General features: G+C 43.7%; 6 protein-coding genes and 1 long non-coding RNA gene across 7 annotated transcripts in view; 4 read left to right on the forward strand and 3 right to left on the reverse strand.

Moving 5' to 3' along the window:
- Positions 1-8,509: 8,509 nt before the first annotated feature.
- Positions 8,510-214,897, forward strand: PDZK1 (PDZ domain containing 1). The gene is made up of 10 exons (XM_075434214.1): positions 8,510-8,806; positions 69,685-69,800; positions 208,193-208,404; positions 208,717-208,969; positions 209,919-210,055; positions 211,350-211,539; positions 211,809-212,005; positions 212,515-212,709; positions 213,511-213,810; positions 214,809-214,897. The coding sequence occupies exons 2-10, from the start codon at positions 69,722-69,724 to the stop codon at positions 214,881-214,883; spliced, it is 1,638 nt and encodes a 545-aa protein (XP_075290329.1). The 5' UTR covers positions 8,510-8,806; positions 69,685-69,721; the 3' UTR covers positions 214,884-214,897.
- On the forward strand, positions 69,712-139,799 carry HTR1F (5-hydroxytryptamine receptor 1F). Its single transcript, XM_075434252.1, has 3 exons — positions 69,712-69,800; positions 127,822-127,955; positions 135,996-139,799. The coding sequence occupies exon 3, from the start codon at positions 136,034-136,036 to the stop codon at positions 137,132-137,134; it is 1,101 nt and encodes a 366-aa protein (XP_075290367.1). The 5' UTR covers positions 69,712-69,800; positions 127,822-127,955; positions 135,996-136,033; the 3' UTR covers positions 137,135-139,799.
- On the reverse strand, positions 166,574-180,525 carry LOC104337361 (cell surface glycoprotein CD200 receptor 1-B-like). Its single transcript, XM_009943279.2, has 8 exons — positions 180,479-180,525; positions 180,131-180,367; positions 177,313-177,400; positions 176,192-176,500; positions 174,558-174,803; positions 172,123-172,218; positions 170,653-170,699; positions 166,574-167,528 (listed from the first exon to the last, which is right to left on the reverse strand). Exons 3-8 carry the CDS (start codon positions 177,377-177,379, stop codon positions 167,412-167,414), a joined length of 882 nt encoding a protein of 293 aa, XP_009941581.1. The 5' UTR covers positions 177,380-177,400; positions 180,131-180,367; positions 180,479-180,525; the 3' UTR covers positions 166,574-167,411.
- Positions 212,333-236,332, reverse strand: LOC104337341 (Golgi pH regulator). Its single transcript, XM_075434229.1, has 14 exons — positions 236,221-236,332; positions 231,209-231,268; positions 230,228-230,331; positions 228,629-228,735; positions 227,639-227,740; positions 224,354-224,474; positions 224,020-224,100; positions 220,803-220,912; positions 219,250-219,338; positions 218,787-218,879; positions 218,379-218,474; positions 217,735-217,824; positions 217,014-217,079; positions 212,333-216,853 (listed from the first exon to the last, which is right to left on the reverse strand). Exons 1-14 carry the CDS (start codon positions 236,260-236,262, stop codon positions 216,647-216,649), a joined length of 1,368 nt encoding a protein of 455 aa, XP_075290344.1. The 5' UTR covers positions 236,263-236,332; the 3' UTR covers positions 212,333-216,646.
- Positions 236,333-236,603: 271 nt separating this feature from the next.
- On the forward strand, positions 236,604-242,513 carry LOC142362963 (uncharacterized). The gene is made up of 3 exons (XR_012765400.1): positions 236,604-236,911; positions 237,004-237,239; positions 237,632-242,513. It is a non-coding gene; the product is annotated as an uncharacterized LOC142362963 (long non-coding RNA).
- A 2,338-nt stretch (positions 242,514-244,851) lies between these two features.
- Positions 244,852-246,057, reverse strand: GJA8 (gap junction protein alpha 8). Its single transcript, XM_009943281.2, has one exon. It carries the CDS (start codon positions 246,055-246,057, stop codon positions 244,852-244,854), a length of 1,206 nt encoding a protein of 401 aa, XP_009941583.2.
- Positions 246,058-284,390: 38,333 nt separating this feature from the next.
- GJA5 (gap junction protein alpha 5) overlaps positions 284,391-288,358 on the forward strand; it is a 19,191-nt gene continuing 15,223 nt past the window's right edge. The window contains exon 1 of the mRNA XM_075434300.1: positions 284,391-284,664. The gene's annotated coding sequence lies outside the window, so the exon portion shown is untranslated. The remainder of the gene's footprint in view (positions 284,665-288,358) is intronic.

The following is a 288,358-nucleotide window of genomic DNA, read 5'->3' on the forward strand; positions in this document are numbered from 1 at the left end:
AAAGGCAACGCCTGCAGAAATTAGGAGAAAGCACAATAAAGTGGAACACAGCAGAGACTATTCCATACCCTTTTCTTCAATTAAAATTGCTTCAGGTTGTGCTGAAGTGGAACGAAATATATTTTCCCTCCACTGAATTCCAGCTTGCCCTCTTCAGAGCTGAATTCTGTTACTGGCACTTTGGCGTGTATTGAAGTAGACATTATGCTTTTTTTGCCATTTTCAGAAGTCATCCCCATGCTACCGAGTTTTTTATCAGCATTGGCATATTTCTACAAGCACTGCTGACACCAATAGTTCTCATGATCAGTATTTATGCAAAGCATTTCTCTTTGGGGAAAAAGACATAATTTTTTTTTCATTACCGAGCTGAGATCTGAAGTTGTTGTTTACATTACCTTTTTAGACACTACAGCAAACCTTTCAGCTTGAGGTGCCAGCTATATTATAATGGTGTGCTGAGTAAGGGCACTATTACCTGTAGCTGCAAGTGTACTGCACACCATTTTGCCCTGTAATTAACATTTCTTCCTTTTGCTAATCAAGCTCATACATTTCCAGTTGCATACTGCTCAGATACCAGCCTCTGTGCATTTGTGTGCATGTGCGCAGGCGTGATCACAGCAGCTGACAGAACAGCAGCACCCAGCCAAGTGGAAAATACAATTTCCAGAATATAAAAACATGCATTCCCAGAGACAACAATCTGCCTAAAGAAGTAATCTGTTAAATGTAGTTACCCAGTAATTTAACAGTGAAAATGATCAAGATTTCTCTAGTGGCTCTCATCTCAAGATTCCCTCAGACCCCTACACTGTTTGTTATAATTAGGACTAGATTTTATACTTACTAAGGGCTGACATAGCCAACTAATTTCTTAGGCAGTTATCACTTTGGATGAATAATTGTATTACATAGTCTCTAAACTTTAGAAAAATACAAAATATGGAGGACTTCCTCACTTTTGAAGGAAGGAGGAAAGCATGGAGATTTTTGCCAGCTTCTGTAGTTCTTTTCACTACCTGAATATATGCATTGATGTATGTTGGCTCGAAGAAAGCCACTAAAGCCCCAGTGGACAACCGGAATGAAAGTTACTAAATCTAAGAAAGAGATTTTAAACTTCTTCGTGACATAATCTAGTTGTAAATCAGGATATAAGCATCCGTGTCCTCCCTCTCAGCTGCGTATCATATTCAGTTTTCACATTTTGGTAACTCTGTAATGAATTTTTCTGGTAACAGGAAGTTTCATGGTTTTCTTCTGAGTGACTTCCCATTGCATTCTTCCTTTCCCATCCACCATGAGGCAAAATTCATGCTTTTTAAAGTCCCGTACTCTTTCTTGTTCTTCAGTTATTCACTGCTGTACATCTCCTTTCCCACCCCTTGTCCATAGAAGTTGTGGCATTTCCTTTTTCCAAGAGGGAACCTTGGCCTCTGTATTTTTCTTTGGAGAAGAATAACCCAACATAACCTATCCCATATACCATGCTAAATCTGCTGTGGGGCATACCTGAGCTTAATCCAATGGCCTCTGTCACGGCAGAAGGTTTGAATATGTGGAGTGTAAGTGTTCTTTACAGAGGATAAACATAATCACATTTTTCCCATCTAGATATACAGCAATGAGATATATGCATTTCATTAAGCAAAAATGATCAGCTGTTTTCCTAAGCAGCAATCTTCATTCTCCCTTAATAGTCAGACTTTAAGAGAACTGAGAGCGTTTTAATTAAAGGATGCAAAAAAATGGTCTGATTTTGAGAGATGCTGAGCACCTGATACTGCAAACTGCAGATGGTCTGTCACTGCCCCTGCTGAACTGCTTCTCTGACCCTCATTAAGGGCACACCACAGCACATGACTGTGATGGCTGTGCAAGGCAGAGTCAACGAGGCTACATCCCTCACTCTCTAGATGCCGCAATGTAAATAATAACCTCATAACCCTTGCCATCTAACTGAAGTTAGCCTGGCATTCACATATCATATTTTATGCCAAATGTGAAGTTATTTATAGTGAAGCAGAAAATGCAAGAACTGTGAGGCATCAGGCCCTAGGTCATCCCGGGACCCAGCAACAGCTCCTAAAGATGGCTCGGATGGCAAACACTGGCAGCTGAACTTCAGGTTCAGCAAGCTTCTGCTCACTTCACCTGTCTGTGAAGTCACCCATTGAGCCCTCTCACACTGCTCTGAGGGGGTTTTGTCCTTGAGCTGAGCCTGTTGCAAATCTCTGTGTCGCACTGATTCAGTGTCCCTTCACATCTTGCAAGCTAGTCAGGATATGTACAATAGATACACTTAAAAAGAGAGCAAAAGAGTAAAGGGATTTAAAAAAGGGAGAAGGTGGTCAACTAGAGCTCTTCTAAGAGCAGAGCAGTAAAAATTGAAAAGGCGTGTGTGTCCCCTGCGATGATGAGATGTTGCCCCTTCTCCAAGACAGTGTGGCCCTAGAGACTAAGCGGAAACTTTTATACTTGCCTTTCATACACTTGGTGGGAGGAAATCTTTTCTGGCAACACTATCTGCCACATTAATTTCTTTCATCAGTTTAATCTGTTTTGTCTTGTGCTTGATGTCTTTGGCTATGTAGGAGTAAACACAGTCAGAGCCTCTTCTCCACTCCCCAGAAAGCAAATGCAGTGTGTCCAGGAGTGGCTCTGACCAAGGGCGTAGTGGGGCCCATCCCCATCACGACTATGAAAACTTCACTAAAACCTTTCTTGGTCCCTCTGTCTTATGACTGACATGCGCTCCTGAGATAACATGACAAAGGTATGTTAACAAGGAGCTGTCAGGTAACAGCAGAAGCAGCAAATACCAAGCCACAGCATGTAGCAGCTTGCTATCACACGTAACTGGTCCAGAGTGGGGTTTTCTTGGGGTGCGTGGGGAGGTGGTCAGCAGTGTGAAACTGTTTCACAGAGCTCCCATACTTTCAGGCACCTGCATCTTAACCCTCATTGGGGATTTTACCAGCAGTCCCCAAGGTCACAGCGGATGGGAATGTGGCAACTCAGGCTGAGCATGACAAGGTGCATGCAGCAGAAAGCTACAAAAGTCCTTCACAAATGAATGCCTGGTTTCTTTGTGTTGTTTTTTTCTGCTACATAACCACACACTCTTGCCTTCTTAGCATTCTCTTGGCAATGAATAACCCATATTGTTCTTACCTGATACAATACTCTTCTCCTGATCCCAGCATATTATATGCAGACACACACTAGTCCCTGCTACAAAACATTCTTCTGAGATCCTTACAACTATAATACACTAAAGAAGCCACTGACAGAGTCTGTGTACAGCTAACTCTAAATCCATCCCACCCCAGTTTGCTGTAACTACAGTGCCAAAGAGAAGCAGCCCTTGGCCTGTGCTCTCTTGCAAGCCATGCCTGGCCATCATCTCAGAGCGCTAGTTAGCACAGGCTACCATCACACCCACGCATGTGAGGATAGAAATTAAACAGCACAGGCAGTGATATGTTCGTGCTCAAGTCCTTGCTCTGGCCCTGCTTTGCTCACTGGAAAGATGTGGCTCTGTAAGTCTGCGCAGGCATACCCCGAGCTGAGGAAGGAGACAGGAATAGTAGCTACGCATTAACCTCCTAAGCCATCTGCAGCACTAAAGCGGGAGCTTTACCACACTCTTCACCAGCATGCTATTATGCTCTTCCAGAACAAAAGCCTTTCTTTTCTCGAACCCATGCCTGGAAAGGAAGAAATATATGAGGAAAAAAATCAGCATCCCCACGTGATTAACCTCCAGGCCTGTGGATACGATCCAGGCAGAGAGGAAAGGCGGCTGTCAGCAAACCCCAGCTGCCAGATTTACATTAGTGAATGGGAAAGGATGAAGCAGAAGGGAAGAGGTAAAGCTTCTTAATATCCCTGGAAAGAAACATCCCAGAAAGAAACAGAGCCTGCAAACAAAGGAATGCCACACAGGAAATACAAATTATTCACCTGATTTATTGCACAAGGGAGATTTAAATGTGATGAAAAAGCCCCCAGACTTTCAGATGTATCAAGTCTGTAGCGTCCAGAAGGGAGGGGAACTTACAAACAGCAGTGGCTTACAAACCAGCTCCAGCCCTTCTTTCACTCTGTACTGGTGTGAGGCAGAGTTTGCAGACAGAGAAAGAGGAAAGCAAACTGGACTTCATGGCTGGATACTGTAATTTCAAACAGTGTGGTAAACTAGATTCCCTGCCCCACTCTGCTCCCATACCACCTTTACAGGCCAGTTCATTATCATTTACCACACCAGCCCTAGGGAGGGAGAGCTGAGATGCCAGAGAAGCCATTAGCTGGCATGTGCAGGAAAATTATTTCATAAGTCACATCACTTCCTGAGGCTCTGGAACGTGCTGCAGGGCAGTGCTGTTTTTTCTATTTCCTTCCACCCCCCTAAAGGTTACAAATGCAAAGAGCTGAGAGAAGCTGCCTTTTGAAGTGGAGGGTGACTGTGACTCATGTCAACCTTCCATAGCCTTGCTGATGTCTTCAGCTCCAGAGTTTCTGATTTAGTTTGTGGAGAGTTCATAGTAAAATGGTCAGAAAACCCTCCTGGGGTTCTCCAGGCCACACACATACCTGGAGAATCATCTTGGAAGAAATTTCTGAAATGCTGGTGACTAACTCTGTCAGCTCAGGGAAGAAGCTGTGACTAGCATCATCACTGGTGATGAAAATTGTTCGGAAACAAAAGATAGATAGGGAATGTAATAATGAATTCAAGGAACCCAGTCGTTCTACTGCTCATCTAAGAAAATGTTTGTGTCTGCATCAAGTCCCTCAGAAAGGGACTGAAATGCATGTCACACACCTCAACAGTGTTCGGCATCCACAGCCTAGCCACCACACCAATTATTTATTTGCTTTTTATTTATCATTCCAGCAATCCATTATTATCGTTTGTGCTGTCATAGTGTCTTGGAGCCTGAGTCCAGGATCAAGACTTTAATCCGGTAGGTGCTGTGGAAACTCAGGGCAAAAAGACTGTCTCAAAAAAATTGAGATCTAAGTACACAAGAAGTGTGGGCCTTCTTCCTCTGGTAAAAGTAGTGGCCCTGTACGCAGCTATTACCTGTTCAGTGACCCGTTTTTTTTTTTTCAAATGCAGAGGATTAAAGAGCTTTATCTAAACTAACGCAAATATCACTGAAGATAGATAGAACTTTCCCACTGTTGCTTGATTTTCAGTTTGACATACACTTTTTCTAAACGGAAGATTAAAACAATCACGAAATACTTTTTCATAAGCCCAAAAGCTAGGTGTGCTGTAGAACAGCTTGCTGGAGGGATGGAGTGGATACCAAAAGTATAAATGTGTTCAAAAAGTGTCTCTAGACACTGTTATAAAAAAGATCACTCAAGGTGATTACATACAAAGGCATAGCTAGCGTTTTGAACTTGTACTGCCTAAGCTTCAGCAAGACAGGAGGGTGTACCAGGACAAGGATCTCTCTGTACTTGCCTGGGTCTTACACTCTTTTCCTATGTACCGACTGCCAGCTCTCCTCAGAGAGAAGATAATGGACTTAGAAGGACTTTCTGCCTGACCCGGTACGACTGTTCCTATGTAAAAGAACACAACAAAATATTTACTCTGAAAAATAAGCTTTAAATTGCTGCCTATTCTAATCAAAACAGAAAAACCCTTCTTGCTACCATCTAAGCTATTGCTATGAGGCACACTACTTGATCAAGATGCCACCACACTGAGTAGGGGGCAGCTTTGATCGTGAAGTACAATCTGAGGATGAGCCACAGTTTGAAACCAAAAGAACACTCAAAGTAGCAATGAGCAAACCCAAAGCAAACACCACAGGAAGCAAGAGGTCCTGAGGAGATATTTGCAGCAGGAGCTGGAGAGATCGCTTGCTCACACTGTGACATCCAATGCCCTTGCACTGTGTTTTGGGAATTACCAGAGAATTTCTGCCACCGTCAATGTCACATGAGCAGTTTTCCCTAGGAGAAAAAAGTTTTTAAAAGGTTTATGGGCAGTGCAGAATAGCCATATACTAAATTGTCAGTTCTAGGGAGGCGCTTTCGTATTTCCCTTAGACTGAGTGTAGTGGTATCAATCTGCAGAGCGAACACAGGTTAATCAGAAACAGTCAACTCTTACTCATTAGGACCAGTGAACAGAGCAGGACTGTTTTGCTTAACCTCTGCTATTTCTAAGGACACTTGTGGTATAATTAAAAATTCATTAATTCAAACAATAGCAGGAGACACACATGACTGGTAGCTGAGGGAGGAGAAGACTGTACTCACTAGAGCCAAAACCTGCCAAAGAAAAACCTATGTTCAGCTCATATACAACTGGAACTTAAAAAGCCTGCAGAAGACAAGACCTAAGCGGCCACCTCAGAACCTGGTAGACAACAAAATAATCCCGGGAGACTGCCTCTAATCAGACTGATGAAGACAGTGTGGCTGTGTGATGCAGGTAGTTGTTAGAGCTGCTATCTATAAAGGTTTTCCTTCACCACTTTGAATAACCAGCATTATAAATAAACTTCTAGTCCTTTCAGCTTTTTAAAGTTTTTGTGGAACAAAAGTTTACAATGGTATGTAGGGGCTGGTTTCGCTGAAACACTTTTTTGGTTTGCTTGAAAAGCAAAGACTTGTGTAAACAGAGGTCTAAAGATTGTGAGCTAAAGGAAAGAGTACTAACTAGCACCCAGGATTACTTAGTATCAAGGTAAAATACGTGCCAGGAAAGTGAATTGCAAACAGCATGTAAAGGGGAGCTCAAAGCACTGCTTGCGAAGAGGTGGTGTGTGTGGTGCTCAGCCTCCTTGGACAATGAGCTAGAAGCCCAACAGGGTCGTGTTGCGTGCCGAGGCCCAGTGCTGAGAGCCGAGCAGAGGGAGAGAGAGGGCACCGAACTGGTGTGCAGTTGTCGGTGGGTGCTGGAGAGCCGGGGGCTCGGCCCAGGGACAGCAGATCAGGTACCTCCCAGGCATGTCTAAGCACATCCCTAAGGTATCTCTCACTTCAGAATCTCCTGCTCCAAGTACATGACTCTGTCGGTGGCCCTTTTGCCTTTGCAGAAGAGCCAAGCATGTACTCGTCCACCTCTGCACCACATCATACACAGCCTAGCACCGCTTCCTCGCAGCCCGGCCATAACATTTCAGAGGAGGCCAACAGTCTCATCCACAATCATGCACTTGTGAGCATCTGAAACCCCACAGCAGTCAGGTGCTTGAAACAGACCTTCCCCTTCTTCCCCCCATGAGGCAGAGACTGGAAAGTCTCTGGCTGTGCTGTCATTCAGCGAGACCTGGACAGGCTGGAGAGTTGGGCACAGAGGAACCTGATGAAGTTCAACAAGGGCAAGTGCAGGGTCCTGCACCTAGGGAGGAGCAACCCCATGCACCAGTACAGGCTTGGGGCGGACCTGCTGGAGAGCAGCTCTGTGGAGAGGGACCTGGGAGTGCTGGTGGACGACAAGTTGATCATGAGCCAGCAGTGTGCCCTGGTTGCCAAGAAGGCCAATGGGATCCTTGGGTGCATCAAGAGGAGTGTGGCCAGCAGGACGAGGGAGGTTCTCTTTCCCCTCTGCTCTGCCCTAGTGAGGCCCCATCTGGAGTACTGTGTCCAGTTCTGGGCTCCCCAGTTCAAGAAAGATGAGGAGCTATTGGAGAGAGTCCAGCAAAGGGCTGCGAAGATGATGAGGGGACTGGAGCATCTGTCCTGTGAGGAAAGGCTGAGGGAGCTGGGTTTGTTCAGCCTGAGGAAGAGAAGGCTGCGAGGGGACCTTATAAATGCTTATAAATATCTCAAGGGTGGGTGTCAGGAGGATGAGGCCAGACCCTACTCAGTGGTGCCCAGCGACAGGACAAGGGGCAATGGGCACAAACTGAAGCACAGGAAGTTCCATCTGAACATGAGGAAGAACTTCTTCCCTCTGAAGGTGACGGAGCACTGGAACAGGCTGCCCAGGGAGGTTGTGGAGTCTCCTTCTCTGGAGATATTCAAGACCCGCCTGGACAAGGTCCTGTGCAGCCTGCTGTAGGTGACCCTGCTTCGGCAGGGGGGTTGGACTAGATGACCCACAGAGGTCCCTTCCAACCCCTACCATTCTGTGATTCTGTGGTTCTGTGAAGAGACGACGACCATGCAGCAGCCTTTCCACCCGATTTAGGATACACCAAGCACCCATCCCCCGAGGATTAGCCCTGCTCCTCCCAGCCCGTGGAGCCGGGAAGGTGACACCAGCGCAGGGCAGCCCCCGCGGGGGGGGAAGGGGGGGAACACCCCTCCCCAAGGCACATCGCCCCGGAGCCGGCGGGGGGGGGGGGGGGGGCGGGAATGGTCACCCGGCCGCTGGGCACACCCCCGCGCACGGCCGAGCATCGCCGCGTATCGCCGCGTATCGCCGACCATCGCATCGCCGAGCACCGCCGCGCCGCATCCCGGCGCCCCTCCCCCGCCCCGCCCCGCCCCGGCGGCTCCCGCGGCGCGCGCAAGTTGCGGGGCGGCGGAGGGGCGCGGAGCCGGCGAGCCCGCCGCCCTCCGGGCAGAGCAGCGGTCGGGGCGGCACCGGGATTCTCTCTCCCTCCCTCCCTCTTTCCCCTCCCGTCCCCGGGTTCTCTCCTTTCCCGTTGGCGGCGGGGGGAGCGGCGGCCGCGGAGGGCAGCGCTCCGCTCCCCTCGCCCCGGGGCCGGCGCCTGACGCGGTGCGGACGCGGACACGTCCTCGTGAAAACAGCTCCCGGCGTTTCCAAAAAAAAACCAAAAGCAAGCCAAGCCCAAACAGACCACGCACTTGGATAATTAAAACGGTAAATCGAGGTAACTTTTCGTTGTCTTGCTTGCTGTGTGCTTATGTGTGTGAGTGTTTAGGGCTTAGCTGGCTTTATTGTGTCGTCCTTGGGTTTTTGTTAATTAGCTCCTCTCGTGCCGCCGGAGAACTTGAAATATTGGGGTTTCGAACAGAGCAGGACTCTCCCTGCTTTACCCGAAAGTTGGACTGAGGAATGAAAACCTTCCTCGTCCGTACCAGCCTTGCAAATGTATTTACTTGTTTTATTAACCTGAACGTAGATGAAATTTTGCGTGGCAGCATCCCCCCGAGTTTGCTTTTCCTGAGTTGAATTCTTGCCGAGGCTGTCTACGACGGCGTAGCTCTGTGTGTGTGCGCGGCACAGAGGCAGTCCTGTCCGCTGATTGATTTCGCGTGCTGGCGTTCGCGTCTGAAAATCGAAGTAGACTTTGAATCGCTTTAGTTTATGGTGTTTACAAGTGAACTGTCTTCTCTTCTCGTCCTGATTCCACTTGTGGATCCTGCCGACACGAGGCCACCCAAACCAAATCAAGTGGTGTTTCTAAGCCCTGTAATTGTTTAATTTCCATTTTAAGTGACAGAAATGTGCTGCAGTTTGTACAGTTTGCACAATGTGTATAGCTCTTTAATCCTGTAGGCTTCAGTTTGAGAGGTTATTAATTTTGTACAGTCACTGTATTAGCTGGATGCTTTATGAGACTGGGCAACTCCAGGCTTCCTGCACATTACGAAAACCAACTTTGGGAGATTATTTGTCTTTGCTTTGTTAGATATTATAATTTGATAGACATTTATGCTCTCTACTAGTAGCTGTTCTTCTTGGAGTATTAACCCAGCAGGCATTTAGCTGAGGAAAATAAAACTGAGATGTCAGTTTGAAAAAAAAATATATATATACATATCCATGTATACCTGGAGAAAAGGCTCCCTTACTCTCATAAAATAAGGGAAAAATCAGAGTATCATTTGCATAGCTGCTAAAAATGACTGACATGAACTTTGCAGCAAAATATGAGTGAAAATGCCAAGTATAACTCGGGAAAAACTTAGCTTAGTGTAGACTCTGTAGTTCTTCACTGATTTTGTTTCTTTCCCTTCTAAGAAGTCATTCATGTATTGGTTTACCTACCTGTACGTAAATGTGCGTGTGCACCTGCACAAGCACCCGTACCAGCCTGAGAGTGTCCAAGCACGGGGCTTGTGATTCCACGTTTTGAGCGGCAGAGGACTACAAACAATGGTGAGGAAAGGTAAAAGGAGAGGAGATTCACAACACGTAATCTTGGGCAGACACCTTTAGGGACCTCAGTAGTCAAGCAAGAGAGAGATAGGACCCCACGTGCCCCTTGAAGCGTGCAGCATACGCTTCTGCTCCTAACTGCTGACCGCTGTGATCGCGCCTGTGTTGGAATTCCGCTTCCAAAAACTTCATGCTCATCCGTCGTTTATCTTGTTATTGCTGAAAATGGGATAGAATATGCATTAGTTGTTTATTGTCCACTGAATACTGAGATCTGTTGACCCAAGAGGCAAATAATTTGGTTAGGGGCTAAAAATAATCTTTGTTCATGAACATACAGACCGCTGCGTGCTGACACTGCACACTAACTTTTTGCAGGGTTGCATTAAATGGGAATATGGGAGTAGGGGGTATCGTTTCTCCTGCCCGTAGGACACGAGTGGTTAAGTGACCGGCCAGCAGTGCTGCTCGCAGCATTAGTGACTCCTGGGAGTATTGCTGTTTGAACACTGCAAAAGGTACAGCAGTGACCTTTGCACCCAGTTGTTTTAAGGTACTGTAAGCACACTACTCGTGGTACCTCTGCCTCTTCACACTTACCATTCACAGGCATGACAGTGCCTTCTTTCTTTGGTGTCATTTCTGCCAAGTCCAGATTTCTGCCAAGCCCATCATAAATACCCAAAAGTTTCTTCATTGTGATTGTGGAGGCTGAAGCTCTTGGAGTGTCAAAGGAGGAAAAAAAGGTAATCAACTCTAAGCCACTGTGAAACGTTAATACAATAATTAAAATAGATTTTTAGGTAACTCAGAAATTCTGCTTTCTTCAGAAGAGATTAATCAAGCCTCTGTTTGTTTGTTGTTGTTTATTTTTTCCCGAAAGTTTTGGACTCTACAACTCTTGCTGCCTGCAAATAAGCAAGTTTCCTTGCATATTTCCTTGCAGAATTCCTCCTCCTTCCTTTCTTCCTTCCCCCCTGCGAGCTCCAAATTGCCTGGTTTTTCATCCAGGCAGCAAATGAAAGGGCTGACAGAATGCACTCACGCAGGAGGCACTTGCCGCTTGCACAGTCTGACTTTTCTGTACCAAGATTCCTCTTGAGCTGGGGTTACAGACAGAAAGGGCTCACGCTGCACACGACATCTCAGGTGCTCGTGCAATTTTCTGCCAGTTCCCCATGTGAGGATGACATACCACTGTTTTAAGTGTTCAAGAAGGCATAAATGATTAAAATTCAGATATTTTTAATAAGTTGCTGATGCATGGCTGTTAGAAGTTACAACTGAAGTTGTTGGATCTGAAAGTGCAACACCTTTTTGCCTCAATTTCCTTTTAAGTTATTAATTGGAAAAAGCCTTATATACTGCCAGACTCAGTGGCTTGCTCCTAGTATTAATCCTTCACCCAGAAACAGGGGAAATAAATGCATAACTTCAAAATGAAAGATAAATTGACTTTAAGACAGCTTTAATACTTGAAATCATTTTTTATACCTTTGTCTTTTAAATGACTGATTTCCACCCGTGGGTGTCCGTTTAACCTGTGAGATAACTTTAGAAACTGCTGGGCGCAATTTGTACTATGGGATCTGAAGTGACTAACGTTAGCTACACAATATAATGCATTTGCATTATTTGATGGGTTGTATCTCTTGGCTTTGGATGTGCTTTTTTTTTTTTTTTATGTTGCATTCTTGCCTGCAGGGTTTCTCTGTAATTTATGATCACAAACAAAGGTTACAGACTCTCTAATTCAAGCCTCAAGTGTTACGGCATTTTTATCCAAATGCTCATTTACTTTGTCATAGCATTTAGCAAGAAGGATCAGTCAATGTGATCTATTATTCTGCAGCTATTCTGTGAAGAAGTGATTCTATCCAAAATGTGTCCCCTAGTTATAGTTGTTTGCAAACTAATTTTACATATGAGACATAAGGTTGCCCTCTGCTACCACACCGTGTTTCCACATGTAATAAAGTTGGAGAAGTTTCAATGCAAGAACAAAACAAAGTACTTTTTCAGTTGACATTTGATGTCCGTGGTGAGAAAGTTGCACAAGGCAGTTGTTCCTGGCAAAGGAGCAAGTCCTTCGGTGTATAGGCTTCACATTTTAATTAAAGCCAGGGCACATTTCAGAAAATGGTGGGAATGTGTCTTATATATATTGAATTTCAAGTGTTACTTTCGTGATGGTTCATCTTACAAATTAGTGATGGAGTAAGAGAAGGGAATTGGTGGTCATTTCCTTCGCACTCTCGTCATGTCCTCAGTCCTCCTGCTGTTCCTGCAGGAAGAAAAGCACATGGGAGTACAGTAAACTATGCGTATAGTTACTATACAGTAAACCTAGACATCCTAGGAGTTGACTAAACAGTTTTGAGTTCGCTTTGCCTACAGTAGGAGTGTACCAAAGCATAGTTTGGGAGGCTTACTCAGAAATGGAAAAGCTAGGTTTGACTCTTACCGCTGTGCATCTCTGTGTATGCACTTGCAGGTTTTCTGCAGGAGAGAGGCAGAGAGCCCAAGACTAAAGGCTGGGGAGCTAGTTTTAAACAGCAAACATGGCTTGCTCCGCCACGAAGCATCAACAGCTCAGCACCACAAAAAGCCCAATCTAAGGACTCCCATGTCACTGGCTTCATCAAAAAACGCGAGGATTTCTATAAAGCACTAGTTGTGATATTGTCTTTTGGAAAAGTACAGCAGCAAACAAGCAAGTAGCCTGGTCGAACGTGTTTAAGCATTGTTTGTTCTTGTCAAAGTGCAAGCTGAATTTTGAAAGTTTTGAATGGCAAGCAGCCCCAAATTGAAGACAGGGGTTATCAAAGTGGAAAATATAGCCACCTAAATTCAATTTTTAAATTATTTTTCTCTAGAAAAATCTTGGGCCTAATTCACTGCATTTTGTAAGAAACCATTGCTCCACTATGTTAAATGACAATGCTTCTTTTTCAGGCTTTGACTGAACTGTTTTTTTGTTGACAGTGGAAAATAGAAAGGTTTCATAGCAAAAAGAACCTAAAAAGAATCAGCAAGTCAGCTGGCCCACGTGCAAACGCAGCAGTTATGCCTTCAGGTGCTAAACAGTTGAGAAGTCATTCTCTGCCACAGGAGTACGGGGTTGTATAGACAGCTTGTTAGCAGGACTGTCGCTGTGAGGTGCAAAGAGAGGTGAAGGCGATCTGGCTGTCTGCTTGTGTACACACATACGTGTGTGTGCTTGTATGCGTATGTACACAAACACACATGCCCATTTCATGGAGGTCAAATATAAAACCCATATGAATGAATTAAAAGTTGCAATGAATTATGAAAAAAGTTTGGGAATGTGACTTGCTGGATGAAGAAAGAGGAAAGGAGATCAGAAACGAAAATGAAGAGTCATGAAAAGTTCTGATCCATTATGTAAATTCTGGACAGAGTAGGTGAGAGGGACTGGAACTGGCTTATCTAACCCAGAAAAGCTACTGCTTGTTCAGTAATGAGAGGTGTTTAGAATTTGATGGCTGTTTTATGATAATGCAAAACCAGGAATTCCTCCAAAGGGTACTTTGTACCTATTGAAGTGTGGTTGCATTTGGCAGTTGCTCGTGACTTTATGAGAACTTCTGAACTCTGTTGCTATAAGTCACAACCAAAAATACGACAATTTTAGAAACTTTTGACCTTCAAAATACAATTTATGAGCATTTAATTACTATACCTGTAACTGTATAGTCATGTCTGCAACAACAATTATGGGCAAACAGACAACAGTCAGATGGCTCTTCCCCCTTTTTTCACAGTAGTGGGAATGAAAGTTTATTTTAATCAAGTTTCATTCCTTTTCCCCATAGTAACACTTCCTTCCTAGAGCTGTCTGTAGTTTGTTCCTACAACAGCTGAATGAGGAGAGCAGAACAGTTGGCTTGGGTCTTTTCATGGACAGGAATGCCAACTGTTCTCTGCTTATTGCTTCCCACCTCTGACAGAGGACACGGTGCTCAGTGAATCACTCTTAAGGTCAGCAGCATGGCATGACGTCGGCATCACATTGCGTCTTCCCCCCTCCCTCTTTCTGCCAGTCTTGCCATCTTCCTTACCTCACAGCAGCTACGTTTCAGGCAGACCACGCTCTCCTCATCCTCAGCTGTCAGAGTTCCCTGGTCTTTTTTGAATTCCCGCATTGCTACTGATTGCACTCACTTGAAAGCACCAGCGCTGCCCTGACTGAAAAACCTTCTGTGTGGGCAGCAGTAATCATCGTGGCTGTTGTTTTCCTCCCCCGAGTCCAGTGCATGACACTTACCATAGGGCTGCTGCAATATATGAAAACCAAGCATTTTCCAGTTGTAAGTGCAGATGATTTCTTTCTATCAGAACCACATTTATTAGTCTCTAGATGTATAGATTTAGGCCATAATTTGATATTTTGTTGATCTTTCCTCTGGGAGAAAAGGAACATATTTCCGTCTTTTTACCTAACATAAACGTTGTTGATTTGATAGCATTAAATCTGTCTGGTTTATTTGTATGAAGCATAAGATTATCTATGAAGCTCAGTATGGAACAAAGGTAGCTTGGACAAATCACTGTAGTAGGTGGTGATGGAGCCCACGGAGCACAAGTTTGCTAACTCACTGCAGTGACGGTGGTTCACTGAGTCACTGATGAGAAGGGGGTGCTCTGAAACCGAAAGAGAGACAACCGAAACAGAGAGGTCTATTATCAGGAGATGATCTTTGGGAGAGATGTTAGGCCTTGGTTTATTGGTATCTCAACCAGGCAAATGTGGACCACATCTGTATTGTTTACAGATGCAGCCCAGTCAGTTATCATAGTATTTTCCTCCAATTGGTGTTGTAATAAATCCTGGTAACTACAGGACAAGCTTCTAACATTGCCACAGACACAAATCAGTGAGTGTGGCTTGGGTGAAGATACTAGGAGAGGTGTGTAAAACTGTCTGGAAAACTTTACTCAGAAAATAGGTCCTAATAACTCATTGTAAAAACTACCGTCAAATTGTTGCGCCACTTGTGATTGTCCAGGAGACTCTCCTGGGTATTATGTAATGTTTAAATTAGTAGTTTAATAATAATTGGTATCTATTCATTAACAGTTTAGCTGAGGGAATAACTTGTACACTTGTTAAGTGTGCAGGTGAAAAAAGGTCGAGGAGGAATGTAAACAGTTAGAATTTAAAGTTTTTTTAAAAAATGTAACTGAGTAGAACAACTGTCAAGAATACCCTTGAGCAGGAACAACCAAGATTGCAAATTTAACAGCGGAAATGACCTACCGGGCAGAGACGTACATCCCAATATATCTCAGCAGTATCACAGCGTTGATTCATGTTCAGATGATGTAACCGGCAGATCTTTGTTGAAAAACTGCTACGCGGCCATCCCCACCCTGACCCTGGGCATGGGGGGAATGGCGAGAGCAGCGCTGCTCTGCGAGGGGGGGACGTGCTGGGAGCCGAGGTGACCCCAGCTCGGGCGCTGCCTCACCGAGGGGCACAGTCAAGTGCAGACAGCCAGAGCCAAGTGCTGCTAACGGGACCCATGGACAGCCTCAGCACCATGAGGGGATGAACCAGGGCCAGGGGCCATCTGAGGGAGCAGCCAGGAGCAAAATATGACATTGATGTTATTTAATGACATAGAAAAAATCCAAATGTATAGGATGAAACAAGAAAGTAATATCATTATCCCCTCAAGAAAACAGAGAAGTCAAACTTTAGGAGTCTAATAGCATTTTGGTCTCTCTAAAAGATGCATTTAAGGCTGTTGATTTCTTTCCTAGGGAAATGACTTCCATTCTGTCCTCTCTAATGCTTGTATCTACATAAACAATCTTCTATATTGGGCTTGCCCAACATAATGGCATCATTACCATCAATTCTGCACAAAGAATTTTTACATTAGGGTTATAAATTAAGCTCATTCTCACTCTGCCTTTTACTGAAGGCTTTTAATTTTTTTCTTCCAGCCAACCCTCACTCTTCACAAGGACTGTACTGCAGGTCTTATTATGAAATTACCTGAAGACTGACAGTTGCCAGTGGTGAAAAGGGCCCCTGCTGTTTTGGATAAGATGAAATGTGTGTTTCTTTTCATCCAGAGCAAAAGCCTTGCGTAGTTGTGGGTTGGGGGTGTGTGCAGTGGTTGGGTGGTTGGTTTTTAATTAATATTTGAGGACGTTTCAAATAAACAACTATATTCTACTAATAATGAGGATCTGTGGGTAAGTCTACACTGTCACTTTCCTGATTTGCTGTTAAGTCCCTATCTCCTGGTCATCCAAACTGCATCAGTTGTTAGTTTGTTTGGACGCTGTTATAGAGCAAACCAACCAGTTTCTTCTAAGACAAAAGCCAGGTGTGGATTTGGAGGTGATTGGCTGAGGAGAACACTTCAAATAAGTACAGCAGCTGAGATCATACCCAGACTGGGACATTTCTGTCCTACACAGTATTTTTCCAGTTCATTCCCAGAAGACCTTCTGCTCTTAATGGCTCACAAGCCTCATGCTGTGTCTGAGGACATGCAACATCTCTCTCCCTTGGTATTATGCTATCAAACTGCCATTCCACTGGGTCAGCTCTCACACCAATTCAGGTATTTTGAACATAAAACCTCTGAAAAACAGTAATAATGCCGTTCAGCCACAGGGGCCTGTGTTTAGATGCCATGCAGTGTGGGCACAGGGGTTTGCACCACTCTAAATGAAGTTACCGTGAATATCGTGGGCACCAGCCACCCTGTGCCACTTGGGCTAGGGAGCAGGGGTCTCAGCAATACAGACATCATTTCTGTTTGTTTGAGACATGCTTGGTTCAGGCTGAAGTATTTTGTTTGCTTTTCAGTTTTTTGACAATGGTCTAGTGACCCTAAGTTTTCTGTTGGGGAAAGTAGGCAAGGCTCTCTTCAGTCTAGGGCAAGCCAGGTACCACCAGACAGATGACAAAATGAAGCAGCAAGACAAGCAGCCCAGGATTCCTCTGTTAGCTATTTTTGGCACTAAAGTCAGCAGTGCTTTGAACTATCTGTAAAGACAAATTTGACCTAGAAAATACCTATATTTGGGTACAGCTACTAAGGAAAGACAAGTAAGGAGGGCTTAAGTGTGGAGCCTACTCATGACTGTCGGTACTGGCAGCAAGTACGTGTAAATGGTGGGCTATCTGGAGCCCCAGGTAACAGCAAAGAATGGGAGTTTTCCCAGTGCTGAGAGTTTTCTAGAAAATTACTTGGTCTTTGGTGAAGCAGTTGCACAGTCTTTGGTGAACAACAGTCTAAGCTGTGTATACATGATATCGTGACACAATTTGATATTCACACTGGAATTCTCAATCCACTGTAGCCATCTAAAAGCCACATGTGTCATCTGCGCTTAGTTATGTGATCTTTAATCAGCAGCAACAGCTCTGGGTGTATATCTCGTTTTGAAGATGACCTATTAAGCTGTCATCCGTAGCAACTTGACCTATAACAGATAACACCATCAGAAGAAACAAGTGCTAGGATGGAAAATGGCTTTACTTGCTTTTGTTAACATTCATCTGACACTCCAGAAGGCTGCAGCTGGGCCAACACAACCATGCTCGGAGTGCAAGTTCACTGTGATGGTACGCCTTAATTACCCCTTCCTACTGCATTTGTGTGCCTTTTCTCAATTCTCAGGTAACAAGTCAAGTCTGCTGCTCGTTAGCCCCATCCTTGATCTTGCACTGAAACTGTCTGTTGGCTCTCCTGGTAGTATGTTAGGCTAGTGGTACTCACCTCTTGTTATATATAGCTACACGTAAGAAATAACCAGGCCACATTTAGTCATTTCAAACTATCAAATCTCTCTAATGGAAGAAAGAAAAGAGGTGCATAGCTGGGCTGAAACTTCACCTGTTTTTTAATATTAAGAAGCTAAATTCTAAAAATTCACACCAGAAAAGTGTGAAAAATATGAATGAGGAAAACCAGACTCTAGATTTACAGTGAGATTCTTTGGAGTTTTAGACATTATCCTTCATAAGCAGCTGCTGTCTCAATGGTGCACATCACTGGTTACATGAAAGATTTCTGTCTAAAGCATGACATTTAATTTCAGAAAAGCAGTCATTAATTTCTATCTTCAAAGGTCTCTAAAGCATTTCAATTGTTAATGACAACTAGCAAAAATTCTAAATGTAGCAATAACTTTGTATTTAAAAAGAAAAGAGGATAAACACATCTTGCACACTTTCAGGGCTATATAATACAACATTCTGCCATGAACAGTACTTCTGACTTTTTAAACAGTTTCCTCCTTGGGTACTGGTGGGAAAGGAGGAGGAGGCATAAGGAAAAGGCTATGTTGTGAAACCAAAGAGGATGGGAGGAAAGAAGAGTGGGAGGAGCTGTCACTCACAAGAGCAGCCCTCAAACTCCAGTGACCAGTAGGAGAATTTTATTTAGGTGCAAAACCTGAAATGCATGTTGACACTTAAAAACTGGAAAATAAAAACGTTAACTGAGGATCAGTAAACCAAACAGTAGAACTACATAGCTTTGTAAGCACATTCTGACTTCAGCAACAAAAAGCTTCTTGTCTTGTGTTCTCAACAGCTAACACTGAAGAACTGTAACTGATGGAGCCTGGGAAATAATATTTGTGGTGAACCTCACATCCACCAAAATGATGTAATTTAAAGCAGTAAAATTATCTGTGAATACACCCAAATAGTTTTTCCAGAACAAACTTTGACAAAAAATTATTGAGCACAGAGACCTTCATTTTTTTAACCGTTTTGAATACAGCAGTAAAGGAAGGGAGTTGCAACAGGACAGCAGTATTTCTGTTTCCCCAATAGTTCAGTAATTAGAAAGCCCAATCTAATACAACTTCCTCCTCTTCAGGCGTTTCCTATCTTTCAGCAATTTTAACCTTAAGACGGACCATGCTCTCTCGCTCTCCTGCTCCCCCTGCACATTAAAGGCTATTCTCAGACAGGCTTGGAGCCACACAACAGCAGCAAGAATGGCTCTCCAAGCAGCTTGTTAGGGCAGTCCAGAAGGTATAGACGATCTGGTTTAAAGCACCTTCTTTCTCCAATTAAGAGGAGGCCCTGAAATGGGCTTTGGTTAATAGCTGTGATGGGAGAGTAGGAAGAAAGCAGCCAGCACTTTGTGTTGCTAGGTGTGCAGGTGCCCACACCTTGAACTGCTTTACCCTTCCCAGCATAGGCAGAACTGACCTCTGCCGGAACAAAAGTGAATGAAAAGAAAAATCAAGGAATTCAATTTACTGCCAAACGAAGAGAGGAATATATTTGTGTCAAACTCCTCTTCCTTTCAATACCTGTTTGCAGAAAATCCCATTAAATCATTCTTTCTCAAGACCTATTTGTGAAGGCTACCTGGTGCAACATATGACAGCCAGGGGAAAAACAGTACACTAGAAGCACGGTGTCTGTGTTGCATCCATGTAAATCGCTTGCAAAAATGGGCTGTATCTGCTGTATTTGGACACATCCTGAGGCGAGGATGAAGAAAGAGGAGGATGAGTCCTGATAATAGAATGCTTTGTGTTGGAAGTTACCTTTAGAGGTCATCTAGCCCAATTCCCCTGCAGTGAGCAGGGACATCTTCAACTAGACCAGCTTGCTCAGAGCCCTGTCCAACCTGGCCTTGAATGTTTCCAGGGACGGGGCCTCCACTACTTCTCTGGGCAACCTGTTCCAGTGTTTCACCACCCTCATGGTGAAAAAGTTTCTTCCTTATATCTGGTCTGAATCTATCCTCTGTTAGTTTAAAGCCATTACTCCTTGTCCTATTGCAACAAGCCCTGCTGAAAATATTTTCCCCTGCTTTGCTATAGGCCCCCTTCAGGTACTGAAAGGCTGCTATAAGGTCTCCCTGCAGCCTTCTCTTCTCCAGGCTGAACAAGCCCAACTCTCTCAGCTGTTCCTCAGAGAAGACGTGTTCCAGCCCTTGGATCATCTTTGTGGCCCTCCTCTGGACCCGCTCCAACAGCTCCATGTCCTTCTTGTGCTGGGGGCTCCAGAGCTGGACACTGAACTCCAGGTGGGGTCTTACCAGAGCAAAGTAGAGGGGCAGAATCACCTCCTTCCATCTGCTGACCACACTTCTCTTGATGCAGCCCAGGATACGGTTGGCCTTCTGGGCTGCAAGCGCACATTGCTGGGTCATGTCCAGTTTTTCATCCACCAGTACCCCCAAGCCCTTCTCGGCAGGGCTGTTCTCAAGCCCTTCATCCCCCAGCCTGTATTGATAGCGGGGGTTGCCCTGACCCAGATGTAGGACCTTGCACTTGGCTGTGTTCAACCTCATGAAGTTCACACAGGCCCACTTCTCGAGCTTGTCCAGGTCCCTCTGGATGGCTTCCTCTCCTTCAGGTGTGTCAGCTGCACCACTCAGCTTGGTGCTGCAAACTTGCTGAGTGTGCAGTCAATCTCACTGTCTAAGTCATTGATGAAAATGTTAAACAGCACCGGTCCCAGTACGGACCCCTGAGGGACACCAGTTGTCACCGGCGTCTGTCTGGATATCGAGCCATTGAGCACTGGCTGCGACCTTCCAACCAATTCCTTAGCCACCGAACAGTCCACACATCAAAACAATACTTCTCCAATTTAGAGAGAAGGATGTTGTGAAGGACTATGGTGAAGACTTTGCAGAAGTCCAGATCAATCACATCCATAGGTCTTCCCTTGTGCACTGATCTAGTCAAGCCACCATGGAAAGCCACTAGGTGATTCTTTTTGGCAAATGCTTTCTGCTGCAGGCCCACAGAGATGCTTGTCCTCCTTAAAGGACTCATGCAGTCTCCCCTACTATAATATCCCCTGGTTTTTACTGAGTGTGCCTCCACAGTCTGTAAGGTGGAAACATGGCTGTTCCATTCATTTTATAGATTCAGACAGAGAGGCAGACCCCTGCCATGAACAAGGCCAGGGTAGATATGCTAGGTCAGGGAGTTTGCCTCTCATCTTCCCAAGCAACACAGCAATGATGCTGACTGACTTCTCAGATGCGTGGTGAGGCTAAACTGGTGATCATCTGCACAGTTACCAGGACCATTGCAACTTCAATATCAGCTTGTAACAGTCAAAGACAACTTCATCTAGTTGTTCAGAAATTGCTCATCTCTGTCTCCATTAGAAAATTCACAAAAGAAAACGTTCTACAAAATATTAGAAAAACAGATTTGGCCAGGATTTGTCTGGTAGAAAAGTAGGATTAAAATGGATTTTAAATGCAGAAGGATGAGAAAGCAAATGATATTTTTCTGACCTGGATGCATCTGTCTACTGAAATCCAACTTCCCGTGTGTATCAGAGGTATATAACCATGAAAAAAAAGAGAGTGGAAAGCACATATATATCTTTACTTCTTTCACAAACCTGTGAGTCAGCTTGGTGGAAGTGGAACAGGAACCTAGGTAGACTCTATGCTGTTGCACTGAAGTTAAAGGCAGACTGACAGAGAGATGTGTTGAAAGTACACGTGAGACAAAGCACCATTTACACAAGAAGGAGCACTGTAAACATCAGGACCTGATATAATTCATTAGAATTTACTTAACTTAGAAATGTAATTCTGACTTTTTACTGCCTGTTCTTTTCATAAAAGAAATACTTATTTCATTGGTGTGACCAACTCTTTTAAAGTTTCCTGAACTGGTACTGAAAGAACTACTTTTGCAATGTCATAATTTTATGATGCCTTTTCTGCAGATCTAAGGTGTAGCACACCTGTGACTAACTGATTTTTACTTTCTCATTTTTTATTGAGACAATATTGTGTAGACTTCTTTGGCAGTAACCTGACATAAAGCTTTGTCTGTTGAGCCCAAACACATTTACCTTCCAGAAATGCATTCATTTAATCTAGAGAAGCACAGATCATTTGAAGAACAATAAAATTACATGGTCAGCCTGAAAATTAAACCATTTATATAAAAGAGGTTTGCTCTTGTATAGCTGTAGGTATGAGTCACTGACCTAAGAACTCAAAGCATTGCAGGGATATGAAGAATATAAAGATTTTAATAAATTGGTGAAGTAATAAAAGAAGACAGGAAATAAAAGACTTGTTCATCTTGACTGAAACAGAAAGCTTCTTTCTGTGGTAATGAGAGCAGATCATACCACTCATGTTCCCCGTTACAAATCTTCTGGACCAATGTCTGTCAAGAAAATGCTATCGCTGGATGTATTGCCCTTCAAAGAGGGAATCAATGAGAACAAGCATCAAGGAGTATTGCTCTTGCTTTCAGTAAGAAAGACTTTGGCACCCTGTCTCCTTTCTTCACACTCTCCTCTTCCTGCCTACAACAGCTGCCAGCTCTGAAATAGCCGAGCTGCAATAAAGAAACGCCCTGGAGGGGTGGAGAGACCCTGTGGGCAAAGCTTTCTCCTTCTCAGACCACAGCTAACTCCCAGCTGGGAAGAGAAAGTAGTTTTGACTGAGGGTGGAGAGCGGGAAAGAAGTGGAAAAAAATACCTTTCTTCCTTTCATTGCATCTTTACCTCCTCTAAAACCTATCCCAAAAGTGAGAATTGGGTTTTTTTCCATCTCTGTAGTGGAGGGAACTACAAGAACCTGTACTCACCTCTCTTCTTTGGTGCCTTTGAGAGTGAGCAGTGTCACACATAGCTTTCGGGCAAGAGCCACATCTACAGGGGAGCAGCTCATACATTGCAATAAACTGGCTTAGAGTCAATTCAATTTAGATCAAAGTGATGATAATGTGCTAAAGGGAAAGAACTAAAGAGGCAATTCAGAAGATGTTTCTGCCTTCTGAAAGGTTATCCAGCTAGCTACTCTTTTGCTCTTTGTTTGTTTGCAGTCTAGATTGCCAGTTACATCTAAGTACTCAGTGCCCAGACACGACTTTTTTGTGTGCAAGTGCTTGTCTGTTTTTGTACACTGTTTTATATATGGGATTTGAGCAACCAATGAGAGGCAGAAGTGTCCCTATCAGAACTAGGAAAATACATGAACAAATAAATTGAGAAGATAAAAATATTCCTAGTGCAGTCTCTGTTTTTCAGATTCTCTGCTGTGATAACAAGGAGGCACTGGGCTATGTGTGTGACTACAACAGCAAAACCTGATTTGATCAGGCTGTCCTACTGTTAACTTGCCAGCTCTCAGGTGCACTCACAAGCCTCCACCACCACTTTATGCTCTGCGCTGACTACAGCAGTGCTTGTGAGGGAGTTTTGAAGGCAGTAGGCTTGTCTTGGAGAACAAGGTTTGGACCACGCTGTCTGAGAAACCGTCTCTCCTCCTTGCACCATGCTGAAGGAAACCATGCTAACGAAGGTACAAAAGCTTGCTGCTACCTTCTGCAAGAGGAGAGCAAGAGCTGCACGTGGGCTGTGAGGGATCTGCATCTGCTGGTTCTGGTGTTTCCTCCCCTGCCTGGCTCCTCTAAATGTCGTGCAGTCTCCTTGCCCTGAGGAACAGACTCCATGCCAGTTTCTGGGAGTGGGCTGCAGGGTGCTTAGTCCTTAGCAAGAAGGCAGGAGCTGGGCTGGGCTCTGAGATAGTGCCTACTTGTCTGAAGCGCGGAAATAGAAAAGCAGTTTCTGAGCTGGGGGAAACATTAATGGGTTGCAAAACTTCAGCAAGTCTGAACTGGGCATTCTGGTAAGAGTAGCATTCAAAATGTAGATATACATATTCAATATGATCTTAAAGAGGCTACTAAATCAAAATGCAACAGAATAGACACAGATGATAAGAAAGAGATGAAATAATTACAGGCAAGAGACTGAAACAGAATTTCTGGTATATCATCTACCAGTTTTTCCCTCATACCACCCTAGCGTTCTCTCTAGACCTTTCTGAACCACACAACATACTGTCAGTTCAGCCTTAACAGAATGCTAGCTGGGGATAAGGTACCGTGTTTAAAAACTCACAGAGACTGTAACAGAATAAATCAAATTAGCTAAGTAGTTAGTTTTCAGAGTTTGAAATTACTTCTCTTTTATGCAGTCAGAGCCACAATCTAGGCTGTTAGCGACTACTTTGGAGTATGTTGGGACATAGTTTATGAATGCTGAAAGGGAGGGTAGCAAGCCATTTTTGTAATCAAGTTTGTAACGCACAGTCTTGCACTGGGATATAGATTAAAGTCACTTCAAAAGTGATGGTGTAATGGACAGTTTGGGGACATCTGATATGCTGAAATGCAATCAGAAACGGCGCAAACAGGAATCACGGAGCTGGTTTGAGGAGCGAGGAAGGGCAGAGAGCTTTCCACCCCATGGGGAGCGTGAGGCTGCCCCTTCCCGCAGCACGGCTCTCAGAGTCGCAGCCAGCCTGCGGCTCAGAGGGTTTGGCTTTCACTTCATCCTCTGCCAAAGTGTGTGAATCTGGTCTTGCTATTCAGTCTCCCTGTGCCTCACTTCCCTGACTTGTAAATTCAAGGTGAGGAGCATTCTCCATTTAACAAAGTGCTAGGAAGAAAAATACACTGAAGAGCAAGCGGTACTTGAACTCTGCAAGGATGGGCCATGCGTGTGTTGCTCATATTGGCAGATCTTACTGTGATGCGCTTCCCTGCAGCTTTGAGTTCATGTTTACTCAGGCCGTTGTCTTGTTACGGGAACATGCAAATTACCTGCAAATAAGTTTTAAACAGGGCATGCAGTTATGGAGGCCTCCACACAAGAGATATGCCTCTGATTTTATCTGTAGCCAGCTATAAGTTTAAAGGACGAGAACTAGCAAATGGTGGTTCAGTCTTACAGCTCTTCCCTCCCAGCAAGGTGACAAAAGGCTTTCGCAGCTGGTTCTGCAGACCTTTACAAGACCTTGCCATCTTCCCTGCATCCAGCAAAGTCAACTGATCATTGATTTTCAGTATGGCTTTTCATCACTGAAATGCTGACACTTCAATTATCAGGAGGCCCTGCACAGGTTGGAATTAAAAAATTAATACTATTTATATCATAGAGCTTAGTATAGCGATTTCCAAGAAGCCATCTGAGCACTGAAACTTTTGAAACTTACTTTCCTGTAGTTGTTGTTCTTACAGAAGTTCTCAGTCCTTCTGTTCCCTCATACAGATTCTCTAACGTCTAATAAGTTGAACACATGCTCTGGCCTTCCTGTAACAGGGGTTTGCCTCATGTCTATTTGGCAGCGTGTTTCCATCAAACATAGAGGGACTCTTGATCTCTCTGCAAGTTTAGTTAAAACTGGGCAATGAGTTCAAAAGGGACTGATGGGGACTGACAGACAGCACGATCTTGTGTCATTTCCCAAGGAAACTGTATTAAAAGACTAGCAGCTGGCAAACCAGTAGGCTAATTTGACCTTTCCTTTTCTGCCAGTAAAAAAAAAGACAAACCTGAAAAAATATTTTTTTTAACAATGTTAATAAGCAGAGTTTCAGACAGAAGAGAAGCTGACTCCCCTTTTTTTTTTTTTCGTTAATAGGGTCTAGAACGACAACTTTATGTCCTTCTATAACTAGAAGAAATTACTTTTTTATTTATTACTGGTGATTTTGCTTTGTCACGGATTTCCACTGCATGGTGTCTCCTTTGAAATAATTGCAAAACCGTTATCTCTTTAAGGTTGTTTTGAGCAACACGATGGAAGCCTCCCATAGCCTGTTTTCCTACTGGAATTTTTATCCTTCTTGATTATCGGCTCTGTTCCCATGACAATTCCTGTACTCACACATCCCAGAATTAGCTCCTTACATGTTCCAGCCTGATGGTACATCAAGCCCACTCAGTGCTCTGGAAACTACATATACGCAATAGGCTCTGAATGTGTGGGGAAAGGGAGGTCTCTAATTTGGGTATTAAGGCTGTGTGATTGAAAGATGGGAGAAGGGATGGACAGAAGGGAGCGGAGGAAATAAAAGATGCTTAGGTTTATTTCTTTTTTTTAATTATTAATTTTTAAATTGAAATGCCTCATGCCTGTCAGATAACATCTATATAATTTGTATATACTTTTAGTGAAACTGAACACTTGCTTGGAAATGACTTATCAATTTAACTTCAGAGTCAGCTGATAAGGCAAGCAATTCTATATTTTGCGTTAACTTCCCTGCAGCCTTCCTTCACCGCACTCTCAGTGTACCTGGAAGCTCACTGTTTCCGTGAGGTGCCCAGGTGTCGTTTCCACTTTAAATGCTGCTACATAGCTAGGTGCGTTCCGGCTGCAGAACTACATACATTTCTCAAGATTGCAGCAGTCACCTTAGTCAAAACCTGAGCAAATCCTAGTAGAGATCTACTCAAAAGAAACACCTCATTGTTCAGTTCTAGCTGCCAGAATCGTGCCAGACCTGATGGGATACATCCAGCCACGAGCTGAGAGGGGAGCATCTGGATACTCCACTACTGCAAGCTAAGTCCAAGGCCGTTGTCAAAAAAAGCTCCCAGCAGGCGCTGGTTTGACTCCAAATGGCACTGCTGGTTTGCCCGGAAGGCCACCATTGCAGCCCCACATTTTGTGGCCAGCACTAAGATTTCTCAGCCAAGGCAAGATGAATTCCAGCCAGGGCTCCTGATAGGTTTTCACGGACAGCCAAAACTGCCAGCAGAATGTGTTCAATTTTAATACAGCTACCTAGAGAGCTGCTAGCTAACTTTTTTCTGCCGGTTGTTGAAGTTCACAGATGAAAGCTGTTCTGAGGCTTTCTGGACATTTTTGCCCCCAGCCCATTCTCAAGAAGCTGTCCAGACTGGAGAAGTAAAGCTCTTCAACATGTCTCCATCTGAGAACAGCACACTATCTGACCATCTGTCACAACAGCATTTTCTAATATTTTCTTCTCCCTCTTGGTGCTTCTTATGCCTTTTCAAAGTTTGCCCTCTGGCATTCTCTAAATGGTACAGCAGTGTTAAGCAGTGACAAACACACCTTGGGACACTGACATTTATGGAATATGGAAAAGTCTCCTTCCTCCTAGCTAACCACATTATCTCACTCAGCATGACAGTACCACAAGGGTTAAAAAAACAAGCTTATTATAGTGCGAGCATGGTTACCAAGATAGAAGGTAACAGGAGAAAATGCATTTGAGATTGTAGTTTGCTTTATAGTTTGAATGATGCTCTGAGCTTTCAGCTCCCTTTACCTTATATAAGATATATTACCCAAAGTAAGATATTTAAAGATGCAGAGAGGTTTTAAGATACTCATTTTGCTTAAACCAAAGTCTCAGCAATATTAATAATTTGATTTCAGAAAAGCTATTGCAAAAGTGTGTTTTTTCCTATGCCATTTGTGAAGAACTTCAGAAGATATAAAACAAATTTGAAATAAAGATAATACATTCAAAGGCAAGAGGGTGTCTCTGAGGAGTCACCTATAAAAGTAATATCGACCTCTCACAGAACCTCTGCGAGAATCCTTCCATAGAAACATCACTGCCTATTGTGCCAGCTGCCATTGCCATTTCAACAAGACTCTCTTTGTTCCTTGGCGGCAAACCTCTTGATCACATCTGTCCCCCTCCATAAGGATAGCCAGTAGAGTTTCACGAGCAGGTTACTACTTTTTTCTCTGCCTCTCAGCAATTTCCCAACAGCCTTTCCACCAATTCAAAACCATACAGGCACCCTCTAAGTCCCTGTGCCAATGCTGGTCTCCAGGCTGAGCCCAGGAGGAGACCATAGGAGGGAAATTCCAGGAGAAAAACATCGCATTGGTGTTGCTATGGAGATGAGAATTAGCACAATAACTATTGTGTTCTATTTCAAAGCTTCCCAGTCTCCAGTTTTAACTCCTTCCCCCGCTCCACCACCACTTCAGTTCTGTCCCAGCAGAGTCCCAGCACACCTGACAGATTTCTGGGTCAGGAACTGGAAAGAGAATGGCAGAACATATAAAAACCTAAAAGTCTGGCCAGGAAACAGAAAAGGGGCAGAAAAAAGTGGGGGAAGGTCTTGTAGAAAGAGAAGACAAAAAAAAAAAAAAAAAGAGGGTTGTAAGAGGCAGTGACATGGAAAAACGTCTTTTGGAAATGGCGCAGAAACAGAAATGGAAAATATTTTGGTACCATATGGTTACCTTCTACCCTGCCTTAATGAAGCTCTGTCCCTCAAGAAGAGCAACACACAGGCTGTAAACCACTCGGCAGTGAATACTAAGACTGTCACCTTCCCTGCTGTATGCAACAGCCTCTCCTTGTTCTTCAGCACTGAGAGGAAAAGCAAAGCTTCTAGGAAGCTTTCTTTTCTTTTTACAACATCGCGCTTTCTTCTGAGAGGAAGAGCGAAAGTTGGAATGAATTCGACAATTTTAAACACAGTTTTCTACATCCACATTGTTACATTCAGTTAGATGGTTGTGCCGTTTCTGATGGGGTTTATGTTCCAGTGCCCTAAATCTTGCACTGCTTATATATGAGTTGTTGTTGACAGGAGTTCAATACTCTTCCACAAAACTGACCGTGCTGTAAACATAATGCCCTGCCCTTCTGCAAAAGCATTAAAAAGGAGTTATAAAGATGCAATTGAGCTTGTAGATGAAAATTAGGAGGACAAGGCATTTCTGATTCACTAGGCTTCACAATTAACAGCAGGTGCTAGAGGCAGCATCATCGGGTGTTTAAGTGTCTCTGAATGTATCTTTCACCTGTTGTCCCATGCTGCTGCAGCCACTGTGCAAAACCCAGCAAACAAGGTTTGCTCTGCTGCCCCTGGCCCTGCAGCAAGCACCACCTTTGTTCTTTCAGTCTTCCAAAAACATATTCTTCTGCAGCCACCAAAAGTACAGCTGAACTTTTATTTTGCCCAGCTAGTGAAAGACACCGTAAACCAGTGGGTAAGCAGTGGATAAAACATGCCTCCCCCGGAGAGCAGCAGGACGCCTGGCCATCCCGGTGCCAGGGAGCGCGACTCCAGCCGCAGGGAAAGTGGGCTGCAAAATGGCCTAAAATGCAGCTGGGGGCACTCACACTTATGCTGTTGTTAGATAAGCTCATCCCACACCACGTCCTTTCCTAAAAATGAATGCTAACTTTCTGAGCCCAGAAGCTGAGCTGTTGGAAGTCCATTTGGTGCAGGCAGACCTCACCAAAATCACCCCTTAGTCCTCCTTTGTCCCAAATGACATGGTGACTGGCTGTTCATGCCACCCGGCTGCGCGATGGCACACGCAGACGGCTGCATCCCCACAGCGATGACTCCAGGGATCTCGCCGCACCGCCTTTCCTCCCTGCTGGCTGACAACAACTTGACAATGGGTACAGTTTGCAGAAGACACGTGAACAATACAGCTGACTCTTGAGTCTTTGCTGGTCTCCAGTCCCAGCATTCCCAGAGCTTCTTACACAATGTCTAACCAACCTTCAAGAGGAAAGAAAAAACCAAACCCATAGCAAATTGCGTCTAGCCCTGTGATGGGAGACAGCACCATGAGACTCACCTTTGGTCTGGTGCTGTGGTGTCAAAGACTCAGTGCTGACCAGATTTAAAAGGGGAGTGAGAAATGAGCAATTTTGGCTGTTGGTTACTGTGCAACAATTTTCAAATAAAACCCTACTTTCTCATAATTTGCCCTTGTAGGCAAGCCTTCAAAAGCAGGGAAATGAAAGTGTTCCCTTCAAGAAGAGGGAGAGTCTTCACTCATTTATTGATTGATAAAGCATATTTTGCAGGATCTCGGGAAAGTCCAAGAGTGGAACAAGGTTCAGTGGGACTCTCAGTCCAACTATATTTCCACCCTCATCATCTCATTTCCACCCCCCTTCCCTCCTCCAGCCTTGCAAAGGAAAATACCATCAGACTGAAAGTCCTGTATCTGTTACTTCTGAAGATTCATTCCCTTGTCTTTGTGGTGAAGACCTGTGCGTTTTTTTACAGCATAGTTAAGGAAACACTTTTCTGAGAAAACCTAAAACCCGACATGAAACACAGACAAAAAACCTGCTGTTTCAAGCTCAGAAAGTTAAGGAACAGGTCATTCTAAATTAATATTTCTCCAGTCAGCATAACATCTGTAATATCTTCTCATATGCTAATTATTAAAAGGTTATCTTAGTAGCAAATAATCAGTTTAAACTTGAAACTCAGATGCACTACAGAATGGCTGAAGTGTGAAAACATGGGAATCATGGAAAAGGGTGGGTATGATACTAATTACCCTATTCCATGAAAATCTTGTTTCTTTGTATGAAATGTAATAAATAAAATTATGACAAATAACTATGATCTTCTAATTGAGATAATATCAGGAATGGAGAAGAAGCAGGGTACAGTTTTTGCTCACATGTCAAAAGCCCGATATATGAAAATGTCATTGTGAAGTTCCAAAATCACAGTCAGGAGACTTGCTCGGCAGCTGCTTAGTTAGGAAAGAGATTTACCTGCTCAATCCTCTGGCAGTGCAGAAACTTTGAGTGCAATTCGATATCATCTGTGTTTCTATCGCATTCCCCTGTTATGCTCTTGAAAGGCGGACTGGTGAAATCCTTTATTTTGCGAACCTTAAAGAAAGACAAGAGATTACCAAGAGAACTTTTTTTTTAGCTGTTGTGCCCTAATGTTACTGGATTTCTGAGAAGTTTTGTTTCTAGGATGATTTACTTATCTTTATCCCTGGGTTTTTATGTACCACATGTAGAATACAATTTTTTAATAACAGAGTACATACTCATGTTTCTGTTCAGGGATCACTTCATAGATAAAACACTTGTATGAATGCCTGATTTATTTCAATTCTCAATCAAACTGAAAGTCAATACAACACAAATACCCAAACTACAAAGGTGGCTTTGGAAAATGCATCCAGATGACGACACTGAGAGATGTTTGGTTTTGCAAGGATAATTCATTTCATTTTCCCTCAAACATCACGAATGGTACTAATAGCTCCATCAAACTTTGTTCGGTTATGTTATTAGTTAGTTTCATGGCACAAATAAAATTTAGCCTGACATCTGAAGAACCTGGGCATCATCCACGTTAACAAAGCCATATTAACAAGATTTCTTTCCTGCTGTTTTTTAAGCCTGAACAAGACATGGTTAGTGTCAAGGTATGGGGAACTTTCACAACTTTGGCGAGGGCCAGTGTGTATTAGTCACTGTGTCATGAAACAGCTCAAGCTGATCAGAGTGATGGTCTGTTACACACAAAGCCATGCCTGGGTCTTTGACTGTGAACAATACCTGAAAGACAAACAGCAGAGCTTCTCAAGGCACTCCATCCCACCTAGACCAACTTTATCCTACAGGATGCACACTACTTCCTTAGCATCTGGTACAAATGCCATGTGATGGTTATTGAAAATGTCTAAGGTGATGTAAAAAACAGAAATCAAGGCTGAACAATATTAGTCAAAATCTTGAACAGGCAGAGTCATGCCTCACCATCCAGTGGAGAGCTGCTAGACGGTGACAATTGCTTTCTGTCTTCTAAGGAGCGCCGGGCACTTAGCAAAAGGAGTTAAGCGTTTTGTACATAATGGCATGTAGGGCATAAAGTACTGGCGGGGTTTCTTCGCTGTCATGTAAAAATCACAAATGTTGTAGCAAGTGCCTGTGCTTTGATTGCAGCATTTTTGAAGCCCATTTTCACTTTCCCTCGTGCTTGCCTTTTAAGCTTTGATCACAATGCCGTACAGCTAAAGGCACCTGAGAAACAGATTGCTAGGCAACAGATGCTGCAAAGGACAGCTTCCCCTCCCCTAGCACAGGGATGGCAAGAGACCTTACAGTGCCCAAAGTTGCCTGTTGCAAAATATTCAAGGCAAAACCAACCTAGTGTTATGAAGGCAGTCAGGTGAAGCAAGAAATTATTTTTAAAGTAGGAGTTAAAAATAAACAGCAATAGGAAAAAGAGGCAGTTCAAGCAAATTAAAGAGAAACATGATGGGAGGCAACAAAAGGCAACATTAAATGAGGAGTTATTAGATGTGTGGGAGCAGGTAGAGAACATTAGGAAAGAAATAAGGAAAACACAGGTACAAGGCAGATCTGAAAACTTGTACGATAGCATAGATATATATATAAGCTTAACTTACTGCTGTTCCTATAAAAGTCTATTTATTGCTAAAATTCTGTTTAGTGTTCATTCTACACCACCATATCAAAAGTTATGTATATCGTGAGGAAAATGATACTACTGTTGTGTTTTTCTTCTGAATTACCAGAGAGTACTTCACATCATTTCTACTCAGTCCATAAATGTCATCCATGGAGTAAATAGAAAAGTTTCATTTGATCATCGTTTAGGAGAGAATGCAGAAGCTACATAAAGCTACATAAATCTTTATAGAGCACAAATTGGTATTTCACCCAGAATATAGCTTGGAAGCCAACATATAAATGCAAAATTTTAGATACTAAGCAATGCTAAATAAGCAACGGGAAGGTTGCATCTGCCTAATGAGCACTTCCTTCAGGATAACAAAAAAAAGGTGCTACAGTAACCTGATCTGGAAATTGCGAAGTGTAGTGCAATACCATATTTAGGAAATGTACTTTCCTCATTTAAATCTGTATTTGCTATTTTAAATGTGTAAATAGGCTGGCCCAGTAGGATAAAGAGTGGCAGATGCTGGGCATGCAGAACCAACAAGAAAATACTGAGCAGCAAACCAAACTGAGTGTTAGATATGAAGAAATTTCGACACACAGTGAAAAACAGACTTTGCAAAGGAATTAAAACAAACGGGGGAAAAAATCAAGTTGCTATGCAGGAAGAATGGGACAGGGATTAAAGATAATCTAGGTACAGCCCAAAAACTAAGTAAATACTCTGCCTCATTTTAATCAGCAGAGATGATGTTGAGCATGGAACAAAAGCAGAATGGCTAAAGGGAATCAGGTTAGGGAAATTGCTAAGGAGCTTATTTGGTCTTTTGAGACCAAATACTCATCACAGCAGAATTCTGAAAGAACAGGATGTAAAATAGCAGGTAGACTAACTAGTATTTTTCAGCAATTCTGCCAGGTCAATCCATTCTTAAAAGCCTATACAATTGCAAAGAGGTTGCTGAAAGACTGAGGTTGCCAAAGTAACGGCCGAGATGAGGATAGGGGTTCTGTCTACATACATATCATTGAAGTAAAAAGCAGGAAGGGGAAAACAATATTTTAGCTAAAGGATAAAATCAACATGAGAACAAACACACCATGAAGTTAGAAAAATGTTTCTAACCTTCAATGTAATGATTTTTTGGGAACAATCTATGAACGAGAGTAACTGGCACAGAACTAGTTAGAAATGGACACGGATCAGTTTGGAAAACGAATTTAGTGATAAATTTGCCTGAGGCTGGTAGAAGAGAGACCACTCGTAGTCCTTTTTTCTGTAAGTTTCTTTATAATCAAGCCTCTGTGATTCCTCCAAGGTTTCGTAGACATTTGACTAGATAATATTCCAGCATTCTGTAACAATCCTTTGCCTTGTTACAGCTGGCAGTCAGCTCAACTATCACCCATCTCGTGTACCTCTCACTCCAACAACAGACACGGTACATGTATTCCCTCACACAGCAAAGTTTTCTGTTGGATGTGCTGACACGGCATAAGCTTTTCTAGTTCTGCCAGTAGTTCCTCGAGCTGAGAGAGGAAACGGGAAAGTCGAGCCCTGCCTGCTGTAACAGTGATTGAAATCCCCATATGGCTCACCCACCGCTCACGTAATTGACAGCACCCGTGCTGCCCAGAGGAGAGACACATTTAAGGAAAGCAACCAAGTACTTCCCCTCAATTCATTACTTTGAAACTTTAACAGAGTTTATGCAAAGTTTGTCGAAGCTAAAAGAAACTATTCATAGTGTTGAAATATGAGAACAGAAAGGAAGGCACAAATGTTTTCAGATAATTACCTTTATGCTTTTCAAGTTTGGAGCACGCAGGATATTCCCTCCACAGGTTTAACTGAACTTACGTATATGTTTTATTTGTGAGCTCTTCAGACAGCTTTTAGCCACTGACGCATCACCTTGGTAAATCGCTTTTTACATGTGCTTCAACATACCCATTTAAAATATCTGACTCGTTTCACAAATGTACTCTAAGGTTTCTTATTAAAAAGCCTTGCAATACTCTAAGAGAAAAGGGGATCTGCAAATAAAGAATAACGTTAACTTTTCTATTTCTGGAAAACAGGAGTGCAGTGCCAATTAGCCTGCAGCAGTCTGAAGGGAAAATTCCCCATCCCCAACCAGAAAAGGTCACTGAAGTTGTGTGTACATGTTGACACAACCTTTTAATTCATATATCCATTTAAAATAATTATTTTTGCATGCCAAGCCATATCTTCTTCTCCTAAGTTCATTTCCACTGTGTAATGGATGGCTTGAAATCTAATTTAATTCATTTTTGTGATGCAATTTTCTTCCATGTCTATTTTCTCCTATGTCTATTTTCAGTGCTGTTCTGGTTTTGGCTGCAGCCGGCAACAAAAGCGCCACGCGGCCGCCCCTCCCCCTGCCGGGGTGCGGAGGAGAATGGAAAGAAACAGGCAGAAACTGGTGGGTCGGGATAAGGGCAGTTTAACGGAACAGCAAACAAAGGGAACAGTAACAACAACGATACAGAAAAAGGGGAATATACAAAACAAACCAGCAGAACAGAACCGCCCTCTCAGACCGCACCGCTGCTGTGCCCTCCCAAGCCGTGAGAGAGTTCCTGCCGCGACGCCCCCCCCCCGAAACCCAGCATGACAGCACATAGTATGGAATACCCTGCTCTGTTTGGCCAGGTTGGGGTTGGGTCAGCCCACCCAGCTGTGCCCCTTCCTGGATTCTGGTGAAAATTAACCCTGTCCTGGCAGAACCCAGGACATTATCCACCCCTTATTCCATTCCATCTACGTCGTGCCCAGGTCCCCCATTGTCCAGTTGATCACCACCACTTCACCTGTCTCCAGATATCATTCACTTAGTCCATGGATCATCACTCTAAAGTGTCCATTGAGTTCATTTAATCCATGACTTCGGGCTCCATCTGTCGTAATGGTCTTCCGTGGCAGGAGAGGTGATGTGTGGTGATGGGCGGTCACTTGCTGCATCCGGAGCTCATGGCTGATGTATCTGGTGCGGCCCGTGCCCACAGTCTGCGGGTTGGAGATGTCGATCTCGATGAAGTTACAGGGTGCCAGTTGTTGAAAACCAGGTCCAGTCCCATCATCGCTGTGCTCTGCTAGGTTTTCATCAAAAAGTCCATCCTTCTTTAATCTGGACGATTCTTACTACGATACTACTGGTACAACACATAACAATTATAACAGTGATAACAGACAGTGACAGGGTTATTTAACAATTAACTTTATACAATTTATTTATGGACTATTCTCACCCAAAATAAAATCCCCATGAGGTACACATCGGACTTCCCCATCCTTCTGCGTTACCCACCAGGTACACCAAGGTCCTTGAGCAAAAGCAATCCCCCAGACGGGCTTGCCTTTGCCCGAGGCAGGACTAACCCAAACCGTCTTCCCTAACATGTTCCGCATGTGCACTACAGGGACTTTATCCCCTTCTACGGGGCGCTGAGGTTTTGACTGGGCAGGACCAGCCAGGTTGTTGGATCCCCTGGTGTTAACCAACCAGGTGGCCTTTGATAAATGGGTATCCCAATTTTTGAAAGTCCCATTCCCCATTGCTCTCAAAGTAGTGTTTAGCAGCCCATTGTACCGCTCGATCTTTCCAGAGGCTGGTGCATGGTAGGGGATGTGATACACCCACTCGATACCATGTTCTTTGGCCCAGGTGTCTATGAGGCTGTTGCGAAAGTGAGTCCAGTTGTCCGACTCAATTCTTTCGGGAGTGCCATGTCGCCACAGGACTTGTTTTTCCAGGCCCAGGATGGTATTCTGGGCAGTGGCCTGAGGCACAGGGTAGGTTTCCAGCCATCCGGTGGTGGCCTCCACCATTGTGAGCACATAGCGCTTGCCTTGGCGGGTTTGTGGCAGTGTGATGTAGTCAATCTGCCAAGCCTCCCCATATTTATATTTTAGCCATGGTCCTCCAGACCACTGAGGTTTTACCCTCTTGGCTTGCTTGATTGCAGCGCGTGCTTCACATTCATGGATAACCTGTGCGATGGTGTCCATGGTCAAGTCCACCCCTCGGTCACGAGCCCATCTGTATGTCACGTCTCTTCCTTGGTGGCCCGAGGTGTCATGGGCCCACCGAGCTATAAAGAGTTCACACTTATGTTGCCAGTCCAGATCCACCTGAGCCACTTCAATCTTGGCAGCCTGATCTACCTGGTGGTTGTTTTGATGTTCTTCAGTGGCCCGACTCTTAGGGACGTGGGCGTCCACGTGACGGACTTTTGCAACCAACTGCTCCAGACGGGCAGCAATATCTTGCCACAATGGGGCAGCCCAGATAGATTTGCCTCTGCACTGCCAGTTGTTCTTCTTCCATTGCTGCAGCCACCCCCACAAGGCATTGGCCACCATCCAAGAGTCGGTGTAAAGATAGAGCACTGGCCACTTCTCTCGACTGGCAATGTCTAAAGCCAGCTGGATGGCTTTCACGTCTGCAATCTGGCTTGACTCACCTTCTCCCTCGGCAGTTTCCGCACCTTGTCGTGCAGGGCTCCATACAGCAGCCTTCCACCTCCGCTGCTTCCCCACAATGCGACAGGACCCATCCGTGAACAGGGCATACTGTTTCTTATCTTCTGGCAGCTGGTTATACAGTGGGGCCTCTTCAGCACGTGTCACCTCTTCCTCTGGCGATGCTCCAAAATCTTTGCCTTCTGGCCAGTTCATGATTACCTCCAGAATTCCTGGGCGACTGGGGTTTCCCATTCGGGTGCGCTGTGTGATCAGTGCGACCCACTTACTCCACGTAGCATCGGTGGCATGATGCGTAGAGGGGACCCTCTCTTTGAACATCCAGCCCAGGACCGGCAATCGTGGAGCTAGGAGGAGCTGTGCTTCAGTGCCGACCACTTCTGAAGCAGCTCGAACGCCTTCGTATGCTGCCAGAATCTCTTTTTCAGTGGGAGTATAGGGGGCCTTGGATCCTTTGTATCCCCGGCTCCAAAACCCCAGGGGTCGACCTCGAGTCTCCCCTGGTGCTTTCTGCCAGAGACTCCAGGTTGGGCCATTCTTCCTGGCTGCGGTGTAGAGCACGTTTTTAACATCTTGCCCTGACCGGACTGAACCAAGGGCTACAGCATGAACTATCTCCCATTTAATTTGTTCAAATGCCTGTTGTTGCTCAGGGCCCCATTCAAAATCATTCTTCTTCCGGGTCACGTAGTACAGAGGACTTACAATCTGGCTGTAATTTGGGATGTGCATCCTCCAAAAGCCCACAACACCTAAGAAGGCCTGTGCTTCCTTTTTGCTGGTTGGTGGAGACATAGCTGCTATTTTGTTGATGACATCCATTGGGATTTGACGGCGCCCATCCTGCCATTTTATTCCCAAAAACTGGATCTCTTGCGCAGGTCCCTTGACTTTACTTTGCTTAATGGAGAAACCGGCTTTCAGAAGGATCTGAACTATTTTCTCCCCTTTCTCAAAAACTTCCTCTGCTGTGTCACCCCATACAATGATGTCATCAATGTACTGCAGATGTTCTGGAGCTTCACCCTTTTCCAGTGCAGTCTGGATAAGTCCATGGCAAATGGTGGGACTGTGTTTCCACCCCTGGGGCAGTCGATTCCAGGTGTACTGGATGCCCCTCCAGGTGAAAGCAAAGTGTGGCCTGCACTCTGCTGCCAAAGGGATGGAGAAGAATGCATTAGCGATGTCAGTTGTCACATACCACTTGGCTGCCTTTGACTCCAGCTGATATTGAAGTTCTAGCATGTCTGGCACAGAAGCACTCAGTGGTGGTGTGACTTCATTCAGGCCACGGTAGTCTATTGTCTGTCTCCACTCTCCAGTAGATTTTCTCACTGGCCATATGGGACTGTTAAAGGGTGAGTGAGTTTTGCTGATCACTCCTTGACTCTCCAGCTGTCGGATCAGCTGATGAATGAGGAGAAGGGAGTCTCGGTTGGTACGATATTGTCGCCGGTGCACCGTTGTGGTTGCGATGGGTACCTGTTGTTCTTCCACCCTCAGCAACCCCACAATGGAAGGATCCTCCGAGAGACCAGGCAAAATGGACAGCTGTTTAATTTCTTCCGTCTCCACAGCAGCTGTGCCAAAAGCCCACCGATACCCCTTTGGGTCCTTGAAATAGCCTCTCTTAAGATAGTCTATACCAAGGATGCACGGAGCCTCGGGGCCAGTTACAATGGGGTGCTTCTGCCAGTCCTGCCCAGTGAGGCTCACTTCAGCCGCCAATACACTCAGCTCTTGGGACCCCCCTGTCACTCCCGAAATGCAAATGGACTCTGACCCTTTGAACTCTGATGGCATTAAAGTACACTGTGCACCAGTGTCCACTAGAGCTTTATACTCTTGTGGATCTGATGTGCCAGGCCACCGAATCCACACCGTCCAATAAACCCGGTTGTCCCTTTCCTCCACCTGGCTGGAGGCAGGGCCCCTCTAATCCTGGTCAGAGAATTTGCTGCTCACCTTCTGTAAAAATGACTTGGAGGTCCCCTCCAGAGGATCGGAATCAAGATCAAACTGTCTACCTGGTCTGGAGAGCTGGCTGCTGGAAACTGGAGCGGCATTTTTCCTAACAGAATTCCCTTTGGTGATTGTTTTACCTCGCAACTCACGTACTTGTGCCTCTAGACTTGAGGTGGGTTTTCCATCCCACTTCCTCATGTCCTCTCCGTGGTCACGCAGGTAGAACCACAGGGTGCCCCGTGGTGTGTAGCCTCTGTATTCCCTCTCCTGAGCAGAGAAACGCTTGCCCCTAATAGCTGAGACACTGGCCCATACAGGTGGGAAGTAGGACATGTTCTCTTTGATTTGCCACACCTCCCGGGCCAGTTTCTCCACAGCTGAGACAAGGGAGGAAGAGAGACTTTCCTCATATTGCTGGAGTCTGACAGCCACCTCATCCACTGTTGGTGCCTCTTTACCTTTCCAGTTTACTACTGCCAATGAGTTGGCATATGGGGATGGTGTGCTCCGCACAAACTTCCTCCACATAGATGCTGTGCACTGGACTTCATCTGGGTCTGTGGGTAACTGCTCATCGTCTGGTTCATAGTAAACCAGCTCCCGGACAGCTAATTCCCTCAAGTACTGAATACCCCTTTCCATATTGGTCCACTTGCCAGGGTAGCATACAAAATCATGACTGAAGGGGTACCTCTCCCTCACCCCTGACAGAAGTCTCCTCCAGAGGCTGAGGACTTGTTCCTTTTTCCCAATGGCCTTGTCAATGCCCCCATCCCTGGCCAGGGATCCCAGCTGCTTGGCTTCCTTGCCCTCTAATTGCAAGCTGCTGGCCCCGTTATCCCAGCACCGCAGCAGTCAGGTGACAATGTGCTTGCCTGGGTGGCGGCTGAAGTCTTTCCACATGTCTCGCAGCTCTCCCAGGGACAGGGACCTGGTGATGATCTCTGTCTCTGTCTCCCGCGATGACCCTGGCTCATCGTCATCCCTCCCGGAGCGATCTGCTCTCTTTGCGTCTTTCTTCAGTTTTACAGGGGCGACTGCTACCGGCACAGGTTGGTCATTGGGCTCAGCCGTGATGCCTGCAGCTGGAGCTGGAGCAGCTGCCGTGCCCGCCGGGGAAACCGGGACAACGCCAGTGGCTGCAGCAGCCGTGGTCGGGGGGGGGCTGTGACTGCCTGCTGGGCTGGAGGGGCTGCAGGGCCGGCTGGGGGGGCAGCGCCAGCCGCAGTGCCTGCCGCTTCGTTCCCCCCCCTTTCCCCTTTAGAGCACTGAATCACGTTGAACAGGGCTCGGTAGGCGTGGGCCAGACCCCAGCACATTGCGGTGATCTGTGTCTCTCTCGAGTTCCCAGGGTGGCAGCACACTTTTTGCAGATATTTTACTAGATTGTCCGGATTCTGTATTTGTTCAGGGGTGAGTTTAAAACACACCGGTGGTGCCCACTGCCCTAGGTACTTTCCCATGCTGTCCCACACACCCAGCCACTCACAGCTATCCAGCCCCCGGGCAGGTCTCTGCACGATGTTCTTAACGACTTGTTTAGCCCTAAACAAAAGCTGAAACCCATTCAGGAGGCAAAACAATAGAAACCCGCTGGCCTGAGCATCCCACAGGTACTCGAAATTCTCAAAAGCCATTAGGACTAGCCTGAAGGAGAGAGGGGGGGCGAAAGAGTGGGGGAAGGTATCCCCTCTGGTTTTCCCCACAGATTGGGTTTGATTACTAACAAATTCTAAGACATAGGATCCGAGGTACGGAAATGACCGCAGTGCCGCATGCAAATACAAGCCTAATTTCATGCACAGTGATGTTATCATGTCATAAGTCGATATCGTACAGTACAGCAAAATTATCATCCTGATCTTTTTCCCAGCAATGATGAACAGCACGGCATTGAATACATACTGCAAATAAGGATTCAAATACCACAGCCATCTGATCAAAGTCAGCAACATTTTTTACCGGCGACTATTTAACTAACAGAATAAATGCGTATAACAAAATTTAACAAAATGTAAGAAAGCTGTTTTAACACACGCTGCTCAGCCCTGCTGTTATCCCCGCCCAATGCTTGGGCGCCAAATTAAATATTCTGGTTTTGGCTGCAGCCGGCAACAAAAGCGCCACACGGCCGCCCCTCCCCCTGCCAGGGTGCGGAGAAGAATGGAAAGAAACAGGCAGAAACTGGTGAGTCAGGATAAGGGCAGTTTAACGGAACAGCAAACAAAAGGGAACAGTAACAACAACGATACAGAAAAAGGGGAATATACAAAACAAACCAGCAGAACAGAACCGCTCTCTCAGACCTCACTGCCGCTGTGCCCTCCCGAGCCGCGAGAGTTCCCGCCGCGCCGCCCCCCCCCCCCCCCCCGGAACCCAGCATGATGGCACATGGTATGGAATACCCTGCTCTGTTTGGCCAGGTTGGGGTTGGGTCAGCCCACCCGGCTGTGCCCCTTCCTGGATTCTGGTGAAAATTAACCCTGTCCTGGCCGAACCCAGGACAAGTGCATAGTACATCTTCACTGCTTCTGAATGTATCTTACTAAGTAGCAATTGCAAATATATATATCATAAATTTCAATTCTGTAATTTCTCCTTTTAGTCAACTCTAACTTCCATCATTCTTGAAAGCACAAAAAAAAAATCTGTAGAACCAATATGCATTGCAGTTGTACTTCATATCCCAGTCACTCAACAGACACATTTCATAGCTAACCTGTACTTTTTTATTCCTAAAACCAATTCCTTTTTCTATTGAATCTTCTTAATGTATATTGCCTTTATAACAATTGATATATAGTTATGCAATTCAATTTGATGACAGACTTTTTGTCAAAGCTAGAAATGAAATTTGCTGGCGTCTTTTTTGTCATCTTCAAAACATCAGTTTGAGGTATTTGAAGTGTTTGAAAAACCTCTACAAACCAGAGTCAAAGAGAGAAACAAGAGAACTGGGGACTGTGTGAAGCCCCAGAGAATCCGTTCCCATTCTCCCTCAGCTGAAGTGTGGAAGGGGTCTGGAGGGATTCCGGAACATTGTTAGCTTTAGATCCCACATCGATGAGGGTTTGGGGAATGGGTTTTGGGCAAGTCTTTTGTTTGTTTGTTTTTGCAGTCTCCATTTGATGTTCTTCCTGCCTATGCAAGACAATTTTTTTCAAAAGAAAAAAGATTCAACTTGAAGAAGAAAATTCTTACATTTATCTGCTTTTAAATAAAATAAAAAAAAAAAAACAACAGTCTATCTTAATCTGGCTACTTCACAGACACTAAACTTCATGGACACTTCTATTAAAGCTGTGTTTTCTGTACTGCTGTTTCACAGAAGGGACAGGCTGTTTATCAACAGGTTTTTTTATGTTGCCTTTGAGGTTCTGGACCCAGATATCCCATCCTAAACAGATTTAGCTTGATCACAATGACACCTTCAGAAGAGGGTGGTAGTGCTTTCTACTTCCGTATAAATGATAGTTCTGCCTGCAAAGTGGTCATAAAAGCAGCAGGCAGGAACTTTATAAGTTGTCTGTCAGTTATTACCATGTAGAGTACACATTATTTGCAAGTTAAATTTGTTTTGTTTTCCCCAGTCTGCCAGTTCTACAAACTCAAGCTGACAATTAAGCAAAGTTTTCATGCATAATTACCTTTAACGAAGAATCCTCTGGCCAAATTGATTCACTGACACTTGAGCATTTTGTTTTCTGTCAGCATTTTTTGCACAGCCAGTGCAGACCAGAACGTAACAAACAGTGCTAACACGAAGAAAATGTTGAACCTGTTTCACTGTCAGCACATCTCTTTTTGGCTTGCACGCCAAAGAAAATAGTTAAAACATCAGCTTTAAAGGCAAGCTAGTAGCTGTGACTTTGAATACACATAAATAACATACAGAGTAGGCAGTAATTTTACATCAGAGTGGGAGATGTTAGATACAGTCTCAGTGCAGTTTTTGAAGTACCTGGGACTGAGTGCTGCTTTCACATTTATTCCACTCCACCCTTTGCTATGCAATTGTAGCACCGTCACTTTACCCAACCCCATGAAAAAAATTTCTGGGACAAATAAGTTTTCAGGGCTTGGGAACAGGTAATTAGACAATTAGTTTAGTTTTGTTATTTAAGAAACAGTGCATATTTTAGTGCCTCTTTAGTGCCCCGTGTTTTCATCTGCTTTTGGCCTTAGAAAGCTGGAAATCTTTATATGCCTTGTGCGTAGGTAATAGCATGGCCTGAGCACAGGTAGGGCGTTCTCTATCTGATACAATAAGCAGTTATTTTAAATTGAGAGCAACAAACTGGTAACTGCTACTTACCGAATGAAAAATGTATTTTATAAAACACACTTTATCATATGATATTTGTTTTATATCCAGACCAGTGGGCCAAGCAAAAGTTCGTTTTCATTTCGAACACAGGCTGGGACTCCCTACCCGTCTTATGCTGACATTCAAGTACTCATCTACAAGAGTGAACTGACCCCCTTCTTTTCCCTTGTTCATACAGGGTAACATACACTGGTACCTGCAATTGATATTTACTTTTATTGTACTGCTATCTGATTTTTATAGTAATTATTTGAAACATATTACACATCACTGGTCTAGTAGTGAAGAAACAGCCATAAATTCTGCTTTGATGAAAGACCACTATGCGACACGTAATATCTGAGAGATGTCTATGTTGTACACACTTACATCCAGAAGTCAGCCAAACCTTTATGCCTAAGTGATTACTTTCAGTAATTACTTCCCTACTTGTCCAGATATATGAATTTTTCAGCATAACGCCTTTTTGCAGAGGAGGATCAAAGTAAAGACGGTGATAAATGTCTCTAACTCCATCCGTAGCAATATCTTCAGACATAAAGATGAAGAGCTTTAAATATGTTTGCACAAAGATTCTTTCAGCATTATACCCATCTGTAAGAAATTGTGTACGTACTAGTGTCAACATTGCAGAACTTTATAAATTTATTCTAAGATGAAATTGTCTGTTAATAGCAAATAATCCTAACATTTGCTAACACAGTCAACAGAAGACTGTTTAAAACAGACAGACTGTTATTTACAGCTGTGCCAGATAAGGCAGTTTGAAAAATGTTTAACAGCTCTTTAGTTAACATTTAAAATATATTCTTCAACATCCTTGAATATTTTTAAATTGTGGCGTTTATTTTTTTCTCAGTAAAATTAATCTGCAAATATTTTTATGTTCCTGCTGTCAAATACAATTACATGTGCTTGTAAATAAAAGACAGATTGCCTACAGAAAAGTATCACTGGAGCTCCCACAGCAGAAACATTAAATATTAATAAATGAATACATCAATTTTAGTACAAAGTGACTGAACTCTGTGGGATACTTGTGTGTGAGTTATTGTGATACACCATTTGAACATGACGTTTATACTGCACTATACATTGGGGGAGGGATTAGTGCCATCTGTGTGTCTAGCTCTCAGATAAAAGGTCAATAACAAAACCTTTAGGGAAGGTCCACTGAGGTGACAGTGTTTTAATTCAGTGTTATCTTCACATTTATTTAGACCCTCCACATCCACTGAACATCTCTGCTGTTTTCTTCCACTCTTTTGCAATATCCTCTAAGAAATATAGAATCATTTTAACAACAGATTGTAGCAGAACAATTGAACTGATGGGGCAGAAACACCATAGCATGCAGAGCTGGACACAGTTTTATGGTTTAAATTGAAAGGAAGCAATATTTTTTCTAGAAAATCAGAAGCAATCAGTAAAATAGAACTGCAATGTTCTCATCAGACCTTCAGCAAACCACCAGATAACTAGTTCATACTTCAGAAGCAAGCTATACTGTTTTACAAGCCTTGTTAACAGTGTGTGTGTACAGGTCATGTGGCTGGTGAATATGCATGGGTCCATATGGGGCTTTTTTCCCCCTCCAAAACAGGCACGTAGACTAAAGCAGCTGAGCTGCATAATTAACTCCCATTGCCCCTTGGAGAAGATTCAGCTCAGGTCTTCAGTGAGATCCTTGGGGATGTCAAGACTTCAGTCTTTTTGGGTTATCTGCTAAGACTTCTAGCAGTTCTATCAATTATTTTGTGAGGTACAACCTCCAATCCACTGAAATCTGAGAAAACTGGTTTTACATACACTGAAACAGTCATTGTAAGCCTGGGCTGCATCTGAAGTGGCAGCCTTAAGAGGAAGCTTTAGTGCCCCGATTCCCAGTTCCCTACAGCCTAGGTACAAGGAAAAAGAAAAAAAGTGGAGAAAAGAGGATGTACAGGGAATTAGCTTGTCTTCTACTAGCAAGCAGTAAAAAGAGGAGGTAGTAGAGAGGATGAATACTTCAATATTCCCCCCCCTTTACCTCATCACCCCTTGCACACACTTACTTTCCACTTAGAGACAGAGCTCAGAGAGAAAGGAGGCAGAGAGAGGAAGAAGGCAGCAGACAGCACCTCTTTTATTTGGGGAATTAGAGGGAGAATGCCAATAGCACCCACAGGACACAAGCCAATGGCTCTCTTTGTGGACCACACAAGCCAATGGGTGCAAGCTGACCCACCTTCACGCTCTTCAGGGACTAACCCTCCAGGTCACCTCAGCTGTATGACAAAATAAAAGTGGGGCCTGGGGACGACGTGTGGCCCTGAGGCCAGGAGGCACAGGGCTTAAGGATGACTCCCTTCCCTATGGCATACCATGACAGGATTTTTCTGCACAGTTCTGCAGTTCAGAATGCCAAAATCACACCAGCATGGGGTTTAGGGTGCCATGCTGAGGGGCGGCACAAGGACACAGGGGATGCTGGGATGATGCAAGGACTGCCCCAAGCACGGAGCAAGTCCTGTCCCTTATCTTTAACCACACAAAACCACGAAGGAACATTCCTGTCCCCTGTGGTACGGCTTTCTCTGCTCCTCTTGGTCTCACATATTCGAAGAGGAAGATAAAGTAAATTTTGATTTTAGATGCACATAATACATTAATACAGTGCATCAACATGCATAAATAAAAGTCCTTATGTTTTCATTTTGATGCACACCAGTAGCTTAGGTTTCTCTCATGACATTGCCTAACGCATGAATTTTAGCACAGTGATAGAATAGAATCTTTGAATTTCCATTAGTATTTTAAACACTACATCTTCCCTACACAAATTCTTATTGCAAGTGTAGGCATTTTGGATGTATGTCTAAGAAAACCAAGTGAAAACTTGGTCTAACGTTTTATTTGTACAAAGTAGTCTGGACATATTCACTATTTTATTAGCTGTTAAATCCTCTAGCCTGTGCACTATTTCTACTGTTATGAGCTGGAAACACAAATTCCAAGATTCTTGTAAGGAGAAAGCAATATTCCAAATACTTTTTCGCTTTTGGTCTATCACAGGTGGAGCGTGGCATTGTTGCAGTCACTTCTTGTATACACTTATGGCTCCTGTGATTGTGATTGAGCTTATACTTGCCCTAATCTTCAATACAGACAAGGAGGAACATAAGCAGGGCTAACATTTCAAATTTGCAACCAAAAGGGGTTTAGTTTGGGTTTTTTTGTTTTAATATTGTACTAATAAAAGTAGTCTCTACCACTCAGGAAGAATGTGAAGTCAGAAAATGCAGTATGCCAGATGGAAGAATTTAAGATGAGCATTTCTTTTGCTTTATTTTCCAACTGCAGTAGCTCTAATGGCAATGGTAGAAGTATCAACACATTGGATTAATATCCAGATGACTTCTACTCTTCTGGTCCTTTTTTCACTCTTCAGTAGATGAACGGGAAGAGGAATAATAGGGAACAGAAAGAAAAAAGCACTCAGAGACCTTAAAGCTGAGTTAAAGTTCTCTTGTTCTCATTTGAAAATCAAATTTGCAAGATGATAAACCCATAGTTGTTAACTCATGGTAGTTTCAGTTTTGGCACAGTCTTTTGAGTACTGTGCACAGCTCAGGAACGGTCTATATCCTGTTTTTAAAGTGCTCATTGAGACGCAGACTTACGAAATACTGTATATTCTGTACTCATTTAACATACACCGTCAAAAAAAGATGTGTTATTAGGGAACACATGTTTTCAGGACTATGGGACCTACAGCAAGTCACAGCAACTGAAGAATTCTGGAACAGATAAAGGGCCCTTAAAAGACTTCATTTCTAGGGGATCCTGATTGTCATGAAGAGCTGCTGCTGAGCACAGGTCTGTGCTCTCTGGTCACAGCTGTGATGATATACCCAACCCCACAGTACAATCTCAGGTATTTGACTCCTGCAGGAGGTTTCAAGCTAAGGACATGCAACTAATATGAGCAACCTAGCATCTCCACTGCCTGATGGCTTCTGGATGATATACTTAAGTGCATTATACAGGAGTTCCCCTATGTCCATATTAGTAGAATAAAACCTAGCTCAGTAGGTGAGATTTGCCAAGTGGTATTGCTGATCGACTTTAAAGCACACTGGATATATCATAGCCTATTTTCAGCCCAGTCAGTCATACAAAAGATCGTAATTCATCAAACATATCCTTTCCATAAATCTGTTTCTTTTACGAAGTTTTATCAGTTGGTGCCATTGCTTGAGACAAGATTTTCATATGCAACTTAGAAACCTACATCTGAGCAGGTCATCCTATATTCTTTTTGTAGCCAGCAAAGAGAAAAAGATAGAATGCAAGTTCTCTTATCTGTTACAGACATTTTATTTTCAGATGCAATGCACTGCACCCTAGAAGGACTACCGAATGTAAATGGAATGCAAAAAAAAATAACCACCCTGGTTTACGGATGTGAGCATTACATGCATCCAAAGATCAATGAAGCCACTGAATGGACTAGAACACAAGTCTTATGAGGAGTGGCTGAGGGAAGTGGGGCTGTTCAGTCTGGAGAAACAGAGGCTGAGAGACCTTATCGCTCTCTACAACTCCCTGAAAGGAGGTTGTAGTGAGGCAGGTGTCAGTCTCTTCTCCCAAGTAACTAGCGACAGGACAAGAGGAAACCGCCTCAGGTTGCACCAGTGGAGGTTTAGATTGGATATCAGGAAAAATTTCTTCACCAAAAAGGTTGTCAAGCAGTGGAACAGGCTGCCCTGGGAAGTGGTTGTCTCACCATCCCTGGGGGTATTTAAAAGACACGTAGATGTGGCGCTTAGGGACACGGTTTAGTGGTGGGCTTGGCCGTGTTATTGGTTGGTCTTGATGATCTTAAGGGTCTTTTCCAACCTAAATAATTCTATGTGTCTACATTTAAGCAAATTAATCTCTTCCCTGGAATTTTCAGACTACACTGCTGAATTTAAGAACATTAGAAGTAGAAACTGCATCTCTTCTTTTAAACAGGTGGATTAAAATTGTTTAAAAACCATGCTCCTCTCAGTATCACGTCACTTGAAATGTTAAGTTTCCCAAGTAAAGGCACTCTCTTACAGTAAAAATATCCTCAGTCACAGATTGAGCTGGCCCTGAACACTGAAAGCAGGATAGAGATCTTTATAGTTGATTCACAGAAGATTTATTAATCTCAAACACATTAAAACAAATAAAAAAACAAAAAAAAACTCATTTCAGGGAAGCATAACACGACAGATGAACACCATGCTGAGCATAAAGGATGTCTGGCTGTCTGTGGATCTGAAAAACTTTTAATTTTATAACGTATTCTCTTCCAGATGTAAACATTGCTCACCCATGCTGCTGTGATTTTTTAGCTTCTAGTCTGCAGGATTAATTAGCTGTTCATCAGCCAAGATGCATATATGACATACTGCAAGGAAGATTATATTGCTGATATGATGGTTTTTAAATAAGAGGTTTCTGGCATTTGGTATTTGCTGAATCCCATTTCTTGATTGCTTAGCTTTCGTGCTAATGAGCGACTAGTCTTTACTTATATTACCCCTTCAAAAAATCCTACAAGAAATTTTTGACACACAAAAAAATTCTTACACAGCATTTATTTCAGTATAAGCATTTCGTTTCAGCACTTCAGATATGAATTTTGTATGAAGCAATTTATTCTCTAGCTTTCTGTGAATTTGAATTTTTAATGCTTTGGTAAAATTATGAAATTTTCAGATGAACTTTTCCTCACAAGGTTCTGTTTGCCTGGTATGCTTAGCTGCCCACCTCCTCCTATTATCAATGCATCTACACATACATGTCCCAGTGGCAGCAATGATGTCGTTTAGTTGGTGCTATTTTTAATCATCAAAACATTTTGCAAACATTGTCTTTAGAAATTGCATGGATAAGATTTCAGAGTGTCATTAGTGCCTTTCACTACAAAAACACTGAGAAAAGTAGATGGCATAAAGCCTCTGAAGGAGCAAAAGGTTATGATTAGAACTCACTTCTTGGTATAGTCAGACTTTGTTTAAACCTATTCTTTCCTTGCCAAGCTCTGCTCTGGCACCTTCAATCAGATGTAATAACAATCCTTTTCTAAAGTAATTTTTAAGTTATGTAGATTTTGGTGTAGAATTGGGCTGCTTCGCTTTTGTGCCTCTCATCAAGGAGAGAACACCATTTGCCCTTCCCTCCATCCTACCCCGCCTCTTCTGTTCCACCACCTTTTGAGTATCCCTCACAGTTCGATATTCCTTGAGAAAGTAGAGATTTGTGCTTGGTCTCTGCCAGCTTACAAGATGTAGACTTGTTGGAGGCATGGATTGTAATTTTTTGTTATTTTTCACTATTAGGAAATATAATAGTGACTTTTGTCGGGTTAGAAATAGTCTACTTGAAATTATTCCCAAAGAGTGTTTAAAGTTTTTGCAGTTAAATGCATTTTGTTTGGTTGTGTCATTTGAACCTTTAAGTGCTTCTTCCTCATAACTAAAAGTTTACCTGATAAATAAATATTCTAGTTATAGACAGGATATTGGAGTAAAGTCTGGGATATTTTACTACAAAGCTATAGTAAAATTTCAAGATCATCTGCTAGTGTGGTAAATTGGAGTGGTCCTTTTTAACAAGTGTCTTGGTTTTGAAAGTACTCAAACATCAGTAATCAAATGATGTCTATACGATAAGAATCCATTCACCTTATTTTACAGTATTTCTACTATGTTCAAATTTGTATTTGTTTTGGCTTTTACACATTTTAAATACATAAAAGTTTCATAAGTCTGAGTATTTGTGCCCAAATTCAAACTATCTTGGTTCTGTCTATTTTGTTTTATTTTTAACTTTAATGCAAAATAGTGGATATGGCAACTGAAACCATGTCAGGGCTTGCCAGGCTGTTGTAACCAAGACCACCAACCTGCATGAACCACATTCTTAGCATTTCATATTCTGGGTCACATTCTAGGCTTTGTATGTGGCTTCTGAGAGTTCGGGGGTTTTATCTGATCAATGAAAGAGACTTATACTTTTTTTCCCCTCAGATACAACCTTGCCAAATGCTGCCCAATATGACCAGAGCTCTTGGGTATATATGCCAATAAGCAATAACATGTTCTCATGACAAAAATGAGAGGGCATTTTACAGTATAGGAGGTGGAGTTGTACAATTAGGGAGCAATAACAAGAATTTTGACTACTTCTGTGGAGATTATGTACTGGAGATGGCTAAAAGGAGGAAAATCAGGATCAAACTGGTCAATCGGCATCCGGCTCTGAGCTGTTAGGGTGACACAGGTGTGGAAAAAGCTAATGACAACTTCAGATGCTTCAAGCAAGATAGTTTTGGAAGAGAAAGAAAAGACTGTCCTTTTGAAAGGCTTCACTGAGACATGATTTGGACCGCTTTTCTGGTCATTTACATTGTCAGAAAATTAATGTAAGCTAGAAGGGGTACAGAGAAAGAACAGAAAGATTATTAAAGGGATGGATTATTCAGCAGAAAAATAAGAGTTTGGACAGTTTTGTCTTATCAAACAAAGTTGAGAGGGGGCAAATAGGAAGGTAAGAAGAAGAGATTTGTTTCAAAGATAACATCAGTAAAATTCAAGTAAATACAAACTGGCAGTGAATTAGCTGAAACTGGAAGCTGGGAAAGGAAAAAAAGTGCTTTCGTGCTTAGCAGCATGAAACGCTGGATCAACCTTCCAGACAAAGCAGATGGGACAAGTAACTTGCACTGTTTTAAAACAGTTCAGTCACTTTATGCAGGGATTTATACACCTAAGAATTGCTGCAGACAGAAAACTAATTCTATACTACAGGTTCTTGGATTGCTGGTGGAGTGGTACAGCCAAAAAATTTACTTGCATGACACCTATACCATATTAAACCTCTACATCAGAATTTCTTTTGGTTACCCGCCAACAGCAAGAAAGTTCATTTTGCCAATGACACATCATTTGTTTTCCAAGTTTTCTTCTCCTTCCTCTGAATCCTGTGAGATGAAGTCCTGAGTGCCTTTCAGCATTCAGCTTTATTGCCCTGAGGTTGGCCCCATCGATTGGCTGCAGCTAGAGACAGGCTGCAAGTAGCCTGTGCCAGCTTGCCTACCAACATTCAACTCACAGGGCTAGGGCAGCAACTCCTCTCCACTTTCCTCAGGCTAAGTCAAACCACCTCAGCCCACGCTGAGAAAAGCAAAAAGATGAGCCAACAAAAAAAAAAAGAAAAAAAAGCAGTCCCTTACCTCTAGCATGAGTAACAATTTCAAAACCTCTGGACATTTCTCACATCATATTACCTAGTACTGCAAGTACTTAGGGCATTTACAATACTCTTATTTGTCCATGGCTTCTGTTCTTCTACTACATATAGCCTGTATTTGTAATAGCATTGTCAAGCAATTTGTTCCTGGGCTGCTTGCAAATATGCAAAGTAGATGTTTTGCAGACCTCCTAAATCAGACACCTGCGGTCAAATAGCCTGTGCATGCAGGAGGCTGGAATAAGCCTTCCAAACCATTAATAGCACTCCAGAGAAATTTAATTCTGTAAAATAAATAATTGTAGTTGTGGAAGACATGTTTGTGTAAGTGCTCTGAACAGCAGTTTGAGTTCTTCTGAAGTTGATAGTATTTACCTTAGGCAGGAGCATTTTTCAAGCTCTGTTTGAAATAATTGGCAAGCACGCGCTGTAAAGCTTACTCTGAGAATTAGATTGCTAAAACACAGTAAAATGCCCAAGTCAATTTCCTACTACTCTTCCAGCCCAGAGTCTAATTTTAACACCCCGCTCCTTGACCAGCAGCTCTGGCTGACAAGTCCAGAGACTATCCTCTTTCTACTTATGAGAATGTATTCAAATATCTACTGTACAGAGAGAGCCCAGAGTGTTTCTTCCACCAGAAGGCTGCTTGCTGGTCTTAGCCTCTCCTCTGCTTCATTTCAGAAACTTCCTTTTCCCCAGATGGCCTCCAACATCCACCTGGCCCACCCAGTTCCCAGATCTTTCCTCCCAGCCCTTTCCATCAACTTTCTCTGCACCTGTCCACCATAAACAGGGACCAAATTGATTCAGCTGGGGTACACCATCATGCTCCTTACCTGAGTCAACCACACAGGGCAGGACGGAAGGCATTCAGCATACTGTTTTATGCTGCTATTAATCATTAGAATTGTTTTTACTGAACAAAACATGCTGCAAAATCAGTAGGCAGTAATGCTAACTGTTACCGTTTGTCTCATCTGCAGTGACAAGGCAGTATGACCTAACTGCAGCTTTCCTGTAGTTCAGTTATTGTAGATATCACAGCTGTGATTTTCAAGAACGGCCTTGGCAGTTTGGACATGCTGCTGACAAAAATATGCGAATTGTGAGTTCAGTGTCATAGCCAGCTTTAAAGATCAATTCATTCCTCTGGTTTTGTTTCCTAAGATCTCTGCTTTTAGTTTTACGTAATCACAATGCCTGCTGAAAGAGAAAGGCAATCTGGGGAACGTGTGCAGGACAATTCCATCTCAAAATGCGAATGGACCAAAAATGAAACCACCCTGCAGTGTAAATGCAGGAGTGAATTCTATGTAAGAGCAGAATTAGTATGCTGATTGAAAGCAAACTGAAAAAAAAAAAAAAGGAAAAGCTATGTCCCTTATTTAATAATGGGGTTTATTATGGTTTTCAAAAGTGTGATCTCCTCTAGCCATACTTTACTTCTGAAATGGTTTAAAACGTGGTGGAAGTTACAGGTGTGGTAGTTACAATATAACTTATTAAGGAAACCAATATACAGATGGATACACACATTTGTATAAAACTCAGGATTTAATCATTTATATTATGATAACAATGATATTTAATCATTTACATAGGTCTGTAGTACATTATGATTTCTCATAAATACCAATCTCTGTAACATCAGAGGTTAGTTTTCCTCATAGAATAGTATTTTTAGAGGCATTCATATACCAATTAGTATTAATTAAGATCATAAAAGATGAAGTGTCATACGGCAAGCAATTCTCTAGGGTAAGAAATAGTGTAACATCAGGTCTATAAAGCATCTGTCTGCTTAATGGGTTGAATCACTGTCACATCTGAGCGCCTTAAAACCCACCCTGCCAGGCAGGAAGCTATCAGGATCCACACACGGTCTCTTGTATCCCTCAGATACAACACTCAACTTGTTTTTCATACTTCCTTGGAGTTCAAAACACTGCTTTTAAACAAACTGCTGCAAGGATTTGGACCATGGTACCCAGTAGATCTGCTGTTTCTGTATGTTGCTGGCCACTTTGGAGTTCAGATCGCTAAATGTGTTCAAGCTAGAGACTAAGGGAAGCTAGGTCTACCTAGTGATGGGCCCTTCAGCTCTGAATTGTGCTCTCCCCTTTCAACAGCCACATCCTGGAGATCGGTATGGTCCCTGCAACCTAGAAATGTGTTCTGGAGCACAGCCATCAGAAAAAGAAAAAAAAAAGAGGAATCTGGAAAATGAGAATGAAATATCTACAGATCATGATCGATGGCAACAGCAGGGAAGGAGATTAAGCAGAATCTTTGTCAGGGGGATTCAAGCCACCAGCAGCCCTGGAGCTAACATCCAGCAGGTAAAAAAGAGCTGACAACGAACATCACAGCCCTGAGCCCAGCCAGCCAAACCCTCGAAGTGACAGTTTGCAGAGCATGCTGACGGACTCAGTGTCCTGACAGCAGGTCTAACCCTTCTCTGGATAGAAACGCAGGTCACGGAGGGGAAAGCAAGGTACAGGAGACAGTCAGTTCTCATATATACTATATATTGCAATGAGGTGAGAGATGAATCAGTTTATTTGGAGGAGAGATTATTAAAGAGGTTTGAACAGCATGTGCAGAAAAAAATCTAATTATTCAAAAATAAAAAAAAGAGGGGGAAGTAAAAAGATTCAAGTGTCAAAACCACTGATTTGTTGGAAGAAGAACATCAGCCAGCAGGTTGGACTGCAGACTGGGTGAAAAGCAATGAGGAAGAGGAGAAGGAGGAGTAATACGAACAAAAAGAAGCTGCAGCTAATGAGATAAGTTTCTGTCAAAACAAGTCTAAAGAGTTAGAGATGCATGTGCAAAAGTCTTTTCCATGTCTAAATAGGTGTAGGAGGAGAGCGGGGAGGTTCATGCAGGCAAAATCTGACATCAAATACTGATTCTGTCTATTGTCCAAAGTTGCTGACACCCCATCCTAAGAAAGCATTCTTTTACAGACATAGCCTTATAATAATTTCTTCTCTTCAAACCCTGAACCCTTCAAAGAAATTCAGGAAGGAACTTTTTAAAATCATGATAGAAGTAAACACTTGTGTCATTAAAAGGTGACTGTTAAAACATATGTCACTTGAATTTCTTTTCACTTGCTAAATGCAAGGAACAGCATGAAACAGAATATAAAATGCTATAGAGAAAGAGCTCTTTGCTGAAGGGTCATTTAAACCAGGAACAACTTCGAAGCTGTAAAGCCACTTCAGTATTATGTAGTCCCAGTCATTCAGCAGGGTGTCAGCAGCAAGAGACCTGGTCTATTAACAGATATTCCTCCAGACTCCCAATACCTGAAACATTGAAAAACACTTATTTATGCTTTTATATTTTACAATGATCACAAAGAAAAGCCTTCCTTGGTTTCTAGGTCTTAGGCAACAAATTTCATCCAGTTTTGCAAGGAGATCCCTGCTGCAGATACTCCAGTGAACCTGCAGAGCAGAGTAATAAATGCTGGGCCCTGTTCACAGCCATGGAATTCTACTGACTCCTGAAGAGAAAGCGACACACACAATGAAGATTAAAAGTATTTAGAGGCAAAGGCCCAGACCCCTAGAGACAAACGAACAGCAGAAGAAATGCTCTGAGGCATGAAACAGCCAAAAGTACAACTATAGAAACTACGTAAAGCCGAAGTCTGACAGAGTTTCAGTTTTGGCATTGATGAAGAGGTTAAACAGTCAAAAGAAATCTTGTTCAACACCTGTTCCTTGTGTTTCCTGCTGCTGCATCTGAATGTTATTTAAATTCTGTTCTTTCCTTAATTAGTTTTCAAGTTGCAATATCACATCACCCTCACAGTCAGTATCTTGCTTCTCCTTTTATTCAACTCAGAAGCAACTCTGTTTTTCTTGAGAGCTGGCTCCTCTTGGTGCTCCAATCCTTCACTTATATACAAATACATGCATAGATATAAATATAGATATATTCGTATACATATACCTATAATTGCCCTTTACACATTGTGATCTGTAGTAGCTGGATACTTCTTTAACACACTGTTCCTGTTGTTGTGAACGATGGGCACCAGTATCCAGAGATTTGAAGACACACAATATGAAAGTATTTACTTAAAATACTCTGAACAAAAGCCTCTCAAAAAAAAAAAAAAGTCAGCTGTGTCTTGTCTTTTGCTAAAAAGCACAGGAGAAAAGCAGGCTTCGCTGATCTCAAGATGCTAAAGATGGCCAGGTCACTTAAGCAGGCATCAGATCATTCACTGTAAATGTAAAGGAAAGCTGTAGCTTGTACTGTGCTCGGTTTTTGAGAGGGCATGCTTTAAGTCAGGGTGTACCCTGAAGACAGGAAGGAGGACAGAGATGAAAAGAGAAGCCGTAGGAAATTGTATCAGGCTTTTGCCTCTTGGATGGGGCTCTGAGCAACCTGATCCAGTTGAAGATGTCCCTGCTCACTGCAGGGTGGTTGGACTAGATGACCTTTGAAGGTCCCTTCCAACCCAAACCATTCCAAGATCCTATGATTTTAACTGTAATCCTTACCTAAACTACAGTCTAAACCAGAGTGCAGTGACATCTTCCTCCTGCAAAAGACCCATACACTAGCGGGTTTTGTCAGCAGAAGTCCTAAAGGTCCTGCAGCATCCAGCAATAAATCTTAGTCTTCAGTTCACCATCAGCTATAGGCATTCCATAAGTCGGCACTACAAGTTATACACTCAGCTTCCAAGCCTGCCAGTGCTGGACCTCCAGAAATCGCAACTGGCTGCCAGAGCAGTGCAGAGTCACAATGTGCAGGGAGTCACTGTCACTGTCCTCCTTCCTATGTCCCATGCAACAACCAAAGCAGCAAATGTGACTCTCCCCACCCCATCTTCCTCCCTGCCCCACCACCATCCTTCCCTCCGCCTCCTCCTCCCATGTCTCGGCCAGACCTGACCCTCACCCTTAGAATCATAGAATGGTAAGAGTTGGAAGGGACCTTGAAGATCATCTAGTTCCAACTCCCCTGCCATGAGCAGGGACATCTTCCACTAGACCAAGTTGCTCCAAGTTCCATCCAACCTGGCCTTGAAGACTTCCAGGGAGGGGGCATCCACAGCTTCTCTGGGCAACCTGTTCCAGTGTTTCACCACCCTCATAGTGAAGAATTTCTTCCTAATATCTAATCTAAATCTGCCCTCTTTTAGTTTAGAGCTGTTCCCCCTTGTCCTATCACTACACACTCTTGTGAAAAGTCCCTCTCCATCCTTCTTCAGGTACTGGAAGGCTGCCATAAGGTCATGCCTTCTCTTCTCCAGGCTGAACAGCCCCAACTCTCTTAGCCTGTTCTCACAGCAGAGGTGCTCCAGCCCTCGGATCATCTTCGTGGCCCTCCTCTGGACACACTCCAACACATACATGTCCTTGCTATGTTGAAGGCTCCAGAGCTGGACGCAAGACCCTGGGTGGGGTCTCACGAGAGCGGAGTAAAGGGGCAGAATCACCTCCTTCAACCTGCTGGCCACACTTCTCTTGATGCAGCCCAGGATATGGTTGGCTTTCTGGGCTGCAAGCACACACTACCAGCTCATGTCGAGTCTCTCATCCACCAATACCCCCAAGTCCTTCTCCTCAGGGCTGCTCTCGAGCCACTCTCTGCCCAGCCTGTACTTGTGTTTGGAGCAAAGATTTCAACTTTGTCTCCGTCAACGACAAACTTTAAGTATATTCTGTCTTGGGTGTTAGTTTCCAGTACTAACCAAGGCACTAACCACTGCAGAGACCTTTCCCACAGTATAAACCCTCCCTGGCACTAGCCTTCATCTAGCCATGTGGGTCCTGTGGTATTTAGGAGTGAATCTACTTCCTCAGGCTCTTTAGGCACAAATTGTAAACCCAATACTAGCATTAACCACATCCTCAGCAACACACATTGCAGTCCATGGCTAGTTATAAGCCATTTGTCTCATCTTCACCATTCCTCATCCAAACTCTTCTTGTCCTGCAGAATCCTCCATAACCTGAAGGCTATGGTTAAGCTGAGGGCTAGCAGGATATCCCTTTCCAGCACTCTTCCATCGCTGCATCGCTGTGCCCTCTTTGCTGTGCCTCTTGCCCTGGCAACATAGCTTGAGAAGAACAAGCGTAGTGGGGTTGGGGACAATCTTGGCTCACCTTACTCCTTCCTAGGCAAATGAGGCCTGCCACAGGCACATTTTGGCTGGTCTGCTTCGTGTTACTCACAAGCAGATCAGATGCTATCGGAGATGGAGATGACAGCACTTGCTAGGAGCAGTCCCAAAGCAGTCCCAGTCTTCACAGGAACTACCCTGGAGCCAGTGTCAGACCTCCTTTGCAATGCATGACACAAGATACAGCGACAGCAACTATCAGGTCGCACATTTCTGAAAACACACAGCCAGGTGTCCAAGCCTTGACAAGCGTCACGTTGGCTAAAAGAGGCTTCAAACAGCAGGGCCTGTCTTAAAACCCTAGGATCATTCCTGTTTAAATTCCCTTGCTTAGGGGATTTGCTACTGTAAGACTGCTAACCTGAAAGGTGACACACAAAGTGTGAAAAAAAGAGTTCTCCATTAGCATTTTCCTTCTGACTAGCCAGGTTTGCAGGCCTTCCTTAACTTGGCTGCCAGGATAATGCAAGATTTGGTTAGACCTTTCTACTTCTGGCTTAAGTAGTACTATGCTCCAACATTGGAAACTATTTTAAGAGGTGGGGGAAAGGTGTTGGAGAAAAGGAAGCATTACTTGTGATTGACAAGTTGTGTCTTCAGAAGCCAAGGGGGAGGGTATGAGCCTAAGATTTTAGAGAGGAAAATAATGAGATTAAACACTTCTTTGCCTTTTCATTATACATCCCATTTTCTTAAAGATGTTTTTTCTCTGTAGGAATCTCAATATGAAACTCTGAGATGTTCTGCATATTGCCCTCTTACCTCACAGCTTTTAACTGAAATTTTGCAGCATCAAGTCTTCTATTCAAATTCTTGAACTGTCTATGATCAATAGCAGAAAATTTATACTGGAGTGAGTGCAACAGAATTCTCATCAAAAAGATAAAAGAAAATATTCTCATACTCCCCCAGAAATGCTCTGTGGGCACTTACATATTTTCAGTATAGAATTGATTTTAGCTAATCTTCTGCACAAACACTGTCTAGTTAAAATCAATTGCATTTTTTCCATTTTAAAATGTTCAGATTTTGAAGACTGATTTTCCTGCTACCTGTGTATTCCTGCTATTTGTAATGTAAAGGGATGCTAACAACCATGAAAAAAATTGTTTTCCATGTGCTGGAAAGGAGTGAAAAATCCCGTTTCAGTTATGGTTAATCATGGCAGCTTTGCTACCTCCGTCCCCTCCACTGCAAATGCATGCCTCGTTCCATCCTGCTGTCCTTCTTTGACCTCTCCTTGCTTATCTAATGTTTTATTCATTAGTAAGATATGGCAGGAAATGTCATGTCATTAGTGTTGTATTTATCTACTTTGAAGAACATCTACCATTTTGTGACAGATTGTGTGGATTCTTCTATTAAAAAAAATCAACAGATTTCCTCACTTCTTTAAAAAAAGACTTTAACCCATTGTTACCACTTATAGCATGTAGCTTCTTCAGGGCAGATATTTAAATATTAATAAGTTTTAGGTCCTAAAACTTTCTAACAAGGTGAAAGCACTTCTGTAGGTCTTGTAGTGTAATCAGTATCTCCCTCTCTCTCCTCCCTTTCCTTATTATTAGATGCTCAGTTTCTCAGATGTGTTACACATGGTAAATTGGTGAGATATATCTTGAAATTCCCAGCTTTTCTGTAATACACATCTGCTCCAGAGAACTGGCAAGCTGAAAAAGTTCAGCTGCAAATGTGTTAGCCTGAACCTAAGAAATACAGATTGGAGGCAGTGACTCATTACTTCACAATAGAGCAGCTTTTTGCAGTCAACTTTTTCCTACATTAAACAGCTCTGGGAGAAAAAGTTGGGGGCTGGGGGCTGTTTTGATTTTTTTACTTAAGTGTAGACTTCCATTCAATATTAGTCTCTGGTTTTGTATAAAATGAAGTAAAACTAGCTTTCTTCACAGTGGGGAAAATCTTCAGAAAAGACATTTAATAAACTCACTGGTCTACCATCCATTTTGCCTTGGAATTTGCCAAGATAGGCTCACGTGTGCACAGATACCCCCACCTACTCTAAGAAAAAGAAAAGAAAATTTCTCTAGAGAGACTGCTCTGACAAATGTGTGTGCGCGCGCATTTATTTAAGCAGGGAGAAACTGGATGAGGTGCAAGTGACCATCCTTAACATTAAAAAGTTATCTGGTTTCTGATCCATAGTGAAAGAGAGCACTGGAAAATTTCAAATCTTTCCACAGAGAGTGGACAAGAGATAGTGGAGCTATCTCACCTGCCACAGGTGAGGCCCACAGCAACTGAAGCAAATGACAAATAATGGAGTTTTTACTCACAGCAAAAGGCTAGCCATTCAGAACTTGCAGCCTGTAGCTGGAGGCTGGGAAGGATGAATGTTTTTGAGAGTAAATAATAGCAGCAGTGGTCTGTGACTTATACTGGAATATAGTAATTAACATTCCAGATCAGATTTGTATCTCATCTTTAATCAAAAACAGGCAGAACGATAAGCTGACCACCGTGGGTTGGAAAAGGACAAGGAAGAGGAGGGCATTTTATCTATTTCACACTAGAAACTGAACTGCTTAGTTTTTGAGCTCTAGCATGTCATTTTTTAAACTAAACCATACTGGGAAGCATTGGCACTTTTAATGGATAAAAGATGTGGCTTAGTACACAGTTAGATGAAAGACCTTGGAAAGATTGTCCTTGAAAATATTTTAATTCAGGCAAAATCCAGACATCTTTAGCTAAAACTGTAGTCTCTCTATTTGACAAATCTTCCATCCTCAATGTAAAAGAAAGAAGGCTATTTCTCCCTTCACTGTCTTTTAGAGAGAAATGCAATTACTTTTGCGCAGCTTTCAGGTACAAAGCAAAAATAAGCAATGCAGAGTATTTTCAAAATTCCCTGACTTCAATAGCATTAAAAATTAATTTTTTCATAAGAGTCCTACTTTTTCCTTATTTGATTACAGTTGTCTCTACAATATTCCCAAATACATCAACAAGAAAATGCCCCTTGTGCAGAAAGGTAAAAAGTGATTTATCACTGCATATAAAAACAATGTACTTGAGAGGTAAGCTCAGCCAGGCTGCTGGCTAATTTTTCTAAACTGCTGCAGCTTTGGGGTATGGCTTCAGATTGGAGTCCTGAAACGAAATGTAATTTAGCAGAATGGAGAGCAATTCTTTGACTGCACATCACCATTAAATAAATCTGTTTCAAAAGGTGCTTCTGTAAGTGGCATCCTTTGGAGCTGTATTCATCAGGGCCCCACAAACACCAGTCAATTTTGAAAAATATTGAGTAGAAGTTGAGATTCTTAGATTGCCTAAATCATATCTTATCTTTTTTTTACAACAGTACTTGCCCTTATAAACATCCATTTTCTGTTAAGCTGTATGAGTTGCGGAGGTGATTCTTTCAGGTACGTTCTTGCAATTTTGGGGAAACTCTGGTGAGAAATTGCTTTGGCTGAGGGGGAGCTTTCACTCTGGTTGCATCCTGCTCATGTACTCCTCCCTGCGCCTCCCTGGCAGCAGCTCCCGACGTTTGCTCCAATGCCAACCCAGCATTGCTGAAAAACAGATCAAACAATGATGGAAATATTCCATGCCCAGGCTGGGTGAAGCCATTTGTCTTCAAAAAATACTTACAAAGAAAGCAATCCAAACTAGTGAAAGATAATAGAAATGCTTCCAGAAACCATTCGTGCTAGGTTTACAGGCTGTTTATTTGCCTTCTCTGGAAGAAAAATATAATCAGTACCTTTAGCAGGCCCCAGCTATTTCCATCACCATTTCTGTGCCGCACACAGGAATTTCTCCCCAAAAGCTATCTGGAGAGCAGCACCTGCATTGGGAAGAAAGGAGTTAAATAATCTCAGCAGGCTTCTGTAAACTGCTGTGGCGTCCAGTACCCCAAACTCTGATAGTAAAGATGAACCAACAGAAAAGTTGTCTGTCTCCCAATCAGTTGCCAAGTCACTGACAAAGTCTACAGCAAGATTTCCTTTCTTTTTCCAAGAACTTTGTCTATATTAAGCCCTGTATCAGCAACAGCTATACATTAAAACAGAGTCACTGTTTCAGGAAAGTTTGAGCTATATAATCACTTTCTTAAGAGAGGACTAAAATGCTGCCTGCTTTAAAGATATGCCCTTTTGAGATGTAAGACATTGCTCTGTGAGACAACATATTTAGTCTACCTGTTATACCAGTCAAGAAACAGCATATAAATTTAAAAATCCTAGGCCCTGTCTTCTGTGTGTTAATCCCTTTTCCTCACTAGAAGTTCTCTTATGGAGTGATTAAATGACAAATCACCTAAGTAATTTTAGTAACACAGCTTTCATAGACAGATATTGGTGTACATCAGAAGTTCAGATGACCAAGAACCAGCATATTACATCAACAAGTCTATTTAACACAACTGAGACTCTTATTTTCCTTCAATTCTGAGAAGACCGAGACATTTAATTCTTTCCTTAAGTAAATCACAGATTGTTTTTCAAATTACTTTTAAAAAACTGGTTTCATCTCCCAAAATGAAAGCCCAAAATTAGACATGGGAGGGGCATGTGGAACTTTGGTTACAACTTTGTTAATAGGCTAGACAAGGAGGTAGCTTTACTGTCTATTTGCTTTTCTTCACAGAATTAAAAAACATCCTTTCTTCTTGAAAATGAAGTTCAAGCTCTTTTTAAGTCTTAATCAAGAAATTGTCCTTTTCAGTTTCCTGATATGTCAGGGTTTGACAGACAAGTCCTGAAAATTGTGACAAAGCTTTGTGGTTTTCATTAGATGTCTGAAGATAATTAAATTCCTTCTGGCTCAGTTTCACCATTTTTTGAAACTGCTGAGTCACTTTTTCACCTTGTTGCAAAGCCTGAAGAAAGTAGGCTTTGAAAGAAAAGAAACTTTTTTAAAAGCAGGTGAGGGGGCTCTTATGTTAACTTCGTTTCTCTACTTACGCAATTTACTGAGGAACGATCCATACGGAGAAGCACAAAGCAACTCTGACTACTTGGCCTCGCTTATTGTGTCTTACCTCCTTAGACTTCAACCCATCAAAGAATGCTAGGGCTAGTATAAAATGTCCTTCCAAGTAGTTCATGGCCTCACATGGGAGCTTTTATGTTCTTTATGATATATCATTTATCTTCACAAGAGAAAGTTCTCTCAGTCATGGTTAATCAATGCCCAGGACCCTAAATTGTTATAAACGTGTATCCATTACTTTGATTTGTGTTTCATAATTGATTCATCCTGAAGCAAAAGGGGGGGGGGGGGGGGAAATGCATGCTGACGTAATTTTGTTCTATTGCTACTTCAGTTATGTAATTCCTTAAGCTTATTAGTCAAATTTCTACCCGTTGTTCACATTAAGTAACAGTAATATTTGCAGATGTTAGGGCTTGTGTGCATTACCATCAGTATTCCACACTCACAGGAAGCACTTGTATGGTGCACGTGAGGATACAATGACAGTACGCAGAAGTTTACGGTCTAACAGAAACAACAAACATTTTTTGGAGAAGGAAGGTACAATCCTACATCTGTAATCTGGCATTTTTTGGAGTTTAGAAGTGATTCCTGGTTGCAACTGCTCCTTCTCTTGTGCTTTCACGGAGCATCTAACTTTGTGTAGTCCTCATGGTAGAAATGGATCTCTAGGAACAATGTACAGTAAAGAATAAGTCTTTCAGCAGAAAAGTTAGTTTTTCATCATGTTCAACACAATTTTCCCTCACCATCAGATGCGGACAGATGTGGAAGGCAGGCTAACTTCCTGGAGCAGCAGAGGTAGACGCAGAGCATCCAAACAGCCTGAATCAAGACAGGTCAAGCAATCTCATCTTTCTGCTTCTCTTGTCCATCCTTGCATTAAATCCTCATCTGCAATTAGTGATGACATGTTCTAATCCTCTTCATACAAGCTATCAGAGGATTGTAACTTCATATGGGAAATACCAGGGGAAGAAAAATTCAGAACAAAAATTCTTCTTTCTTACAAAAGCATTCAATAACAAAGAAGGAAGAACTAAAAATAAAAAGCAGACAGACTGCACAGGAAGGTTTGTTTAGAACTAAATAACTTCAGAAAAACAAGGCTTTCAGTTTATTGCTGTTCCTTTGTGGGACTGAGATCTTGTTTGAGGGTGGAATTTATGCCTGCAGAATTAATTTAATACTGAAGTAGTCATACTTGTGAGTAGATATTATCCTCTTTATATAATAAAAGAAATAATGATAATAATCAGATTTGTTTCTAGAATCGAACAGTAACTTTAAAATTGTCAACAAAAATTACTCACAAAGAAGACAGTCCTACATATTTACCCTTTGCTTACTGTTTATTTTCGTTTTTGTTGCCACCATCTTCACCATTAGATGACAAAGGTTTCTTTTAATTTCATGGCAACGAACATTCGAAAGGAATCATTTATTTATGCACAGATGATATTATGTAATGCTGCATCCTCAGTTCCAAGCTCAGAAATATTTATTGCACTCAGATAAATTACCTTTTTTATTATTATTATGCCTATACAAAGTAAACAAATTTTGAACATATTTCTTTTTCTTTCATTTGCAGCAGGAAGCTTTTGACATCTGAGCATAGGCTTTTCCTTCCTATTTTATGCATTTGCCCTCTGGTCATTGTCAACCCCTGCAGTCAGAATAACAAATTCCTCTTTATGGTACTGTCAGTGTGCTGCCACTATTGTGGACTTTTTCTTCTCCTGGAAGGCTGTTTCGTAAGTTATTTTTGAAAAGCTGTACTACATATGTGTTCAGGATTTATAGGACTGTACTGATCCATCATTTTCTGGCACATGCGATGCAGCCACTGTAAATTTAAAGAAAAACAGAATTCTTATCCAACTATGGACATCAAGCCATTCTGGAAAGTATTAACTTCGAACTCCTTGCCCCTTTTATATAGGAAACACAAATTCAGCTCAAGATCACAGATAGACTTCTGTTTGCCTTTGCAGTAAGCTGTCATTTTCTTTGTGCCACCTCCAGTTCCTGCTGGCTTTTGAGCAGGAATTTGTGTGTGATTCTGAACCTAGGTCTTCTGCATGATAGCAAATGATGCTGCCAGCTGAGCTTTTAAAACAGCTGTCAGATTCATGTAAAGCTGTTTCTTTCCCATAATTATCTTAGCACAAGATACCATTTAAAAAGTTTTATTTAGAATCCTCCACAGTAAGAAAGTCACTTTTAGTCTTGTCATGGAATTATTGCAGATGCTATTTTTAACCCCCCAAAAATCTTGCCTTCTTATTCCACACGTTTCACAAGACTTTTTCCGTTGCTTTTCACAAGACCAAAGCACTCATAATATCAATGTCTTTGCTAGGAAAGGAGGGCTGGAATTGATCGTTCTGCTTTTTGGTTACTGGCAGACTTCAACCTGACATAATAAATATTCAGATTTGAATCATAGAATCATAGAATCATAGAAAGTTTTGGGTCAGAAGGGACTCCTAGAGGTCATCTAGTCCAACCTCCCCGCAGCGAGCAGGGACACCGCTAACTAGATCAGGTTGCTCAGAGCCCTGTGCAACCTGGTCTTGAATGTTTCCAGGGATGGGGCCTCCACTACCTCTCTGGGCAACCCGTTCCAGTGTTTCACAACCCTCATTGTAAAGAATTTCTTCCTTATATCTAGCCTAAACCTACCCTGTTTTAGTTTAAAACCATTACCCCTTGTCCTGTCACTGTTGTCTCTGCTAAAAAGATTGTCCCCATTTTTCCTATAGGCTCCCTTTAAGTACTGAAAGGCTGCAATCAGGTCTCCCTGCAGCCTTCTCTTCTCCAGGCTGAACAAGCCCAACTCTCTCAGCCTGTCCTCATAGGAGAGGTGCTCCAGCCCTCGGATCATTTTTGTAGCCCTCCTTTGGACCCGCTCCAACAGTTCCATGTCCTTCTTGTGCTGAGGGCTCCAGAGCTGAACGCAGGACTCCAGGTGAGGTCTCACCAGAGCAGAGTAGAGGGGCAGAATCACCACTCTCGACCTGCTGGCCACGCTTCTCTTGATGCAGCCCAGGACACGGTTGGCCCTCTGGGCTGCCAGCGCACATTGCCGGCTCATGTTCAGCCTTTCATCTATGAGTACCCCGAAGTCCCTCTCAGCAGGGCTGCTCTTGATCCTTTCATCCTCCAGCCTGTATTGATACCGGGGATTACCCCGACCCAGGTGTAGGACCTTGCACTTGGCCTTGTTGAACCTCATGAGGTTCACACAGGCCCACCTCTCCAGCTTGTCCAGGTCCCTCTGGATGGCATCCCGTCCTTCTGGTGTCTCAACTTGGTGTCATCTGCAAACTTGCTGAGGGTACACTTGATGTCGCTGTCCACGTCATTGATACATATATTAAACAGCACTGGTCCCAGTACAGATCCCTGAGGGACTCCACTCGTCACTGGTCTCCATCCGGACATTGAGCCGTTGACCACTACCTTTTGGCTGTGACCATCCAACCAATTCCTTTTTCACCAAACGGTCCAGGTTCTCCTGAAGCAGGAGAACTCTGAGGCTTGAGAGGGATTTTGAGCACAAGTGAAATTATTTTATATTGGGTAAAAATAGGTTTGTCTATATTTAGAAATATTAAGTCCTCATATGTACAAGACAGCCCTGCTCATCTGTTAAAAGCTTGGCTTCTGGTCATTAAACAGAACGTTGAGTTCACAGGATTGGGGTAATTTCCTAATTTTTCCTTTTACCTGAGGATGTTCTGCCATAACAAAAATTACCCTGGTTGTAAATTACTTATCAATGGTTCCAAAAGTCCTTATTTCTGCAGTTCTGTAATGTCTTCCTCTCCGTTCTCAGTTTGTAGGAATCACTGTTCTAAAAACTGTCTCAGTTACTGGTCGAACATTAACTATTTTTTTTGGATGTTCTTAGAAAGCTAAAAGAAAGTGTAATTCCATATGAACTTTACCTGTTGGCTATGTAGGATTCTCCATGAAGATGTCTGTTCAGTTCCTGTGCTGAACCTCTATGTCCAGGCTACTTAGATTTTAACTAAGCTGAAAATGATGGGAGATAAAACAGCTATATCCATACTGCTATATCATCAACAAGGACTCCCACATCCATCCTGCCTTCCCATCCAGGCAAGGTCTTCACAAGAACTTGTAGGCAGCTTGCAGATCTGCCCGCACAGGAATGCCTGGCAGCACTCCAAGATAGAGAACAAGGTGCAAACAGTGATCTAAGCACCCAGATGGCCTCCAGATCCCCTTCAGAGGACACTCTCTCCCCATCCGGACAAGAGTGAGGTCATTGGATGGCGTGCCAACAGTGACATTCTTTACTACATAAGCACACACACTTCAGGAATATCCCTTTTTGCATTAGGGGACCAGGAGAGAAAAAGGGAGTGCAATCAGGAAGGGTGTGAGTGCAATGAGACAGGTGCTTGAAAACACAGTTGAGATGAGGATGAAAATGGGAAGATGCAGAAGCTGGAAGGAAAGGAGGATGAGAAAAGGATAGACTGTAGGGGAGAGGCATGTACAAAAAGGACCTCAAGTTTGTCAAGAAACAGAGCCTTCTTATCTGTCGAGAAAAGCCAAACAAAATCTCTGAGGTGTGTCAGTGCTACGCAGACATTCTGATACCTGTAATTTCTTACCTTGGAATGAAACATAGCATACAAGATCTCAAACAGGAACTAAAGCCAGCTTCCCCTCCCTCCACCCCTTAAGACAGAAATCCTTTTGAGTATTTTAAGATCACCCTAAAATCCCAGCTCTCATGCACTCTAGCATTCTCATACAGAACATAGTTTTGCCACACCCGATGGACTGTGTTGAGAGAAGAGGATGCAGACAACGGTTACACTAACAACTTCCAAGCAAAACCAGGCAAGAGGGCTACTCTGCCTCTGCCTTGATCAGTTGTTGCTGATCACCCACTGGATGCTTAACAAGACACAGCTAAGTACATCATTACTCATGTCCTGAGTGCTGCATATTCCCGTAGTAGGTCATGCTGGCCACTCTACCTTCTGTCCTTCCTGGCCTTGCCTAGAGAAAGAGAAATCTGCATTGCAAAGGAGAACAGGGAAAGAGAGAGCATGGGCACTCATTTTACTATTTAAAGTCTACTATTACTGCCAATAAGTTACATTTTGAAGGTTAATGCTCTGTACTGAGCAGGAGACTAATTTTTGAAAAATGTAAGTCTTACTTCTGCCAGTGGCATGGGTACAGAAGTACTAAGAGATTTTACTTTTCTATGTTTTTTCAACATGTACGGGATTGATGTTATAACTCATGATTTACTGGGTGCCTCCCTGGCAGGGAGGATATTGCCTTCCCTTTAGCAATAACAAAAGCTGGACTTCCCAAAGTTGCACTAACAACCTCAAGAAACCCCGTCACTGACTGTCCTGGCCTAGGGCATAGGTCATAATGTTGAGTAGACAAGTAGTATTTGTACAATAAATAGGTCTGTAACCATCCTCAAAACCTGCCCCAGAGTACTCTGAGATGTAAGAATGCATCTGGTACAAAGTCACAGTCAAACGTTAGTAGAATTCTATTCAGGATTAATTACAATGTTATTTGATAATGTGTGAAAAATTATTAGGTTTTATTCTTTTTTTCCAGGAAATCAATGATAGTTCCTTTTTTCTTTTGTCACTTTGTCTTCTTTTTGCTCATTTTTCTTACTGACTGCTCTTCTGCTTTGAAGCAAGAACTGCATCTGATATCTGATTTTCTACATTTTAAGCACATTAGCCATTTAAAGATTTTATATTTAAAATTAAATCAGCCTATTTTTGGTAGAATGCTATATTTCTGCTTCTCACAGTGCAGACTTTTCACAGTGCATACTCTTTTGCAGTATATTTTTTTTTTAGGCAGTTGCTTACTGTGAGACACTAGCGCTAAACGGGGGAAAAAAAACCCAATATTTTGATAACACAAGAAACGATGCATTGCAGTTCAAACCTCACATATTCTGGCATGTTTATGTCCTTAGCTTAATAACATGAGGCCTAATGCTGCAAAATGCCAGTTGCTCTTGGCTCCCACTGCAGTCAGTAGGAGCTGACTATTAGCACCTCACAGATGCACTCGGGTACCAGTAGCATGAAATACACCAAAACTATTGGCTTCGTTAAACAGCACAGGCTTCCTCCTCCTTCTCCTTTTACTGACCATTTACCTTCAGAAAAGTCCAGGTCAGGTTTTTTGATTTCTTGAGTTCCTCAAGTGGATCCAGTCCCTGGAGTGTCAAACCCTGCAAAGTTTTTGCTGGTCATTAGCCCACTGTAAAGAATTTCAGATGTTACCAGCTATGCTTTTATGTAAACTCCGTGGGGTTTTCCTGACACTGGCCTCTAAGCTTTTAAAGAATCATTCCCAGCTAGCTGAAGAGATCCTGCCAATTACAGTTTAGGCCTTCTGAAAAATTTCTTCCTTCCAAGGTAGAAGTGGAAGAAGACACACAGAAAGAAGACAATAGAGGAGAACAAGGAGGGACAGGAGGAGGAAGATGAGCAGGAGAAGGAGGACTCAGAGAAGGAATGAAAGTAAGAGAAGGAGTAAGAACAGGAGGAGAAAAAAGAGGAAGAGGAGGAACATGAGGACGAAGAACAGGAGGAGGAACAGGAGGAGAAAGAGAAAGGAGGAACAGGAGGACAAGAAGAACAGGAAGAGGGGGAGTCAGAGGAAAATGAGGAGGAGAAAGAAGAAGGGAAGCAGAAAGAAGAAGGGGAGCAGAAAGAAGAAGGAATCAGAAGAGGAATAGGAGGTGGAGAAGGAGGAAGAAAAAGACAAGAATGAAGTGGAGGAGGAGGAGGAACAGAAGAACAGGAGGAACAGTAGTTGGAGGGAAAGGAGGAGCAGGAAGAGAAAGAGGAGGAGAAAAAAAAAAGAGAAAGGAGAATGGAGACGAAAAAGAGGAGAAAGAAGAGAAAGAAAAAGAACTGGAGGAGGGAAAAAAACAGGAGTAGTAAAAAGGAGAACAGAAAGAACAAGAGGAGGGACAGGAAGAACAGGGCAACAAGTAATAACATGACAAAGAAAAGGAGGAAGGGGGCACAATGGGAAGAACAGGAGGAAGAGAAGGAAAAACAGGCAGAGGACAGGAAGGAAGAAGAGGAGGAAGATTAGGGGAGGAAAATCAAAAGGAGGAAGAATAGGAAGAACAGGATGAGGAGAGGAGTATCTAGCACGGAGAAAAGTAGGATGGGAAGGAGGAGGAGGGTCCCATCACTAGAAACATTCAAGGTCAGGCTGGATGAGGCTCTGAGCAACCTGATCTAGTTGAAGATGTTCCTGCTCACTGCAGAGGGGCTGGACTAGATGACCTTTAAAGGTCCCTTCCAACTCAAAGCATTCTAGGATTCTATGAAATAGAGGTCTTTCATTGTCACTTACAGAATCTATATTGATGATTTCTTGCTTTCTTGCAGGTTTTTGGCAGTATCCGGTGTTGCTAAGGTCGATTTAATGCCTGCTTCCAGTCCAATCTCCAGGCTTCCTGGCACAGAGGCAGCTTTTCCAAGGCTATTCCAAACACAGGAAGATGGTGAGTTGCTTTCTACTATCATACGTAGAGACTCTACACGTGCGTTTGTGAGGGATATACCTAATTTAAAGGTGATCAAATTAATTTCGTTGGGTCTTCCATACGGGTTCTGCAAAGCACATTGAACAGAGAGTTTTGCTAAGCTCTGCGAGATTGACCTTTCCCTAAAGTAGTGCGGGAGGAGAGAAAAGTCTGCCCTGTGGAAAGTCTAAAGTAAGAGAGCAGGCAAACGTAGCGGGGTGAGTTGACCTACAGGGCTATTGCAGGCTTAACCGGGCAACCTGAGTACACAACAGTGCAATGGAAAGCTGCAGACCAGCCAGGGAAAAGATGTCAAAGGGGGCAGTCAGTTTGAGAGAAGGAGGACAGTGGCCAATGGAGGGACAACTCAATAAATGAAGAATGTCCAGCACAGTCTGAGAAGTTCAGGCACTGCAGCAGAAGCTTAGTCTGCAGTCCTAGATCTGACTGACCTTCTCTGCAGCCTTGGACACTTAAACACTCAACATCCACTTCAACTGAGGGGAAAAAAACAATGGTGGCAATATAATGCTTCATTTCACAGATATATTTTAAGGACTTAACCTTTGTGAGACATTTTGAAGATGAAAAGCACAGCGGCACTCATTACTTTGCTTAACCAAATTTCTCGGTGCCAAGCTGAACCCAAAATCTTTTGATGTTAGCTCAGCACAATCTTTTGATGTTAGCTCATCACAAAGATATTTCTGAGAAGATTTTTCTCACTTTTGTGTTGGCCTGTGGCCATTTCATGCCACTGTGTTCTTGTTCTTGTTTCTGGTTTTGCCATGTGCAGTTTTGCAAAGAAGGGACTTTTCCCATAGCACATAATTGTAGATTTTTAGCAATAACAAAGATGAAATCCCCAAATCCTTGTTTTCCATAGTGATTCAAATACAACAGCTTAATGATAACATTTCATAAAGCACTTACAGCTGGTTTGAATATAAAAATATTTAAAAGCAGAAGGGTAAAACTTCCTGCAACAGTACCAGGAGACAAAATTGTCATTTAATATTGAGACATCTGGATAATAAAGTAACAAGAAACAAATTAAAATCTTCAGCAGTCAATTGCCTGAACAAATGCACATGAAGTATAATTGTCCATAAGTGGACCTGCAAATTGCAGATGCTGAGACAGAGTAGAGCAATGTGCCATCATTTGACATTCAAAGACATTCTTCCTGTGGTATTTAATCTCATTACTTTTTTGCTAAAGGAAGAAAGAGACCCTCAAGGCTTGATGTTTTCACATATTCAGCACTCCTTACTCTTGTCTATATCTACTCAAGTTCAGAGTCCTACTATCTCAGGATTGTGTCTTCAATCTGACTGTCTGAAAAATCTGGCAAGGTGGGCTTTAAAAGTCTTATTCACAGCCAGAGAGGCAAAGACAAGGTTGCTGTGCTTCTAATACCAGAACAATTAAAAAGTGTCGCTGGGTAACTGTAAAATTGACTGAAATAGTCATCTAATCGATTCATGGTAATCTTAATGAAACATACAGATTTACTGAAAAATAGGTCAGAATACAGGCTAGTTTCAGCCTTTACAAGCCTTTCCTGCTGCCATGAAGAATGCACACAGAAAGACAAAGTTCCCAAACTTGTACAACTTTATACTTCTAAGTTGGATTTTACCTTGGCCAGAAATTCCTCCAACTGCCAAATCAGAGGATGAATGAACGAGCTACTGGAGGTATATGCTGAATGTGGGCTTTTCTGATCTGTGACCTCACCCCATTGCTGCCTAATTTACCTTTAAAAAAGAGGACTAAAGAATGCACCGAAAATAGAAGAAATTTGTTGCACATCTGTAAGGAGACTCACTTAGCAAGGCAGAAGAAGTGTCAAGTCTTCAGGAAAACAGCAAGGTAGACAGATGCATTTTGACTCTAACAGAGACTTAGCCTGTAAGTTGTGTGCTAGACAGCATGAAATGCGTGCTCTGGTCTGTACCAGGTTCAGCTATGAAAGTCAGCAGCATCTGAACCAGCCACAGGTAAGGGGTTGGTGCCTCTCAGCACAGCTGTGCCCATAATACAGAAAAGGAGGAGTTTTATACTGTGTTTGGGAAGTTCAGCAGATTCAGGTGTGGGGAATGTTTGGTTTGAAAGCTTCCCTTTCTTTTTCTGTTGCCATTTTTAAAATCTACTTTCTTTCTTAGTATTTATTTTTGTGTATCTAGTACAAGAGAAATTTTGGTTGTTCATTAATTCTACTGTAATACCTGAGGTGGCATTATAAAGAGAAATTACCTGGTGGGAGAAAATGGAAGGGAAGTATAAACAGGGCTTATTTTCTTTTTTTGATGGAAATGGGTTTGCTGGCTGTATGCTAGTTTCCAAAAGACAATGACAGACTTGCAGCTGAAAGAAAACAGGTCTTGACAGCATACTTTAGTTCATCGAACGTTTTGTAACAGTTTGTGTCACATAAAGCACTTTCATACCTTCTGTGCTCCAGCAGCAAAAGGTTGCTCTGTCTCAGGCAGAACCTTTTGTCTTTGCATGGTCACAGGAGTCAATGGAGCTGGATATCAGACTCAGAAAACTTGTCTCTGGACGTAAGCAGAGTGTCAGCTTCTCCCGTAAACCCTCTCTGTATTCCTGTCAAGAGCAGCAGCACAGCTCAGCAGACATGCAGGGATGCAGACAAGTATCAGATGGGTACTACTGCTATGTTAGTGCCACTTTTTGTTTAATACTGCCTTGACTTGCTGAAGAAAAGAACCAACATAAGCAACGGAGGAAAAGGGAATGCAATTGAAAGGCAAGCATATGTCTCATTACCACTTGCTATGCGTGTTCCTTATATTCCGGGGAAGGCAAAAATATTTTAATGAAGAAAACAGCACCTTTTCAAATATTTCTTTCAAAAAAAGACTTTATACGGACAACTTCTTTCTGAGATAAATATAGGTAACACATACACTATCCGCAAATTAAATAGGGACCAGGAGGGAAATTAGAAAGCAGAGTATCTTGATTGCATTAAATTGCCTTCTTCAAGTGGAGGTGCTTGCCACTATTAAAGAACAGCATGTTACTTAGTATTGGAAGAAGGTAAATCATTAATACTAATACTTACATAAGAAAACTAAAGGATTATTCCTTATTGCATTATCAGTTTTCATGCCAGTAAAATCCTGTATGCATATGGCAATATAAAAGTAACTGAGTTGCCATAATTTTCTTTGATTTCTGAGAATTTAAAAAAAGCAGAAAGATCTCTGAAAAGAATTAAACAGCCCCTCCCATGCAATAAGCCCTAAATGCAGTCTCTGCTTTCAGTATTGTCAACTTTGAGGCTCAATACTTTTCTCATTAACATCAGTGTTTCATGGATTTTTCTTACTTTAACAAATTTCTGTGCTGAGGCACATATCTATGTCTTGGCTATCTTGCCTCATTATTCTAATGGAAGCAGTCTTTTAATTTAAAAGATTATTATTAAAAGTAATGCACGAAAGTCTTATCTTAAAGATATATTGTTTTGGCAATAGATGCAAATCAAAATGCAACTGTCTAAATACTCAATTATAAATTTTAATGGAAGACTTTGAGTAAAGCTTAGGCACGAAGGAGAACAGTACTTCTCAGCATTTATCATTTAAATTACCAGCATATTTATAGACTATTCATACATTTCTTATACCTCAATAAGGCTGAGACTGAAGCTAGTTCAATGGACAGCAGTTAGCTTGTGAAGTCTCTGTCCTTGGAATACATGGCCACAGCAATATTCCAAAAGGACAAGTTATTCTTGCATCTTTTCCCCAATATATTAAGCACTGCTGTCTTCCAACATCAGGTAGACCTATATTATGCCACGTCCTCTTTTGTAGTCCATGTAAATATTCACCATCTCTTTGTCTTTGAATGTACTCTGAACTTACTTTCTTTGTGATCGTATGGGGTACTCAATATTACTTGAGCTAAGGGTGGTCCATAAGAATGCAGGCTAAATAATGCCTTCACTGGGACACACATCAGACATTAAGCTGTCCAAATTATATTTGGTTTTACTTTTAGTTTTGGATCTTGCAGGGGTTTTTTTCCTCAGCTCAATACAACACAACTGACTGTAGTTTACTGAAAATCCTGAAGTTTATCGAATAGTGGTTAGAGTGTTCTGCAGGCTCATGCTGACCAACAAACTCACGTGATACAAGTTCATCTGTACCTCAGCTGAGGATATGCCATGGAGTATATCCCCTGCAGTGCTCCATGTAACTCAATCCTTAGCGCTTTCTTCAGAGCTGGTGTGTTCTTTACTGCTCAATCTCCTGTCAGCCATCTCAATCCAGAGACCTTTGCAATGCCGCAGAGGTTGCAGAGATCTCTGTAAGGCTGGGATTCAGGATAATGCATCCTGAATGCTTATGAAGTCAGAAAATCATTTGGGCTCACAGAATCTTCTGAAACATACGAGAAGACTCTCGATACCTTAGTCCTTCCCAAAGGGCAACAATGTAGATTTGAAGTGCCAGCCTATTAAGCTCACATGATGCTGCCCATGTAAAGAGAGCAAGCATGCTCTGAAACCTCAAGGTCATGAAGCACTTTGCCTCCCTGTACGAGCACCTCCAGCAAGACAGAGACATAAGCTTATCAACTCGCCATGCAACCAATTCATATTTAATATGTAGAGATTTTTTAACTGATTTTGTATTTGACCGCTGTTACTTAGCTGCTGGCCATCTTTTTGTTTTATAGCAGTCTGTCAGTTGAAAGCTAGCTACACAGATGTTCATACAAAAAGTCACCATATAAATATTAGCATTTCCCTATTTGTAGATACCTCAGCTAAAACAATTTCTGGAGTTTGTAGACAGCAACAATGCTGGTAGGTACATGTTTTTCCTTAGCACTGAACTCGAGTTCATTCCAACTTTTTAGGCATTTGGTTTCTTCTCTGATCTCTGCACCTGCACTCTTTTGACATACGTATGCACTGATCTAGTCTTTTGACAGCTTAACAAGGAGTCATCATGATAGACAAAATTCAGGATTTAGAAATGGAAAACTGAAATGCAGATAGGCCTTGCTTGCAGAAGGGTTTCATTTTGCCATAGTATTTACCCCCATTAATCTAAAATAATAGCATGAACAGGGCTTTTTGTCCAAATATTTAGGACTTTCCCTGACATTCAGTCAAATCTTAGCAGCCTTAGCTACATTCAGAAGGACTGATAATTTAAAAATTGTTTTACTTTCATAGAATACAGTTCATTCAAAGAGTTTTGTAAAAAATACTACCTGTTGAATTTGACTTTGGGGTTATTTTAATTATACTTCTAACTTGAAGATAAAGTCACTGAGATGCTACACTTCAGTTAGAAATTCCAGACAATTGGCACAGACACTGAGGCAGAAGAGGACCTATCAGAAGATTGTGCTTAATGACATTTCTACAAGACATCTGAAAAGCTGACCTTCGCCAAGTTCTTCTTTTATCATGTATTGCAAGAAATATGTTACCTCTTTAGGTTATAGCTGCAGTAGACTCTATCAGCTGAAATCATGCAAGTTGTAATTCTGTTGAGTCACTGTACTTTAGGGAGGACAGTTTTAGCTACAAACGAATAGGGTCATTTACATTCAGGCTAAGGGAAGGACAGTTACTGCTATTTCAGTAAAATACATACATTTATGATAATTGGGGCAAAAAGTGTTCAGATTTTTATAATATGTTTCTAAAAATGATGGTAACTACAATATGCTTGGTAAGTTTGTGTCCATCTTTGAACACGGTATTGTCATCACCTAAGCATATTTAACTGAATCAAACTAAGCTCTGTTATTGCAGATAGGGTTGGTACAGAAAAGGTCAGCAGATTCCCTTTTGAAAGGCTCAGCAGATAAACACTCAAATTTGGGATTTTATTTGGGACCTAAGATACAGTAGTACAGATCTATTCTGTTGCACTGGAATGTTGCAGAGAAAAGACATTTCTTTCCCTTAACAAAATGCCTCTAGTGTTGGATTCTTAGGATACTAAGCATCAGTATAATGTTGTATTAGAATCTATTCCTATTATGTCAATAACACTTACAAATTTCCCAGCAGAAAAAATTGCTATACATCCTTTATTGTTCTCAGTCAAAGCTTAAACATATAGTACCTGCAAATTTAGGGTGGATTCGTCTGACCAGAGACAGATATCTGTACTTGAACCAATCACCCCTGGCTTCCTTTTGCAGTAATGGAGAGGAACAGCCACTGGTAAAGTACGAATCATCTGGTCTAAACAGGCCAGCACAATCTCACCCCAGTATTTACTTCACTCCTTTGCCCACAAAGAGGGCCTAAGGTGCCAAAGGGTACCTGTCTAGCACAGATAAAAGCATCATGTTGCTTTTATCTTAAGTAGACACCTGAAGTGAGACGAATCTCACCAACAGTAGCTGGAAAATTTAGAAAGCTGGAGAGTTTCTTTTTCCTTTATATAAATCGGTCCACGAAACTTGCTCACTTAGTAGGAGTGGGTAACTCCAGGAAGAACGGCAGTTTACAAGAAACATAGTGAGGAAAAAGAAAAGAAAAAAAAACAGAAAAAAAGAAGTTTAAATTCATAGAGTAAATCAGCATAAGCAAACACCTTTTGCAATCTCCCCAGTGCAGGGGAACAGGTAGCGTGATCTGTTTAAGTAAAATTGGTAAACTTTACTTCGGTAAGTAGCAATTTCCACAGGTTCTTCCGGGTGATAGCTGCTGTGTGCTTTAGGAGTCCTTGCTGTAGAATTTTTTAAAAAGTCTCTGTTGTCATAAGCCCTGTCTTTCATGACAGCTAAGGACTATAACTCATAAAAATCAAAGCTTGTAAGTAAGTGTTGTCCTGAAAGAGTGTGTTGGTTTTTAATTGAATTTATCATTAGAAATTTTTCCCCCGGGATCTTTCAGGTCCTTGGAAAGAAAGATCGATGTCTCTATAGAGGAAAAACGCAAGGCAGCAGACTGAAAATATTAGTTATTCTAAATACAGGATTTCTTGATATGGCTGTAACCCTGAGCAGTTCGCAAAGATTAATCTGCTAACAAAGAGTCATTTGACAAAGCAGGATACGTCAGAGTCACACTGCTGACATGCTAGAGATGAGGGAGCACCTAAGAGACTGCTGATGGTCTGGAAATGGGATAAAAATACACTGCCTTGTATTTTTGCTATGAGTAAATAGGAACTCAGCACTGATATTCATTGCAGAATTTAGTTGTCAAAAATCTATGAAGTCTGTACTAAGCCTGTACACGTTGTGATTTTCTTTTCAGTAACTCAAATTTAATTGAGCTTTCACAAAGATGTCAGGGCCATGTGTTCACCAGCCAGGTTACCCCATGTCAAATGTCAATGTCATAAAAGTCTGCTAGAATTTCTCAGTCAAGAAAGATATTCACAGATGTTTTACGTTGGCGAAACAATTAATTTTTCCATGTCTGCCTCTGGAAAAATGGCTCCTGGAAAATTTTCTAACATAAATTTCCTGGAAATGTTTCTTCTTTCTTTTCCTACTCTTAAAAAAAAATAACCCAAGGCAGACTGAAAATGTCAAATAGCTGGTTAAGGTTAGCTTAGAGAGTAGAGAACAGTGGAGAAAACACCTCTGAAAACAGGACTTTGGAATGGAAATTTTCAGACAGTCTTAATCAGATCTCTGCCTACCCCTGCAACAAGCTAGAAATGTAGATTTAATTCTATGCTCGTTAAGATCACAAAGGGACTTGCTATTTACTTGACCAGGCAAACAGAAGTCATGAGTATAGTATTTCCTTCACTTTGGAACAGGATTTATTTTAAAATTACAAATATGTATACTGCTAAGCTGAACAAACACACAGATTATCCCTTTAACTGTATGTAAAACACTAACAGCAGGACAGAAAAAGAAAACAAAATCAGAAATTACTTGCTTAAAATATAATTAATAATAGGACAAATTGCATCATTAAGCAGTTTACATTTTGTTATTGTATCTTAAAAAAAGGTAACCCTTAAAATACAAAAATGCTACGTTTGACAAGGAGGAGACATTAAACCCGTATTTGAACTTCAAGTCATCCTGGTTATTGTCTCCATAATATGAATTCTAGAGTTTAGTAAGTAGCAGTTATTGCACTGATCCATTACATAAAATAAGGAAGCAGCTGAGAAACCTGGTGTAGATTCAGGCAGGTATTCAAAATAACAGAAACCAACTATTTGGCAACAATGCTGATGGCCAGATGCTGCGATGCTGCTCGGTAAAATGGATTTTGATGTGACCCACAGGAAGTAAGGGTAAGAACCGACAGTTTTGCTGCTGCTGGTCACAAGTGCAGAAATGTTGCTATTTCTGGACTTTTTTTCTTGTCTTTCTCCCTTGCTGCTTTCAAGACACACAAACATAGGCACCACCAACCTTCAACACTTGCAATTTATGTTTCAAAAGGATAAAACAGTTGCATGACATGGAGGCTACAGACATATGTTGTACATAGGATCAGACCCTTAGCATGCCCCTGTAATTCTGTGACTGTAACCAGTAGCTTAATTAATTACTGCACTGCATAAGCTGTGACTGTATCTGAGGTACGACAGCATGAATATGAAGGTCTATCCACTACATTGTATGGAATTATCCTGGAGTGGTTATTTGTTCATAGTCGTGTTATTGCAGTGGTGCCTAGAAAAACCATCTTGTACTGAACGAATACACAGTAAGTGGTCCTTTTGCTAAAGAGCTTTCAGTATAAGTAGGCAAAATGAAACCTTGGGAAAAAGTGGTTTTGAAAATAATTGTGGTTCCGCTTAGCCAGACAAATTGCAACAGTTTAACTAAAGTCCTTCAGAAAGTGAAGTTATGCCAGGCAACTGAAGTCCACGCATGCAGGGATTTAATAGTTTACGTCTGCCTTCCATCAAATGCACCTTCATGTGTAAACTTGCATCCCTAAAAATATTTCCACAAGCAACTGTTTTATCCTATACGTAACATACACATGTTCCTGCACCCAGTTGTCCTTGGGTAGTACATCATGACTTGAAGCTGGTTAAGTGCAGCTTCAAACCCTCTGAAAACCACGTGACTAAGAACAACCTCCTGTCAGTCTGAAAAGCAGACGGGCCAGCACAGTCCTCTTTGCTGACAGCAAGCTGTGGTTTCAGCCTGCATTTGCGTTAAACTGCAGCACCAGAAATCTTCAGCGATTGCAGGTATGATAAACATGATTAAAATTGCATATGCAAAGCCCCATCCCTGTTTGAGTGGTTTCTCTTTTTTGCCTCACTTCAGACCCCTGACTCCCAGAGTGGGACTTCTGTTCCCAGAGCGATACCCGGCTTTTGACCATCCCAGCTTTCCCCTGCCCTTCCACCCTCGTAGTTCCCAAGGACTTTTCCAATTGCAAAGACAGACTGACCAGAGACACAAGATACACAGGAAAGGTAACGTTCTTGTAAGTTGTCCCTGGAGAAAATCAAGCAGTCGTCCTTACCTATGATCTGTCCTGCCTAGATTTTGAAAGGCAATCACCAGGAGATATGAATAGCATTTTTTCCATCAAGAATGGCAGCTTTGTACCTTCATCAAGTTCTGTCACTATGAGAAAGCAGAGAGGGAGGAAAAAAAAAAGACACACAGAAAATTTTGCATGGATTTGAAGGAACCCTGTGCTCTCTACATTTTATTTGCAGCCTCCAGAAGAGGTGGCCAAGGCCAAAGGAGTTTGTGTTTGGGGTTTGGCACCTTGCTGCTGCTGTCGCCAGTTCTGGGTGGCTGGATTACAGATGCTTGTGTTGTAAAGACGACAGCCTAGCAGAAGCGCAGAGTATAACCATGCTTATTTCAAATAAATTAGCCTTCTGATCTGCAAAATATTGGAAAAACATTTCCTGGTATCTCAGATATTTCAGTGGTAGAAAGACCTAGTGGCAAAGTTTAGCAGTTAATCCTACAGAAGGGAAAGTCGTAATTTTGTGGAAAGCAGGGAAGTATCCATGTTCCTGAGCTTATCTTAGGATCTAACCATGAAAACCCAAGGCATATAGAAGAAAATCTAAGGAAATCTAGCTAACTAGAGGCTTTTTGTACTTTGAGGTGCTGGGCTAACTTGCTGACTCTGGTATCTCTCCTTCAGTTATGCACACACAAAATGACTCATGTTAAGTGAGTGGTATGAGCTCTGGTACAGCACAGCTCTCACTCTCAACTGAAGAAAGGCAAAGCTTAAAGCAGAAGCAAGTGAAACAAATGATGATGCCAATAGATGGAAATGACTGCAGCCTCCGGCTAACCACAGCACAGAAGCCACCACTAAATGGGAAGTTGCTGCTTTAGTCACAGATGTGTGATAACAACTTGCAGGTGATACTTTTGAGTTCTCAACTGCAGCTACACTTTTCATTTTCATAATTAAGACAATGCTGCTGGATTCAGTCTTTCACCATCCCAAGTTGCATCATTTGTTTGTTGCAGAACAAATCAATGAGAAAAAGAAAACTTTTCAGCCTGGTTCTCCAGGGCTAGAAGTATTCTTTCAGTCAATTAACCATCTGGCAAAAGCTTTCCATCTTGAATAGAAGAATCCCACAACAATAAACAGAACATTGTCCCTGTTAAGTCCTTTATATTTCACTACTATAAACCAACAGAAATAAGATCTTCCATGTCACTATGCTACATGTTTCTTTTAGTAAGGCGCAAAAAACGTGCTGGTACTGGGTCAGACCTTTGCAACAGACTCTAAACACGGTCACATCACGACAGTCCTACTCAAAATGGCTTAGAAGTTCCTGAGATGGAGGTTACATGTAAAGTCATCATGTTCAATAACAGTGTTGGATCTTTATCCATGCCTTTGCCACCATCCATTTTCAACCTGTTTTTATTGTTGACTGTTTCAGCATCCTGTGGCAATGAATGCTGCAGTTTCAATAACTCCATAGACAGTGTCTCATGAATTCCGTAATAGGACATGTCCTTTGTTATTAAAAATGTGCTTGCAGGTACTTCCACTGCTTCCAGAGGAATTACTCTGTAATTTATCTTGTGTAGCTAAAGGATAAATTTGTTACTTTGGGCCTCAGAAACTGAATATGTATTATATTGAATGCCAAAAATACAGGAAAGGATTTTGCTTGCACATCTCATCTCTAAACAGTTCTAAATTAAATTAGTTACCTTCAAATAATCACTTCAGTAATGAAAATTAAAATTCTCAAACTTCATCCAAGTGTAGGATTCTCCTCCCCTGTGATAAACATCTGGGACCAGCCAATATGGTTACAGCCCTGAAAATTATATATAAAATAAATATTTAAAATTTTAAACAAGTCTGTCACAATTATATCAATTTCACTTAACATAACTTGAATTTTGAAAACTCTTACTTGGACTACCTTCACACAGGCATTTTAATACTGAGAAAGAAAACCTCTATTTAGTTATACTTTAAAAATAACAATAAAGAGCTTTCTTAAAAAAGCTTTTAGAAATTTTAGGACCAGATCAAAAGACTGGCACTTACATGAATTAATTATTTGTTTCAAAACAGTTTATTCAGAAGTAATGGAACAGAAACAAATTAAAATGTCCCTTTAGACTTCTCTCAGGGAAGATATTCTTTTATAGGTCTTTGACTCCAGCCTTTCGAGAGCTAAAATTAGCTTTGCATTACTGAAACAGATAATGCACGATCCATACTGTATTCAGAGATAATAAAGTAAATACTGAACAGTTTTAACACGAGGTTTACAGCAGAAACATTTCTTAATTTATATTCGTTTATGTCCAAGAATGATGTCAAGCCATCCTTCAGGCTTCACTATATCCAAATTTTATTTAAAATTGACTTTTATGTCAGCTTTAGTAGATTTGGTTTTTTAAATCTATATTAATAATACTTACGTGCATATGCACATTTATACAAATATCACTTTAACTCACTACAATTTAAAAATAAAAATTCTCTTTATCTCCTGCTACCTGCCAGACAGTTTGCTTGTACAGGAAAAAAACAATCTCGTGTTAGATTAAACCTGTTATGTATTTTCAGGAAATGTAATAATTTTCATATAATAACAAAAAAGTGTACAGGAAAGTGATGATTTTCGTAGTGCCATAAAATATGTCCTTTTCCCAGGATTTTCAATACTGCAATATGCAGGTTGATATAATCATAGAATCATAGGTTAGAAAAGACCTCCAAGATCATCAAGTCCAACCATCCGCCCAACAACACCATGCCTACTAAAACCATGTACCGAAGTGCCACATCTACACGTTTTTTAAACACCTCCAGGGATGGGGACTCAACCACCTCCCCGTGCAGTCTGTTCCAATATCTCACCACTCTTTCAGTAAAGAAATTTTTCCTAATATCCAATCTAAACCTCCCCTGATGCAGCTTAAGCCCATTGCTTCTCATCCTATCTCTAGTTACTCAGGAGAAGAGACCAACACCTGCCTCACTACACCCTCCTTTCAGGTAGTTACAGAGAGCAAGAAGGTCCCCCCTAAGCCTCCTCTTCTCCAGACTAAACAGCCCCAGCTCCCTCAGCTGCTCCTCATAAGACTTGTTCTCTAGACACCTCACCAGCCTCATTGCCCTTCTCTGGACACACTCCAGCACCTCAATGTCCTTCTTGTAGTGAGGCGCCCAAAACTGAACACAGTACTCCAGGTGCGGCCTCACCAGTGCCGAGTACAGGGGCACAATCACCTCCTTGCTCCTGCTGGCCACACTATTCCTGATGCAAGCCAGGATGCCCTTGGCCTTCTTGGTCACCTGGGCACACTGCTGGCTCATGTTCAGCCGGCTGTCAACCACCACCCCAAGGTCCTTTTCTGCTGGGAAGCTTTCCAGCCACTCTTCCCCAAGCCTGTAGTGTTGCATGGGGTTGTGACCCAAGTGCAGGACCCGGCATTTGGCCTTGTTGAACCTCATACAGTTGGCCTCGGCCCATCGATCCAGTCTGTCCAGATCCCTCTGCAGAGCCTTCCTACCCTTGAGTAGATCGACACTCCCACATCTTGATAAAGATGTTAAACAAGACTGGACCCAAAACTGAGCCCTGGGGGACACCACTTGTGACCGGCCGCCAGCTGGATTTAACTCCATCCATCACCACTCTCTGGGCTCGGCCATTCAGCCACTTCTTTATCCAGTGAAGCGTACACCCATCCAAACCACGGGCAGCTAATTTCTCCAGAAGGACACTGTGGGAAGAGTGTTAAAGGCCTTACTAAATTCTAGGTAGACAACATCCACAGCCTTTCCCTCTTCCACTAGGTGGGTCACCTGGTCATAGCAGGAGATCAGGCTGGTCAAGCAGGGCCTGTCATTCATGAACCCATGCTGGCTGGGTCTGATCCCCTGGTTGCCCTTTTCATGCCCAGTGAGTGCACTCAGGATGAATCACTCCATAATCTTGCCCAGCACCGAGGTCAGGCTGACAGGCCTGTAGGTCCCAGGATCCTCCTTCCAGCCCTTCTTGTAGATGAGTGTTACACTGGCTATCCTCCAGTCATCTGGGACCTCCCCTGCTAGCCAGGGCTGCTGACAGATAATGGAGAGTGGCTTGGCCAGCTCCTCTGCCAGTTCCCTCAGCACTCTTGGGTGGATCCCATCCAGCCCCATAGACTTGTAAGTGTCCAGGTGGCATAGCAGGTCATTAACTGCTTTCTCCTTGATTATGGGAGATTTGTTCTGCTCTCCTTCCCTATCTTGCAGCACTGAGGGCTGACTGCCCTGGGAATAACCAGTCTGACTGTTAAATACTGAGGAAAAGAAGGCATGAAGTACCTCAGCCTTTTCCTCATCCTTGTTGGCAATATTCCCCCTCGCATCCAATAAGGGATGGACACTCTCCTTGGCCCTCTTTTTGTTGTTGATGTATTTGTAAAAACATTCTTTGTTGTCCCTTACAACAGTGTCTAGCCTGAGTTCTAGCTGGGCTTTTGCCTTTCTAATATCCTTTCTGCATGACCTAACGAGACCCCTGTACTCCTCTTGAGTCACCTGCCCCTTCTTCCATGGCAGACCTTCCTGTTTTTTCCTAAGTCCCAGCAAGAGCTCCGTGTTCAGCCGGGCCGGTTGTCTTCCCTGCCAGTTTGTCTTGCGGCACATGGGGACAGCCTGCTCCTGTGCCTTTAAGACTGGCTCCTTGAAGAATGTCCAGCCTGCCTGGACCCCTTTGCCCTTCAGCACTCTCTTCCAAGGTACCCTCTCAACCAGTGTCCTGAACAGGCCAAAGTCTGCCCTCTGAAAGTCCATGGTGGTGGTTTTGCTAGATCCCCTCTTAACTTCACCTCGAACCGAGAACTCTGTCATCTCATGGTCACTAAGCCCAAGACAGCATCCGACCACCACATCTCCCACCAGTCCTTCTCTGTTAGTAAATAGCAGGTCTAGCCCCTGGTAGGCTCACTTACCAGCTCTGTCAGGAAGTTCTCTTCCACACACTCCAGGAACCTCCTGGTTCCTCTCTGCTGTGTTGTATTTCCAGTAAGTTGAAGTCCCCCACGAGAACAGGGGCTAGCGATTGTGAGACTTCTGCCAGCCTCTTGTAGAAAACTTCATCTGCCTCTTCATCCTGGTTGGGTGGTCTATAACAGACCCCCAGCAGGATGTCTGCCTGTTTGGCCTTCCCCCTCATCTTTACCCATACGTATTCAACCTTGTCATCACAATCGTCAATATAATCAAAACACAACTCCATAATGTGGCTGACGGCAATGAGAACAATGTAAAACTATTATGTGCATTATACTTAAGGTGGATACTTTGGGGTTTGGTGGCTTGTTGTTTAAGCAATCCTGCCCCTGTTCACTGCTGGGAAGACAACTCTGTCAGCGCATAAATTTTTAAATCCCTGCCATGTCACACAGCCCACTTGCCCAACACCCTATACCATCCCGTTTATTCCAAAGGCTCAGATGTTATTTCTTAACTAAATCTTGACAGTTAAATTGTAGTTTGTGGAGACAATCTATGGTAGTTTGTGAGCCAGCATTTTTGCATATTGAAACAGCACTTGACCAGATGCGTTTTTTACAGTTCAGTCAGGTATGACTCGAAAGCATTATCAAGGATAAGTGGTAGCTATTTGAATAATAAGTACACTATGCCTGCCTCTGGGATGAAACACAAAGCTTCTCAGGGAGTCCACAGTTCTATAAAGCACAGTCCTAATGTTTGGTATTTTGTTCTGCTGCCAGAATCCACGGTTTACTTAGACACCAGGTTATTTTTCTGATCCTCTCTCCCCGGTAGCAATGGTGTCTTACCAGCCCTTCTAGCCAGAGGTGTTATTATTCCCAGTTCTCTTTAATTCCCCTCTCTGACCTATATTCACTCATCTGCTTGTTAGCTTTTCACTTATAAATAGACTTTAAATGTTACTGTGTGACTTTAAACATGTTAATAGATAACACCACCCACTCCTACTAAAGAGATATACTATTTTTCATCATCTTACAAGTTTAGAGCCATAATTAAGATAAATTTGAAATACACTTTAAACATCTCAGTCCAAATGCATCACATTTCAGAAGTGCTCTTATTAATGTCTTCATAATAATTATTTTCTTACTTCTTACAGACACAGAAGTGATTTTTACTACCGAAAAACAGTTAGTGTTGCTTTTGAAAGGACTGTGTCACAAAGTCATTCTCCCCCTTATTTTGGAATCGTGTTTTTCATTTGGGGCAGTGACAGTTTTTACCTTGCTTGCTCTGTGGGGTTACTCCTTTACAAAATGCTCAGCAGCATGTGAAAATCCAAAAGAAATAGGAAGAGTAGTACCTCAGTTAAAAATTGCCAGCAGAAGATGATGTGCAAATTAACATAGAGGCCACTTATAGGAAAGCTGGAATTCCCATTCCAGTTTAAGATATTCCTACAGAGGTATACATCATTTTCCACACAAAATGAGTAGACACCTAGAATTTAATCTTCATGTAGAAAAAAAAAAAAATTGCATTTGTAGAATAGGCACCTGAATTTACATTGAAATTGTCTCTATGCAGCACACCAGCAAAAGAAACCTGGCCACCCAACCAGCTGGTGTAGACAGTCTTGTATGCATGCTGCTCAGACCTTGCATCCTCTGGAGCAAACAAATAATTTGGCAATAACTAACTAAATTTGTGGAAAGAAATCCATGGAAAATTGCTGCATGGCCAGGGACTTCCTGAGAGGTCAGAAGAAAATGTTGAAGACCGGGAAGCTTCCTGAGGGAAGTGTTACCTGCACTTAACTCATGCACTTTTCAGTGGGTGTGTATTTGGGACACTTCTCTGCCCCTTAGTTCTTATTATGCCTTTATTTGGCAGAGCTGAGAACAGACATGAAGGTAGCCATAGTGACAATTTTTTACTGGACAATAGCTGGAATGCGATGATGCTCTAGGAAGGCACAGTTCATCATAGCAACTCATTTCATTCATAGTTTCATGGTCAGCACAAGAGCTGAAGTCTACAAGCTCTCCAGGTTTGAGCCACAGGCCAATCTCCTGTGTGCTTCCAACGGAGGCCCTGAATACTTGACCGCAGATATCACTGTGAAAAGTGCCAGATTTGGAACCTGCAGGGGCAGTTTCTTTGCCAGTTTTTTATAGTGAGCAGTGCTGGAGCCATGACCCAGGGCCAAAGCAATCTTTGATTTGAGCCTGTAGTGCCCTCTCTGATGGTCTCCCCAGGCTAAAAGCGCTTGTGGCACCAAGAAATAGTTGTTATATATTATTGTTATCACATGTTTTTTCAGGTAAAAGTTAAGAACATGAAAATCCATGTCCCAGCCTACCAGAGCAATGTCATAACATATACCATGACACTTGTATTACGTGAGTGTGCTATGGCATGAGGGTGTAAGAAGAATTCGAACATACAAAGGCTGCTCTTGGAGGGGGACAGACATGGTGCTGCTGCCTTATGTCATTACTACTGGTTTGCAGCACGCTCAGGCATAAAACCCTCCAGGCTTTTGTATTTGGGTTTGCCCTGTTAGAAATTGGCTTGTTCTGTAAGGGAGCCGATTTCAGTGCATGCACAGTATTAATAACAAAAGGATAAGAGCCCCAGAATAAAACAGGAGGCAAAAAGACAACGTATTCACAGTGCAAGGGCAGCGTACCCTGAGGACGAAAAGGGAAAGGAGGAGGAGAGATTGAGTGAAACCATGACAGCATAGGCTTCATGAGGCATAACAGTTCACAATCTCCCAAAGCTTCTTCTAGGTCTCGTACAAGCAGGAGGGTGACGGAGGCTGCTTTTATACATCGCGCATTGGGATTACAATTTGGGAAAGGCACTAGAGATGCAACACAATGTTTAGAGGAAGTCCTCTCCCCTGCAATCTGATACCTAATGGTGACAAACTCAAACAGCAGTCCATCAGGTCTGTGGGTAAGACAGAATTAAATAGGACAATTGTGCATCATCTCAGATAAATTTCAATATAATTTTAAAATAGTACCCTGCTAGTTATATAAAAATAATAGATGTTCTTTCTGAATTAAATTTTTCTGGGATCCTAAATAAGACAAGAGTAATGTCATAAAATGAGATATTCATATTTATATATGTGAATGATAAGAAAAGGAGCTTTTACATTTTACGCACTTTGGAGTTGCAGTTTAAACCATAAGTTTCCTTAAATAAGTGTAATTGTAAGAAGTAGTATCCAAGGAGTTTAGACAAATTATCAAGCTGATATTTCTAGATGCAAAGTCATTAAAAATATCTTAAGAATGATCTCCACATTAAAAGTGACACACTGAAGGATGACTTAATTTATTCTCTGACAATGAGTAAAGCAGGTTTCTGTTGACTAGAAATGTAAAATAAACAACTGTAAACATCCAAAGTGCAGATTCCAAAGGAAATACATTGAAACTGAAAATATTTCTTGTGAATCACAGTCTTCCCAATCTTAGCACAGTAGCTTTTTGCATAATTGGTTTTTGCTGCTCTACCTGAAAAAATAATCACATTGTAAAAATCCATCAGTTAAACAAGCAACATTTTTAGGCTTCTTTGGGAAGGTAAGTAGTCTCTTGGTTTTATGCACACATGTACATGAAGAGCATGCAAAAAAGACCCTGAAAGCCCTGCATGCCCAAAACCACTCTATAAACACTACGTCAACAAATCAGTATATTGTTCGCTTACAAACAATCAGAAGTTAGAAAATGACAAGCTTAAAATGGTCATACAACTTGCATTCAGCTGCTTTGCACACTAACTTTTTTGTACAGTCTTTCACTGAGCCATGCTTTGTTATTTTTCCCACGGGACCTTGTTACACTTATTGGTCAAAGAGCCCATGCCCAATGAACAGGCAGATCCTATTATTTTCTCCAATTAACACCTTTTCCCCCACTGAGCGTTAGAATTGCTCACTTCCTCATGGTCTTTTTCAGTGGTGTTCATCACTGTAGACCTATTCCAAAGCCCAGTAAAGGCCTCTGCCCTCAACATCTGTGGGCTTGAAGCATTGTTCTAGTTTCAAAGATGAAAAGATGACACCCACCACTATCTACTAATTGCAGGATCCCAGCTTAAGAAGAGCGTCACCTTAGTTGCCAAAGGTTTTAGCAATGCACAGTGCTTTGGTTTTGCTCAGAGAATACACCTCCCGGATATCAGCTTTTCAAAGCAGTTTATCGCTTGTGCAGATCAGACATGGGCTCTCACAAGTCAAGCACTGAAGACTACACAGAGTGATAAGAGCTTTACTTAACTGACTTCAGAGAGCTCGTAAGTGATATTAGGAAAGAAAGAAGGCTAAAACTCATTTTTAGGACCAGAGGCAAATGTCTAATCCTGAAATCTTTATTCTCCTTTCTCTTTCATTAGACATACTTTGATTCTGTAACAAAGCAGGCAGAAGCCTGACATACAACTACTCTCTTTTCTATAAAATTCTGACTTATACCCTGAGCATCATCTTAAGGTTGCACAAGCAAGCTTATACCTGCTGTTTTCCCTCAATACAGTTACTCTGCAGAATCTTCTTCCTTTTAAAAACAACACAAAGGAGAGCCCTGGGTACATCCATCATGTATCATTACCTTGACACACAGGCTTAACACCCTGGGATCATTACCACCAGCTTCTTTCACCGATGGAACAGAGCAGAAGAAAGCATTTTAAGTTGCTAATGTCTCTGGGCTGACCACTAGCAGAAGATGGGTACACATTTTGTCAGTGGGTGGCACAGCTGCTGGCTGATAGGCAAAAAACAGAGATGGTGGGCACAGAGATTGTTTCCCAGCTTTGGAGAGTGAGCACTAACAACCAGCCGCTTCCAACCTGTCTCCTCTCCACCAATTTCTCTCTTCACACTAGTCTGCTTAGAACAATTTCCCAGGAGGACAGGCCCTTTGTAATGGGATGACCATGAGTCTTCCCCCTCACTGTCATTTCCCATCTCCCTTCCTGCAAAGTTTTGAAGCCTTTCGCAGTCAAACTGCTGTAAAGATTTTAATAGTAGCAAAATCATACATCTTTCCTTAACCTCCTTCTCTGAAACAACCCAGCCGTTTTAGTTCATCCCACTACAATTCATCCTGAGGCACAAGAACAGCATGACTTTTTTCTTTTGCAAAGCTACAAAAAGTCAAAAATCACATCTTACACTGGAAAATATGTGGATAGTTTCAGGCATCATCACCTGAATGAATTTCATGATGATTACATTCATCACTAAGGTATGAAGTAGCAATTCTATTTCTCTTTTCATTCTTCACTAGCAAACCCAGAGATTCAATAATGTCATACAACATATTGCATTATGACAGCAGAGTGCTGTTATGTCCTATACAAGCATTTGTCATTTTAGATGTGGGATGATTTTTCAATATATTCAACAACGCTTTAAAATATTTGCCTAAATTAGATCTTTTTACCTTCTGTTACACAAATCCAGATTCTTTTCATCCATACAAGGACATTCAAGTTAAACGAAGCTGTTATCAACACTAACAGAAATATTCTGTAGGAAATGGAAAGCCCCATGAAAACCAACAGGATGCAGAATACTCTATTCTATTGAGTGAATAGTAATAGAGATGCCAGTTTGACCAGATGTTTTTAATTCACTAAGGAATAGCCAGACTACTGTCATAAATATTGTAGTGCTCCTTGTTCTATTCAGAAATGTGCACACTCAGAACCAAAATACTTAGCCTGTCTGCAATGAAAGTTCATCCATTCCTCTCAAACACAACTGTTAACTAGTGCTATGGGTAACAGAATTGAAGGGATACTCAAAAAAAGTTTATAGTTCAACATTAAAGATAATCTTATATTTGGAAGGCAGTTGTCTATAATCCAGATAATGCTATTATTTTCATGTCTTGCTCCCAGCACTTTTAATGAATAATGCTCAGCATATGAACACATTTTGGAGACACACTAATCTAGAATATCGTGCAGGTATCACTTTTCCCTGTGCAAAACAGCTGACAACTGCAGTACTTCTGCATCTTTCCAGGTTAGTTCTTATAAGTGATTTCATAGTTTAGACATGTTACCAGCCTGTGCTAAGATTCAGGGAAAGAACAGCAGTGACTACAAAAGTAATTCTGGAACATAAAGTAGTGAAAGGTGTATTTTGTAGTTTCTAGCACTGCATTTGACACCTTATGTTCATTAGCTAATCACAATTTATTAGCACCATCTACTAAACAAAGTTTTGTTACTATGTTTCCTTAATATTTTTGTGTAGCTTCTTTTTGTTTCCTTCCTTAACGTATTGCCATTAAACCTTGGTGTGGAACCAGCTTAATTGTTTGCACTCAACTTATTTGAAACTTGCCATGACTTGTAGAACTGTGAAAAATTACTACTTAGAGACATAAGGCAATGAACTTTACTTTTAAAACTATATAGTCCCTGTTTTCCTTAGCATATTCCTACTTTTATTTTTTTTTAACCTCCTCCAAAGGTCTACGCTGTTAATATCTCTTGAGCTTCAAGTCCTCTGCTGGAACGACAGTCCAAGCACAGACAATCGCTTTTCTCTAAATGCATTCTGAGTTGTGGCTCAACTCTGACAACTAGGTCCTAAATCAAGAGTGTTTGTGGCAAACTGGAGAAATCGCCCATTTAAAAAGAGGTAGCCATTACCCTTAGTGAACTTCAAAGCACTGCATTGACATAGGAATAATCACCTGCATAAACCAGAGCTGCAAGGAACTCTACAGAGGAGGATTTGAGGGATCACAAGCCGGACATGAGTCAGCAATGCCATGCTATTAAAGAAAAAAAAAAAAAGAAAAAGATTATATTGTAATACATAAAACAAGGATATAAAAAAGCATCAAAAAAAACCCAACCTTATCCTTTTGCTTAGCTCAGCATGAACAAAGCATCACCTAGACCACCCTGTCCATTTCTGAGCACTTTAAGAGGTTCAGGGATGTACTGAAAAGAATCCAGAAAAGAACAAGGAAAAAATTCAAAGAGCTAGAAAATGTGGCCTAAGAAGAAATATCAAAAAATTGAACTCTTTAGTCTAAGGAAGCACATTTGAAAGCCTAAAGGCTGGTGCAGTGAGGGAGGGTATAAAATGTTGTCCATGCCCACCCAGATCGCAGCACAAAGGCATGCATGGCAACAAGGAAGGTTTAGCTCAAAATTTTGTGATGGTATTGGAAAATTTTGCCTAGGAATTGTTTTATTTCTATTGCTGGAGTGTCTTAAACAAGAGAAATATAATTATTTGTCATAAGTGACAGTAACATTGGCGTGGTGGGACAGGCAAGATTGCTGCTCAAAACTGGTTTTCAAGCAGATTATATTACTGCCTTGCATACACTATTTTCAGAAAACGAGTTTTGCCTTCACAGAAGCTTAAAATTGGGACAGACATAACTGTTTGGCTAGTCTAAACAAGGGGCTTTAAAGAGTAGTAACTCTCTGAATTTTATTTTTATCACCAGCACAGAGACTCTGACTCTGGATAGTTTTCTTGCAACGTCTTTTATTTAGAATCACCATTTTTTAATAGGGGTTAGAAAAATAAAAACAAACAGCAAAACCCAAACTTGCAGTCCTCAGAAGTCTATCATTGCTCATTTCTGGCAAACTCCACAAATACTCAGACTTTTATGTAAATTTTTATTTAAAAAAATACTTATCAAGTATACTTACACACTTATTTTGATTTTACCTACTTCACGTCTTCGTTTTGATCCCCTCTCTAACACTCTTTGCATTCAGTAAATTGTCTGGAGGACAAAACATCTTCTGCAGTTTAACAAAGCATGATAAGGTACCTACCTATCAGAAGAACGCTAATGCAGGAAGCAGGGGACATTTCAGACCAAGAGATTGTTACTGGATTTCAGAGAACATAATTGCACACTTGGGAGATAGTAACTTCTTAATTACAGTCCTCTGGGGAGTGGGAGGAATCAAAGCACTTGCATGTCTGGAAGGGACTTGACACAAGTAGCCAAAGTGGCCTAATCCCATCAGAGGAGAAAACACTTGATCTGTACTCCAGAAAGCGCCCAGCCTTTTTCAGGAACTCTGTAATTAAGAACTTAAAAATTGCTCCCCTCAGTGCACTTCTCTGCTTGTGCTCTTCTATCAGCTTCATCACTTAAATCACCAGCATGGTTAACCAGCACTGATTTCTACTTCCTACCTCGTGCACACTCTGGTTTCATTGGCAGAGGATGGGATTAAGGCACAGGGCTGGAGGGCACAGGTGACAAATCTGAGAGTTCAGCTGTCATTTTCACATGACCCATGTCACGCACACTCCAAGTTTTGGGTGTCTACCACGAGACACATCAGCTGAATGCACAAGAGAATACTGAATGCATGAAATAATCCTAGAAATAATTTCTTTTTTGAAAGTTAGGGCCTGAACTTATGCTTGAGAACAGTGTTGAAGCATATGCTAATTTTATTTATTTCAAACTCTCATCCAAGTTTAAAAAGACCTAAAAAACATTGCTGGATCAGGACATGTGACTGACTAAAAAAAGGGAATATCCACACCACTTCTAAAGTGTGTCATTTAAAAAGGAATGCAATTATTCATTCTTCAACCATCAGCCAACCTGCACCTTATGGCCATTAGAAACAAGCACTTTCTGTAGGCATGCTTTTTCATAACTGTCCATGTATGCATTCCTTGCACTCTCCCTCCTTATTGTCTAGCCCTACTGCCAAATAAAATCAGGATCTTGGAGTTGAAAGAGAAAACACTGATACAACCAAAGGTGGTTTCCTTTAGAAACAGTGTGAAGCAGGTACTTATTTTAGGCGAAGAGCGGAGTGCTGCCCAGCCCTTCAACCACCACCAATCCAGAGACCACTTTGTGAACTGTTCTAGGTCATCTTTCATACACACCCCGCGTTTCACAGTGGGAAACAACGCAAGAAGCTTTCAGGGTTATTATGTCTAAGTTCATTTTCTGTAAATATAGCAAACCACCATATCCATGACAGCCAGTTTCCACTGCCACCACCAGAGATGTCCTCTGACTTGGGTAAACTCACCTAAGGCTGCAATAGGGTGGAAGATGGTGACATTGCAAGCCTAGGCATCTCTTTGCAAAATGGGTCATTTTTTACTGCTTACCACAAGGAAAGTAAGGAAACAAGTATAATGCGCTGGAGAATGAATGAAGCAATCTTTTTTAAAAATTATAACCTGTAATTGTAGAAAAGTAACATTTTCAGACAGCCTTACCAGACTTCACTTGAACTTTGGCACTGGAGAGAGATACTGTACAAGGCTGGTGCCTCATTAACACAGCCGCAGCATTGCCATCTGTGAAGGAAGAAATGGGGGAGGAGGACTGTGCTAATTTAGCTCCAAGTCCCACTGAAGGGAATGTCACACTCACTCCCCCTCAGCAGTGGGCTTTTCATATGGCTGCATCCAGGATGGTTAGTGGCTGAAAAGAGAAATCGCTACTGCTGAGAGAGCGCGAGCCAGTCACTCAACAGCCTAGTGGCTTTTTGCTGCTGCCCTTCTCAGCAGTACTACACCTCTTCCCCTGTTAAAATATTTTCCCTTTAACCTAGTCCAAGTCTGGGCTGAGACAGGACTTATTCGCTTTGTACCAGGAAGCACAGAATGAGGTATATTGATTTCATGTGGTAAGTTTTGGTTGAAGAGCTGTATCAAAGATTTTTGTGGTTTCTCAAAAACAGGTTTTGCTTAATAGAACAAAGGGAATCAAATACGTGTTTTGTTGTGAATCCTGCAGGCAACACTAGCCAGAATATATCGTATATATGTATCACCACTTAGCACATACTGCTTTCTCTATTGTAAGCCCCAGCCTATGAATATTTCTTTTCCATTTTCCCATCATGTAAAACAAAATGGCTCTTTTCATCTTGGGGTCTGTAGAAGTCATTCATATAAACATTTAAGAGATCCACCCACAACAATTAGGGAGGCAAAAAACCAAAACCACCACATTACCAGCACAGGACATCAATAATCCCATGGGGACCTGCATTTCTACCAAAAAGATTCTTAGTAGTCTACAAATTGGCTGGGAGGAGAAGAAAAGTTGAAAACCACTGCAGAAGCTAAATACGCCCAAGTAATATCTGCATGGTCAGTAGCAGAAGACACATCACTTGAGAGAGGTTACAAAAATAAAGGAAAGAATATGCACAGAAACATATCCACTGGAATTTTATTGTCTAAAATAATAAAGTGGAAGGTCTGATAAACATCTGAGAAAAACTGAGACTGTCTGTAGTTATTATGATATTAACAGGAAGGTTAACAAGAAAAACACAGCATAGGTTAACTGGTCAGAAGTTACTCTATTTACAGATAATGGAACCTTAACAGGGGAAAAAAGCCACAAAGACAAGCCAACATTTTATGTTGAATGATTATTAATGTACCAACAGTCTGAACATTAAGTTAAGGTTCCATAATGAGGCTAACGGTCTGTGGAGCTGGTTCAGTCATAAGACTGCTCTCTGCTTAATGGGCGCCATAACCATTAAAGATGAAACAACATTTGGAAGGCAGAAATAGACACAAAGTAGAAGAACATCACAGCAAACAAAAAAAGCTCTTGTTCCATTCAGACTTGGGCACTGCACAGCAGAGTAAAAAGACAATTGTAGTCTCTCTATATCTCCCACTGTTCCAACTTCTAAAAGCTAAATCCGATATATACTGTCTCTTTGAAGGGAAGATCCCCAAAATCCAACCTTAGCCTAGGGACTAAGTCTTCTGTGGTTCCCTCTACAGTTAATGGACAGTGAAATGTTTGCCAAGAGAATAAATCAGAGCAGAAACTTGCCTGCAAATTTTCTGGATTACCTGCTAGGATACTAGATTAGAAGCGTCCGACATAACAAAAGGCAGAGCTCCAATGCAAAGGGGCTTGGTCATAAATCTGAGAACTGAACAAACATCATGAAGTTAAACACAGCAAAATGCAAAGCTGTGCCCTCAGGGAAGAACAGCCCCAGGCATCTGCAAAGGCTAGAAACCAAATGAGCTGACAGCAGCACTGCCGAAAAGGTCCTGAGATTACAGTGGATGCCAGATTAATATAAACCAACGCTGTATTCGTCACAAATAAGGTAAAGGACCACATTAAGAGAAGCGTGTCCAGTGGATTGGGAGGTTATGATATCCCTCTAGTCAGCACTGATGAGGCTGCACTTGCAGTACTTCATCCACTTTTGGGATGAGTTCAAGATAGATGTGAAGAACCTGAAGAGAGTCCAGTTGCTGAGACAGTCAGGGCCCAGGGCTTGTGGCTTGTGAGGCTAAGGAGGAGGGGTCATTTAGTCTTTGAAGAAGGCATGATCTGGTACGACAACTTCAAGGGAAGTTAAAGACAACAGTCAAACAGTTTTTGAGAGTGGCAGGCAATATAACAAAGAACAGCATTCACAAATAGTGTCCTGAGAGGTTCAGGCTAGAGAGTAGGAAAAATTTTCTCCTGGGAGGACAGTGCAGTGCTGTTGTAAGAGGGCTTCTTGTGTCTCAGTTACTGGGGATTTTCAAAACTCCTCTAGATAAAGCCACGTCTGACCTGGTCTCTAATATTAGCAAGCCTCCAGCTACAAAGAGGAGGCTGGAAGAGGTGACTTCCAGCTGTCCCATTCAACCAAGACCTCTGTGATTCTGTGACCACCCACAGAAGCCTCACTATTAACAGGTTTAGAGAGACAAGTATCCTCAAACAGAATAAAGCTGTGTGAATCAACCTCTCCTTCTGAACCTGCAGGAGAATACAAAGCTGCAAATCTCTTTGGCCTTTCTATGGGTTATATAAGTTAGAAAGAAAAGCTCACTTCTCCCTTTGCTGTTTCCCCTAGCCCATTAATATTACAAACAATGTTTCAAAGTAAACATCTGTAAGATCAGCCTCACACCTTGCAACAGGAAAAAGAAAGCCTTTGAAAATAGTGCGGCACAGAATACAGATACTCATCAGCTACATTGTCCTGGTTTCGGCTTGGACAGAGTTCATTTTCCTCCCAGTAGCTGCTGTGTTTTGGATTTAGTACGAGAAGAATATTGATAACAACAACTAAAAACATCAGTGTTAAGAAATCAAGGACTTCCTTTACTCCCATACTCAGTTAATGAGCAGGTGTGCAGGAGCTAGCAGAGAGCATAGCCAGACAGATAGCCCGAGGTGGCCAGTCGAAATATTCCATACCATAGACATCATGCTCAGGTTATAAATGGAGGTTGGCTGGGGGACATGAATCCTTTCTTTTTCCTTCTCTTTTCCATGAGTTCAAATCCTCTCTTGTCCGGGAGCTCCATTTTGTGGGGTTTTTGTTCCCCTGTGAGTTTGGCGAGTTATATGAAATTCATGAGTTTGGTGAAATCTGCAAAATTCATGAGGTCCGAGAGACCCGCAGGTTCCGCAATAGCCACTCGGGGACTGGCTGCGAATCAGTCATTGCGTGGTGAGAAAACTGTATTGTGTATAGTTTGTTTTGCATATTAGTAGTAGTAGTACTTCCTTTATTGTCTTATTAAACTGTCTTTATGTCAACCCACGCGTTTCCCCTTTTGACCATTCTCCTCCCCATCCCTCTGAGGGGGAAGGGGAGGGGTGAGCAAGCGGCTGTCTGGTGCTTAGTTGCTGGCTGCCGGGTTAAACCACAACATAGATTAACAATTTCTAGACAATAAGCAAGTTAATGGCGCAAGTAAAATAAAGCAGTAAATTTCAAGTTGGTTATTGCAGGCTGGGGAACAAACTAAGCGTGGGGGATGGTTAACAGAATAGATCTAGACATCATATGATTGGTAACCATAGGTTTCAAACAAGTCTTTGGCAGTATTTTTTTTTTAAATCTTTTCAATTGTGTAGTACCTTATTTAAATAAGATAGGATTTTAACTGGTGCTGCATGTCCGCTATGGGATGGGAAAACTGCATACTTAGTAATAAAGCTATCTGAATATGTGCCCAGAATTCAAAAAAATGTTTTTTGTTAGAGATTTCTTTTAACACATATTCAAAGGCTTATTTAGCACAGTCTTCTCCCACATTTGCGCTTTTTCCATTTCTGCATTTCTTGAATAACATCAGAAGTAGGAATGTTAGAAAATAGTAAGAGAAGGTATTTGAAGGTATTTAACTAAGCCCGAAGCAGGAATTACAATAACTTGACATCTCAGGGAGAGCTTGTTATTTTGGCAAGTTTTGCAAGTTCAAGAGGTTTACACAGTATTCATTGGGTAAACATCCAAAATTGCCAAGGCTTATCTGAACAGAACTGCTTTGTGATTAACACAACCCTAACCATCCATGTTGTATCTAGGGATTAACTGAAGCATGGTGCAAGCCACAGATGAAATAATACCTATCCCTCTCCTTGCTTCTGCATCTCTCTTGGGAGCACTGTGGTATGAAGATTTTATCAGAAAGACTGCAATAGCTTCAGAGGCAAAGAAAGGAATGAGTTATAAAGGCCATTCCATACAAACACTGCTAAAGCTCGGGTTTAGCATCTTCGAAAGAATCAACCTTCACTTCTGAAATTGAAAGCCCCTGTCTCCCACGAAAGTACGTTCTCCTGGGGGGGTGGGGGGGGGGCGATTTCAGTAGTAGTGTTGCTGTTTATAAACCCTGCAGGGTAGGCAGCAATTCTGAATAATCTCTCAGGAGACCAGAGTAACTCCTGGCCTCTATTTCTGATCTGTACAGTCATACAGGGCGAATGAAGTGACATTAGTTACTTGCTTGATGTTTCAGTATGGGCAGCACGATCAGGCTAAAATTAGTCTGTCCTGACCAAATTAGAAATTGTTAGCCATATATACTTGAATTTATGCCAGCAGACTCAGTAAGTTAGGGCAGAAACTGAGCAGTGACTTATGAGATTGCCATCATCACCCAAGAGCTTGGTTTATAAATAATAGCTGATTGGCAGCAACTCAAGGGGTAAGAGACAGAAAGATTAATCCCCAGTAAAAGGACTTAGCAGCGCTGTTTATTGTGGAAGATAGTACAAATCATAAGTGACCAGGTGCCTCTGCACCTTGCTATAGAGGAGTACGTGGTTGTGCACGCTTTGGAGAGGAAAGGGCTCTGAGGTGAGAAAGACAACTCGCACATTTTTACCGGGGCGGGGGGGAGGGAAGCGAGGGGGCTGCGCAGCCGGACGCATGGCACTGCGCGGGAAGCAGAAGCATGCAAACCCAGAAGGGCTTACTGCTGAGCCTACGTCAAAAATTTCTCACACTACAAATGCAGACAAGCATTATAAACAGTGAAAGAATATCCACAAAATATATTCACTGGAGTTCCGGCTTACACATGTTAACATATAAAACAACATGTATCTTTCTAAATAATTTCATGTGGCTCATCTACAGCCATAGTAAAATCCTGATCTTTAAGATTTATGGAGAGACTACTGTAGGGAAAAAGAATCAAAAATGCTGCTAAGAGAAGTATCTAGTAACTATGAAGTGAGAACATCAGAAAGGAAAGAAAGAAATCAGATTTCTCCATCTGTTTTTACCCACTACACAGAAAATTCATCCTTAGTTAATGCACTGAAGGATCAGTAAAAAGACCTTGACTATTCTTCCAAGTCCTAAGGCTGTCAGAGACAAAAATACTAATTTTGCTATCAGTAAATAAAACAATACCTTAAATCATTCAATCCAATCCATTAAGAACAGAAGCCTGTAGCTAAAGATGTCACCATGTCAACCAGTGGTGACAGTTAGGAGAATTCTCTTTTCCTCCCTCTGAGAGTCTTGCCTGCATATGTCAGGTGGCAGGCATTATTGCATTATATGCAGATATTTTGTCCGACTCAGGAAATGTGTGCCAATACAGGTAATGGAATTCTAGCGATGACCAATCCACTTCAGCACAGAGGAGAAGTCTCCCACAACAGGGTGCCTTCAGCTATAGATTTTTGCACCCTGTAAGGAACAATGATGCCTTATAACCAGAATTGAGGCCTAGATCCTACCCTTAATCTATAAGCATGGCTACTGGCATTATTTCTGAAAGGCTTAACCAGCCTTTATGAAATTACACAGCTGTATTTCCACTCATCATTGATGAACTACCAAGGGCATTGCAAAGACCTTGGTCTTAACAGAAGATCTATAATCTAGCTACTGCTTTACTGGCAGCACTGTATCCCCAAGCAGGACATAGGTGTTGTGTGATGGTAATTTTGCAGAAATCTAGACCTTTGTATAAGAGCAGAAGTCTAGCAACAGGTTAGCAAAGCACACACAGCATGAGGCCAAGGCAGGACAGATAAACCATGCAGCTATCAGGCCAGCTGTCTCCCAAGAACCCAAACAACAATCTTAAAATTACGAAAAGTTCAGTTTCATTCTTGCCATAACCTAAAGTAGAACTCAGCCTTCACCTCACCCTGCTCACAATAAAACCCAGGTCAGCTCTCTTTCCCTGCTTGTGCCTTCTCCACCTGCAAAATGAGGACTAGTCATAGATAATCTGGGCTCCAAGTCTCGCAGCAGATAGATGAAGCTGTACCTGGTGTTAGAAACATTTTGCAAGCTGGAAGTCTCCTATCTGCAAGTCTCTCATGATCTCTTTTCTGATCTCTGTCTGGTGTGACACGAAAGGAGAAGGGACACAATTTTATAGGTTATGTAACTGCTTATCACCTTAGTTTTGTTACCTTTCAGGCTTTGTCACAACCTTGTGTTTACTCTCTACAATTTTACAGGAATTTCCATACAAAGTCAAAAGTTCCTGTTGTAAAAGAATATTTCAGGGCTGAAGCAATACTCTGGAGCTAGACACTGCACCACATACTTCCTCTTTAGACACCTGCAGTCACCACTGACTCAACATACGGAGATGGTTAACTCAGGGGCTCAGAGTAATTACAAAATCTGCAGTGGTCACATGGCTAATTATTCAGGGAGCTGTACTTGAAAGCAAAAAGGTACATGAGGGTTGCACCTCTACCTGTCCTTTCCCTTTTCAAATGCATTGAAATGTAGCCCCTTTGGGGCTTGTTCTTAGCAAGGCAGATAGTAAATCCATGTAGCAAGTTGTTACCCTGTACCTTTATTAATGATAAAGTACAAGTAACCACTCATTATCACGAGTATCATGAAATTCACAAATATCATGAAAAATATTTTATCTATGGATTAACAGATTAACAAATAGATTAGTTTCAGGCAACACCCTGGTTTGTTACCTTCTGATATTTAGAAGCAAAGAATCTCTAGCTCACTCCTATCAGAGTCTCCCACTCGGTATTCTCTGAAGTTCGGGGCAGTCCTTGTAGGGACTTTTAGCCAGGGCAGAAGTATGCTTTTAAGTGAGTAAGTAATCCAGAAAAGAGACAGAGGTTTCCTCAGTGAAACCACAAAGGGAAGAAACTGGAAAGTTGTTTTGTGAAAGTAGTTTGTTTCATTTGTATCAAACATGATATTAAACACTCCAAGCAGCACTGAAAACAGTAATTAACTTTCATCTTCATGTAATATCAGTGACATTTTTCACCACAGAACGCAGGATGTTGGAAAAGCTGTTGCTCAGGGTACTGGACTTGTTTACAACCAGACAATCACAAGTGAGGGAAAGAGAGAAATACCAAAAGATAGCCACATTCCCCAAAAAATTCAGGTTAACCACACTTGGAGGCACTTCCCACATACATGGCCGTGTTCAACTGATAACGAAGCTGAAAGGCAAAGTGTTGCACCTCCTGCCAATTCATAGCAATAACTTTTCTTGCAAACAGAAGAGATCTCTGCCAAAAGGCAGCATGTGAAAAAAAAACCACACACACACAAAAAAAAAATCCCACCACATCTGGCAAATTAGAAACAGTTTTGACTATGTTGCCTCTTCATATGTGCATTGGGGCTGCTTTTTTATTTTGGTACTATTTCTGTGTTCCCTTGTCAGCAGTGAGGTTTAAATTGAAAGGCAGGAAAGCTTGAGACCAAATTCCTGCATGTCTCACATCCACTCCCCTTGCCACTCTGGGCAAGGGAAAAAGGGGTGGAGCAGCTGAAGGAAGAACGTGCACAAGTGAGAAGATCTGTTAAGTCTGCATTCTAACAGAAACCACTATAAACAGGCACTTGAGGAAACCATAGCATCCTGTACGTAAGAAGCGAGCGCAATAGCTGCGGTTGGCTCTCTGCCCCAGGCCCAGCATTGGCAGGAGCAGGGAACGCAGCCTGCTTGGCTTGGCGGCTTACAGGGCCAGCGCCGGCTTTCCGGGGTGGAGTTGGGTGCTTTTGCAGGATTTGGGGGGAAAGTGTTTGAGTACTTCAAGATCTTGGTGATCTTAACAGTAGCTGCTTTTAACAGTAGCTACTTTTTAAAAACGTTAGGTGTAAAGGAGTGTATAGGAAAAGTCACTCTCAGAGTATTTTAAGGATATTCCACAAATCAAGCAGATGTCGCTAGTATATCAAAATCTTTTATAGTCTGAATGTTAGGAAGATCCTGGTCCTCACTTCAATCATTTATTCCTGCCTCTAACACATCCCATCTATATGCCAATGTTACATGTCCATATTTTATGTATAAAATGTGTTCAATTAGAATGAACTACAATCATGTCATGAAATTTTGTATGGCATAGCCGTGCAACGTGTATTTGGTTTTTTCCCCACAGAGAAGAAAATAAGCTTATATATAAATAGACCGCATGTATCCCTTCTTTTGCCTTTACAACCTTGACTACATTAGACCACAAACAGATATACAGCATTTGAATAATACGTATATCACAATACTTGAAAGAGTGATAATCAACAACAACTCTAAAGACAATACTTCCAGGAAAGATTTCCAACCTTTACAAGGCTTCCTAGGATTTACAGACACAGGTTCAGATACAAAACATAGCTAATAATGTTCTCCTAGAGCTCTTCTCTGAGATAAATTACTCCTTTGAGTCCCTGTGGGACAGCATCCAAACCCTTCACAGGACATACAAGCTTCTCAAAATCTCCAGACTGCTGGAAGCAGCAGTAGTTGGCAATGTTCACAGCTTTATACAACTTCACACCTCTTTTTCACTGGGAGCTTTCAGGCTAAATTATTAAAAACCTGGCAAAATTCCCAAGATAGTCTTTTCTTAACATCCCCAGGGAATTATGAGTTGCTTCCCAGCTAATTTCTTTCCTGGCTCTCCTCTCACTGTAAAATACTTCTTTCCCTCCTTTGAGGTCCCACTGTTCACCCACAAAAGGCACAAACAGCTCCTGTGGGGGACAGCCTGGTGAGGCACCCATGGAAGCTGCTACCGCTGACCTCAGCGCCATGCATATCCAGGGGCTGGGCGATTCCTGCCCACCCAGCCTATGAACACTCACGCAGTTCAGCAAGGTTAAAGGCACAAAACGTTCCCAAACCATGAATTGTGTATCTTCTACCTTTTGCTCACTCAATTTCTGCCACTTCAATACCCCACTGCAAGCACGCTGGCTGTTATCGTTTGATTAAGGGTTTCACAGGTTTCGTTGCAGGAGGCTCTCGTCTGAGCTGACTGCAAAACAGCACGTCGGCATCTGGTAGCGATGCCTTTTGCTGTGTCTACCTGTCCTTAAGTGTTCGTGCCAGGGCAGGAGACATATCTAAGATTGCACTGGTCATTTTAACCATCTGAAAAACTACAGAGTCAGATAAAGTGATCCAGGGAAAAGGCTGTTTGATTCTTATAAGGAAGTAATTCACTAGGGAAGAGAATAATTTGTTTGATTCTTAGAGGAAGCACTGGTCTTACTAAGGCCAGTGGGCAGTGAAGAGAAGGAGGTTGAAATAAAGCATCATGATATAGCTCTGCCAAATAATCCCTGCAGCCCAGCTGTCCAGAGTACTGCACTCCAAGCATAATTTGGTGAAGCCAACCCACCCTGTTTGCAAGACCTAGGCCAGCAAATATCCTCGTTCTCTGCAGATGCAGTCGGTGGGAGGAGGAAAACTGACACTGGACCTCAAAACTGAGGCACAAGTGCAGTTTCTAGGACAGAGCACATGGCACCTGTCGGGCTGTGACAAGCCCCAGGAGGGTGGAGGCATCAGAGTGGTGAAGGGTTTGAATTCCCCACAAGTGCCAAGAAACAGTGCTTCTTCCTACTCCATATTATTTTCTAGAAGTGTTTTTATTGTCCCATCTCAAGAGTTCAGAACAATTTTTTTTCATTAGACAGATTGTCAATACATGAGGTTCTGAAGCCAAGCTCTGAGCGCAGAATTGGGTTTTGTCCACCTCCTTACTCTAAATCAGGATAACCTGACCTTCAGCTACAGCAAAACAGAAAGCAGACAGGAGACTGGGAGAGGGAAGGGAAGGTGTTTGGGTTTTGGTTGGTGTTTTGGTTTTTATTGTGGGGGTGGTTTTTTTTGGGGGGGAGGTGTGTAAATAAATAAATGAAAATAACAAGCCTCATCACTCATCAGATAGTCCGAAGCTGGAACTCATCTTTGTTTGCCTTTAGTTTTGACTCAAGCAACTTAATTCAGCATGGTGATGCTCTTGCTGTAACCAGGCTGGTAACAGAGCCTTTCAAACCTGTCACCAAGGCATCACAGTGATACTCCATCTGCTTCTCAGCTGAGGTTTTTAAGAGACACCACCCACTCCAAGGAGGGTATTAGTCTTTGTAAATTGAGAGCTAGACACATTCACTTCAGGGACTGTGCGTTGCACTCTGCACAGTCAGTGGTATTCCTGGGAGAGAAATTTCTTACTGGAGGTGTAGGTGGACAGAGAACAAAATAATATTTAATGGGCTGGGAATAAGAAAACTTGGAAAATTTTGCAAGAGTTATTTAGGAGATTTTCAATACCAGTGACTTAGAGGCAGAGATATTAAGGCAACCGACTTATTTCTTAAAAAAAAAAAAAAGAAAGAAAAAGAAAAAGAAAAAGAATCTGCCAGACTTTCCACCAGACTTGGAACAAACAGATTGGGCAGTTTTATACTGCTCTTTATCCTCCATTACCAAAAGTTTCAAAAGCCAAAAGACTTTCTCTTCTTCAAGAGGAGACAGCTACGTGCTTTACAGGACTGAACAGATTACCTTGCCAATTCTTGTAGGGCATCATGGTAGTTTGAGTGTATCAGACTGTCCCCAGCAGACATTAAACACAAATATTTCCAGGAGGCATAAATCTAGAACCTCACTGGGGAGGGGAGAAATCACCGCGAGAGGAAAAGGTTCAAGCACATAATAGGGGAAATCCTTCCAAGCAGGTTCAAGTTTCAGTATTTAGGAGAGTATGGGAAGGGAGGGATCCCTGTGGAGCTGCATCTCGTAGCACAGGCTGTGGACTGCGGAAGGACGGAAGATACTTGCAGCACCTCTCCTTTTTAGCAAAATCCTTGTTCTTTGTAATGGTTCCTAAGGGGAATGACACAAATAGGGCACGGGACGGTGTCACACTGGGACAGTGCACTTTCCAGAAAGGTTGCCTTGTTCCTTTCTCAGCACCTCAGGTGTGCACATACAAAGCCAGCGAAAACCCTACCTTCTAACTAGGAGCGAGGACAGCTAGCACTGCCAACCAAAGGCAAAGACCAAACAGGAAAACAGACAAGATGAAAAGACTGTTCCCCCATTTCAAGTCATTAAGTGTGTCAGCACGGCCACTAGAAAGCACTCCTTTTTATTTCATGTTTGTCACTCTTGCTGGTGTAACCATCTCTGCTGGAAAACACACTGAATAGGCAGGTTAGGGAGTACCGCTGAGAGCGGAGGGGAAGATGACAAGCAAAGCGCGGGCTGGGATGAAGATGATCTAGAGGTTTCTTCTGTGCTCTTTCCCATCCATTTCCCATGGGAGGTAGGATAAGGCATTTAGCCTTCCTACAATTTCCCTTCTTTTTTTAAAGAACAAGATATAATATTAGACTCTCTGACACTGAGAATTAGTTTGTAGAAAGTTTTAAGATAATGTAACAGAAAACTATAGAAATAAAATTCTGTAGTCATAGTTTACTAATACGCATTTATTTTGTCCATGGATGGACAGTAATGCTGCCAGATCCACACACGAAGTGGAAGCAGTTTTATCCATTTCAACAAAATGGAACAGAATATGTGTTCTTAAAGAGAAGGTAGATGTCTGCCACACACAATAGGGGTAAAGTTGGTCCTGTCTCTGGTTGTGAAATCACAGAAGTAGAGAGAAGGTACAAGATCACTGACAATAGATTGCCATTCGTCAAAGCACACTGTTTACAAACTGAAATGAGTATTTACAAGATGCTAGCAGCATCACGTAAATTACCTTGGAGTGCTAGCAGCCCTCAAATTTAAGAGCCTCACAGTAGGCCATTTCAGGATAGACAATCCGGTTATTTGAAGCAATTGACTTCTGTCAAGTTTAATGATATTTGACATATCAGAGGTTGAAGAACAGGATCATTATTGATGTTGAGAAAATAGGTTTGCAATTTCTTATACAATGATGAATAAAATCACTGCTCCTAGGAATAAAGCTCTCTATAAGTCAAATACTGAACTACATTATGCACAGACAGCACTTATCTGTTTACACTAACTGTAAGAAACAGAGTACTAAACCTCAGTGTGGCTTTAGGCTTCTGGAAATCAATAATGTCAAATTAAGTGAACGAGATGCCAGTTGGCAAGTTCTCCAAGACACAAAGGGCTGAGCGACAGCATCCCTCCAGAAGGCATGACCACAGCCCTCAATCATAGATCTTTACTTGAATCCCACACAATGGCTGATGGCAACTTGTTTGGGACCCACATGTACCCAGTGCAGCATTTGTTGCCGATGGAGTGATGCTCACTTTTGCTTGGTCAGTTCCAGCACAGGGGAATCATTAACTCCTCTCCTTGCCCCCACAGGACTTCAGCAGACTTTCCTTGCACCCTTACTGCACAGTAAGAATTACAAGCAGAGCAGAGCAGGACTGAATTGAAACCTTGCCAGGCAGGACACCTGGGAGGCACTGAGTCTGAGAAAAAGGTTGCGATGTTCAGCTGCTGGATCCAGAGAGGACCTGGAGCAAGTCAAGTGCCAGATCGCTGTGCCGTGAGGGTGGCTTGGGTGCTGCCTTGCTGTAAAGCTCATTCTTCCCCATCAGAGTAGCAGTAGATATTTTGGTAGTTTGTAGTGGCTGGCAGACTCCATTGAAAGGAAAAGGGAACACTAAATCTCTGACCTCAAAACTCTCACACAGACTTAGCCTTCCCCTTAATTAATGCACTAGCCTGCAGCTGCCCTACCCTCACTTTTTAAGGCATGGTGGGCCAGAGAGGTCCTTTTAGACTAGAAGGGGAGCACAGAAGAAGCAAACTAAACCTCCTCTGACTGCAGCTCTTGAGTAAGCACTCCATCTGTAGGTTACACAGCACAGGCACCTGGCCAGATAAATTTTATAATTAATTACTACTGTCATGTCTTTAAGCAGCTCCAAATTTAACTATCGGAAAAGGAAAGCAGCAAAAGTCTCTTCACTTTTTTTTTTTTAAATCAGTCTCAGTTCTTGAAGAATATAGGGCTGTTTAAGGATGCTCTTCCAGTCTGGAAAGCTCTGTGAGAAAATCAGCCGGCTCTATTTTCATTTGCAGTAGGCTCTAGTCTTCTGTAAAGAGATTTGCTCCCATAAAATAGATTCAATTTTCCTATCTTTTTTAATCTCTGAATAAAAGAAACAAATTCTTTAAAGTGTAATGCTTGACGCCAAAATTCTGTAGATAGTATGAGCTACTAAATGTAGCCATGAACTGAATCTTTCATCTGCGAAATACTTTCAAAGCCACCATTTTCTTAAATATTATTTCAATAGGCTGTTCGGTACAGGTCGTTCTTCCTTCCCTGTGGTAGCTCAACTTTCACTGCTCTGACAAATAGCTTCTGCCTGAAGGAGTCTGCTTTCAGCCAGGCTTGCAGAACAAGGTGCTAACCAGAAAAGCAGACTAGAAGCTTGTACTGTTCTACACACTTGGTGCTCTCCATCCAGCTGCTATTACCTCTTGCCATACCAGAGCACACAACTGGAATAAATAACTATTAGCCACAAAAAGAACTGAGAATTATCTTTCTTGCTAACTGATCTCTCACAGCACATTTACTAGCTGTGTTTATGAAGGTTTGAATATCCCAGGGTATTTGCAGCTGAAAACTGTTTCTTACAGAGGTCTTTATTCTTTACAGAGCACATTGTTTCAAACAGCCAAAATTGCCTCCTGAACCAAATTATCAGCCTGTAAAGTTACACAAATTAACACAAATCAAGATTATTTGCAAGTTCAGTTCTATTAAAACTGTCTTAAAAGATGCAAGTTCATTTTTTTTTCTGAAAAACATATGCTGTCCTTTGTTGACAACTAAAACAAACCGCAGTTACATTCACTTTCTAGACCATATGTAACAGCTGATGCCCAACTTCATCATATTCCCCTTCTGGTAAAAGCAGATCTTCCACAATCTGATCTTCTATAAGAAAACACAAAGACATATTTCCCCTTACATTACTCTGAGATATTTAAATTTATGGAAAGCTATTTGTGACAGCCATCAATGGCTTCCTGGAACTGGTGCACATTGTATCAAGCAGAGAATAGCATTTCTATGGCAACTGTCTCGTCATTTCAAAAAACGGATGAACAAGAAGCACTCATCACCTTCTATGTTTTTCACTTCCTCAGTAGTATCTTGTCTTTCCATTCACCCAGCTCTTTACAGCCAAGATGGGAAGATAACAATTTTGAGGTAAGCTCCATAGAAGGTGGTGGCTGCTTGGCCATTTGGTCATTAAAGCTCTGAACTGATGCTGCCAAGAGATCTGCGTCATTATTCAAGCTTCTCCTACTGACCCACAGCAAGGCACAGCCAGCTATAACTAAGTATTCCCATTTTCCTAGGGCATCAGGCTGCTGAGGGTGTCCAGTTTATCTCTGCCAGAAACCTTTCAAATGAACACAGCTACCACCACCTGGGCTGGCTGCTACCACCAGCCACACCAAGGGAGGAAGCCTGTGGCTCACCCCAGCACAGCTGCCGCCATCACCCCTGCCCTGACAGAAGCAGCCCAGCGGTGCTCTGGCTTTCCAGTCCAGCCCAGTTCCTCCACCTCCACCTCCCCATCACCCTTGAGGCAGCATTAATCACACTTTTTCCCCACGCTTCAGAGGAGATCTGAGCTGGCTCTGCGATGCCATAAGCAGCTTGCCTGTTTCTGTATCATACCTTTACCCCAAGGGGCTACAGAAAGGCACCATTCACGTCTGCTCTGCTCTTCTAAACACTTCTCTTCAGCATGCCTTGTATAATGTTAAAGAAATCACTGTATGAGAACTGGAGCCTGACAACCATGTAGGACTGAGGCACTTATGTTTGAGGAAAAACCACACCACAGTAGCATCGCCAGGGAGACTAGCCTTCATGCTGCAGGCTTCCATATTTGCAACTGTGCTTGCCGAGACGGCCATGACCTGAATGCAGAGCCAAGCTGCTCAAACATTAGAATTTCTGTGGAAGAAATGCAATGGTTATTTTTAGCAAGGAAAGCAATCTCTGCAGTCAGGAGAGACCTAGAAATCTCCTCCTCCCCACACCTGCCTTTTCTTCCCAAAAATGGCCACTTTAATATACACAGATAGAGAAAAATATTTGAAGCATGACACAGAAACAGTTCATTCCGCTTTGAAAAGCACTATAAACAGCTATGTCTCCTCAGTCTGCACCTCAAACTGGATAGCATGGAAAACACAGGCAAATAGCACAATTCAACCATTTTGACTTCAAAAGGTCTTTTTTGAAAAATGTTCAAACTTTTACAGTTTCCAAGACTGAAACTTGCCAGTCACAACCCCCACATTTCTTTACGCTTCATTCAAAACACAAAATACATAATTTCTTCTGTTAAGGAACTTTTGCAAATCATTCACAGAATGAGCAAGTTCTGCCTTATTTCACTTTTCTTCTGTTTAAGCTCTGAATAGTGTCAGTGTGCTCAGACTTCGAAATACTGCACTCACCTGCTCTAAACATAAGCATGCATTGGGATGGAGTTTGCTTTCCCACATTTTCTTCCCTGCCCAAACCACCCTACGATATCATCAAGAGGAGTCTAGAACAAAATTGCACTTAGGAGAAACTGCTAGCATTTCCTAGGTAAAGTTTCTTCCTAGTCCTAAGCAGGTTGACTGTTTTTTTTCTTTTGAGACACAGAATTAGAACTTATATATTGCAAGTAGGCTCATGTGTATCTTGTCCTGCTACTACAACTCTGTGCAGTCAGGTTGTGAACTCTCAATTTTCAGCAGATGTAATCTAGAAACAGACAATATGCCCGTAGTCAATTTACTGTGTACTACATGAACTCTATCTGCTTTACATACTATATTTACACTTGGCTTACTTGGCTTGTTACTGAAAAATGTCTTTTAAAAATAGTTATTTTAAACATTTCCATTAGACACCTAATGGTTCGCCTAAATCAGCAGTCCAGCAAAATTAAAAAAAATTCATCAAGCCAGTAAAACATGCTTGCTTAGCAAATTTCTCTCCTGATTTGTCCTTAAGGATCACTTATATATACACACACAAAGTCTTTCTAATAATCTCCCTTCTTTCCCCATCATTTACCACTAGCTGTATGCAAGCTTATATTCATTATATCAATAACTTGTCCATACTTTAATACTTTCCACAAAAATTAATGCAATAAGTCACATAATTCCTGCTCTACAAACAGCTAGATATATATTACAAAAATGTGTAAAACATACATTTACTGTTGTGCTGTTACTGTTTCATGCTGTAGCATTATGTTAATCAGCAGCTTTCATGTACAAATGAGTTTTATAGGATTCAAAATAGATAGAATAGGATAAATGGAAAATTAATATTATATTAACAAACCAATGTCATTACTGCAGAACTGACATGATTATTGCAGAAAACCTTGCTCATCTACCCTGCACTGTAGTATCCCAGATGAGATTCCAGAGGCCTGGACTCTCCTTCAAGGGAAAGAACTGGAAGGTCTGGAGAGGACCTCCATCATCCTATAACTCTAATTCAGCAAAACACTCATAGAAAATGACTATGGCAAGGTTGCCACCACCGCCGCTGCCCCCCATGTGGTTTGATATCACCCACTAGTTGTTGGCTCCTGAGAACAGCCAATTCAGTGTTTGTAAAGGAACTGAGCAGTTTGAGGACTCAAGCAGGGGATAGTGTTCAGGTACAGCGGGGTGGGCAGAGATACTGTAAAATACAAAACTTTCCATGTTTCTGGGTACATAAGTCTTAGAAATCCCTGCTGGTCATCATTTATAAGCACAAAATAACTATGGAGTAACTCCCAAAGTTCTCCCTCCCCATATACAATGCTGTCATTGCAATGCAGGAGCTTGAAGATGTATGCAGCAGCAATTTGGGGACTCTCTCATCGATTAGAAGCATTTGTTTTATTACTTGAAAATGAAGCTAAGACTTTTGCTTACCAGCATTATGAAAACTGCTACAATGCAGGAAATATTTATGTGTCTTCTACTAAAACAATGCTTCCTGTTAGCCTAGTAGTGGTAACCTTTAAATCCCAATCTCTAGGTCAAAGGAATGAGCATAAAAATTGCAGTAAATTGTCAGATAGTGCTTGAAGATTGTGCAACTGAATGCACAAAAAAGCACTAATCTAATGATGAGAGGGTGAAAATTTGATAAGCCTTTCCAAAGCAGATGTTTCTTCAGCAATCCCCCCTTACGCTAGTAAAATGGTTAATATAATCTTGAATCTGACAAGAAACTTTAAACCAGTCAATTGGACATTTCCTGCAGAGAAAATTATAAAATATTTCTTGCTGAACTGAGGAATAAAATTATATAAAACACTGCTTAATTTAATATGTTTTACACAGATTTAAGAAAATCAGTCTAACTGATCTGAAACTACCAGGAAGCCAGTACAGCACCCTACATTACCAAAAGTAATTTTCTACAATTGTTTAATTAAAATGCTAAGAACAAATGCTACTTCAAATAAATACAGATTAAGCAGTAAAATCCCATGATGCCTGTTGCAAGTGCCAGCATATTAGATCAGCTAGCTTGTAAAGAGAGTGAAAAACACGGTCTACCATCTTCCCACAGCAGAAGCTGTACCAGCATCACTCAGAAATGCCATTTTAAAATAATGGCCCAAAGGAGCTTCTCCAAGTTATTCATGTATCACTTCGGAGGAAGGTTGTGAGAGTCATTTGAAATAACTCCCAATAGCGTCAGCGTGAGAAAAGCGAGGCAGCTGAAATCCACATGGTGAGGACTGCCCCAAGCCTGCCTTGTCAGACCCTCCTCTGCTGTGAAATACTGTCCTGCGGAAATGTGGGCAGAGCGGGTACTGGCAGCTGCCAACAGCGCAGAAGGAGCAGGTGCCTCCTCACTGCAACCCACCTGGCCAGAAAACACGAGCTGGAAACATGAAGCCATGGTGACTGAGGCGATCAGGGAGCAGCTGCTGGGAGAAGAGATCCACACCACTCCCCTCTACCCCGACAGTTTTTGCTTTGGCAAGGGCACATGGCGTGCAATGAACTCTCAGAAGTCCTGCCAGCAACATGGGAGGTGGCAAAAGGTGACTTTTGTGCAGGCTGCCCAGCCCTGGCAGCAGGGGTCCCATCTTTGGCTCCAGGTGTCCGTTTCAGGCTACAGCGTTTCCTCACTTATCCCTGCAGCTCCTCCTGCTACCACCTTGTGCCCCCCCAGCGCTACAAGGAAAGACACCTATTCCTTTCGTCTTTTTTATTTTTAGTATACACACACATATATATATTCTTCAATTTTGTATATGTACATTCAGTGTTTGCACATAGCAATGTACTTCCAAATTACAAGGAGCAAATGCTCCACCGTTAAAAGTCCCCTGCCTTCAAATGCCGAGGTCTCCCTAGTGATCCCCAGTACTCACACATCTGCTGCAATTTCCTTTGAGAGAAACTTATTTCATCCTAGAGGAAATTTATATGAATGATGAGACTTTTCATTTAGGGCACTTTCTAATTAAAGCTTTAAAGCTTTTGCCCTCTAAGACTCATTGTTCTTTGCAGAAGATGAGAAGGCAGTCACAATTCATTGTCTTTACAGAGACACATATTGGTTAAAAAAAAAAATATTTAGCATCTTGCAATTTCATGTCCTTGAAATTAGAAATGCTTGTATAGTTTAATATAGGGAAATAGCCAGCCTTTGCCGTGTTAGACACAGACCCTCAATACATCCCAATGTCCACAGCATGTTTTAAAAACACATAAATTCTGAGATTTTAATTGTATTGTTGTAGACTCACTAAAAGTTCTTTAGTTCCATATATTGGACCATTACCTCACATCTGAGATTTCCATATTCTCATTTGTGAGAAAATGATTATTACAAGTAGGATAAAATCCAAGTGGCACCATATACTACTGTCCAATTAGAAGACAGAAGGAAAAGGAGAGTTTTAATGTCAAAAGCATTACAGGAAAGCACCTACCTTATGAGCAAGGAGTTACACAGACAGGCTGAAATGAGATGAAGCCTCAGCTCCCTATTGCTTCTCCACCGAGTTCCCTTTTACAAGGGTATAAAGATAGCTGGTGAACACCTGTGGGATAAATTCCCCAAGAGAAGTGATCTTGACATTAATATTGCCACAAATATCCTGAAAAATGCTTCTTGCATGCCTTTGCTCTGTTGGTTATCTTCATTGATGAACCACTGCAGCCCTGAAATTCCCATAGCTTTCAAACACTTGTACAACTTTCCTGGACCACTGTGTAACACCACTATAGATATGATAAATGTTCTGTTTGAAAATCTATCTGCCAACTTTCTGTTATTGGTATCTTGGGCAGGATTCATTTCCTCTGGCTCTAGAGGTCCACATTGCAGTTTTCAATATCTGAATTAGTCTTCCTAGGCTCCCTTTATAATCAGTGGGGAGAAATAAGCACCTTCAGGCATAATTCATCTGACTCAACCGAAACATCTACTTCAGGATGAGAATAACTGTGCCCTAGAGATGTCTGCTTCTCTGTGTACGGTGACAATTCAGGATTAGATGGCTGCATTTAGTCAAATAAATTCCACCATTTGTGTTTGAAAGCATTCGTTTCCCCCCATGATCCCAACATGGAGCATGAGACGTGGGTACTGAAATCTTATACAGTCATAAGGGGAACCTGTACATTATAGCACGCTAGAGATTTTGGCCTCTAAAGAGCTGTTCTTGTTTTGAGAGTACAGACTAACATTTCCCAACAGAAGGAAATAATCAGTTTGCTCTAATTAATGTGGCTGAACATGTGTACTAAAATGGGCTTCCTCCATTTTCCACCCGTATGTTCAATAATTTGACAGAATACTTCATGCTCTTAGGTGCCTGTTTCAATCCAAAAAACTCTCTGAATAGCACTTGTAGCTAATTGATTTGTTTCAATCTACTTCCAGCTTGCTCTCTAATACTCCAGTGTGGTACTTTTTTAATTCTGAACACAGCAGAAGGCCCTCCTGTGAGAACTGCTTTTCTGAGCTTCCCCATGGGGCTTTCAGGCCACAGTTCATGGATGAAGAGGCAATGAGAGGACATACACCACCTCCAGCCATGCCAGAGGTGCACAATGCAGCTGTCATTCCCACCCACTTGCTGAGTGATTAGCTTTAATCCTTTTGACCAGCGCAGACAAGGAGACAGGGTGCCAGCTGAAGCTTGCTTGCCCTTTTGGGATTTATAACATGGGAGGCTGCGAGGGCCATCTCTCTCAAGGTTTTAAACGGGAGTTTCCCAGAGGGAACACAGAGTGGTTGCTTTGCAAACTAGCTGACTTTACCAGACCCCAAGTCTATTATTTTTAGTGTCATTAGTACAAAGACAGACTCAGCTAAGTTTTATTTCCTCCATACACTCAAGGAAGGTACCACTGTGTTAGAACAAATATTAACTGTGGACTTTTCTCCACTATCAGGAGCTGAAGCCTAGGGATAGCTTTGTCCAACAGAACAACCAAAAAAAAAAAGCTTTCAGTTACTTTTAATCCTTCATCCAGTTTCTACCAAGAAAGAGAGACTTACTCAGTATAGAACATGGAGGTAAAGCTCAATCTAAGAGAGGAAGCTGCCAATGTTAAATGCGCTTTAAGACAGCCTACCAGATACACAGATTACTCCAATTTTCTTTCCTGAACTTTATGTGTATAGTTTGCTTGCTGAGGTGCCAAGTGCACTGAGGATTATGCCAGATCTCTTTGTGGCCCATATGCAAGCATGTGACATGGATAACCTGCCCCAGAACAACACTGGTGATGCCTCATCTGGTGCTGGGTCATCTAGCATACTTGGCAGAAAAGCTCTTTTCTGGTCTCACTGCTTTCAAACAATACCTTTTGCCAACAGCACTGAAATCAAGTATGTGTCATTGTTTAGCTTTATCCATCCGAAATGTCAAAAGGACAGATTTTCTAGTTAAGCACCAAGTTAACTTGACAAGGAGGAGAACATGGACCTTTGAAGCACATTTATTTTCAGCCACCCTCTTGCTTCTGAAAAATTAATTTTCTTACTATAGAAAATAAGACCTGGAGAGAAATCTTACAAAAGTTATTCTTCATGGATACATGCTCGAGTTACATCTTTTTATGTAACAGACCTTCAACATGTACCTTTGCTTTGGGTACAAGAAAACCCAAGGACCTCCTTCTGTCTTATTATCTTTAAATACATCAAGGAGTACTTGGTCAAAGACTTTTTTCACTGGCTTTACTTACAACTGCTGACCAGCTAAAATGTCTTTAAGTTATCTATACTCTGTTCTCTTGTTGCACTAACAACAAAGAAAATTATTGCAGCCTTATACAAGGCATGATGAGCACTTCAATTTGCCATGTCTGAATCCATGGCCCTTCCTCAGAAGAGACACTTCTTGACAGGGTGATTGTAGTGGATTAATTAACGGGTTCAGCATTTGATTTCAATTCACCCTGTGTATCCATCAAAGCTGCTAAGCACTGGTGCTTTAGGAGAGCCGGCATTTTCTAGCTGCCTGAACAGATGGCTGGGAAGCAAAGTGTTTGCACCCTAACCCTACCTTGCACCTTCAAAACCTCATCTACAGATCCAGAACTGAGTGAAATCATAATTGCTTTAAGATTAAAAAAAACATTATAAATGCAAAGTACCATTAAGAACAGCAAGTCATTCTTAATGGTAAGTCCCTTGTCTCAAAGGGCTTTTCAGCATGCTAGGTACCCACTGTTATATTTCCACCCACTTCTCCAGGCTTAATAAATAGCCCAATGTTTTCAGTATTACCCCTTACACTCATAAGGCCTGCATTGTACTGTCTCCATCAAAAGAAGCCCTCAAGAAGTTCAAGCAAGAGCTAACAAGGTCATCTGTAACCTTTCAGTGCACTTAAGCTGGATTTCTACCTTATAGATCAGTAGCATTGGAGCTGAAAAGCAAATCTCTTACCTGGGAGATGCATCAGGAACACTTTGCTGCTGGGTTCTCTGTTGCAGAGCTAATGGACAGTGCTCACTGCTCAGACTACTTGCAGACTCCACAGAGATGGGCAGAAGAAACATAACCAACTCACTGCTGACAATTGGTATGCATGGGCAAAGACAGTCAAATGGGAGCATTTGGTCAAATTGCACAGAAAGATATCCTAAAAGCTGTACGAAACAGAGGACTGAGCTCAGCTTGTCCTCGTGACGCTTTTGCCACTAAAGCAAAAGGAAAGTACTTAGTCTACCTCTCCCAGAACACTGTCATCCTTTTTTTTTTTTTTTTTACTTTGCAGTGAAAGCAAAAGCCAAAAACTTCTCTTTAACTTTACTAGTTTCTGTGTTTCTAGTACACAAGGAAGGAAATAGAGGGGCAGGAAATATTCAGCTTCTCTCCTTGATTATAGACACTCTGTTGCTAATATTATCAAACATCTAAAGGTTAATAAAGAAACCCCGACCAGTTAAAATGTCATGTACTGTTGGCAATCCAGATGCCCAAACACATAAAAATCTGGATAATTAAAGCAATATGTAAGTGAATTTTCCATTGCCACTCATTATTATTACCACTATCATAATTCTATGTACTGAAAGAAGGGCTACATCTCCTTTATAGAGAAGGCTTATTTTATTAACTCCATGTGTACAGGTAGGAAAATTGCAGTAGTGCCTAGAGGAACAGGGGCATCATTAAGCCTAGGTACTGAATATACAATTGAACAGATACATACAGTCCCTGACACAGTGTCTTCAACGTAGCAGATGAGGGAAATGCTATTAAATGATACTTAATTCTTTAAAATCACTACAATTTTAGATAGGAAATAAGTTCTACTCAACTAAGGTAGATACTCAATTGCTTTAAATATTTAATCAAGATGAAATATCCTTTAAAGATATGGAGGAAGTCAACTAGATGTTGAAAGGCTTTCTCCAGAAATTGGTACATGAGTTTCTTTATCCTGTTTCACGGAGAATCTTTATGAGCTTTTCTCTGGCCATAAACAGAGCTTTAGGAAAAGCAAACAGTTGATTCTATGCCTTCTGGCTAAAGTTAATAAATATAGGCAGTCTTTGTTGACTTTTAGAAAAACTCTCATATATGACTACAGAAAAAGCACTAGAAGCTTCCTTTTAGCTGGTAAAACATATTTTTAAACCACAAAAACTAGGTCCAGAAGGAGGCATTTGAATTCCTCACTCCCTACCAACTGAATTGTTAAGTCTCTAGCATACATATAGAAATAAAAATATCCTGATTGAAGAGGGCATGGGATTTGAACGTGCCTTTAATGTTCTGATCAAATGGTCTTAAAGGGCAGTAGACTCTTCAATGAAAGGCTTGAAACTGCAAGAATTGCACAGACTGACATTTTTACTATAGTCAGAAGAAAGTTCCTGTGCTCATCAGTCTTTTTTTCATAGATAAATGATCCAAATATTGCTTCTCCCAGGGGTCCCAAGCAACTTTTGTGACATTCTTAAAGGCAGTTACTTTTCAGTCTGCCTGCTCTGAGACCACACGTATAAATACTCAATAGCACAGCTTATGAAAATTTTTCAAAGCAATTGCCTTTCCCATGACACACCTTTCGCTGGTTTTACATAACTGCTTTTAAAGTGCAAGTGCAGTAATCATTATCTATGTCACACTGAGAATATTGAAAAGACCTATTCCCATACATAAGTCATTGCAATTTACAATACCATTTTTATTACCAACCTGCAATGCAGCCAACACATGCAGCTGAAGAAATAACTGTTGTTATTATTATTCTTATAAGATGAAAGTGGCTCATACAGTTGCAGTCAGAAACCATACACCTTGGCTTCAGTTTCAGACTGGAAAAATAACTTTGTTGTGTCATGGAATCAAGCAAATTAAGAGCCCCTTGCTACCGATTTCCTAAATAGATGTCTCAATAATTATACTGCAGACTTTTGTTAGCACAATACCATCAATGACACAGCCGAGCTTCCTTCTAAGACATACTACTTACCCACACAAAAACACAAGAAAGTACACTCACAACAGCTGAATAAAAGGTCACAAGTACCTCTATTCTTAGATGTTAGCAAAATAAGAGCCACCAAGACACCAACTTCATGTACTTTGAAGACTGGTTAATATCCTCATCCTGGATATTCTGTAACTACCATCATGGCAGCAAAAGATTTTTAATTATATTAGGCTGAAAAAGAAAATTGCATCATTAAGAAACAATCAAAGAGTTCTTTCCTTAAACCATATTAAGGCTAACAGACCTTAAGTCTTGGTCTGGCAAGTGTTCAGCCAGACAGGGAAAAACATGCATGATACTGTCAGCGGCACAGGGCAACAAGCCCCAGCTGCAGTGCATCTATTTTTCTGGCTGGAAGGAAATTTGGGGGGAAAACAGACTTAGAAATAATCATCTTGTGTTCAAAATGCCTGATACGTCTGATGAACAGAACTCCTTTTCACTGCATTTCGTTATCCCACCAGGAAGGGATGAAAGAATGAGAAAGAAGAATCTGCTGCTTCCCTGAAGAGCAGACCTCTAAGGCTCCAGCTATTCATGGCAGGTTTGCTTCAGAGACCCAAACTTATGATAATCACTTGTCTTTACAAGGTTACCTCGAGCAATGTGCAAGCATTTGACCGTGCTAACATTTGTAAATACTGAGCACCATTATTTCAGACTTGCTCTGCAGCACAGCTTTCTGGGGATCATTAGTGGCACTCCACACCACAGCATCTGAGCAACCTTTGATGAAATTAAATGGCTCTGATTAAACAAGCCCATAGTCAGACCAAAGGAAGACCAATTGCAAGCTGCAAGAGATTATTTGAACTAAATACTTTCTAGCCTAAGTGCATTTTATTCCTTACTTCAATCCTTCAATTCCATGACTATCTGCACAGCTGACAGTTTTCAATATATTTATGAAGCACAAGTAGTGGAATGTCCATTTTACATATAGAGGCACTTAAGACATTCATTCATCCAAGATATCCTAGTACCTCTGCAGTGACGAAGGGACAGAAGAAGACCTACCACGCTGCTTGGCATCGCCAGGTGTGAGGGATCCTGGGCGTGCAGGGTGATTGCCAGGGTGGCAAGGAGATGCCCTGGTGCAGAAGAGAGAGAAATCTGTTCAGGGAGGCATGAAGGTGCCAGCACACTTGCTTGATCCATATTGCCCTGCTCCAGCATCCAGCAGGGACCTTCCCAAAATAGTTTTGGCACAGACATCAGCTTCTTCTAACTGAATAACGATCTCTAGCTTTTAAACGGACTCATCTATTTCGTGAGCCTGAAAAGGCACACTTTGCCATAGCTCTCTAAACTGGGCAAAGGCAAAGCAGCAAAAATGGCAGCCGAGTTCACTGAGTTGGGCAGAGGAAGGTGTTTTGTCATGCATTACGCACAAACACCAGCTCCATCGTTCTTGGTAGATGTTGCTGCAAAAGCAACATCTGCACAAAGAACATAATTCCTTCTTGCCAACCAACTTCAGCACTGCTCACTACAGGAAAAGCAATTATCTCTTAATCATCATAGAAGTCAAAAGCCAACATAAAAGCAGCAGATATATATAAAAACACAACAGACCATGTCAGGTACCCATTTATCTAAATTAAAATCTTTATCCATTTCAACATAATAAGGAGCATAAACCTACTGATCCCATTAAATACAGCTGAAACACATCTTGCAGCAATGCTTTTCATCATAACAAAAGGTTAATCTAATGACCCTGTACCATATTTGATGGATATTAGAAGTCAGATTTTATTTCGGGGGCTGGTTTTGGGATTTGTTTTGTTTTGGTCAGTGTTGGTTGTGGTTTCTTTGCTTCATTCTTCAGAGTACTGCACGCACTTTCCACGTTATATCTCATCCCCAACTGAGATATATTAGAAACCTTCATGGCATTTAAAGGTCTGCAGAAATTTTTTTCCACTGCTAGCTGAAAATAACAGGGAAGCAAGGACTTCAGTATATTTGAGCATTTTTCCCCTCCCACAGCTCTATCTCAAATCACGTGTTTTCTGAAAGGTCCTATGTTGTTTGTTATAGGGGGGGGTTTAATTAAAATTTGGATTTATATTAGTTAATGAATAAATGGTTATGTCTATGAGGGTCTCCCCATGCAGTGCTGCATACCTTCTAGTGAATTGAGAGTACTGATAGTCAATATTGTGGTCAAATCAGGTCATATTGGAGTAATCAAAAGGAAAAAAAAAATAAGTGTAATATTAGTAAAATGTTATTTCCAACACAACAGATTCAAAGATTTCAGGACAAAGTTAGCTGCATGGCCTAAATTAACTCCTAATGCCTCCTTCTAATGAAAAAAAATTTCATTATCAGAAACAGAGAACAAAGCAACTGGAATAAATTATTTGCAGAAGGAAAACACTGTGACTGCTTTCCTGGGTCTAAAACAATCCATCTAAATTATCAGAAAGGATAATAAATGTTGCAGTAAAGGTCAAGCAACAGCAAACCCGGTAGCTGCAGCTAATGGTGTTGGAACTTTTCAACCCAAAACTCAGAGTTAAACACCTACAAAACTTACTTCCAAGTAAAGGCAATATATATGATATCTTCAGATGCTGGCAACCATACTCATTTTATCGGTTCCAACATCATTCCCTAATACAGCAAGTCACTAACCAGACCCTGAGAGCTCAGTTATCCCCCTGCTAAGCAGGAGCTGTACCTTGGAAGTAGAGAGGAACGTGCACCCCTCGCACACCAGCACACGGGCACAGACAGGGATGGCAGCAGCCGGCGCTGGAGCTTGCTGCTCTCTGACAGCAGATGCAACAAGGCTCCCTCCATCACAGGGGCTGAAAGTCTTACATATCCTCCCACAACCTTCAGGGACTAATGCCACTGCCAGAGGTCAGATTCCTCTCCATCTCTCCCAGCACCTGGGTGCAGCATGGCCTGGCCAGGCTGGGGGCCACCAGGGCAGCGTGGTGCCCTTCCTCCCCACCCAGCCCGCAGGCCCCAGCAATGTGACACAAGCCAAGGACAGAGACAGGGTCAGCCACAGCCGGACCACCCACAGGCACCACCCTGGTCAGGGCAGAGATGCAGAGTTTTCCCGTGGGAGGGAGCAGGGGCACTCGTGGAGGTCACAGACCTCCCTAACGCAGGGACACACACATGCAGCGTGCCTACAGCCACAGCATCCGCTACCACCACCCACTGCCGATCCTCCTGTCATAGCTCTGGGGCGCCAGGCAGGTAAGAGGTTATGCATGTGCCCTTTTAGATTGACCAAGTATGTTTTTATGCTGACTGCTTACTCTAGTCATGTAAATAAGTGAGCATAAAGCCACAGCAGCTCCCAGCCACATCAGACAGGCAGAGGCCCCACCAGCTCCCATACCAGAGATACCACTCTCTGCTCACAAATTCCTTCTCCTGGTTTGGTTTTGAGGTTTCTTTTTATTTGCTTTTTTTGTTTTTCGTATTTTGTTTGTTGGGTGTTTTTTGTTGTTGTTGGTTTGGGTTTTAAGTTCATGCTCCAAAGAAACCATGGCACAATCTGCAGGACTTTAATCTTCCAGCACTGGAGAGGGAGCTCATGTACCACGGGGCTGAAGTTTTCGGCTAGTCCTTACGTTCTGCAGTGGATTTAGCTCTGAGTTGCTGCACTACATATGTATCACAGACATATCACAAAGGTACTGCAATAGAGCTGGTCAGGCCATATGAAATCAGTGTCATCAGCTAATGGTTTGACTCAGGCTTGCTAGTTTTACTTGAAGCCATGGATACTCAGGTCAACTGATAGAGAGAGCACTCTCTTTCTGTATCTATACATAACTATCTGTAGCTAGGTGTGTATCTTTTTAAGAAAGCCTGTAAATTTTGGGACTATGAGGGACAATTTTTTATATATATGACCAAGCTACATCCTGAATCAAGAAACAAAGAGGTAAAAGAATCCCAGAATGTAATATCATCATTTAGTGGCTAAAAAAGGGAAAAATTTAAATTGGAAAAATAAACAAGGGACTATACAGATGTGGAGGCTTGCCTGAATCTGTTAGTTAGTCCTTTCCAGAAGGGTTAACATTAAAATATTCTTCAGGTTCAAACAGAAAAGATTCATTTTGAACACTAAGGAAACATAGTTTTTAATAATGACTTCTTAAAATAGAAAAGAGAAGTGATGGGCAAAAATATGATGCAATATATGCATGTGTACCTATATTAGGGCATACAACATAAGACCCGATACTGTGTTTCTCATTACTTGTCAACAGTATATTGTTAAAATGTTAAAAGCCCTTTTCCATAAATTTCAGCAGCTTCAAAGGGTAAAACTGAAAAGGCATTTTAGCAGAGAGCTTCAAAGTTATAATTTGGTCTTTTCCAGTCTCCTGGTAGAAAAGAATAGTTTGTCGTGCTATAGTCCATGGTTAAAGCCTCTAACTTCCCAATGTGAGAGTTGGGGAATTCAGCGTTTCTAACAGCATGCAGCACAATGCTGCTCCCATACATAACAAACAAGCCAGATCATACAGAAGCAATGGCTCCTTTTTGATTTTTCCAGGCCTCTTCCAGTCTCTGAAGATCAGTACATTAACCATTTGCCTCTGTCCTTTACTCCTGCTTTTTACCATGTTATTATGTGAAAGCACATCTTACAATCTTTATCTCTCTCAGAAACTACAGGGGCCATAAGCAGCCTACAATTGCTGAGAATCCACTGGAGGTTTTTGAACTCTCCTAAAGCAGTTCAGAGTACTGATGTGCCTTCTGCAGATCTGGGCAATTAGATATAGTCAGGTTTATGCTTGATTTCACCACTAAATTAATATTACACATTGTCATGTGCAAGTACTGTCAAATACCTTTTTTTAAACAGTACTGGTAAAATGTTTTGAAATATATTGCAAGTATACACGAAGATTACACAGAAATGCTCTTATCATATAAAGAGACAAATTTTATTTTCTCAGCATACAACTTCAGGAGAAAACAGCTGCTAGATTTATTGCTTCATTATGTTAGTATGATAATCTGAGAGAGAGTTTTGCTCAACCCTCCTTTGAAACTGCATACTTTTTTTCCTCACTCAGGAAGTGAAGTGCTGTCTACAAGCAACCCTAGGATAAAGTAGTATCTAAACTTCTCTACAGCACTGATGGCTTTCATAATCATAAAGTTATGTTCTAAAAGATCTTAGAAAGTAAACATCAGTAGATTCTTGGGGGAGGTCAACAACAGTAAAAATTGTTTTAAATTTTGTTTGGAAATATTTTCTTAGGGTTATAATTTAAGATTCTTTAGCTGCTTTATCAATGAGAAGTTTTGGAAATCAATTGAAGCTGGATAATCTTGTTAGACAATTGCTGTCTGCACTGAATTCCTGTGACAACAATAAGGTTGTTTTTCACAATTAATTCTGATTCATCCACTTAAATTTTAAGAAGCCATTCACTGTCATCTGTTCTGTATGTCAAGTGTCACAACTACATCAGAATTATGCAAAGGAAAAAAACTGTGTGTGACAGTCTGCTATTTTCCTATCAGAAATGAAAATTAGTTCACAAAGTGTTAGAGAGCTTCAGACCCTACTTAGCAATCACCGCGTCTGCAGCAGGAGACCTGACAGGTCCAGGAAGCTTCCTAGAGAAGACAAAACCTTGTTTCTGTGTTTGGACACATTTTTAGCACTGTCCTGCCACTAGGAGCTTTCCCGAAAGTGTTGTACCCCTAAACATACACGCAAAGCCAAAAGTTTCCAGGAATTATCCAGCAAGCTGTGATGCCAGCTGACCAGAGACAGTCTTTCTCTGCCAAACTGCGGTGCCCAGATCCCCGAGATCCCTGGCACAGGCCATTTCCAGAGCGGCTGCAGGCCTGGGCCCCGGGCCCGGTGGCAGCCACTCCAGCTCGCCTCCCTGCCGTCCCCACCGCAGCAGCCCCGCGTGGGCCACGCAGGCCTGCCAGCTCGCTCGGAGGCAGGTCAGCCATCCCGAACGCTGACCTCTGCACTGCTGTTTGGCGTCCTGGTTCTTCAGAGGAATTACTGTGTTTGCATACATCCGACGTGATTCAGCAGCAGCGTGGGATACAGACGTGTGCAAGTGCTATGCAGGGGGTACTGCAGCACCCCTCCTCCCCGGGCACTCCACCTCCTCAAGCTCTCCCCCAGACTTCCCCACCTGATGCACTCTCACCTACCTCCAGAGCTCTCCTCAGCACTCACTTCGTTTTATGCAGGTTGTCCTGGGACTTGTTTTTCCAAATACTGGTACTTTTAAAGGGGATCATGTTGTAATGCGATAATAATTGGAAGTAGAGACAAAGGCATGCTCAGGAGCGGCAGAGTATTTTGAAACTGGGAAAAGGAAGAAAGCTAAAGCCCAGTCTGCACCAGGGAAGTTTTGCCAGCATAGCTGCATCCCAGATCTCAGGCGTTGATGGTTTACACAAGCCTAGAACAAACGCTTCTTGCCACTAGCACTTCTGTCAATTCACTGAGTCAACTAAACTCTTCTGGCTAAAACATTCAGTTGTGTCAATGCTAGGATTTAAATCCTTTAAATAAAACAAACACACCACAAACCCAGACACAACTGGAAAACCATATGAAAGCAGCAAATGAGGACTTCCTATGTGTCTGGTACCCCCTCCCTTTGAAACACACACTCCTCAAACAAAAGTTTCCTGTGGTGCTCATGGAGAGTCTGACCAGTTACCTGCCCATGTTAATGCTCTGCCTCCACACCGGAGAAAACACGTACAAGAATGTTTTGTGTCACTGGCACTGCTATGTTTTGTGTTAGCAGTACTGTGGCAGCCCATGCAGAGTCCAGTAAAAGTCATGTCATTTTTAGTACATACCTAAGTTTGAAGGTGCCAAATCTGGATTTTGGAAAGATAGCCCCCAACCTAAGTGTACATAGTGGTGAATAAATCAATCTTCGTAGAAACATCTAAAAAACATTGCAGCGCCAGTTAAGCAGCACTAGTCCATCTGTACAATTACACCTCTCTGCATCTTCACTGTGCAAACCGTACCAACAGGAGTGTCTGTTTACCTATGAAGGAGGCTAATACCTTGGATCTGTACAGGCTGACACAGTATGACGTGGCATAGTTTCCAGTCCAACCACAGTGATCCAAGCCAGCCTGACCTGAGGACACATTAGTCACCACTTCTAAAATGAGAACTCCTGGGCAGGTTCCCAGGTTTGAGATTTTATCTGACAGCTCCAACACAGAACCTTCCTGTGCAAGTACCTCAGACCCACTTTGTAAGACTTCCCCAGTCTCCCACCCACCTGTTAAGAGCTCCACCTGCGCTCTCAAAGTTCACTTTTTCCATGATAAGCTTTTGCATAGCAGTTTCAAGAAAGACTCTGCACATTACAGACCTCAACAAGGCCACCCTCGCTACTCCCTGGAGGTCCACAGTTTGCCAGCATTTCAGACAGGACAGGGTCTTTCCCCCAGCCATTCCCCATGGCACATCCTTCTCCATGCAGTGGTGGCAGCCCTCTGCACAAAGCAGGGCCCAGGGCCCTTTGCCACCCAGACAAACAGCAGGAGCTTACACTTGCCCTTCCCCTGCCCTTCACAGGGTCTCTCCCTGGAGCTGACGTTGTTGGCTGCTGGAAGTCATCAGGGCAAGACAGCCTGTCGACGGAAAAGCATTGTCTGAAGGAAAGAAACAAACGTTCCTCACAACAAAATCCTTTCCCACGGATGCACCACCTTGAGAACGCTTTCAACAAATTCTGCCTGGTTTTCTAGCAGCATGTAGATCCCTCTGTCTTTCTCAAGGAGAAAAAAGCTTTGAGTTCCAATTCCGCCAAAAAGCTGATGCTCTTAATTTTCCTCCCACTTCCAAATCCACCAACTTTAAGGACTCTTCTGTTTGTTTTGTTTAAAATACTTCTTGGCCAGGGCTACATGCGTATCTTTCAGAGGAAACAGCCTGAATTGTCCCAGTTAGTCCTGATAAAGAAAATATTAGAAAACTGCTGTTTTGTGCAAACCCAATGCAGAGTTTACTATCCGATAGGCCTATTCTATCACATATGGATAACAAGACCTAGGGAAAGACATTCAGTCTATGAGATGATCATATGAGGACCAGAATAAAGATAAATGACACAGTGAAATAGAAGTACACTGGGAAGTATGCAATGAGAATCTTTGGGAAAAAGCAATCGATCTCCAAAAACTAGGCAGAGCTGGACAAGGTCCTCTACAGCCTACTGTGGGTGACCCTGCTTCGGCAGGAGGGTTGGACTAGATGACCCACAGAGATCCCTTCCAACCCCTAACATTCTGTGATTCTGTGATTATGTGAATTTAGCCGTCTCTCCAAATTGTGAGTGATTAACCATAGACTGGTACTGGTTGTGTGTCACACAGAATCCCAGCTGCAAGGAGCACACTGAAGGAAGTAAAACTTCCTGTCAACCTCCTTGCTCCAGTGCTGCTCTGTGATTCCTACAGGTTTCAAGCCCTTCTCTGAAAGGCAGTGTTCTGAAGCACAAGCAAGGCCAGGTGTATTTTCACCTCATTGTACAAACTTAGTTGATAATCATGAAAGCAAGCCACTCCTGCACAGTATGAAACTAGTTGTAGAAATTATATATAGAGATGGGTGAATAGTCACTTCTTTGATTCACTGCCAATCCAAAGAAAAACTTAAAACAAAAAAAAACACAAACCCCTTGCTTTTTCTTCAACAGAACTAAAATAAAAATCTTAAACATCTTTTCCTAACACCAAAAATTTTTGATTGAATGGAACATGTCAGGCTGTTAGATGCAAACTAAATTAAGGATGCACGCCAAAGAGTGGGGATAGGAAGCTCCTGGCCCACTCATGATACAGAGGGTCCAAGTTCAGGTCCCAACAACCCATTCAAGAGGACATGGGCCTCTAAGGACAGGGTGTTGACCACGTGGATACATGGGACTTTGTCTGTAGAGACTACTTGCCATCATGCAGGCACCGTTTTGCTCAGTGGAGAGCTCACACAGAGGGTTGGGGTGCCCAGACACTTCTTCATTTCTCACAGATATTTATTCACACAGGTCAGAACATCAGCAGCAGAAGAGATGGCAGGAAGCGGCTCCCACAGGCACTACTGTCCACGAGCTGGTCCTCTGGGGCTCTGCCACATTATATACAATGCAAGAGGCAACTATCCAGACCATTAAAGTGAAAGCTCTGGACTAGGGATTCAGACTACCTTCAAATAAGAGAGGAAACTGAATCCCCTCATCTAATGAATTCTAGAAATAAATCACTGCCATCTCCTCTTGAGAATTATGGATATGGGTCTGAAATTTTCCCTTTCTCCAGCCAAAACAAATTCACTCTCCAGTCACCCAACAACTGAAGCTGCATTTGGAAGGCATGCTTGCTGTTTTATTTAAGCAAGTCTGTCATCCTGCGGACCATGCTGTTCTTGCTGCTCCTCCTTCCCCCCTCCCAGAGGGCTGGCTGAGAAGCTGACTTGCCTCCCCCACCCCCTCAGCTAGATTAAAACAGATGGCAAAGGGACATGAAATACAGAGCAAACACAGATGAGTGACTAATTTTCCAAAAGGAGACAAAAACCCAAACCCTCAACTTCAACACCAGAAGCAGCAAGGAATGCATAATTACTCTCTGAACATCATTCTTCTATATAAGCAAATGCAACAGCTGCTACAGATATGATGACAATAAGCAGGGGAGGTATCCTCCAGGCAGGCTTGACAAGCAGCTCAGAACCACACTGCAGCCCAACAGATGCAAGTAGAAAACATGGCAAAGGCACTGAGGAGTGCATCACAGACTAACCCCACCTACGTAGCAACCCTGCTTAACAGGCAGGTTTTGCTGAGCGCTCTGCTTACAGTTACCTGGCTGAGTTTAAAGCTAGCTCAAGTGGTACTTCCCCAGGAACCGCAGCGGCGCCTCTGAACCTTGCCTTCCCCCCTCCCCATGACAGAGGCGTGGGAATCCCCATTACGTGAGGTTGTCACATTTGAGCTTGAAGAGTCTGGTGTTTTGCAGACTGGAGAACACAGAGCACTTGGCAACGCTCATGAAGTAACGAAGCAAGGACCAAAGCCTCCTGGAGGGAGATGTGTCAAAGGAGTCACAGCCGGCACCCTGCAATTTGTACAAGCTCAACAGGAAACATGAAGGTGAGTTAATTACACCAGGGAGATGAAGACAGGAGCTATTTCAGTGCTTCACTCCGCTCCTTTGCCAGAGATTACTGCCTGCATTCTGGTCCTAACTGACTTGGTGTTTGCATCTCTCTTGTCACCACGCAGTGGCAGAGGGCAAGTTCAACTTCCCTGGCAGCTCAAGCAAGCGCTCAGACTTTGCATTTCAGCTGCTTGAGTGGAAGCACTACCTCCCTCCTTTTGATTTTGCTTCAGGAGCAATAACATGACAGAGCAGACATATGGAGTGGTAACTTTCAGGGCTAAGTCTGTCAGACTTTGTCATTTTAGCCATTTGGGATTATTTCTGTTGGCTGAAAGAATTAAAAAAGCTGTCCAGAAATTTAAAGCAAGCATCATCTTTATTGTGCCTCACACAAAACATACTGCAGTGTATCACTTTGCCAACACAGGGACTCTTAGACTGGTAACACAGCTAAGAAAAGCATCAAATGCAGGTTTACTACACCATTTCTGTGCCTGGAATACAAGGCACAGAAGCTGATGTTTCTTGCTATTCTATCGGAATGCCTGTGCTCAGGCAATAAATGGATTTGTACATCTCTCAGCTGGAGGCACCTATTCTCCAGGACTCTCAGATTTGTTTCCTTCATGTGTTATACTGATACTCAGGGCACGCTGCAAAGACTATCTGTTTACCCATGCTTTTTCTGAGGGGTGCCTGGGAGGCAGTATTCTGTATTACCTTTAGCTGATATTAGTTCAATTGATTTATCTGTGATTTTATAGTTATTTGTGGTCTGTGTTTCTAGAAATGAGTCTGTTGTGACCTTCTACAAGTGTAAATGATTAATAACTCCAGTTAATAGAGACTCAAATGGTAAAACATAAACAGTTTTTGAGATATTCCTTCAGCCTACCAATACATTTCAGGTCCAGAATGTGCTCAATCCCATGTACTGAGACAGTACCATCCAAAACAGGGAATCCAAAGCTTTACTTCAGCATGCACATACAAATATTTGCTAACAGATTAATAACTGGAAACAACTCTACCTCCTAGCTAAGTAGCAGATGGGGGAGGTCAGTTTTAAGCATGCAGAAAAGCAGACTAGGTATGGAAAGCTGGCAACTTCAACCTTCTGATTTCTGCTTCCCACTTCAAACTGCTGATAGACATCCACTTTGCATTCCAGGAATGGCAGGTTTACAGCAGCTGCCTTCAGCTGGCAAGCAACTTCTCTTACAAACCTGCCAGACAGCCCTACCTTGTCCCAAGAGATGCACTGTAGGTTTAGGAGCCTTAGAACGAGTTCTTGGGAGAAAAGAATTTAAAAACAGGACACTAAGAATCAAGTGAAAGTGCTCCTCTTCTCTTCCTCACCTGTTGGGATGCCAGGGTTCAGGCTCAACAAAGCACACATCCCTTATCAGGTCCAAGTAGAAGCTCACCCTTCTTAAATAGGTTTGTTTAGTCCAGAAGAGTATTATTTCCCTCTACTCATATTTAACATAAAGTATCATTAGTAAGCTAATTGTCATTAGTACATCACAGGGCTGCTATCTAAAGGCACACAGCCACATCAAGAAAAATTTCTACAAGCTCATAAACACTAGTTTCAGAAGTAATTTTAGCTCCCAAACAAGGCTAGTACTTACAACTACTATATCTTTCTATGGTAACTTTAGTCTTACCTCTGGTAAGTATCTGGTTAGCCTATACAGGAATCAGTAATAAAAACAGACTAGCTGAAAAGAAGTCAAGTCTTTCCCTTTCACCAGAAGAAAAAGTTTCAGTGATTTTACAAGAAAGCTGGGCATTTCTAACCAGCTTACAGACCAGTTTGGCCAATAGAACAAGGGATCCTGCTAGCAGGTGAAACACTTTATCATTTCAAAGCCAGCTGAAGCCTGTTTGAGTGAGAGAGACAGACAGGATCTATCTCTGCCACTGGCACAAGTTTGCATTTACTTAATGCACAAAGGCTGTTATTGCTATCCATAGCAATTTAAATACCCTTAGTTCAATCAGCTGCTCATTTTGCTTTCTGAGTACTGTTACTGTTTTGAAATTAAAGACACATTTTGGTAAGGAACCCACATGGAAAAAAGCAAGTAAACACCCTCCCAGTACACTTAGAAAACTTGTATTCAAGAGCAGTACTTAAACTCTAATTGGTAAGCTTTCTCACTGCCAGTGCTTAAAGCAATATAAAACAAACCAGGCCCAAAAATCAAGAGCTGTAAACTTCTAGGAGTTCAGTCTAAATTCAGAACCCCAAAGAGCAGGCTTATGATGCCCTTCCCAAAGGCATTCCCAGCCATGTTTCTCCAGCAACTGGTGTTTCATATTATTTTCCAGGTTTACTCAAAGGCAGAGGAGTGCTGTGTTCCAAATTTGGAAGGATAGACTAATGCTATTGAACAAGAGCAATCTTATAACTCTTTAGTAAATCTCAGACATAAATGGGTGCTTATGGGCTTAATACCATATACACATGCTCCTGCAAAACTAAGGAGCACCAATAACATTCTGTTTTCTTTGAGTGACCGCTAGACAAATTCAATGGTTACTTCTGTGATATGGTTGCACAGATGTTTCCCCCATGCCTTCTAAATAAGATCACTGGGATGATATATGTGCTTTTCAAGACAAGGAAGTACTTACATTCTGGTCACCTTAACATGCCATATCCATAAGGGAAGGAAAAAAGATTTGTAGAAGTGGCTAATTCCTCAAAAATAATAATGTTCATGTATCCAAGAAAACAGACACGCTATCGTAGGTAAATACCAGCTTCCTTTGTTTACAGGGCTTTTTTTCAGCAGTCAAAGTCTAATATTTTAATGGGTCAACTGAAATACTATACTTCTATTTTAATAGCAATTATAAAATCATCATAGAATCATAGAATCATAGAATCATAGGTTGGAAAAGACCTCCAAGATCATCAAGTCCAACCGTCAGCCCAACACCAACATGCCTAATAAACCATATCCCGAAGTGCCACATCTACACGTTTTTTGAAAACCTCCAGGGATGGTGCCTTAACCACGTCCCAGGCAGCCTGTTCCAATGCCTGACCACCCTTTCAGTAAAGAAATTTTTCCTAATATACAATCTAAACCTCCCCTGATGCAACTTGAGCCCATTGCCTCTTGTCCTATTGCTAGTTAGCTGGGAGAAGGGACCAACACCTGCCTCACTACACCCTCCTTTCGGGGAGCTGTAGAGAGCAAGAAGGTCCCCCCTCAGCCTCCTCTTCTACAGACTAAACAGCCCCAGCTCCCTCAGCCACTCCTCATAAGACTTGTTCTCCAGACCCCTCATCAGCCTCGTTGCCCTTCTCTGGACACACTCCAGCACCTCAATGTCCTTTTTGTAGTGAGGGGCCCAAAACTGAACACAGTACTCCAGGTGCAGCCTCACCAGTGCCGAGTACAGGAGCACGATCACCTCCCTACTCCTGCTGGCCACACTATTCCTGATAGAAGCCAGGATGCTGCTGGCCTTCTTGGCCAGCTGGGCACACTGCTGGCTCATGTTCAGCTGGATGTCGACCAACACCTCAAAGTCCTTTTCTGCTGGGCAGCTTTCCAGCCACTCCTCCCCAGGCCTGTAGCGTTGCATGGGGTTGTTGTGACCCAAGTGCAGGACCCGGCATTTGGCCTTGTTGAACCTCATACAGTTGGCCTCGGCCCATCGATCCAGTCTGTCCAGATCCCTCTGCAGAGCCTTCCTACCCTTGAGCAGATCGACACTCCCACTCGACTTGGTGTCATCTGCAAACTTACTGAGGGAGCACTCAATCCCCTCAGCCAGCTCGTTGATAAAAATGTTAAACAAGACTGGACCCAAAACTGCCCTGGGGGACACCCCTTGTGACCGGCCGCCAGCTGGATTTAACTCCATTCACCACCACTCTCTGCGATCGGCCATTCAGCCACTTCTTTATCAAGTGAAGAGTACACCCATCCAAACCATACGCAGCTAGTTTCTCTAGGAGGTTGTTGTGGGGTACAGCATTAAAGGCCTTACTAAAGTCTAGGTAGACAACATCCACAGCCTTTCCCTCATCTACTAGGCAGGTCACCTGGTCATAGAAGGAGATCAGGTTGGTCAAGGAGGACCTGCCTTTCATAAACCCATGCTGGCTGGGCCTGATCCCCTGGTTGTTCTTCACATGCCTGGTGAGTGCACTCAGGATGAATCGCTCCCTAATCTTGCCCGGCACTGAGGTCAGGCTGACAGGCCTGTAGTTCCCAGGATCCTCCTGCTGGCCCTTCTTATAGATGGGTAATTTAGCGTGTTAAGGTCTGTAATGAAGATAAAGCACAAGACATCATTTTCACCAGTCTTAAATTCAGGACAATATAATGTAATCAAAGCTTGAAGCCTTTCCAAAGTTTTCCAGCAACAGCTGCATATTGAAAAGGTAATAATAAAAGACAACACTTCCAACTGCAGCAAGAGCAGTTCCCATGGAATTTGAGATACCAGTGATAAGCTGATAGATTCAGCTTAGTCCTTCAAGAGGGACACTGAGTTGCCAGGTTCACAAAAGTAGCCTTTAAAACATCTGGACTGTAACAATTTCTTTGAAAATAGTTATATGTCACGGCTGAACCCATTCTATAACGGTTTAAATACAGATTTCTCTTCAGTTCAGTATTGCTGCAAGTTTGTTTTCATTCACCGAAGTAAATTGACTGCTCAGAGAAGAGGGCTCTAAGTGATCCATGCTTCATTTTGAAGTCTTATGTCAGGTATGTGGCCATAAGGAGAAGCCCACGCCACAGGGCAGAAGGACTATGCCTGTTCTATAAGGCAAGAGCTTGGTAGACTCACACGGCAATAACAGTGAAGTCCGAGCTGGAAGCACAGCACACAGTTATGCCAGTGTGCCCACAGCACCTGGGGGTATCACCTAAGATTAGATTTTCTCTGCACTAAATGCATACAAGAGATAATTCATGCTAATTGGAGAAGGCAAAATACAAATACGCAAAGTAGGGCAGCAGCGAAGTACTCCTGTAGCTATTTTACAGAGAACGAACTGAAGCACTTCAAAGAATTTGCTCAAAAATTGACAAGGAAAGGCTACAGCAGAGGGGCATAAGCCAGCCCTCCTGCATCCTAATCCAGTGCACTATTTACGAGATTATCCTTTGTACTCCAAAGTCATTCGGTTGCTTGCTGAGGACAGAGGCCAGTGATGGCCACTGGTTGAAATGAGTTCAACTTAGCAAGAGAAAACCCAGAATTAGTTCATCCTGGAAGTGATCAAAAGAGAGAGAAGCAGCAGTCTTTAAATGCTGCCAGCATTTCAACTCCACATATTTATAAAACAATCTTTTTAGCTAATGGTCAGCCAATAACCTTGTATGAATTCCCGCCACATTTAGTGGAGGATCCGCATCCCACTTGGAGAGGAAAGCCACCAAACTTTGTGCCTGGCATTCCCAAGCAGCACGGCCCGCTGAACGGCTCTGTAACCTCGAAGGCAGCCACCACCTTGGAGGGCAGATCTCATCACCATGCTGGTGCCTCCCTGAGATGGAGCCACACTCTTTGGTCTGCGCAGCAGCCCGCAGGGTCCACTCTGGACACCCACTGCCGGGGCTGCAAGGGCAGCAGCACAGGGTCTTAACATTCCACGTAGGAACAGCGGGACTTATGTCCAGATGGGTACCATTAAAGAACAGGTTATGTCCCACCAACAGGAGACCCCGGCACAATTATCTGTCTAACAGTAGTACACTAAAAACGCAGCGTGGTAGTCTTCAATACTGCTGTGTTTCCATGCTAGCAGCTTGAATGAAATCTGAGCGTACCAGCTGATAATCTTAAAATCACACAGAGAAGTATAATCAGTGCACACAGCAAGTAAGCACATTTCTCTCACTGTGCTTCTTCTTCTGAGCCTGAGCCTCCAGATCACTGGAGCACAAAGGAAACCTACTTATTGCTATACACCAGTTTTGTGAACCCACCCATAATATTTTCCTTACTCCACGGTCTCAAACTGAATAATCTTTCAAAAGCTATTAATCAGCTTTCATTATCTCTAAATTGCTTTTTGCTTGCTTGCAATTAAGGACTAATATCCAAAGAGTTAGAAATTTATAAGGTAATTAACTATAAAGAGTAACTGTTCTAAAATATGATCAACCACTGGATATCACCAGAAGTCTCAGTTTTTCCCAAGAAACTTTTTTTTTCCATGTATTTATAGAAGCTCAAAAATTATTTATTTAGTAGAGGTTGAACATTCACCAGAAAATACTGTATGTGCCTATTCCTTCTCTGGAAGGCAACTAGCTATAGACAAAAATATCTGCAAACTAGCAATTATTGTGGATTCAGAAGGTTTTAAGGTGACACTGACATGACAAAAGATCTATTTTTATGCATGTGAAGTATACAAGTTCAGAGAGAGGAACACAGAGAGAAAGAGAGCACACACACGCTGTAATCAGCTCACATACAGGAAAAGATTCTGCTCAGCATTTGTAAATATCACCATGTAAAATACATTTCCTTTCCTTGTTCTTCCATACAATTAAATGTTGGTGAAGCAATGCTAAAAACCTTTTTGAGTAGGTCAGCAGCATATTAGGCATTGCCCAGGTTAGAATATCGAACCAAATTAGCGAGCTGTGTCCAAGTTTGTATACAGTATATGAAATTCATTTTAAGCCACTCCAGCATAATACTAAAAAGCTTTAGTTATGTTTATGAGACTCATTTCTCCCAAGAAGAAATATTCAGTTATTTTATATATTTCCCTACATGTGGCATCCAGTGCAACACAAGTGCAACTCACTCACTACACTCCAAAAGTTATCGCAGGAAACCCCACTTCATCTGGGAGATCTTGCATGCACAAGAAATTGCATGTCAAAACTTGCAAGCGGATGAAATCTGATCCTCTTAACTGAGAGTTACAAGCTCTAGTCTAAACAGTTGGAGACTCCTACTTCAGCCACAGTCTGCAGAGTGCTCAGAAACCCTTCTTGATAAGAAAGTAGGGTTCACATTCTCAGAACATAACTGAGAATTTATTTCATTAGTATTTTCCTGCTTTTTGCTTCCTGCAAAACTGTAAGAGGAGATACACTGTTTCTGTAGAGAGAGTCATTAGCACAACAACTAGGATCCAAGTCTTCTGCAGTTTTCTTCGGCAGCAACCACAGAATAGCAAAACTTCAGGAAAAGTAAGGATGTTCTCAGGACTCTAACCTATGTATAATATCTCAGTTAGACAATAAGTTAGCCGTTTGAAGTTTTAAAATATATTCATCTATATCACTGTAGAGTTGCATAAGAGGAAGCTCTGAAATGAAACTTTCAACACGCAATTGTTTCTTGTCCTGTTTGTACTGCCGTTTTTCATGTTTCTGTTTTCTCTTGAAAACTGCATCCCGGTTTAGAAAGCTCATGCTTATCTATACACAAGGAAGGACTCACATAGTGATGGGGAAAAAGGAGTTTATGTAGAGAAAAGCAGCATTATGCCTGCTTCCTGTGGATTAAAGTTGTCAACAGCCATTACATTGCCTAGTGGAGTAGACAGTGCTAGCCCAAAAGCAGTATTAGTACTTGCTTTAGGATGAGATTGTCCATGTTTAACCAGTTTCAAGACTCCACTGCAATTCATCCAGAGTAAGCATTTAGCAGGAGGGTTTGCTCTGCACCCCAGGGTGCACCGATGCTGCTGCCCTGCTCGAGGAACAAGGCCAGTTCCCCCATGCAGCAGCGCGCAGCTCCCCACGGGGCAGGGCCACCTCAAGCACCACAGCAGGCTCCTCTCCCCGGCCGTGCCAAGATGCCCTTCTCAACAGCACGACCAAGGAGAAAGAGGAGGCCCCTATTCTGGAGGCAGGGCATCCCACAAAGTGTTAGCCAGGAAAAGCTGTCTGGAGTCAGAATAATTTCAGTGATAAGTCTGAGGTTCTTGTGAGTTTGGGACCCATAGTCTTTTAAGACAACAAAAATCAAGACGTCCTGGAGACTAAGGATGCACTTTCTGAATGTTTTTACTTTTCCAACAGGTAACTGCTACTGGTAAAGATCACCTTTAAAAGGGAACATGGATTTAATAAACTCAACTGAACAAAACGGTACATCAGAAGAACTATTCAAATGGGTGACATCCAAGATCCTCATTTCCATTACTCTGTCTGTTCTTGCACTAATGACAACGGCCATCAATTCTCTCGTGATGACTGCAATCATTGTGACAAGAAAGCTCCACCACCCCGCCAACTATCTAATCTGCTCTCTTGCAGTGACTGATTTCCTTGTGGCAGTCCTAGTGATGCCCTTCAGCATTGTCTACATTGTAAAGGAGACCTGGATCATGGGGCAAGTGGTGTGCGACATTTGGCTGAGCGTGGACATTACATGCTGCACATGTTCCATCTTGCATCTCTCTGCCATTGCTTTGGACCGGTACAGAGCAATCACGGATGCTGTGGAATATGCACGGAAAAGGACACCTAAGCACGCTGGCATCATGATTGCAGTGGTATGGATCATATCCATTTTTATCTCCATGCCACCTTTGTTCTGGCGGCACCAGACGACCAGCAGGGATGACGAATGCATCATCAAACACGACCACATCGTTTTCACCATTTACTCTACATTTGGCGCCTTCTATATCCCACTGGCCTTGATTCTGATACTTTATTACAAGATATACAAGGCAGCAAAGACATTTCACAGAAGAAGCGTCAGCCGGATCGTACGGGAGGAGGTAAATGGACAAGTCCTTCTGGACGCAGGTGAAAGAAGCACCAAATCGGCCTCAATGCCCAGCACAGCAGAGAAGACATCAGATCCTCTGGTGGACTGCGATAAAATCAATATCACCTTACGAAGCCCCAAGTCTGAATCTAAGCATGAGAAGTCCTGGAAAAAACAGAGAATCTCTAGCACAAGAGAGCGAAAGGCAGCAACCACGCTGGGTCTGATCCTGGGGGCATTTGTGATCTGCTGGCTCCCTTTTTTTGTAAAAGAAGTAGTTGTTAATACATGTGAAAGATGTCACATCTCAGAAGACATGTCTAATTTCCTAGCATGGTTGGGATATATAAATTCCCTTATTAACCCTCTAATCTACACAATCTTTAATGAAGATTTCAAGAAAGCCTTCCAGAAGCTTGTGCGGTGTAGGCAGTATCTTTAAGAGCTTTTGTTCATATAAGGAGAATATACTCATTGTTTTTTTAACCTGTGTACATTTATATAACGGAGATGGTTATTTGTTGTACTTAAGGAAAAGCACCAAGACTCTGCATTTACACTTTGACTTTTTTGTATCAGTAGTACTGGGAGCATAAATTGCCCAAGTTTTAAAAAGATGGATCGTCTGGGGTCAGTTTTGCTCTGGAAAAAGAGGTAGCATATTGCGGCTCTGATCCAGCTGGGAATTGCACAGCTGCCTAGCTTGAAGCATAAGGTATTACCTTAAATATGAAAGAAATACACACTGGAAATACACACAAAGAAAGAAATTTAAAAAAAAAAAAGTAACCCTCAATCATCACTGAAGTTTTAAGTAAAACAGCACACAGGTTTTAGACTCTAATTGCAAATAAGACAGAAAATACACCTTGGAATAAAGACATGATTTTATTACTTTGGCACAGGCCTACAGCGTAGACCCAAGCCATTCCCAGCGAAGGGCAGTTGCTTTAAACATATCTAGCACCTTCCTGTGTTGATTAGCTGAGTGCAGCTGCAGCCCTGCCTTCTTACACAGATGAAGGACTTCCCTGTGTTACATCCTTGCAGCACCCCACCAGCAGGCAAGGCACTTTCATGGGTTACCAGTTTCACAGCAAGCCACTGTTGTGAGTCCTCTGCCACTGCACACCCATGACAGATGTGGACATAGTGCTAAGGGAAACAGCCAGAGAGTTGGGGCACCTCCAGTGAGCTGGGTATGCACAGTGCCTGTGCTCTCAGACACCACTTCAGCGGGGACCAGGGAGGGTAAGATCAGAAAGAGCAGCTGCTCCTCCTTATGGAGCTGTTAGGAGGCAGAGAAGCAGGAGACACTCCTTTCATCATGTCCTCCTCCCTACCTCACTCACCTGGCCAGGCACTGCCCCTGTGATTTTCAGCACCAAACCCAGCCACATAGCTCATGCCAGAGCCCCCAGAGCATTGCTGATGGTGGGTGGCTTAGTGAGGTTCGGCTGACGGCCACCTAATGAAGAACTCAGGCTGACAGCTCCAGCTCAGCATGTCCAGCCAGCCTTCACCAGGTGGTTCAAAGACAAACACAATGAAAAAATCCCTTTGTGGGCTGCCTTCTAAGGCCTCAAAGATGGCACCTTGGCCAATCTTGATTTACATGCTCTAGATGCCATGCCACAGCGCTAATGAGTGCAAGAACAGCCCTCGCCTCAAAGCCAGCAGTGCAAGTTTGCCAACAGCTAAGGGTACTATAACAGAGCCCGGGGACGGGTTTTGCACTTATCAGGACAGATTCAGGCTGTGTCACTAAGACCCCAGCTTTGAATTCATTGCCAGCCACTCAATGCTGTCTAGCAGGAACAGGGACTTGAGGCTCCTTGCATGAACTACAAACCCTGCTGTCAGCAGCAGTCTCCTGCAAAGGCGCTCTGATATGGCACGTGGGCCGGCAGCTTAGGTACATCACAAAGCAGCTGAGGCACGAGACCACTATGCACACCCTTAAGTCTGGGAAAGGTATCGCCGGTCTTTGTGGTTGTTCTTCCAAGACACTTTCAGCTCTTTGCTTAGACAAGAAAACCCAGAAAGAATCCATCACTGTCGTTTCTGTCTCCCCCTCTCCCTCCCCTGTATTACAAACTCTGGAGTTTTGTAATTCTTGTATTTTGCTCACTAGCCACCAGCTGACACAACAGCTGTCAGAGGTGTTTCTTGCAAGTTGACAAGGTTTGAAACCTGAGATATCGAACTAAATCATTTCTGTCACTTGCAACTTACTGTATTCTGCTTTCACATCAAGGTCTAAATGAGATGCTATTCAGAAGTACTAGAAACGGTGCATTTGCTTTTCTGTTGATTTTAATCCAGCCAGGAATCTAATGGCAAACTCACTTGTTATGCCGTGTAGCTGTAGCACAGCGGTAGCACAGCCAAATTTCGAAGATACTAGGATACGACAGAACAGAATTTGGCTCATGCTCAGTGCAAGTTAGCGCACTTTACTGCCATTGCAGTCAGAGCACAGCCTCTGCAGCCCCGTGACCTCGGCAAGGGCTGCATTATGCTGAAGGAAAAAAACTGCTTTAAAATCAGCTGTGCTCTACTGTCTCCAGAAAGAGCCATGGAATTCAGCTTTCTAAAAGGATTAGCAGATTAGCAGAAGGCAGCTAAGAAAACCCCACTGAAACATTTAAGATTGAAGAGCTCCGTTTCCCACGTTTCCTGAGTACTGAGTCATAACATTGGATATCTAGGGGCAGGACTTCCTCTCCCCCTGCCTCTCCCTTTATGACTGCTGGAGGGTTGAGTATATTGTTTATCCTCTTACACATAAGAAGTTTGACAATATCTTGTGAAATCAAATTGGAAGAAAAAATAGGGGTTGCTTTTGAGGAGAAAAGATACTTAAAATACTCATATTTAAATAATAATGGATAAAGCTCAAAGAATGGAATGATATGTAGATAAACAGAAAATAGCTGTCATTTATGCACTGTTAACAGTATTATACTCTGAATCTAATTAAGCTGCTAAACATTTCTCAAGATGCAGGGTGGTTTCTTTTGTATCGTTTTCACTGAGCTGTATCTGCTCACACTTTTCCTCAGCGGTGGAAGATGAAACTAAAAGAAATCTAAGCAAACGAGTGGGTAGTTATCCTATTAAAAGCACTTGCAGCTTGTGGACCATCATTTCTTGGTGTCTGACTGCAACTCATCATTCGTTCTCTAACAGAATCCACTGTGCTGAACGTTTTGTCACACAACCCCACACAGCATCATTTCATCCCTAGCATTTATTCATGCATGTGATGTGTTCAGAAAAAACGTGAGTTCCTCTTTCCAAATGCATAAAGGTTAAGATTTCTGTAGGATGCTGCTTTCCCCTCCCCACGAAGTACACACTCATCCACTGGAGCTTAGCACTGGACTCAAGGAGCAAGACGGAGCAAGATTTTATGCACTGGAGCTAAGATTTTTTGCAAGTAGCTCTATGCCCAGTGAGAGTTCCGACTCAACAAACAGAAAAAATGATCTCTGGTTTCCTATCTCTTTAAGAAGACTGTGTGCACGTACTGCAGGCAAAGGGTTTACATCTTCTCTAGGGTTTGCACAAAGCTTCTTTGACTCCTGCCCCTGCTGCAGCTGCCCTCCCTGTGGCTGCTGCCCACCCATCTGTCCACCGGTTTAGATTTCTTCTAACACGTAGAGAACCGGATTTGGAGCAGCTGACCTGCTCCCACTTCAGCTTTCACAGAGAACGACTCCTGAAGCTGCTGTGAACACAACATCCAGTTCAGGTGGACAGTTTGTGCTAACAGCAAGCAGTTAAATACACCTCATTATCCTGTACTCCTTTCTCTGCCTTTCCTCCCTGCCAGATGCTTTACTGGTGTCCTCTCCTCCTGAGGATAGCATATCCCTACAAAGGGCCTGGGGATACAAATATACTTTTGTTTTAGTGACGCAGTCACACTTGTTAATGCATGACTGTACCACCCAGAAACACCCACCTCACCCAAATGCGCTTTTGGCAGTCACTGTCTTCAGCTGGTGCCTAATTGTTCTTGGTGCTGGGGAGGTACACGGAAATAGCTATGTGCCAGATTATTTTCTCCAATAGTTACAAACTCAGCACATTATTTCTAGGCAAGTACACATTACTATTTGGCCTTTGCATTTCAGATTCTCTTGCAGAAGGGAAACGGAAAATCACCGCTGTAGCCATTGGAAGGAAGGGCTTTTTTGAACTCACAAACCAAAGAGCAAAAGCTGCAAGAAATGCAAGAGGAAAGCCTTGTAGCAGCCCTGTAAGGACTAAGCATAAACCTAACACTGTGTCTCACCTAGAAACAAGAGCTGCATCAGTGCCCGGGCAGCCGTTCTCAGATGGAGAGCTAATGGGCCAGCAGTCATCTACTGATCACGGCAGGCACTCACAAGCACTTCGACACACAAGTGAGCAGCAAATGGCACCTGCTGGTGGCTCTCGTATTCCTCCTCCAAAAAGTGCTGCTGCACACTACAGGGACAGTAGCAGAACTACTAAAAATTACCAGCAAGTTGTTGGTATCTCCTCCCCTGCAAAACCCTGAAATGAATTAAACAGATAATTTTTTTCAGGATTTTTCATTTGCCTTCTGGGGAGCCTGGGTCAAATTTCTTGTTTTCCTCCTCAACCAGGAAGGCTAAACCTCAAAAAAAAAAAAAAAAATTCATCTAGTGTTTCTAACCATCATTTAGTAACTCAGGAAATGAAAGCCTTGATGATACCAACCTTGGCTAAGAAGAAAGACTCTGTTTGTGTATACAAACAGAAGTCAGCAGCACTGGCGTGAATGGTCAGGGTTACCAACTGAATTCAAGATAGCCTTTCTGGTGTCAGATCCCTCACTCACTACAGACACCAGTGACTGGAAGCAACCTTATATCCTCAGAAACTTTACTGAAGTATGAGTTTCCTAAATTCCAGTTGCTTACTTCAAGTTCAGATGAGTCACATTTTAAGTAAAAAGTTTGCAACTCAGGAAAATTTGGAGGGAAATACTTCTAGGCAAGGAAAAAGTACTGTTTCATTAGTCAAAGACATTGGTATAATTATGTGCTAAAAATCTTGGTTGAGGCAGAGTAAAGTCAGAGAAGATGCTTACTGAATGCTGTTACTTTTTATCCACTAGTAGCTCAAATCAATTGTAGCCACTCTTTAAGGCATATATTTATTCAAACTATAGTTTTAAAGGTATTCGTTGTAACATACAAGATGGGCAGCACTAACATCATTAGTCTTCCTTTCCACTTTAAAGCAAGATAGGTCTTATATCTGCATGATACTTTCTCTCACTAAATTAAACCTTTTCCTGTTCTTTCTGTACACTCATAGATTTGAAACTCAGAGCACTATTTTATGGTTTGGGTTTAAAGATGAAAAACGTGTTTAATGCCACAAAAAGTGCTAACTGTTAAGATAATGCTAGAAGAGCAATTAATCTTCTCACTTTCTGTTTAGATCATGACTGGTAGTAGACATTTAATGCAATAGCTAGGTCTGTGCTGGCAGCACTCCAAGACACAAAAGCTGTGGCTAATTTGTATGACAGCAAGCGTCTGCTAAGCAACTCACTTTTGACTAAGCCTGGTTTCCTGTATTTCACAGTACAAAGCTGCATAAAATAGTCCACAGCCATGAAATAAGAAATCAGCCAGTTTGCACTCCAGTCATTTCTAGTCTGGCAGTCTCTATAAGACAGTTGCTCCACAAACACACACCATTAATCAGCAGGAGCAATGGTGTGTCTTTATCCACAGCAAAAATAGCCAAAATCTTTGACGTCCGTCTATTATTTTGGAGATAGCCAGGAGGCAGCCTGAAGTGACTCATGACCAGGTGGGCTCCCTGCTCCCCCACCAGATACGAAAAGAGATCTCTTCAAGGAGAAGGCCACCAACAGCAAGCTTAGTCAGTGCTAACTAGTAATGAAACAAAGAGAAATCCAGCACCTGGCCCATCTTCCCTAGCAAGGGGAGGTCAACCAGATATTAATGGTCCCTTAATATCAGTTCCTGCAGCTTATTGTCTCTCCTAACTGAGCTGGGCTCTTTCAGTCCTTCCAGCATGTTTAGAAAGACAATGTTGAACTACCTCAACAGCTCTGTGCTGGTCAGTACAGGGTTTGCGTGCCCTGTCATCATAAAGTTCAGCTCTGAAGCTTGAAGTCATCATTCAGCTTTTGTAAATGCAAAAATATTGTAATTTAAGATGATAAAAGTTCAAGTTAAAGGTTTTCAAGTTGTGGATTTTTCTTCCACATCCACTTTGACATCAAGAGAACTGCGGTCACTTTGAACCCAAAACAGTTTTCTAACTAAGAGACATCTATAACAAATCAGCATGACCTTATTTTTCATACACATAAGATTTATAAGTCCTATTACCATTGGACTATTTCTAACCTCATACACTGATGGTCTTTCACATTTTGACAAGTGTTTCTCCCATCTTGTTTTCAAAGAGTGCAAGAAATACTAATTAATTAATTACTTGAGATAGGTGGGCGGTCTTATCTCCCTTTTACAGGTAGAAAAACAGAAGCCAAGGGAAATAGGCATCCGGCACTTCAACTTGGTGAGGTCCTGCGGTGCCATCCAACATGCAAAACAAGAGAAGGAAACAAAGTGTGTTTTCAAAGCTAGTGCAAGAATCACAGAATCACAAAACAGTTGAGGTTGGAAGAGACCTCTGGAGGTCACCTCGTCCAAGCCTCCTGCTCAAGCAGGCTGCCCAGGACCAAGTCCACAGGGCTTTTTAATATCTCCAAGGATAGAGACTCCACCACCTCTCTGGGCAACCTGGGGCAACGCTCAGTCACCCTCACAGTAAGTGTTCCTTACATTCAAGATGGAGCTTCCTGTGTTTCAGGCCCATTGCCTCTTGTCCTGTCACTAGGCCACACTGAAAAGAGCCCGGCTCCATCTTCTCTGCACCTTCCTTTCAGGTATTTACATAAGCTGATAAATTTTCCCTGACCCTTCTCTTCTCCAGGCTTAACAGTCCTAGCTCTCTTAGCCTTTCCTCACGGGAGAGATGCTTCAGACCCTTCATCATCTTAGTGGCCCTTTGCTGGACTCTCTCCAGTATGTCCCTGTCTTTCTTGTGCTGCGGAGCCTGGAACTGTACCCAGCTCTCCAGGTGTGGCCTCACCAGTGCTGAGCAGAGGGGAAGGATCACCTCCCTCCACCTGCTGGCAACACTCCTCCAAATGCAGCCCAGGACACCATTGGCCTTCTTTGGCACAAGTGCATATTGCTGGCTCATGTTCAGCTTTGTGTCCACCAGGATGCCCCCAGGTCCTTTTCTGCCAGGCTGCTTCCCAGCTTGTCAGCCCCAAGCATATACTGCTGCATTGGGTTGTTCTTCCCCAGGTGCAGGACTTTGAGCTTCCCTTTGTTGAACTGCATAAGGAATCACATAGTACAGTCTGAGGGAAGAAAACGAGCTGCGGAGCAAAGCAAATCAGAAGAGAAGGAGAATGGGGAGAGACAAAGACTAAGCAGTCTTTTCGTTATAGAGCCAGGGATCCTTGAAATAAACTTGCTTGAACTCATCACAGCTCAGATCCAACTAACAGAAGTGCAGGTTCACTTTGAATCTGCCTGGCACCTCCCAGGAGCTGAGCACAGAAGGGGAGAGGAGGTTGTTTTGCCACCTCCACCCCACACACAGGGTCAGTACAGCACTTCGTATCTCAGCACACTGGATCCTTCTCGAATACAAGTGTGACAATACTGGTCAGCACCAGGCACGCACAGCCAGTGAGACTGGGGAACTGCAAGTACTGAGATGTTAAAGGTTACAAACAGCAGAGAAAAAAATTGGAGTAGTATCAAAGCACATCCTTTAAAATCTTACCTACATTTCAACACTGCCCTCTCCCCCTCTCAAAAGCCACCCTGAGCACAGGAAGAGTGCTGAATGGAGACTTGTCTCTTAATTTCCACAAACACATCACACAAAGTCAAACCACTACCATGTTTCCTGCCTCTCCTTGTTAAATACCCTGGTGTATGCCAATCCTCCCCAGCCCCTGCCAGCCTAGCCTTCACCTGTGCCTCCAGCTCACGGAACATGGCATTTAGGCCCTTCATAACCAATTTACTCCACCACTTCTCTTTTTTCTTTCACTGGAAAAGAATAACAAAAAGCAACTGAAACAACCTCCAAGCTCTAAACCTGCAAACAAGACAGGAAAAAAATTAAATAAAATGAAGCAGTCTAGATTCAACAGAAAATAAATCAACTAACGCTTCTCCGAGCCATCCCTTCTACTCGCCCCGCTCCCCGCTTTGACTGTTCTTACCCACAACACAAGGCACACCGTGAACGAAGGGTAAGAGTTATTTCAGTAGGAGGTTTGACTTACTGATTTTATGTCAGTGGGCAAAGGAGCTCGTTTAAAGATCCTCCAGGGGAAGGAGCAAGGCTGTCAAACGAACAGCTGTTCTGCCTTCTCTCACCCTTCGCTGTGCGAGGAAAACCAAAGGAGGAGAGATGCACTACGGACTCACGCGCGGACAAGGGAACGCGGCCCAGATGAAAGCAGCACCAGAGAGAAGGAGACGAGCCAGAGCAGCAGAGCAGGCTTTCGCCGGGGCCTGGATTCGGCCTCTGCTCGGTGGGCACCTCTCGAGGGACAGAGCAGCTTCGCCTCGGCCGCCGGACACTTCGCGAGGGGTGCAGCCAGCAGCCCGAGCCCCCTGGCAGCCCGGGGAGCCCGGCGGGAGCCAGAATCCCAGTCGCAACCGGACGAGTGGGGCGGCAACGCACCCCTCTGCTCCAGAGGCCCCCGGGCCTGAGCCGCTGCCAAGTTCAGGCTGGGTTACATTTATTAAGAGGGCTTTGAAAATACAAACGAGTCTACCTGAAGGCCAGACCTCATGTAGCACACGAACAGTGGGTTCTGGAAATACACGGGAGAACCAAGGGGCAATTTTCAAGCTGTTCCATCCGTCCCAGGCCCTTCGAGCCGCCGTAGCGCCAGGACGCGGGTCGCGCCCGCTCGCCGGGAAGCGGAGCCCGGGCCTGGGCGAGCCGGGGCAGCGTGGCCCGCCGCCGGAGGAGGCCGCGGCCGACGGGCGGGCTGGCGGCCGTTTCTCGGGCGGGCGGTTCCCCCTAGCGGCCCCGGGAGCGCGGCCCGCCCGCCCGCACTGGGTCCCAGCCCCGCGGGTCGCTCGAGGCAGGGGCTCCCCGGAGCAGAGGTCCCCCCTTCACCCCCCCCGCAAGCGTGGCTGCCTCCCCGGCCTCAGCTGAGCAGCGTTCCTCCCACGCCCTCTCCGGCCTGCCCGCAGGGTCAGCCCCTCCGGCAGCCCGGGCCCACCTGGCTGAAAGGCCCGGCCCCGCCTTGTCACCTCGGGTGGGGGTGAGCGCCCGGCAGCGCGACGGGCCCGACCAGCTGGGAAACCATCAGCACGGCATCCCTCCCCTTCCCGGCAAGGTCCTCGGACCCCGCCTGTCTACCTGCACTCCCCTTCATTGGGGCTCGATCGTTAATTACCAACGTTTGGTGACTGAGGGACCTGCTGCGACCAGGTGCACGCTGACAGGCGCGCACAAAGCAGTGTGTCCATCGGGGGCTGACTGGCATGCACAGCAGGGCAAGTGCAGGGTCCTGCACCTGGGGAGGAACGACCCCATGCATCAGTACAGGCTTGGGGTGGACCTGCTGGAGAGCAGCTCTGTGGAGAGGGACCTGAGAGTGCTGGTGGATGACAGGTTAACCATGAGCCAGCAGTGTGCCCTGGTTACCAAGAAGGCCAATGGGATCCTGGGGTGCATCAAGAAGAGTGTGGCCAGCAGGTCGAGGGAGGTTCTTCTTCCCCTCTACACTGCCCTAGTGAGGCCCCATCTGCAGTACTGTGTCCAGTTCTGGGCTCCCCACTTCAAGAAAGATGAGGAGCTACTGGAGAGAGTCCAGCGGAGGGATGATGAGGGGACTGGAGCATCTTTCCTATGAGGAAAGGCTGAGGGAGCTGGGCTTGTTTAGCCTGAAGAAGAGAAGGCTGAGAGGGGACCTTACAAATATCTCAAGGGTGGGTGTCAGGAGGATGGGGCCAAACTCTTTTCAGTGGGGCCCAGTGACAGGACAAGGGGCAATGGGCACAAACTGAAGCACAGGAAGTTCCACCTGAACGTGAGGAAGAACTTCTTCCCTCTGAGGGTGACGGAGCACTGGAACAGGCTGCCCAGGGAGGTTGTGGAGTCTCCTTCTCTGGAGATATTCAAGACCCGCCTGGACATGGTCCCGTGCAGCCTGCTGTAGGTGACCCCGCTTCGGCAGGGGAGTTGGACTAGATGACCCACAGAGGTCCCTTCCAACCCCTAACATTCTGTGATTCTGTGATCATCACTGGAGCAATAACCCGAGAGGATCCACAGAGCATGTCGTGGGCTAGCGGCTGGCCAGGTGGAATAGGGGAACGGAGCTTCGCTCCAGGCTCCTACGCACTGCTGCAGCATAAGGGTCTGGGAACAGCCAGCCACCAGCGGTGTTGGCTCCCTCTCATTGCAGCTTCAAGATCGAGGTGGCTTATGTTTCTGTAGCATTTTGTTAGCTGGATGAGGCTCTAAGGGATTTCAATTAAAGTTGACACCACCATGCCTACTAAACCATGTCCCAAAGCGCCACATCTACACTTTTTTTAAAATCTCCGGGGATGGGGACTCCACCACCTCCCTGGGCAGCCTGTTCCAATGCCTGACCACTCCTTCAGTAAAGAAATTTTTCCTAATACCCAGTCTAAACCTCCCCTGATGCAACTTGAGGCCATTGCCTCTCGTCCTATCACTAGTTACCTGCAAGAAGAGACCAACACCTGCCTCACTACAACCTCCTTTCAGGGAGTTGCAGAGAGCAGTAAGGTCTCCCCCCTCAGCCTCCTCCAGACTAGACTTGATGATCTTAGAGGTCTTTTCCAACCTTAATGATTCTATGATTCTAGAGAGTTCAGCAACGTTTGTGAGACCTCCCAAGCAAGGGTCTGTCATTTGAAATGGTGTGCAGAAGCATCTACACAGTTTGAAAATGTACATAGGGAAAAAAACCCATTACAAATCACCAGAGATCAATTTCCCTGATAAAATCCAATAGTGTAAGCCTCAGCTGCAGGTTAAAAATTTCTAGGATGGTTTCTAGAGAAGCTGTTTCTTTTGTGGTACGTTATTGGGTTTATTTCAGGATTAAATTCTAATAAATCATGAGCAGTACCAAGCATGTGGGAAACAGCAACTCACGTCTCCACTTAAAGTAATGACGTTAGCTGTAATAACTATTTTCAATTTAGACTTGTTTGTGGTTACCAGACTAGAGGTTTCGTTCACAGTTGCTCTTCACCACCTTTTGCTGTTGCACAGTACTGTGTAAAGTGGCCAAAGCTTCCTCATTTCCAAAAGCTGTAACCCTTCTCATACCACACAGGTGTAAAGGACAAAGCAAGGCACAGGGCTGTGGAGAATTACAGTCTGAAACTATAGACTGGCCTGTGACTGGAATCTCATTCTAGGAAAGAAAAATTATTCACATGTCAACATAATTAGTCTTACTGTCTTCACATATTTTCTGTTAAATTCTACTGACAGGGTCCCTGGACTTGGTGGCATACTGGGCAGCAGGCTGCAAATCATTCAGGTTAGCAGGGGGGTGAGCACGTAAGACAAAAACATTCGCGAGAGCAGCAGCCCGGCAGTTTGAAGGTGCGTCTTTCCTCTTCGCTGGGCTGCATCTGGAGCACCTGGTCCTGAGCTGACTGCGGAATGAGTCGATGTAAGATTACAGCCCAGGAGGTGTACTCCATCAATAAATATTGTCTAACTGCCTGAAACTCAGACAGCAGCACGCTCGTGACACAGTTTTTGGCTTTTTATGACTGGTCTCAACAGAGAGGGAGGCAGATGGAGAAGAAGGTTAGAAATAAAGACAAGAAATGCATTAAAATACAGTAACGCTATAGAGGTGGGAAGGAGGAAGTGTTGAAATTAATAGATGTCTGTCTTTGCTGTGTCCTGTCACAAGATCGCACTAGGGAAGGGGGAGTAAAGTGGACTGAAGAGTATCCCATGTGACAAAGTGAAGTACTTGCGGGAGGTCCTGGTTAAGGCTCCTGTAGCCAGCTTTGAAAAAGAGGATTATAACAATCAAAAGAAAAATCTTCGGGAGCATCTCAGGTGTGATTTGGATATAATATCAATGCAAACTGCAGGTACTGAGTAGAGAAGCTTTAAGGTCTCAACTGAGACCAGAAAAAGTCAAAAAGAAACTCATATAGGCCACACAAATGTGTGTATGCAAACGTAGATTGGAAGTGTCACAAACGATCCTTTCCAGAGTTAGAAACTACCAAATATAAGGGATATGTGACGGCAGATCATTTCTGAGCAAGAGAAGAACTCTGGAGCTGAAAGGACTCTTTCTAATCCCCTGGCATTTTTCATGCTAAGGAATTTTCTCTCTTGCATTGCCCAACCATTGATTTATACGCAAGTTCTTCAGTTGGTCCCTGTCAGCTGTCCAATTCCATTCCTGTTACTGGGAACGCAAATCTAAAACTGTTTATGCAATTCACTTTCAGCTTGATTTTTTAAATTATTTTTTTAAATATAGGCAGCGCAGGAACCACTCGAGCTGCTTTGCAAAGTGGAAAGGAAAATTATAACACATTTTCTGACTGCTGTGTTTCTGTCAACATCTTTTCTCCTTTTTTCCTGTCCCATATGCTCTCTTTCACTGTCATACAGACAAAAAGTCACCAAACCTAGAAACGTATTTTCTTTTCCAAGATTTATTGAATTCTAAGGGGGAGAAAAAAAATCAAAGATTGCTCCAAATCTTTCATAAGAAGTGTGAGGACAATTAGAGTTATCTATGCTGCATTTCCAAGGAAGTACACTGTGGCAGCACGATCCCGTCTCATTCCTTTCTGCTGCAGGATATACTGCTGTGAAGGAAGTAGGACTCAGGTAATTACAACTATTTAGGTACCCTAAAGACAAGCTAATTTTAAATAGTGGAGACCTTACACTTTCAGGTTGTTTAGACAGCTGTACAAACAATAACTTTACATGCAGCATGGCCATAAGCTGGTGCAAACCACATCCTTCTATTCAGTAGCCCAGGAAAGCGTGGGTAGGGGTTTTGCCAGATACTACTCTTCACAGTGTTTAACATTTGTCTGATGGAGAAATAACACATGGACAAGAGTCTACCTGCAACATTTCACAATATAATCAGCAAATATGAAGTAAACTCTTTTCCTTGTTGCCCTTCCCCAACATATTTCTTTCTGTCACTACATGACATACCCAGACAAATGTTCTAGCACGGGAGGTCTGTTTGCTCAAACATGTCTCCTGGAGTTTCATTGCTGAAGCAGGCAAGAAGTTCAAACAATATCATCAGCACTGCAGGAGATCACAGACATAAAATGAGTTGTCTTTTCCACATTGCAGAAGGTATCTGTCAGAGGCCCTAAGGTAAAGTGAAGCAAGTTAATGATCTACAACAGGCAAGGACAGCAGCTTCCCCAGGCCCTGGGAAAGGAAATGAAGACTGATTGTGAGCCAGACTGCTGAACGTGGCTTGAAGCACAACCAAAAGGAGTGAAATCCTCCATCCAGCACCCAGGGAGAGCACCTTGCTAGCAGCGCTCTCTCTGTTCAGCTGAGCTGGTGGCCCCTCCGCCTGCACCTGCAGAAGGACGGTGCAGGGACGTGCTGGCTCTCAGCTCCGCGGGGCTGAGGTCACTGCAGGCAGGGAAAGGGCAGCCCACACGCACAGCCAAGGAGGCAGCCAGGCCTGTATCCCTGTGGTACCTCCACTTAAATGCAAGCACTACCTCCCATAAAGGCTGCTGTCATTAAGCTGTGTTAAGGTACAGGCACTTCTGAGCCAGTTGAGGGCCTTTTCTGTGCAAGGAAATCCCCCACTGACCAATTAATACGGCTTGTCCTTTGCTTAGCATCGTGCTGCGGGAACAGTGCAGAGCAGGCCAGCACGAATATGCTCCGGATGACTCGGGTCTTTGTCACCAGGAAGAGGCATGAGGAGCATCCCTTCCCCCAGCAATGCATTTTCTGGTCCAGCTGGATATACATTTAAAGGATTGCTAAGTTACCTGAAACATAAATACAAAGTAATCCTTTACTAACCCAGCAAAACACTGTCATTTCTGCTACCATTTCTCCCCTGCTCTTTTAGAGGTGTATTTCTCATTTGCTCCTTTCATACTATGTCCCACACATTGTGGTGGTTTCCTTGCCCCAACCCCATCATCAGGATCTTCTCTCCCCTGAGACTGGTGCCACCCACTTCTTCGCAGGTGGCCCACTTCTTTGCCCAGAGAGGCTTCACAGAGCTTAAGACAGCCAGAGTCCAATACGTAGCTCCTACTTGCAGAGTCACTGCCCACAAATTCATTTTTTTCCATCTGCACATTTGCAAGTGTGACAAGAGAAAAGTTGAGAGCCTAGAGTTTTTTCAAGCGTTAAACCAGTGAAGTATAGAAATAAAATACTACCCTGTCTCCATAAGACTAAAGAGTGCTCCTGAAGAAAATGGCGATTAAAGAAAAAGAAACAGGCGATAAACCAGACATTTGTCTGAACCACAGCACTACCGGTCAGCAGTTTTCTCTGTCAGGTGGCTGTTTTGTCCAGAGGTGGCTGGGGAATTCCTTCCTTCCTTCCAGGCTGCTTCTGCCTGAAGTTCATCAAATCCAAAGGTATTAGCCAGTGTCTTTGGTGGACAGCTGCTACAGCTGTGGGGGAATCAATGCACTGTGCATTCTCCTTGCTGATCTACTCCTCTCTTCTTCTAACTTGGTTAAACATAGTACTAGGCCCAAGCTGTAGCAATCTAGACACAAAACTCAAGCAGTGCAAGAGCATTTCATGAAATACCTTATTTCCTATTTTAACAAACAAACGAAGAAACCAAGCTTATCCCGCTCTTCCATTTCTCAGGTGTGTACGTTTTCTACAGCCTTTTTAACATCCGAGATTAACAGCTGAAAAGACATTTGTATTAGTAAGACTGAGATTGGAGTCAGCAGCAGGGTTCAGATCTTTAACCCACCGAGAAGCAGATGTTATTGATATCCTCACCTCTCATGTTCACAGAGGGCACAACAAACTGATAGAAATATTTAAACAATCCAGCCTTAAATATCAGGAGCCTCAGAGCTTTATTTCTACTTCTGTTGAGCTGTTGTGTTTAACACAATCCCAATTGCTGTAGTGTCTGAGCTCTTCATTGTCTTTTATAGTGATTAAAATAATGCATCTCCAGGAGAAACAAGAAAGTGCTATTGTCCTCAGTTAGAGATAAAGAATCAAAGCAGAGAGAGGAAGAGAAACTACTTGACTGAGATCACAGAAGAAAACAGCAGCAAAGAATTAAACCCCAGTCTCCTCACTCACTATGATACTATCTTGTTCTCTGCTTAGGCTTCATTATAGCATTTTTAAAAGTCTGTTAAATGTTAAAGTCAGAAAACAAGCAAGGGAGCTCCTTTGACATAAAAGTGCAGGGTCTAGAGTAGAGATTTTCTGAAAGAATATATACGTATTTATTATTTTTAGCTAGAATCATTATTTTTAACCCCTACTGTTCAAAATTATGGCTAAGGCTTCAGAAAATAGTACAATTGGGAACCTTTTAATTTGCTGTTGGCAGCTGTGGTGTCCAGGTTCACTGAGTTTTCAATCATTTTAAGACCCAGGAACATGAGATTTCTTCTATAGTCACAGAGTAAACCAAACACAAAAACTGGGACTCAAACAGGTGGGATTTTAAGGTAAAAAAAAACCCACAAAAAGTATAAGAGGCTTTATGAGTAATCAGTGAGAATGAGCGATGCTGCAGTCAGCTTGTGTTGTCAGAGATATTGGAAAGTGAAAAATGACTCACAGGAGGAAATTTTGTATGAAGCTAGGAGGAGAAACATTGAGCGTATTTCTATGAAAGTCCGGAATAAAATTTGCACTCTCTCTGTTCAACGTTAGTCCCCAGAATACCACATGGCGTCCTAAGGAAGGGCTGTGGTCTTCCAGACATGGGTTAAGCAAGGCCACCTGCATGCCAGCTGACTGTTGTCACATCATCACAGCCAGCTGTTTCCTGATCCAGATACAGTCATCGCAGGATTTGAGGAGGGGTACGTCCTCCTTAGGTGAGTGGAGTTCTCTGGTGTGTGCGCGTTTATCCCTGTTCCTAAGGAACGGGCACAAAGAATTAATGGGAGTCATCTTGAGTGCTCGCCTTGCACCAAGCCAGATTTGTTCATTTTCACCTCTGCCCAAGCACCTGCTAAATCCTTTGACATGAAAGTCACAGAAACAAATTTTTAGGTAGTATCACCCTCTGTTGGTTCGTTGACTGCTCAGTTAAACAGATCTTTTGACTGTCATACCCATGGCCTATGATTGCTAATGGTTTTCAGTCTCTAGGAGAAATTAAGTTTTCCTGTGATACAAATCTCAGGAGCACTTGTCTCTCTAATAGCATTAAATAATCCTTTGTTCATATTCAAAGTCAACTCCCCAGTCTATACCAGAAGGGCCACCTTTGACATCCTTTCCTAGAATGAATTTGACAATAACTAATCTACTTTATCCACCTTATCACTTTTTAATAATTTCTTAACATCTTTAAAATATTATTCAGTTCTTCCACTGCCTTTAAACTGTAATATCTATCATTTCTGTACAGTGCATTTCTAACATGATTGCTCCTTGTCATGTAATAATCACTGCTGCTATTCCACCGCGATGCAGTCAACATCATATTCAGTTTCATGCTCAGCACATCACCTGCAATACACCTGCCTGCTGTGAATACACAAGCGTGTCTGTTGTCTCTGATTGACCACATACTTTCTAGCCATGTAAAAGCAAACCATTAGACTAATGATATTGCCAGCTTGTGTACAGTTGGCAGCAGTATTACTCCTTTTTTCCCTTTCTCCTTTTATTATAAGAACAGCTGTAAGGATTTCACTACTCCGTCAAACAATTTTCCTCATTTCTTAGTTTAAAAGTCTTCTCGGAAGTCTTGTTAAGTGGGATCTCAGGATGCTGTATCTTTAGCATTATCCATCCGCAGACAAGTCTCCTTTGCATGGCTTTTCCTCCTAACCACAATCCTTGTACCAACTGTACTAATTCGCAGTAATTTTTTCTGGCTTTCATACTTTCTTCCAAGGACTGAAGGTATTTCACCAAAGCTCACCTGAACATACTCTTCTTTTGAGTATTGTTCTGGCAGTTATTTTGATTCACTTCAGGCACTGATGCTTGTCTTAACAGGGAAAAAATCCACTGCTGATCCTTCCTATGACCTTCAGGATCTTTTTCAACATCAACACCCTCTCCCAGGTCCTTCCTCAGGGCTGCAGTCCATGATCTGCCACTCACTAGTGACAACCTAACCAGTTTTTCCTCAAACAGGGTTGTTCACGCTCCTAGATGTGCCCTTTGGGGGGCAGGTGGGTATCTCTGGGGTCTTCTCCCTGCTGTCCTTCATCCTGGGCACACATTGTTCCAGTCTCTCCCTTGGGTCAGTTTGGGCAGGCACCTATATCCAGGCAAAAAGAGTAACATATATGTAACTGAAGTGTAAAACAATTATTTAGTGGCTAACACACATAAAAGACAGCTAGGATTTTTTTGAACTGTTAGGCTAAGCACTGTGGCACTCATGACCCTGATGAGGCATCCGAGGGCCTTTGCTGGCCAAGGAGAGGCAGGCGGAAGGGGCAGCATCATTCCACTCACCTCCCCCGGACAGATCCACAGTGCTGCTGGGGTGCCCTCCGCCACCAGCTCCGTTGACACTGATGGCATCAGCAAACGGCCCGATGTTTCCTGGCTGTCCAGCTAGCCTATTCAGCCTGCTATTTTTTGGGGTGGGGTTTTTTTTTCCTTCAGGATTGAATACTTCTCCATGTTGATGCTTTACCTCTTGAAGCCTTGAGCTACTAGAAGTCCTCTGACTTCTGCCTATCTTTTTGAGGACTGAGCTGCTTTGCTCATCTTTGCCATTTACTCCTGCTTCTCTTGCTACTTGTTGATTGTTTTCTACTTGCAAGGAAACAAACCTTCAGCTTCACAACAGTAATCCCTCCTCATCTCAGCACCTAACTTCCAGGTGCTGTGATGAACGTCCGTGTAGCCTCTTTTCCACCATATCATCCCTTCATGGGCATTTTACTACACTGTCCCTACCTGTGCAGCTGGCTCACAGGGCTTCTGTCCCACTACTCATAGTGGAGACACTTCATACATAAAATCCTTCCAGTATACGTGTCCTACACCTTCTGCCTCCAGTCTATACTATCTCTGAAAGCCTCTTCATTTCCTCCACTGCTCACTCCACTGAACTTACTGTCCCCTATTCTGGGCCCTCCCTTTAAGAAAACAGCAACAGCCTCAGCAGAGAACACCCCCACCCACCCTATCTGCCTTTTTATTGCTTTGTTTTCATTTCGGGTCACTTAGCTTCTTCAGGAGGTACATATGTAAATTATCAAGAAGCAGATTTGAACCACCAGCATAATTTTTTTTTTTTCACAGAACATAACTAAATTAGTGGAACTCATTGCTGCTCTTTATTTTGGAGATTAAAATGAAAAAATGGGTTAAGAGATTGGAGTCATCACACAGGGCAGGTTTATCAATGGCTATTAAGAGATGATTCAAATACATCTCACAAAGTCCTACATCCTTGGCTGTAAAAAGCTAGGCAAGGTTTTCAGAGTGAAAGATAGCTGTGTTTTTCTATGCTTTTTTCTCTCTTGTCTGCTGCTGGCCACTATTCAAGACAGGATACGGCACTGAATTTAGCCCTGCTTTGAGCCCAGGTGACTTCCAGAAATCCTTTCCAACTTGAATTATTCCTAAACTTTATATTTTCTCTAACCCAGTGTGGAAGCTGGGGTTTTTTCTTACCATGCAGCAATAGTCTCCCAAGTAACTCAGCAATAAATCATTTGTGATCAAAGGGAAGTAGCTACTTGTGAATGCTCAGCTGAGGATCTAGCCCACCTAGTACACACGATTCAAAGCACCTTCTGTAAACCACAAACTGCAACTAAAGCAGACGGCATGAAGTGCAGCCAGAAAACCCCACTAATCTACAGATTGATTACTCCGGTCGGTGATGAAAGCAAAGTGAGCAAAGCTGAAATAGTACCTCAGGATAGTAACTTTCAGCCACTCTTATCAAGACACTGGGACAGGGTTTGTTTGCTCGTATGTTTCAGATGGCAGATAACATACGTATGCAAAAATTAAAACAGAACACTTTCTGCCTCTCCATTTATTGCCTGTTATACCGCAACAAACAAGTAACGTTTTTTACCAAATCAAAAATGCGGGGCTCATGAAAAGGAGCTTGATCAAGAGCCCTGTGGACAGAAACCATCCTATGTATTGCCGAGATCACAAGGACAGGCAAGTTTCCTCAGTCTAGCACTAGCCACATGGCAGGGAAATGCAGTAGATACCTCCATACCCATTCACTACCTGCCTCTGCAAAGACCCATCACAAAGATGCCCTTGTAGAAGCTGTTTTCTATGTCATGGACAGCAATCCACTAGGAATGCACAGCTCATTTAAGGCAGGCCAACTACACTGGCAGAGAGAAACAGTCCGTAATCCTTCCTAAACAAATTGAGGTGAAACTGGTAAAGAATCACCTAGTATTTATCTCTGAAATAAAAATGCCCCTGTCTAGTATTGCAATTCTGAATCACCCTGTAAATATCATACAAACTTAGAACAGTCCAGAGCAATATCTAGGATGTCACTTCTCCAATATTCCTGAGAGAGGGATTTCACAACGTCTGGGCTAGCTTGTTTCACAGCCGACTCCTTATTTAAATTACAAGGCAGCATAGAGGCAATTCAAGTATTGGTTCAGAGCAAATTCAATCAAATTCCACCAGAGCTGAGCTCTGGATCAGTGGCACTGAAACTGGAAGGGCAAAAAAAAGTTGCCTGCCCATCGGATAGTATCTGCATACAAAATGTTTGCTGAGTGTGAACTCCAGAGCTGGGACTGGTCTTGACATTGTATCTAGTAGATGTATTCTAAGCATTTGGCTTTCTCCTTTTTTTTTTTTTTTTTGGCAGATATGCTAATTCTCAATTTGCACTTAAGCACAATGGCTTTTAAATGCAAGCTGTTGTGCGATAACAGTAGAAATTCTGTGCCAGTTTATTTTTTATATATATAGCTACTGAGGAAGTCAAATGGGACTCAAGCTTTTGTGAATAATTGTACAGATTGACATTACATCATTCTGTGTGGTATTTCAGCATTTGTGAGGAAAACATGAGGCTTAGCTGGCGACAATGCCTGCATGCAGCCATGGCTCCTATGTTTCCCTGCTGAGCAATCCAGGGTTAGGAGGTCACCAGAAGAATCCATCTGTAATGCTTTTTCCTAGACAGAAAGGCACATAACAGGAGCATACTTGATGTTTGGCCCCATCTTTTCCACACACACCGTTTGTGTAATCATCAAGAGAGGTCTTCAATACATGAGCACTGGAAATCGACATTTTTCAGTGCCTTCTTGGAGCTGATGCTCAAGTTATTTCTTGCATATAAAACAGATTAAAAAAAAAAAATCACACTGCAGGAAGAGCTTGTTTAACAAAAGCTATGTTTATCTCATCAGCTGTGTAGCTCAGCAGGAGTGGTTTGACAGAGCACAGCATGGGTTGAGGGGATTTTATTTTGGGCTAATCACAGTCTGATCCTGTGAACTGAACGCCTGTTAGCAGCTGGAGAGCGTTAGGTGTACCCCCGGGGTACACGTTCTGCTTTAGCTCCATCAGAAAAGACGCCGTGTTTTCTGTGTGCTCCAAGGCTGCTCGACAATACGAACCCAGCACAGCAAGCATGGACCGTGAGGAGTTCCTTTTCAAAACCACATTCCTGACCCAAGCTAACACTACGTGAATGCATCTGCCAAGAGATGGCTGCAGAAAACAACAGCTACAGAAGAATCTTAAGGATAGAACATGGACTCTAGCTTTCATGCAATCAGACCTCTCTGTACCAAAGTGGTTGGTGCATACAGAGCTCAAGTCACTTCTTGCTTCTTTGACAAGCCATCTTTGAAATGTGATTTTCTAAGAATGTGCTGTAGAGGGATGATGACAGCTGCAGCTGATAGCTAAAGAATGTTTTGTGTTTAGCAAAACATTTCCTCTGTGCCTTAGCATCTTCTTTAGTTTTTCTTCTTCCCTTCTCTATACTGTACCCAAAGCTGTTTCCTACGTCACAATTAACTTCAGTGAAGGCACCAGTATCAACGGCTCCAACAACCTGCCGCAGCTGGTCATAGACAGGCAGCAATGACCACCAGGGATTAAATTTTTTTCTGCCTTACACCAGACTGACACGAGGACAAGAGAAGGGCTTGAAATACTCTCAGGAAAGGAGAAAAAAAAAAATCCATTAGTCTGAGATGCACTTTACAGTCACAGTCAAATGGGATTTCCATTTGTGTATCAGCAATTCAGATTTCTTTTCCTAAAGAAAGAAATTATATGCAAACAGTATTCTGCTAGAAGACAAAGACTGGGATTTTGAGTGCACAAAAGACTTACTTCAGGTTATGGTTTCCACACCAACTTTTGATTTTATCCCTCGTGTCTATCTGTCTAATAAGGTCTTTCACAACATTTATATACAATGAGATGTTGTGTTGATTCAAAATTATTAAGAAATTAATTTCTCAAGGAAAAAACACAACTTTTTCTGTATATATTCACAGCTTCACACACACACAGAGAAATGTACATATGCATAAAGATGTTTACATATATGTGTACATTTTGATTTCTGCTACATATAGCACCATGAAATAGGTGACCACTGTTGATTAAACAAGAATGACAATGATAAAGAATGTGATAGTAGATGCAACTGGCAGAGATTCAGACCTGGAAGCAGGCAGTGCCTATGAAGGTATCATAGCTCCGCAGGCACTAACTTGCCTGATGAAGGAGGCAACCCTAACAACACACTAATTGCTGTTATTCGATTCTAATCTTCCTGATTTGAATATTTCGAGCAAGCTGAAGATAAAGGCAAGCAGCCAGGCCAGAGCTTTTCAGTAGTGGGCTCACTCCTCTTTTTTGTTTTCCACACAACACTCCTCTCTCACGCAAGGACTGAAGTGAGTACAAGCAAGACATTTACGTACTAAGAACATTGTTCTGCGTGTGGTCACTTGTTTTGCACAGAACAGGGGGTTGTATACTTCAGAGATGACAAATACAACATAGAAAGCATTTCAGGAGGTTTGTCCATGATTTCTCTTTCATACACACGAATGGAAAGCCAAAATATAAGCACAGCTAGATACAAACACTACACTATGGCATATAAACTGTGCTGGGCTGTGGGAGCAGCCAGATAAAAATCGATCCAAAAAGCTCTTACCTTTGCTTGCTCAGCAGTATTTACTGTCAGGTGCAAGAACAGAAGGAGTGGAAATCAAATTTCCAGAGCTCAGTATAGAGTGTTAAGATTAAAGTCAGAAGATCTAGAGATGTATCATCAGCATAAAATGCCTTAATAGTGGCATTAACAGTCTATGTTTACAGCATCCTATTTCCTATTATAGCTCTGTTAGAGAGTAAGCCTTATATGGTGGATTGACCTTGGCTGGCCGCCAGCTGCCCACCCAGACGCTCTCTCACTCCCTCTCCTCAGCAGAACAGCGGGAGAAGATCTGATTAAAAAGCTTGTGGGTCAAGATAAAGACAGGGAGATCACTCACCAGTTAGTATCACCAGCAAAACAGAATTGATTTGAGGAAATTAATTTTCTTTATTGCCAATTAATAACAAAGTAGGATAGTGAGAAATAAAAACAAAATTTAAAACGCCTTTCCCCACCCCTTCTTCTTCCCAGATTTACCTCCTTCTCCCCACCCCCAGCAGTGCAGGGGGATGGGGAATGGGAGTCATGGTCCGTTCATAACACTTCATCTCTGACACTCCTTCCTTGCATTGTTCCCCTGCTCCAGCATAGATTCCTCCCATGGGATGGAGTCCCTCACAAACTGCTTCAGCATGGGTCCTTCCTATGGGCTGCCGTTCTTCATGAAGTGCTCCAGCATGGGTCCTTTCCACGGGATACAGTCCATCAGGAACAGACTTCTACAGCGTAGGTCCCCCACGGGCCACAGGTCCTGCTAGAAAACCTGTTCATGTGTGGGCTCCTCTCCACAGCTACAGCTCCTGCCAGGAGCCTGCTCCAGCGTGGGGTCCTCCACAGGCTGCAGTGTGGATATCTAATCTGGCATGGTCCTCTGTGGGCTGAAGGGGTCCAACCTACTTCACCATGGTCTTCTCCACAGGCTGCAGGGGAATCTCTGCTCTGGCACCTGGAGCACTTCCTCTCCCTCTTTCCTTGCTGACCTCGGTGTCTACAGGGTTGTTTATCTCACATTTTTCTCACTTCTCTTCCCCACGGCTGCTGTGCAGCGTTTTTTACCCTGTCTTAACTACGTTATTGCAGAGGCTCCCCCAGTGTCACTGATGGGCTCAGCTTTGGCCAGCGGTGGGTCCGTCTTGGAGCCGGCTGGAACAGGCTCTGTCCAACATGGGGAACCTGGTTTCTTCTGTCCAAAGCCACCCCTGCAGCCCTGCTGCTACCAAAACATTGCCACGTAAACCCAATACACCTTGTGATTCTTTTAAGCTTTGTTTCTTTTTAAAAGTTTTGCCTGGAGGAATACAGTTGTTAACAGACTTGAAAAGCTCTTGCAGAATCTTCCTGAGGTAAAGCAAGGAGCAAGATGCAGAGGTTCCAGTACAACCTCTGTGACTGTGAGGCAAATTACCAGTCAGGCTCCCATGTAAGATGCTCAGGCTTTTGAAGAGCTTTTTCACCAAGGATATCAAATGCAGCCAGTGAGACCCAGGTCAGATACCCAAGCACATCCTGATGAAAGGAATAATCTATTACATTCCTTCTCATGTAGCAAGAGATTATTCCTGATCGCTGGCTCTTCTGGAGTTCTCTATGCCAGGCATCAGATTAAATATTGTCAAGGCATGGGAGCCTGGATCGGTGCTAGAGAACAGCACAGGCCTTCACAGAAAAATAAGAGCAGGAATCAGGAGCCACAGGAGAGGCCAATTCAGACTAGCCCCAGTTTGAACAAGGAAGCCCATGAGGCTTCTCTGGGTACCGTGTGCTAAACTCTGTGTGAATTGATTTGATAATATAGTCAAAACCTCTAGAAAATACACGGGAAACCCAGCAGCAGATCTAGTGATACCTTGATAATGACAAGAGACAGAATCTGGAGGAAGTGGAGCAAAAAGCCTCCTTTATGCTGTTTGTTTCTGCTCTTCCTGGGGGAAAGTTTTACTTTTGCAAATGCACAATGAGTCTGCGGTTCTCCTCTTTTTCTGAAAATATTATTTCTTATTATGAATGATCAGGTAAAATAGCATCTACTTTCTACAGTGGAGCTCAGTCCACAATTTCTTTGTTATATACAATATTATTAACAATGTATGAGTCAGACATAGGTATAGTCCCATTCAGACAAAGCATCGCATTGTATTAGAGATATTTTGTTATTGTGTCTGAACTGAGTAAAATCACTGATACCCAGGATTGTCTGAAAACCCTCACTGATAACTGCCTGCTTAGTTTCTCGGAGCTGGCTGCCTACTGCTGCTGTGAGGGGTACAAGGCAGCGTGTAAGCTATGGAGGAAAAAAATAAACTGGCTATGATGTTTTTGCATGATAATGCAGGAAAAATGTCACCCAAGGACAAATAAGATGCTGTATATTAAACATTTGGGTTTGGTAGGTGCGTTTAGATTTGCAGAAGCTGAAGCACAGCAGTGGGTTATACTCAAGAGCAACTTATTTTCTGTTACGTATTGGCCAAAAACAATAGATCAAGGACACCCGGAGTAAGTATGTCTCTAAGGAGAAGTTCAGTGAAAAGCACAAGAAAATTCCAAAACAAGTCACAATTTGAAACCTATTGTTTCCACACCCCCCTTTAAAAAAAAAAAAAAACTTATAAAGAAAAAATTTCATTGAGAGGATCTGGCACTTACTAAAGCAACTGAATGAAGAATGCAAGTATATTTGATGCCAAAAAGAGAAGGAAAAAGAACTGGGTAATAAAGTACTTAGAGAAGATAAAAATCAACAAACTGAGAAAACTAGTGCATGAGAGCATTGGGGAGACAACTTTAAGGAAATAAAGAGAAAAGTGGATAATTGCTTAAAGAAACACCATTAAAAGCACAAACACAAACTATTCCAGGACAGTGAAGTGACATGAAATGTAGTAGAAGTCCTACTTGGTTAAATCATGACCTATTTTCTGACTCCAGCACATGAAAGTTGCATACAGATTGCAGACACTAAGTCAAGTAGCTGAGGACAAGTTAACATTAACAAAAAAGACTTCGCTAAAGCAGAAAGACCAAATCACAAAGACATCAAAACCAGCAGAACAGGTGTTACAGTTATTACAGGAGAACTAAGGAAGGTATTATTTTCTCATCAGAGAAGAAAAGCTAAGACAAATTATGCCAAGAAGGCTAGACCAAAAAAATACAGCTGAAAGAAATACCAGCTTAGGAAACCAAGGGTTTCACTGAACAGACAAATACCCTTAGGACATTTGCCCCATTTCCAAAGTCTGCAGGAAAATTATTTACCTTCTTGATTTCAATCCTGGTGTTGAAAATTGGGATTTTAAACAACTGTTGTTCATAATCTGAAGTTACATTCCAATTTATGGGTTTCTAAATATAACTTTTTGTCAAGTTTTTTTTCCATATTCAGTGAACAAAAAGAAAATAAAGAACTATTCAACAGCATTGCAACACCTGCTGTTACCAGAAGATAAATTGCTCATAGAGTAATCAGAAAGCAGACATCATCACTATCACCAAGAGTGCCCTATAAACATTGTGAGTGAAAGTCCACACAATAAACAGGAGCATTTTCATCTATAGTCACATCTAGTACTAAAAAGCACAAGTGACATGCAATCAACTGTGCATTTGACTAAATAGTCAGGCTGAAACAGCAATGGCAGGGCAGACTTGTTGCAACAGCTCTGGAAGAGGGGCTCACACACCCAGCCTTTATTTTTTTTTTTTATTACTATTTATTCTTTGGTCAGAATGTGCAAATAGCTCACGGCAACACCCATCTCCTTTCACTAACTCTCTCACAAGGATTATTCGATAAACAGTCAGCATTTTCTTACCCATTTTGACAAGGCCACAGAAGAATATGTGGAGGTTTGCAGTCTAAAATATTTGCCTTGCTTAAATTTGCTTTCAGTGAAAATTAAATCATTATAAGATCACCAAAAGTTTTCTTGCATCTAAGGGAAAAAAGCATGGTAAATATACTCATAAGAACAACCTCAAGTTGGTTATTTTCCAGACCAAATTCCTACAAGAGACAAAACACACAATTTAGGTTATTCTTTGGATTACACCAAGATGCCTATCCCATTACAAAATCAGCATGACAGAAAATATTTGAGTGATTTTCTTCATTCTCAAAATACTCAACAGATCAACTGCAAAATTAAATCCAGGCGGGAAACAGGCTTCTCCAGCGCCAGCCCAGGAGACCCCAGCTCGGGCAGGAGACTCCAGATACCAGCCCAGGAGACCCCAGCTTGGGCAGGAGACAGCAGATACCAGCCCAGGAGACCCCAGCTTCCGCAGGAGCCAGCAGCTGCCAGCCCCTGTGGGCAGCTCTCGGGCAGCACAGGGATGACTCCCTCACCCACCCAGCTGCGCTGGCCCAGCAGCCGGGCAATGCTGCTCACTGGTCCCCGCTTCTGGGAGGGAGGGAGCTGGCAGAGGTAGACCTGGCAGAGGTGGACTGGCCACAAGCCCAGCTCAAGCCTTTCTGCTGGAGGAGGAGTTAAGCCCGTGGTGAGCCACTGAAGAAGTGCCAGGCCTTTCCCTCTGAGGTGTGCATCTCATGGCTTTTAGACCTATGCTGTGCAGCTCATAAGACCAAGAAGCATGACACACACCGCTCTTCAGCAATAGCAGGCAGAGAGGAAACCATCAAAGCCCATGTCTACATTTCCACCCTGCAAGCAGAGTGCAGAGAGCTTCCCATATGACATAAGCCTGTCCTTCACCAGTCATGATCAGCAGTTAAGGTACACAGTGACAGACAGTGTGCATGGAAAAAGCAATTAGTCACACTATTAAGTTGCAACTACCCAACATCATGCTCGCTCACTTAGTCTTATTGTTCTCCTCTGTCAACCCCTTTCTCCGGTCTCTCCTATTTTCCTCTCCCTGCTTCCATACAAAATCATTCAAATCATGGTTCTCTGCATCTTATCCCAAGCACCAAGGGCTTCCTTTCCGAGCGTACACACAGGCCCATTGCATGGCTCATCCCATCTTCCTCCTTTCAAAGACGATGCTGTTAGCAGAGCTGACAGGCCCACTAGCACAGTTAATACCTGTTGGCAGCTCGGATGTGATACATACTCCTGTGGTCTAAAGCTCCAGCGCACTGCAGACAGCTCAAAAAAGCAAACAGTATCTGAAACTACCTACCACTTGTGCCAGTATTATAGCACGTACAAAAGATGAGCAGAAAATTAAGTGAGACTGTTCAATTACTGTGCTCTGCCTAGCAGCATTATTCATGTCCCAGTCTTTTTTACAATCACCCCCACTAGCTGCATTATTCTCTTTGGCCTAATGAGTTTCATTGATCATACACAATGAGCTTGAAAAGCATGAGGGCCAATTTTATTGCAGAAGGAAAACACAACAGTTCGGAAGCCGTGGGCTTTTAGTACCTGCAACATGTGGGTTTTCCCCGAGCTGTGGGCTGATAACTTGAGTTTTTTGTTGGCAGCAAACAGGTGATAATCAAAGCTTGACTATGCTTTAAGGTAATTTTCTGAGAGGCTGCATCAGGACCAGCTCTTGGACCATCCCAGAAATAAGAAATCAGGCAAACCATGCTCCATGTTGCTGTTAAGAGCTGTGGAGCTGCCAGGAGAGTTCAACAAGGCCAGGTGCAAGGTGCTGCACGTGGGTCGGGGTAATCCCAAACACAAGTACAGGCTGGGCAGAGAGTGGCTCGAGAGCAGCCCTGAAGAGAAGGACTTGGGGGTATTGGTGGATGAGAAGCTCAATACGAGCCGGCAATGTGCGCTTGCAGCCCAGAAAGCCAACCGTATCCTGGGCTGCACCAAGAGAAGCGTGGCCAGCAGGTCGAGGGAGGTGATTCTGCCCCTTTACTCCACTCTGGTGAGACCCCACCTGGAGTCCTGCATCCAGCTCTGGAGCCCCCAACATAAGAAGGACATGGATGTGTTGGAGCAGGTCCAGAGGAGGGCCACAAAGATGATCCGAGGGCTGGAGCGCCTCTCCTGTGAGGACAGGCGGAGAGAGTTGGGGCTGTTCAGCCTGGAGAAGAGAAGGCTGAGAGGTGACCTTATAGCAGCCTTCCAGTACCTGAAGGGGGACTACTCTAAAAATCACAACACAAGTGCACCATGATTGCCAAAAGCAGACTGCTCCACAGCTAAACTCTCTTCATTTTGACAGTCATATCACCCTCGGGTCTGGCTGCAAAGAAGACCCAAAGGAGAAGGGTCTGTGCTGTTGTTCCTCTGAAGAAGAAGACGGACCCAAATTGCTGTACTTGTCCACAGGAATGATCCATGCTCACTTGTCACACTGAGCAACACCAGCCCGGGAAGCCAGGTTTAGACCCAACCAGGCTAAGCAACAAGAGATCTTTCTCCTGTTTCAGAGGCTTCCCATCACAACCAGCTCCTTGACAACATCGTGACCAAAAAGAGTGCTAGATGATGCCCATGATGCACTGCCAGCTGTGGACCAGCAGAACTGGGAAGCCACTTCCTTAGGCTAAGGCACTGCTGAGGATTTCACTAGAGCTACAAAATGCTTTTGCTAGCTTGCATCACTGAACACCTGTTTTCACTAATTCCGAGCTACCTGTCCCTCATTTCTCTCAGAGGCTGTATACACGAAAAGGCGCATCTCCTTCCCCACAGATGACACGAAGAAGCTGTACACAGCTCTGAGACAGTGACCCATCACTGACATTTAACACCACAAGAAAGGCTTTGCGCCATTACCAGGCATGAATGAACTACCTTCTGTAGGTACTTTCCATTCAGGCAGACAGTCTCTCTTCATGCCTTTCTGACTACAGTGAAAGGCTGGAGCGATGTCAGTCGGTGCCCACCCATGTCTATTTAGAAGTGATGAAGTGAAGCACAATTAAAAGGCACTGGGACATCCTCATGGCTAAGAACACTGAAGGAACAGAGATATCTTCATCCAGTGATGAGCAGGCAAAGGCCATTCAGAACACACATTTGAGTATACTTACTGCTGCATTAGTGTTTGGAAGGTTTGACAAATCTGATGAATGCAAACTGAAACTAACAACCAATCTGTGGGGGCTTTTTTCAGCTTGGGGCACAAGGAGTGGGGGTGGTAGTGTTTGTTTTAAATAAGTACACAACCTGCATTTTTCACAACTTAATGCTTCTGTTCTCAGTAAAACTATGCTATGACCTCAGCTTCTAAGAAACTGGTCGATAAACATTTGCCCAAATAGCCCCCGAAATCATTTAGGTAAATATTTGCATATTTGCACATTTACTTTAAAATGAATCTTAGAAAATTGCCCATTGCTATTTCTCATTCCCATATCAAGTACAATTTCAAATGATCTTTTTTCCTTCCATTATCAATGCAAACAGAAAGTTTAATTGAAAAAGAAATACATTAAAAAAAATAAAAATAAACAAAGATGACAAATACCAGATTGTCATCTGCCACATGTAAATATCTACCCAGAAAAAAAACCCCAAACTTTTTTATTTCTGCTGGATGCGTTTCTTTGACCTTCTGTTTTAGGGTCCCCTGTGTCACTTCGTGGTTTCCAACACAAAATTGCAAAGAGACTCCAGTAGCTAAAATGAAAAACAGTGCTACATTTTCACCAGCAGTCTGTTACTCTGGCACGGAAATGTCAATTATTGATCTGAGGAAAGACAGCACATACCTCAGTGTCCATTTTCAAGCAAAATTCAGATAAGTATTTATTTCCCCAACTTGGTCTTTAAAAGTTTCAAATGTTTCAAGAGGGTGGGCATCAAAAGGACGAGGCCAGACTCTTTTCAGTGGTGCCCAGCGACAGGACAAGGGGCAATGGGCACAAACTGAAGCACAGCAAGTTCCATCTGAACATGAGGAAGAACTTCTTCACTCTGAGGGTGACGGAGCACTGGGACAGGCTGCCCAGAGGCGTTGTGGAGTCTCCTTCTCTGGAGATATTCAAACCCCGCCTGTATGCAATCCTGTGCAGCCTGCTCTAGGGGAACCTGCTTCAGCCGGGGGATTGGACCAGATCTCCCCCAGAGGTCCCTTCCAACGCCTACCATTCTGTGAAGAGCTGTGCTGATATTTAGAGAAAGAGAGAAATAATTTACTAAAACGGATTGCTCTCCCCCACTGTGTTCAGGTCAGAACAGACCAAGGCTTTTGTGGGGCAGTTTTGAGTGTTCTGCTGGCCTGCTACACAGCATGGTCTGAGATTTGTTAGTTGAAGTACAAGTTCAAGTAACTGAGTATCATTACTAGCTGAGCTGGTGTTAGACTGCTTGTGCCTACACTGTTAACAGTTCATATATATAATATTTGGATTGTAATTCTGATAGATAATCTCTGATGAGACAGGAGGCTTGACCGCATCTCTTTTCTCACGTAATGGTGTGGACCTGAAGTTCTTAGTCTGCAATATAAAGAAAAACATGTACCAGTATATTACATGGTAGAATTTTGTGGAGCTATCACGCCTATACGGTCCAAAAAAAAAAACAAGACCAGAAGAAATCTGGTAGGCAACACTGCTTTTCCAAAGAAACTGTGAAATTGTTTCCCTGAGCTCTGTGAGCAAAGGAGTAGGGCACAAAGGGTGAACCCTGAACTGACAGAGAGATGCAACAACCACCTTCATAAAGCCTAAACAGGACAGCCTTTTGAATTCTTTTTTTTCTTAATGTGATTGAAAATAAATTTTGAAAAGTCAGTATTTTCAGCAAAATAGATGATAATCAACAATGCTAACTTCTCTGAAAAAAAGAACAGGCAGTGTACAGGCAATCCAATTTAGGCAATTAAAATTACTGGAAGCTTTTGACTTTGATCTCTGCAACTCCCACTCCCGTCAGTCAAATTGTCCTGAATGCCACAGAAGAGCATATCAGGAAATTAATCATCCTAACTTGAGAGCAGTTTGACTAGTTTGCAACAAACAAGGCACATGGCCATTAATTTAACCATGAGCAGAAAACAAAATATGAAATAACTGCTCTTTCAATTTGCATTAAATGAGGCAGAAGCCCTGAGGAAAGAGCAACATATTATCATGCTGTTAAATATGTATCATGACACCTTGGAATTAGGAGGATGTAAAAGTTGAGGTGGCAAATTTACCACTGCTGTTTTCTAGCTTGTAAGTGTTTGAACAGCAACTTAAAACATAAAGGTTTCACAGCCATGTTAGTCTCTAATATAGCATAAGTGCACCCTTTTCCCTCAATGCAGAATGCCTGTCTGTTTTCGTCTGATCTTTAATCAGGCAGGTTTCTCCCATCAATGGCAACACATATTCTTAAGTAAGAGATCAGAGTTAAGATTACTTTGTGAAGCAGAAATGTGAAAACATTAAATCTGTAAAATTTAAAAATCAGCTTGACTACTGGCATTGTAAATGTAGTCAATAGTATTTAGGGATGCGACGAGGAAGGCCAAAGCCCACCTGGAATTGAAGCTGGCAAGGGATGTCAAACACAACAAGAAGGGCTTCTTCAACTACATCAGCAGCAAAAGGAAGGCGAGGGACAATGTGGGGCCGCTGCTGAATGAGGCGGGTGTCCTGGTGACGGGGGATGCGGAGAAGGCAGAGCTACTGAATGCCACCTTTGCTTCAGTCTTCAGTGCCAAGGCCAGCCCTCAGGAATCCCAGGCCCCAGAGGTAAGAGAAAAAGCCTACAGAGAGGATGTCTTTCCCTTGGTCGAGGAGGTCTGTGTGAGGGATCGCTTAAGCGATCTGGACGTCCACAAATCCATGGGCACCGATGGAATGCACCCACGAGTGCTGAGGGAGCTGGCGGATGTCATTGCTGAGCCACTCTCCATCATCTTTGAGAGGTCCTGGAGGACAGGAGAGGTGCCTGAGGACTGGAGAAAGGCCAATGTCACTCCAATCTTCAAAAAGGGCAAGAAGGAGGACCCAGGGAACTACAGGCCGGTCAGCCTCACCTCCATCCCGGGAAAGGTGATGGAGCAGCTTATCCTGGAGGCCATTATCAAGCAAGTGGTGGAAAAGAACGTTATCAGGAGTAGTCAGCATTGATTCACTAAGGGGAAATCATGCCTGACCAATCTGATAGCTTTCTACGATGACATGACTGGCTGGGTAGACAAAGGGAGAGCCGTGGATGTTGTCTACCTCGACTTCAGCAAGGCTTTCGACACAGTCTCCCATGATATCCTCCTAGGGAAGCTCAGGAAGTGTGGGCTGGATGAGTGGTCGGTGGGATGGATTGAGAACCGGCTGAATGGCAGAACTCAGAGGGTTGTCATCAGCGGCGCTGAGTCTAGTTGAAGGCTGGTAACTAGTGGTGTCCCTCAGGGGTCAGTACTGGGACCAGTCTTGTTTAACCTCTTCATCAACAACCTGGATGAAGAGTTAGATTGTACCCTCAGCAAGTTTGCTGATAACACCAAACTAGGAGGTGTGGTAGATACACCGGAAGGCTGTGCTACCATTCAGCGTGACCTGGATAGGCTGGAAGGTTGGGCAGAGAGGAACCTGATGAGGTTCAACAAAGGCAAATGCAGGGTCCTGCACCTGGGGAGGAACAACCCCATGCACCAGTACAGGCTTGGGGCGGACCTGCTGGAAAGCAGCTCTGCGGAGAGGGACCTGGGTGTCCTGGTGGACGACAGGTTAACCATGAGCCAGCAGTGTGCCCTGGCTGCCAAGAAGGCCAATGGGATCCTGGGGTGCATCAAGAAGAGTGTGGCCAGCAGGACGAGGGAGGTTCTCCTTCCCCTCTACACTGCCCTAGTGAGGCCTTATCTGGAGTACTCTGTCCAGTTCTGGGCTCCCCACTTCAAGAAAGATGAAGAGCTACTGGAGAGAGTCCAGCGGAGGGCTACAAGGATGATGAGGGGACTGGAACATCTCTCCTACGAGGAGAGGCTGAGGGAGCTGGGCTTGTTCAGCCTGAAGAAGAGAAGGCTGAGAGGGGACCTAATATATACTTACAAATATCTCAAGGGTGGGTGTCAGGAGGGTGGGGCCAAACTCTCTTCATTAGTGCCCAGCGACAGGACAAGGGGCAATGGGCACAAACTGAGGCACCGGAAGTTCCGTCTGAACATGAGGAAGAACTTCTTCACTCTGAGCGTGACGGAGCACTGGAACAGGCTGCCCAGGGAGGTTGTGGAGCCTCCTTCTCTGGAGATATTCAAGACCCGCCTGGACAAGGTCCTCTACAGCCTACTGTAGGTGACCCCGCTTCGGCAGGAGGGTTGGACTAGATGACCCACAGAGGTCCCTTCCAACCCCTACCATCTGTGATTCTGTATTCTTAGGCAGGAAATGCACTATGCCACTCTTCATCTAGTGCTTGAGCAATTACTCAGATACTCTGACTATATATGAAAATAAGGGCCATCCAAACAACAGACACCTTCCCAGATACACTGTTCCTCACTCCCCGCTCCAAGAACACACAGAGATAAACAGGAGTTTTGCCAGAGCTGGCACATTGCAATGAAATTACATGTTTAAGTGAATAATACACAAAAATTGCAAAGCACAAACACAAAAAAAGCCCACTTACTGCAAATGGTACTGCCGACCTGTGTGCCAGTTTACGTAACCGGAAAGCTGAAAGAAAGATGTCAGGAAATTAAAAAGGTTTGATGGGCCAAGGTACATAGCTGGTATGTCTAGAGTTCTTCTCTAGCTGCCCTCAGCTGTTGAAAGATTTTCTTCAAAACATATACTCATGGGTGAAGTCTTTAGTTTATATGTCCTGCTCTTGAACGCACTTTTATTTTTCCCTTCATTGAAACTTCTGGTCACCCCGGGGAGACATGACTGAATTGACTTGGTTAGGTGCACTTTTCCTCAGTTCTGCAGGGACATGCTGGGCCAGGGAACCCATCAGAGCATGTTTTCTCCTCTCCTCACCTGCCCCAAAGGAGCACGTCACTCTGTGACAGGGACAGGCTCCCACTGAAGTGCAGCAAGCACTGGCCAGTGCTGCCACCGCCGATGCCAACTGCCCTTCTGTTTTCTTCTCCTGTCTTTCTGTTTTGCTCACTCTGCCTTCTCTGCTGTTCTGGTGAACACCTCCCCTCATTGTCGCCTCTTGCCAACCCTCTTTCACCCGATTCGTTCAGACCTGGTTCATGAAGTATGTCTGCAATGTAATGTGCCCAAACAGGGGGAATAATCTGAAAGACACTGAGCACGAAGAAGAAACCCAGACAAGCAGTAAAGCTAGAACAGAGCTAAGGCAGTGGAGGGGAGTAAATCAGGCACTCTGATTCTCTTCAGGTTCCCTCCATTTACAGCTCACCTGCCTCTACGTTGCTTTATCCCGGTGCTGCATCACCTGCTCTCGTGAAAACACTCTGGCCTTCATCCTGCCATTCTCTCCTCTCCTATTTTAAGCCTCCACTTGGGCTTCTGCACCATTCCTACCCCATCACAGCCACCTTACTTGGCTCTAAGTGTAGCAAACCATTGTCTGAGTTCTCTGTGTCAAATTATTCCATATGAGCCTGACTCGGTGCCAATGAAGCCTAGACAGCCTGAGAAACAGCAAGGGTACCAGAGGGAAGTATGTACATTTCGCCTGTTTGTACACTTGCTTAAGGAAAAATTTATGATTGCTTATGGAAACAGGGGAGTTGCTTGTGCCTAATCATTAGATGAGTTTGTGAACTGTCATTCTTGTGTATAGAATTTTATGTCACTAAATGCAGAACTATCAAAATAATTCCAAAAACTCAGAACCTACCCTACTCTCAGAAAGAATCCTTTTCATCCTGAGTGAGTCTCTGCCATATATATGACGCATTCATATCACAAATAACTATGCCTCTAACAAAATGCCAGACTTGTTTTAAAGTTCCACCCCTTATTTTATTAGGACTTTTCCAAAAGGATAATGCATCGTATAAGGACATTTTCCTCAATCCTTGCCTCCCAGCCCACTCTCAGCAATAAAGTACACGTCCTTGTGCCTGCACATAGTCAGTAACGGAATTGTAATGCATTTTAGGCTCATCAAATGACTTACCTCTGCACACGAAAATCAAACATAAAGTCACACCACTGACAGCAGCAACACTTGCAGGTCCTCCTATCAGGAGATAGAGAAGCCTGGGGGAAGTGTCTGAGAGATGAGAAAAGAAAGCTAGTTACAGAGCTAGACATAAATATCCACTGACTACGTGATGTTACTGCCTACCTTAACCAGAGGAGAAAGCTAATCCTCTCCCCCCACAGCTCAAATGAGCTGAGACACAGACGAGATGTCTGGACGCCAGCCAGCAATAGGCAGCTGCCTCACACACCCAGTCATTTCTGTGTACAAGCACACTTTCATTTTCAACTCCTCTGCCTGCACCATCTCCCTTTCTTCGAATGATGTTAGCACTGCAACAACAGAACTGACCAGCCATCCCTGCAAAATGCTGTTCTTAACAACTGATCTATGCTGAAGTCTGTCTTTCATGCCTGTACTGAGATTTTTGTGACATGAGCATGTATTTAGCTGTTCTTACAAATTCTACTGGCATTGGCTTCTAACAGGTCCAGCACAGCCAGAGGAGAAGCTGAATTTTACCCTTTAATACATTTGACCCTGCGAAAGATCGCTTGAAAGTAACAGACAGACATTCTCCAATGAGTTTTTCTCCAGACCCTCACTACTTTGGGAAGCTGAACAAAGTTCAGCTCCAGGGATTCAAAGATTCACATCAAAAATTAGTGAGCTGTATCACAGTGGCTGCTGAAAGCACCTCTTCTGTCATGACTGATTAAAAAGGTCACTGCAGCAGTGTTCTGGGCTTGCGTGGCAAGGTTTTGGTAGTGGAGGTGGAGGCTACAGGGGTTGCTTCTGTGAGAAGCTGCTAGAAACTTCCCCTATGTCCGACAGAGCCAGTGCCAGCCAGCTCCAAGATGGATCCGCCGCTGGCCGAGCCCATCAGCAACAGTGGTAGCGCCTCTGGGATAACATAGTTAAGAAGGAAAAAAAAATGTCAGGAGGAGAGAGGAGTGAGCACCAGAGCAGTGATTCCTCTGCAGCCTGTGGAGAAGACCATGGTGAGGCAGGCTGTCGCCCTGCAGTCCATGGAGGTCCATGGTGGAGCAGAGATCCACCTGCAGCCCTTGGAGGACCCCACACCAGAGCAGCTGGATGCCCAAAGGAGGCTGTGACCCCATGGAGAGCCCATGCTGGAGCAGGCTTCTGGCAGGACCTGTGACTCCATGGAGAGAGGAGCCCACGCTGGACCAGGCTTGCTGGCAGGGCTTGTGACCCTACGGGGGACCCACACTGGAGCAGTTTGTGAAGAACTGCAGCCCATGGGAAGGACTAACTTTGGAGAGGTTCATGGAGGACTGTTTCCTGTGGGAGGCACCCCGCACTGGAGCAAGGGAAGAGCATGAGGAGGAAGCAGCAGCAGAGATGAAGTGTTGTGATGGGTTCCCCATCCTTCTGCATCACTCAGGGGTAGGATGCAGAGAAATGGGGACTGAAGACGAGCCCAGGAAGAAGGGAGGGGTGGGGGGAAGCTGCCGTTAGATTCATTCTTATATCTCACTTATCCTACTCTGATTTGGGTGGCAGGTCCAGAGAAGGGCCACATAACTGATCCGAGGGCTGGAGCACCTTTCCTACAAGGAAAGGCTGAGAGAGTTGGGGCTGTTCAGCCTGGAGAAGAGAAGGCTCTGAGGGAGACCTTACAACAGCCTTCCAGTACCTGAAGGCAGCCTACAAGAGGGCTGAAGATGGACTTTTTACAAGGGCATGGAGTGATAGGACAAGGGATAATGGCTTCAAGCTGAGAGAGGATAGATTTAGATTATATATAAGGAAAAAATTCTTTACAAAGAGGGCAGTGAGGCACTGGAACAGGTTGCCCAAAGCTGTGGATGCCCCCTCTCTGGAAGTGTTCAAGGCCAGGTTGGATGGGGCTTTGAGTAACCTGGTCTAGTGAAAGGTGTCCCTGCCTGTCACAGGGGGTTTGGAACCAGATGATCTTCAAGGTCCCTTCCAACCCAAACCATCCTATGATTCTATGAAGTTAAATTAACTTCCACGAATCAAATCAGTTTTGCCTGTCATGATAATTGCTGAGTGATCTCCCTGTCCTTATCTTGACCGATGAGTTGTTCATCACAGTTTTCTCCCTAACAGAGCACTTGGTGGGAACCTGGCAGCCTGCCAAGGTCAACCCACCACAAGCAGAATGAGGAACTCCTGTAAAACAAAAGAGGGATAGAAAGAAGCACGCACTAGAAGCTTCCCCATACAAAGCCACAAAACATTTGTTCTCATCTGACTAACTCAAAATCATTAATTTCTCTATCAACATGCGCTACAGCTTCGGCCTATCACGCCACTAAACAATCTGCTGAGCCCTGGCATTCAGTGGGAACAGCTGCGTAGAACAGCACAGAAAAGCACAAGAGGATGATGAAGAGCAACTACAGAACAATGTTATTTACATGAGAGGTCTAGGGACAGAGTCTGGTTTGTAGCTGGGTGGGTAACCAGGCAGGTGATGGTGGGAAGCGTGCTGTGGACCCAGCCTATGTAGCTCACTCTGGTCACTGTTCCATTGGGGTGATGGACTTCTTCCTCAATGCTGTGATTACTTGCAGGGATCCAGGAGATCTCAGCAGCTGGCTTCCCAGCAGATGCTTGACAGATGGCAGTCCTGCTGTCAGAGGTCAGAGTCACTGCTGGAGGAACTACAGAAGAAGAAAAAGAAGACCACCACAATTATTTCTAGTTCAGTATAAAATCACCAACTGAGAAACGGAAAAATAGGTGATATGTTTTAGTTTGCATGACCAATTCAATAGATACTTTAAAATAATTCGGAATATTAGCACCAACGATCCTTAGGGAAAAAAATACATCAAAAAGTCCAAGATGAATATCTCCAAAACTAGCTAGCTGCACTTAAAAATACTGCTTCCTCATGTTATCCAAAAGGTGACTACAGTGGTAACAGGAGAAGATGGGATGACAGAAAAGGGTGGATTAAATGAAGATTTGTAAGTACAGCCGTGCACATGCTGAAGAAAACACAGCTTGCTGAAGCTCCAGCTACAATATTTAGGAGATTAGGTAGGTAGAATCAAGAATTTGACAGCAGTGGAATAAAGGAGGAATCGGACAAAACTGTTCTGCCAAAAGTCCAATAACTCATATTCTGCATTTGACAAAACAGGCAAAGGCTCGGACAATACCCAAGTCATTATCAGAAAGGCAAGAACCTGCAAGGAAGAATGAAAAAAATCAAGTAACAAAAATTAAGAATAGCAGTTATAGAGTTCTGAAATTAAATTCCCATGTCTTATGAGTATAACAAAAAAATTAACTAATACGGCCAGAACACAAAAGCTTCTCCTATGTTTTTCTTTTAAATTTACGGAAACCTAGAGACAGTTTACTTGACCATCTTAAAAAGATTATTTGATCTATTGATTATGTTTCCTACTATTCTGTTGTTCCCACTTAGGTTGAAAACAGAATAATTGCCTTTTTATTTTAGCGATATAGTCTTACAGACAGCTTTCAGTATTTCTGGAACACTGAAATATTTCCAGATAGTGTCCTGAAATGTTTGCTTCCTTCCCGTTTGGGTCCTACACAGACAAAACACAGGCTTCCCTCATTGTGAATTTTGGATCAGTATCCTCTTGCTCAGCTTATAGCATCAATATTTATTTGATGTCTTCTGTTTGCATTAACTTAACCAAGAGTATATACTCCTGGTTGTGTGAATATTCACACGACATTCAAAGCCCATGTTACATCCAAAGAGCTCTCTCAGAAACTGTGCAGACTGTTGAACCTGGTGCATTTTAAAACCCCATGTTCATGAGTCAAAAGAAGTTAAAAAAACAAATACAACATGCCCCCCAGATTATTTATGCATAGAACAGCCCAGTCCTATTGCATAAATCCACATGCCTTTTTCCACTCACCAAATAGCCAGACTAAATCAGCTTACTTCTTTATTTTCAATTTCAGTGTGCATCCAAAAATGGTCTTTTACCACCTAATCAAATAATTTTTATCTACACACACACAAAATAAATAAATAAATAAATCACAAGGTGTGTCTTACCTATCACAGTCAGAGAAGAGAAAAGCAGAAAATTCCCTGAAGTGCTGGCAATTTCACAGGTGTAATTTCCCTCATCACCGAGGTTCACAGGGTAAATACGAAGGGCAGGGTCGCTGTCAGGTGAGTATTTCCATGTCATCCTCTCACTGCAGTTTAACCTCCTTGTCTTGTTGTAATCACTTCTATAGGCCAACAAGCAGCAAGTGCTGCATGTCGTCTTCCATGTCACCATTAGCAAAGACACCTTGGAGACGTAAGGGCAACTCAGCACAGCCTCATGACCAGCCTCCACACTCACCACGTTGTAAGCTACATCAGAAAAAAATAGACATTAAAAATTATGTTACAGCTGCCATCAAAGCATAGGAAACTCTTGGCTTCATCACCCTTAATATTTCTACTTCCTTACTGCACTGGTAGCCTTGGGGACACCTTGCTCTGTGCAGACACATATAAGTAGTATTCAATTTCCAGGTCCAGATCCTGCTGTCACTCTTTGAAGTCTGGAAATGTGGTGGAGATGGTGACTTGCCACTGTGGACACTATGCAGGTATGTGATGCATGCTGGTGAGCTGCAAGTCCTCCGTCTTTTTTTAGACCACAGATTTCTATCACTTTAGTACAGGCTTTGAAAAACTGATAGGGAGGGCAATATCCACCCTTAAGGGAAAGGAAACTACTTTTTAAAGAAATTATATTGTTATTGAATTAGGCACTTTGGTTAAAATGCAAGTAAAACCAGGGATAGCAGTGGAACATACACCTGTAACAAGGTTAAAACCCAAGACCACTTGGTGCATTAATTCACAAGGCATATTTATGAAGGGGCATATGTAAATCCCTTTTCTACCAGAAATCATAGCTCTCACGATATTGTCCCAGCTGAACAGGAGACAGGTCTTCAGCCAATCTGTGTTGGATTCCCATCAGATATATCATCCTGTGCCACACTGCAAGGCACAAGATTATTTTGCCAGCTGAGGTGACACCACTCTTTGCATTCACATTAAACTATAAGCAAAACTTCCCATGGTGAGCTGCAAAGTTTCAGTGTACTGATGAGCTGGAAACACAGAGTACCAAAGAGTGCTGCATGTAGTTTTGGGTCTTTCTCACTTACCTGAACCTCCCAGCAGATTTATTAGCAAGAAAAGGAGTGCAGCCAGAACTGCCCGTGTCTGAACCATCTTTAGCAGAAGGAATCAGCACTGCAGAAAGTGAAGGCAAAGAAAATGGCATGTAGTTACAAAATGCGCAAATCCCTTCAAAGGGAACACGCAGTAAAACCTCTGTTTCTTTTGAAAACATCAGTTCTAAACAAGACCCCATGTCTACTATCATTCTTATACTGAAGAAAGTAAAGCAAAAAGGCTTTTGAAAATAAAAAAAAAAAAAAACATTATTGTTTGCAAACAGGTTTTAAAAATCCAGGATCTCTGATACTATTTTACAGGCCTCTCTAGCTGCTCACTATTCATGCCAGCTAGCTAGCACAAAAAGAGCTACAGACATCTTACCGCTGCTTCATAAACTTACCTGCAGAAGATTGAAAAAAGGGTTTGCAAGAGCAAACATGCATGCATTACAACTCTTTCTGAAAAATCAAGGTAACAGCACGCATAGGAAAACTCACAATCTTGTCTTCATCAACCATTTGACAAAGAAACAATTCCTAACCCTTGCATGCTTTTAATTTCTTGAAGGGTAACTCCACTTCTGTAGCGGAACAAAAAGGGCAAGCGTCCTATTGCAAGAGACCAAAAACATCTGTTTCCTGCTTTCATAGACACAGAGGACTATATATACTTTTTAACAACCCATATCTTACAAATTGTTAGCTCTCTTTTGGCAAAAGGGCAGCTAGCATTGGTAAGATTGAGACAGTGCTGTTATCCCAATACACTGTTTTCTGGTTCACACAAAAAAAGCAGAACTCCATGTTAGCCAAAAGCTTTCCAATCGAAATATACATGGTTCTCAGTGAAGAATTTAGATGTAAACCCATTCAGCTGTTTCTTCAACGTGGATTTGGCTAAGAGCATCACTGATACTATCCTGTGGTCAGATATCATACACACATGACCCCAGCTTGGTATGGCAAACTTGCACTACACTGTACTGAACAATATACATACGCATTCCCACAGTGAAACTCCCAGCCTCTCCTGCTGAGGTCTCAAGGACGAGCACCCTACTGCAGCAGCTACTCATGCTGGTTCTGTCACAGTAGACAGGCTCATGACCAGCGCACTGCCGTGCCCCCAGCCAGCTGGGGGACAAAGCCGAGGTCTCGGAGCGCGTGCCTGTTTCCACGACACTGCAGTAGCCACATCCTGACGGCAGTTTGCTGATGTTACTGCCAGAAATCAGCGGTCGTGCTTTTGTCTTGAGGCTTCCTGTAGCCTGCCCATAAAGCTGTCTCATTTTCCACCAGTCGCCTCTGCATTCCCTCAAATTGTCGTCGTGTCTTTTGTCACTCTCTCCTTTATGCCATCATTTGTATCTCTTTGATCTTTTACTCTCTGAACTAGTCACCCGCAGTTAGATATGACTGGAAAATTGTGTTTCCATCCCATGGGAAATACTGATATGTTGTTTTCCTTCCCGAGTCAAAACCCAATACCCACCAGACAAGCAAATATCTTTGTGCAATTGTTGATTCAGAAATGTCATATGTGTTGCAACAGGACTTTCCTTCTGGGCTATTTAGATCACGCACAGTTCACACTCATAGTTAAATAGAAGCGTGCTTCTCGGTGTGCGCTAAGAGGAGGAGGTAAGGGAGCCAGGGTTCACTGTGCACACAGAAACCTAAATCTTCATCTGGTATCAATTGCTGTAAAATTAACAGGCTTCAATTATGCAGCATTAAAAATTTCATTTTAAATGTAAAATATATCAAGTGAGGAGACCTGGTGCACAGAGGAAAAACCAGAACGCTTCCACACTTGTGGCACGGAAAGAACAAATGCTGCCACATTCGTGAGCCAAGTGCAAGAGGCAATAGTTTTTTCTTAAACACAGTGCGATACGTATGGACATTCAGAGAACAGTCTGATGGTTTTCCGCACAGTTCTAACAAAACACTGATGCATCCAGATGAAAAGCTTTCATTGCAACCTGGAAACAACGCCAGTGCAGTCACATTGATTGGTATTCTGATAGTAACATGCAACAGGTAACATAACTCTTACATTAAAAAACTCCCAAATTTAATGTTTGTTCACTTAAAATCTTTGCCACAAATGAAACATTTTGGTTTCTTTCCTGTTATTCAATGCTGTCGAAAGTTTTGGGGGTTTTTTTGCAATTTGGATACATTATGCATGTAAAAGTTACTTTCAATCAAAAAGTTTGAGAGTTTGAAAATTTTTTTAACCAAAAAAATAAAAAAGATGCTTTTTGACCAGAATTATATACTGAATTTGACCCAATTTGCAAATATTTTTCCAGACTCTTTCAAAAGAAAAGTAAAATAACCCTCCACAATGTTTATCAGCAAATTCAGTATTCACCAATTTTGATGGATCTATAAATATTCATAAACAGAATATTGTCATATTGGAACTCGTCCCAGAGAACTATCTTTTTTTAAAATGCATACAAGTCTCACATATATGGGGTTTATTTGCTCAAAAGAACAGGAATTAATGATTAAAAATGGGGCCTTACAGAAAGATCAGAGTATATTACTCTGTTTAAATATTCATGTAGGAAAAGCAGAATTTAGATTGCAATTTTTAAGGTTGACAATCCTTGAATACTTGTGCCTGTAAGCGAGAAGTCTCAAACTAAAATGCAAAAAGGAGAAACCAAGCACAGCTGAAACAAATTCATTTAAAAGTAGCAAATGAATATTTGTAGATTGTCTTCTGTTATTTCCTTTGATGGAATTAAAACGCCTCAATAACTACATTAAAATAAATTAAAATTTTTACTCAGCCTTGACGGCGGTGGCTGACACAAGACCGTGCAACATGTGCGTCACTCTTCCATTAGCCTCAGCCTTCCAGCTGGGGAACGGCACCGCTCACGCTCGGATTCATCCCAATGAATGTTGAGGCTGGAGGGAAGTTACCCGGCTGTCAGCCTGGAGATGAGCCCTGCGGCCACGGGAGCATGGGAGATGAACAGCAGCAGTGCCAGCCTGCTCCGGTCTCCCGATGCTCGCTGTCCTGGGGACGAGGAGAGCAACGTTAGCGCACGCAGTTGGTCCAGCGCGGACACCGGTCCCACTGGCTGCTTACGGGGTGGCTCCCACGCATCGGGGAACTGCAGAGATGTACCCGGAGCTCCCCTCCCGCTCTGTCCTCACGAGGGGCCCAGATGTGGTTGCATAGAAGTGAGAACTATCTCCGTGTAGGACCATCCATCCCAGATAGACCCTATTTCCAGCTGTACAGTTCATTAAGTTCTTCTTACTGACGCTCCTGTGATCTTAACACGCAGCTGATCTGTCTCACAGACATAGCCTCCTCCCCCTCCGAAAGAGCTCAGTGAAAACAAACCCTCTAGTTGTACGTTACCCTGAAGAGGATGCGACACAGTTAAAAATAGCGAAACAAACTGCTTTCTGACATGAAGAGCAAACCACAGCCTTAAGCTGTCTGCTATTACACATCAAAGCTACAAGCCTTGAACTATGCAAAGCACCAACTTAAAATCAGATACATAAAAGTCCAACATAATGAAAACACATTTTAACATATATTACTCCTGAAGGAGGAAAAGGTGCAGACCATCAAGAACCATGTATCAATCAGTGCGTTGTCACCACAACATTTCAAAAAACAACCAATGCATCACATAGCCATTCCCACGCTTAACTTGGCAAAATATGGCTCTGCTTCACAGCAGAAGCACATTTTAAAGGGTAGAGAAGACCCTGCCTCAAAAGTCTATTGTGTGTAACACCTGGTGTCTTTGGGCAGGGGAGAGTTGGGAGGGATGGCAAGAAGAGGAAGCAGTTGCAAGCAGCTGTGTTGGCTCTCCCACTCCTCCAACGACAAGGCAGCAGTAAAGACTGACTATTCAGAGCAAGGCTACAGTAATTTAAAATCCAGACCCACACATTTAACGGTCAGAACCTTCATGCAGCAGCACCATCACTGCAAGGCATTCGATGTTTCCACCTCGCCACCTCAAAGCCATGCGCCCCTGTGACAGCTCGCACGGGGAGACATGGTTTCTGCAGGTGGGAGTCCCTGCACCCCACGCAGGGCTGCCTGTCACCTCAGGAGGCCCAGAACTCTTACAACAAATACTTGCCAACCACACAGCAACCTACTCGGAAGCCTGCAGGCAGCCAATGCCTTTTCTGACGTGAGAGATGCTGCTTATGCCATGTTTTCCACATCCCCCGGTCAGTCTCCACTTTCAACTGTCCTTCTGAGCATGGGAAACCCCTGAAGCTGGGGTTATATTCTGGTAAGGCATTTGCAATCAATAATTGGAGCAATTCAAATGGCAATCTTAGAGGCTTTCCCATTTCTCCTCAAAGTTTTAACATGAGCTGCTGGACACCTGAGTTGTAAGAGTTACCTGAAGAAACATAGCAGCATGTGTCTGTGTGTCCGCATTCCCCGTGCAACTCGGTGGCCAGGCCCCGGGCTGGTTTTCTGCAGCCTGCTCACTGCTTGCGAAGAATTTTGCACCAGGTCTGGGAGCAGCCTGCAGACCCCGCTGAGGGGACGATTCAGCTTGACTGCTGCCCCTGTTGGTCCCGAGCAATGGTCCTCTCCTGCGAACTCCTCAAGTCCCTCCACTGGAAATGATGTTACAAAATAAAGGAAGACTTTGAATGCCCTGGGAGAAAGACAAATCATACCAAAAGCGTCAGCAAGTAGATATTCCCAAAGCTGTTCATTCTCAGAAACTGAAAAGTTTTGGGGGGAGAGGAGAGGTTGTGTCCTTGCTGTGTTCTTAGCCATCTTCCTTAACCACCTGAGGATGGCCACTGCAAATGATGCTGGGCTAATGGACTTTTGGTTTGACTTTATAGCCTCCTGGTATATTTATTCTCTGAAAGATACCCTAGCCCTGAAAACACATCCGTGAAGCCCTGTACTAGCACAGCAGAAGATTGTTAGGACTGCTAGTGACTGGAGGAGCTGTACCTCCACAGTGCAGGCTGCCCAGGGAGGTTGTCGAGTCTCCTTCTCTGGAGATATTCAAGACCTGCCTGGACGTGGTCCTGTGCAGCCTGCTGTAGGTGACCCTGCTTCGGCAGGAGGGTTGGACTAGATGACCCACAGAGGTCCCTTCCAAGCCCTCCCATTCTGTGATTCTGTGATTCTCTATTTTTCTGACATGTGCTGGCATCTGTGGAAGCCACAGGTGATTTGAAGCTGCAAAATTCAACCCATCCAGTTCATGAGCCAGTTTGTTTCAGTTCCAGACCTGTAACAGTGTAAAGCTTTCTCTACAAACTGGGAAACAGTGGGTAGATGGCTTTCCAAAAGGGAGAGAACTAGCCTAATAGAAGGAGCTCTCAAAACAATAGTGAATGAGCTACACTAAAGAACTGTAAAATCACAGTGGTCTGGTAACATATACCTAAAGGTAAACAGGTTTGAAGCTTCCTCCACAGCAGGACAGAGGTTTGTGGTGTCTGTGTGTTGCATTATCTCAGAATCACAGAATGGTAGGCATTGGAAGGGACCTCTGGGGGAGATCTGGTCCAATCCCCCAACTAAAGCAGGTTTCCCTAGAGCAGGTTGCACAGGATTGCATACAGGCGGGGTTTGAATATCTCTAGAGAAGGAGACTCCACAACCTCCCTGGGCAGGCTGTTCCAGTGCTCCGTCACCCTCAGAGGGAAGAAGTTCTTCCTCATGTTCACCTGGAACTTCCTATGCTTCGGTTTGTGCCCATTGCCCCTTGTCCTGTCGCTGGGCACCACTGAAAAGAGTTTGGCCCCATCCTCCTGACACCCACCCTTTAGATATTTATAAGATCCCCTCTCAGCCTTCTCTTCTTCAGACTGAACAAGCCCAGCTCCCTCTGCCTTTCCTCATAGGACAGATGCTCCAGTCCCCTCATCATCCTCGTAGCCCTCCGCTGGACTCTCTCCAGTAGATCTTCATCTTTCTTGAACTGGGGAGCCCAGAACCAGACACAGTACTCCAGATGGGGCCTCACCAGGGCAGAGTAGAGGGGGAGGAGAACCTCCCTTGACATGCTGGCCACACTCCTCTTAATGAACCCCAGGATACCATTGGTCTTCTTGGCAACCAGGCCAGACTGCTGGCTCATGGTCAACTTGTCATCCACCAGCACTCCCAGGTCCCTCTCCACAGAGCTGCTCTCCAGCAGGTCCACCCCAAGCCTGTATTGGTGCATGGGGTTGTTCCTCCCCAGGTGCAGGATCCTGCACTTGCCCTTGTTGAAGCTCATCAGGTTCCTCTGCGCCCAACTCTCCAGCCTGCCCAGGTCTCGCTGAAAGGCAGCACAGCCTTCCGGTGTATCAGCCACTCCTCCCAGTTTTGTTTCACCAGCAAACTTGCTGATGGTACACTCTATCTCTTCATCGAAGTCGTTGATGAAGAAGTTGAACAAGACTGTGCCCAGTACTGACCCCTGAGGGACAACACTAGGTACAGGCCTCCAGCTAGACTCAGCGCCGCCAGTTCTCAATCCACCTCACTGTCTGCTCATCTAGCCCACACTTCCTGAGCTTCCCTATGAGGATGTTATGGAAGACAGTGTCAAAAGCCTTGCTGAAGTCAAGGTAGACAACATCCACTGCAAGATATATCCACAAGATATTGATATTTAGAATACTACTAATATTAGCATTACAACAAAGCGGTTTGTTTCCCCAGGGAAAAAAAATAATCAACATGCCATACAGCAGATGAGTATTTTGTCTGACTTTTTATCTTTAGCAACTGTAATTTAAGAAAGCAGGTGGGCATCTCCTCTCCTCTCAAAAATATTTACCTTCTTAACACCAGCCCATCTAGAAAATAGCTTACTCCCATGAAGTTATTATATGACTTAAGTTGTACACCTCACATCTGTAGCTGCCTTGCAGCCAGCCTCTTCAGAAAGCTCTCTAACCCAGTGTTGGGAATGGAGAGTAGAAGCAAAGGATGAATGAGAGTAAGAATACCCTCATGGTAGTCTGTTCTCTTCCTTTCAGAAAGACAGAGGACATTTGCTTTACATTATCAGTGGCATGGGAAAAAAAAAAACTGGTCCGTGTACCTAACAGCTTGACTTTCCCAGGTATAAACCATCTGCAGCTCTCATCACTGTCAGCAAATATACGGGGGAAGCACTGCTGATAATGAAACATTTAAAACCTGACACTTCCAGGTTCAAATGTCCAGAGACAACTACAGAGACCAAGAAAGAGGATTTCTTTTTCAACTATAGCTAATTTCATCCTAATTGCAGTCCCTGGACCAACATGGCTGTGCTCAGCAACTTCTGCTCCTGGTCCTAGAGAATCCCCTTATCACCTGAGGGTCATTAACCCCAGGGGCTTTTCACTCAATCCTAATACTCCAGCAGCCAAATCTGTCTACAACAGAGATGTTCGTGACCATAGCTACTTTAATTCCTGCCTCTTGTGGACTACTGCACCTTGTTGCTGGTTTCCCAGGAAGAACCTGGGAAACAACAACCTATAAGTACAATTACTACCTTCAGAGCTGTGGATAGCCCAAGAAAAATACTCTCATACAAGTTTTCCAAGATGAACAGAAAAGAGATGGTTTATCGGTGGAGACTTAACTCTCAAGACTCTTCAGCAAGAACTGGTAAGTATCTCAGACTCCCTGGATGAAAGTTTCCTTCCCATCTTTCAGCCGGAATTGTTGGCCTCCTACTCCACAGCCAAATGTGACTGAATTGCACCATACTTCCTGAACTGCATACAAAGAAGCTGCAAATCTCACATAACACCCATTTTTAACAGAAATAACAGCAGAACTGATGTGTAGAAGAAATAAAACCCCAGGTGGTCCTTCCTCACCCAACAGTCAATCTTACACATAGCATCACTGACCACTTTATAGGCAGTGGGGTAGAGCCTCAGGACTACCAGACCTCTCTCCTTCAGCTGTTCCCCGCTCTGCCTCCTTCACCCCACAGAAGCTAACATTCTCTGAAAGCTACAGCTTCCTTCTCCCATGGAAAACCATGAACATCTGCAAGAAGTCCCAGGAACCTCCAACAGACTCAGCTGGAAGTCAGCTACTCCAGCCTCGAGGAGCTGCGTACTCAGCCCTCCTCAGACTCATCACACAGAAGTAGAATTTTTTGTTTTTTAACTTTTTCAGGAAGGGAAAACCTTGTCTCCTCTTCTGTGTTTGTAGAACAGCTAGATCAACACTTCCAAATATGAAATGCATAGTGTTATTGGATAGCAAAGGAGAAGGCTTAATAGTTTTCTTTTAGTGGCTTCCATTTATGTGATTTTTACATCAAGTGGAACAAACCAGCTGTATAACAAAGCATACCTGAAACAGAAACCCCTGCCTACACTGGAAAAACTACACATCCCACCTCTCAAATGCAAACTGAAGTCATGATAGCAGTGTCAGGATGGCATTTATCACTGCCTACAATCTTTTGGCGCAGAGCAATCAAAGGAGATGCTTCTGCTCTACCTGTTTCCTTCCTCACCACACAGCCTTGTTTGCTGTCATAAACTCCCTTTCTTATGAGCCAGGTTAACACCTAGAGTTCTGTGTCACTTAGTGGTTTCGAAAATTTCTCCACTGTGGTTTCCAGCCAAACTTCTCACCTCTTTTCTTATCTGTGCTGCAGCTGGTCAGAGCAGCACTTCTGGCAGTTTTTATGCTCGATGCAAGGGAGCATGATGCAGAAAGGTAGAGTTGCCAAGGGAAGCCCAGTCCTACGGCATGTCCTCATTCAAGCTTATGTGGCCTGAACTGCATGCCGTTTTTGTTGGCCAGTGGTCTGCAGGTGGAAAATGTGACTTGAAGTCAGGTCAGCTCCCACAGACGTTGATGCCATCACGCAGTTGTGGGCATTGCTGGTAAAAGTTCTTCTTCACCTTCTCATCTTCCCAGGGTGGCTTAAAACACAGCACAGAGGAGCAGCTCCCGAGGCCAGGGTGGCAGAGCAATGCCTGCTCCAGGCTGGGAGAACACACACATCAGGGCTTTTAGCTCCTCATTCATAAGGTGCTGTGTGAAAAGCTGAGACAAGGCGCTACAAAACAAGTGGGAGAAAGGGAAATCAGATGCAGAGAAAGTCAGCTAGCACGGAGAGTGCAGGAAGCAGCAGAAGCCGACTCTGGCAGCCTCCCGCTCCCTGCCAGAAGGCCTTTGCTGCACGCATTCACGCCGCAGACCACAGCCTTCTGCCCAGCTCCTGCCCTCGGGCGCAGCTAAGGACCCACTTCAACAAAGTGCAAAACGTTCTGACTTGCTAAAAGTATCTGTGCTGTGGCTATGTGTGCGTGTTGCTACATCTATGTACATTTATAAAAATCGATGTGTAGAGACACAACATTACGCACACACTTTTAGAGCTGTTGCACTCAAGTGACAAGGTACCTGGGGATGCTCAGCTAACGAGGTTGCGTCACTGATTATATACCATTTTCTGTATCTCTGTCATTAAAGTGGACCCTTTTCTGTCAAGCAGCTGCCAGGGGCTGCTACTGCCCAAACGCCCAGCTTGCGCAGGCAGATACAGCACTCCCTCGCCCCCGGCTGCCACCCCACATACACCAGAAGGCAGCCATTAAAACTCAACCCACAGCAGGCGTCCAGCCCCATGGTGTGGCCCAGGCAGAGCCCCCCACCGCCCTCCTCCCCTCCCGAAGTGGGGACGCCTCCAGCCCTGGGGCCCAGACTCAAGCAGCTGCCTGCAAAATGCAGACAGGAGAGCAAAACTGTGCTGGCAGCGCTGCCTCACCAGTTTGCCTCACCTCTTCTCCTCCTCGGCTCCCTCCTTGGAGAGCCAAGAGCTGCATACCTCACAGCCCTCCTACACAGCAGGAGAAGTTATTTATTTGGCCTGCTTGCTAAGTCTCCATCCCCAGAAATCTGGGTTGCACTTTGCTTCTACATGGTTTAATGTCAGAGCTAGTTTATGACTTCCGCAATGATAAAGAGCCTCTGGCTAAAGGAATTCAAAAAACACATCCAAAGGGATACACTGAGGCACCTTTGAACTATACAGGCTTCCAACAAGCCCCTTTGAACAGGATGATTTTCCCAAGTGAGGCAACGCATCATGTAAAAGAAGGCAAGTTATGGACACCGAGTGCAGCTTACATTGGAGTCCCTGCAACTGAACAACGAAGAAAACAACCTCATTCAAAGTCCAGATTCCATACTTTAGAGTCCAGCACCTCTACTCAACCAAGCTTACATGCCTGAGTTACAAAACTTCTCCAGGCTAGTTTTAACACAGTTAATGAGCGCATAAGGAACAGTGATCTCATTATGCCCATAAGGGATCCTGGCTGAATGCATACTTGGACAGTTAGCTTGAAAAATCAGTTTTTCACTGAAAAAGACATTTTCATCTGGATGTTTTGGACTAACGATCTGTATTTCTTCACAGGCTCTAGAAATACGTACTTCACTATCAACTCAAACTTGTCTTTTTCCTCTTCACACAGGGCAGTTCAGAGATGGCTACCAAAAGGACTTATGGTCTTTCCTGTGAAATAGGCTGATGGCATTGAACAAGAAATGGGCACTACAAGTTTCTGATTAGCTCCTGAAGGAAAATCCAGCTCTGGCCACACCGTTGTCAAAGACAGGGAGAGGTCATCCTGACTTGAGAAAGAGAATTTTATTTTGGAAAATTTACATTTTCTTATTATTGAAGGGCACTTACCTTACAGAATGCCTACAGTCTTGACTATGTGTCCTCTGTAACAGTGTGTACCCCTATAACAATTGTTGTCCTTAACAGACAGAATATAGAGAGATTTCAGAGACTGGAGTTTCACTGTGTTCACGTCCCTTCCCAGTTACCATGGATATACGCTCATGCTCCATTCCTCAACACAAGATGTCTGCCTGGCATCTTATGACTTACAGTCCTGCTGCAAGCACCTTGTATTTATGACCTTTCAGCTCAAGCACTCAGTTTCACAGTAGTTACAAAGCAAACTATTTGGAAACAGCTTCTATGCTTATACATAGCATAGAATATTGAACTTTGAAGAGCTAAAAATCTCTTTCAGCCCAAGAGATGTGCCTCTTCAAAATTCCTACTTCATCTTGTAGTGCCTTGCAAAAATAAAAACATTATACTCCTTAGTCTCTTTTCAGCTATTCCTTGTAGTTGCCAGGAGGTGGAAACATAGCTACACCAACCTACAGGAGAAGCATCATATTGATATGCAATTGTACAGCATGCTGCCTGCCGAAGAATAGCGCTAAAAATATCTGCAGTCTGAACTGTCTCAGTGGAACCCAAAACACAGCATCATACGACGTTCTTCCTGAGCCCCCCTGCCTCCCCCGTCCCCCATCTATACTGCTTGTTACTGCTTCGCAGCATCAAGGGTGCCCTTTAAGCAGCTGGTTCAGTCAGATGCGACATACACGTTTATTTCAACAAGAACCCAAAATCAGGCTGCCTTTGATGGAAAGGCTCACAAAGCAGCAGCAGTTGCAGCCCTTCAGAGCTGATAAACAATCGGATACCTGGCAAAGCGACGAGGAGATAAATGATCACTTATTTATTTAGAAGACACGTGTCTGTTTTGACATTCAAAAACATTGCACACATGTCCAAGTATGACAAACATGGCAGAGGTCAGAACCACTCATCAGACAAGCTTTAGTAACCACAGAAAGAGTTCCCAAACATACCAACACATACAGATGTAACCATCTTTCCTTTGTCATTTGGTACCAAATTTAAAGTCCTACGAGAGAACCCATGACACAAAAGGCAAAGTTACATAAATACTCGGGGAGAGGGACACAACACTTTTAAAAGGTTACAGACAAAACAGCCTTTCAAAACATCCCATAGCTAGGGTAAAACATGGTGCCTGTTTCTATTTGGAGAACAGTGGGTTTGACACTGACTTCATTTCTGCTTCCTGTGCATCCCTCTACTTGAGCTCACACTACTCAGAGCTGAAGAAGGGTCTCAGAGCAAACTGAAGAGCACAGAGGATAGACTAGAAATCTGTCAGAAGACGTTTCAGAGGAGAGAGGAACTCAGGAAATCCTTCTTTGCCTAGGCGGCTGTAGCAGAAAGGGAAAACATCCCCACATGGAAGGCAGGTCCCAGAAAGGACAGCTGGAAAGAAACCACCTCTTCATTTCAAAGAGCATGACACTGAGAAATCTGTTGCCTGAATGAAGGCAAAATCTGGAAGAACTGACATCAGGTACGAGAGAATTTCAATCCTAGGGCTAGAAAAGGCATGAAGAAATTCTTCTTCTCTGCCTAGGATGTAGATGGGGTTAACAGGTAAAGTGAATAATCCCAATGAACCAGCACCAGGAAGTCCAGAAATAAATTCCTCAAACCTTGAAGTGTGCCATGAAACACAACGTGAATCCCAGACTTTCACCACGCGCAATGAAATGAAGGTGTTCTTGCAGCATCTCGGGAATATTATCCTGTTTAAGCAAAGCAGCTCAGACTTCACAAACAGTGTCTTCATGGTACCAGTCCTTAGGTGGAAACAAAGATGAAAACATACACATACCAATTAAAAAAAGAAAGGAAAAAAAAAATGTACTGGTGTTCAAGAGCAAAATGTACCAATCCAAAGTAATAAAACACAAGCGTACTCAAAAAGTGACTAATGCAACACCATGTCTCAGAGGTTATATTGAGGGGTCTTCTGGCCAAGAAGAGAGACTTTCACACATCTAAATCAGCTGCCTGAGCTCAGGCTCAGTGTTTAATGTGCAGGATACCTTATGTCACATTAGCACAGAACTACATACTCCCACAAGGCCACAAAGGAGGCATCTGAAGTCCATAAAACAATGGTCCTGTGCTCATTCAGTGCACTCTGTTTTGGCACGACCAGGAATTGGACACTGAGCCAGGTGACTTCTGCGGATGTTGGCCTGAATCCAGCTCAGCTGCGCCTTCTGCAAAACCGCTCAAAACCAAAACCGACACTAGTTAGTTGGGATCATTTCACCTTCCTGCGTGGGGAGTTTTAGTCCGCTAACCTCTATGGAATTACTACAGTGGGAAAGACAGAGTCATTAAACTCAAAGGCCATGCCAGAAATCCACCTGTGAGTCTTGTGATTTTATAAAATCAACCATAAGCTCTATCTTCAGAAAAAAAAGGTTTAGAGAGAGAGAGAGACAGAGATAGATAAATATCTTCTTACCGTTAACATAGACAATTATCCAGGATATCATGATCACAGCCCACATCTTCTCCAGCTCAGAATCCACCCTCAGAGCTTTGTTCTGTTCCAGGTCACCCTCTGTGCTCTCTGTGGTATTGACAATGCTCACACCTGATATAACAATGACCAACATGCAAATAAAAGCCTCCAGAACTGCATCTATCCTTACCTAAAACTTAATGGCAAAAAAAGTGACTGAAGTTGTAAGGTTTTTTTACTGTATTTTTAGTCAAAACATGTTGAAGAAAACTTTAAGAAGGCAAAAGATTAATATAATCCCTACATCTTAACAAAGCTGGGAGAACATCTTGGAAGGAATATGAGCTGGTTTCTCAGGCTGCCCCTGATCAGAACCAACCTACGAAGCCGTAGTAGCTCCCCACCCCCACAACCACCAGATGAGAACCTTGGCTAGTTAGGCCAAATAGACACTCCCTTCTGCTGAAGGCCTGGAGCTGAAGTCACTTGGCACAAGCAGAGGACACCATACCACACAATCAGTTAGGACCTGTATAGAAATGATTGCACAGAGGCACTGACACTGTTTGTTTCAGCCCTCCCAGTCTTTCTGTGCAGTGTTTTTACTTTTCTAAGTAATGAAGCAAGAGAAAAAAAATTCACCTCAGTAAGAACCAAATAATTCTTAGTGGTGTCTGCCATACCTGAAGTCCCGCTACCTCTAAGCACGAATCCTTCCTGCGGTCTACATACACTACAATGAATTCAAGGGGCTTGAAGGCTAGACTGCTTGCGTACACAAAGGTCTCCATTTAAGGAAATACATAGAACTCCATTTTAGCAAAGATAACTTTACTGCCTGTGAATGTAGCTATGGCTACAAACCTGGACCAGATGCTAGGTGAACTGGGGCAGACCTACATCTAACCCAAGACTAACACGTTTCCACCCAATTCCTTTCAGCTCTGGCAACGGTGCTCGGAGTAGAAATCCCATGGGAAACTACTCCCGTTAACTCAGAGAGATCCACAGCCAATCTAAAACAAATCCCCAACATTTTTCCCACGCCAGTCTTGCATTTAGCACACATAGACGAAGAGATGGAGGAGTATGAAACCTATTCCATGACACAGTGTGTCAGCAACCATTTTTAGTTTCACACCCTAGGAGGAGAACACAAACACAGTTTTTCACACGCAGAAATTTCACTTTAGAGACAATCACATGATCTCCTAGCTCCCTCTGCAAGAAGGCTCCTGGACACACAGAGCTTACCTGTTACATTCACTCTAACAAAGTGGCCCACAGCGGTGAGGAGCGTATTCTTTATTTCGGCCCTGCACTGATAGCGGCCACTGTCTGACTGGTTGACTTTCTGAATTTTCAGCAGCAGAGAGGACGTGACTATTGCCTTGGGGTCTGAGTTTTGTGAGAGGCGCAAGCTTTCCACCTCTATTCCAAACCCAGTCTCGTTTTGTTTCTTCGCTTGTTTATACCAGTGAGCCTCTAATTGTGACGACTGATCCTGTTGATGACCGATGAGGCAATTCAAACTCAGGCTCTCTCCTTCTTCCAAGTATTTCGTGGTAGATGAGTAAATGATTTCCAGCATACTGTGTTCTGTGGTGGAAGAAAGCAGACATCAACTGAACTCACCTTTGTGCCAGGCCAACTCCCCACCCCCCCCATACTTCTCCATTTGTATATGCACTGTGAAAGCAGGGGCTGTCTTCTGCTCCAGATGCGCACAGAGCACCTAGGATAACAGGTACCACAATAAAACCAATATTTTTTCCCTGGCGAAAGAAAAAAAAAAATCTCTGTTTCCTATCATAGATCTTGCAGCAAAGGCATTATGCAAACAGAACATTCTCTATAAGCTTTGCTGTTTTCATAAAAATGGAAGATGAGAAAAGCGTCCTTTCTTCAAAAAAGAAAGTGAAAGCATCAAGGGAGAGCGATATTTGGGTGGGTTGTTTGTTTTTTTCTCTTCAACTTGAAAGTTTTTGCTTTCAGCAAATACTGAACTGTTCCATGGAAAGATAATATAAAAATACTGATGGGCTCAACATATTGCTCTTTTGGGATCAGATTTCACCTCCTAGCTCCCTGCGCAAAATTCAGCATGGAGAAATCAAAAGGCTGAAAAACCTCATGCAGAGCATTGCCCGCTGGAAGCTTATTGCAATGGATATTCTCTCTGTCCCACAACCCAGGCAGCATCTATCAGCCACATTAAGTAACTCCTAAACAGGATCTTAAAAATGCCAACAGCATGCCTGTCCTTGCCAGGACTGCTCCTTACCTGATACCAGCATTGCCAGAGCTGCCATGTGGAACACCAGAACAGGGTTGCTGCCTCCAGCCCTAGCGAGGAACCCTGCCATCAGAGCCATCTTCTGCGTGAAAAAAAGGAAAGAGAAGAAAATAAATCACAGGCAGTTATCCGTGAGTTCTTCTCACGGTAGAAAGGAGAGCTAGGTTCACTTAGCTTGGTATTGCTAGCCTGTTCTAGCACTTACTGAGCAGTCAAAAGTGCACAGCCCTTCCCCTGAAGTGATGAGCTTGTCAATGACGAAGTAACCCTCTGCATTTAAATAAGACAGAGACATGAAAGCATATAGCTCCTGTAAAAAAAAAAAAAGCAAACAACAAACCAACAAGACCACACACATACGATCTGTCTGTAAGCTCAAGCTGCAGGAAATCGGCTCAGAGGGCACTCGCTAAAACAGCTGAAAGTTAGGACTCTAGATCACAATCACACCATTACTGCTGCAGTCCACAGTGACTTGAACAACTGTCAACAGATTTCCAACAGCTAGCAAAATTCCTGTGTAATGGTTTCTCCTCCTCAGGAGGGCACCTGCATAAAATTATTTGGCTAGCACGGGCAAGAGCCTGGCTCCCAGCAAACTGTCTCAGGACATTAAAATGAACATATGGAACAACAAGTTACTGGCATCTCTTTTTCAATGATGAAAAAAAAAATCAATTCTTGTTATTAATGTTACCGTATTTGTACTCTTAGTAGGACAATTTTGATGTGGGCATGTGGAAAGAAAAAGAGAAATTGTGAAGAAAAAAAAAATAACACTTACCACAATATCCTCCTGTTTCAGACTAGTGTTAAGAGGCACGAGAGCTTCTTTCTTTACCTCAAAATATAGATTTCCTTTTTCTCTAGAAAAATAAAGCTGTCTTTTAGAAATGCCTCTAAGTGCCAGACCAGCAAGTGGAGCTTGGCATGCTGCTGGGAAGGAAAAAAGTGAGAGTGGTTTGCTTGGCCTCCACTTTCCAAACGGGTTGGTGCCTTGAAAGAGTCTGAGGTTAAATGAGCAACCAAAAATCAAAGCTTTGGTTTCATTTGCTTGGGGTTTCATTTTTTTCCCTCTCTCCTACCACCTTAGATCAAGACATGGAAGAAAGCCATGGCAGAAAGCCATGGCAGAGCTTCTGGTTGTTCCACATTGTCCTGTGCTTGTAATCTGTGTATTTGTGTGAGTTAAATCAGTCCTTCTGAGTATGCTCTGATCTCGTTGGTAAGGGAGGACAGCAAAATGGTGGGAGTGAAAATGACAATGAAGCATTTATCAGCACTTTTCTGCAAAGAAATCCTGTTTAGGCTGTGCTTGCAAGAAATTGAATGTCTGGTTGGTTTCTGTGTTATTTTAGCTACAATATCTTTCCTTCACTTATTTTTATCATTCAGCTCTTTATTGGCTTCCTAAAAGACTCCTCATAAACTTTCTGGTGTCAAGCTTTCAGTTATGGGTCAGCTAACCAGGACCAGGAGATTTTATTGGCTTTTACTAGCTAAGGCCATCTTAGGTAACATTTCTTGTCTTGGATGACCCAGTGATTTTCGGACACTTGAAAGACTCAGAAGAGGTTTCACTTTCAGAGTGCACACAAGAAGTGCGAGTTCAGTTGCTCATCTAACAGCTTTTGAGATGCATAGACCATGGTGGTTAATGTAAGGAGAATAAGCAGAGCTGCCCGTTCACAGCCTCTGCAACTCATTAAAGCAATCAAAACCCTTGCTAGTAGCAGAAAGTAGTTCAGTGTCCCAGACACATTTACTGAAAATGTGTGTTCTCTGTGCAGCAAAGCCATTATTTTCCAGAGTAGCTTCCAAACTTCCTTAAAAAGATGCCACACCCGTGAAAGGTGCTGATGTCAGAGCTCAGGCACAAACATCAGCAATTCCAAAGCATGCACAAATCAGAAAGCAAAGCAAGAATTTTTTTTTTTTTCTTCTCCTTCCACTTTCTCTCATAGCTCAGGCCAATCCCAAAGAAATTGCTTCTCTTGCAGAGCAAGCAACATCTTCTTTGAAGTCCATTCAGCATCAGGTCTGTCGGTGGAGTGTAATCCTAGTTACCCACCTTTTGCCGTGGAGCCTGTGGATACATATTCACAAGCAAACAAGACTGAATGTATCTCTGAGGTTTCTCCTCAGAAGCAGGGCAGTGAAGAGCGATTTTATTTGAGAAAGGCTTAGGGAGGCTTTAAGCCAGCACTCTGAGCTGTGCCTACATTCTCAACAGGCATCTGAGCTGCGTAACGTAGAAAAATATGGAGGGTGCAAAGGAACACCCCCTTAGCACACCCACTGTGTTACTCCAAACAGAGCTTAAAAGAGGAAAAAATTCCCTATTTCAAACGTGGAAAAAAAAAAAAGCAAGTAGCAAAGTTCTACTTGCTGAGTAAATCTGAATAAGTGCCCATTTGTTTTAAGGCAAGTGAGATCTCAGATGTCTCAGAGTTAGTAAATCCATCAGATTCAATACAACAGTTAACAAATTTTCATTACAACATTGCAAGGCAAGGATATATCAGGGCTAGGAAAAACATAGATCATAAGATCAGACAATGCATTCTCCGATGCCCTCATGTATCCTACTTGTTTCCTGCTTTAGGAACCTACCTCCTCATGAAAGGGAAAAAAAAAGACGCTTTCATCTCTTGCATGTGTTTATGTTAAATCAAAAGATAAAACCAGTGATAGATTTTAGCTATTGAAATCCTGATTTAAAAAATGGGCAACATGGGAGAAATACATACCCTGTAAAAAAATGTGTGCTGAGGCTGCTTTGGACTATCACCTTCAAGTCTACATGATAATGAAAGAAAAATTTCAAATAAAGCAGATTCCAGGATTTGTCTTGGTGATATGCAAATCATATTCAGATAGCAAGAGAGAAAGTAAAGTTTAGTTTCACCTAAACCTTCTGTCACAAGTGAAAAAGAGTACAGTCATGAGGAAGCACATATACAGAAGATATCCAAGCCAGATTAAGCACTTCACAGCAACTGATCTGTAACTAGATAACACCATATTCTCTACTTGCAATGGAGGTCCCAAAAATGCATTTCAGAGGACCTACCAAGTTTTCCGAGAAGCAAATCCTGACAGCTCCAGTTCTCAGCTCTGTATACAAGACGGTGGGAAAGCCTGGTGCTCATTAAATCTATGAAGGATGTATCCTCTAGGTGCTCTGGAACTGCTTTTTCACCACTTTGGATGCAAGTGCACCAGGAACAGGTATGACACAGCTGTGCATCAGACTCTGGATTTCTAATAGTCCTGCTTGTAATCTGTACTAGATACTTCTCTTTGCCCTGATCATATGGCAGGACTGCATTTTGGATGCATTGGTCTACAACTCAATGATGAGCAAAAGGCACCCTTTTACCCTCCTGCTTTAACTCAGTTTAAGACCTAGTTTACTGGGTTTGCTTTTGTAGAATACCACTTCATCATTATACATCTTACACAATGGCTTCTATCAATGATGAATGGGCTGTCGTTTTTGCTTTCTTATGTCTAGAATAAAAAAAAATAAAAATAAAAAACCAAAACATCAAAACCCAAGAGCTCTATACTGAATTAAAACATAAGGCTTTTTTCCATAGTGATCATTATTTTTATGAATCATGCCATGAAGCAATTTAGAAATAATTTTGAAGAGAACACAAAGAGCTTACAAATTTTGTACCTTAAGATATACATATTCTGTAAGTGTAAAGAGAGTAAGCCCAGGTACCATTTAGTGAAAAGATGCATCTTCTTTTTTCGCTTTTTAAAAATCAAAATAATAAAATCAATCATGTCAATCAAATAACACGCAGCAAGCAGCCCTTGAGAAATCAATGCTCTGCTGTTATCTAAGCTGATTAAATATGTAATTTCACAGTAATACAGTGAATCAACAGACTAATATAGTCAAGTGATCAAACCCTCAAACTAATAACAGATAATCACCACTCACAAAGTTAACCCTAGGAGAATTTAAGACGATGACAACATCCTTCAGTTTGAATTCCCTTGCTTAATATAAATGCCTACCTGATTTAAGTGTCCATTAACTACTTTCTTCTTTACACCTTACTGTCACTAAATACAATTACAGAGGGTTCTTATTCCATCATCATCTTCTTCAAAAGGACACAGTGGGCTTTAAAGAAGGTATGACAGTTCAATCACATAGCAGCATCTTAAAATCCAACCAATAACATAAGAGAATCTGATTCAGTGACAAGTTGTGGTTTAAGTGTAGGATATCATTAAAGGACTCTTTGGGGAATCTCTCATGTGCACAGACAAACGAAAACCAAGAGATAACCATACAACTGCACCCCGCAAAGGCGAAACAGAAAGCACAAGAAAGTAGAATAAACTACTTCTGCTTAACTTTTTGGGATCTTAACATTGGCTATATGGACTCAAATACTGTGGAGCTTGCTGCCACACACAGAAGTTCCATTCAGGCCTATGTTGGCTTCCCCAGTGACATAAATCCTCCAGCTCTTCTTCCTCTGGGTGACCTGCCCAAGGAAACAGCTTAATGTATCTTCAGCTATGTCTGTGGATAACAGAATTTTTCTTTTTCCTTCTCTGGTCTTTACATCTTGAGCAGGCTTGTCCCATTTGCTCCAGCTCTGAACCCAGTTCAGCATTTCAGAATCACTTATTTTTTAGGGCGAGGCATAGGCATGTCACTCAGGATGATCTTCAAGACAGGCGATAAGCTAAGACGTAGGTGGGTATTTGCTAGAAAGTTTGAGTGTCATCTTCCAGCCGAAACCAGGGACACAAGCTCTGCTATCACCAAAACCAATTTTACTCTTACAACAAAGCCAACCTTATTTCCATGTATGCATTTGGTGAAGATTTATTCTGTCCTTAGTACTTGGGCATGGATTTCTGGTAGCATTTGTTGCTTGTTTGGAAAGGATTTTAAATGAAGAAATATAAGCACATAACCAACTCTACTGGCTTTTAAACCACATTAAAATAATTTATTTTAATACTAATTTTTTTCCTCATATTAAAGTAATCTTTGGTTCAAATAGTGTCTAGATTTATATTCCTCCCAAAGCTTATAATAATGGTTTTCAATAGTTACACAAGAAAAGGGCTGCATTCTGCACTTCTGCAGTGCCAAGCATAGCAGTAGCCATTTCCTTTTTGTGATAACAGATAACAAGCCTTTCAAAGCCAGAAAGTGACAAGAACTAATAAAGAGTAGGCATTGCCCACCCCCAAGCTTCTATTAACCATTCTATAAGCATCATATGAGCCTCATCAGAGCAGAACACAATAGCTCTCCCAACACAAAAGTAAATATACAGTGACCAAGAGAATGGAAATTTCTACAAGAAGTTTGTATTTCTCTGCCTTCAAGGCTACATTCAGACTTTCCATTATGATCACTGATCTCAGAAAAAGAGCTAAATGAATGCTATTCAATCCTTCTTGTAGCAAGAGTGGATGCACCCAGTAAGAAATGTGAAGAAAAAGTTAGGTCCTTGGCATACAGAAAAGCATCAGAATAATTTTCCTGTATTCCATGAAGCAGCATCATTTATATTTGCTGAGGCTAACGCCCGTTACCCCTCCAGACATCTGTTCAGCCTGAGTTTAGGGTAATCAAATGTCAGAATGGTATCTTTACTGACAAAGTGAAATTAAATACTCGGTAATATAGAGGTTAATACAGAAATTAGGGACATTTCCTGGATGGATTACAGACTTGGGTGGGGATGGGATGAGACGGGACACAGGCAGCAGGAAGAGGAATGGAAGATCGGAAGAGAAAGAGATTCACACTTGCTGCTGTCAAAGCCTTAGGCCTGGATACCTCCTGTCTCACAGAGGTGTATTTTTGGAGAAAGAGTTTATATTTTCTATAGTGATTGTGCAAGTACCTCTTCCTCATGCTCCTTGAAGGAAATAGTGAAGTAGACACAGTACTTCTTATTTATACATTTCAAAAGCTTAAAAGGAACACACTCAACTGTCCAATTCAGAAATCCGTCTCCAGAGGGCACGAAATGCACGTGCAGCTGAGATCTAAGTACCTTGTTCTGTTCTTCCATAGATCAGAAAAAAACAGATTTATAAGAATACATACCCTAGGAAAAAGAAAGCTCCATGTGCTGAACGGAAAAAGCTGGACAAGCAGATTCATAACACCATTTTTTTGTGTCTCAGCATCTTGCATGTCCAAAGACTATTGAAGGATACGGCAATTAAAATGTAGAAGTGAAGAAACTCATGTCCAGAAAATGCCCAATAGAAGGAGCGGGAAAGAAAAGTCTTCCCACATGTTCCGTGTGCCAGAGGGAAGACGAGAATTCTAAAGGCGCTGCCATCTGAGCAGCGTTAATCAAACCGACTTCTGCTGCCGTTATCCAAACAGTCCTGCAGACAGCCCGATTGCTGTGCATGCATATGAATATATATACGTGGTGTGCACAGCCATTTACTATGAACAAGCACATAGCTCCAGCAAAAAGTCTACTTAGCTCATGTAATTCCTCATTTATAAGACATTCAAATTTTTGCTTCAACAGAAATTTGCAGGTTTTAACATTGATTTCCGTCTGACATGACATCAAAAGAAGCCGCAGATACACCTCACAGTTAACTCTGTAAAATTTATGCATCTAAAAGTCCAAATTCGTGATCAATACAGAATAATTGTTGAACAGCTGAAGAAGAAAGCATTGCTTATAGTTTATATTCTCCAGTAACAAGGTCACTAGAGAAGACAACTGAATAGTTAAAGCACAAAGAGCAAAGCCTGCGGGAAGAGGACTGCCACTGTAATTCCTTACTGACAGGTCCAAGGGATAACAAAAAACCTTTCTTTAGTGCAAACACAGAGACAGCAAGCGATTTTTTTTTTCCTCCCCCATTTTTTTAGGAAGACATAAGCCCAAAATGCTAGCAGAAGGGGTATTCTACCCTTCCTCTGCAAGTCTACTAACCAGCAAGATTGCAATGTTGTTCCTGTTCACTTCTCCTTTTTTTCCCCTGACTCTCTTTACCATATCAGGAGCATGTGGTCACCAGAAGAGAAAGAATTAATTACCACTCGGCTATGTGCAGGATGACTGATGAATATTCATTTGGTAGCTCACATGGACTTTGCCTTAAGACTAAGGACGACTTCAGTGAACCAAATATTCCTATTACCAAATCACATGATGCTTTATATAATACTTGCCAAACTAGAGGGGAAAAACCATCACTGTCAAAATATGGGGCAAAGGGAAAGGGCCGTACTGATTTTGAACAGCTTAAATAGAAGAACAAATAAAATATGCCTTTGTATCACTCTAGTGAAGAAGACCTTAAAACAGCCCAAGGCTCTGATTCACAATCCCTGTCAGACTTAGCTGTGGAAGGGAAGACTTAGCTGAAGAGGCTGCTGACCCCTCGGACGGGAAGAGTAGCTTCTTCAGGGAGCATCTCTCTGCCTGACAGAGGTTGTGAATCACAGCCTTCAGCCATCGCAGTCCACAGCCTTGCATCTTAATATAAACTGAAAGTGATGTTGCCTCTTGTTCACGCACTGGGTTGCGGTGGCTTCGACCAAGTGTACCACCTGTCTGGAACTCGGCTGCAGGGGTGTCATCTTCTGCTGGGAGTAAGTGACAGCTTTACAATTGCCCCAGCCGGAGTCAGCAGAGGACACGAATAAGCCTGTATTCTCCCAACATGCTGCACTTGAAAATGAATTTTCATTAACTAGTTTATTATGAATCCAAGAAAAGGATGGCACTGCAAGGAGACTAGTGAGTTTGTGGCCAGCAAGTACGCAGTAAGCAATACAGGTAGACAAGCACCATTTAGATATTCTCGTTTCCATTGATTTTTAAGGGATGTACACGCTCCCAGGCAAGAAAGTTCAGCTGTGATCGGTATAGTCACCATCATAAAGATGTAAGAAAGAGAATATTTTTACAGAAAATAGCCACATAAACTTTTTGTCAATAGAGCAGTGCTGGCAGTGATACATATCATTTGAGCACAACTTTATTTTCAGAACCAAACATATGAACTATATTTATCCATACTTAGGGTTGGACTCCTGGCACACCGCTTTAATAACAAAAGGCACTTTTCAGACGACTGGCCTTTGTAATGTTACAGTTGTGTCATAAACATTAAAAATCTACTTCACCAATCTTTCATTAACAGCTCTGTTTTGTACTGCTCTCATCCAGTGGAACAGCCATGAAAGCAGTTTCTTTACCATCTCTTAACACAACTTTTGTGAGTCATGACTTAAAAAACCAAAACAAAACCATTTATAAAAAAAAATAGAATTGATCCAGAGGCTAGCTACATTTTTTTTTTTCTCTCTCCTGCCCTTTTTTTTAAACTCAGACATAAATCTGTATAAACTCTTCAGATATAAGTTAACTAAGGGCCATCATCCTGGCACCAATGGGCAGACACTCTCCTCACGTCCGTGTCCAAAGCAGGGCCAGGAAGGGCCGTGGACCACACACCTCCTGGCAAAGAGCAAGGTGTTGGTAAAGAGCACTGCCTGAAGCTACACCCTGGCACAACACCAGCTGCCCCATGTTCGGCTCTCTCAGCTCCACAGCGCTCTGCAAGCACTGTGAGACTCTGCAACCAGCCACACGTACCCCCAGTTGCAGGCTACCAGAACAGGTGCCAGAGAGTTTTTATTTTAAATGCCAAGTAGGAAGAATACCATTACCTTTACTGCCATTTGCCAGCAGAGGACACATTCACCCCTCCTTGAGGTTAGGCAGCTCTTCAGGTTGTGATGAAGAATGTGTGGACAAGGAAGCTGAGGCCCTTTCTGTTGCTGCTATTTGCTCAAGTCAACTTCTTTGAAAGCCTTCCAGAGGATCAAGATAAGGTGCCTCAGACAGACAATACCGAAACATCTCTACAGTCAGTGCTTTTATTCCAGGTGGCCTGTGGGAAGAACTAGAAAGTGAAAAGTTTTCGCTTTGGGGGAAAGAGGTTAGGACTTAACAAAACCTGTGAATTTACTAAAGTCAGAGATCCTAGCAAGTACCAAAGTTAAGAACATCGGTGGTTCTCTCAGTTTACCAACATGCTGAGGAAACCATATGATCACTTACAACTACTAGAAAATGCTTATTTCTGATAATTTTTGGTAATACGGGTAAGTACCACAGAATTTTTTCTAACTAATATCAGAAAAGGTTTGGCAAAAAGAATGATTGAAAATATTTTGTAAATGTTAACCTACAGGAGAATGCAATGAGGATAGGAACAAAGGTCCTTATATCACTACAGCCACGCTATAGATGAAAAGGGACATACCTTGGAGAAAGCAGACCTCCCTAAGTCTAGTCGCTCTGCTAACAGAACCACACCACCTAAGTCACATTGGCCAGCTCCTGTAATATAAGAACACTGTGAATTCAGAGGTTTCCCAGGCTTTATCACTTCTTCCAAAGTGTTAAAAGGTAAAATCTCTTTTTTTTTTCTTTTAGTTAGGTTCCTCATTTTTGTAGCTACATGAGTATGCTTGAGAACACTCTGCCATAAGGCTCAAGAAGCAGAAGAGGAGATATTGCAAGCTGCCTTTACTTTGATCCATTCTCAAATAATTTTCATTCTACTGGTGGAAGGATAGGATAATTTTTGAATTTTTGGCCTCAAGGCCTTGTCAGCATTGGATGCATTAGTATTCCTTCCACACAATTTACACCTCAGCCCCATGGATGCAAAGATCAGCTCTAACACACGCAGGGTCCCGTTCTTGAGCACACATGGACATACATCCTCCTTGCATCTAGTCATCAGCATCCCATTCAACCTCCTGGCATGCCCATTCAGCCTCCTAGGGCTAAGCACCAGCCTCGACTCAAAAAATCTTCCCCTCACTACTCCTATTTACTAACATTCTGTAATTCACCATGCCAGAAGCTTAAGTAGTCTATTGACTGCTAGACCTTTCTACCTTAACTTTCTTTTCAAAGCCTTTCAAAACTGCTGCACAGCCTCTACCTCTTTCCCATTTGGTACATGACCATACTGTCCCTTCCAAAAATGCAGAATGTTTCTATGTTTCGCTAACATTCTACATTTGTGCAGCACCTTATTCCTGAAAAATCTTGTCTGGACACAAAATGACCTTAAGTGACGATCACAGTGGCACTAAAATAAAAAAAAAAACCCACCACATCTTGCTCCAAATGCTGTGTTGTTTCCTTGTATGCTGACCTGAGATCCTTGTCTGGGTTCCCATCTCCACTGTGCGTAGCCTCACTTGTCTGAAAGATTGCAAGCAGACGACAGGGCAGAGTCTGACTTCTCTGGTGCTGACAACATTGGGGCTCACTTACTTAGGTTTTTAGATTGTATGTTGTACAAAGAGGAACAGCTCCTACTCACAACAGGCTTGGAAATCCACTTAAAGTAAATGGATTACAGTAAGGCTTTTAAAACATTGATGACTGTTCTGTTGCAGCACATTTAGGTTATGCTTATTTCTATTACTTTTCCTTTGAATTAAACAGTTGGAGCAGACAGCCAAGGAAAACGCAGGTATTATTTCTAATAATCCAATTCCACAGCAAGTTAATGAGGGAAATAAGTAATTTTAAAGCTTTCTAAAACTGAATGAGATTTTTTTAACAAGAACCTTACACAGTCGATTCACTAAGTATCTTAGTACACCAAGATCTCAAATTTGGAGGCTTCCCTGTTTATTAGCAGCACCATCAGTTCAGTGCATGTCTGTAAGCATTATCCTGCACGTGCTTATGACCAGTGGATAAGACATGCCCAGCCAATAAACACCCAACCCGACTCCCTCTCACTCCTCTCCTACAGGATAGGGAGAAAAAAAAAAAAAAAAAGGAAGGCAAGAAGACTCCTGGATTGAGATAATGACTGTCTGACAGGGAAAGGAAAGCTGCACAAGCAAGCAAAGAAAAACAGGAATTCATTCACTACTTCCCATCAGCAGGCAGATCTTTAGTTACTTCAAGGGAAGCAGCACCTCAAAAGGCACTGCAGTTGCTTGGGAAGACTGCCATAATCACAAACATGTGCCCTTCCTCCTCCTTTCACCGAGATTTTACTGGTGAGCATGATATCAAATGGTATGCAATATCCCTTTGGTCAGTTTAGGCCACCTATCTCTGTCCCCTCCCAACCTCTCGCTCATCCCTAGCCTACTCACTTGGGAGGTGTTTTGGTTTGGCCTGGATAAATGCCAGGTGCCCACCAAAACTGCTCTATCACTCCCCCTCCTCAGCTGGACAGGAGAGGGGAAATGTGATGAAAGGCTCGAGGGTCGAGACAAGGACAGGGAGAGATCCCTCACCAATTACCGTCACGGACAAGACAGACTGAACTTGGGGAGAAACGGGAGTTTAATTCATCACCAATCAAATCAGAGTAGGACAGAGAGAAATAAAACCAGATCTTAAAACACCTTCCCCCCACCCCTCCCTTCTTCTGGGGCTCAGCTTCACTCCCGTTTCTCTCTCTCCTCCCCCCAGGCGGCGCAGAGGTGCAGGGAATCGGGGTTGCGGTCAGTTCAGCACACGTTGTCTCTGCCGCTCCTTCCTGCTCAGGGGGAGGACTCCTCACACTCTTCCCCTGCTCCAGTGTGAGGTCCCTCTCACGGGAGACAGTTCTCCACAAACTTCTCCAATGTGTGTCCTTCCCATGGGCTGCAGCTCTTCACGAACTGCCCCAGCATGGGTCCCTTCCACAGGGTGCAGTCCTTCAGGAACAGGCTGCCCCAGCGTGGGTCCCCCATGGGGTCACAAGCCCTGCCAACAAACCTGCTCCAGCGTGGGCTCCTCTCTCCATAGGTCCGCAGGTCCTGGCAGGAGCCTGCCCCAGCACAGGCTCCCCATGGGGTCACAGCTTCCTTCAGGCATCCACCTGCTTTGGCGTGGGGTCCCTTCCATGGGCTACAGGTGGATATCTGCTCCACCATGGACCTCCCATGGACTGCAGGGGAACAACCTGCCTCACCATGGTCTTCAGCACTAGCTGCAAGGGAAGAATCTCTGCTCCAACATCTCGAGCACCTCCTCCCCCTTCCTTCTTCACTGACCTTGGTGTCTGCAGAGTTGTTTCTTTCACATCGTCTCACTCCTCTCTCTACACTGCTGTCTCATCACTTTTTTTTTTTCTTCCCTTTCTTAAATACATTATCACACAGGCGCTACCACCGTTGCTGATTGGCTTGGCCTTGGCCAGCAGTGGGTGCGTCTTCGAGCCGGCTGGCACTGGCTTTATCAGACATGGGGGAAGCTTCTGGCAGCTTCTCACAGAAGCCACTCCTGTAGTCCCGCCACTACCAAAGCCTTGCCATGCAAACCCATAACAGGAGGGCATGGGGAGAGGAAGCCTTGAGAGAAAACAAACTCTGTTCAACAACAGCCAAAAAAGTGGTGTGTTTTCAACTCTGACTTAGCCCCAAATGCAAAGCACAGCACCATGCAGGCTGCCATGAAGAAAGTTAAATTCATCCCAGCCAGACACAGTACAATCTCAACCCCTTATTCCATATCATTCACATCATGGTCAGGTCACAGATCATATGATTCATCTAAGTATCCTCTGCCGCATGCATACATTGATTAGCTTCTATACCCTACTCAAAGCTTTTCATTCTATCTACTTCTTATTCCTGAAATTCTCTCTTACCAACACTTACAACTTATATTTGTAATACTGAAACCATCTTTACATCCAATAGTCAGGTGTATACATCCTCATCAACCGCTATACCTTGTCCCTTGATATATACACAAATATTATCCCCCCCATTCTCCCCCTCCCCCAAAGTCCACAAGAACAGTTGATGACTTTGGTCCTACCTGTCAAGCAGATGACTCAGAACAGAAGCAGTAGCGTGTTGGATTATTCAGCACCAAGACTGCTTTGGCTGGGTCAGCGCTGCACTCACCTAGCTCCTCGTGATGCTCATTCTCCTTTGGTTCATGTGATTCCTGTTGTATTACTTCCTGTATCACACAAATTAAATCATGGATTATTTTCCCCCAGGGATAAATCTCTTTGAGGTGAACACCAGATTTCCACTTCCCTCTGCACTACCCACCAAGTACACCTGGGTCCTTGAGCAAAGACAATCCCACACATGGACTTTCCTTTTCCCAAGGGACAGCAACCCACACTGCCTTTCCCAGCCACTTACCTACACGTACTACGGGGGCCTCATTCCCTCCTACAGTCTGTAGGGGCTTTGTTTGTGCAGAACCAGGGCAGTTAGTAGATCATCTGGTGTTAACCAGCCAAGTGGCTTCTGCTAAATTCACATCCCACTGCTTCCATTCCCCAGTGCCTTATGCTCTCAGCAGTCTTTAACAGTCCATTGCATCGTTCAGCCTTTCCAGAGGCTTGTGGGTGACAGGGTATACGATGCATCAATCAATGTCATGTTTCCTGGCCCAGGAGTGTATGAGGATATTTCAGAAATGAGTTGCGCTGTCTGGCTCAATACTTTCTGGGGTACCACAACACAGAACTTGACTTTCAAGGCACAGGATGGCATCTCAGACACTGCAAACCGTCCCATTGAATGTCTCCAGTCACCCAGTAGATGCTTCCATCATGGTAAACACAAAGCACTTACCTTGGCAGGTTCAGAGCGGTGCTCCAGTATAGTCAATTTGTCAGGCCTCACCATATTGATATCCCAGCCACCTCCCTCTCTCTAGTCCAGTGAGACCTTATTCACATGGGTCACTTGTTCGCATTGCATGTTTCATATGTGCGACGGCCTCAACAGTCAGGGCCACCCCTCAACCACAAGCCCATTTTTTCGTTGTGTCTCTCCCACCTACTGTCCTATCTCGAATTCTTCAAGCTTTTTCATCCCACTTTTTCCCCCTGTCCTGTAGACGAGGGGAGTGAGAGTGGCTCAGTGGGCAGCTGGCTGCTGGCCAAGGTCAACTCATCACAGTCCTTTTTTTGGCATCCAGCACACATCACACAGGTGTGGATTGGTAACCTCTTGATCTGCAGTCAAATGCTGCTGGCCCAGGTCAACCCACCACAACCCAAACCTGCTCCCCTTAAGACATTGCTTATAGCTGGACAAGGCTCTTGCCCAGAGCAAAGATCAGGCTTGACTCGGATGACCTCCTTGACTGAGCTTTTCAGTATAATTACCAGTAGAACAAAATTCAAAGCTGCTGAGAAATGCACATGGTTAGCACTTCTGCAGGCAAGGACAAGACAGCTTATCAAGGTGCTGAACATATTCAGTGAAACTTGGTTAAATAAATCATCTTTTAAATCAACCTTTGCCCAATCAAAGTCCAGCCTTACTTATAGGTACAACCACAGGAGCAACAGCAAAATAGAATTCCTGTGAAGGCTGCTCCACACAGACATACAGGTAAGAGATTCCTTTTTTGCTAATCTGTCTTCCCTTAGAAAACCCCTTTGTATGATCCCAGTAACTGGGCATATAAAGGTTTCATGGGTTAAAAGAGTAGTATGCGGTGCACTGTAACCGCCCCTCCATTTCTAAATATGAAGAAGTAATCTTTCCCATAAAAGCCTACTGTTTCTTCAGCTTTGTACCACTGGTTTTGCATGTTAACTTCAGGAATTAGAAGAGATTCTCACTGTTTATCAAGAAAAACTGCTCTGAGTTGTAGTTGCAATTAATATAGTCTGGTGTGTTCCACACAATGTCCATATAATAGGGCAGTCCATCCCTATCTGGAATTAGTCCCAGTGCAACTGCACAGAGACTCCAAAAAGCACAAGGCACCTGACCAACAGGAACAAGTGAATCACAGGAGGCTCCATCTGAATGTAAGGATGCTCTTTTACTATGACAGCAACTGAGCACTGGCATAGGTTGCCCAGAGAGGTAATGGAGCCTCTCTCCTTAGAGGTACTCAAAAGCTGCCTGGACTTGGTCCTGGGGAACTGGCTCTGTGTGGTCCTGCTTGAGCTGGGAGGTTGGACCACATGACCTCCAGAGGTCCTTTCCAACCTTTACCATTCTGCGATTCTGTGGAATCCCATTTTGTCACATCACTTTGCTACAGTGTGCCAGTATTTTGGTGCTGCTATTATTTTTCCTCTGTAAGACTTAATTCTGGTATTACCTCCTCACCTCAATTTTCAGTATGTTATCACAGGCAGACAATTTCTTCCAGTTGTGCATCTTGCTTCATTTGAGACAGGGAGACAAGAAGCGAGGAGGGAGAGGGAAAAGGGACTGGTTTCTTCTCCCTAGCCTTGTTAACTAGCTTCAATTTTGCACGGATAGATTTCATGAGAAACAAAACCTCACAAATTCTGAAGCAAACTGTCTCAGTATGTATTTAGAGGGAACATACCTAGGTAAGCTTACTGCTTTTACTCACATGTTATCTTTTCCATCCTGTCTGGTAGAGATGACTTCCGTTCTCCAGCCCCGAGAATGTAAAGTGACCAAAAAGCCCCAAAAGAGGTACGGATTCTACCTGCGTATTGAGAAAGACACAGCAGGGCATCTCATCCGGAATGTGGAAAAGAACAGTCCAGCTGCAAAGGCTGGCTTGAAGGACGGAGACAGACTCCTCAGGGTTAATGGCGTGTTTGTAGACAAGGAGGAACATGCTCAGGTAGATTTCTGTTTAGGCTGGGATCCACACCAGTCCCCCATTACCCAGACCCACTGCCACCATGTGAAGCCTTCTCTTCCCGTTTTTGTGGCATCTTTGGCTAGGAAATCCAATAGCTGAGTCAACTGCTCTGAGTAGCTCCCTGCATCATTTATTACCCTCCATGGGCATGAAATGTCTTTGAGTCGCCTCCAGAGGGCATAAGCAAAGGGATGAAACAACAAAAACAGTAGACAGTGCAACCCTTCCCGGGGAGAGGTTTTACGGCCATCACTCTTAGACCTGCTTGCCATTTCACCCTGTCCACTACAGGTGGTGGAGATTGTCAAGAAGAGCGGGAATTCTGTTGTACTTCTTGTTCTGGATGATGCATCCTACCAAAAGGCAGAAAAGGAGGGAGTGAACTTGGAAGAGCTGGGTCAAAAGATGTCAACAGGACAACAGCAAGAGCAGCAGCCCTCACCCCCCACGGCCAATGGAGCAATCACCGCAGCTCCACAACCCCGGCTCTGCTACCTAGTGAAGGAGAAGAAAGGCTATGGCTTCTCTCTGAGAAGTACAGCAGGTGAGAGCCTGGGGAGAAGAGATGGTATGTGTGTCTGTATATATATACGGGGCAGCAGGGACAGAGGCAACCATGGTTAAAATATGGGGACCAACAGGGACACACAAACTGCTCTTGCTAAGAGAAAGATGAGGTCAGATCCATCTCTAGTCCCTTTCTGTACAGCATATGCAATGCACAGTTTTCAGAAGACCATATTTCTTATGGGGTGGAGAAAAAAAAAAAAAAAAAGGAGAAAAAAAAAAGAATAAGCTATTTTCTGCTTGTTGTTTAAATCCACATACCAAAACCAAATTTGCAGTCACCACTCAAATAGCAGATATACACTCACAGTGTCACATTAAGTCCCATTCCATTCCTCCAAATCACCTCAGGAATCAGCACACAAGGTTTTAGACAGCTGTAATACACACTTTTTCTGATTTATAAGTTATTTCATTTAGAAAGCAAGGGATTTTGAACCTCTTCCACATATTCTTTCTTCCAAGGCCAGTCAGTCAACAGAATAGGGCAGTCTTCTGGAAAGCATCATTGCTAAAAAGGGCATTTTGGAATGCAATATAACTGAAAGGCTAAACATGGAAGCCTTCCAAAGACAGGAAATTATGAAATGTATAAAACAACAATAAAAGCAGCTCCTCACTTCACATTTGAGGGGGGAGGGAGGCACGAATCAAACCCCTTTCAGCCCCTTTGGCACTCTTAGTAGAGAAATAAAAGACTGTTTGAGCTGCAGATAGTGAACAAATGCCTCCCTCCCCCACAGAAGTGATTTTTTCGAGGATAGAGTAAGAGGTGTGTCTGTGTGGAAGCTTTGTGATGCCACTGTAATCTGCACGTAAGCAGAAACCAAGAGTCTCTAAGGACATCAGTGCTGAGTTTCCCCAACCGTTAAATTCAGGCATATTTCAGTGGCTTACCCTGTGTAATGAGTTTTCATTTATTTCAGGACAGAAGGGGTTGTTCATAGTAGACCTTTCATCACAAGGAGCAGCTGCAAAGGCTGGTGTCCAAAATAATGATCGCCTGATTGAAATAAATGGAAAAAATGTGGAAAATGACACACATGAGGAAGTGGTGGAAAAGGTATTTGTTTGTATACTGATTCATCTTCTTTTCTGGCCCACTTTTACAGCAACCTATCAGGGTTACCGAGGTGGCAGGTCTAGCTGATTTGAATGCTTCACAGTAAATCTTGTAAGCTACTGTTCGTGTAGCATCCACACTGCAGAGTACCCCTCTGCTTTGGCTTTGCTGTCAAGCAGCCTCTTGAACTGACTTTGAATGAATACTGCCATCAAGACAGGCCAACTGATTTTAAATAATAGAAGTATACTGCTGTCAGGAATCCTGTTAAACAAATCATGCTCTGTTCCTAGAAGTCCTGGAAATACTCCTAATGGTAAGAGGGCAAGTCCTCAAATGTGGTTTTCAGGTCAGGAAGATGGGAAACTCTCTGATGATACAGTTAGCATGGAACAGGGAAAATCCATGACTTCAGACAGTATTTCCTTTCTCCTGCTAAGAAGTCCAAAACTAATGAAAACTACTGTGCAAGTAATTTCACTGTCTGGCCTCAGCTACAAAGAACATCGCTAATGAGGCTTCCAGCTTTCCACTGCTGGCACTGATAAAATGCAGCTGAAGAGATTTCTGAGAGCCATGAGACAGGCAGTACACGCTCTGGCATTGCAGCATCACAATTCAGTGCACACTAGTAACTATGGAACCATGCAACCCCTGTGTTTTGTTGAGCTGCTGTAACATCAGCAGCAAGTGACATTGGCTAAGATGAGTAAAGAAGGCACCAACTAGACTAGAAAGGAATAAGAGAAGGATGGACTTGGAGAGGTTTAACATACAAAAAAAACCCCCAAACCTCAGAATCAGTAATACAGGGAGATGGAAGAGGACCAAGAGTGACAGAAACTTGATTCTTGTCACTGTAATCTAAAATAGTGGTATAGATGGCATGGTATGTCTATACTGTAGAGTTCCACATCTAGATAAGCCAAACACTATCTGGTTGGGCTCACTGGATTCTACCGGCACTGTATGCCACCCTCCTGGCGCTCTACAGCTAATTCCCTGGAGGTCAGGAACACAGTACGAAATACAGAAAATTTCCCCATATATATGCTGGGTCTTACACGCCTGAGATCTTGTCACAGTCCAAATTTCTGACTGGAGGAGGGGAAAAAGAAAAAAAAAAAAAAAAGAAAAGAAAAAACTTACAGTACCTCGGCCTCTGCACCTCATGGCTCATTCGTCAACAGCACCCACACACCGCTATGTATCAGTAGACCAGTTACCAAAGTATCTACAGTTCCCACATGTTGTTGAAGGGGTGACATCTGAGACTATACATGTACTATCACAGGTAAAGAAGTCTGAAAACCATGTTATGTTTCTACTTGCAAATGAAGAAACAGACCGCTATTACAAAAGCCAGAAGATGGTGCTGAGCAAAGAGAGCGCCAACCTAAGATTGCTTCCCCTCAAACCACGACTTATTGAGATCCAGAAAGGAGAAAATGGTTATGGCTTTTATCTACGGATGGAACAAAATAGTGGTGGTAAGAACCAAGTTAACACACAGACACACATGATATCCACCATACAGTTTCTTCCTGTACAAGGTTTGCAGACCTCGTTCTCTTCGGCTTCTTACTGGTCATCTAGAAGTCCTCTACAGACGTGTTGCAAACAGGGCTGTATCAGGGACCTGATCTCATCTTGAAGTGCAGCTCTGACAATCAGCCTTTGCCATGCATTTTAATATCTTTAAACTTACCAAGCATACACCTTCACATCAAACTTTTTACTCTTCTGATCTTAGATCATGTAATCAAGGATATTGATTCTGGAAGCCCAGCAGCCAAGGCGGGTCTCAAAGACAATGACATCTTAGTAGCTGTCAACGGCGAGCAAGTAGATGGTTTGGACCATGAAAGCGTCGTGGGAAAAATTAAGCAGTCTGAGGCAAAAACCACACTGTTGGTAGTGGATAAGGAGACTGACACCATGTATAAACTGGTAAGAAAATGCAAACTATAGATAAGAATTGATAATTTTTCATTATGAAGAGACATATGCAGCAATGAAACAGCCAGTCTGCTCTGACAGACACTTCTTTGACTTGCAGGAAATGTCTAAGACACACACCTATTTCAGCAACTCTCCTTCCACTTGTACAGCAAGTCACTAAACACCCAAATTTTGGGCCTCTTCTGGATTTTTATAGGCACTACTGGAACAATTCTAAATTTAAACACACCACAAGAAAGGTCAGAAGACAAGCAAATTCAGAGCTACGCGGCTGCGTAACCATTCACAAACAAAACAAGTAAAAAAATTCCCTTCTCACATAAATCAACACTGTAGTTTTCAACTCAGCCAGAAATTAACAGCAGAGTTCTTCATTGCAGCTCAAGTCTGAGTCATTAAAAAGGTTTCAGACAAAACATGTTCAGCATGAAAGCTTAATACAAATTTCGCAACAGAAGTTTTTATGTTAACAAAGTTTTATTTGTCACTTTTTTCAGGCTCAAATTTCCCCCTTCTCATACTACTACAAAGCACAAGATCCAATTCCAGCTAAAACAGAGGAAAGAGTGGAGCTGCACACTGAGCAGAAAGTGAACCACAAGCCAAGAATCTGCAAGATGGTGAAAGGGCCTAGTGGATTTGGCTTCAGTTTAAATATGACCAAGAACAAGCCTGGACTGTTCATCAATGAGGTATTAATGTAGAATGAGGAACAAGGAAAAACTGCAGTAGTCTGTTGGACAGCTTCCTCCCTTCCGTCCTGCAAATACATTCAAGAAAAGCCACAAAAGACAAGTCTGTTCTCCAGTGCTCTCAGATAAGGGCTGTAATTGTTAAACTCAGACTGACATTGCAGGACCAAGACAACAAATAAGCACCAGAAAACATTCCTCATTCTGTTAGGCATGTAGAGGGAACGGGAATCCAGCTTTTGCATCATTTTTGCTTTTATTCATGAGGCTGGCATGCTAAAATTAGTATTTTAAACAGATTTTTTTGACTGTAGAACATCCTAAATGTAATAGAGACACCTTCACTCCGTTCTATCCTCCTTCTCTTGAATTCCACAGCCAACAAAATTCAAACCTCTACTGTCTCAAATTATGTCTGTGCCTTTAGCTTTCTTGAGAGGAGGGGTTCCACTCATTACTAAGGAATCAGTGAAACGTAGCAAAGTTAAAGTTACTGGACAAGGACGTGTAAATAATAAGAAAACTGGTTTCCCACCTGTCTTCATGATTCTACCATGCCCCATTTCTATAATGAAAGTCTATCAAAATCAAGATGCATCTTAAACTGATGGGTTCCATGTTTGTTATGTCTAGGCCTATTGCCTCTCCCAATTAGTTTCTGCCCCACAAACCTCCCCTTCCCCAAGCTTATTTTGCCATCTTGCCAGGAAAGCAGTAACGCAATAGTCTAGCTAACCATCTCTTGTTATTGCGTCTTTCCAGGTTTTATGCTAGTATCACAGTTTGAACTTCCCTTCACAGGTACAAAACCACGGGCCAGCTGACACAGCAGGTGTAGAAAATAATGACTTTTTGGTGGAAGTGAATGGGGTGAATGTGACCAACGAATCTTACGACAAAGTGGTGGCAAGAATCCAAGATAGTGGCGACAGACTAACACTACTGGTGTGCACCAAAGATGCTTACAAATACTTCCAGGGCCAGAACATTCCCATCACAGCCTCTATGGCAGATCCAGTCCATGACACTTCTGAACCTCCTGCTTACACAGAAAATCATCTGTCAGAGCCAGAGAGAAAATCACCTGAACTAAGGGAAAGGGTGAGTAATACTGCATTAAGTAGATGTTGAGGGATCATCTAGAGGATAGTAAAAGAACTTTTTTCAGCTCATATGTATTCCTGAGCTAGGATTTTTAACTTGAGCCTGGATTTTTACAAGTCAGTCTATGTTATTAAAAGGGAAGCTGTGGTCTGATTATCACAAACAACTCTTCCTTTCCCCACTCATAATACAGGCGAGTATCTTTAATGCAAGATTAAGTCCCAGAAAGGATGCGCATACCAGAGATTTTATGAAACAAGATAATCCAAGTACAGTTTCCTATCTTCATGAAGATGGGAAACAGGCAATACAATCCTGAAAGTGCAGGTGAAAAAAGATGCTTAAATACACCAAAAAGCATAAAACACTTTTAGGGAAATCAGGTGAAATATTTCAAAACAGATCATTTTGCAGAAGGAAGAGCAAATGATAGGTTATGATGACATTTTCTAGGAAACATGTTGATTCGAAATCATTTTACTCACTTCATGTCATTAGAAAGAATCTGAAGCATGACAGAAGTCAGAAAAGCAGGAACATATTTCTTCCCGAGAGAGTAATTTTGAACCCTCTGTGCAATCAGCCTTAAATATTTAAATGCTTCTTTTCTGATCATGCAAAAGAGACAGACAAAGATGATGAAGACCAATACTGTCTCCTATTCATTTTTCATTAGTCTTGTCTGCAATTTTTTTCAAAAGTTTCTTAGTCACCAAGCTGCATTTTGCTGATCTGAAGTTAGCATCACTTTTGTGTGCAAATCCAGCAAGTATGGGAATTAAACAATAGGAAACCTCTATTGAACAAATTTCTCTCTAAATGTACTTAACCAAAAAGCACTTCTACAACAAAAATTACATTTGTTGACTCATTCTGCCACCCGAACAAGTACATGATTAGTGCAGAAGAACATAGGAGTCGTTCATAACACTGCAGACTATCAAGCATGTTTACAAACTAAAAATAATCAGAATGCGTTTGTTATTCCTCTGCAGGCAAGCTCATCCTCCTCTTCACAATCAGCTGCCTCTACAACAGCAGACAGTGACAGCGATGACACAAAGTTGTGAGGAGACAAACTATGCCAAGAACAAAACAAGAAACCTTCCAAACCCTCTTTCTTCCATCATTCTCTGCTACTACACCTCCCAGCATTTGACTGCTCCTTGGAGCGCCATACCTGTAAAGGACTGCAATCACTTGCTGAAATGCAGCTGCCTGAAATAAACACTTTGGTGTAACCTGCATACATTTAACACACTGCAATTGTACTTCATTGGCTTTCTGCCTTGTAAAGCAGGCAGTTAGTCACTTACTTCTTTAAAGGCTTAAATAACTAGAAGTATATAATTAAGTATACTGCAGCAGAAGGCAGAAACATTTATAAATTCCTAAGCATCTTAGCCTTTTAAGGATAAGCTCTTAATAAAGAGCAACCGATTTCTCCCCATGTCCCAGGAGAGGAAGTTCTCCCCCTAATCCAAGTCCATCAACTCAATCTCTGTGGTGACTCTTCCACGCTATACTTACCGCAGTACAACTGCTGTGAAATGGCATAAGCCAACGTACTCTGTGCATTACACTCCTTTCTCCTGCTAACACTGCAGAAATGTCTTTCAGGAATTAAGCTAACTTCGTAATTCGTAACTCAAGATGTTTAAGCAATATTCTCTCTCCTCTGCATATAGTTGTGGATCATGGTAGTTAGAACAGCATGCATAATTCAGTCACGCAGGTTTGTCTAACTTCAAGTCAACACCACATTGTCTTGAACACGACATAAATGGCTTTGTAATACTGCTGCTGTATACTTTGCCTCCTTGCTGTACACCAAAGACAACACAGAAATAAAACTGTTTAGAGTGGCTATTTTTTTTTCCCCAGGTCTTACTCTTATCACCTATGACTTATGTTCCAGAACAATTTTAAACCAAACAAAGTCTGGGAGAGTGGCTACGGGAAGCTACAAGTTTAAGTTATGTAAATAAAATTTCCTTTTATACCTTGAATTACACCAAGAAGGGGAAATGAGCTACTGTAGAACAATACAGATGTTGTGGGGAACACCAAATTTACAGCATATAAGGTAAACAAATTTGTAACGTATAAGATAAACAAGGCACAGCTGCAGTCTTTGACTTCACTCTGAACTCTAGCGAAGAGGAATCCAAAATCTCAGTTCCACTGATGCAGGGATAGAAAACAAAGCTGAGACTCGGAACAGTAGGTATTAGTGATACACATTAGTGTACACTACATACACAAATGGAGTGAAATTCTCGCCATTTCTCTTCTGCCAGGCAGCAAATCCTAGCCACTTTCTAGCTCACTTCCAGCCATATCTCTGGGGCTGACAAAAAACAACTGTAATGCTTGTAAGACATATTACAAAAGCTTATTTAATTCCACAGACTCAAACATTCAAATCCAGAATTGCCATCCTCTGAATGCCAATTATGAGTCAATTTTCAAAAGAAAAATAGCATTTCCTTGGTGCCTTCTGTGAAGATGTTCTTCTAAAACCAAGAGGTCTTACCCAAGACAGCCTATTATGCAAGTTCTGATTCCCCTAGGCATTGGTGTACCAAGGAGTGGCCTTATTCCTTGGCAATGAACGATCTCACATTCAATGTGTGCATCCCCTTTCCTTCAAGCTGTGACACCTTAACGAAATGAGCCACAGAGTTGATGAAAGCATGTGTTGAAGTTCAAAGAGCCAGTTACACTGCTGGAACACACAGAACAGTCGTAGCTCTCTTCCAAGTTTTGCAGTCCACAGGAGTTGCAGCAGCCCAGCAGAAAGGACAGAGCAGTGCGTGGCGGCAGTCCTTACTTAGACGGCCATATGCTTTTCTGGGGCTTGTTTGTGTGCTAAATAGAGAAAGAGAATACTGGACAGTGCACTAACTAGGAATATAACATCAAACCAACGATGATAAAAGTTGAACTGGAGCTCTCCCAAGACTTCTGTAATAATAGTACGATACTCTAGCGGCATACTCATCCGGATCAGGAGCACTGATGACACAAAGTACATACCCTGTAAGTTAAAAAAGAGAAAGCAGCAATCATTTCAGAGCTGGATACGTGGCTAAGACAGGTCAGCATACAAAGACCTAATTATGTGTATATGTATACACACAGAAATAAGAATGTAAGCATAAATGTATATAGGTGTGCCCATGGTTCTACATACTCACCATGATCTGTGCTAAAAGCAGAACAATAACATTGGAGGACTTGCTGCTGGAAATGGCATAGAAGAACTAGAAAGGAAAAAAAAGCACTGGAAATAAGCTGTCAGATAGGTCCAATGCGCCTTAGGACAGCAAGATAGGTATATACCATTCAATACTTTATCATTTAAAAAAAAAAATAAAAAGCATATTTTCTGGAAGGGTGCCTATACCCTACTTTCAGAAACCTGCAGTCTTAGTCTTAAACATGAATCTCCCTAAGCCAGTGGTACCACGTGGTAAAAGTCATACAAGGATATATATTAATGTTTAAGCTTAGGTACCTAAAGCCAGGTCAACAAAATGAGTCACATGTTTTTTGAGTTAATGCCTTTCCAGTTCTACCTAAAGAACCTGCAGCTCAAATTAAGCAAATCTAAATTCGTTCAACCATCATCTCATCAACCTTACCAATAAGCCCTGGCTACAGCACCATTTTGAACCCTTGCTTACATTTAACATCTCATTTAACATCCACATCTCTTCCTCAGAGTAATAACAATAAAGACTGAGTGCGGAAATATACTGCAGAAGATATTTTTCCTTCCTCTGCAAGGATTTATATTCAGACATTTAAAACATAAATGTGTATTAAAAGTTCATACAGTATTTGCCCTGTCTAAAGTTAAAGATCTGGTAACAGCTTTCCTGGCCCACAACCACGTAAGTGTGGCCCGGCTCTTACCTTTGTAAGTGTGATTAACAATCCTCTGATAGAGGTAACAATGATTATTCCAACAAGAATAAAGGAAATGTGCTGAGACCAGAATTTCACCTGTATCAGCAAGAAGAATACAGTTAAATCCCTAACACTCACCCCATTCACACCACATTGTACAGCTGCTAATTCTTCAGGGTCTTTGTATTTCTTAATTGTACAGATATCCATTATAGACAGGTTTATATAACATTTTCACAAACCTATTTGCAATTGTTTACTCCAACCCAGATTTAGTTTACACCAACCACATATAACCCTATATTCACGGGGATATGTTTAAAAAGTGTAAATGACAGAACATCTATGTACACAGGCAAACATAATTACTCTGTAGATAAATGTATTCATCTAAGAAAGTTGACTAACATGCTTCCATTTGCCCAAAACAAACAAGCAAATAACTGTCTCTCTGGTAAGACCACATTACCACTCCAGGAAAAAAACCGTGTGAAAGCAAAGTTCATGGTGCATTTTCCCTTCTTCCTCAATATGGAAGAAGTCAAAGACACATTCTCAGAGCTCAATGACTCTCTCCCTGTCAGCAGTATGATTTTATTTAGATAAGATAGGTATTACTGAAAAGGCTATAAGAATTAATAAAGTCTCACATCAAACTGAATTCCCAGATAATTTACAGTGATCTCAATTCCTCTTGTGACCGGATCAGTCTTCCCCACACGGTCAAATACAATATTGATGGTTGCCTGCAAGAAAGAGATGCATTTACATTCAAACAAGAAAACAGCCTCTCTCACTGCTATGAGATGGGGCAGAGGGTGGTCAGATTGTCAAATAGGTGCAAAATGCACCCATGTAAAAAATGCTTGTCTAAGGCTCTACACAAGAACAGAGACGCAGTGCTTATTCCAACCAAGGGCCAGTTTCTTTCAGAATTTCCAGAAGCAGGATTTTAAGCTAACTAGAGCATTATTTGATGAACTGCAAGTACAGTATAATCTATGCAGGGTGTGACATTTGCTTATGTCCACATAAAACGCGATAAAACATTTACGTACCATGAAGATTTTCCAGACACAATAGATGGAGAAAAAATAACCCAAAAAATTAAAGTATTTTCCCTGGAAAGTTTTGGAGTACTCTATTCTCTCCTGAAAATACAAAAAGGGGCGAGGGAGAACATAATACAAAAAAAAAAGTCATTTCCACAGTCACCCACAACACAAAATTTTAATGGAGCACCAACAAACACAGCTTTATCCTTCTAGAACCCTATTAATTCAAATGTTTCTGAACTCAAAAGTTTTAACTCAAAAGTCTCTGAATGGCTTTAGGGACATATACCAGTAACTGGAAGGAAACTGCCATCTAGACCCCAAATTAAAGAAACAGATCCTCACTCCACCACATTACATTTCAACATTTACCTGCTGAACAGCTTTCAATTTCTTGTAACATACATTCTCTTTCAAACTACTCTGGCATCCCAACATCCACCTGGGCAGTCACTTTGCTATGTACCTTTGTGGCATGTAGGTCAGCAGTTTCCAGGAAAAGCTGCCGACTCAGCTCTTCTAGAGCATCCACTTCTTGCTGGATAAGAGACAGATCTGGCAAACCAGCATAGTCAAGGCTACAATACATCACAAATTCTTAGTTAAAAACAAAGCATTCCCCACTTTCAGCCCGAGGCCCACATTCAATGGTTTGACCACTTTTTTGATCCAGTGTTAATGCTCCTTGTTAATACTGCACCCAAAGAAATCTGAAGGATACTTATATTGTACACTACTCCATTTTAGGAAGGTAGGCAGCACTCAGTATTTAGGCAGTCATGCAACAAGTTCTTTATTCCTCTGCCTGGCAAACACATCGCAGAACAGAACCAGAGCTCACAAAGACTGCTGCTTCACTTTGATCAGTGTCCCTTGCCACTGAAGTGCATCATCGTATGTCAGTCTCACGTCATCTTCATGAACAAAACTGCTGAGTAACTGCTCCACAAGATTAGCGATTGCTACAAAGATTCTAGTCAAACAGCCAAATTCTAACAGCTAGTGAGAGAGGAGAGGAAGAGGAGTCCTCACCCTTAAACATGCAACCTGCACGCTTCAGGTGGTCTGGCAGAAATTACTGTTAGGCAACTGTAAGTTAGAGAAATACAGACCCTGTAACTCCCAACAGATTCCTTCTACACCTTCCACACGGGCAGCACAACTTCTGCTCACCTGTTCCTAACCACCTCTTTGTCACACCGCCATAGCACCAGTGGCCAGCCTATATCATGAAAACACTTCATTTGTTCAACAAGTTTCTTCCTGCTCTTCCTTCTCTCACAGCCTTTCCACACAGCCAGAAAGCCAACCACAGGCTGGGTAAATTGTTCCAGCACCTCAGCCAGCCCCGTTGCTTTGCTCAAGTACCTCACAGTTTGTCCATCCTGGAAGAGCATATTTCAAGTTATGAGAAAAATACAGAATCATAGAATGGTTTGGGTTGGAAGGGACCTTAAAGATCAGCTAGTTCCAACACCCCTGCCATGGCCAGGGACTCTTGCCACTAGACCAGGTTGCCCAAAGCCCCATCCAACACGGCCTGGAACACTGCCAGGGAGCGGGCAGCCACAACTTCTCTGGGCAACCTGTGCCAGTGCCTCACCACCCTAGGACATGCAAAATAACATGCAGGTCAGTCGTATGAGCAGAGGACACTCAGAATAGAAAGCTACCTCCCACATCAGTGATCGGACACTGTAAGTGTGCACATCTGTCCTGCGAGCTGCTGTACACCTCAACCACGGTGATGCAGCAGCACACTTATAGGGCAGGGCAGCAGCATACCACTCCCGACTGTGTCACAGTAAAACTGTGCCTCCAAGCCCTGGGCAAAAGGTCAGACAGCACAGTGCTAGAGAGCAAACTTCCCAGCAGACATGAAGCCTTTTGCTCAGACTGCTGAAACGTGTTGAAACACAAATGCTTTGTAACTGGCCCAACTAACACTCTTTCCTTCCAAAACAGAAGAAAGCTGGAGCCACCTCCTGAGGTCAGTGCCAGCATGCAGATGAAGGATACTTTCACTGCCTGCAACAGATGTCGTAACACTTTTTATCATTCCCCAGAAGCCAGTGGGTTTGTTATGCACTTCTCCTCTCTGGAACATTGTCCTATGAGCCACCGCTATCCTGAAAGAACAGAAAACACAAGTCCTTAGGAATAAAGTATTTTTAGAAAAAATCAAAACAAACAAAAAAAACCCAAACCAAAAAACAATTCCTTAGAAGACACTGTTAAACTAAATTCACTGCAAACAGATGCCCTCTCCTCTCCTCCCCCCTCCCCCCCAAGCACCAATCTTGCTTCATAACATTATCTTGATTAGCTCTGGAGTAGAGCCCAGATCTAATCAAGCGAGATTCAGTGAGACACTTTCCAAGACTTCCATTCACGATTCTGCTTCAATCCTTAAAGGGATTTAAACCCAATTAAAAATAAAAATTCAAATGGATTTCTCAGTCACATGATTTGTCACTTTCCTCAAACACATGACTGATATCTCAAATTCAGGACTGGGAAGACTTCTCATGCACCTCTGTCCCCCTGAACATCTCTTTTTTATCACCGCACATCCGCTTCCTCCACAGAGCTGTGAGCACTGGATGGTATGCAGCAGCGCTCTGTGATATGCTGTCACTCACTACTGGGCTGCATGACAAGCTGTTATGAAGTAGAAACGCATAAATCCATTATTGGACTGAACCACTGGATGCTTCAGGCGATCTGAATGTGACTCCTACAGCCAATTCCAACACTACAGCAGCAGCTGCATATTGTCCCTCACACTCCCATGTGCACTGCAGCATAATCCCCATGAGCAGTGCTGGCTTCTGGCCTCGTTCCCTCACATTTCTCCACACTGAAATTTGTGAGCCAGTTATCCACTCCTAAGCTGAAAACTATTCATAAGATTGTCAAGGTGATCCATGATTTGACAGTGTTTAGGCCCTTTCTTGTAGCTGCAGTCAGTATTGCTACACTTGGCACTGCGTCCTCTTCAAGGCTGTTGATAAGCAGTGTAATAAAAAAAGTAAAAAAAAAAAAAAAAAAAACAACACTCCTTCACATCCAGCAAAAGAAAACAAAGAAAAAAAGAAAAAAAAAAAAAGAAACATCCTTAGGGCACCTCACATAACACACATAAAAGCACATATGGCCACAGACTACAAATAACAGAGATCTTAGAACAATTCAATTCATCCTGACAGCTGTCAAATATCATTGCGTTTTTAATCCTTGCTTTCTTCCCAGCATCTGATTCACATGTTCTATCTCAAACAATCCACAGCATTGCAGCAAAAATGCAGCTACGTCAAGGTGAAGCGCAAGGCTATCAGAATATTAAGGCAAATCTTTTCTTTTGAGAGATGACAGGGATCTCTGTACCCACACAGTAGCCAGCAGCTCTGGAGACCTCATGGAAAGGATCCACAGGCAAAAACCACACACTTTGCCTGTGTAGATACAAGATACATCTATGTCAGATAGGCTGATTTGACTCTACCATGAAGCAAAATGAAGCAATGGTGTCACAGAATCTATGTGTTTCAAACCTGAGGCTTAGTTACATCACATCTGCAAGGATGAGTATAAAGAACCCGCCAACCTTAGAGGCGAGTGCTCATAAGGCTTTACTTGATTACACTGAGGAAGGAGAGAACAAAAATTCCTGCACAAAGAGCATCAGGGAAAACAACTTTCAACAGCTACCTCCTACTGACAATAAAGCCAGTATAAATAAGGGCTGGTATGAGAAGAAAAGTCAAGATCAACAAAGAGAACAAAAAAGCTATTTTTTTAATTAAAGCTATTTGAATTAAAGCTATTCTATTAATTCTGCAATTTCTTGAACATTTCTGAGACTACATAGTTTGGGGACTTTTTTTGGTTGTTGGGTTTTTTTTTGTTTTGGTTTGGGTTTTTTAAACACAAATACATGAACTTCAGTATAATTCCCAAGCAATTAACACACTTTACATGGCTCTTCATAATGGCTAGAAAGTTGCTTTATTCAGAAGATTTCCTGGCCATAGTAAGGCAAGAAAGTGCTGGTCAGTTACAAGTCCCAGAGAGCCTTACTTTTACCCCAACATCACTCTCCCTGGACCAGAAGTCCACAAACACTGTACAAAACAAAGCACAGAGTCAGAAGCAGCACTACACAATATCTTTTAACTCCAAAGCCATTATTTTAGTATGCTCCTAGTTAATTAAATAAATTAAACCTGAGTAATCAAATTCTCTCAATACCTACCATCTCGCACATGACCGCAAATACTGAGTTAACATTTGTTCACCACTTAACATTTTCAAAGGGGAAGAAAATTTATGCTTTAACTATACTTTCATATGCTAATACTGATCAGCAGATACACATGCTGGTGACTAATTCAACAACGTTACACTACCTAAAAGCTCCCTTGTCATACACTGAAAGGTTCCATTAAAACAGTGCGCCAAAAGTAAAGTTTGGGGGACTGCTGTGAGAATTCAGTGTCACACAGTCAAACCTGCAAAGTGACTAGGGTAACTGTATTTATTCTGCACAATTAGTAAGGCATGCAATATGTTATTTGTAACAGCAGACAAAAATCTTTTCAGTGTAAATGAAGTTACATTGTTTCCAAAAATAGCTTTTTTGCTTGGGATACATGGAATAAGCTAAACCAACAAAAGCAGAGTTCTGATGGCACACTTGTGCACTACATGACATTCACATTAGCAACATTTTGCATTTCTGAAGAACTTCACTAATGTAAACCTTGCCATTTGCAAGGACATAGCTGCGTCCACACCAGCCTGCCAACCTGCTTCAGCTTTGACCAGGAAACACCAGATCCACAGAGCAGGGGAGCGCTCAATAGGTACGAACTGAAACTGCCAGTAGCAGAGCCAGCTACAGTGGCTTAGGGTCACTTACTCATCAGCAGAGAAAGGTGCCCATCTTACAAACTAGTCAAGCTGCCATCAGAGAGTTACAGTTTGTCTTTGAAGCCTATCTGTGCCACTGCAGTAAGAAAGGGTACTATTTAGTGCACATGTCTGGGAAAAAAACAAAGTTGTGTATCAGGTCAGAACGAAACACCATACAGCTCAACCCAATTCAGCCACCTCGTTCACCGGGACACACAGCCCTGACAGGACTAATAATTTTGGTAATTGCAAGAACTATCTTATATCATACTGACTGAAAATTCTTGAAATAAATCATTTCATGCTACTGCTGCCTTCTCACCTTTTTTTCTTGCTAACAATCATGTCCATAGTCTGAAGGAGTCGTCGCTCCAAAGCCAGAATATCTGCATCTGTCACATTCCTGCAAAATGAAGACACCCAATTAGGGCTGCTATCCCATTTCAGAGGAAATCAGGACACGTCCATGAAACAAGGAAGAGAGAAGCCTGTATAAGGAGAATATGCTTCAGCAATGGAAACGGTTCTAGCATGTAGGCAAGGCAATAGCTAGATTCAGAAAAAAAAGTTATTAAAAAACTTGAATCAATACCACAGGAAAAGCAGAAGACTAATCTCAAAAAGGTAGACAAAATATTTCACAAGGCTGCGGTTACCTGAGAAAGTAGGACATATAAGTGTACGGACAGTTGACAGCCCCAAATCCTGACAGCAAAGCCATGAGTGTCACCCCAATTACACCCACGCGGCTGATGAGCTGTTCTATAGACAGGATTCCTGAGAGAGGAAAAACAGGGCATTAGTAACCTTCCTCTCTTCACTCTGCTCCACGCTTGGTACCTTCACAACATACAGAGCTGCTTAATGAATCCAACTGCCTTCCCACTGCCATGGCCAGAGGTAATATGAAGTACAGATAGGAACTATGAAAAGAAAGAAAGAAAGTCTCCCTCAGAAAGCACGTTACCATGCTTGGAGACAGAGACAGCAAACTCTCCCTATGAAGAAGCTTAAGACAGATCTTGATAGGACTAACAGTCAATAATTTGGTTCTAAATGAATAAAACATTAGGGACTGCACTTTGCTGAGATGGGAATGTAGATCATCCACCGGACACTAAAAAGGAGGAGGCATCTTCGGCAAAGCCACTTCTGCGATAACCAGGATTAGAGTTACCAAACCACCTAGTCCTGGCAAACTGGCCCCAAAATGCGTGAACCATAGAGAGGAAGGCCTATCCTCTCACCTGCCATCAGAAGTGACCCCTCCAGATCAGATGCAATTTGTGCCTGCGGGACAGTAGAGTTATGACAGCACGGGAAGATTACGCTGCTCCTGGCTGTTCAGTATTCATCTTGCGGGCACACACATGTTGTTGAGGTGACCACCAAGGCGGCATTCCACCTGAGCACCAAGTGGACTCTAAAGCATACATTCATGTACTACAGCATGCACATCAAGCCTGTGCTGTAACCAACCCCAAGCACTGAGTTGCATTTGCTCTTCTCAGCCACTAAACGCAGACCTCAACCTGCCTTCTCAGGATACAGTGCCATGTGCTACTAAACATCACTCACTTTTTAGGGAGCTAGTTATAGAGCAGCTGCCACACACAGCACATTTGGAGCTTACATGACTGCAAAGCTGAGATGGCCACGCGCCAAGCCACACTTCATGCTTCAGAGAAGGGGAATAAATGATGAAAACAAGGCAAAAAGACTTCACAAAGGGAAACCGAGACACCCAGTCACGTGCAGCTGCATAGAGATTTACACCAGCTACAGAATGTGCTACAATACACTGGCCTTTTGCCCCACACACTGTCAGACAGCAGTGGTTAAAACCGAGGTGCCTTCAAAATGACATGACATTCCACTGGTTACAGCAATGCTTCCCCATAACACTCACAGCAACCTCGCTCTTGTGATCGGGTCAGATGAAATGAATGTTTTATCAACTGAGACAAAGATACGTGTTTTGTTAGAATACTAATGTATAGTATGTAATAGTATGTATATACTAGTATGTAATTGAGTAAAGCACAACCTTCCTTCTACTATGAGCTCCCAAACTCAGGTCTGTTAAACAACCTGCAGCCCAGCAAGGGCTCCTGATCCAGAGCCCTTGACTGCCGGTGCGTCTCCCAGCCACAGCACACAGCCACCGCCACCCGCAGGCAAGGCATCCCAGGGCACAGGTCACCAGTGCAGGTACTTGAAAGGGCCCCACTCGTCAGTGCGCCACCGCAAGTGGAGGTGAGTGGGGTGGGGCACACCAGGAAAGACACTACATATAACGTGCTACACCGCGACAGGCTCATTAAGCACGGCCTCCTGTCACGTCTCCCTCCACAACAGGATCCCGTCTGTCTGAACTGGGCCACCACCACACAACAAAGCCCTGCTGAAGCCTTGTCAGTCCATTCAGGACAGCAGTACAGAACAGAAAAAAAAGCCTAGAATCCTTTGCTCTAACCTTATGTCTACACCTGGTAGGATAAGGTACTGCAGAACTGTTAAATGGAGGTATCACCCTCTAAAGCAGAGGTTAAAAACAGAAAACACCCCACTACCAGTTCTGGAACTCTGCAGTTGTTACGCAGTTCCACAGAACCTTTTCAGTGATCTGAAGGGGATTACCTAAACCCCATGGCTAACTTCCCATTGCGTTATTATATTCTGCCAACTCAAGCACCTTCTGCAACCCAAAGTGGACACATGTTTTTCTTGGCAATGAAACACCGGGCGGGCAGAGAGATCTACACTATACACTAGCTGTTGTATTTCAGTGGCAAATGACACAATTATAAAACACAGATACACACTTTCTCTTATGAAAGTTTTAGGACCGTAGATGAAAGGGTAAGCAGACCCTACAGCAGTTGGTATCCTCCAATTTTTCTCTTACGGATTAGTACAAAGTAGCCTCCCTGAGAGAAGAAAGATTAAGCTGACTGTTATCTATGCAGACAGACATATTCACCAATTTCAGTGATACAGACTGAATTTTACCTGTTGAGAACAATATACAAACAATTTTCCAGTGCAGGGGATAAGGGCAACATAAGTTAGACAGGAAACCCAGGTGACAAAGAGTCTGGTTTTACAGTGTTATAATCCTTCGTCACACCTCGGTGCCTGAAGGATTCAGTACAGTTAGGCACATGCTAACAAGCTCTGTTGGACCCAGGCTAGCCCAAGCACACACGGTATCTTCACACTATAAATACTCCTGGTTCCATGACTGCAGCGCAGAGACACCCAAGCTAATTCTGCACATAAATAGCTCTGGCATCCAGTGGAACTTACCAACTCACATTCTAGTGCCATGCAACTCTGCTGCCTCCGGACTCAGGTGGTGTGCGAAGCTGTGCTGAAGCTAGCACGCACTGCCAGACGTGTTGTTGCCTACAGCCTATACAGCTCTGGTGTTAGGGCACCCTGCCATGTTTTGCCAACTGGACAGCCACCTATGCTAAATTGATCCGATTTCAGTCACAAGAAACAATAATCTGACCAAAAAGAGTCAAATTAAGGATTGGTTGTCAATTCTCTTCTTACATAAATTAGTTTTAGTCTCCGCTAGAAAAGAAACAAGTTAATAAAATTTGTGATCAGCTGTTGTGGAAATGAAAGAAAATCCTCCGGAAGTACACCGTGTTCTCACATACCCTAGGTTCAGTTAGGACTCAATCACTTCCCTAAAGTTTTCCTGTGGCACTGGAAGAAAACTCATGCAAATAATTCAAGGTATATTCACCCATTTCTGTTAGTCTGACAACCTTCAGATTGTAGTTTTCAAGCAGAGTAGACCCTTAGTTGCAAGAACTACTTTCTACAGACCCAGCCGTAAAGCTGAGATAACATAACAATAGCTCCAAGAGTGGGATAACAAAGCCTATTTTCAGAAGGAAAGGAATGAGCAAGAATACGAAACTCACCATGTTTTGGGCTGAGGATAGGAAATGGATCCCCCAACTTCCAGAAGAAATACATGAATGTCAACCACAGAACACACGCAAAAAGCAGCTTCTGTCTGTGCACTAACAGAGAGGAAAAAAAAACAGTGTTTTAAAGTAGTTCTTCCTTTAGGGCTTTTTCTAGCTTGCAAAACTGCTACATGGGTCTAGAGGCTGCTTTGAGCACAGGTGGCCAAAACAGGCACCAGGTGACAGAGCTACAGCTGGCAGCATGCAGCCCTTCATGTCTTGCAGAACCCCCTATGTGAGACCCCACCGTTTGAGAGAGCTGACGCAGCGACGCACCGCTTTGGCTTTTCCCCACAGACATACGAAGAGGGCTGCACTATGAAGAGGGGATCACTTAGCTGTGTCCTTCTTGTGTGACCATGAACATGAAACTTGGCAACTTCATCTTCATGCCAACACTACATATTTAACACTTCCAACCTACACGCCTAAGCTTAATACAAAAGAGCAATGACTATCAATAGCTCAAGGGTAAATGTCCATTAGCACATGGAAGAGGCCTCATCCAGACAGCAGTAAGCAAAAAAAGGCAAAAATAATTTATTGAGCTTTTCTGCCTCAAGAGTAATTTATTGACCTTCTCTGGCTCATTTCTTTTACCCCCTAGCAGAACAACACAGCAGTGCCAAGAGTTCCATGGTTTGGTGCAAGCTTAAAATTGTAAAGGAACAAATTCCAGTAACTCTAAAGTGCTCAACTTTGTTGAAACCGATAAGCTACATTTGTTGGGACCAGGTAAAGTATCTCCTAACTGCTCAATAAACAGTTCATACTAAAGCATTAAGTTCCAAAGAGAAGTTAACTAGCCAGAACAATGCCAGACAAAGTATGGAGCTACAGGGATAGCGACCAACACATCTCTCTCTCTCTCAGCAAAGTTATTTCTCATTTGTATGTGTAGTCTCAAGTTAGCAGCCCCATTGTCATAAACCAAATACTCACATAATCTGATATTGCTCACTACGAAGTAACCAATGTAGAACGGTACCATGAAAACGAGGATGAGCAAAATGACACACAGGTTCAGCTTCCAGTGAAAATATCGAGAGCTAAAATAAAGCCAAAATACTGATTAGCACGCTATCATAATACAAGAGATTTTCTCAAAGACAATCACATGTCAGTGCAATCCTTTCAACTACACTAAACACTGGACAATATTGGCCTAGCATATAGTATATTCTGGATTTCGTTTGTTGGGGGGGTTGGGGGGGGTTGTTTGTTTTTTGTTTGTTTTTTAATACAGAGCTCAAGAATGTGCATTTCAAAACTAACAACTATCAGAAAAACACACTTGCCTATTTTATCAAACACTATTTTCTACAGTGACTAATGCTGGTTGCAGCACAATTCGTTTGATTTACTGTTCGTCTAGCTGAACAGTAAATCAAAACTAAGTATAAGCAGTAATTAATTTTGTAATGAGTGGCTGAGTCAAAAAAGGGCTAATTCAAATTGAAAAGACCAAAAATATTTAATGTTAATTCAACATGTTTCACTTCAAAGTGAGTTGTCTCATGTGCAAGACATTGCAAAACAAGAATTTAAAAATACACATATATGCCAAAATGATCAATACTCCTCTGACCAAAGGAGATGAGTCAAATGCAGATGAGATTCATCTCGGCTGAACTGACTTTTCTCTTGGCTTGAATAGAAAAATACTTGTCCTGTTCCCAATATTAACTCATATCCTCTTTACGCCTCGGGGAAGGAAAAATTATGAGGATCCTCATCATTTTTTCCTCGCTAATTCAGAGGCAAAGATTTTCATCTATATTGATGTCCAGCCCTTTATTGAAGTTTATAAAAGCATTCTCCTCAGTGATCTCTCTGGCCGCAAGCTCTACAGATTAATAACACACAGTCAGAACTAACATTAACTTTTCTCAGTTTTGTATTTCTTGCTTTTCAACTCCTTTGACTGCTCTCTTACACTACTATGATGAGACAGCATAAATAGGAAATGCAGCTAGACCCTACATGTAACTGTTCTATCTTCTCTTTCCTATTGACTTCTGAAGTAGACAGTTTTTAAAATCCCCTTTATGCAGAAGTCTTCACCCTATGTCAAGGGATTCACAAATACAGTAATATTACAGAAGTATTTTTCACTCCATAATTAGCTTCACATCTTATTCACTGCTCTGACCACCACAGAAAAACTAGCGCTTATAGTTTCTATAGTCCTTAACATCTGAAAGTGCTCTTCAGCATGATCTGAAGCTTCACAACTCTCCCACAAATCATTTCTTTTAACTTCACAAATGGAGAAAGTCAAAGACTAAAGCCTTGCCCTAAGGACCTAGTCCACACTACTAGCAACTGCATGGAAAATCGGGAGCTTATGGCTTCTAGTATCATGTTCTGTCAAATAAACAAATCCTGCTGCTCAAATGTCTTTCTTGAGCTGTTGACAATTTTCTCACACAATTTCCCCACACAATTTCCCCAACCCAAGACTAAGCCATTCATTTAGAAGTTGGACTGAAGCTGCTGAATGCAAGGTAGGCTAGTCCTTGAGTGAGCTCCCAGACTCACCTGCTGTTCAGCACCCCCAAAATCTCAAAGATGATGAGTTCAAACATGGTACAAGAGAAGGCAAAAGTCACAGAGAAGATCACCTGGACCACATACTGTCGCACCTGCAATGGAGAAAACACGTGAGAGACATCAGGGATTTCCCTTTCTACGACAGCATTCCGATATCCCTCAGGTAACAAAAAACAAATTACAAGGTACAATGGCTCACAACTGGGTCTCTTGCTCCAAGACACCTTGCCCTTTACCTAACTGGGAAGAAACCAACAGCCTGTTAGAGAGCAGAGGGCACTCATCAGTTGCTCAGTATTACGCTCACTGCAGCTACTGGCACATTTAACAGAGACGCCTTACTCAGAAGCGATGTCAAGCCCGCAATGCCCTATGTCAACCTGACTAATGCTAGACCCTTGCTAACAGAGCTCTTTGATCTTAACCTTAGATTTAAAAGTAAAATCCATATCAGAAAAACTTTTTGTGCCTGAATCTGGCTCGCGCTTAAGGCACCTCTGACCTAGACTACATTCTCTCACACCCCTATAGGAATAAGAGAACACAACAGTTTTATCCCATCCAATCTCCACAAACAATTCAGCCACAATGAACACACCTTACTCAGTTTGAAGTTAACCATTAAATTTTATTTTGTCACAAAAATTTTACTATTACATAAGGCAGGCTCACTCAAGCAAAAGGCAAAACAGTTTCCTATTACCCCTGCACCTCCTCCACTTTTTGTCATTTAACGGTAGCCAGTAGTGAAACTTTCACTGGCCCTAGAAGAACCCATTTCCTCAGGTATCTAAAAGTCTTTCAAACAGAAGCACAAGAGGAAATGAGAAAGAAACTAACTTAGACACAACTAAAAATATGGTAAGAGGGCTTAAAGAGAGGAAAAAGGCCATATGCAGTTTCAAAAATATTTCTATATTGGGAGTAACTTTTTAAGTTACAGAATTGCAATGAAAGGCTCCTTCTCACCTCATAATCCTTGAAGAGCTTACGCATGAAGAATAGCCAACCAAATCCAAAGAACAGCACCTGCAGAAGAGATAAAGCACATAACATCTCTATCCAGCAACTTGCAAAACACAAAGCTACTTCGCCACTGACCACAGATGAAAGAAACGGAAGGAAAAGAGCTGGGCCAAATTACCCAAGATCCACAAAAGATTAAAACTTGCCACAGTACCATGGAGAGAAGAATATTTGAAATATTCAAGTGTAGCAGACACAGAAGGCTACAACTTTACGGAAGATCCAGTCAAGACAGCCCGGTTCTGTATTCCCAGGTTCTCAGAATTCCTCAGTTCCTGGCCTGCCAGAATTCTTTACACTGTTGTTTTTTTGTTTCACTCTTCTAATTCACAGAATTAAAGCTTACAGTTTTTACAGAAAACATGGTAATGGAGACACAGTAAACACTTGAATGTCCACAAAATACACACCTTACAGGGATGATCAAATTTTATAAAAATATCTGCTGTTGCTTTTAAGACCAGAAGTGCATTTAATTTTTCTGGTGAGGTCTTCACACTAAATCTGGTTGCATGCTGACACAATGCGGGTGAAAGGTGTTAAAAGCTTCTGTAAGGCAGGGAAAATTTATAAGATCACCTCTCAGAACAGAAGGCGGAGAGGGGACCTTCTAAATGCCTACAAATATCTCAGGGACGGGAGTCAGGAGGATGGGGCCAGACTCTTTTCAGTGGTGCCCAGCGACAGGACAAGGGGCAACGGGCACAAACTGAAGCACGGGAAGTTCCGTCTGAACCTGAGGAAGAACTTCTTCCCTCTGAGAGTGACAGAGCCCTAGAACAGGCTGCCCAGGGAGGTTGTGGAGTCTCCTTCTCTGGAGATATTCAAATCCCGCCTGGATGCAGTCCTGTGCAACCTGCTCTAGGGGAACCTGTTATGGCAGCAGGGTTGGATCAGATGATCCACTGAGGTCCCTTCCAGCCCCTACCATTCTGTGATTCTGTGAAAAGGCAGTGTTGAATGCTTCAAACCACAATCTAGAGCTACATAAAGCCCCATAGACAAGGTAGGTGAAGCAGGACAAGCCAGTCATGCTTTGCATTTCAGTAGGTCTCAGAGCACCTTACAAAATACAGATAAGTTTGAACACACACTTGAAGAGACAAATTTAATATCACAGCTATGTTGCAGATGACTTAAATGAAATAAATACAAATTAAGCAATGTGCTCAAAACTGTAATTACACATCTTCAGCCAGAAAAAGAAGACTGGGTTGTCAGGCCTTCCATGGGTAGCCCCATCTATTCCTCAGAAGACTAAAAACAAGTGTAATGATTTAAAAGAATCCATGCAAAAACAGAATTCAGAAGGTATTAAGTATTTCCTTCTATGACCAGGTGACCCGCCTAGTGGATGAGGGAAAGGCTGTGGATGTTGTCTACCTAGACTTCAGCAAAGCCTTTGACACTGTCCCCCACAGCGTCCTCCTGGAGAAACTAGCTGCCCATGGTTTGGATGGGTGTACTCTTTGCTGGATAAAGAAGTGGCTGAATGGCCGAGCACAGAGAGTGGTGGTGAATGGAGTTAAATCCAGCTGGTGGCCAGTCACAAGTGGTGTCCCCCAGGGCTCAGTTTTGGGTCCAGTCTTATTTAACCTTTATCAATGATCTGGATGAGGGGATTGAGTGCTCCCTCAGTAAGTTTGCAGATGACACCAAGTTGGGTGAGAGCGTCGATCTGCTCAAGAGTGGAAAGGCTCTGCAGAGGGATCTGGACAGGCTGGATTGATGGGCCAAGGCCAACTGTATGAGGTTCAACAAGGCCAAGTGCCAGGTCCTGCACTTAGGTCACAACAACCCCACGCAATGCTACAGGCCTGGGGAGGAGTGGCTGGAAAGCTGCCTGGTGGAAAAAGACCTCGGGGTGTTGCTCGACAGCCAGCTGAACATGAGCCAGCAGTGTGCCCAGGTGGCCAAGAAGGCCAATGGCATCCTGGCTTCTATCAGGAGCAGTGTGGCCAGCAGGAGTAGGGAGGCGATCGTGCCCCTGTACTCGGCACTGGTGAGGCCGCACCTCGAGTACTGTGTTCAGTTTTGGGCCCCTCACTACAAGAAGGACATTGAGGTGCTGGAGGGTGTCCAGAGAAGGGCAATGAGGCTGGTGAGGGGTCTAGAGAACAAGTCTTATGAGGAGCGGCTGAGGGAGCTGGGGCTGTTCAGTCTGGAGAAGACAAGGCTGAGGGGAGACCTTATTGCTCTCTACAACTCCCTGGAAGGAGGTTGTAGTGAGGCAGGTGTAGGCCTCTGCTCCCAAGTAACTAGCGACAGGATGAGAGGCAATGGCCTCAAGCTGTGTCAGGGGAGGTTTAGATTGGGTATTAGGAAAAATTTCTTCACTAAAAGAATTGCAAAGCTTTGGAACAGGATGCCCAGGGAAGTGGTTAAGGCACCACCCCTGGAGGTATCTAAAAGACATATAGATGCAGAGCTTAGGGACATGGTTTAGTGGTGGAATTGACAGTGTTAGGTTAATGGCTAGACTAGATGATCTTGAACACCTCCTCCAACATAAATGATTCTATGATTCTACAATTTTTTATAAAGGTAGCTTTGACCAAAGCAAAGACAAAAATCAGCGTATATCGGAAAGCACGGGACAAAGACAGCATTTCTTCTCAGAGCACATGGGAAAGGCCAGAGCGTTCTGTCCCGCTGTGGAGATGGGAAACTTTCAAAGACAAAAATGCAGGAATCGGTGTGGATGATTCCACCATGCATCAGGAGCAACTGGATCTCAGCAGTGGCAAAGGTAGCAGACTAACATGATTTACAGACAAGCAGAATGCTGGGCAAGGAAGATCAAACATATTGATGAGGTGTAGTCATTGGTAACAGCTGGTAAAACTTATTTGAGGAGGACTTTAAAGTAATTGATAGCAAACAGAAAAAGATAAGATATTCTATAAGCCTCCTATCTACAGGTCATAATTTAAAGTACGATAAGCAAGTGGTATTTACATAAAGTAATTAAGACATTTAACAGTGGGAAGGAAGGAGGAAAAAAGTAGAGACAAACTCTTCAAAAAGAAGTAAGTACAAAAGCAAAAGAAAGAGATAAGGACATAATACAGTACAATAATACCAGAGCAAGTTATATATGAAGATTAGATTTCCCTTCTGTTAGGGACTGTACAAAAGCACAGAAAGGCATTATCTTCACAGCTCACACTCTAAGACACCGCAGGAGACTGTGACACGTTAAGTCAGAAAATTCTTCAGCATCTGACGACTACACGCAGCAATTTAAGTATCTAACTTGATACTTTTGAAGATGATGAGAAGATGCAAAGCTGCCATTGCAAATGAAAGAAAAACAATTAGATAAGTTAAGTCTTAGAATGCAAAGCAAATGATGGGAAAGTTTTTGTTCTGGGTGAACTGTTAACAGTATCAAAGCCATGCTCAAGCCGCTGACAGTGAAAAAGCATGTTAGGAGCAAAATTCAAAGCATTATCAAGTAGGAGGGCATTGTACTCCTAAGAAACGGCCAAAAGCTGTCCTGAAAACTGTCAGGAAAACTACAGACTTGTGCATGAAAGTCTATATAAGACAACCAACTGCTGTTGAGAGGGGAAAGGTCCTCTTTTCTCAGCTCATCCCTCCTCATTAGAGAACAAAAATATCACACCAGCTCAGAAGCTTATCAGATCCCTCTGTGATCCAGTTAAACTTATTTAAGCCATATATTGGAGAGAGCGCAAATAAGAGAGTATGACTGTGCAGCAAAGTGGAAGTGAAGAGGGAGCAGAACCTTCCCCTTTTGGCAGAAGCAAACAGTCGGACCACCTCAGCTGCCAGAGGGGCAGGCAGGAAGAAAGGGTATTCAGATGCTCACCGAGGGGGGAGCGGGGTCGCAAGGAGGAAAGCAAAGCCAAAGAGAACACAACGACAATGTAAATTACAAGCAGAGGAGGCTAATAAAGAAGGCGGGGGCCTTTCCTCCCACAGAACAACAGAGCAGTTTCAAGTATGTTGAGACCACAACCCACTTCGTAATGATCAAGACAGGATGACATGTTTCGAAGGGCTCCTAGGTGAATTCAGCTGGTGTGAAACAAAGACTAACTGGAAGATGACTCTGATGGCAGCAGAAAGAAGCTGAAGGAAGCGCCGAATCACAGACGGGTCAACGGAGAGGACGGCATTTAAGCTAAAATAGTGGCGTCTTTTTACATTCCTTAAAGCAGATCATGAAAAATCTCCCAAAGCTGTAAACGAGCAAACTCCACGGGGGCAGGTCAGGGGCAGAAGAGACGAACAGAACAGAGCACAGCATTTCAGTCGGAAGGGACCTACAGCGCCCGTCTGGCCCAGCCGCCCGCGGTCAGCCTTCCTGCAGGCGACCAGAAACCAGGCGAGCACCACGCGTGAGGAGAACAGCAAGATGGCCCTCCCTGCCCGTTCCAGCCGGGAAAATTTAAACCCACAGCAGCGCTGCAGTACTGAAGGGAAAGCCCCGTTCCCCGCCGCCTCATTCCCTGAGCCTTTTCCCGCACCGCGCTTCGCCTCGACAGCCGCACCAGAGCAACGGCCGCGGCGGCAGGGCCCCGTCTCCTCCCGCCTCGGGGGCTCAGGCGGCAGCAAGGGGCGGCCGCAGCAGCCGAACGCCCCTCGACTCGGCGCGATGGGGCCGGGGAGGGCTTTCTGCTACCTCCGCGGCCGAGCGGCCGCCTCTGAGGGCGCCGGGGCGCGGGGCCGCCTCCTCCGCTCGGCACGGGAGGCCCCGAAGGCACCGGGGCGCCAAAGCGAGGCGGCGCCAAGGCGAGGCCGCACGCCGCCTCTTCCCCCGCCGCCCGCCCCGCGGCTCCGCACGCCCCGCGCGCCAGGCGGCTGCGCATGCGCGCCTGCAGGGCACCGCCCCCCGCGCCCTCTCAACGGCCGCTTCCGGAGGGGTAGGAGGCGGGCGGGCGGCCGGGCCAGGTCGCGGTGATACCGGCCGCGCCGCAGCGGGGTACCTGGGAGGTGACCATGATGCTGGAGTCGATGAGGAAGCTCATGCCGGCCACCGGCGCCGCCGCCGCCACCTCCCGCCCCGCTTCCGGCGGCTACAGTGCGCAGGCGCGCGGGCGCCTTCGTCAGCCCGGCGCACCGCCCTCCCCGCAGCGGGGCGGGGCCGGGGGCGGGGACAGGGGCGGGGCGGGAGAAGACGCTCCGCCCCCGCAGCGGGGCCGGCCGAGGCAGGCGGGGGAGGGGTGGCCGTGGCCAGGTTGCGGCGCCGGGTGCGGGGCCGGGGTCTCCCCCCGCGGCGGGCCCAGCCGCGGGCAGCCCGGGCGGAAAGCTGAGCACTTCCACTGGCCGCTGTCGAAGCTCGGGGCGGGTGGAGCAGAGGGAGGGCACCCCTGGGGCAGAGGCGGCTGGGGGGGGGCGGGCGCCGCGCCGCCATGTTGCCACCGCCGCGGCTGCTGCGCGGGAGCGGCGCGGGGAACGAAATGGCATCTGTATCTTTTTTCCCCCCCCTCTTAAAAACACGCCTAACCTTTGCCGCTCAAAACCCGCTCTGTTTGGGATAATAAATCCTGCGGGAAGAGAAAGAACCGAGCGGGGTCAGTTGGGAGCTGACCAAAGCACGGCGGGAGGCCCTGCTGACGGGAAGCCAGGAGCCTTTATTCATGACAGCTCCTTTCACCACGAGAACGAATCTGCCGGGTTAGTCCCGCGGTCTCTTCAATTGCGTGGCTTGCTGGCTTGCTGTCAGTCATCTCGGCTTGATGTCTGTCTCCTTGTCCTTGGCGTTGCAGAGAGAGGAGAACGTTCGGCTCTTGCGGGGAAATGAACCGAGGGAGCAGGCTGCCCTGCCTCATCCGAGGCCTCTTCTTTTCCCACGGCTGCTGGTGCTGCTGCCGGTTAACGCAGAGCTGAGAGCTGAGCTTCCCTGTTCTTCCTTTCTGTATCCGCGACTTCGAAACCGATCTTTTCCTCAAGTGTTGAGATTCCTGAGTTTGGAGGGATTTGTGGCTGGTTTTGGTCTGTATCGGTAAGTTATGGGGCAAGGTTAGTTGTTGGTTGTTTTTTAGACAGAAGCTAACAGGAAATCCTTTCAAAAATAAATTATACAAAGCCAAGTTCTGCTCTTACTTACACCTTGGCAACTCCGCTTACTTCCACACAAGGTTAAAAAACAAGGCAGAGTTTGGTCATAGGTCTTTAAACTTTCTTCTTTGCATGCGTTTATAAATAGGCTTGAAACGTGCCTCTACGTTAGCCGTAGATCACTGATTCCTGAGCCTTGGGAGAAACACACAGGGAAGAAGATAATTCCTACTGGAGAAACTCAGATCCACTCCCCAGCCCCCACACTTCTCCTTCAGGGAAGACAAGAAGTATAGAAGGCAAATGGGAAGTCTGTTCCGTGTTATTCCTCCTTAGGTAGCCGCTGATGCGCACGTGCAGGGAGAAGGGTCCATGGCACGCCACAGTTACAAAGGCAGCTCTCAGTTGTGAGAGGCTGGCGGTCTCATTGAGCAGAATACAGATGAAGGTGGCCGGAGAAAAGAGGCAGCGCACGAGGAAGAAGGGCTGCTCAGTACCTCGGGAGGTTTCCACTCAGTTATGTATTTTATTCTTCCACATATTAAAGTGTGAGTGTAGCTATTTTATGTTCAGTTTGTAGAGGGAACTAAAGTCTTTCAAGTAAAGTGGAAAGGTGGAGCATATTGAATTATAACAGTTTGTTGGCCAAGAGTATATTTAGAGACGGCACAGGTTTCCAGAAGGTGCTACGGGGCATATTCGTGACAAATAGGCTTAGCTGGCAGCCAGCCAGCCAGCCATTTTCTTTTCTCTCCTCTCCAGGGGTTTTCATAAACAGGAGCTCTGAAAGTGGGAATAATCCGACATCATTCTGATTCTGAATTTCTTTTTAATTTATTTGTGGTGACTTCAGGAGGATGATGTTCACTGGCAGTAGATCAATTCCTTTATGGAGTTATCTATGACTTTTCTTTGAACTAACATATATGTATTGAGAAACTTACCTGAACATTTTTTGTCCTGGTAATTCTTCATGTACTTAGGTAGAAGGATTGCAGGGGAAAAAACCTTTTCCCATGCTGGTTCTGGTTCTCAGTTCTGCCAGGTAAATAGAGGAACCAGCACGTAAAAGTTCAGTTAAATTATTTTAAAGTTGCTGACCTTTTTTAAAATCCAGAAATACCAGATTTGGTAACAGGCCGGGTTTAATTCATGTCTCGGGTTGGCTTGCCTTACCCTTACAATGAGGTGCACGGCTGATGAGCTCGCAGGCTGCTTTGCTGCAACCTCTGCGTGCAGCCTGCCCGTCCGCAGGAGTGCTTCGCCGCTGCCCAGGGCTCCCTGCTGCCCTCCGGCATGGCCGCTGCCCTGCAGCTCCCCGTAACCAGGGGCACACGTCTTTCTAACTGGGCTTCGTTATCCCGAGCGTCCTTCAACCGTCTCTCCCCTGAGCTTCAGGGAAACACCATAGGAGCCAACTTTTCTGTTTTGCCATAAATTCTTTGCTCTGTTGACTTAGGTTTTTTGGTAGGTTACTCCATAGCTTTTCCAAGCAATATAGCCTTTCCTCCTTGAAGTCAATAAGTGGCTTGTTTTGCTTGTACTATGCCAGGCTGGATCTAGCAAGGCAAAGGCCAACAGCAGTCCTCGGGTTTTTTTCAAAATGTTCTGTCAATAGCTCTGTAATCACCATTTCTATTCAGTTCTGCTTCATCCCAGATCAGCAAGGTTTAAAATACACAGGTTTATGTTGACAGAGCATTGAAATGCAGTCCTCTGCGCTTTCTGACGGATTTAAAGGCACACTTGACACGGAAATTAAAGGGAGCTGGCAAGACCTAAGCCCCTTATATTTCCATGATTTTCTCTGTTGACAAGCATATTCTTTCTTTTTTTTTTTTTGTGATGCTCTTCCCAAACCAGTTACACAACACATGGTTCTGGCCTCAAGCAGCTTTTGCAGCTACCAAACATCAGTTGACTGTGCATCAGCCTCTGCTGCAGTGCGCAGTTAGTTGGTGTTGCCTGCTGGGACAGCCTGAGCAAGCTCTACCAGAACTCCCCGGAGAGGCGGCGAGTGCCCTGCACCCCTTGTCCCACCACGCAGTGGCTGCAGTGAGCTTTCAGCCTCCCGTGCGATAGATGGTTCAGGCTAGAAGATACCAGCTGGTCCAACCTTCAGCTCAACGGATAGTCCGACCAGGGTGCTCAACATTTTTGCCAGTCGGGTTTCATCCCCCAAGGGTGGGCATCCCACCACGTCTCAGGGCACCTGCTTTGGTGCTGATCCACTCTCCATGTGAACAATTCTTTTAATTGTCAGAATTTTTTAAGTCAAAATTTTCCTGGCTGCTCCTTGTGATTGTTGCCTCTGGTCTTTTGCTGTGCACCTCTGTTGAGAACCTGGCTGCATCTTCCCTGTAACTCCCCACTTGCTACCTGAAGACAGTAAATAGGGCTCCCCACCCCCTTAACCCTCTTCTCTCTTGGCTGAACAAACCTTCAGTGTCTCTCTGTACATGAAGCTGCTGAGAGAAAAACTCAGATTGTTGACAGAGGCACGAGTCTTGCCTGTTCTACTGAAATAGGTGCATGCCAAGTTAGTTGCGAGGAAAGGATTGTGTGCCAGGCTACGTCTTGGCAAGTCGACACGCATTTATGTGCCATGGTTACTACTCAACTGCATAAGAACATTTGGTGTTGGCAAAAAGCCTTTCCTGAGCCATGTTAAAAGGTGTAGCACACACAGAGCCTAAGAAACGGTAGTGTCATTCTGTTGGGGAAAAAAAAATTATTCCAATACTCAGACAAGTGCCCCCGCTTTGGTATGCTTTTATTCCCTCAGGAAACCTGGCACCATATACCGTTCTATCACAACTGCCTCGGGCTTATAGGAAGGCTTTAGTCTAGTTCTCATGGATATTCCTGTCTTTACTAAACAAAACTATGCCTAGGCTAGGATTACTTTCAGCTGTCAGCCTGAAAAGCCATTTTCTATACAAAACAGCAAACTGCCACCTTTTTTTCAGCATTGTGTGACACAGTCATTCTTTAAATGTAAAACTGCACAGTCAGTGCGTTACTGAGTGGCAGGAGAGGCCGGACTTCCCTCCCTCGATAAGTGGATTTCATGCCCACACAGACCTAGAGAGCAGAGATCCCCCCAAACCTCCCCCCTCCTACAGGAGAAGGAATCTGTACCTCATTGTGTTTCAGTGCTAGGAGATCTCTGGTATCTGTCTCGCTTAGAGGAAAGAATCAGTGTAACATGATTGTTTGTGGCTTTGCTTTGACGAAGCGTGGCTTTTTTTTTCTGTGTGCAATAAGCAATTGTAAACTCTTCCACGGAAACTCTGGAGAATTTACTTGGAGTTTGCACCGAGTGGTTTAAAACAGAAGCCCAGCAGTAGTGTGCATTATACAACCCACTTCCACATGCCTTGCAAGGCCCTTAAAATTGTTAGAGCTCCACAAACCTGCACCACCCCCTCCCTCCAGGAGCTGTCTTATTTAAGCATAAATGCTGCCCCGGAATCAACGCTGGGGATGGAAAAGAGGGGTCCACGTAACCACACTGTCACCGCTGCTTTGTACGGTCAGGCCAAGGTGGGGGATCATAAAGTCTTTTTTACTCATAGCAAATCCACATCTGTGTCGATGTTGTCAGTGCAATGCAGTGTTCGCGTTTTCAAACTACCACCCTTCTGGTCGAGGAGTCATATATTAATCAAGTTAGCAGTTCTGCCAGGAAATAACAAGGATACCATGCATTTCAGCAGTGCTTTTCATCAGATCATTCCTACTTACTTTACAAACAGAATTAAGGAAGCCTCACAACATCCCTGTGAGGTAGGTGGAAATTCTTACACCCGTTTTACAGGTGGAGAAAACAGGCACTGAGAGGTAAAGTGATTATCACAGCAAGTCAGAAGCAGAGCTGGAAATAAATCTAAGATTATTATCCTAGGTCCCACTGCTCTAGACACTAGAGAACACCAACTCCCACATGCTACGGTAAGCTAAGACACTATCTTTCTCTTCTACTTTCACCTCCTTCGGTGATTCTGACACTTGCATCTTATGCTCCTTGCAGAGAGCCAGTTAGTAATTTATTTGCACGGGGAGCCAAGGGGGTACACACACCTTTAAATGATCCAGGCGTGGCTCTGATTGCTCAGTGACTTCCCCCTTCCCAAGAAGACAATTTTCCCTGTTCTTTGCATTTATATCTATGTTTTGCATAATTGTTTTTTCGAGTAGAATCATACAATGAATCCACAGCTCTGAGGCTGTTATGCAGCCTCACTAGAAATTTCTTGAACAAATGATTAAATTTGTCTCACTGAGAGGGAATAAAACACATTTATATGCTATCACATCCAGAAATAGCAATAATCCTTTGCTCAGCTGTAGGGCCTTCCATCCAAGGACCTCCCGTTCTACTGCTAACACAATGTATCGAGCCTCACATCGTCTTTGTGAGGTAGAACGTGATTCCCAGTTGTACAAGAGGGAAGAACGACTTGCTGACAGTCCCACAGTGGTTTCATTGCAGAGGTGAGGCTGAATGCCAGAAGACCTGGAACTGTTCGTTCCCCGCCTGGTTTGCCGAGAAGCGCTGTCTTGGTGCCGTGGCTCGTACCTGGTGGCTACAGATTCACCGGCAGCCTGGCAGGGGACGTGAAAACTGGCTTGAAGGAAAAAATCAACAAGCAGTTGACCGGATGCAGGAGGAAAATGCTGGCTTGCTTCATTGTGCTGTCGTGAGCCGGAGGAAGAAACGAGCTTTCCTGCGGCAGCTGTAAACGAACTACAGAGTGTCCATTGAGTACGCTGCGTTTCAGTGCATTTTACCGAGGCACTCCAGTGAAAAAGAACGATATACTCAACATTTGATGGTTGAAGACTGGACTGCCCGGCAGCCATGTTGTGAACCATATACCTCTGATGAATGAGCACTCAATTAGTCCAGCGATCTAACGAAGGTATGCATGTCAGAGGTCAGGAACAGGGATGGTTATTAAAATACTTTGTATGTAAAAGGACTTGTCAGGTAATTAGTAGTAAACAAGGGTGGGGGTGATTAGTCGATTTGTATCTGGAAGGGTCAGATGCTCTGAGGAAGGTGGAAGATACCTCATATTGAACCGTTACAGTTATTTTTTTTTTACCTACAAGACAGTGTGTTTCCAGCCCCCTTCAACAGGTGGGCCGGTTTATGCTTAGAACCGTTAAAACTCTCTTATATCTTCCTGTGAAGAAAATAAAAAATTAATAGATCCCATCTGATATAAGTGTGGTGATTTTTCTGTTCATCTAAATCTTTGCCCTTGCTTGAATTCTAGTGGAGTTACTGGGCATAGTGGACCCTTTTCCTGCTGAAAAACGTTCTCTTTCCTCAGTTGCCTTTCATTTGTGTTAACCGTTCTCCTGCTGTATTAAGAGAGTAGGTAAGTGGTAGCCTCCAGATTCTCTCTCTGCATGTTCCTTCATATATGTTGCTTTGTCATATTCCTTCCCAAAACCAAGGAGGTACCTTCCAGTCCTCCTTCACAAGGAAGGATGACTTAACAGCCTTTGTCCAGAGAGCAAAGATTTTGACCTCGGGCTGCAAACCTTGGGAAAATACACAGGCCCAACAGGAGCAAAAGGATTCATAGTATAAAAAAAAAAAAAAAAAAAAAAAAAAAAGACGTGGCACCTCTACGGTGCTGAAGAATCCCAGTACACCCTACAAACTTTCTATGTATGTACAGCATACTTCACCCAGCAGTGAAGCCCGGCCACCTCTGCATTCGTACTGGGCAACTGCGGAACAGGGCAGGAGAGCTCCACCAGACAGGTTAGATCCGCGAGTGACGGAACTGGCTGCACTGGTGGCTGCCTGCGCCGGGACTCAGGGCTGGGAGGTGTGAGCCCAAGCCTACCCAGAGCTCTCTCAGGCACCCGTTTGACTTCAGTGGGCTCAGAGTCAGCCCTGCTACAAAGGGAGACCACGGGGGGTCTTTTCTAGCTAATGGTGGGATGAGTTTTGTGCATTTTTTCCTGACCTGGATTAGAGCCTGCCCTGGGAACAATGGGATGGGCTGCAGCCCAGCAGAAAGAATTTGCCGAGCTGGCAGGGTCTGAGGTTTGCAGAGCAGAGCAGATCAGAGTGCGTACCTGCACTTTTCTGACATGAGGCTCAGTTTTGGGGGGACATAGCTGTTAACCTGAAGCTTTTCAACGCATTGCTGCACTGTCTCAGCCAAAAGGTGCTGCCGTAGTCCTACAATTAGAAATCCACAGACATTTAAGCATTTGCAAGCACATGCTTTTCTGCCTTTTGTAACAAAAAAAGATTTTACTGAGGCTCTGAGGGTTCTGTGCAGACCTGTTGGCAAAAAAGATCTAAATTATCTTTTGAAAGGCCTTGTTTTACTCAAGACTTTGGCATTTAATAGAGAAGTAGACCACTGGATGGCTCCCATCTGTCAAATTAAAAACAAAGGGTGTCAAAAGACTGTTATCGTATCAGACTTTTCACATTTGAATGACCCTTTTTTGTATTTAGAGGTTTAAATAGTCACAGAGCTACCCAGACCCCTGGTTTAGGTTCACAGGTGCCTTCAGGACTCTACCTCAGATCTGCTGAGTGCCTGTAAGTCTGGAGCTCCAGGAACTGAGCGCATGCCAGGATCATGTCGGGAAGGCTTATATTTGGTTTCACGCTCTGGGGGCTGTAGCTGTTTCCTCCTTTCACAGAAGCCTTCCCACGCTTTCTTTGCTAAATCGAATTTCAGATCTTTAAGTCACAAGACTACAAGTAAAAAATATCACTTGAATTTATTCTTTCCAATGCTCTGAAATAGGCTCGGGGCTGGATGACCCTCTTGGGAACAAATAATCCATCTGTGGGCATCTGCTAAATCCTAGTAGAGAACTACTGTTAACCTTGCCCACTGTCAATGCCACTTGAAGAGCAGAAATATTTTTGACAAAGGGAAAATATTTTTACCTAACTCAGATTTGCATTTAAAGAGACAATGGGGACATTTTGGCCTTTATTATCTGAATAGAGAGGGGAAATAGTGCTTAGTGTTTTAGTGTGTGGATGCTAAGCACAGAATTCACTTTGTGAATTAAATAACTGCAATTCCATGCCAACAGCAAAGGGGAGATCTGCTCAGCATGCCATAGGTAGAACCAGAAAAAGAAATACTCGATACAGTTGCTGATCAGTCTTCCCCCTCGCTGGTTGAAGGGACAGATCCTCCCCATGTTCCTAGAGAAATGTGGAAGACAAAGCTGCCAGTAAATACGTTCACAGTGGTGACATTCAGGTTTCACTGCCGCGTTAGGTTTTAAAAGACAGCTGTTATGTATACAGTGTAGATATTACTGCAAGCAGCGAGCTGGCATGTGGAAAGAGGGAAAATGTTCCTTTTCAAATGGACATACAGGGCAAATAAGGCACAGTTACCATGATAGTACCTTTCCAGTTGAGAATCTCAAGAGGAAATAATATTCAAATGGCCATTTTAGCACTTTGCTTAAAAATATCTTTTGATTCTTTCTCTATCTCTCCTTTTCTCTTCAATCTTTTCTTTTTCATGTTCTCCCCGTATGCTGCACCTTCATACAGTCAAGTCGTCTGACCTGGCCCGGCTGCTGGCTTTACTTAGCCTGCTGAGGGGTCTCATATCAGTGGCGAGTTCAGCAGGTGCTGAAGGCCCCTCCACTTCATCGGTCACCACCTCCTCCTCTGCTTTCTTCACCCCTGGCTCTTCCTGAGGTCCTGGCTGCTCCTCTTCTTGTTCCTCCTCCTCCTCCTCTGCTCTTACCTTCTCCTCTTCCGGTTCCTTTACTTGTGCATACGATGGTAACCTCTCCTCAAATGCCCTGGAGAGATCTTCCAATGGCCCCATCCCAATCTTCTCCTCAAATTCATTGAAGGCTGATGGAAGGGGACTGGGTTCAACTCCTACTTCCGTGAGAGGGAAATAGGGGGACACCGGCTTCTCTTCTTCCAGCAGCTTGTAGCCTTTGGTCTTTGGGATGGTGGGGACTGTGATGGCATGGAGGGGCTTCTCCAGGACCTCTCCCAGCTGTTCCTCCGCTGGTCTTCTCAGAGCCTTCCGGATCCTTTTCACGATCAAGTGACTGATCTCCACTAGGTTGAGGAAGAGGGACACAGAAGCCACCACCAGCATGAACATAATAAAGATGGTCTTCTCCGTAGGCCTGGAGACAAAGCAATCCACCAGATTGGGACAGGGCCACCGCCCACAGCGGTAAAGGGGGAGAATTCGGAAACCATACAGGAAGTACTGACCTACTATGAATCCCACCTCAAAGAGAGTTTTGAAAATGATGTGGAGGATGTAGGTTCTCAGGAGGGTACCCTCCAGGCGAAACTTCTTGGTTCCATCAGGGTTGTTGCCTTTGTTTTGATTTGGAGCCAGGGGTAGCTTCTCTTCATCCACCTCAGCTTGCTGACGCCTCTCTGCTTCCTCCCTCTCTCTCCTCTTCTCCTCCATGCGGACGTGGTGCACCGCATGCCCAAAGTACATTAGCGAAGGTGTGGATACAAAAATGATCTGCAGGACCCAGAGCCGGATGTGGGAGATGGGGAAGGCCTCATCATAGCAGACGTTCTCGCAACCAGGTTGCTGGGTGTTGCACACAAAGTCTGACTGTTCGTCTCCCCACACTAGCTCAGCAGCTGTTCCCAGGATCAGGATGCGGAAAATGAAGAGCACTGTGAGCCAGACTCTCCCGATGACAGTGGACTGCTCGTTCACCTGCTCTAAAATGTTCCCCAAGAAACTCCAGTCACCCATTTCTTACTGTCTAAGGAAAGAAAAAGAAAGAGAATGACCACAAATTATGCGAAATGTAAAAGGTTTCAGGTTTTCCCACTGATGTCTTTTGTTGCTTTCAACCAATAAGTATTTCCCTAATACGCTTTCAGAACAGAAAGAAGGTTGCCTGCATGCTTATTTGCCTGATCACAATGATTTATGAGCAAGAGAAGTGCTCAGAAGCCAGAGCAAACTGCTTGCTAAATTCTTTCTTCCCTGGCTCTAAATAGGCAATTACTTTTCAGCCAGGGAGTATATTTAACTCCTTTTCCTGGTAAGAGTCTGCTGTGGTGACTTGTAAGCTCAGTTGCATCAGCCTGCTTAGTTGATTTTGTACACGTACGAACCCTCGCCAGTGGTACCGTAGAACAGATTTATCAGCATGCAGCTGCAGTGGTTAGAAAAGAGAGTGAAGCTTTCAGGCACCCAAGCTCTTCTGCACCAGAACCACACACAGGTCAAACAGACCTCGAAATGGCGCCCATCTTGCACCTACACAAACCTGAATTCTCTCTAGGTTGCATATATTAATTTTACATTAGCAATCACTCTGTTAGGTAAGAACAGCAATAACAATACCATTACTATGTTAGCAATACTGTATAAGCTTAGTAACTTCCATATATACTAGTTTTGCTATATAGTATGTGTTATATACAATGTAATTATTCAGTGTTATTGGGGCTATTCTTTGCATTCTCTTCTGAAGTCAGTTTCTACACTGACATTGGAACCAGTCTGGAGAGAAATACAAAGGTCTGTAACTGCGACCTAAAATACTATTTTCTCTCTCCAGAGTCACAGAATGTTAGAGGTTGGAAGGGACCTCTGTGGGTCGTCTAGTCCAACCCCCTGCCAAAGAAGGGGCACCTACAGCAGGCTGCACAGGACCTTGTCCAGGCAGGTCTTGAATATCTCCAGAGAAGGGGACTCCACAACCCCTCTGGGCAGCCTGTTCCAGTGGTCTGCCACCCTCAGAGGGAAGAAGTTATTCCTCATGTTCAGACGGAACTTCCTATGCTTCAGTTTGTGCCCGTTGCCCCTTGTCCTGTCGCTGGGCACCACTGAAAAGAGTCTGGCCCCATCCTCCTGACACCCACCCTTAAGATATTTATAAGCGTTTATAAGGTCCCCTCTCAGTCTTCTCTTCTTCAGGCTGAACAAGCCCAGCTCCCTCAGCCTTTCCTCATAGGAGAGATGCTCCAGTCCCCTCATCATCCTCATAGCCCCCCACTGGACTCTCTCCAATAGTTCCTCATCTTTCTTGAACTGGGGAGCCCAGAACTGGACGCAGTATGTCAGTGCTGCCATCTCAGGCTAACACTGAGCTGGAAGCCAGGTGCAGATATCCTACTGGAAAGCTAAGATAGTAGTCCATTTTTAAGTAATGTAGGTCAAACATTACATCTGTCATTATTTTTGTGTGATAAGAAATTATTCCTGGGCCAAGACATCATCCTGCGTATCCTAAACTTCCCACTACATAATTTTAGGCAAGGGAAAAGCTATGAAAGAGGAAACTTGTTTGGGGTGGGCTGATTTAACACAGCACAGCAGTCTGAAGTCTCTGAGAATGCAGAATATTACAGCGATCCAGAAAGACCGAGTTATAGACCATGACAAGCAAAACAGGGAACGTTATTCATAAAACAGCTGTTCACAGGGATCTAGAAGTTCATCTCTTAGATACAACCTCCACCTATAGTTTCCTAAATGCAGATACATGTACACAAGTACTGCGAAAAAGAAGGTACAGTCATCAGCATGGAAATCCAAGTATCTAAACCTCCCACCTCCTTCAGATACCACTGGGACATATTTGTAATGCCATATGTTACGACACACCAACGCACACCAGTCTGTTTCAACTACTGTGTGTACGTATTCACACATAGAGAAACACACAAAATATTGAGAGTTCTGTGGCTCTGGGGAATTTCACAAATTTTCAACACAAAAAATCCTTCTGATGTAATTTTTCTAAAACAAAATGGACTTGTTTTCCTTGCCTTCAAACCTTGTAAAATTTTAACCCCAGACACCCATGTTAGAAAACAAAGAACAGAACACAGTCCTTCAGCTTGCACAAACACCTTGCATGCATAAGCGTCAAACATATAATTGAATCACCGAAGAAAATTGCTACTTTCTCAGTCATTAAAGTTGTGTAAAAGCGTGTGTTAACGTCAGCACTTACATTAACAAGTCTAGCAGAAGATTATGCTGTTTACATACATTATCTAAACTGATTTAAACATTCTCTTTCTGCAAATTCACAGAGCAAAATATACCCGACAGTTACCAATCATGTGCAACTGTGTGAAAAACACAACTACACACAATATAAACTTCATTGTCCCCCAGGCGCTGCAGTTAACTCCATCCCTTTCTTGCTTTGTGAGTCACACTGATACCCCCAGCTACCATTTGAACATCGCCACGCAAGAGCAGCACTCTAGATGTGATAAACCTTATCATACGGAAATCTGACTGCACAAGAGAAGGAAAAATGTTTCCTGCCTAACTCCATCAAATGTCTCGCTTGCAGCTTGCTACATTTGGCTAACCTCCTCCTGAGATCACTTCCGAACCGGTCACGTTTGTCAAAAATCTGCCATGACCATCCTCTCTGCTCTCTGCAAGGTTGCTCTGTCGGTTCAACTGCAAGGAACAACTGTGAGTGGACTGAAGATGAGTGGTGCAACCAGTTCAAATGCCTAGGGTTCCACCTGTAAGCAGCCAGCCCCACAAGTCTCAAAAAAAGGTGCAAGCGATGAAGGTAGGCAGTCACCTTTTACCTTAAATTGCCTGTTGTGAGGAAAAGAGCAGGAGACCGCCTAAGCCCTCTCTGAGTCAACAGATCAGTGCTCTTAACTCACATGGGCTTGTTGCAAACCCCCACCCTGCGTTTCCAGCAACCTGAGCATGCTACCAGCAAAAAAGACTGCATTTGTTAAGGACGTTGAGCAAGCAACTTGCCGCTGTGAAAGGCTCCACCGAAGAAATGTGTCCCCCTCCTCTCTTGGCACTCTGCAGGGAAGAGTGAACTTTTGTCTCCCTTCTTCCCTACCCTAAAAGTCCCAATCTTGTCGCACGACTGAGCAGATATGACTGAATTGGCTCTGATGGTGGGTTTTAGTTGCCCTGCAATATTTAAGCTCCGAGCCAGACGGCTTTATGAAGTGAGTGACAGTTAGTGACGTGGGGAACAATAGGGAGAAAAAAATAGAGAAAGAGAGGCAGAAACACAGAGAGGAGAATCCACTGAATGTGAAAAAGCAGATCGGGGAGGCAGTGAAAACCTAATACACGCATAAATGGGAGTTTGCACAGTTAAGCAGGGTCTGAAGCATCTCTGCAGTCCTGCCATGGTTCAGCACAGCCCTGTGTGTGTCCCTACTCACGAGTCTTTAGGTGGTGTGGTGTAACAGGTGAAAAGGGAGTGCCAACATCGCTGATGGTGGCAGATCTAATTGAATTAATTTGTTACCCTATAGCCAGCTCTGACAGCCAAGTCACGTTGCTTATTTCCAGCACAGGCGGTCACTGAGATACTGGACCTGTACTTGGTAGTATCAGATTCTTTGGACTGCCCTTTAACATCTTTTATCAAGAAGAAGCAGCAATATGGGAAAATTAGATCATCAGTCAGCATTAATCAAAGTTGAGAAATACCAATTTTACAATCTTGCCTTTCAGTGTCTTAGTTCCGCTTAGTTTTTCCTCCAAATGCATCTCGCAAATGCACATGCATCAAAAATGTCTAAAACAAACTGTTTTGTTAAGGAGCATAGCTGAATTCCAGCAGCCCAGCAAACAGGAATGTTACCCCAGGCGCACTTGCCTACCCCTAGCCGTCTGCAAAAACGCTGGAGAGCCTGCAGAGGAGAAAAATCACGGCCTCAGTAATGCGTCCACAAGTATGACTGACTGCCCTACGAGTTTTAGTTCTGAGCCAAAGGATATAGCTTTATTCTGAGGTGCTGTTTTTGTAGTCTTTCTGTATGAATTGCTCAGAATGCGTTCTTGGTGCTCATCTCTGAAGAAAAAGAGGATTACTGGAAGCAAGATCTGCTAAGCAATGATGTAGATACCAGGCTCATAAAGTGATGAAGCAGCAAGTAGCTCTCCTCTCTCTTTATGCAGGCTCAGTACCGAATTTAATTCCCCAGAATGGCACTGGGAGATGCTCTGTCTCTAGAAGAGCTGTCATTTGAATGAGACATTATAACATGAGGGCCACAAAATTTTGTATCTTCAAACCAATGGTTTCAGGCCTCTCTTCAGTCTTTCTGGGCATTTGTACCCACCTAAGTTCCGAGCCTAATTTCAGCAGTTGTCTTCCCAAACAGCTTTTAAGTTGAGTTGCATAGCCCCAAAGTCCAAAGCAGAACTGAAGGCAGAGATGATGGTTTGAAACTGGATTTCAAAAGAGCTAAAGGATAAGTGAGAGATGGAAAACAATCACGTTTGGCAAGAGGGACCAGCTTGGAGACACAAAAGAAAAATCAAGCTTTATACTTGCATTTGGAATGAAGGTCATATTCTGAACACCTTAATAAATCACTTTCTTACTGGAGAGGTAGCATAAGTCTATACATAGCATTTTTCAGCCTGTGCTACATAAAGCATGGAAATAGTCTTCCTGGAGAGAGGACACGCAGAGAAGAAGATAAAAGTCCCAAGAACATGAAGTGAATAAGAACAGGCACAGTTTGATCAACAAGAGGAATAAGGACGGCAAGGAAGAGGAAGGAATACCTTTGTTGCTTTGTTTTGCTATATGCCACTGAGATAAACTAGGATTAATACATGAGTGACTGGTCATCACTGCCACCCTCATCCGCTCTCTGGGAAGCTGTAAGAGAGGGACAACCGAAGGATACACCAGCAGCTAACACCTGTAAAGAGTGCCTGCAAGCTGCTGTATCACGGAGGCCAGACAGTTCAGGTGTTAAATTGCCCTTCCCTTTTCAGACTGAAATCATCTTTCTGGAAAACTCAGCTCTGTCTGAATGTGCATATCCCTTTCTGGGCCTTATCTCTCGAACAAAGCGAGCCAAAACCCATATCTGGTATGTAACTACATGGCTGTAGTCCATCTCTAAATTACATCCAGCTACTGTCAGAGACGTTTCCCCTTAACCGTCTGTCTGCCACTTGCAAACACTATCCAAATACCAAACGCTGTCTGGCAAGTTGCAGAACAGTTTGCAAGATGTAGCTGATGCAGAAATTATATTCAAGTCACTGATCATTGGGTATATGCTACCTTCAGCTGAATGATCAGGGTGACTTTCTTTGCTATCACTAGGGTGCAGAGCCTTTAACGTGGGGCACGCTGAGTTTGCTGGACATTTCTGGTTTGGGGAAAACCACACAGTCCCTTTAACTGGACTCTAAAAAGGCACCACTGAGCTCTCAGTCAGTTTCTCCAGCTCACTAGGGCCTCCTCCCCCTGCAGGCGTGCAGAAAGTAGCCTAAATGAAGATGAAGATGGCCAGTGAGGAATCCCTCTTGTATTTAGGCTACACAGGGAAGTGTTTGGTGGGGATGAAGAGGAGAGGGCAGGGCAAGAGCAAGAAGGGGACTCGATTCTCTCAGGCATCAGGGTAATGCTGGAAGTCAGGGCTGCCTTTGTGATATGAAAGCAATGGCTGTGAAAGAAAGGAGTGGAAACCATAAAACCAAAGGTCTAGAAGACAACGTGACACACAGCATGCGACATTCGCTGAGTCTGCAAAAGAACTGCAGCACTGACAGTGCAGACTGATAATGGCCAACACTTCCAACCTGTGTACCTGGCCCAGCATTTATGGTCTCATTAGGCAACCTGCAGAAGTGCTGACGGCTTCCACCTCCCAAAAGCAGTGCTAGAAGTAGTAGCAGCTAATGAGAGTAACACTGTTAATCACAGCGACTTTTTCTTGCCTTTAGGACTTTTCTTGCCTTCAAAAAGCCATGGACATCTCCTGCTCTTTTAAAATGTTGTTTTCTTTGGAAAGCGGTTTGCTTCGTTGCTGACTTCTCATCCTTTAGCTGCTTGGAGGCTGGTGATTGAGCTCCTGTCTCTGGCACCACTGAGACTGTAAAGTCTCCACCCACTGCAACTCAGCCTTTTGCTCTGAGACTACGAGGTCACTTTGGGAATGTGGGATTCTTCATTCCAAATGGATTTCCAACACAGACATGATGTCAGGACAAGGCAGGGCCATGCTATTGAACAGCTCTGCTCATGCATGATAGCAGATTGTGCAATTATATAGTGCACAACCCTGGATAACGATACCTCTCCCTCAAACAAAGTTATCTTCTCCTGATCTGCTTAGCTAGAAAGTGGCACATGCTTCCTGTTCTTCTGCTGAACACACAAACCTTTGGCTCATGGCTGAAGCCAAACGCTGATCTATTCAGCCTCCCTACAAGAAGCCGGGAGCTCTACCCAACACCTGTGTTTGCTAGACACTACCCAAGTGAGCGGACACCTGCTTTCTAATAGGTGTCTTTGCCATCCTAAAGCCAAGACAAACTCTCAGTTTGATGACCAGGACCAGAGCCTCCCAGATTTCATCTTCTCCCTGCCACCCACTGGCCTCCGAGCTCACTTAGATGTAGCTAGCCCTGACCGTATCTTAACGGCAGAACTTGCCATGTCCCTGCTAGACTGGTAGATGTCACTGTCCACATTGTAAGGGCAGAGGTCTGAGATTTTTCCAGGACTCTCTTCAGAGCCCTTCAGGCACTGGGGGATATAAATTGCTGGGTAATATATTTTGCCAGGGAACTGCAAACAAACGATAAAAGAAAAGAGAGGGAGGAAGACATGAAGCATCAAGAAGGAGGGAAGTCAGGGGAGTATGTAAGTAACAGGAAGGTTTGGGCAAGAACACAGGAGAGATGAAGGCAGTGTTGGATTATGCTGAGCTTCAAGTGGAGGATAAATACTTATGGGAAACATTTTTAATTTGAGGGAGGAACAAAACTAGACAATGAATAAAGATAAGCAGGGCAAAAGTAGTATGTCTTTCAATACCTGCTTAACTTAAATGCAGTTGTTCTCTGTAAATTACTGTTATAAGAGGACCTGGGGAATTACAGGCCAGTCAGTCTAACCATGATACCTGGAAAGATACTGGAACCAATTATGAAACAATCAATTTATAAGTAGCTAAAGGACAATAGGGTGATAAGAAACAACCAGCAGGGAATTTTGAAGAACAAATCCTGTCAAATCAGGCTAATTTCCTTCTTTGACTAACAGGCCTGATAGATGAGGAGGAAATGGTAGATATGAAATACCTTAACTTTAGTGAGCATTTAGAAAATATCTAGATCGCAGGCTCCCAGAGCAGCCAGCAAAGACGCCACGCAGAGGCTACACAGGTTGAAGTACCATAATGAAGGCTAATTATCAGGGCTTCACTTTTCCAGCTGGGAGGATCATATCCCTGAAGTTCTGCCTCCAGGGCTGCTCAGTATGTCCTTTCGTGTTTTGGACAGCAGAGCAGAGGACAAAACCAAGAGGATGCCAGCTGGGCAGGGGGGGCCTGAGTCCCTGCCGAAGGCAGGAGGTCTGTGGCGGTGGGAGCTTGAGAGGAACGTGAGAAACTGGAGAGATGGGCTGCCTCTGCAGAGGTGACTGCACCAAGGTACAGTTTGGAAGAGGTGACTGCACAGACACCAAATGCGCTGGTCCAGACAAGGTCGTAACCATTTCGGCAGCAGCACACTGAAGAAAAACCTGGCATGGGACTAAACATGAGTCTGTTAAGTGAGATCCCCTCAGAAAAAGACAGTTCTCCTTCTGAGATACTTTAAGGGGAGTTTTGTGTATAAGGCAAAGGAAGCAATTATTTTGTGCATTTACTCGATACTGCTGAGATCTCAGCAGGAACAGTGTGTCCGGTTCCAGGCACTACATTTTACAGGAGATGTAGACAAATTGGAGAGAGTCCAAAAAAGAACAACAAAATGATAAGAGATGCGAAAAACCATGACTTATAAGGAATGGATAAAATAACTGAGTTTGTTTTCTCTAGGAAAAGAACAACAGGAGGGTAGGCATGATAACAGTCTTCCAGCACATAAACATTTGTTATAATGAGTGGAGAGACTAAGCAGTTGTCCTCTACATTCACCAGAAGTAGAAGAAGAAATAATCAGCTTAATTTGCAATAAAAATGATATAGCTAAACATTAGAAAAACACTTTGCAATGGTAAGAATAGCAAAGCACTGCTGCACACTGCCTGGGGAGGCTCTAGAGTCACAGGAGGTTTTTATGAAGAGGTAAACAAACATCTGTTAAGGGTGATCTCACCTCATAAGTTGGAAAACAATCAGAGGGGTAAGAGAGGCTTTCTGAGGTCCTTAGCTCTACAGTTTTATGTAGGGCCAAAGGCCTAGAGAAATCTCGAAGATATATTTTCAGTTTAAAAAAAAAAAAATGTATCTTGCCACCAACCCTCAAAACTCAGCCTGGACATCCCAGGTTGTCTACACCACCCAGTGCAATGCCGAGCTGGGGAGGTACCAGCTCAGGTCAGCAAAGCATTCCACTTCTGTTAATTATCTCCTCTGGAGTGGGGCTAATTAGCTGGGGCAGCGTGAAGCACACCGGTGCTATGCTGCTTCCCATGGTGATGCAAGCTTGGCCCATGCTACCAGAGGTATCTCCACACCACCCTTCAAGGAGGGAAGCTTTGGGAGGGTCACTGCTTTGTTCTTTGACTTCAGTGATGGCTTTGAACATGCTGCGGATTTAGAGGTCTTTTTCTCACCATAACCACATTTCCACCAGTTTGTTCTCTTACAGTAGTAAGGTTAAACACCATAGCTTATTTAGAGTGTTTCATCTGGACATTGGTGCTAAACAACAAAAATAGGGTGCGAGCGACCCATGGCACCTCCAGCAAGAACCTCTTTTCCCGCTCCGTTCAGTGCTGACCTTTTCCAGAGATGCTGATCTTCTCCGAGGGCAGGAGAAGTGAAGAGCCGCCCACCTTGCCCCAGTGCAATTGCTGGAGCAGCATCAGCAAAGCAGGAACGGGGAGCAGCCTGTGCCCTGCGGCCTCGGGACTCCTGCAGCCTCAGCCACTAGCAGGCGGTGTCTTCTCATCCCCGCATAGTCAGTGTCTTCTCATCCCCGCATAGTCAGTGTCTTCTCATCCCCGCATAGTCAGTGTCTTCTCATCCATGCGCGGCCAGTGTCTTCTCATCCGTGTGCAGTACAGCACAAGGGGAGACCAAGGGGTGCTCTGAACGAGGAAGGAGAGGGCACGGCATGCCTGTTGCGCTGTGTCTGCATACCCTGCCTTCCTCTTCCCTCATCCCTCAAGCTCTTTCTGCAGGTACAAATCTCAGGTGAAGCAAGCACAGGAAAGCTGCAGTAAGGCAGTAACGCCTATAGTGAATATGATTTTTCTATAGCGCCTGTACAATGGTTAAATAGATGGAGTTAAACTGACATGAAGACCACTTTTATCTCGTTGATTTTGCCTATAGAATCAGTGTAAATTTTGTTGACAAAGCACTCTTTTTGCAAGTGTAATCTGTATTTTCACTTGAATCTGCATCCCTTTTCCAGCAAATATTTCTCATGTGTACCAGCTGACCTGCATGATTCTCCCATTAATAACAGCATGGTTAATAATCAAAACCACTATACTTACAAAGAACATGTAAGGCAAAGGAGATGAACTCGCACACGTCAAAGGTAGGTGCTGTGGCACTGCAGCAGCAGCGCAAACAGGGCTAGGAAGAGAAGAATACTCTTTTAGACACATAATTTCATGGACTGGCATGATTTTGCTTAAAACTTGACCAGGCTGTTTCTAGAAATGCAGACCTTCACAACAGTGTCCTGGTTAGAAATTCTAAGTTCTCATGCCAGCGCAGGTGCTATTTCTGAAGAGGTGCACTGGGAAAGGGCCCAGAGCTTGGAGGCAAGGTATAGCACATGCTTTATGGAGCCATCATATACAAAACGCCTTTCCTAGGTCCCCATAGACCCTCCTCTTACCTCTCCCTTTCTCTGCTCCCTGCCTAGAACCTACTGCCTCGTCGGACGTGGAGGTGGAGCATATCAGCTGAAGGACATCACTGAGAAGATCTGAGAATACAGGCACGCTGCATACTTAGGTGGCCCGTGGACGCAAATTTCTCTCTGCATATATTCTAGATTATGGGCCCTCCACCACTATTGAGATCCTCCTCAGAGAAACAGATTAACTGCTATCAGGAGTTGTGAGGTATCAGACCAGTTAGGGAACATGTTGCTTACAGCCAGTCTGGACTATGTGAAGTGGATCCAGGGAAAGCAATGACAAGCACCTGATAATGCTTCTGGTAATAATTAATTGCTCCAGGCTTGCCAGTAAACAAAAGGCTAATAATATGTCTCAGCCTCTTGAGGGGTTCTCCATATGTCTGTTCTACCAAGACATTTTGTGCAATCTCTTCACATCCTCAGGCACAAGGAGCTGGAAAGGACAAAGCTTCTGAAAGATCTGAACACAAGCGGGTATGTCGGGAAATGTCCCGTGTTACCTCACTGTCCATGACATTTGTTGCCTTCCAGTTTCTGATGGGGGCTCATTCCCTACTCCTTTCTCCCTGCTTCTCGGTTCTTCTGACACCACCAAGGCCTGCCTTGCTGAGTGGCAGGCTCAGGGCTCTCAGAAGTGTTGTCACCACCCACTCTCCACCTTTATCTCCCTGCCTTCATTTCCACACCACAGAACGACGTGGTGGAGGTGCGCTGTGGATACAAGGTGTGGAGGTGGCCCAGGAGAGCTCATAAGCAGTACAGGGGAGTGATGTGGATGCCAAAACAGGCCATTTTCTGTTCTTCCAGTCCCGAGAGATGTGCGTACCTGCCACGCACTTTGGCTGACCTCAGTTTCCCATTTCCCACAGCAGAGCATGTTCCCAGCCCCTCTGGGGAGGCCATCTGTGGGGACGGTTCCTGTTTCCCTGCCCTTTCAGTCATTTGCCTTCCTGAGCCAGATATGATTGTTTCTTTGGGCACAGTGTAAAGATGCCAGCAAGGAACGGAAGCCTCTCATGCCTCAGCAATTTATTAAGAAGAAAAGGAGGTTATTGAACTTGGAAGCTGTTGAGTCAGTCGTTCTCTTTTCCTCATCAAGAAGATAACCCGTCCATAGATAAATCATCCATCCAAAGGTCTTCGGCATTTCCTGAGACAACCTGGCCTCAAGCTAATAAACAGCTGGGTGGAAGGAGGCAGGGATTATCTACGTACAGACCTGCCAGAAAACATAGGTGGTAGGGCTGAAGGGCTTCCAGTTTGGAGAGACCTGTTGGGCTTTTTTTCTTCATTATTTCCAGCGAAATTCAGTCCTTTGAAGTCCTGTTAACTGCTCAGTGAATGTGATATTCTTAACAGCAATATGGTTTAAAGCATTATCAGGATCCCTGTAAGAGAAGCGTTAAGACTCTTTGGGGATCCCCTGTCCTGGGTCAGACCTGGCAAAACTTTCAGCAGCTGCTTCTGTGGCAAGTCCCACCTTGGCATAGCAACTGTCGATTACTCTTCCACATGCCCTGCACTACAAGGCCTCATTCTTGTCTGTCTGATAAATACCCTCATAATGAACACAGCTATTACTACAGATGGTTTCTCAGCCAAATACAAGCAGGTATTTTAATAGTCTGTGCCTCTCCAGTCCCTGAAGCTCTGAACCGAGGATATGAACTCTAATATTTCTGTTGGCCACCCTGCTTTGGCCCAGAGTGCAGCAGGTTTTGTGCTTTTCTAATCCCTCCGCTGCGTATCAGCTCCACTGCCCAGTGCTGGGTGTATTCAGCTGCAGCCCTGGCTCTTCCTTTCAAAAGCGTGCCCTCCTTTACAGAAGCACAATATAGAAGTCAGGTCCATTCTAATACATCCCTTTTAGCTGTACACAGTTGGGGCATCCCTTTCCATTTTATATTCATTAAAGCTTTACCTGCCCAGGAGACTACAGCTGTAAGACATTGGAAAAGATGCTGGGATGGTTTGTATGACTGAATGTTAAAATCAATGGCTATAGCCCTAAGAAAGACTGAGTGGACAGGAGTGGGGCAAAAAGAAAAGATATTATCTGCTCACTTGTGTCTAATCTTGAACAGTAATTTCCTAGTTAACAATATTCAGTATTTGTGAGTCGGTGTTCTACTGACTGGATTGATGGTTTGGGTCTGTGACAGATAACCGAGCAACACTGGAATATGGGAGCACTGGTTATTCGAGCGCTAGCCAAAGGAAAAATAAACAGAAGTTATGGCTTAGTTTAACACATGCTGTTGTTGCTGACTCAAAAACAGCCTTGGGGACTTTAAAATGTTCTTAACAGCTTCCTCATTTTGCAAATCTTAAATCCAAAATGAAAAAAAACCTGTATTTCACCTCATCTCGATGGGTAAAGTGATGGTAGAAACAAGAGGCTGGTAGCAGGTTTACTGATCCCCAGTTAACTGTACTGTTACAGCAGAAGAAGGTCCAAAGTGGTAATGCAATGCTTTGAAAGACATAATGCTATAAAAGGTCCTGTTTCCCAGCCCTGAGTAGAATTCTGGGCTAAGTAAAAGATTTAAATACGAAAATATAAATAATCATTGAGAACTGCTAAAAAAATTTTTACTAGGCACCAAAAATACCCAACTCCCCAGCAGAGAAAGAATAGCGTAATTGAAAAAACACAACCGGATTTAAAATGGAAATGGGGGTGGCTTCAAGTAAGTTAAAAATATGTAGTAAATAGTAAGAGAGAAGCTGAATATAAATTAGAAGACAGGAATTATAAAAAAATTATGATGGAAGTGAAAGGGGAAAAAAAACCTGATAAAGCTATTTTTTTAAAAAATAAAGAATAAAATGAGTCCTAATCATGGTATTGATCTGTTATCGGATGGAAATGTTACATTATTCAATAGTAATGCAGACAAGAAAAATTAAATCAATAAATACTTCTATCCTACTGCTGGGAAAAAAGAAAGCAGATGATGAAGACATTGTTGATGACATCTCTATTCTTGTAGTATCTCAGAGGAATTAAATACCACCTACAAAAATCAGGCATTTAAAATCAGCAGGACTGGATACATGCCACTGAAACTTTCTTGTTTTGTTTTGTTTTGTGTTTTGGGGTTTTTTTTGTTTTTTTTTTAATAAGCTGCACAGGATGTCTCTGCACTATTTATGTTGATTTTCTGTACTTCTTGGTGCAATGGGTAAGTCCTGGAGCAGAAGAAGAAAACTCATAGTCTGGCCTTTTTTTAAAGGCTATGTAGAAGGGCATAATTATTTTATAATTGTCTCATAACTGTAATTACTCCCAGGTAACTACAGACCTGTGATAGGATCTCAGTCCTGAACTAAATAATGAAGTGGCTAACACAGAACACGGGGAATAAAAGGAGGGAAATACAACTAGGGGCAATCAACATGGGTTTATAGAAAATTCACCCCATTGAACTGTGTTAATAATTTTTCTCTGAGGAAGCTGCACATACTGTTGTTAAATATAACAAAGCTGGTACAATATACTTAAGATCCTGGAAGGCAGTTTCCCTCTGTTACATAGGAATTTGATTAAAGAACTTGCTTGACATAAAAATAAGATAGCAGTCATTAAACAGACTATAAATGACCTATCAGACTATTCCCAAAATACAAGTGAGACCCAGAAGTGATTGTTCTGTTTATAGCATGTTTGTACCAAGATCCTGGAGGGTGCTTGGCGCCACGATATTTTTAGTCAATAACCTGCAAGAAGACATCAAACGTTTGGCAGAGGTCACGAAGTCCAGGAGAGGGATGAATCGTGAAAAAGTGGACCGCTGATCTAGAGCACCCCTGATGGCGCAGTGAGTTGGGCACAGCCAGAGAGGTTTGCTTTAGCACAAGGAAGGTCAGGTCTTGCACATCCACAGGACCAGCTGTAGCTCTGCTGCAGGGAAGTTTGTCCTGGAAAGCAGTGGCTCTGTGGAGGACTCCAACTTCAGGGTAGCTGAGGAGCTGCATACGAGCTCGCAGTGCAACATTGTGGTTGACAGGGCTAATGTGATCCTCAGATGTACAAGCAGAGGCGAGGTCTGTACATCTATCACCTCAGTCCTGCCTGGTTTATTCTCCAATTTTCGTGACAGTCCTCTGCTATCTAAAATCTCCCCATTATGTGTTCTCCATCACCCCTAATTCAGCAAATTAGAAAAAGAGTACTTATTTTCTGGTTCAAAAGTCAGCTTGCTTTAATGACTACCTGCCAGCTTGAATGAAGAAGGTAGCCCCCAGGACTGTCTTCTCACCTTGTACCAACCGTATGAGATCTTAGATCTACACGTGGGCTGCTAGTATGTAATTTTAAGGGCTTAAATCTGCTTATCTCTAGTCCAGCTCCCAAAAATAATTCATGACCTATGAGGTAGCCCAGAAAGCAGTGTCACAAGTGGTGATGTACAGCATCATCCTGAGAATTCTTGCTCAAGCATTTCAAAAGCTGATACCATCTATGAGTAACATCTCATCTCTCAGTCCTGGAAAGATAGCGCCTGTCTTTGTTATCCATATAAGGGAAGCGGTTTGAAGGACCATGTGAGAAGCAAATGTGAAGCAAGAAGACTAGAATTGCAGCAAAGCAGAATAAGAATAGCAAAGAACACTCAGCAGAAAACAAAGCGATAGAGACACTGCCAGAGCACAATCCACATGTTGCTCACAGACAACTTGAACGTAGATCCTGCCTCCTTCAAGCTTGGTACAGACGGTGTCCCACAAAGCACCTAAGTGCATTTGTATCAAAGGGTCTCACGCGTCAGCACCTGAGCTGCTATAGCACTCATACCTCTCCAGCACGAGGGTGCCAGCAGCCTCCTGTTTGTTACTGTACTGGCTCAACTCTATTTATTGGAGTACAAACGCCAGTCCTGGCGATCTGTCAGTGAAGCTACGAAGACTTACGAACAACCAGCCACCAATCACGTACCCAGAACAGACCCAAAAAAATACAGAGACTCCTGCAAATTCCTTGGATGCTATTTGCTGTATACATTGTCATGCCTGTCAAAAGCCACGTGACTGTCCTACAAGTAGATTTTAATTTAGCTGGGAAATGACACTTGTATTAACGGGTCTGCCTGATGCCAAAGACTTTAGTCACTGATAAACCTCCGGTGCCAAAGGTTGGAATCACTTAATTTCCTGCAAACTAGTCCCATGCCATTACAGTCTTTGAATGTATTGCCTGTCCTGCCAAAGCACGGAAAACCTGGAACTGTCCTAGAAAACATGTGTCCTGAGAAAAGAACAGGCTGCCAAGGAATTAAGGAAAGGGTACTGTTTCTGACCTTCTTTTCAAGAAAGGATGCCTGGGCTTGTGTGGGCAAAAAGGCAAGTAAGGGGCAATAAAAGTCTTATTCATGGAACAACAGAACAAAATAAATAATGTAGTCTTTCTGCTAGTGCAGGGAGGAGGACAGGCTCAAGCTGGGACTTCTGGAGGCAGCACTTAACCTAGCTTGCTTCCCTTATGAAGAAGGTAAAACTTCTGTAGACTGCCATGGAAGGAGAGCTGTGAAAATGCCAAGTGCTTCTGATGATCCAGGCCTGACTCTCCCTTTTAGGCAGGATATTTAACAGAGACAAAAGTAAAGATGGTTGTACGCAGACCACGCATCCCTGACCCGTGGAAAGCACTGCCACATACTGGGTCTGAGACCCGAAGGACTGCGTTTATCCAAGAGTACTCATGGTTTCAACGGCTATGTGTGTGTTACAGTGAGGGGAACGGGCTTTTTGGGAAGGATTTCTATCCAAGCAACAAAGTCTTCATGCAGCAGGATCCGAGTGTTCCTTTTCAGTCATTAACTCAGCTGTTTTGCACAGCAATAAATCATAGATAAGGAAGCAGCGGAGAGCAGCGCAGATTGCCAGAGAGGGGTGGGGTAGAGCAGAGGTCTCCACTTCAATTCCTGCCAAAACCCTTTACTTTTCCTCCCCACAACTGGATGTCCACCTCGGTGGCACAGGTCATCCATGAGCAAAAGCAGTCCCAATATCACTGGAGACACACCCAGGCAATGGGGTTATGGCATGTTTCTGGTGAGAGCCATCAAAGCCAAGAGCTGTAAGGACTGGAGAAAGTCTCCTGGGGCCCGGCTGTGCGAGCACAGCCGTCCCAACCGTGTGCTGGCTTGCAGTGATAACATTGTGTGCTGAGGTTGGCACGCAGTCCAGGTGAAATCACCAAAGGAAAAGCTTCCCACCCCACACAGCCTCGGCGGTCACATCCACAGCTCCTCGCCCGCTCACCGGCCCTCACCACGCTCCACCCAGCCAGCCCTCCTGCGCCGAAAGAACATGCTGCCCTGCCTGGCTTTCTTCCACTGTGTCGGGGTAGGGCTGGCTCACGGGCGGCCATTGTGTCTCCTAGGAAGTACTGTTACAGCACGTACCTGCTCACGCCGGCGGTGCGCGAAGGCTCAGAGCCTCTGCTGGCACGTATTCGTATTGCCCCAGCCTCCATCTGCGGCAGCGCCCATCTTCCCAGCGCCGTTCTCGGAGGTTTCTGACAGCTACGTTGCCCCACTGACTCTTCCACATGCACACTCTTGGCCTCTGCCAAAGTTTAAGTCTGTGAGGAAGAAGGTAAGAAATTAAGCAAAACCCTGGCATCATGGGAATACAGATTTCCACAAAAAAATTGAAGTGTTCATGGCGGAGGGGAGGGAAAGAACTCATTCTTGTACGGCTCAGAAATATAGGAGAATAACTGTTTGAGGTTTAAAGTTTGAAATATACGGTGAAGCAGTAGATGATGGTATGCAAAGGAATGCCTTGGCTTGGCTGGAGCAGAATTAAAGCAGCACTGATAAATGATGATTAATACCTCATACCATTGAGCACCTCAGTGGACCCGAATGAAGTCTCATTTACTTTTGGATATCACTGCAGCATAATCCAATAAAAACATGAAGCAAACACTCTGAGCTCAGGTGAGAGGCCTGCATCTTCTCCCAGTGTAGACGGTGCCTGGTTGCTCCCGCTGGGGACTCTGACTTCTCCCACCCTGTACAATCAGACAGCTGGACCCACGGGTGCCACCACAGACAATGGAACAGTGCTCGGGAACAAGGGACCAGTGGCAGGGCGGGGGTGGTGGCAGCTCCTCTTTGAAACACCTCCACCATCCTCAGTTGTCTTTCAGTGGTGGAGGTGGCTGCCAATGTCATGGAGTGGGAACAGGGTAGATGTTACATGGGAAACAGGAATGAAGGGGGAGCAATGCTGCTGACTGGAGCTGCCAACAGTGGGCAACCTCTGACTGCAATGCCGGAAAAAAACACTGATCATCTCCACCCACACCTGTGAAAACCTGGGTCAGAAGACTTGGCAGAAATCCTTCCCGTCTCTGCAAGAGTCTACTGTCTGACAAGAATCCAGCCACAGTTTAAAAGCCTCCTGAGAAGGATCCTCCACAAGCCTCCGTGAGTTTCTCTAGTGGTTAATTGCACACAATGTTAAAAAATAATGCTCTTTTTCATATGACTTCCCCCTCACTCCCTGCAGTGTCAAATTCTGGTTTTTGGATGTTACTACCCTTCAGTCTGCTAGACCATAGAAACTTTGTTCCCCGTTTAAGTATATATAGACACTGAAAAACGTTAGCCTTCAGCTTTCCCTTGTCCCTTCAAGTCTTCCACCTCTTTCACTGGAAGGCATGCTTCCAATTCTTTAACACCCTCAGGAATTGTCCCTGAAACCTCTCCCATCCAGGAACCACCAACAAAAGCACTAAATGGAGTACATGGGAAGTGACTGTGTTAGTGCTAAATGACACACGCACACAGCCTCTCCTAGAGCTATTCATCTTGAAGCTGTTTACCGAAAGCTGCATGAGTTCCCCCAGCTACAGCATCATCCTGGAATTTTGTCATCAGCAGTGAGCTGCTTCAGCCCCCACTTCTTCCCTGTGACTGCTTCCTGAGAAAAACTTGCCAGCTGATAAGCATAGCCTGTATTCCTTATTCTTTGACGTCACTTACAGCAGCTAATGTTATGCTTGGCCCCATATTTCCAAGTCATCCAGACTTTTGCAGTAATGTACTTTTTTGTTAGCTTACTGACTTTTGAATCATTCCTCCTGATCAATGACTATTATGCTGTCTTTCAAATCATCAATGGTAGAGTTCAATAGTATACAGCCACAAAGGACCAATGTTACAATGGTTGTTCTGCCTTAAAATTACATATCTCCATCCATGGAGGACCGACACATTTTCTGTAAAGTTCTAATGTCTGCGTCGCAAGAAAAAGCAATCTCTAAAGCACTATGCCAGCACTATCTATTCCCGGCTCAGTCTACCTTGCGTAATTCGACTGTAAGTGCTTTAAGGTAAAGTTCCCATTTGATATATGCTTCTGTAGGGCCTACCACAAGTGGGCCTGTCCTGGTTTCAGCTGGGATAGAGTTAGTTTTCTTCTTAGTAGCTGGTATGGTGCTATGCTTTCCATTTAGGATGAGAATAATGTTGGTAACACACTGACATTTTAGTTGTTGCTAAGCAGTCAAGAACTTTTCAGCTTCTCATACTGCCCTGCCAGCGAGGAAGCTGGGGTTGCACAAGAAATTGGGAGGGGACACAGACAGGACAGCTGACCCACACTGGCCGGAGGGATGTTCCGTGCCGTATGACATCATGCTCTGCATATAAATTTGGGGGAAGCTGGCCAGGGGCACACTGTGGATCAGGGACTGTCTGGGCATCAGTCAATGGGTGGTGAGCAATTGTATTATGCCTCACTTGTTTTGTATATTCTTTATCATTATTCCCTTCCTCTTCTGTCCTATGAAATTGTCTTTGTCTCAGCCCACAAGTTTTACTTTTTTTTTTTCCTTGATTCTCTCCCCATCCCACTGTAAGGAGAGGGGAATGAGCAAATGGCTGTGTAGTGTTTAGCTGCCTGCCAGGTTAAACCAAGACAGGGCCCCCAGTTAAGAAACAGTAGTCTTCCTCTCTGGCTAGGACAAAAGCAAGTGATTTACAATTCTCAAACTGCTGCTAGGATCTTGTCTTCCAGAGAAGTATAATTTCTCATGAAAACACAGGAATGTGAATAGTGTCTGCGGTGCAAGTCCCTGATGTGGCAAAGCTTACGCACGTGCTTAACTTCGTCCTGTGTCCGAGCAGCTAGTCTCAATGCACACTAAAACACAGGCTTTCTTGTTTTGCAGTACTGGGCACTGGGAAGATGCATAGAAAGGTGAAACATGAGGTTAGTCAAAACTTAAATTCTTTGTGCTGCTGTAAACACAAGCCTTTTCTCACATCTCCTTTTTGGTTGTTAAATACACAAATATGGGATTGCATTCCCATGCCTGGTTGCCTCAGGGGCAGTACACAAATCACACAAATTGAAAATAAGCAAATATATGATTTCCTTGACTTCCAAGGGATTTTTGAAGATCAACTGCTTAACCGCTAATTATACCAACACTGGCTGGCTAATGAATGGGGTGAGGCAACACCCTTGGCTGGTAAGATTCACGATGAAAAAAAGGTGGGTTATTCCATCCCAGGGAGGAGAAGGGCTCATGGGTCTGGCATCTCACTGGGCAGGTTTCCCATCAGGGACAGGTTCCCAGTCGTCAGTGCCTACAGGAATGTCTGATCTCTCCCGTTTTATTGTAGGATCACTGTACGCAAAGGTATGAAATCCAGTGGCTTTGCTCAGTGTAAACAAAGGGTCCAAGTGACACAGATCCTTCCTGGAGAGGCACTTTCCCCCACTGTCATAGCTGACTAATGTGAGAACAACATGCCTCCTAGAAGATTTCACTTCAGCTATGAGGGACACCTTGGTTTCCCACCTCATCCATGCGGTTTGCCCATCCGTGTCAGACCGCACACCAGAGCGGAAGCTAGCACACTCTGGGCAGCTTGGGTTTGGTGTCTTTGATTGGGAGGAGAGATGTGGTTATAGGGTGAAACAGTAGTCATTGCTGCCAGGAAACACTAACCCTTGCAACATGCTACTGAATATTACATTTTAGTAACCTTCACTTTAGTCTCTTGACTAGGACCAGGAAATACGGAGCAGCATCTTATAAGTATCAACACCCTGCATACTTTGCACCCCAAGGCACAGCTGTGGCCTACAGTGACAGACCCATGAAGATCTTTAATGCAAAGACCCCACATGCCAAGAAGCTGAGGCCCAAGCTGCAGTACCGTCACCTTCAAGCTAGCAAGAGGGATGGGGACAAACAGAGCATCCATGGCACTTGCCCTGTGATCCACAAAGTAAAATAGCAAACACATTCCTTTGGTCATATCGTCCTTCACCTTACTTTTGGGAATACAGACTTACCCAGTGATCTGATACAGAGCATCCAGGCCATGCTAAAGCCACCCCACCCCACCCTCAGATGAATTCAAGATAGTTATCTAGGGGATAAATTCTGCTCTCGTTGAATTTGGAGAGAGCATTAAGACTTGTGAACCCATCATTTGTATACTTGCCCCTGCAGAGGCCCTTAGCCTAGCTAGCTGAAAAGATGCAGTATTTATAGACTGTATTCAACAGCTGGAGCATTTCTCCATTGTACAAAACACTATCAATACTTGTCCCACCTGTCCCTAATTATTTTCTTCCTCTCTGCATCTTTTTTTTTTTTTTGACTCCTTCCCCTTTCTGTCTCCCTCTGCTTCAGCTTAACTGAGCTTTTATTTCTTCTTTACACCATGACTCTCTCTTCAATACCATCTGCTTGGATGATCCACACCAGTAGCACTGGGTGCTCCTCTGCCACCAGCTGAATGGCTTCATCCCCCTCACAAAAGCATATCCCAGTAGTATAAGGCCTGTATGGAAAAATAGGCATCTCCTGGTTACTGTTAGATCCTTATGGCTTCATACAGGAAGAGCCTGTTTATAGCCTGGAGCCTGCAAAGAATTCTGGAATTTGAAATGCTTTCTCCTTCCATTTTGAGGGCAAACAGCTGAAGAGACCAGGAATCCTGCCTCCCCTCACAAATATCTTGGCCTTCCAGATATCGACCTTACCTTTAGATCCTGCAGCTTAGCAAATGGGCTATCATATATCCCAGTGTTTAGCCAGCCTATGCAATCTGATAGGCCACCTATATTGAAGAGGGTGATTAACGTCTAAGAACGGATGGGAGGTGACCTTCCACACAGCCATGATATTTTTGGAAGGGCAAGGCAAAGTCAGAGGGGCTTACTAAACTCTTTGATCATTTAAGCTTCTGGTTACCAAATAACCACCAGTATCTTTTCCATAAACCCACTTATTCTTAGCAACATGAATTCCCATCCCCATTTCTGCAACATTAGCATCTACTCCTCAGCTACATCTTTGCACCCAGCTACACCATCATCCCTCAGCAGTTCCAGTAACCCATTCCTCAAGTGCTCTCCTTTTTCTGATTGATGACACATCGTGCATCTCGCTTAATGCACCCTTCTCTCACCTTCCACAGCACCCCAGTCACTTGATGTGAGCAAGCAGTAGGCCACAGTTTGAAAACTGCTGCTTCTACGCCTCTCATAAAAAAAAAAAAAATTGTAAGAGGATCTACTTAATTCATGCATTTCTCATAGCTTCTCTCATTCCCCTGCCCATTGTTTCATTCCTATCTGCTGCTAACTAGCCTCAATTTTAGCAAAGCACAGCAGGAGCTAAAGAAATCTAAGTCTGGTAGAGTTATAATACCAGAAGTACTCCCCCACTTCCATTATCTCCATGTCCTGCTTTTTGTTTTCTCTGTTCCCTTTTTCTTCTCCTTCTTTCTTTTTCTGCTGGCATGGTGACCCATTCCACTAGGTCTGCAGCAAATGTGAGCTGGGTGGTGCTGAGCGCAAGAGCAGCTCAGCCAGTAGTCCACTCCCACCCCCTCATTGCTGCACACTGGACAAAGAGTGGAGGTGGCTGGCGCTGGGTGCCCCAGAAGAGCACCAGCGAATACCAGCACCCTTAAGGGACAACACATAGGATGTCCATGGGAAAACACTGACCGAGGGCGTGACTTCAGGAGGACGTGGATATCTCACACCTCTCTGTAGCAGGGGTATCCATCTCAAAACAGGACTCACCATCTTGCTGTCTTTCCCGGTCTAAGTACATAATGCAGGGGGGTTTTGTCAAAAAGCACTCCAGAAAAAAAAGCAACAGATAGTAAGCCAGGCTCACGGTGACATGGCCCAGTAGGTCGGTAATTAGGACATTCTGCTAGAATGTGGACAAACAAGAAAGAAGACAAGTTCAACACTTTCTCCATTTGACCTGAGGTGTCTTGGACAAATGGCTCTGCCCTTCAGGCTGGAGCACATTCTAGGATGAAATTCACCCAGATTTTGCAAGGAAGCTCCTTAAAATTTCAGAGAACAATAACCAGACAGCTAGATGAAGTGCAAATGTAAGTCTTGGTCTTACACACACAGATTATTAAAGTGACATAAAGGAAGAACACTCCTACTTTTACCACTATGACAGCTTAGCCTTACGTTACTTACACTTCATTTCATATGCTCTGCTGATCTACCGAGCAAACTTCAACGTCATAGCTGCCTCCATCTCTAGAAACAGTGGATTTCAGAGGTGAGGGGGTTGGATGCTGTTTCCCATCCTCCAAAATAAGAAGGAAGTTAAATCTAGTTATTCACCTCCTGGTCTGAGACACCAGCCACAACACTTACCTTCTCCACCAGCCCTGCATTGTGCACTGGTTGATCTGGTATGACTTCTCTGAAAACCTGTATGAGAGCAGGCTCTGACGGAGAGACAGGCAGAGGGACAGCTTGCTTATGGATCCCAGCTAAGTATCAAGTTCCTCAGGCTGTTACCAAATGCAGACTTTGAGGACATTACTGACAGATACTACAGACTTCCAAGGGTGAGGTGGCATCAGCAGCGTAGGGAATCTAAGTGCTGGTCTCAAGAGCTAATAGCAGGTGCCAGGTGGCACGCTGGTACATGAAACACCTTAACAATGTTCAGCTGCCCAACTCCTCGGTGGGCAGTTAATCAGTACTCATTTCAAGAGGGATTAGATGTTTACTGTCTTCAAGGTGGTGTGCTCCTGATCCTGCCTAGTATGAACAGGGTCAAGGAAAAAGTGTTGAAGTGTGAGAAAAGAGATTCTGAAGTCTTGGAAAAAGGCATTAAAGTGGGTGAGCAGATGCAGAAAGAGTCAGTAAGTGGTTAAGCACCACTCATGAAGGTGGCAAGTATGGGGGGGATAGCAGACAGCCATGAAATGAGGACATGCAGAATCCACATGGAGGGGCTGAAACCTGACTGAGAAGCCCCAGGAAGAATATGAAGTTGGAGAATGAGATGGGTAGGCAGCAGGACCTGGGAGGTAGGATGCTGGGGACTGCAAGCAGCACTGCAATAACTGAGGACAAATGAGCTATTCACTTAGACATTGTAGGCAAAAAATCAGGTTTCAGAGGAAAAGCTAGTGAGATTTGACAGGTCCATATGCGAGACAGAGCTTGGATATAGTAAAATGTGCAGTAATCTGGATGTCACTGTCAGGGAGAACAGCGGAAGTGCTGGGGGTGATGAAGAGAGGTGGTCTTGGGAAAAGGCCCAGGTTTCCCACACATCGAGTTCCAGATGTTGGTAGGGGATGATGGAAGACTGGAGAAATGGTGAGACACTGGAACAAAGACACAGTCGTACAAGATGTTGGACAGAAACAAGAGAAAGAGAGCAGAGGAGGAGAACACTTCAAAAGCACTGGAGAGATCAAAGCTGGTGGGGGAAAAAATAAGAGACTCCGAAAGGTGGCTGGGGCAACACTAGATACTCCTGTGAGAACAACTTTGGGATTACGTTATTGAAAATAAACTTCAAGGTATCCAAGCAAGTATTGGAGACGAAGAACTTGGCAAAGATAATGTGAATACAGGGAATGCAGAAGGAGTTTGTTCCATTCTGCAAGTTTGCAGCATGTGGAAGTGATTACAGAGATGATTACAAGACTAGTGCTATATAAGAGATATAGGATAATAAAATTCAATGAATAACACAGTACAGAGTAGAATTGTAGCCCAAGAAGAAAAAAAATATGCCAAGAGCTGCATAAGGCAACTTTCTGAGTAAGATGGAAAAGTAAAACAGCAAGTCAAATTGAAACTTTTCATTGATTTCAGTGGAAGTTTCTGTTGTTAGTGACAGTTCCTTCCTCTAAAGAAGTCCCTTGTTTCACCTTTCATCATTTAAAATAGCTGGACCAGTGAAGCTGAAATCAAATCTTCATGAAAAAAAGGGAAGGACTTTGGCCCCAAGTTCCTTGGTAAAATCTTGAGGTTTTTCTCAGCAAGGAATTTCAGCATCATGACTTCTCTCTCCAGTTCAGGAAGAAGGACACTAAGCCTAGAATCTTTTCTCTTTTTTAAAAAAAAAAAAGGAAAGAAAGAAAAAAATTCATTCTTAAACATCCAAATTTCTCACTTGGAAGGAAAATTCTTCTTTCCAACCAGTTCCTTGACAGGTTTCATTGTTCTCGTCTGGTGGCAAGACACTGTACACCAGTTTGGTACCAGTTACAGGTTCCAAAAATGACATACCTGCTCAGTAGTAGCTTATTTTTCTATATTCAGGACTCCTTAGTTCAAGCCCATAAAGAGGACTGTCCCAAGTGTATTACTGCAAGTTGCTTGCCTGTAAAAAAAAAAAAAATTTAAAATAGCTGAAAAAAATGCCGTGGGCCTATAGGTGGCAGTTACATGTTGAAAAATAATACCCTCTTTTAGTGCTAATTAAGATTTGTAGAAGAACTTGCTTAGGTGCTTAATACTCCAAGAGCGAGAAACAAGTTATTTTTGAAAAAAGAGAAAGGCAACAAAACCCCTTGTGCATTCCTTCCCATTGCCATAACTCTATTGTTTATAGCTCTAGGTCCTAACATACTGCGATCGCTTCACGTGGCTTACATTTCCAGCTCCGCTAGGCACCATGAAGTAACAGCTGTCTCAACTTCTGTAAACCCCTGTTCTGACACCAGATTCACGTGCTGCGGTGCCCATCGTATCAGCGCTCCTGGTGCTCCATAAACCCAGGGGGTTGTTCCGCCGTCGCCTTGTCCTGGGCTAGGGCTGTTTCTTTGTTACCTTGCTCCGGACCGGAGTCCCGTGCCGGCTGCTGGCTGCAGGCGACTCAGCCGCACACGCTCTGCGACGGCTCCTGCAGAGCAGATTACACCGGCGATGGCATTTTATCGGCGCCGCTACGAGGTGAGCGCAGACACGATAAGGAAGCGTTAAAAGTCAACGAGGTGCCATTGACAAGGACGGAGGCCGGGCTTGTGCTTCCCCACCGGCCGCGTGTGCGCTGAGGCTGTGCAGCCCGGCCGCCTTCTCGCCAGCTGCTGCGGTGGCAGGCGGCACCTTTCGCCCCCTCTTCTCGGCGCGTAGCCCCCTCTCCAGCCAGCTCATCCCCGCTGGAAGCTTCCACGGCGGCAGGCCTGCAGGGAACAAATCTTGTGAGACCCCCGCGGGTTCCCCGGTGAGCGTTAAACAGATTTTTCGTTGCTCAGACGTGCTGGTGGAGGGGTAGCCCTGTTGCTTCAGTTGCTCCCCACCGTTCCCTCCCAGAGAGGAAAGCTCTGCTCCCTGAAGCGACCACTTTCCCAGGCGAGCGTTCGCACACGCTGCCCGGAGCGGAGCAGAGCCCCAGCAGCGTGCCGGGCATACAACCCCCAGAGATTAGTCCCCTGCATGGGCAAGAGCCAAGGCTGGCGAAACCTGCTGTGACTGACAACTTGATTAGGACCCAAGACTTTTTCCACCAGGCTTTCCGGGGCTGCTGAAGAAGTTCATAAAGGATTCATTTCTTTTGTGCAGCCATTGGCACAATCGCCGAGCTGGAACCACACAAGCAGCCAGCAAGCCGTAGGCTTAACCACACCACAGGGCAATACACGCCGCTGGAGCCAAAACGTCCTGGCCCCATCCTTGCCACAGTGACAATTAACTCCACACAGCAACAGCGGAGATAGCCTGAGCAGCCACAGACTGATCAGAGTGTTTCAAAGCAACCTGAAACTCAGCAATCTCTTCCACAACGTACATAACAAGGATCCACACACGTGGCCACCAAGGGTGCTCCCACTGCCTGAGTTACCACAGCTGAGGTCTGGTGACTCAAGCAACGCTGCACTGGAGAGTAACCAACTCGAAGAAGCACCACTAACAGGTTTGACACACAGCAAACACCAGAACCACTGCAATGAGCTAAAGGACTCCATTATATTCCCATGCAGGAGGTGTGGCTGTCACAACCTCCCCCTTCCTGGCTGGTGCCAAGGAAGTCCTCACCGGCAGCCTCAGCACAGAAGCCCAGCTCTGAAAGAAATTCTCAGTTCGCCTCCGGCAATGCCCTGCCTGCGCGAGGTTGAGATGCGCTGAGCAGTTAACTAGGCAAGCTGTGTCTGGCACCGTGAATTGGCATTCATAGAGAGAGAAGAGAGAGCTGCTTCTTCTTGGTGTGTGTTTGCTGGAAAACACCTTCCGAGGTACACGTGCTTTATGGTTCCTAGTCTTCATAAAGACACTAGGGGCAAGAAGAGTCTTTCCCTGCTCCTCGAGGCTTGACAAAAACACGCATCCCACCACACAAGCGATGGGCAGCGCAGGCAGAGCCCCCAGCTCACCCCGGGGAGAGCAGACACACCGGGGTCGGTGTGGAGAGCACAGTGTCAGGGCCAGCTTCACCACGCCGTACCACACTTGCCATGGCAGGCACCACTTCCCATGCTGTGCAAAACAGATCTGAGGCTCCCGGGAGACCTACAGACACAGGAACATCGTTAAAGGGGGATTTTTCTTTCCCAGAAGAAACAGATTTGCACTGCAGGAACTATATCTAAGGTACTTAGCTGTGAGTGGATGTTACCCTGTTTATATTTGCACAGGTGGAAGAGGCTGTGACAGTACCTACAACGTGTGCAACCGGAGGGATATCTGAAAGCAACAGTCACAGGCTATGCACAGTAAAGGCCCCACTCAGATACCTAGTAGATGCTGTTTCAGCTTCATCTGAAACGATTTCTCTGTTGTCTGCAATTTCTATTTCTCCCTCCACCCCCACCCCTCAGGACAAAGGCTTTGTCCAAAGACAGGACTGCGCCTCTGCCAAGTACCACACTGGGAACCTCAGGCGTTTGTCCTGCTTTGAATTAATTTCTTTTACTTTATTTTTCAAACACAGCCCTGTCCCCCAACAGGGTAAAAATGCAATCCCTGAACTAAAAGTTGCCAGAGAACGATGGGCAGGTGTACGTGGGGAAAGACAGATGGAAACCACAGGGGCTTTCACGGCAGCACCTCGTCAGTGGCTCCGAGCAGCCACAGCTGCTCCAGCGTGCAGCGTGGGCAGCTGCCAGGTCCCCGGTGCCTTCTCCGTGGGGGACACAGACGCTGGACCCTCCGTCCTCCCTATCTCCAGACATGAGTGGGCCTGCCGGATCGAGTAGAGCATCCCTCCCCACGCGACCATGCTGCCAGCCAGGCTTCCTCCATCGCCCAACGGTGCTCCACAGCCTGCGAAATGAGCCTTTGATGCTAGAAATGCAGAATTCTCCCAGAACTTCAGCAGTTCTGCCAGGCTTTCGGGCCTCAGCAGTGTCCCCCAGGCAGCCAGGTCTGGCAGCCCCCAGCGCCTGCTGCCCCAGGTCATGGCCATCCTCGCCCTGTCTCCCAGCAGGCACCCTTGTCTCCAAATTCCTCTATGTCACCAGCCCTCCAGCACTTGAGTCGGGGACCTGGCAAGCTCCTGGGAATGCCCTGCCTCGCAGGTTTTGCTTGGAGCAGAAGCACCTCACGGATGATCATTCAGTGTCTGCTCCCAGCCCCGGGCAGGAGCAGCAAGTTTGTCTGTCTGGCAGGCTTCCCCCCAGCATTTTCACAAGCGGTTGGCTTACCTTGTTCGAGCTTCAGGGAGTTCAGTTTGGGGTGAAGGGTAGGTCAGCTCTTATCTCATATCTACACGCGCAAATGTAACCCTTACCAGTTCCCTTTCCAGCCCCCAGAGTTCCTGCCCGGCGGCACAGCAAGGACCACGCTTTCCCCCTCTGCTGGAGCCTGTCAGCAGGAGACAAGCTGTGCCAAAGAGCCACAAAGATTTCCTAGGGATCCCCCAGGTTTAAGGAAAATCCTGGGGGGCATCTCTTCTGCAGCCTTTGATGCTGGGCTCATGGCTCGGGGAAGGAGCAGAGCCGCAGCTCCCTGTCCGGGCAGGTGAGAGCAGCCCCAGGGTGATGCTCAGGGATAACGGGAGCAGAATCAAACCCCCACACGGGACTCTGCAGGACCCAGGAGATTCAGAGATTACAGAAAGCCACCCTGGCCCCCTTTTCCTTCTGGAAAATGTTTTTAGTGCAGCTGAGGTGGATTCAAAAGCTTGAGCTACAGCGTCTTGCAGTTTGTTCAAAAACTGCTTTTGTCAATTTTCCAAATGTCTGTTCACACAGAGACTGTCCTAGCATCCTGTGAGGGCTCCAAACACTCATCTATGAAGAAATTTTCTGGGAACCTGTGCCTGGATCCTTGCTTTGCCTTATGACCATTTTAAGACCAATCACATAAATATGAGCCCAGGTGGAAACATAGGGGTCAAAGACTGCGCGCTCCAAAGCCTTGCAGATGCATGTGACTTAGGGAGCCCTGCTCAGACCACCACCACCACCACCTTGTCTTAACCACAGCACATCACACTCAACTCAAAGTCCAGACTAGCAAATCACACCTATACCCCTCACTGGCGGAGGCTACCGCAGGACAAAGACACCAAAACTGAGGTGGGGGGGAGGGTAGGAAGGGAATAGCGGAGCAGGCAGAGACAGTTGGTCCCGTGTGTTTTCTTTCCTTAATGATAAAAATTTACCCCAGTCAAATGAAAAAATCAGGAACAATGCAGGAATTTTAAAGAGGCCCAAGCTGCCACCTGACTCAGCGTCTGGGCAGGATATCGATTAGCAAGGCTATTCTTTATTCCTCTGCTATTGTTTAAGACTGGCCTCCCTCATGACAGCAACAGGCGTGGGAACACAGCAGTTTTGGTGTTAAAAAGTGCTTTTATCACTGAGCTGAGCAGAGGGATCTCTGGGAACCAGAGATGGTGTGTCTGATAGTCAAGGAAAGGCATTCAAACTGAGAGCCTTATTCTGAGAGCTCTAAGGCCCTGTTTACAACTCTGAAGCACACCAGCACGGTGCAGCACATCCCCAGTCCAGCATTTCATGTGACTTGTGTTCAGGCTCTGGTAAGTCTAGAGAGGTGCAGAAAGAAAACATTTCTGCCTGCTAAAAATTTTTGGATGTTTCCTTGAGCCCCAGTAGCTGCCGAGATGGCGGCTTCTGTAGACATACCCACCTTAGTTTTAAACCAGCCAGGCTGGGTTTTGTAAACAGCACAGGCCAGAGACTAGGCTCACCACCCGTGTCCTGCTTCCTCCTCTTGAGCAGGTTTTACTAGCCAAGTTGGGCTCCAGCCTGCAATCGCTGCTACAATAACGTCAGTAGGCGAGGGCGTCTCCTCCTTGTTCAACGGAACCAAACAAATATAGGGTGGCATACATCGTTTCCACTTAAACTGTCCAGGTGCCTGCAGCCTACCATTCTGAACAACACAAGTCCCTACCAAGTGAACTGACAGACAGTTATACCATTTCAAGTAGAACCAGGCAGGTATAAAGCAAAATCTTTGGTTTCCTGCTAAGTCTCAATGCATTAAAAAGCAACATGCTTCAGTACTTGAACACAACTGATTTGACTGAGTCGGGGGCAAACTGTGACCACCAGCCAGGCTTTCAGCCAAAATACTCCTGGCTTCCCTCAGGGCTGTACAGATAAAATAAAAAATGATACTCCTTCAGACATTGACTGGACAATCATCAGCATACAAACTCACTTCAAAGACAGCCCAAATGAAAGCGCACAGTGCACTGGAGAGTGGATCTCCATATGGGGGGGTCTTTTTTTCACCTACCCTTAAGATAGAATAAAAAAATGATGCTCCTTCAGGCATTGACTGGAAAAACGTCAGCACACAAGTTCACTTTAAAGACACCCCAAATGAAAGCGCACAGTGCACTGGAGAGTGGATCTGCAGACACAGGGCATGCTCTCTGTAGACACTGGGCATTTATTCCAGCATCTAGAAACACTCTGCAACATTGCTTCACATGTCTGTGTAAGAATACGCAGTCTGGTAATGGTGTGACTGCACCAACCTTTTCTACAGGCTTTCATGCTTCAGTTTCATTCTTCCCATGCATCTTTCACCTTCCCAAAGTTTAAAACCAGTCAGGACTCAGCCAGGCTTCTCCTCCTCCTTTCTGTGACAAACGGACAACCAAGCTAAACTTAGACTTTTTTTAATGGGTGATAGCCCCCCTTCTACGAGAACCACGTTAGCACACAAGTGCTGTTTTTCAAAGATGATGGACATCCTCTAATGTTATCTCAGGACTGGGTATTTATACTGCCTCCATGCCAGCTTGTACTCAGTGCCTAGCACAGAGCAAGCCATGCACCAGACTGCAAAGCTGAGGCGCAGAGCCTGGCTCGCTCTGCCCATACAAGTACCACAGGCACAACAGGCTGGAGCCACTTGGCTCTGCAAAAACAAACCCTGCTCTAGCACTAACCTGCACATCAGTCCAGAGATAAGCAAAGTAGCTACTGCATCAGCTCTTGAGAAGATCAGCGAAGATCTCAGTTACGTCCTTATCCACATATCTGGGCAGTCAGGACTTGAGGAACCCAACATTTTACCCATTATTCCACAGTCCAAAAAGCAATCCGATAAATGCAGCATGTTGCAATTTAAGCAACAGCTCCCCTCTCCTTGAGACCATGCTCAGTGGCATGGTCGTATTTTCACTGTGTACTTTATAACCTTCTTCTTCTTCCAAACCTAGCTTGCTCTCAGACAGTGAAAGCACATTTATAACTCACAAACTAACAGGACCAAGGCACAGGTTCCAGTACGATCCCACTGTCATCAGCACTGCTGAATGGTCAGCAAGATCTCTGGCAATTTCACTCCAAGCCAACGATGCTCTCCATGGGTGGTTCAGGTGCTGGCCTGACTAATAGCAGCTCTCACAAGGCAGCATGGACAAAAGCACCCTCTCTGGGGTCTGAGGGAGGGTGAGGGGAGACAAATGGACATAAGCTAGGCGATGACATTTGCTCTCAAGACCAGCAAGGATGTCTCTCCTTAATAGTAAGACATTGTCTTTTCACCCCACATTGATCAAACCCCAGAACCTCTGCCTGCAGCAATAAGCCTCATGTTTGGGCAATCGTGCCTCCCTTGTCAGGGAGCTGATCACAAGAATGATTCCTGAAATTTTTTTCCATAAGTGGTTAAGTTTGCTCAGGAGCCTGGATGTGCTTCCTCTGCCAATGCAGCAATTCATTCCTCCCGTGAGTTTCGCCTGTTACCACACTGCTTTGTCTCCTGGACATTTTGGATTACTCTATCATGTGAGTCCAGGCTACAAAGTCCCCCAGGACTCGGGGCATGGTGTCTCACAGAGCAGGAGAGATGGCTCTTCAGAAATGCCTCAAAAATCCTAACACATGAAAAGAAAGATGTCAGTCTATGAACCCCTTCAACAATTGTTCCCTAACTGGAGTGGGAACTCAGAGGCAAGGATAGTCTATATGAAACCTGAGGACAAACTCTCCTCTGCCAAGGGATTCCCAATAATGACACAATCTTCCAGAAGGAATTAAAAAAAACAACCCAGAATGAGGGACCCATTTTTTAGGAGTCTTTCTTGTGGAGAAAAGTCTGCCGTGAAAATAAGTGTTGATATACTTTTCTAACCAGCAAAACTCAAGCAACCAAAACAAAACAGTTACTCTGACAGATCTGCACCTAAAAAAGCAATTAACATGTATTTTTAAACATAGAAGACGCTTCCTCCGTGAGTAATCTGACGCCCCAAACGAAAAATATTATTGATGCTATAGGCCACATGTGCCATTGTATAATGTTGCTCACCAGATACATACACAGGTGGATAGATACATTCACACTGGTTGTGCATTTGGTCATGTTCTTGTCCCTATCTAGGTCACTAGTATATATTTTAAATAACATCTGTTCTGCAATATGCTTTTAAGACATATTTATTATCTTTTTTAAGATATATTAATTTTTTTTCTGTGTTAACCTGGCAAAAGACTTCAGTAATATACTTTGCTTCTTTTTACTTGTTCATGATCTGTAACAAATCTTCCTCCTCGAAGGCCACTTCACGTCCTAAATAGCTTCATCTAAGGAATTTTTGAAAAGTAAGATGAATAATTTCTCCTTTTAGTACTTTTCTTGATATGCTGAAGAAAACCTGTAGACTGGTATGATTTACATGTACAGAAGCTAGTGCACTGACCTCAAGCTACTACAGACCACCTGCTCCCAGCAACTTATAATCAGAGTGGGAACTTATAATTCAGGTGGGAAGGGACCTTGGGAGGTTTGAACTTTATGTTCTTTAGCTACATCAGCTGAGACCAGCCTTCCTTTTGGACACCAGTTTCCCCAGCAGTTCATTTTTACTAGGAGTCTAGCCTGGATTCCAGCAGAGCTGAGGAGTGGTGTAGCTCAGAGGGCAGCCCACTGCTGCCCATTGCTCAGGTAGAACAATCTGGAGGCTGCTCTATGTAATGCAAGAAGCATCAGACAGTCCCAGAGCTCAAAGGGCTTTAAGATGGCTTGAGGCATGCAAGTGGTGGGTTTTCTCTGCTGTGTTGCCACTGTCCTCCACTGCAGCTTACAACCCAGTCCAGAATGAGTTCCTCTATATCAACCACACTTCCCGTGTCACCACTCGTTCCAACAACTGGAAATGCTGCAGGGCATTTCTGACCATTTCACGTCACTTTGATAGCTGAAAAATAATCTTGTGTCATTCCTGTGCTGGAGTTTCTGTGTGGGTCCATTTTTCAGAGTGGAAAATAATTCTTTTTAACTGTATGAAGCAAGGTATCTTTTTAATGCAAGGATGATCACACGATTCTGAGCAGAGGAGGAAAAATGGAAAGGATTGCTCAGGTGGAAGGAAAGTTGCATAATCTGGATTGGAAAGCACTTGATTGGAAGACTGGCTTGGATTTGCCGAGACCTGTCAGATAGGAACAGGAGAAGATCTTCTCTCAAAGGTTTTTGGAATGGGGGTATAGGGAGTGCAAGAGAAAGCAGCTCAGGTGACCAGTATGGGCAGCCAGAGGAGCTCCAGGAGAAACCTTCAAGTCCAGTTTAGATTTACCCTGGATTGTGGCACTTGGGGAGTTCTCCAGCTCTTAGGAATCTGATGGCATTAAAGTACCAGCGACTACTCTCAAGGCAGCATTCCTCATGTTATCCAAACGATTTGGGAACTGCAAATCAATGCAGATTTCTCAGCTCAGTAGTTGTGATGTTGCCTCAGCATTTTTCTATCAACATACTTCAAAGCCCTTTAGATTTTCTCCCCAGATGCAGCCATCCATCCTCCTCCAACAAATCTCAGACCTCACTGATTATTGCCAATAAAATTATTGATGTTAGAAATGCTGACGCAGGAAGATGAGGCTATTTAAGAACATTTTACCAGATGTTAGCTGAGTGATACTGCATCATTTCATGCAGCATATTGCAAAATCTCTTTCTTCCCTGCTGTGTTAAATTGTTACATTTCCTTGAGAAATGTGGTTCTTCAAAAAGCTGGCCTGAGAGGAAAGTGGGGAAAGAGTGTGAGAACAGCAGACAACATCAAGACTTCCTATTTTCCTATTCTCTGCTTGTTGTGAGCAATCTTGCATAGCTTTTAACCTCTGCCATTCATATTCTGAAGTGCTCTTTCAGTGGGCACATCCTGTGGTGTCCCTCCTTTCGTGACAACACTCCTAAATACTGAGTGCATTGTCAAAGACTCAGTCTTGGGTTCCTCTTGGTCTGAAAGAACTAATTTACTTTTCTCCTTCAACAGGCATAGGGTAATTATAGGAAGCTCCCACATCATACCACGTGGGTATCATATGCAAAAGCCATTTATCCTACTAATGTGTATTGCTTAGGCATCTCTGTTTCTCACACACAGAGAAATCCAAAAACCATCATCCCCAACTAGGAAAACAAAAATAGCAATTATTTTAATAGTTATTTTTATCATATCTCGGGGGGAGGGTTGTTTTTAAGGAAAATAAATTTCTTTTTTCTCACTAAGAATCCAGACTCTGTATTTGAGTACAGAACTGCAAGATTCAGCTCAAACCCAATGAATATACAGCTACCTGAACATGTTTCAATCAAGTTTAAGTATCTCTTCCTTTTCCACCATTTTAAGGAAAATAATAAATATCAGCAAACAAACACAAACCTGTCTGACACCACTGACTGGTCAGATTTTACCAGCGGGTTTCTGCACAAGCTCATATAGGGGTCTTAGCACAGTGCAAGCCCACTTTGATATCATCTGATATCCTCTCTCACCAGATCAGAGAGAAGGAAAAACAGCAACCCAGTAATGAAACATCTCAGTACAGGCTAGCGACTTTGCGTGTAGTTTTCTGCTAGGTGTCCCATGATCACACTTCATCTTTGCCTCCGCTAGCACTAAGAGCAAGAAGCAGAGGACCCTGTGAGAATGCAGAGCCTGGATTTTATATGTAGCAGCCAGCAGTTAGGATCGGAGCAGTGTGCATCACTTTTGTATGAGGAGCAAGGGGAGGGAATTTGGATGAAATTAAATGGGAAACTAAGTGGGGAAAGCCCTACGTTAGTCCATGGGCTGGACTTCAGTGCTCAGAGAATTTCCTAGCCCCCTCCCCACTCCTGGTAGCTTTAAACATGCTCATTGCTTGTGGCCAGCTGGAGAGCCAGCGTGGCCTTGGCTGGCTGCTGCAGCGAAGCCAGGGCCCTCGCTTCCTTGCCTTTGTGGCTGTTGGTGACTAACACGCACACCTGCTTCCTCTGCGGGCTGTCTCCTCTTCTGGGCAGCGGGGCTGTTAGAAAAAGTCAAGCAGACGGCGCTTTACCAGGAAATCCAGGTGTCCAGAAACACAATTAAGGAGATTTGAATTGACCAAATACTTCACGCTTCCAGAAAGCTAAACTGGATACAAACCTTTTCCAAGCTTCCCTCTGATAAATACTCAGGACACCATGCTGACAAGCAGAGGCGCCTGATGCATCCCTGTGAGCCTATTTGCCTTTATGCAGCCACACAGAAGGTGCAGCATGAAGGAGCAGGGCTGCCTGCTTCCCTCGTGCTGCTCAAGTCAACCTCATGGCACACTTCGCAAAGGCAAGCCACTTGCAAGACACCTTCCCTGCACGCTGTGCACCACAACATTGCTGGGAGTTAGTCTAGCTTGTGAGCTTTTGCCAACAAAAGAAATACAATTTTATTCTCTGTGTGTATGTGTATGTGTGCATGCATGTTTATGCAGATATGTTCTTCTAATATGAAATGTGCCCTTCTAATCTGCTTGGGCTGGAAGTGTCCTCCTGCTTCCACCATTTGCTGTAATTTGCGTTGTCCACAGAAGACTTCAGAATCCAGCCAACACACATCACAAAATTGGTGGGAAGAACCATTACTCACAAATTTGTGCAATCAATTACATTCTTAATTTTACCCAGGAGGTGATGTCTTGAAATGCTTTCAGACCATCACAAAAGAGAAGAAGCTGGTTGGGAGCAATGAGCACCATCTGAGAATCCTCCCATAACTCAGGCTGTTTACTTTTCAGTTTCACTCACAACCGTCCAAGCATATCTCTCTCTTTGCTCAAATCCTTTTACTGTTTCTTCCTTTGAAGCTGACTTCCAGGGAAAGCTCTAGAGATGTTGACCTTCAGAGCAGATTCAAGTCTTGATTTCTCTTCCCTCTGCGGAGAGCAAGCTGAGGTCCTTCTACCCCACAGCAAAGCTAGCTTGTTTTATGATGAGGCATGTGCCTGCGATTCTTTCCACACTGGCAATACTGCTTGAGCAGTGTTTTTTTAAAGCCTCAAGCTTTAGAGCTGAGAGATCTCGCAGCAGCGCAGCTATCTAACCCCACTACGGCAGAGCACATCCCAGGAACTGGGTGCTGGCACTGGCACCATGTGGCGGCATGTCACAGCCTTCTGGGGATGAGAGGTCCATGCATCCAGTATCCATGCATCCAGCCAGCTTCTTTGTCATCCCAGAAGCTTCTGAACAACAGTATTGGCTCCTGGTAGAAAAAAAAGGAGCTTCAACTATCTATAACATTTCCCAGTCTATGACATCTGCACACAGAGGGACCTTTACCCACATGAATGGCCCCAAGCCGTAACTATATCAAGTTACTCACATGACCAAGTCTTTGCAGAATCCCACCCTCAGGGACTACCCAGAGTCCAACAGTCCTGAGCAACTGACAAAAAAACTCTCACAGCATACATTGGGGATTGAAATACTACTGACTAGAACAAAGCACGAATTAAGTGACACCAGTCTGGATGGCACAGATACCAAATCAGTGCAAATAAAATATTTTCCATTGCCATCATGTGATTTGCACATGGCATCCCTTACAGCAGAGGCGACTGAGAAGCGTATCGACTAGCTTCTCTCTGCCTTGGAATTCCCCCAGCAAAGCTGGGCTGGCTGGCGATGTAGGGTGCTTAATTCCAGACTACTAAATCTCACTGAAATCAATGCAACTCAAGAATGCACTTAAAAATGAGGTAAACACCTACGGACTATAATGAACTAGGATGTTGCACTGCTCTGTGTGGTTCTTTGGCTGATTTTTTTATCAAGAAAATACTTCACAGGGACAAAAATTAGAGACACCTCCTAAAAGCTGTAGGAATACCTTCAATAAATGCAAGATAGTTGCATTTACTTTAAAACTACCAAGTTTAAGACCCAGTTTCTTAGACCTTTCCAGAGATCATGCACTCACTGTGACCCTTTTATAAGCTTCTAATCCAGATAAATTAAAAGGAAAATATAAACCAAGATCTTCTACCACTTGCCACTACAAGATTCATTATTGCCTTAGGCCTCAGAGAAAACTGTAGCTTTGCATTCCCGCTTTTAGTTAAGGTAACAAGGAGAAGGAAGAGAATTTTTGAGGTGGGCTCATCTTCCTTTCATCTGAAAAGCAGTTGCTGAGTTGTTCCAAGCTTGTGTGTGTCGCTCTGTGTGCTCAGTACCTCTAAGCCTGACTTTCTAGAGGCTACTACTGCACCGCTGAAAGGAGAGGTGAGTTCTTCGTATCTGCTCCCTGGAAGCAGGTTAAATACCCAATTAGCAAAGAGCCCTCTGAAAAAGGGATATGGCTTTGCATTAAGCAGAGGTTGTAAATGCTTCTCAGTTACTTGTTTTATTCTCTTTTTGTTTCCTTGCAAACGATGGAACTCCTTAGAAAGGCTCAGGGAGCATGGACACTTTCTGCTTGTGAGCCCAATAGCGCTTGGCTGCCCATTCTTCTCACCAGCCGCATGCCAGCATGTTTTTAGTGACTTAATGGCACTGCTGCTTTGGGGTAGCTGCATGGGGAAGCAGACTGCAGCTGCTTCTGAAGGATATAAATATTTTTACAGTTGGGGGGGCTCCAGCAGTCCAACAGGATCAGGGACACCTGGGCTCTATTCCTGGCTCTTCTGCAGACCTGCCGTATTGTTTTGCTCCTTTCAGTAGCTCTAAATGAAGACTTTTTCCTGCCCAATTTGTAATCTTAGGTGTGAGGCTTCCATGTGAAAAACTGAGCCACAATAAGGAATTTGGGGTGATGGGGCTGGACTGTGCATGCAGGCACTCATTCGATAACAAAATCCCACAAAAGCCATTGCACTGGTGAACACCACGAATGGCTCCCAGGCCAACCTTACTTGCACCATTTAGCAGTTAGCCTTCTGCTCCCTTCAGATATTATTTTATGGCTTTCCTTTGTTTCCACCGAGGTCTGAACAGGAATGAAATTTTGAGTCTTGTCGCTAGCCTTTTTAAATAAATAGCTCTGCCGTCGCTCTAATAAGTTTGACAAGTTGGTCCCAGGCCCTGGACAGGAAGCTAATAAACTTCAAGTTGCTTTTCTATTGTTTTCCTAAAACAATTTGACTTCCTTTCTGATAGCCTCAAATTCCTTCAATAAAAATAGAGTAGCTGGGAGCCAGAGGAAGGGCTGAACTTGAGCCAAGTTGTGCTTACAATGCCGCCTGCGTAAGATCACATTTTTATCCTGATCCACGAAGACTCTTTAAAAGAATAGCAGGCAGGCAGCTGCCAGTGCATGTCAGGAACAGCTCAGGAGCTAGTCTCCCCCAGCATTGGTCCTCCAGGCTTGAGGGAATCTCCAGCCAGTGAGCCAGTCAGACCACAACAGGAGGCTGAGCTCCTGGGAGCTGACTGGGGTTTGCTTACCCAGTCCAGAGTGTCCTCCCCCTGACACAGATCTCTTCTGGGAGCCGAACACTGGCAGAGAGGTGGGCTCCAGCAAGACCAAGGGGCTGTGCTAAAGCTCATCCTTCAGTCAACATCACCTGCTGCTCTTTCTACCTGTGCAAGGCTCAGCAAAAAGAGGTAAAGGTCTGTTCTTTCTTTTTTTCTCACTCTAGGAAACATATATACGTATACACACATATATTTTTGTGAAGCAGCTATTTTTCTAACTGGAAGTTTACAGTACAAGGTGAATGTCTGGTGGCTAGGCAGATGAGGACTCCTTGCTTGAAAATTACTTGCTGATCCTTTGGACAAATCCTTTATGCTCTCCATGGTTAGGTTCCTCCACCTATAAAGCAAAGGGAGTGTTTATAGGAGGTGTAATTACATTATAATTTGCAAAGCACTTCTCAACTGCTCAGAGATGCTGAAGAGTTGAGAGGTGGAAGCAGTAGCTGTGAGAGTGCCGTGATTTATTTCCAGTAATGTAAAGCTGACAACTAAGCATTTACTTTGGGATAAGTGGTTATTTCTCCTCAGTGAGATGAAATCCTCTTCCAGTTTTTCTTGCTGAAAACTTCACTGGCAAATGAGACACACAGAGTGACATTTCATGCCTTGCTCTTTCTTGTTTCCTCATTTCTCACTCCATGCTGTTTTGGTACTCTGTGCTGGCAAGGGGAAAAAGTCCATCAAGAATGGAATAACTTGGGATCTTTTACTAAATAAGGAACTGTGACTATAAAACTGTTCCCTCTCATTCAGGAGCCCAACGTCACGTGCTACTCCTGTTCCCGGGGGCCCAGCCTGTCCTTGGGAATTTGCGTCCTGCCAGAGGATGCCTTCAAGCTGTCTCCAGAGGTCTAATGTATAACAGAGAACTTCCTTCTCCCTCCTTCTCTTTCAATCATATCCATGCATGGGGATTTTAGATAAAAGGTTTCACCAGGAAGGCAGCATCCGTTGGTGCTTTAGAGAAGGTACTAGAGGTGCCTGTCTGGCATGGGACGATATGAAGAATCAGAGTAAGTGCAGTGCTGTGGCCAGGCACCAGAGATGAAACACATACGAGAAGTTTCTATCTCAACCACTGTTGGGTGGTGCTTTTTTCTGAAATTTCCCAATGCAGTATATCTGATATCCTCCCCAAACACAGAGCCCTCAGTAATGGCAGGAAAGTAAAAGACGTTTTCCCTTCAGACAGTGTCTTGAAGTTCTCAGATCTCAGGAGAGCATTTACCCGCATTTGAAACAGCCTCCCAGCAAAGCCAGATGCTCCGAGAACATCTGGTTTATGTGAAGAAGCTCTTTCGTATGTGAGCTCTCATCTATACTACTGCGTATTTGCAGACCTTCTCTATGCGTTGCGTTGGCTTGCTCTTTTTGTTTGTTTAAAACCCTGACGCAGAATGAATCCTCCTTTAAATATCCATGGGATCAATGCCGAAAAGCTCATCACACTGAAACTCTATTCAGGATTTACCTGGCTTCTGTGTGAAAGGGAGCAGCTCTGATAAGGCAATAGGCAAGTACAGGAAATAGCATGAAAAAGGGACCTCTTGGCTTATCAGCTTCAATCCCTTTGAATAACAGGCAAGTACAAAACAAATGGCCTTTTCTAAACTTACTAAGCTCTGTCCTAAATCTCATTAGGTTTCTGCCCTTGCCTGTGCTACTAGAATGCTGTTCCAGCACCTCCTTCCCTGCTCTGTTGCTTAGAAACCTTCTGAATTCCAACTTAAATTCATTCATGGCCAATTTATATCTATTTATTCTTGTGCCACATTGTCCTTTAGCTTATGTAGCTCTCCTCTCTCCCTAGCACTTATTTTCCCAACCCCCAACTCCTAAAAGTATTTATAGGCAGCAAACCTCTCCTCTCTTAACCTTTGTTCTGCCAGACTAGAGTAACTAAGCTCCCTTATAGTATTCACCTCGCAGGCACATCACACCGTGTTTTAATTACTTTGGGTAGCTCCACTATCATGAAGTTCAGTGCAAAATAATGAACTCAGAAAAGCTTGAACTGGTACCTCATCTATTTTCAAATCGGCTCAAATATCTCTCTGCAGTCACTTCTGTGACTGATAAGTAAACATACTCTTGGCCGAGAGACACCCTCTGTCCCTCTGATCACCCCATTGCCTTTCTTTGCACCTGTTCCAGGCTGAATATCTTTCTTGAATGTGGGTGAGCAGCACACACTATTCTGGTGGGGTCTCACATCCTCTTGGACGACAGTAATCTCACTCACTGCAACTGGAAATACTGCTGCGTCCTGAAAGCTCGCTTGCCTTTTTCACCCTCACGTCGCATCTCTGGTCTTTCCTCCTTTGGTGACCTTCACCCAGGACTTTCCCCTTGTTGATCCTGCCAACTAGGAACTCCCAATTGCTAAGAAAGATTCATGTTACTCTCTGAGCAACAAGTTCCTGGTGTGTGACTTTGCACTCTCCCATTTTACCTCACCTCGATCACTCCAGTTGCAAAGAGCCTTCAGCTGTCCTGGTGCTGCAATCCACCTCTGCCCTGACAATACCTCCCAGCCCTGTTCCATCAGCAGATTTCATTAGCATTTCTACTTTCAGTGCCTAGGTAATTAACACAAATATTAATAAAGATCAGTCCTAAGAGCAATCTTTGAGCAGCCTCACAGACAACTTTCCTTCAACCTGTTAGGGAACCAGTGTCTCAGTTCTGTCAGTCTCTTACTCGCTGAGGGTTTCTCTAATAATCCCCGTCTTCTTCGGCTGAATTTTCACTAATTTGCATCTTTTGGGACACCATGTCATATGCCTCACTGAAGCCCAGGTAGACATGGTCTGCTATGTTTCTTTTATCTAGAGGGTCAGAAATCTTACCCCAAGAAAGCCTTTGATCAAAGGATGGTACATGCTGTCCTATTTGCCCCTTACCTCCTGTCTTTATTTCTCCTTTCCTTCAAAACCTGTACCACAGCATCATAGACTGCTGAGGTCTGCAAGCTGCACATGGCAAGCTGTCAGCTGTTCTCCTCATTCCCACAGTCTGGGGAAGCATTCTCTTCCACTTGTTCTCCTCACTCAAGTCATACAAGTTTTGCATAGCAGTCTCTTGGGGAGGGGAGGAAAAATCCTTCTTCCTAGCTTACCAGTGGGAAAAACAGCTGTTTCTCTAGCTGTGGAGCTGGAGAAGCGACCATGACACCTCTGTTTTCATTTGAAGAGGGTGCCGTAGGGAAGAGAAGGAATAACACATTGAGGGCCTGGCTGAGGCATCCATACAACATCTCTACTCACCTTCCTGACTTTTGCCTCCTGGTCCACCTTCACCATTTCCCTTCGGTGCACCAAAATTCAAATAGTTACCCCCACTGCCAAAAAAAAGAGCTCGTAACAGTTACCTCATGTGCATGATGCACGTATTGGACAGAAACCTTCTGTCCCCAGTCATTCAACAGAATATCTGTTGAATTCAGACATTAACTCTGTAGGAGAACAGGTGTGCCACTCAGGAACAATACTGGGATAGGAAACACAATGGGGTGAGCAGGAAGAATCAGCCCTGATCACCCTAAGTATACAGCAAAGTGTCAGCCACACAGAGAGAGGACTACTCTACAGACAGCTCTCTCACAGGAACAGCACGGGAGAAACACTTGACAAGCCTTAGCTAGCCTGTCCCAAAGCCATCTGTGAGCTAGATCTGTATTATTAACACCTTTTTTTTTGGACATTTCTATGACGACGTCCTTAACAATTTCACTGGCACAAAATCAACAGGACTTTGCAAAATAATGCTTTAGGGAAATTACTCCAGAAAGACTAAAGAACATAGTGATATTCTCCTTCCC

Source organism: Opisthocomus hoazin, chromosome 1 (genome assembly GCF_030867145.1).
Source record: "Opisthocomus hoazin isolate bOpiHoa1 chromosome 1, bOpiHoa1.hap1, whole genome shotgun sequence".
Lineage (NCBI taxonomy): Eukaryota > Metazoa > Chordata > Aves > Opisthocomiformes > Opisthocomidae > Opisthocomus > Opisthocomus hoazin.

What these genes read in the sequence shown, in the direction of transcription:
- LOC104337341 (XM_075434229.1), bottom strand. Translation starts at nt 236,262, where the DNA reads ATGAGCTTCCTCATCGACTCCAGCATCATGGTCACCTCCCAG. An exon ending in AGCTCTTCAAGGATTATGAG is followed by an intron (nt 230,332 to 231,208) that starts GTGAGAAGGAGC and finishes TCTCCATTGCAG; the next exon opens with GTGCGACAGTATGTGGTCCA. An exon ending in TTGGGGGTGCTGAACAGCAG is followed by an intron (nt 228,736 to 230,227) that starts GTGAGTCTGGGA and finishes GCTTTATTTTAG; the next exon opens with CTCTCGATATTTTCACTGGA.
- GJA8 (XM_009943281.2), bottom strand. Translation starts at nt 246,057, where the DNA reads ATGGGTGACTGGAGTTTCTTGGGGAACATTTTAGAGCAGGTGAACGAG.
- PDZK1 (XM_075434214.1), top strand. Translation starts at nt 69,722, where the DNA reads ATGCCTGCTTCCAGTCCAATCTCCAGGCTTCCTGGCACAGAGGCAGCT. An exon ending in ATTCCAAACACAGGAAGATG is followed by an intron (nt 69,801 to 208,192) that starts GTGAGTTGCTTT and finishes CCTGTCTGGTAG; the next exon opens with AGATGACTTCCGTTCTCCAG. An exon ending in TCTACGGATGGAACAAAATA is followed by an intron (nt 211,540 to 211,808) that starts GTGGTGGTAAGA and finishes TTCTGATCTTAG; the next exon opens with ATCATGTAATCAAGGATATT.
- HTR1F (XM_075434252.1), top strand. Translation starts at nt 136,034, where the DNA reads ATGGATTTAATAAACTCAACTGAACAAAACGGTACATCAGAAGAACTA.
- LOC104337361 (XM_009943279.2), bottom strand. Translation starts at nt 177,379, where the DNA reads ATGGTTCAGACACGGGCAGTTCTGGCTGCACTCCTTTTCTTGCTAATA. An exon ending in AAATCTGCTGGGAGGTTCAG is followed by an intron (nt 176,501 to 177,312) that starts GTAAGTGAGAAA and finishes TTTCTGATGTAG; the next exon opens with CTTACAACGTGGTGAGTGTG. An exon ending in CTCTTCTCTGACTGTGATAG is followed by an intron (nt 174,804 to 176,191) that starts GTAAGACACACC and finishes CTTCTTCTGTAG; the next exon opens with TTCCTCCAGCAGTGACTCTG.